Source organism: Osmerus eperlanus, chromosome 21, assembly GCF_963692335.1.
Source record: "Osmerus eperlanus chromosome 21, fOsmEpe2.1, whole genome shotgun sequence".
NCBI lineage: Eukaryota > Metazoa > Chordata > Actinopteri > Osmeriformes > Osmeridae > Osmerus > Osmerus eperlanus.
The window spans coordinates 13,491,394-13,779,751 of NC_085038.1; the positions used below are offsets into that span (position 1 = coordinate 13,491,394).

At 41.0% G+C, this 288,358-nt stretch overlaps 2 protein-coding genes and 2 long non-coding RNA genes across 13 annotated transcripts; 1 reads left to right on the forward strand and 3 right to left on the reverse strand.

The window, feature by feature from the left end:
* Positions 1-33,730: 33,730 nt before the first annotated feature.
* On the reverse strand, positions 33,731-37,998 carry LOC134007578 (uncharacterized). The gene is made up of 4 exons (XR_009928060.1): positions 37,611-37,998; positions 37,362-37,527; positions 34,151-34,318; positions 33,731-33,869 (listed from the first exon to the last, which is right to left on the reverse strand). It is a non-coding gene; the product is annotated as an uncharacterized LOC134007578 (long non-coding RNA).
* Positions 37,999-63,753: 25,755 nt separating this feature from the next.
* Positions 63,754-207,429, forward strand: LOC134007187 (EMILIN-1-A-like). 4 transcript variants are annotated; one of them, XM_062446417.1, is made up of 9 exons: positions 63,754-64,029; positions 64,086-64,386; positions 160,426-160,551; positions 202,308-202,507; positions 202,683-205,022; positions 205,235-205,255; positions 206,297-206,413; positions 206,725-206,859; positions 207,057-207,429. In XM_062446417.1, exons 2-9 carry the CDS (start codon positions 64,226-64,228, stop codon positions 207,377-207,379), a joined length of 3,423 nt encoding a protein of 1,140 aa, XP_062302401.1. In that variant the 5' UTR covers positions 63,754-64,029; positions 64,086-64,225; the 3' UTR covers positions 207,380-207,429. The 4 variants fall into 4 exon arrangements, with proteins under 4 accessions (XP_062302401.1, XP_062302403.1, XP_062302402.1 ...); XM_062446419.1 differs by having other exon boundaries at positions 63,754-64,386; positions 202,308-202,480; XM_062446418.1 differs by lacking the exon at positions 205,235-205,255 and having other exon boundaries at positions 63,755-64,386.
* Positions 207,430-211,324: 3,895 nt separating this feature from the next.
* khk (ketohexokinase) lies at positions 211,325-220,996 on the reverse strand. Of its 7 annotated transcripts, none has more exons than XM_062446427.1 (9): positions 220,720-220,996; positions 220,208-220,324; positions 219,472-219,512; positions 218,930-219,065; positions 214,678-214,750; positions 214,391-214,537; positions 214,183-214,271; positions 213,913-214,070; positions 211,325-212,060 (listed from the first exon to the last, which is right to left on the reverse strand). In XM_062446427.1, exons 1-9 carry the CDS (start codon positions 220,809-220,811, stop codon positions 211,963-211,965), a joined length of 951 nt encoding a protein of 316 aa, XP_062302411.1. In that variant the 5' UTR covers positions 220,812-220,996; the 3' UTR covers positions 211,325-211,962. The 7 variants fall into 7 exon arrangements, with proteins under 7 accessions (XP_062302411.1, XP_062302409.1, XP_062302412.1 ...); XM_062446425.1 differs by having other exon boundaries at positions 219,472-219,605; positions 220,720-220,995; XM_062446428.1 differs by lacking the exon at positions 219,472-219,512 and having other exon boundaries at positions 218,930-219,064; positions 220,720-220,995.
* On the reverse strand, positions 213,312-213,906 carry LOC134007198 (uncharacterized). Its single transcript, XR_009928018.1, has 2 exons — positions 213,587-213,906; positions 213,312-213,430 (listed from the first exon to the last, which is right to left on the reverse strand). It is a non-coding gene; the product is annotated as an uncharacterized LOC134007198 (long non-coding RNA).
* Positions 220,997-288,358: the final 67,362 nt, after the last annotated feature.

The window sequence follows — 288,358 nt, forward strand, 5'->3', positions numbered from 1 at the left end:
AGGCCAACGTAGTTAATACATTTGTGACTGAATTCCTGATGTGCTTCAGTAGCTCGCGATGTAATGCAAAGGATTACAACAACGGATGTGTTTTTGCTCGTGGGATCGAATTCCACTCGAATTACATTTGTTCAGAATTTAAAATTATTAAATGAATTGATTTCAAAAGATATAGCGAAGAAACACTCAGCCATAGGCTACACGAAATCTCATAGGAAGCTTTGATGGAAGGAAGGAGCTTTGATGTCGGGGTAAATACGGCTATTGCCTCGGAACAAACCCCAAATACGTGATTAGTAGCCTACATTCGGGTAGTGTCTATGGTAACCAGTTGTTCCAGAAGAAGCCAAATCAAGATGTTACCTTAAGGCCAAGGTGGTTACTAAGTACGTAACTGATTTGAGTAATTTCCATGAGCTAGAATAGCTCGTGGTGTAAAGCAATGGCCTTTGGTGTATTACGTGTTTTGCTCTAATGCGATCGAATCCCACTTCCTGTGAGTCTGCAAATGTTTTATGTTGTCTCCATTTATTTTGTCGTAAATGGTAATGTAGTGCGTACGTAGCTTATACTTTCATATTCGCCGCAGCAAATATGAGATCCGACTTGAAAATAGCCAGTAATATGTTTGTGAATTTGTGACGAATCTGGTGATAAAGGCAGACTGATAGGTGCACGCACCGCTGGGAAACCAGTTAGTTCGGAAACCAGTAGGGACACAAACAGGTAACGTCGTTGCTAGAATAAGTTTCAAAGGGGGTTCTTTATTAACCTTTTAAGGAGTGAGTTCTAAATATTACCGACGCTTCCACCAGAGTGAGTTATTTTTCCAAAACGGAAACTAGCTAGTTTTAGTTAGCTTCCGTTACCTAGCAAACTAGCATAATACTCGTAGCAATGCTACTACCTGCTAGTGTTACTTGTTAGCCTCCTAATTGTACATTTTGAAGCCATACTATAGCGTTTTTCATATAGTTTTTGTCTATCGGAAAATAGTCGGTTGGAATGTTCCGAATCACACATGTGTGACGGTACTCTGTGGGGCCCGCTTTCGAACGATCACATATGTGTGATGCTACTCCTTAACGGGTTAATGAATGAATGCAGTATGAGTAGGCTAAATGCCTGAAAATATCACGAGAAGGGAAAAACTTAAAAGGATGTTTAAGTCATAGAGATTAGGTAAATGTTTACACCGTTCTGCCAAATGTATTCGTTTTGATTCAATTATGAGGCTGCTACTGTATATAGCCGATCACCATTCCCTCTTGCAGGGGAAATGAGAAGACAACTATTTCATTCTACGCTTCACTCTTAGTATTTTCAGTTGTAAATGAGCAGCAAAAAAATTATGCTTTTAAATCTATGTAATCTTTATAAATAATAAGTATGCATTTAATATCAAATATACAGAAATATCAGTTGTAAAAATGTCATTAAAAAACTGACCCCTCTGCAACCGACGCAAGCAAGCACACCCTACAATTTCCCCAGAAAGTGTACCCTCTCTAGTTATTGTTTCTTTTCACACCCCTAAGCCTTCGTCAATATTTGAACTACATAGACAACCTAGGTGTCAAAAGTTTCGTCTTGGTAGCGATTGAGTTGCTTGTATTTTTATTTACGTTCCGTTTCAAGGTTTAAGTAGAAATTACGTTTTTTTAACGGTTGCTAACTTGCTAGCCACAGTCAATGACGCTACTTACGTCACTAACGTCAGGAAAACTCACGTGACTACCTCTAGCAGAACATTAGTTTAGCAGCTCGTTAACTTCTGGGAGATAGCTAGGCTAACTGCTTTACTGCAAGGCAGCTGCAGAAACGCCACAAGCAAAGAGGCCAGGGTGATTACTAGTATTTACTTATTTTACTTTGTGATATGAAACACAATTGTGAAGTATAATGTACAATATAAGCAGATATTATTTAGGAAGTACATCTACTTTTGGAAACAGTAGTCTACTATTTCACTGAAGCATTAGCATCATGACATTAGCCTCGGGCAACGGGCAACACATCCTACAGCGGTCTATAATGCATCTCTTTTCAATCGTTAAAATAAACATTCCTCACAAACACATTTTCGTTGTAGGATTTATTATGACATTACATTACAAGTAAATGATTTGTTGGTGAAATTATCATTACCTACAAAAACACACTACAAAAACATCTACACAGCTGTTTAGGAAGTCAAACGGCGACAGAACATGTTCGGCACTCCCCTTACATAAATCACAAGTCTATACTAACCTGAACTTCATTAGCCTGGTCCTAACCATACTCTGGTACATTTCATTTGTACAGAGAGTCTGGCCTCACTCCATTGACAAGCGTTGACTTCCTTGTAGGTGGGTACTCTGTTGAAGTTTAAAACTATTGGATCTGCCCAGAGCCACTCTGATCTGCCATAACCAATCGCTAGCGTTCGCCTTAGCCAATTCCTTCACCACTACTGTAACAGAGCTAGCTGCCGTAGCTGGAAAATCAAACTTTTCCCGAACCCCGTGGGGAGGAGGGCCACAACATCATGGCCACCAACAAAACTCAGCAAAACTTGTTCTTGCTCCGGCTTTAGTTTATAGATATTCGGCAGCGTTGCCACAACGGACCAAATGGCTTCGCTCGCATCTTTCTCCGCCGCCATTACGGAACTACAACACAAACTAGCGCACAACATCAACGTCATCGTTCTCAGCCACTCCCTCTGTTCGCTGATTCACCGGTAGAAAATCAACCGGAGACATCTAACTTACGTACCTCATGGCCAGACCTAGTACAGAAGCAAAATCTAAATTGAGCGGAAGTGCGTAGGAGGGCAGAGCCAGGCTAGAACTTCATTCATGAAAATAATTAATTTCAGCCTAAACCGTACTACGGAACGTTAAATCGAATTCAACCAACGCAATCGCTACCAAGACGAACACAGCAGTACTGTAGTCTAGTACTGTACTGTAGTAGTACAATTTACCGGGGCAGCTTCCAGTGAGCTTTTTATGAATGAGCGATTTTCCACTAAATAAATGTCAAGCTTATTTACGTTTTTGGGGGCATATTTTCAGTTAGCAGATGGTACTGTTTGAATCGCGATTCCATCTTCTACTGCCAGGTAACGTCGTAGAATAATCTTCAAAGGGGGTTCTTTATTAATGAATGAATGCAATATGAGTAGACTAAATTCCTGAAAATATCACGAGAAGGGAAAAACTTAAAAGGACGTTTAAGTCATAGAGATTAGGTCAATTTTTACACCGGTCTGCCAAATTTATTCGTTTTGATTCAACTATGAGGCTGACTCTTGCAGGGGAAATGAGAAGACATCTATTTCATTCTACACTTCACTCGTATTTTGAGTTGTAAATGAGCAGCAAAAAAAATATGCTTTTAAATCTATATAATCTTTATAAATAATAAGTATGCATTTTTATATAAAATATACAGAAATATCAGTTGTAAAAATGTCATTAAAAACAGACCCCTGTGCAACCGACGCAAGCAAGCACACCCTACAATTTCCCCAGAAATTGTACCCTCTCTAGTTATTGGGTGTGCTTGCCTTCGGCAAGGGCACAACCTTTGTTCTCTATAATATATATTTATTTATTATTATTGTTTATTTTCCCACCCCTAAGCCTTCGTCAATATTTGGACTACATAGACAACCTAGGTGTCAAAAGTTTCGTCTTGGTAGCGATTGAGTCGCTTGTATTTTTATTTACGTTCCGTTGAACGGTTTTAGTAGAAATTAAGTTTTTGTGGCGAAAAGTAAAGCTAACGGTGGCTAACTTGCTAGCCACAGTCAATGACGCAACTTATGTCACTAACGTCACGAAAACTCGCGTGACTACCAGGCTGTAGCAGAACATTAGTTTAGCAGCTCGTTAACCTCTGGGAGATAGCTAGGCTAACTAGAAACACCACAAGCAAAGAGGCCAGGGTGATAACTATTTACTCATTTAACATTGTCATAGAAAATAACATTCTGAAATGTTATGTACAATATCATATATGCTGATATTATTAAGTACATATATTTTCGGAAACAGTAGTCTGCTATGGAGGACCAAACCTGCCAAAATTAAAAATAAATGAATAAATAAATGTATCAATAAATGTACTTATACCTTAAAACTATAAATATATAAAAATAAATATATGAAAAAATATTAATTACGTATTTATTTATTTACATGGCCATTTATTTCTGTATTTATTTATTTTTGCATTCATTTATTTCTTTCCTCATTTATTTCTGTATTTATTTATTTAAGTGCTCATTTATTTCTGTATTTCTTTGTCCTTAAGCTAATGAGGTAAGCTGTCAATCAATGTATGTCATGGTGTCACCTTAACCCCATTGGTTGATCGGTATCAGAGTGCGAATATGGACTTTCCATGCCTGGGGTTGCCATGACTACCTTAGTAAACAAATGACTGCACACACGCAACAGATACTATCTGAGATAGCCAGAGATTTGGGAGTTTTGGCTAGCTCCAGCTGAAAAAGTGCAGGTCCAGATGTTTTACTTTTTTGCGTTGAGACTGGATACTAATTTGTGCCATTTAGCTGCATCCAGAGTCATAGATGCGTCGATAGATTACCTTCTATCATCACCGTTATTTTTACGTTAAATATAAATACAGAAATAAATACAGACAGAAATAAATTACGTAGAAAATAAAAGACTATAGTAAATTAATTGTAAAATTATTTCTATGTATGCAATATATTTATTGATAGATTTATTTATGTCTGTATTTATTTCTGTATTTATTTATTTCTGTGTACATTTATTTCTGTATTTCTTCATCCTTAAGCTAATTAGGGGGCGGGATAGGGGTGGGATCAGGGCGGGATAGGGGCAGGACGTTCAGCCAAGCATTATGCCATAGCAATCCAGCCCAGATACATTAGAGAAGTAAAGTCACAGTAAACATGTCTAGACGGGAATCGGAGCTACTAAAGGCAGTTGATCAGACTATTGATATCTGGTCAGATAATATGAGGATATTTTGAAGTGTAGCCTACTTATCGCGTAGGCCTACACGGCAACCACACATTCTGATCAATTTAGCAAGCTATAGCTAGTAGCGACGAGTGTGTCAGACGGGTCAAACTAAGGAACTTGTGTAAATGAATTACATAAGTAGCTGGGTAACTTCCCTAGCAGGTCACAAATACATTATGTAGATTGCATATCATTGAAATGGTGCGGTCTATTTTAGAAGCATGGTTATACTACTTTAATACTCTGCAGTTAGACCGACACAGGTGAATCTCAGTAAATTAGAATATCATGGAAAAGTGTGTTTATTTCGATAAGTAAATTCAAAAGGTGAAACTCATATTATACAGAGGCATTACACACAGAGTGAAACATTTGAAGTGTTTATTTATTTTAATTTGGATGATTATGGCTTACAGCTAATGAAAACCCAAATTTCTGTATCCTAGAACATTTGACTGAAAAAGTTAAATATTGTAGACTCATGATGTCCCACTCTAATCAGCTGATTATCTCCTGTAAAGGTTTCCTAAGCCTTTAAATGGTCTCTAAGGCTGGTTCAGTAGGCTACACAGTCATGGGGAAGACTGCTGTCCTGAAGACAATCATTGACACCATCCACAAGGAGGGTAATGCCACTAAAGGTCATTGCTAAAGACGCTGGCTGTTCCCAGAGTGCTGTATCCAAGCATATTAATAGAAAGTTGAGTGGAAGGGAAAATTGTTATAGAAAAAGGTGCACAAGCAACAGGGATAACAGCAGCCTTGAGAGGATTGTGAAGCAACGGTCATTCAATAATTTGGGGGAAATTCACAAGGAGTGGACTGAGGCTGGAGTCAGTGCATCAAAAGCCACCACGCACAGATGTATCCAGGACATGGGCTACAACTGTCGCATTCCTCGTGTCAAGCCACTCCTGAACCATAGACAACGTCAGAAGCGTCTTACCCAGGCGAAGGAGAAAAGGGAAAGGACTTGCTCAGTGGTCCAATATCCTCTTTTCAGATTAAAGTAAATATTAGTCATTTAACAGACGCTCTTATCCAGAGATAAATGTTGCATTTCACTTGGAAATAAAAGTCCCAGAGTCTGGATGAAAAGTGGAGAGGCACAGAATCCAAGTCCAGTTTGAAATTTCCAAGTGATGATTTGCAGAGCCATGTAATCTGCTGGTGTAGGTCTACTGTTTTATTACATTACATTTAGTCATTTAGCAGACGCTCTTATCCAGAGCGACTTACAGTAAGTACAGGGACATTCCCCCCAAGGCAAGTAGGGTGAAGTGCCTTGCCCAAGGACACAACGTCATTTGACACGGCCAGGAATCGAACTGGCAACCTTCAGATTAATAGCCCGATTCCCTAACCGCTCAGCCACCTGACTCCCTTTATCAAGTCCAAAGTCAATGCAGCCCTCTACCAGGACATTTTAGAGCACTTCATGCTTCCTTCCATTGACAATCAGGAGATGCTGATTTCATTTTCCAGCAGGACTTGGCACCTGCCCACAGTGCCAGAAGTACCAGAACCTGGTTTAATGACCATGGTATCACAGTGCTTGATTGGTCAGCAAACTCGCCTGGCCTGAACCCATAGAGAATCTATGGGTATTGTCAAGAGGAAGATGAGAGACACCAGACCCAACAGTGCAGACGAGCTGAAGGCCGCTATCAAAGCAACCTGGGCTTCCATAACACATCAGCAGTGCCACAGGCTGATCGCCTCCATGCCATATTGATGCAGTAATTCATGCAAAAGGAACCCAGACCAAGTATTGAGTGCATATATGAACATACTTTCCAGTAGGCTGACATTTCTGTATTAAAAATCCTTTGTTTTATTGGTCTTGTGTAATATTCTAATTTTCTGAGATACAGAATTTTTGGATTTCATTAGATGAAAGTCAGAATCATCAAAATTAAAATGAACGCTTGAAGTATTTCACTGTGTGTGTAATGCATCTGTATAATATGAGTTTCAACTTTTGAATTTACTAATCAAAATAAACAAACTTTTCCACGATATTCAAATTTACTGAGGTACACCGGGTCTCATAGTTCAAGCAGTGCATTTGTAAGGGAGCGTGCTGCACATTATCAACAATCTCTGGAAAATCAACCGGCACATAGATGCAACAGGAGCTGTCCTCCAATTTAAGAATCTCTTCATACCCTTCATGTGTTCTCATTAAATGTAACTTGCAAACAAGTAGTTTGTTCTGCATCTTTATTTAATCTTGCCCTATACTATATAGTATGATTTTTGACAGCACACAAGGTGATTATGATCATGTAATGATAGAAATAGAAAACAGTTTAATAACATTTTATGCATGTGTACTGCACAATGATTAACCCTCAAGGACTTGGGTTTGCGAAAGGCTACAGTACTGCACAAAGTCAATATGACTCTTGATATGTGTACACGTTATTTTAGTCTGCTATGAAAAGAGTGTAAAGTGTGACACAATAAAGGTAACGCTTTTGTCTACACTGCGCTGTCTTGGGCTTGCACCTAGCATCTTGGATTTCATAATGGTTGGGTGTGATGCAAGGGGATGTATTGCATGCTCCAAATAGGGAGTTGTGATGTAGACTACAGCTTCCCAGCTGATAGTGAGAGGGGAAATAGGTGGTTTGCTAAAGTCAACAGGAGCAACCTCAATACAACAAACTAACACAATTAAAAGCATGTAGTAATGACAAAAATACTGTGGGTTAAATGTAAGACAGCCCTCTCCATCACATTTTCCCTCATCCAGCTCTCTCTCATCCAGTGGTCCCCCTTCTACCGCTTCTTCATCCAGTGTTGTCCCATCCAGCGCTCCTTCATCCAGTGGTCTGACATCCACCTCCAAGGCACTGGGCCTCTGTTCAGCTCACGTCCACCTCAGTAGCAATGCCAGACTGCAAGGGCCATAGACACACATACGCACACACACCACATAAACAGACAGTAAGATGTAATGATCATCACATGATGGACTGAATGTTACAATGGACTCTAACTCATAGTTTGCTTAGTAAACATTCACTTTATTAATAGATTAACCATGTTGTACTCTGTTCTTTGATGGTTCCTTGACACTGTGTATAATCTCATCCAATTTCTTACTGTACCAACTCCCATATTATTGGTGCAAAGCGACCAGTTATGGACTAATAATTAAATACAGCTTTCCTCTCACACAAACATGTTTGTAACCATTAGTTTCTCAATAAATATAAATAGTGCACTAAATTAGCTAGCTACACTTAACATTACATAAACAGGTCATCACTCACTTCGTAGCACATTGTTTTTGGCTTCTACATTTCAAGCTAGCATCAAAAAACCTCGGCACTTTAAGATACTAAAATGTTAAATGTACTAGATGCCATAAAATGGGCCAAGAATTTACCTTCATACCTTGGCACAGCTCCATCATACAGTACAGTACAACTGTTCCTCAACAACGATGCTGCTGTGTTTGAAACTGATGATGCTAGCTCGCTCTAGTTCTACCAACCTACAGTACAGTACCATGAACGTAAAAATAACGGTTATAATAGAAGGCAATCAACTGACGCAACTCTTTCTCTTTATGACTCTGGATGCAGCTAAATGATACAAATTGGTATCCAGAGCCTCAACGCGAAAAAGTAAAACATCTTGACTAGCACTTTTTCAGGAAGGTTAGCTAGCCAAAACTCTCAAATCTCTTCTGTTGCGTGTGTGCAGTCATTTGTTTACTAAGGTAGTCATAGCAACCTCAGACAATGCATGTAATTCATGTGCAGCTCAGCCCCAGCATGTCATCGATTTTCTCATATGCAGAAACATAGCTTTAATAAATAAAAGACGGAATTTGGAATATAATTTAGTCTTTCATTCTTTACTATAAACATGTACAAAAGCAATTAATGTGTGATGTGTAACATGATTAAGCAAACATTCTTTGTATAGCACACCAAAGCTGTATGACACACAATGCACATTTGTGCTCCAATAATTTTTGTGATACAAATTTGTTAAATGTGACCAAAAGGTAAGCGACTCTTAAGAGTTTCATTTCCAAAGACAAGTCATCACAGAATATTACAATTCTTCCTTAGCAAACCTGCCCCTCAGTCTGCCCCTGAGCAACAACTTTGCGCATGCCCATTTCAACGCATCGCTGAAACTGGGGTTTCAGAAGAGATTTTGCAGGGGTTCAACACCGTCTTGTACGCATTGGATTTCAACTGGAAACTAGAGGGTACAATTTCTGGGGAAATTGTAGGGTGTGCTTGCTTGCGTCGGTTGCACAGGGGTCCGTTTTTGAATGACATTTTTACAACTGATTTCTGTATATTTTATATGAAAATGCATAGTTATTATTTATAAAGATTAAATAGATTTTAAAAAAAACAGACAAAAATGCTGCTCATTTACAACTGAAAATACGAGTGAAGTGTAGAATGAAATAGATGTCTTCTCATTTCCCCTGCAAGAGGCAGCCTCATCGTTGAATCAAAACGAATACATTTGGCAGACCGGTGTAAAAATGTACCTACCCAGCTAACACATGACGTTGCGGCAACGTTGCCAGTAAGTGCTCAGTTGGTAACCCGCGACGTTACCTTCTGGCAACGTCGTGGCAACGTCGTAGCTACGTTATAAAGGGAATGTTGCCAGTTGGTCCCATGGACAACGTTGCCACGACGTTGTACCTTGGTCGGCTGGTTACGTTATTTTTAGACCCGTGGGCAACGTTGCCGCGACGTCGTACCTTGGTCGGCTGGTTACGTTATTTGTTGGTCCCCTGGACAACGTTGCCGCGACGTCGTACCTTGGTCGGCTGGTTACGTTATTTTTTGGTCCCCTGGACAACGTTGCCGCGACGTCGTACCTTGGTCGGCTGGTTACGTTATTTTTTGGTCCCCTGGACAACGTTGCCGCGACGTTGTACCTTGGTCGGCTGGTTACGTTATTTTTAGACCCGTGGGCAACGTTGCCGCGACGTCGTACCTTGGTCGGCTGGTTACGTTATTTGTTGGTCCCCTGGACAACGTTGCCGCGACGTCGTACCTTGGTCGGCTGGTTACGTTATTTTTTGGTCCCCTGGACAACGTTGCCGCGACGTCGTACCTTGGTCGGCTGGTTACGTTATTTTTTGGTCCCATGGACAACGTTGCCGCGACGTTGTACATTGGTCGGCTAATTACCTTATTTTTAGACCCGTGGACAACGTTGCCGCGACGTCGTACCTTGGTCGGCTGGATACGTAATTTTTTGGTCCCCTGGACAACGTTGCCGCGACGTTGTACCTTGGTCGGCTGGTTACGTTATTTTTTGGTCCCATGGACAACGTTGCCGCGACGTTGTACATTGGTCGGCTAATTACCTTATTTTTAGACCCGTGGACAACGTTGCCGCGACGTCGTACCTTGGTCGGCTGGTTACGTTATTTTTTGGTCCCGTGGACAACGTTGCCGAGACGTTGTACCTTGGTCGGCTGGATACATTAATTTTGGTACCATGGGTTAAGTTGCGGCTAAGTCGCTCTTTGGTCGCAGGACAACGGATCTCGAGTGCATATAGTGGTTTTTCCAGAGATGGAGAGATCATACTGGACTGCTCTCAGTTCTGACACTTTTGCAATGTACCCATAGTCTACATGAATTTCAATCACACACAATATTAAATGTTGCACCCAGCACGTATAAATGTAGACAATGCATGTAATTCATGTGCAGCTCAGCCCCAGCATGTCATTGGTCATCAATTTTCTCATATGCAGAAACATAGCTTTAATAAATAAGACTGAATCTGGAATATAATTTAGTCTTTCATTCTTTACTATAAACATGTACAAAAGCAATCAATGTGTGATGTGTAACATGATTAAGCAAACATTCTTTGTATAGCACACCAAAGCTGTATGACACACAATGCAAATTTGTGCTCCAATAATTTTTGTGATACAAAATTGTTAAATGTGACCAAAAGGTAAGCGACTCTTAAGAGTTTCATTTCCAAAGACAAGTCATCACAGAATATTACAATTCTTCCTTAGCAAACCTGCCCCTCAGTCTGCCCCTGAGCAACAACTTTGCGCATGCCCATTTCAACGCATCGCTCAAATTGGGGTTTCAGAAGAGATTTTGCAGGGGTTCAACACCGTCTTGTACGCATTGGATTTCAACTGGAAATTAGCTACTTCAAAGGTGAGTTTCTTTACAGAAATATATAAACATATTTTAAGAAATTTGATGGGGCATACTTATACGTATATGTTTGAAATGTAGGCCATTTAGCCTGTTTATGTGCTATCAGATTCACATTGTTTACGTTAGGATTTCGATATCTACAGTACAGTAGAGGTTAAACCCTCCATAAAGTTATGTTGAAATACTGAAAATGCATAGGCCTACATGTTTTCAAAGTTTAGCTTCTCACAAATCACCCACAAAAGAATCAGTGAAAATAAACGTTCAGAACTGTTAAAAAACCTTGTCCCAAAATAGTTTATTTAGCCCGGAATTTTCAAAGACTGTGGAGCTAGCGTGGCTGATCACGTTTTAATCACAGCAATGGCGTCTAGAAAAGTATCATGTCACTAATTTTTCCAATTTGTACATGACATCTTTTTTTGGATAAGTTTATTCGTTTTAACCTTTTTAGATGCGTGAGTTTTAAATATTTCCGACGCTTCCACCAGTTATTTTTCCAAAACGGCAGCTAGGTTGCTTTAATTAGCTTCCGTTACCTAGCAACCTAGCATAATACTCGTAGCAATGCTACTACCTGCTAGTGTTACTTGTTAGCCTACTAATTGTACATTTTGAAGCCATACTATAGCGTTTGTCATATAGTTTTTGTCTATCGGAAAGCAGTCGGTTGGAATGTTCAGAATCACACATGTGCGACGCTACGATGTGGGGCCCTGCTTTCGAACGATCACATATGTGCAATGCTACTCCTTTTATATCAATATGCTATAACTATGTACATAAACTACATTCCATTTTCATTTCTGTACAGATTATCCTACCACCGTCACACGGCCTAGCACTGTGTCCCTGGGAAATGATGGTAAAGTAATGAATGACCGTTTAAAACAGTGACAATAATTGTATGAGCCATGGCAACCTAAAGGCTATGTTTTGAAGCAAAAGCATGACTTAAAACTTTTGCATCACCAGATTCCATACCCCTAGATGTCAACTCTGGTCTGGTGGAGGTGAACCAATTGGGGGCCCAGGAAAACAGCTGGCAGCCAGGCAAGTGCAAATATAAGACACTCAAAAAAATATATGCTTTGTATACAACCATTCAAGGTAACATTTGTTATTTACATACATGTTACAGCTAATCTAGAAGAACCACAGTGTATGCCAATCATGCTAACTCTTGTAAACTTGTTTTACTTGTCTTTAATGACAGACACATTACAGGTTATGCTCCGGAAGATGGAGACATTGGAGGAGAACCAGCGAGAGGCTCTCCTATTCAGGCGACTACAGGGCAGACACACTGCCAGTGCCAGTGATGGACCTACAGGTGGCCCAAACACAGGCTGAACTCCAAGACGCCTTAAGCGAGGAGCGCCTTAAGGTGCTGGAGTTGCGAAAGAGAGTGGTAAGTGTTTGGAGATGCCATGAACTATGGCTTACACGCAGCGTTCAACGTTCACATTGGTGCTGACAATAAGTTCATGACTTCTAATTCCAGACGCTGTGATGAAGTGGAAGACGGGACTGGGAGAGAAAGCTGTGGAGCTCCTCATAGAGGAGACACTCAAACACAACCCGGCAGCCCGTTCAAAACAAGCCAGGTGAATGAATCATGATTGCAGCTTCCATATCCAACTTTTCACATGGCTATGTGACACAAATCTAGAATCACATGTTTTTTTGATGATGTATATTATTTTAGATGTGATTTTTTTATGACTTGTATAGCGCCTTTTTACACGTGCAATTATGTTGATAGAACACTAACTTATTTTGTGCTTCATTGTCAGGGCCAACAGACAGGACCTGTAGCGGGGGCTGGCAGAAGATTTTAATTCACTGTTTGGCACTTAGTTTGAAATAAAATGACAATGTTACATGGAAATGCTGCCTTGTTTATGATTAGCTGGAGTTAGGCTACACATCACACAAACCTCCTAAAGTTGGCTACCATGTAGCCTATTATAGAAGAGCAAGTAGCATTTTGGGCAAATGAGGTCTGCATATGAACCGCCCCAATATAAGCAGTAGAATTGAGAAATATAGGTTACTTAATTAACGTTGCAGTTACGGACTGGCAACGTCACAAAATTACGTTGCTAGGAGGTCGCGGTTACGGACTGGCAACGTCGGAAAATGACGTTTCTAGGAGGTCGCGGTTACGGACTGGCAACGTCGGAAAATGACGTTGCTAGGAGGTCGCGGTTACGGACTGGCAACGTCGGAAAAATAACGTTGCCACGACGTCGCGGTTACGGACTGGCAACGTCACAAGATTACGTTGCGGTTACGTTCTGGCGTCCCACAGATGCACGGTCCAGTATGCGGCAACGTATATTTGGTCATCGAGTGACGTTGCGGCAACGTAAGGGCAACGTAACTGTGTTAGCTGGGTAATCTCTATGACTTAAACGTCATTTTAAGTTTTTCCCTTCTCATGATATTTTCAGGCATTTAGCCTACACATTGCATTCATTCATTAACCCTCGTGCTGCCTTCGGGTCACATGACCCAAAGGTTCATAACGAACCATCGTTGTGTTTACCCAATTTTACCCAATACAAAAACAAATAAAAATAATTTTCTTTTAACCTTCGCAATGTGGGGGGTCTGAGACAGCCCAACGGTTAAAAGAAAATGCTTCACTTTGTTTTTGTATGCGGTAAAGTTGTCGCAATACGACGGTGGGTCACAATGACTGATGGGTCAGAACGACCCGAAGATAACACAAGGGTTAATAAAGAACCCCCTTTGAAGATTATTCTACGACGTTACCCGGCAGTAGAAGATGGAATCGCGATTCAAACAGTACCATCTGCTAACTGAAAATATGCCCCCCAAAACGTAAATAAGCTTGACATTTATTTAGTGGAAAATCGCTCATTCATAAAAAGCTCACTGGTAGCGATCATTGTCAGTAACAACGCAAAATGCGATATAGCCCTGTGTGGAGAAGCTGCCCCGGTAAATTGTACTACTACGGTACAGTACTAGACTACTGCTGTGTTCGTCTTGGTAGCGATTGCGTTGGTTGAATTGGATTTAACGTTCCGTTGTACGGTTTAAGCTGAAATTAATTATTTTCATGAACAGATTGACAACGTTTAGGCTGTGGCAATGAAGTTCAGGTTAGTAGTTAGATAGACTTTTGATTTAAGTAAGGGGAGTGCCGAACATGTTCTGTCGCCGTTTGACTTCCTACAGCTGAGTAGATGTTTTTGTAGTGTCTCGCGTAGGCTACAGCGTTGCAGTGATACACTGGATTGAAACCACAGGTAATGATAATTTCACCCACAAATCGTTTACTTGTAATCTAATGTCATAATAAATCCTACAACGAAAATGTATATGTGAGGAATGTTTATTTTAACGATTGAAAACAGATACATCATAGACCACTGTAGTATGTGTTGCCCGGGCAACACAGGCTACCCAACTAACACAGTTACGTTGCCCTTACGTTGCCGCAACGTCACTCGATGACCAAACATACGTTGCCGCAACGTCTTTGGCGACGTTGCGGGACCGTGCATCTGTGGGACGCCAGAACGTAACCGCAACGTAATCTTGTGACGTTGCCAGTCCGTAACCGCGACGTCGTGGCAACGTTATTTTTCCGACGTTGCCAGTCTGTAACCGCGACCTCCTAGCAACGTCATTTTCCGACGTTGCCAGTCTGTAACCGCGACCTCCTAGCAACGTCATTTTCCGACGTTGCCAGTCCGTAACCGCGACCTCCTAGCAACGTACTTTTGTGACGTTGCCAGTCCGTAACTGCAACGTTAACTAAGTAACCTATATTTCTCAATTCTACTGCTTATATTGGGGCAGCATTTCCATGTAACATTGTCATTTTATTTCAAACAAAGTGCCAAACAGTGAATTAAAATCTTCTGCCAGTCCCCACTACAGGTCCTGTCTGTTGGCCCTGACAATGAAGCACAAAATAAGTTAGTGTTCTATCAACATAATTGCACGTGTAAAAAGGCGCTATACAAGTCATAAAAAAATCACATCTAAAATAATATACATCATCAAAAAATATGTGATTCTAGATTTTTGTCACATGGAAGCTGCAATCATGATTCATTCACCTGGCTTGTTTTGAATGGGCTGCCGGGGTGTGTTTGAGTGTCTGCTCTATGAGGAGCTCCACAGCTTTCTCTCCCAGTCCCGTCTTCCACTTCATCACAGCGTCTGGAATTAGAAGTCATGAACTTATTGTCAACACCAATGTGAACGTTGAACGCTGCGTGTAAGCCATAGTTCATGGCATCTCCAAACACTTACCACTCTCTTTCGCAACTCCAGCACCTTAAGGCGCTCCTCAAGGTCTTGGAGTTCAGCCTGTGTTTGGGCCACCTGTAGGTCCATCACTGGCAACTCTTCAGTGTGTCTGCCCTGTAGTCGCCTGAATAGGAGAGCCTCTCGCTGGTTCTCCTCCAATGTCTCCATCTTCCAGAGCATAACCTGTAATGTGTCTGTCATTAAAGACAAGTAAAACAAGTTTACAAGAGTTAGCATGATTGGCATACACTGTGGTTCTTCTAGATTAGCTGTAACATTGATGTAAATAACAAATGTTACCTCGAATGGTTGTATACAAAGCATATATATTTTTGAGTGTCTTATATTTGCACTTGTCTGGCTGCCAGCTGTTTTCCTGGGCCCCCAATGGGTTCACCTCCACCAGACCAGAGTTGACATCTAGGGGTATGGAATCTGGTGATGCAAAAGTTTTAAGTCATGCTTTTGCTTCAAAACATAGCCTTTAGGGTTGCCATGGCTCATACAATTATTGTCACTGTTTTAAACGGTCATTCATTACTTTACCATAATTTCCCAGGGACACAGTGCTAGGCCTTGTGACGGTGGTAGGATAATCTGTACAGAAATGAAAGTGGAATGTAGTTAGTGTAAATAGTTTTAGCATATTGATATTAAAGGAGTAGCATTGCACATATGTGATCGTTCGAAAGCAGGGCCCCACATCGTAGCGTCGCACGTGTGATTCTGAACATTCAAACTGACTATTTTCCGATAGACAAAAACTATATGACAAACGCTATAGTATGGCTTCAAAATGTACAATTAGTAGGCTAACAACTAACACTAGCAGGTAGCAGCATTGCTACGAGTATTATGCTAGGTTGCTAGGTAACAGAAGCTAATTAAAGCTACCTAGCTGCCGTTTTGGAAAAATAACTGGTGGAAGCGTCGGAAATATTTAGAACTCACGCATCTAAAGGTTAAAACGTATAAACTTATCCAAAAACAGATGTCATGTACAAATTGGAAAAATTAGTGATACTTTTATAGATGCCATTGCTGTGCATGCCATGACCGACTGTGATTAAAACGTGATCAGCCACGCTAGCTCCACAGTCTTTGAAAATTCCGGGCTAAATAACTATTTTGGGACAAGGTTTTTTAACCCTTGTGTTATCTTCGGGTCATTCTGACCCTCAGTCGTTGTGACCCACCGTCGTATTGCGACAACTTTACCGCATACAAAAACAAAGTAAAGCAATTTTGTATTTTTGTAAGCATGCGTCAGACCCCCCACATTGCGAAGGTTAAAAGAAAAATATTTTTATTTGTTTTTGTATTGGGTAAAATTGGGTAAACACAACGATGGTTCGTTATGAACCTTTGGGTCATGTGACCCGAAGGCAGCACAAGGGTTAACAGTTCAGTTATTTTCACTGATTCTTTTGTGGGTGATTTGTGAGACGCTAAACTTTGATAACATGTAGGCCTATGCATTTTCAGTATTTCAACATAACTTTCTGGAGGGTTTAACCTCTACTGTACTGTAGCTAGCGAAATCCTAACGTAAACAATGTGAATCTGATAGCACATAAACAGGCTAAATAGCCTAAATTTAAAAACATACCTATTAGCATGCCCCATCCAATTTCTGAAAATATGTTTATATATTAAAAACTATTTCTGTAAAGAAACTCACCTTTGAAGTAGCTAATTTCCAGTTGAAATCCAATGCGTACAAGACGGTGTTGAACCCCTGCAAAATCTCTTCTGAAACCCCAGTTTCAGCGATGCGTTGAAATGGGCATGCGCAAAGTTGTTGCTCAGGGGCAGACTGAGGGGCAGGTTTGCTAAGGAAGAATTGTAATATTCTGTGATGACTTGTCTTTGGAAATGAAACTCTTAAGAGTCGCTTACCTTTTGGTCACATTTAACAATTTAGTATTACAAAAATTATTGGAGCACAAATTTGCATTGTGTGTCATACAGCTTTGGTGTGCTATACAAAGAATGTTTGCTTAATCATGTTACACATCACACATTAATTGCTTTTGTACATATTTATAGTAAAGAATGAAAGACAAAATTATATTCCAAATTCAGTCTTTTATTTATTAAAGCTATGTTTCTGCATATGAGAACATTGATGACCAATGACATGCTGGGGCTGAGCTGCACATGAATTACATGCATTGTCTACATTTATACGTGCTGGGTGCAACATTTAATATTGTGTGTGATTGAAATTCATGTAGACTATGGCTACATTGCAAAAGTGTCTGAACTGAGAGCAGTCCAGTGTGATCTCTCCATCTCTGGATAAACCACTATATTGCACTCGAGATCCGTTGTCCTGCGACCAAAGAGCGACGTAACCGCAACTTAACCCATGGTACCAAAATTAATGTATCCAGCCGACCAAGGTACGACGTCGCGGCAACGTTGTCCACGGGTCTAAAAATAAGCTAACCAGCCGACCAAGGTACAACGTCGCGGCAACGTTGTCCACGGGACCAAAAAATAACGTAACCAGCCGACCAAGGTACAACGTCGCGGCAACGTTGCCCACGGGTCTAAAAATAACGTAACCAGCCGACCAAGGTACAACGTCGCGGCAACGTTGTCAAGGGGACCAAAAAATAATGTAACCAGCCGACCAAGGTACGACGTCGCGGCAACGTTGTCCACGTGTCTAAAAATAACGTAACCAGCCGACCAAGGTACAACGTCGTGGCAACGTTGTCCATGGGACCAACTGGCAACATTCCCTTTAAAACGTTGCCACAACGTTGCCAGAAGGTAACGTCGCCGGTTACCAACTGTGCACTTACTGGCAATGTTGCCGCAACGTCATGTGTTAGCTGGGAAGCGGTTTCCTTGGAGATGTAGCCATTGACCTTAACAACGTTGCATCTGCTCGGCAACAAAGTAGCCTAAAAAGCCTTTTAAAAAGCCTAAAACAACCAAATACGGTTTTTGCACAGGTCCGCAAACGCCCCACAATCGCTTCCTGTTTTAAAAAGCATCTGAAGCAGACAGAAGACGAATTGATGTTGTTGATATGTTGCGTTGGAGATGTAGTGACGTCACCAGTGCAAGTGCAGCTGATTGCTCTAACAACATGGCGTCTGCTCCAGATTTGACGTGTTTGATTTGGGATCTTCCCATGTATTGTTGTAGTATATATAAGAAACCAAATGTTTACTCCTCGACAGGTCAGCAAACGCTTTGTCGCCTCGATTTGTTAAAACGATTTTTCGGTCTCGGTTAACAAACGTTTTAACAAATCTCGGTTTACAAAGGCGTTTGCAGGTCTGTCGAGGAGTAAACATTTGCTGTTTGTATACTATATCATTCACATTTCGAAAAAGGTATACATTTAAGTTCGCTAAAGTGCCCACTAGATGGCAGTGTGAGAGTACAAATAGTAAGGGCAAAGCCTCTGGTCAATGTGATGGGTACACCCAAGGATAAATTGTGGCGCAACAGCAAGCAAAATAACATTACAACAAAACAGGTTAGGAATACACAGGGTTGAAGACAGCTGGGCCCCGTTCCTCGTAAGGGTTGAAGCTAAGTTAATCAATTGTCCCTTTAGCCCGTTAACATTAGCGAGATGAGTGAGAACAGCAAATATCGGTTCGTCAACGGCTGATCCGCATCCAAATCATGTGGTTAATTTCAATCAGGCTAAACTTATCAGGGAAATTGCACGTGCACGTCCACGTCCTACTTCAAAAGGCAGGAAAGGTCGATCACCAAAACCGTGATTTTCTAACGGTATGATGGCGGAAAAGACGAAAGAGAGAGCGGTGATAGGCTATTCTCGCCATCCGAGCAAACTATTATAATGAGTCCAGACAATAAGCATGTTATCATGGCTAAGTCAAACACCGCCACCGCGGCCAGAGCAAGACAAGCAGCTTGGCAAAAAATTGCCGATAAGCTAAATGCAAAAGTTTTGGGCAAATGTATAGGCTCATTTTAAGTGCCTCATTACCCCAATCAATCATATCACATTTCTTTAAATGTGCCTGCTGGTATAGGCTTAATGGAAATTAATAATCGAATGAGATCTTGCTAGCGAAAATAATGATCTCAACTCTTTCAGAATAAGTAGGCTAGATAAAAACAAGGCCAGAGTATCTAATTGATACGAATTCATAGACAATTATGAGGATATATGTAGGCTACTGCGCTTATATCATGTACTATATATGTGTATATGCATGTAGGCCTATGTGTAAATCCCTCTTTGATTTCATTGACTGGGACATGGCCAGGGAATATGATGAATTGATTCATCAGCTGGTTAAGCGCCAAGTACACTTTTCTTACAGCAACGCATGCTGCGGCTTTGCCAATGTTTTCTGCATCGCCTATACTGTATAAAAATGTAGCCTATACCTGACGCAAAAAAACTCAAGGCTATGCAGAGTCTGAAGCACAGTTAAAGTTTCAAGTAGCTTTATTGTCAATTTCTTCACATGTCAAGACATAAAAAGGAATCGATATGACGTTTCCCACTCTCCCACAGTGAAACATAAAAAGCACAGGCACAACAGATGAGACATTTCCTAAAACATAGCGTTACATATTCACATACATCAGCATAAGCTCATAATAAAGCATAAAGCTTGCTGCGGCGTGTGATATTTGCAATGTACGGCCCGAGAAGGTCTTGCAAATAAATGAGTCCTTGTCGGCTGAATCGATATCGCTCAAACAAGAACTCATCCGTGTGAAATAAAGGATCTTGGCAATCGCGAAGAACTCTATTGGTATGGAAAGCTAATCGAACTAAAATATAGCTCCTTGGTCAACTGGGTCTCTCAAAAAGGGAGCTGCCATGTTATTTTCCGGGGGTGTGGCAAGCTTATCCAGCTACACTTACGTTAGCCTGCTCTGGAGCAGGTTAGTGCTAATTGATATGTTACTATGGTGATTTATCGAAAGTTGCTTCCACGAACCAAAAAGAGGGGCGTTTTTTATCTTAGCCTGAAAATTAGCTCGCTTAACCGCTTAGCGAGCTACGACGAATACCCCTCTGGACAGTACACAGAGTAGCCTTATTCAAGAAATAAAACATGTAATACCCATGGCCAGGGATGTAGTGGGGGCTAAACGTAAACCAATCTCGGTTTACAAAGGTGTTTGCAGACCTGTCGAGGAGTAAACATTTGCTGTTTACGCACCTCCCGAAATTCGGAAATAGCATTTATCCACCTCTAAATTGCAGAAATTGCGTTTATCCACCTCTAAATAGCGTTTATGCGCGTTTACGCACATCTAAGTTCCCTGAGCCTCGTATTCTGCCGTTGGAATAATCCGAAATAAATTTGGTCTAATTTTAAAACACCAAAGACTAAATTTCATATTGTTTAACATATAAACGCTGTAGTCTGAATCATTTCATCTGCGCTGTAGGGTCTGTGACCCTCCAATCAATGCGTTGCGGCTGCGGCGGCGACACCAATCAGGATCCACGAAGTATGTACACACACGTTGTGGATTAGTTTACCTGGGCCCCGTTCGTCGTAAGGGTTGAAGCTAAGTTAATCAATTGTCCCTTTAGCCCGTTAACATTAGCAAGATGAGTGAGAACAGCAAATATCGGTTCGTCAACGGCTGATCCGCATCCAAATCATGTGGTTAATTTCAATCAGGCTAAACTTATCAGGGAAATTGCACGTGCACGTCCTACTTCAAAAGGCAGGAAAGGTCGATGACCAAAACCGTGATTTTCTAACGGTATGATGGCGGAAAAGACGAAAGAGAGAGCGGTGATAGGCTATCTCGCCATCCGAGCAAACTATTATAATGAGTCTCTACGAAGACAATAAGCATATTATCATGGCTAAGTCAAACACCGCCACCGCTGCCAGAGCAAGACGAGTAGCTTGGCAAAAAATTGCCGATAAGCTAAATGCGAAAGTTTTGGGGAAATGTATAAGCTCATCTTAAGTGCCTCATTACCCCAATCAATCAGATCACATTTCTTTAAATGTGCCTGCTGGCAGTAGGCTTAATGGAAATTAATAATCGAATGAGATCTTGCTAGCGAAAATAATGATCTCAACTCTTTCAGAATAAGTAGGCTAGATAAAAACAAGGCCAAAGAGTATCTAATTGATACTGTAGCGACCATGCTCTTGGCACCCAGAATGCACTGCGGCAGGCAGAAACGCTAAGAATTATAAGGTTTTAGCGGGGTTACATAAGCATTGTTTACAGTTCTATTGTTGTGTTCATTCTGTTTTGATGTGTATAAGGTGTTAATCTGTGTTTTGGATAGGTTGAGTGCTAACTCTGATGGTGAATGTTGGCTAGTTTGAGGGCTATACGAAGAGTCCAATGTGAAGGGCCGAGTATGTTAATAAAGAGTCAAGAGCAATATTCCTTCTCCATTCTTAATTGCTAGCCGACGCTACACTGGTGTCAGAAGTGGGATCACCATGACAACGAAACGAACACTCGATGAAGAATTGTGGAAGATGGAGGAAGACGTCCAGCGGCTGCGGAATGAGCTCCTAACTCTCCAGCTGGCGGGAGAAGATGGCCCATCAGTAGCGCGACCCAGCATGCGAGGACTAGCGCCTGGAGAGTCCGCCCAACCCTACGACGGGAACAGCCCGCCGCGGCACGAGAAGAGCGGAAGAAGATCCGGGGCGGGAGAGTCTGCTCCCCGTTTCAACGTGGAGGCTTTCATGAGGACACAGGCCAGAAAAGATTGTCTACCCTGCTGTTCAACGAGCCTCAGCGGAGAGGCAGAAGACCATGCCCAGTCACTTCCTGATGGAGCAGCAGCTAGTAACCCGCGGCCAAAAATGGGTTTCAAGCTTCCGTGTTATGCCGGCATAGCTTCTCCGGAGCCCTATCTCGTCCAAGTCAGACTAGCCGCCCTACATAATGGGTGGAGCACTGAAGAGACGGCTGGTCACGTAGCCCTGGCTCTAGAGGGTAAGGCACTGCAGGTGCTGATGGACCTGACGTCAGCTGAACAGAGGAACTTCACGGCCTTGGCAACAGCCCTAGAGCGAAGGTTTGGGCAACGAACCTCGACACAGGGTATGCGGAACCAGCTCGCCCAACGCCGCCGGCAGCAGGATGCAAACCTCAACGCCGCGTTGGAGGAAGCTGAAAGGGTCGAGGCTGTGCTGTCCACATCACCTCTACCCCAGCCTCGAATCCGCCAAGCGGATATCAGCGACAACGAGGGCGACTGTGAAACTGCCTGTCTGGCTCGACAGCAACCACCACAACGGTTCCAGAGGCGTCGACAGGCTGAGCCCTGCTACCGCTGTGGAGAACCTGGACACATCGCACGAGAATGTCTTGCCCCGGCGCCACGCCAACTCAACGTTCCCCACTCGGGAAACTAGAGCGGGGTGGTACTGCGGGGAGAATGCCACCCACAGGATTAATTCTAGTCCCCAACAACTGCACTGCTCAAATTGGCAGATTGGGCCATGCTCATGGACTTTACCTTCCCTGTTCCCTTGATGGTTTTCCCTGCCGGGCTCTGGTGGACACCGGGGCCACCATCTCCCTTGTGCGCCCTGGAGTGCTGCCGGAGACGAATGGCCAACAGTTGCCAGGGTGGACCCCTACTGATTGTAAAATCCGGACAGTGACGGGGGCTCGCAGGGATGCGGGGTAAACGAATTTTGAGGGTGCAGACTGGGACCTCTACCACTGTGACCCATGAGTTTTGGTTGGCTGATATCCAGGAACCCTGCATCATTGGGTTGGACCTCCTGATTAGTTTGAAGGCCCGGGTGGATGTGCTGAAGAATGTCATCCACCTTAACACAGAGACTGTGGCTCTTCAGCATTGCCAGGGAGAAGAGGACGTGCATGACCAAGCTCAGCCGGCGGCCCTGGTTGTCGTGCCACTCCGGGAACCTGCGGCGGAAGCTACACACCACCACTCGGATCAGTCATCCAATTCAATCGGACCACATGCTCGGGCAGTTCCTAACCAGCTTCCAACAATGACTTTGACAGCTACATCTGCCGAGTCAGTGGCTCCGGGGCCTTCTGCCGTCACAATCCAGGCAGTACAGGACCTGTGGCGGCGCAGCAGTGAAGGACTGGACCCACAGCAGAGTCAACAGCTGGGAGCCCTGCTCCGGGACTTTTCTGATATCTTTGCGGCACGGGATGAGGAATGCACAAGAACAGGGCTGGTACAACATTCGATAGACACTGGTTCTGCCGCACCAATTAGACTCCGCCCTCATCGGCTGGCACTAGCCAAGCGTGAGGCAGCCGAGCTAAAAATCAAAGAGATGGCAGCAGCAGGTGTGATCGAGCCCTCCAACAGCCCTTGGGCCGCCCCAGCTGTCCTAGTCCGGAAGAAGGATGAGACGTGGAGGTTCTGCGTCGATTATCGAAGATTGAACGCCGTGACTCGTAAAGATTCCTACCCTCTACCCCGTATCGACGAGGCTCTGGACTGCATCGCTGGATCACGGTGGTTCAGCTCACTGGATCTCCGGAGCGGCTATTGGCAGATAGAGTTGGCACCTGAGGACAAGCCCAAGACGGCATTCACCATTGGCCAAGGGCTCTGGCAGTTCCGGGTTATGCCGTTTGGCCTCTGCAATGCCCCTGCCACCTTCGAGAGGTTAATGGAGCGGGTCCTGACAGATGTTCCCCGGAGCCAGTGTGTGGTCTACATCGACGACTTGCTGGTCCACGCCACTGACTTTGGGAAGGCCTTGGAGAACCTCCACCGGGTCTTCAAAGAGATCCGGGGATCCGGACTGCGCCTCAGCCCAAAGAAGTGTGACCTATTGCGGCGAGAGGTCAAGTTTTTGGGCCACGTGGTCAAGGAGGAGGGTGTGGCCACCGACCCGGCAAAGGTGGAAACAGTGAGAAACTGGCCAGTACCTCGAAACGTCGGAGAGGTACGCAGCTTCCTGGGGCTCGCCTCGTACTATCGACGCTTTGTCCAAGGGTTCGCATCCATCGCCAGTCCCCTCCACCGCCTCACCGACAAGGGGCGGGAATTCATCTGGGACGATGATTGTGCGCTGGCATTCACTCAACTTCGCACCGCCTTGACGGATGCCCCTGTCTTAGCGCTGCCAGATCCCAAACGTCGATTCATCGTCGATACCGACGCAAGTGATGTGGGGATTGGGGCAGTGCTTTCCCAGGAGGGAGATGGCGGAGAGAGAGCCGTGGCTTACTACAGTCGGGCTTTGAGCCGCCCCGAACGTAACTACTGTGTTACCCGGAGAGAACTTCTGGCGGTGGTCTCGGCACTTCATCACTTTCGACCCTACCTCTACGGTCAGTCCTTTCTGCTGCGAACTGATCATGCCTCTCTGACCTGGCTGCTCAACTTCAAGGAACCGGAAGGACAGTTAGCTAGGTGGATCGAGGCACTGCAGAGCTACGACATGGAGATGCAGCATCGGGCGGGACGGCTGCACAGCAATGCGGACGCCCTCTCCCGCCGCCCCTGTGAAGAAGCAGACTGCCGTCATTGTCAGCGCCAAGAAGAACGGGATCGCCAAGCTCCCCGGGTGGCCATGACTCGAACGGATGAGACAGTAGAAGGGTGTCTGTCAGCAGTGAGTGACCCGGAGTGGCAGGCAGCGCAAGCAGACGACCCCATCTTAGCTGCAGTGGGACGCTGGGTTGACACTGGAGTGCGCCCTCCTTGGCAAGATGTCTCCGCCGCATCTGTTGAGGCCAAGGCTTACTACTCACAGTGGGCTTCCCTGGCCAGGCGAAACGGGCTGCTCTACCGGATTTGGCGGGCCCCGGGTCTCGGGGGCAGCACATGGCAGCTATTGGTGCCCAAGAACTGGCGTCAGGGGGTGCTGAGAGCCATCCATGGTTCCGTGGGAGCAGGCCACTTTGGAGTGGCAAAGAGCCTGAACCGCCTGCGGCAACGGTTCTACTGGGCGGGGTGCAGGCAGGACACTGAACTGTTTGTGCATTGTTGTGATGCTTGCACTGCCAGGAAAGGCCCTTCCGGGCGGTCACATGCTCCCCTGCAGCAGTACCAAGTAGGGGCACCCATGGAACGGATTGGGGTGGACTTCCTTGGACCTTTCCCTACCACTGATGCCAGAAACCGGTACGTCCTGGTGGCAATGGACTACTTTACCAAGTGGCCTGAGGCATATGCAGTCCCCGACCAGAGTGCCATTACAACAGCGGAGAAGCTGGTGTGTGAGATGTTCTGCCGGTTTGGGGCTCCACAAGAGCTTCACAGCGATCAGGGGCGAAATTTTGAGGCACAGGTGTTCGGAGAGGTGTGTCAGCGGATGGGGGTGAAAAAGACCAGGACAACACCCCTCCACCCACAGAGCGATGGGCTCGTCGAACGCTTTAATAGAACGCTGGTGGCACAACTAGCTATCGTCACCTCCCAACACCAACGCGACTGGGACCGCCACCTGCCGATGGTCCTGTGGGCATACCGATCAGCAGTACAAGAAAGCACTGGGTGCACACCAGCTGCATTGATGTTTGGGAGAGAGCTGCGGACGCCGGTAGACCTGGTTTTTGGAACGCCCCCCAACACTGAACTGCCCACCATACCTGGGTACGAATATCTGCGGGACCTGCAACAGCGCCTGGCCGTGGGGCACGACTACACTCGACAGCACCAGGCCAACGCGGGAGTACGGCAGAAGCGGGGGTATGATACCCGCTGTCGAGGCCGCGCGTTCTCACCTGGAGAGAAGGTCTGGGTCTACCAGCCAATACGAAAGAAGGGTGTCTCTCCTAAGCTCACGAGCCAGTGGGTGGGGCCCTGTGAAGTGTTGGAGCAGATTTCAGATGTAGTGTATCGGGTGAAACTGAACATCAGGAAGCGGATAGTGGTGTTGCATCGGGATCGGTTGGCACCTTACCGCCCCCTGGCTGAACGACATACTGTTGGGGACCAGCCCTGCTCACCCGACGCAGCTTCACCACCACCTAACACCCTGCCCATCCTACCTGACTTGGCAACTGTTGGGGGTGGGCAACAGACTGTCACTCCACAGGCACCAAGACGGAGGGCACAGCTTCCACGTCGCTTTACTGACTTTGTTTTGAGTTAGCGTTTAGTTGCTGTGGACAAGCAACACGCTAGAGGGGGCCATGTAGCGACCATGCTCTTGGCACCCAGAATGCACTGCGGCAGGCAGAAACGCTAAGAATTATAAGGTTTTAGCGTGGTTACATAAGCATTGTTTACAGTTCTATTGTTGTGTTCATTCTGTTTTGATGTGTATAAGGTGTTAATCTGTGTTTTGGATAGGTTGAGTGCTAACTCTGATGGTGAATGTTGGCTAGTTTGAGGGCTATACGAAGAGTCCAATGTGAAGGGACGAGTATGTTAATAAAGAGTCAAGAGCAATATTCCTTCTCCATTCTTAATTGCTAGCCGACGCTACAATACGAATTCATAGACACTTATGAGGATATATGTAGGCTACTGCGCTTATATCATGTACTATATATGTGTATATGCATGTAGGCCTATGTGTAAATCCCTCTTTGATTTCATTGACTGGGACATGGCCAGAGAATATGATGAATTGATTCATCAGCTGGTTAAGCGCCAAGTACACTTTTCCCTACAGCAACGCATGCTGCGGCTTTGCCAATGTTTTCTGCATCGCCTATACTGTATAAAAATGTAGCCTATACCTGACGCAAAAAAACTCAAGGCTATGCAGAGTCTGAAGCACAGTTAAAGTTTCAAGTAGCTTTATTGTCAATTTCTTCACATGTCAAGACATAAAAAGGAATCGATATGACGTTTCCCACTCTCCCACAGTGAAACATAAAAAGCACAGGCACAACAGATGAGACATTTCCTAAAACATAGCGTTACATATTCACATACATCAGCATAAGCTCATAATAAAGCATAAAGCTTGCTGCGGCGTGTGATATTTGCAATGTACGGCCCGAGAAGGTCTTGCAAATAAATGAGTCCTTGTCGGCTGAATCGATATCGCTCAAACAAGAACTCATCCGTGTGAAATAAAGGATCTTGGCAATCGCGAAGAACTCTATTGGTATGGAAAGCTAATCGAACTAAAATATAGCTCCTTGGTCAACTGGGTCTCTCAAAAAGGGAGCTGCCATGTTATTTTCCGGGGGTGTGGCAAGCTTATCCAGCTACACTTACGTTAGCCTGCTCTGGAGCAGGTTAGTGCTAATTGATATGTTACTATGGTGATTTATCGAAAGTTGCTTCCACGAACCAAAAAGTGGGGCGTTTTTTATCTTAGCCTGAAAATTAGCTCGCTAAACCGCTTAGCGAGCTACGACGAATACCCCCCTGTTCGGAATGGATTAACTAGCCATGGATATCAGGCGATTTTTGAAGAGACCATCGAGTGCTCCCACAGATGCCGCAAAAGGCCTCAAGTACAGAGTGATCAATTCACGTTTGTAAACGTTGTTTTGGTTTGCACACCATCGCATTAAGACAGGGACAAACGGCTAGCCTACTATTATTAACATTCTTTTAATTACGATGATGCAGATACAAGCCAGGGGGGGGGGGGGGGGTGAGACAGGCGTGAAAGCTAGTCTGGGGGGGGGCTGATAAGGGGCTGTAAATAAATAAATAATAAAATTCATAGTTTACCCACCTATTTACCACTACACCACTGCCCATGGCGATATAGAGTAATATCCAACACAGGGAATGTACAAAATACTTTTAATGTAATTGAGAGTAAATGAAAATTTACAGGGTCTGGTTTTTTCCCCCTGGATAGGAATGGGAACCTATCAGTAGTGGTAGTGGTTCCCAGCCCTGGGGGGTGTTCCATCAACGTCGCTAACGCAAGTCGCGCTAACACGAATAAGTCTCACTTGGGTAAACGTCAACTTAGACTTAAGCCTCAAGCCGTTCCACTAACGTTCCGTTCCACTAACAGGCAACGCTAATTCAAGCTAGACCTCAATACATTTAGACTGTGCAGCCCAGATCAGGCGATCGTCGAAAAGAGGAGTTATGTTGCAAAAAGTATAGCGTAAAGCAGCAGAGGTGTGTTGTTTCAGCAGCGTAAATTGATTTTTTAATTTTTTTTGTCCCCAAAAAGGGCAATGTTGCCGCAATTAACATGGCAAGGGAGACAACTTGTCAAACCATTACGACCGTTAAAATGCGTAAATTGTAGACCTACCAAATCTACTTAACATATATATATATATATATATATGCATTTAGGCCTACTGATAATTAGCGTAATTTGATGAGCTGTCTGAAACCGTTCTGACAGGCTATGGTCGATATTCTCAACAGGAGATTGAGAATAATAGCCCAAAAAAGAACGTGGCAGCAATTGAAAATTGTAGGATAACATTCAAAACACTTGCACTTAATTGCACTTGATGCGGGCTAATAATGTTTTTGTCTTCACATCTTGAACAAAATTAATAAATTACTTCAAAATAACTGTACCACACGCATTTATTAACTGATAGGCTAAATGCTGAGCTTTAAGATAAAAGGGAAAGATAACCATGACTTAAATGGGGATTCACTGAAATGACTAGTATTGCACAGATCCAGCACTGACTTTTTAGATCAGAAGGTGACCCAAACTGCACACTTTGTTTGGCAGAACAGTCATTTAAAATTGCTCAGCATGACTATCATTATTATATTACGAGTATTTCCAATTAACATAGTCTGCCTCCACAGATCCAGAGAGGCTTGGACAGTGACAGACTGGCTGTGCCAAGTGTTGTCACAGCCTCACTTTGGGAAAGCATGCCCTACTGGGAACATTAGGGGAGACTGTTTGGCACAGAATCTAATTGTCTTCTTTGGAAAGGGCAACATTTGGGACACTGTCATGTAGGGGCAGCATAAAGGGCACTTCATAACAGCACCTTTTTCCATTGGAAGTAAGGGCATGGGAACAGTTCAATTTAGGCCATTGTAAGGGCACCTTATAGGGTACTGCATCACATTTTCTATACTATAAAGGAACTCTTTTTACATTTATAGAGGGCACACTGTCATTTATTGCATGGGGCATCCTGTGCACTCAAGCATATTTCACAATGTGAATGGCAGACAGTAGGGCACTTGGTCAAATTTTTGCCACTCTGGGCATTTTAGAAACGCTTTCAACCATGGGGGCACCAGGCAGTCACCCCCTGAGTCTTCCAATGGGCCTGGATACACCCATGGGGACAGTATATTGCACCTATAATATTGGGGAAGCCAGAGGAGAGGTAATATACAGGCTTGTCAACATATAGGCTACTTTAAACAATGAAAATACTTTATACAATTGAATAAAAAGTCCTCCTTGATTCTTTGTGTTTCAAGATTACCTGAAAAACTGATGATAATATTCAGGTACTGCTTTGGAGCAAGGTATATATACATACCCTTCATATTTCCTGGCATAGTTGCCCGTTCAAGAATGTCCCACATGCAAAGACATAGACAGATGCAGACAGACTGAACAGTGTCAAGGCTTGGCTACAGTGGGTTTGCTTCCTTGTGTGTGATTCCAGCAGACTACATAGTCTAGGCCTACCTACATAGACTGCAGTCTACTACCCTCCTTTCTACTATTATAGTCTACTCTCCTTTCTATTACTTTTTACAAAGGATGGTAGGCTGCTCTTATGTGTTCATTGCCATCCCTAAGAGTTGCTAAAGTGTTATTTCATATATATATATGAACCTATACTTCTTCCACAGATACTGGTCAGGGAACCATTACTTCTGTCTCTGAAGACCCTTGGGGCTGGTGGGATAAACGCTCTTTGTATAATCTGAGCACCTTCATCCACCACAGGGTTGTCAAAGAACGGATACGCCATAATTGATTGTAACTTGTCTAGACGCTCTGCTTAGTTTCTAAGTCCTTATTTTATGTCAATTAACCAATGGCTTTTGAAAACAAAAGTGACATTATTTCTTAACTTGTTTATTTAAATTAATATATTTTTTGTAGATGAAGTAAACGTGTAGCTAAATCATTAATGTCTGCACTTCAAAAAGTCTGAATTTACGTTTCCGAACACAGACTAAAGTGGTTTGCGCGCAGGAATTTACTCGACGGAACTGTCTTTTGAGATTCTGTTTCCGCCTGTTTGAAATTATTTGCAACACATTTTAGTTTAGCTTGACTTTTAGCCTGACACGGATCAGGCTAGTTCCTAAGTATAAGTTACCTTGGTTACGTAGCTAGAACTAAAATAAGCCATGGAACGGAACTCTCGCTAAAGTAAGTGAGACTTGGCGAGATAAGTCTAGCTTTTCCTTAATCGACGTTGATGGAACACCCCCCAGGTCTATAGAGGATAGAGACCTGTGTTATGCTGGGTATACACACAAAAATATATTTTTAAGATTTTTTAAATGTGAGAGACCAAAAACATGAGGACAAGAAAATCCTATATTTAACCTTTTTGATCCTATAGTGTGTGGTATTTGTCCTCGGGGTTCCCCCCACACATCATGAATTCGGAGCGGCTCCGACGTTCTTCGGAGCAAATTCGGTCACTCTTAACACACCTCACATCAAGGGAAAATCTGATAAAATAATCTGTAGATAATCGGGACATAACCTAGGATTGTCGGAAGGGGGAAATCGGCCCAAAATCAGCCCGATTATCTTGTGGTGTGTACTCAGCATTAGTCAGAGCATGTTTGAACGGAGTTGTAAATTAGTGGAGTAAGGAACAGAGTGCCATTAATTAAACCTGAGCAAGGAGCGCACATTATTCGCCCAGTTTCCCAGACATGGATTAAACCTGTAGTCCTAGTCCAAAAGTAAGAGTAAGTAAGAGTAAGTAAAATGACTAGGCTTAATCCATGTCTGGGAAACTGGGCCATATCGGCTGTAAGAACAAATACAGTATGTAACAAATGTGAACAGATGTAATCTCCATGCCGCTAGTTGCATTGCCTGAGCAGCCCCTTTGGCCAGATATCTGGTGCATTCCTTTGCCTATTTGGTAGGCTATATTGAATGTTTTAATCCCCTCTGACCATAAATGGGGCATAGCGCACACATTTATTTTTTCACTCACACTTTGGTGGTTGTAAAGTTTCAGCATAATACTTTTTCATGCCAAAACGAATCTTTAATAAATGTGTATATGACCTTTCATCAATTATTTACAATCTCCTTGCATGCCCTGCGCTTGGAGTCATTATAGGCTATGGTTGCATTCATCCCTGTTCCCCAGTCGAGGTGCATCATTTTCATAAAATGAATGACACTGAATAGTTTGTCATGAAATACTTGTCTTAAATTGTCTCAAATTGTAGGCCTATGTGTAGGCTACAGAGTACACATATATTTATGCATAAAGTTGAACACGTTTATGAAATGTCTAAAGTTGGCCAATTTAGATTATGTAGGCCTATGTTAATATTCTAACCCAAGGGGGTTAGTATATTATGCAGTGTATATAATGCACTGTACATTTAAACATCAGTTCTCTGCTTTTTTCTTAACTGTCGGAGGCCAAACACACCACAAAACAAGGCTACAGCAAAATATAGGCTATTGACTTGACTAGGAATTAATTAGCCTACGCACTATAGAGGCTTAATTATTATTATTATAACATGTATATATTGCATATTTCTGGTACAGCCAGAGCTCACCTTTCTCTACCCAGAAGATGGACTGGCCACGTTCCCAAAGGCAAACACGTGCGCGCTGGTGCTATACGTACCTGTGGGCCAGACTTATGACAACTTTAAAAGAAAGGTGGAGCTTGGAATAGGTTAGAATAGGTTCTGCAGATCAGATTGGGGAGGGCTAAATGTAGTCGTAATTTTTTTTTTTTACATGAACACATGAATGTATTTTGTTCTGTTTAAATGTATGGATTTCAAAGGCGTGATACTCATCTTCGAATTTGTTATGTATATGATCTGCTGATCCATTGGGAGGGCTGAATATTGTTCGTCCTACATGTATCCTATTTTCATAGTTACATAATGCAATAACATTAAACACACACAAAATTGTATTTGGTCTGCTCATCTTTATTACATTGACATGATTGAGACTGCTTACTCATTCCAAGGCCTATTGACAATGTGATTACAACATATAAATGTGTGTCCACTGTATTTAACCCTTGTGTTATCTTCGGGTCATTCTGACCCATCAGTCATTGTGACCCACCGTCGTATTGCGACAAATTTACCTCATACAAAAACAAAGTGAAGCATTTTCTTTTAACTGTCGGGCTGTCTCAGACCCCCCACATTGGAATGGTTAAAAGAAAATTATTTTTATTTGTTTTTGTATTGGGTAAAATTGGGTAAACACAACGATGGTTCGTTATGAACCTTTGGGTCATGTGACCCGAAGGCAGCACGAGGGTTAAGACAGGACATTGAGGACCTGATCAGTTCCCAAACTGTCTCTATCTCCACCCAAAGGATTGTGTGTTGCCTGAGGTGTTCCAACTGTTCGTCACTTGGTTTAAATTGGTTTAGGGGAACCACAACTCTTTGTAGCCAGTCAAAGGCAAGTGCAGCCGCCCCCTGGTCGGCCACCCCCTGGAACTGGTTGCTCCAAATATACCTTGGATACCAGTCTGATGTTGCAACTGTTGTGTCAAGACAACCTTGCACACAAATCTGATATGGGGACATGTATCTGGCAGTCCTCAGTAGGTGGTGATTCCATTGATTGCAAAACAATCCAAGGTCACGTTTTATACGAGGCAGGTAAACGAAGTGAAGAGCCCAAAGATGCCTTTCGTTGTTGGCAATAATGATTCCTTCATTTTCTCTATAGATATGTAAACAAGGAGTGGTAGACATCTGTTTCAAGTCTTATTGTCCGGTACACAGAACACCACAAAGTCAGACTGGGCACTGACATTTTTGGGACAAGTCAATGCAAAGCAACCTGGCATAACATAATAAGTACTTAGATCTATGATAAGATAAAAGAAATGATAATAACAAATTATAAACCTCCTAAATATACAAAATAGTATACAATATATTAGACTTCTAATACAGATAATGACCTATACTAACCTTAGACCTATACTAACCTAAGACAAGTGGGGTACAGTTAGTGCAATATTGCTGATAGTGCAACCAGTAGCTGAAAGTGACAGTGTGTAAAGTGACTAGTGAGAAATGCATCAATGTAAAGTGGCTAGTGGTGGCCTGCCGATGTTAAACTCAGCAGACCTGACCACACTACGTAGGACCTTGCGTTTTTTTTTGTCACGCCTCTCCAGACATCGCCCCACAGTCCATCCAGAGTCACATCTGACTCTGGATGGGACACCAAACTGGGCGACTGCTTCAGAAAACAGGTCCATTACAATGTCACTTCTGTTGTTGTTAGAAGCCTTCAGGAAAACCACCAGTCGGCTGAACCCATCGATTCCTCCATAGATTACAATCCTCCACCTAAGAGATGAAGGAAGGGAAAATAAAAGATTTCACTTGCACATCTTATTTTATAAATAACAAAAAATATATAAATGGCTTGAATGCAGCTAAAATGATTTGTATACATTTCTGTGCAACATGTTGGGCGTTTAATAGAAAGAAAAGTCCTAAACTCTATTGCATTCATGTGACGCAGAAAATCTCATTTTCAATTCAAAACTCATAAAATAATCATCTTGTCATTGGCTAGGGACACAGTTAGGGCAAATGAACGAATCACAGTAAAACAAGCCACTTACTTTATGAGCTTGTGGTTGCCATCAAGATGCCACAGCGAAATTGACTCTGCCACTCGATATGTTCTCTGCCGAAGCCTGTGGGACATACTCCAAATAGCAGCACCTTCAGATCAAGAGCATCATCTGTTAGATCCGTGTAGCGACCTCTAAAAGAGAAATTTGTACTGTCTATGGAAGACAATGTATACATATTAGAACTTAGATACATGTTTTACATTCATCCCTAGTAGTAACTCTAAACAAAACAATGCGTTTAAGGCATTTTTTTTCTCCAAAGATATGGGATATGAAAGAGTTCTATCACAGTATATCGATTTCTTTATGAAATGTATAGAAAGGGTAATTCTTCAGTGTTTTTGTCTTTGTAAAGAAAAACAAAATTGTGTATGGCTCAGTGAGAAAGGGGTTACATTATTCAGACCCTCCAGGAATTCGCTGTGTGTTGCGATCGCACCAATTCACGCGAATTCAACGATTCCCCGCGAATTCAGCGCGACGTTGCAATTTTAACCAATCACCGCAATTTTCCCGCAACTTTGACCAATCACCGTCGTCTCCCACAACTATCTCCAGTAGGGGTTAAATCCAGTGTTGCGCCTGAACTCGTTCATTGAACGAAAGTTCATGAACTTGTTGATAATTTGGGTGAACGTGAACTGAACGTACTGTATTACGGCCTGATGAACGATACTGTGAACGCGTTCATTCTGGTGTCTGTGAACTCTTTCACTCTTTTTAATTTCGTTCAATAAGGTGCCAGATTTCTAGAGACTTCCAGGTGAAAAACACACAGTTAACAGTCCTCTATCCAGGGTTGTCCAACCAGTCAATTGCTGCGTGTGCTTTCTTCTACTGTCTATGCCTGGCAAGCGTGAGAGCGCCGAGTTGCGTAGAGGCCGAGAGCGGTATTGCAGACAGATAGAGATTTCAATCTTTTTTGTTAAAAAAAGGGAGATTCCTCCCTTCAATGCATGCGAATCCTGGTTGGATAAGGATTAAGAATGGGATATGATGAAAATTGGCACGTTGGTAAGGTTATTTAGGGGACCATTTCTCAATGGTTTTATTATTTGATGAATGTTTGTTAATTACTTAATTTTCAACCAATAACTCAATTAAAATTACAAAGAGGTAGGCGCAAGGTGAACCACGAAAAGTCTTTTAGAAAATGATTCCCGCTCCACAGTCTGGCATCTACACAATATTTAGCTCAAAAAAGAACGAGTCGTGCTAAGCTACCAAAAAAAGTTTGTCGCTGAAATTCCAGTCGATTATCGTTGCGTCTATGTTTTATGCAGAACTAGTTTCTTCAGAGCGTAATAGGATTTTGGTGGCACGGTTCGACACGTGATCGTTCTACACCAATAAGGTAGCTGCTTTTTGTCAACATGGATGGATATGTTTGGCAAATAGAGGATGGGACCTTGCACGTAACAGAAATTCGGCCCCTGACAGTGTTTTGCATGTGATACACTGTGGCTGCAAAAGTGCGTGTGAGACAGGCAGATGTTCATGTTTTTCTGCAGGACTGTGTTGCACAGACTTATGTCGTTGTTGTAATTGTGCCAACACAAAAGAAACGGAGGAACTGGAAGATAACTGTCCTGACACTGACAGTGAGGACTGAGTGTCCTTAATCTGTTATTCCTTATTCTGTTTTGTACAGTTTTATATATCATATTTCATATTTTTCATTATGATTGTTTTTATGGTTTATCAGTGTTTTCATTTGTGGAAGAATGAATGAATGAATGTTACAACAACGACATAAGTCTGTCTGTCCCCCCCCCCCCCCCCCAGGTTAATGTAATAGCCTAGTTTAATAACTAATGTAATATTGCACACTTTTTCGTACTATTTCCCCTAAAGCAATAAGGTTAGGCTACTTAGAGACCTTCCACTCATAAAGTATGTTCTAAATGGCATAAATGCTGCCAATTATTAATTGACGTATTATTAATTGACGTATTAAGGGGGGGCGTATAAGGGGTCAGATGGCTGAGCGGTTAGGGAGTCGGGCTATTAATCAGAAGGTTGCCGGTTCGATTCCCAGCCATGCAAAAATGACGTTGTGTCCTTGGGCAAGGCACTTCACCCTACTTGCCTCAGGGAGAATGTCCCTGTACTTACTGTAAGTCGCTCTGGATAAGAGCGTCTGCTAAATGACTAAATGTAAATGTATTAATAATTGACGTTGGTCAGTAGCCTAGCCTATTGATTAAGGTACTCGAAAGCATGTACACTGTCTGCTTCATTTGAGCTTGATAGGCTAAGCATTCTGTAGCAAATAATAACAATAAACCCACTATTTATTAATTAAAACTACTTCTGCATAGTAATGCACCGAAAATACAAACGTAAGCAAAGGCAGCAATCGCTATCGAATCAACAGACATGTGCAATTTAGCTAGCAGGGGAATAATACAAACAACGAAGATCACCAGTTAACTTAATTTAAATTAGCAAGAATATAGACTAATACAATAACAGGCTTAAATTAACTGACAAGTTAGCTATACGACTTCTCAAAGAAGCACAATCTCAACTGCGGTGTGAAGCGCGTATCCATCCGACATGCACTCTAACAATCACATAGACGTCCTAAAATGTTGTAAAGCCCTATTTCTGATACCATGGCGGCAGAAATGTAGTCGTGGCGGGCCGCCACGGCAAAATAAACATAGAGGAAACACTGTAACGTGCAAGGTCCCATCCTCTATTTCACAACCATATCCATCCATGTTGACAAAAAGCAGCTACCTTATTGGTGTAGAAGGATCACGTGTCGAACCGTGCCACCAAAATCCTATTACGCTCTGAAGAAACTAGTTCTGCATAAAACATAGACGCATCGACAATCGACTGGAATTTCAGCGACAAACTTTTTTTTGGTAGCTTAGCAGGACTCGTTCTTTTTTATGAGCTAAAGATTGTGTAGATGCCAGACTGTGGAGCGGGTTGAAACGATAACAGGGTTCACCTTACGGCCTAAGGGAAATTCGCAACTTTTTATAACAACTTTTACTTGCTCCCGCAATTTAATCGCAAAAAACACCTAAAAAACAACGCAACTTCTTCATCGCAACTTTTTGGAAAAACTCCCACGAAATCAGGAATTTTAGCCCGCAACTATCACAAAAAAGGCCTGCGAAATCCTGGGGGGACTGAATATTCAGATCTCTCCTGAACTAGTCCTTCAATTGACACATACCGTAACCGTCGGTTCACTGTTCTTCTTGAGACACCCAAGATCTCCGCAATCTGTTTAGCAGAGAAGTTAAAGGACAACAACATCTGCAACTGCTCTTGGGCGATTTGGTAAACCGGCCTTCCTCCAGTCTGTCCTCCCATTCGAGGTACGGTGAAACCAGGAGCAACTGCAGTTCAAGAGAAAAATGTTAGGCATCGTGTTTTGAATCTTGCTTCTTCAGATCATGTTTAAATATGACGAGTACATTACCAGGTTGTTGTTGCTGATCGTTGGATTCCCGAATTAACTCGCTAATGAGCAAAAGCATTTCATCAACCACTTCGGATTGAAGCAGCCGACCTCTGCTCCAGCGAACGCTCGTCGCAAGGATCTCTAACCTGATAGCATGACAAAATATATTAGTGGTAGCTCTAGGCTAACTACAACAAAGCTTGTTAAACAACTCTTTGAGATCGCTGGCTTCAGTAACATAACCGCATTCAGTAACGCAATATTCAAAGCCTTATAAGGTCTAGTTTAGCGGCGTTAATTTGAGCTTGCTCATTATCAAAGAGTTAGCACTACAAGTGTGATGACGAGAAGTCAGGAGCCCAGGAGGACAGGACTAGCCAAACAGCTATACAAAACAAGTGACTTGGCTTAATCAGAATCAAAATCAGAATGGGTTTTATTCGCCATGAAAGTTTGCACAGGCAAGGTATTTGCTTTGGTAGGAAGGTGCATACATTAAACATAGGAATCTTAAATTTAAACATGAGGACTAACTATACTAAGGGTACATAACTAGCAATACTAAGTGGAACTAGAAAAAGCTGTTACTGCGAAACAGCAGTGAGAATGCTGAAAACCTGAATAGCATGGATAGCTGACCATGCTAAAAAAGCTGAAAATTGTGAACATTTTGTAGAAAGTTATAAGCTGAAGCTTCAAAGCAACCGAAAAGTATTTTTGAAAGGGGCTGGAGCAGCATTCCAACAATGATTTGAAAGGATCTGCCATTACTTTTAAAGGGATAATAATTTGCACAAAAACCTTAATATTTTAAAAAGTATAAAAGTGAGAAATGAGAAAATACCCGCAAGCTGAAAGCTGAAATGAATTTCAAAAATGTGTGAGTCACACAAAAGAGGCAGTGTGGAAGCTGAACTGCATCATCTAACAAAGCTAAGAGCTAAAATAGCCTACAATGCGGGAGAAGCTGAAAGCTGAACTGTTAAACAGAAGAAGAAGTAGGCTAGCTAGTCGTAACAAGAATATTATCGTTTTAACAGCTGAAATTATAGTTGGGATAGTAATAGCAGTAGCAGATGTAGCCTATCATTGAGTGTGTTTACTCGGCTTTCTGAGTAGGATTCAATGTGTTGATGGAATGAAACATACAGCAGTAGGGCCGATACAGGAAGACACGGCGACACTTTGTTGCAGAAGGATGATGGTGCAAGTTTTGTCCGTGGAGCATACAACGATTAATAAAAAAGAATCATGTAGACGCGTTTATTGAGTAATCGCATAACTAATTACACATGTAAACGGAGTAATAATATTATTGGCATAAACCGACAATTGCTAGTAATCGGGTTTCTCATGGTCAAGTAAACTACCAATCACCTATTTGAGAGATTGAGTGGTGCGTGTCTGTCGTTGCCACGGTGATGGTGTAGCTATGATTGCTAACGCGCTGAGGGCAGAGAATAACAGAAATGTAGCTACAATCCACACCTCAAACAAGTTAACCTAGACGCAAAACTGTACGTCCAATCCCAAAAATAAGGATATTTTCCGAGACCCAAGACTCTGCCGAAACCAGAGATATTCTTTATATGTCTGTGCAGTCAGAAATACGACTCTACCTGCAGTTTCAAAAACGTGTTCCTTCTGCTTTCCTGGTGCATGTTTGTTAGGTTGCCAGAGCGATGGAGCAGCTGTGATCGCTAACGAGCTGGGCAGAGAGAATAACTAATGTAGCTAGAATCCACACCTCAAACAAGTTAACCTAGACGCAAAACTATACGTCCAATCCAAAAAATACGGATATTTTCCGAGACCCAAGACTCTGCCTAAACGAGAGATATTCTTTATATGTCTGTGCAGTCAGAAATACGACTCTACCTGCAGTTTAGAAAACGTGTTCCTTTTGCTTTCCTGGTGCGTGTTTGTTTGGTTGCCACGGTGATGGCGCAGCTGTGATGGCTAACGAGCTAGGCAGAGAGAAAAACGAACATTTACCTAGCATCCACACCTCAAACAAGTTGACCTAGACGCAAAACTATACGTCCAATCCAAAAAATAAGGATATTTTCCGAGACCCAAGACTCTGTCGAAACCAGAGATGTCCTTTATATTTCTGTGCGGTCAGAAATACGACTCTACCTGCAGTTTCGAAAACGTGTCTCTTTTGCTTTCCTGGTGCGTGTTTGTTTGGTTGTCACGGTGATGGCGCAGCTGTGACGGCTAACGAGCTAGGCAGAGAGAAAAACGAAAATTTACCTAGCATCCACACCTCAAACAAGTTGACCTAGACGCAAAACTATACGTCCAATCCAAAAAATAAGGATATTTTCCGAAACCCAAGACTCTGCCGAAACCAGAGATGTCCTTTATATTTCTGTGCGGTCAGAAATACGACTCTACCGGCAGTTTCAAAATCTTGTTCTTTTTGCTTTCTCTGACGATTTTGTCACCAGATTTGCATTGGTCTCTATGGGGCGAGAGTTGGACTTTGTCTCGCTTTCGTGGGGCTCTGAACAAATGTGTACGTCTGTTGGATTCAACAGACAACTGTCTACGACCAGCACAAAATTAGCTATCTATTGATCCAAAAACGAAGCATGAAGAGCGAAAATTGTGGCAATGCTGGCAAACTAGAAATATTTTTTCAACGACATCCGAAGCTGCCCTCCACTCTAACAGTGCGTTCACACTGCAGCGTTTTTTAACGCTCTGCATCGCTTGCCTTCCCACAGTACACCACGCTCGGGGGCGTGTTAGACAAGTTAATACAGAGTTGTAGTTCTCTAAGGTCACTGTTGTAGTCATGGCCAAGCGTGCAGATTTGGGTTAATGTACTCACAATATCGATCAAAATACCACTTTTACACAACATTTATGTAAGTGCAAGATTTTACTAGTGCAAGATTACAGTAGAATACATGTTACGCCACCGGTCACTCAACCAGTCGTTTGTAGGCTGGGCTAGCGAGCTAGCAGTGGCACAGAACAGTCACGTAATGTGACGACTACATTTAAAAGTAGGCTATAAAAACACACTAGGAACAATGACGACATCGGCAACCATGCACCATGCATTATTAGTTGAATGTAATCTTTAAATTCAGGCTCGTCACATTAGTAACTTTGTTCTGAACAGAACTGGGTGTGCAGACACATACGAAAAGTTTCTCCTCCATCTTGAAATTGTCAAACCTAGAAATGTTTACCATGACGAACAGTTGCTACGTTACAAGAAACAAGAAACCAATCCGATTGGCCAACGCTAGCGTTTTCACGCTCCTCATTTACATAAAGTTGAGAAAATCCAACTTGCAACGCTCCGCTCCGCTCCGCTCGCCTTCCCACAATGCCCTACGCGAGCGTCAACGCCTGGTTTCATTGAAAATGAATTGGAAGCCGACGCCGCGCGCCGCCCGCTCCGCTGCAGTGTGAACGCACTGTAACAGTGCGTTCACACTGCAGCGTTTTTTAACGCTCTGCATCGCTTGCCTTCCCACAGTACACCACGCTCGGGGGCGTGTTAGACAAGTTAATACAGAGTTGTAGTTCTCTAAGGTCACTGTTGTAGTCATGGCCAAGCGTGCAGATTTGGGTTCATGTACTCACAATATCGATCAAAATACCACTTTTACACAACATTAATAAATAGGCTCGTCACATTAGTAACTTTGTTCTGAACAGAACTGGGTGTGCAGACACATACGAAAAGTTTCTCCTCCATCTTGAAATTGTGAAACCTAGAAATGTTTATCATGACCAAAGGTTGCTACGTTACAAGAAACAAGAAAACAATCCGATTGGCCAACGCTAGCGTTTTCACGCTCCTCATTTACATAAAGTTGAGAAAATCCAACTTGCAACGCTCCGCTCCGCTCGCCTTCCCACAATGCCCTACGCGAGCGTCAACGCCTGGTTTCATTGAAAATGAATTGGAAGCCGACGCCACGCGCCGCCCGCTCCGCTGCAGTGTGAACGCACTGTAACAGTGCGTTCACACTGCAGCGTTTTTTAACGCTCTGCATCGCTTGCCTTCCCACAGTACACCACGCTCGGGGGCGTGTTAGACAAGTTAATACAGAGTTGTAGTTCTCTAAGGTCACTGTTGTAGTCATGGCCAAGCGTGCAGATTTGGGTTCATGTACTCACAATATCGATCAAAATACCACTTTTACACAACATTAATAAATAGGCTCGTCACATTAGTAACTTTGTTCTGAACAGAACTGGGTGTGCAGACACATACGAAAAGTTTCTCCTCCATCTTGAAATTGTGAAACCTAGAAATGTTTATCATGACCAAAGGTTGCTACGTTACAAGAAACAAGAAAACAATCCGATTGGCCAACGCTAGCGTTTTCACGCTCCTCATTTACATAAAGTTGAGAAAATCCAACTTGCAACGCTCCGCTCCGCTCGCCTTCCCACAATGCCCTACGCGAGCGTCAACGCCTGGTTTCATTGAAAATGAATTGGAAGCCGACGCCACGCGCCGCCCGCTCTGCTGCAGTGTGAACGCACTGTAACAGTGCGTTCACACTGCAGCGTTTTTTAACGCTCTGCATCGCTTGCCTTCCCACAGTACACCACGCTCGGGGGCGTGTTAGACAAGTTAATACAGAGTTGTAGTTCTCTAAGGTCACTGTTGTAGTCATGGCCAAGCGTGCAGATTTGGGTTCATGTACTCACAATATCGATCAAAATACCACTTTTACACAACATTTATGTAAGTGCAAGATTTTACTAGTGCAAGATTACAGTAGAATACATGTTACGCCACCGGTCACTCAACCAGTCGTTTGTAGGCTGGGCTAGCAGTGGCACAGAACAGTCACGTAATGTGACGAGACTGAATTTAAAAGTAGGCTATAAAAACACACTAGGAACAATGACGACATCGGCAACCATGCACCATGCATTATTAGTTTAATGTAATCTTTAAATTCAGGCTCGTAACATTAGTAACTTTGTTCTGAACAGAACTGGGTGTGCAGACACATACGAAAAGTTTCTCCTCCATCTTGAAATTGTGAAACCTAGAAATGTTTATCATGACCAAAGGTTGCTACGTTACAAGAAACAAGAAAACAATCCGATTGGCCAACGCTAGCGTTTTCACGCTCCTCATTTACATAAAGTTGAGAAAATCCAACTTGCAACGCTCCGCTCCGCTCGCCTTCCCACAATGCCCTACGCGAGCGTCAACGCCTGGTTTCATTGAAAATGAATTGGAAGCCGACGCCACGCGCCGCCCGCTCCGCTGCAGTGTGAACGCACTGTGCGTTCACACTGCAGCGTTTTTTAACGCTCTGCATCGCTTGCCTTCCCACAGTACACCACGCTCGGGGGCGTGTTAGACAAGTTAATACAGAGTTGTAGTTCTCTAAGGTCACTGTTGTAGTCATGGCCAAGCGTGCAGATTTGGGTTCATGTACTCACAATATCGATCAAAATACCACTTTTACACAACATTTATGTAAGTGCAAGATTTTACTAGTGCAAGATTACAGTAGAATACATGTTACGCCACCGGTCACTCAACCAGTCGTTTGTAGGCTGGGCTAGCAGTGGCACAGCACAGTCACGTAATGTGACGAGACTGAATTTAAAAGTAGGCTATAAAAACACACTAGGAACAATGACGACATCGGCAACCATGCACCATGCATTATTAGTTTAATGTAATCTTTAAATTCAGGCTCGTAACATTAGTAACTTTGTTCTGAACAGAACTGGGTGTGCAGACACATACGAAAAGTTTCTCCTCCATCTTGAAATTGTGAAACCTAGAAATGTTTATCATGACCAAAGGTTGCTACGTTACAAGAAACAAGAAAACAATCCGATTGGCCAACGCTAGCGTTTTCACGCTCCTCATTTACATAAAGTTGAGAAAATCCAACTTGCAACGCTCCGCTCCGCTCCGCTCGCCTTCCCACAATGCCCTACGCGAGCGTCAACGCCTGGTTTCATTGAAAATTAATTGGAAGCCGACGCCGCGCGCCGCCCGCTCCGCTGCAGTGTGAACGCACTGTAAGCGTTTCAGTCTGCAGTCTAGGGTTTCACGTAAACACCCATGTAAATCTCAGAAACGGCTTGAAAAAGTCATGAAACATAATCAGTGATATTGAAAAAAGTTGAATAGATATCAAAAAGCTGAATTATTTAAAAATAGTTTAGGGTTTTGTCAACATTTTAAAGTTTAAATAGTGGCTCTAGCTGAAAGATTGAGGAAGAAGAAGGATTTGGAAGTTGAAGAAGTTTAAAGAAGTTTGAGAGGATTTGAAAGAAAACTCCATTGGAAACCCATGTTAAAAATATTATGAATATTGATTTATATTAATTCAAGCATAAGAGGTAAAAAGCTGAAAAGTCATAGCACCCATGGCCTGAAACAGCTGAATTTTTTGATAGCTGAACGGTTTTAATAGCTGAAGATTTGAAGGCGCTGAAAGGTGCCACGGAAGAAATAGAAGATAAATAATAACTAGAAAAGGCATTTCCTGCTGAAAATGCGTTGGAATGCTGAAATCTGAAATTATTTTTTTTAAATGGCTGAAAATACAGAAATGAGAAAATACCCGCAAGCTGAAATTGATTTTAAAAATGTGTGATTCACACAAAAGAGGGAGTGTGGAAGCTGAACTGCATCATCTAACAACGCTAAGAGCTGAAATACAATGCGGGAGAAGCTGAAAGCTGAACTGTTAAACAGAAGAAGAAGTAGGCCTAGGCTAGCTAGTCATAAAAATAATATTATTGTCTTATCAGCTGAAATTATAGTTGGGATAGTAATAGCAGTAGCAGATGTGTGCATTGAGTGCGTTTACTCGGCTTTCTTAGTAGGATTCAATGTGTTGATGGAATGAAACATACAGCAGTAGGGCCGATACAGGAAGACACGGCGACACTTTGTTGCAGAAGGATGATGGTGCAAGTTTTGTCCGTGGAGCATACAACGATTAATAAAAAAGAATCATGTAGACGCGTTTATTGAGTAATCGCATAACTAATTACACATGTAAACGGAGTAATCATATTATTGGCATAAACCGACAATTGCTAGTAATCGGGTTTCTCATGGTCAAGTAAACGTACCAATCACCTATTTGAGAGACTGAGTGGTGCGTGTCTGTCGTTACGGTGATGGTGCAGCTATGATTGCTAACGCGCTGAGGGCAGAGAATAAGAGAAATGTAGCTAGAATCCACACCTCAAACATGATAACCTAGACGCAAAACTGTACGTCCAATCCAAAAAATAAGGATATTTTCCGAGACCCAAGACTCTGCCTAAACCAGAGATATTCTTTATATGTCTGTGCAGTCAGAAATACGACTCTACCTGCAGTTTCGAAAACGTGTCCCTTTTGCTTTCCTGGTGCGTGTTTGTTTGGTTGTCACGGTGATGGCACAGCTGTGACGGCTAACGAGCTAGGCAGAGAGAAAAACGAACATTTACCTAGCATCCACACCTAAAACAAGTTAACCTAGACGCAAAACTATACGTCCAATCCAAAAAATAAGGATATTTTCCGAGACCCAAGACTCTGCCTAAACCAGAGATATTCTTTATATGTCTGTGCAGTCAGAAATACGACTCTACCTGCAGTTTTGAAAACGTGTCCCTTTTGCTTTCCTGGTGCGTGTTTGTTTGGTTGTCACGGTGATGGCGCAGCTGTGACGGCTAAGGTGGGCAGAGAGAAAAACGAACATTTACCTAGCATCCACATCTTAAACAAGTTGACCTAGACGCAAAACTATACGTCCAATCCAAAAAATAAGGATATTTTCCGAGACCCAAGACTCTGCCTAAACCAGAGATGTCCTTTATATTTCTGTGCGGTCAGAAATACGCCTCTACCGGCAGTTTCAAAATCTTGTTTTTTTTGCTTTCTCTGACGATTTTGTCACCAGATTTGCATTGGTCTCTATCGGGCGAGAGTTGGACTTTGTCTCGCTTTCGTGGGGCTCTGAACAAATGTGTACGTCTGTTGGATTCAACAGACAACTGTCTACGACCAGCACAAAATTAGCTATCTGTTGATCCAAAAACGAAGCATGAAGAGCGAAAATTGTGGCAATGCTGGCAAACTAGATATATTTTTTCAACGACATCCGAAGCTGCCCTCCACTCTAAGCGTTTCAGTCTGCACTCTAGGGTTTCACGTAAACACCCATGTAAATCTCAGAAACGGCTTGAAAAAGTCATGAAACATAATCAGTGATATTGAAAAAAGTTGAATAGATATCAAAAAGCTGAATTATTTAAAAATAGTTTAGGGTTTTGTCAACATTTTAAAGTTTAAATAGTGGCTCTAGCTGAAAGATTGAGGAAGAAGAAGGATTTGGAAGTTGAAGAAGTTTAAAGAAGTTTGAGAGGATTTGAAAGAAAACTCCATTGGAAACCCATGTTAAAAATATTATGAATATTGATTTATATTAATTCAAGCATAAGAGGTAAAAAGCTGAAAAGTCATAGCACCCATGGCCTGAAACTGCTGAATTTTCTGATAGCTGAACGGTTTTAATAGCTGAAGATTTGAAGGCGCTGAAAGGTGCCACGGAAGAAATAGAAGATAAATAATAACTAGAAAAGGCATTTCCTGCTGAAAATGCGTTGGAATGCTGAAATCTGAATTTTTTTTTTTTAACCCTTTCACACGTAGGTTCTAAATTCCTTGACTGGTCCCCCAGAGTGAGTTTTTTATGCGCGTGAGTTTGGATCAATCTCAACGTTCCAGAAATTGATTATGACGCATTAAAATCGAATTGCTATACAATTTAAGTATTTCTCGGTTCGCATTTTCCATTGACCTAGTTTGCACCCCGTATTATTGACGAATACTCCATTCATTGGTTGTTTTGTTTATCCACCTTCTCGTTACGTATTTCTTCCGCTTCAGGGGACTGGCGGAAACCTTCAAAGTAGATATTTTGGCTATTATTCTGGTGACTGAAGTATTTGTATAACTCAAATTATACCACCCATATAGTTTGCACGATACTGAGATGAAAGCATGAACTGTTGTATTTCACGAGGTGATGTTTTTGCCAAACTAGCTAGCTCGTAGTGTAGTAAAGAGTCAATCAACAAGTTAGCTGTTGCTAATTTACTAGGCTATGTTACGTTGTTTGTGTGGTCGGATTATAACGAATACAAAATAATTTGGATACATCCAGTCAGTCTAATTTGATTTATATTCATCGTTTTGTTTTCTCTAGCTGGCTTCCATCTCGTAAACCTTCTGAGTTGGCAACGCAGCCAGTGTTCACAAAATAAGTTACTGGATGGAAGCCAGCTAAACGAAAACAAAACGATACATTACAATCCTAGTAATACGCTAGACTGACTAGATGCACTTGCATTACTTTGTTATAATCTTACTACACAAACTACGTAACATAGCCAAGTAAATTAGCAGCAACTGTTGATCGTCAACCAAATTGAGCTATAGGCGAGACTGGAACATGACTCCCACACACCTCGGCGAAAGGCGATCAAGCAAGCTCATGCTGCTTGGATACCTTCAAACCTTTTTGGTTGGCATCTTTATCTGGGAAACTTTTCTGGTGAGTAGATTATTTATACCCACAAAATATACACATACCTGTGGCATGATATTGAGACGAAAGCATGACCTGTGGTTGTTTTCCACTATCTGATGTTTTTACTAGCTAGCTCGTAGTAAAGGGTATTATTCAGGTAACTAGCGATTACTAACTTGCCATGTTTAGTCAAATTAAAGCAAACACAATAATTCAGACATCCATTCTATATTGATGGCTATGTTTTGTGATCTCTTGCTACCATCTACTGTCATTAATTTCCGTGTTGATAGAAAATGTATTCCTCATTTATTGTCAGGCCACAGTTCAAGCAAAAATGAGAGGCAAGTGTAATTTGTTTGGAAAATCTGGGCTAGGGCTAGTTGATGGACGACATGTAGAATAAACCAGACTTTATGCTTATTCAATCTAACAACCTATTGAAATGACAAGACGGCAATGTATGACTGTAATGTTTCATAGGGTAATGAAACGCACCACTTGTCATACCACTTGATTGCCTGCTGTTGACCGTTTTCTATATCTTGAACATCTCCCTATAATTTTACAGGTGAATGTTGGCCTGCACAGGCCCCGTTCCAAGAAACAGAACATGACAGCACTGCTGTAGAAATTGTCCATGTATAGTACATGGCCTTCTCTCAGGTGTCGAGCAAGTACGGTCAGCACAAAGTGACCATTCCTTGCTGAACATCAACAAGACCGTCAAACACCTAATTCCTTGATGTACCAGCAGCATGTTTATTTTTTTGCAAAGGCTGAAGGCCCATCTCCCATCCCACACCATCACCACATTGCATAGAGGGACTGTAGAGAGCATCCCAAGGAGCTGCATCACGGCCTGCAGAGGACAGTGAGGACAGCTGAGAAGATAGTCAGGATCTCTCTGCCCTCCCTCACAAACATCTATACCAAATGCTGCATCCCCAAACCCACACGCATTGTGGACAAACCCATGCACCCCACACGCTCCTGTACATCATCAAACTCAATATTTTTGCATATTGCTGCTACCTCAATAACTGATGTCCATGTATTATGGTATTAGTATGTTATGTTTACATTCAGTTTCCCTTGCACTAGCTTACTTGTTTACATTCACAGTATCCCCACTTCTTGGTGTTTTGAGGCATTTGTCACAAATTTCATCTTGTCTTATTGGACCAATTTTATTGACCTAATTCCACACAGTTGTTGTAGTTGTCTAGGTTATGTCTAGGTCCTGGAAGAACGTTGTTTTGTTTCATTGTGTACTGTAAGTATATGATGACAATAAATACCAGTTGACTTGTCATGACAACAGATCCAGAAATCCCAAGCCCTTCATGATCCTGGATGTCCATAGTGGATCCTGTGTAAAGGATCATGTCCTAAACATAGCCAGTACATCACACAACTCAAACATGCTGTACCTTTTTGCCGATATGTTGACGGAAGCTTTGCCTACCCCTACACAGTAAGGTTTTAAATAATTTTGATGTGATATTTTTTATAGCTGTGTGCTAATGATATTCATTGATATGTAACGTGACAATGACGAGATTGTACCCTTTCCTGGACATGTAATTAGCTACCTGAAATGAGTAAAAGGATACGTGTTAAAAATTAAGAAACGTGTTGGTGTGGGCTTTTTAACTTATTAAAATATTTATTAAAATAACTTAGTACTGTCATTACTGTTCCGATTTTTAAATATTCACACAGGTGAATCCACAGTGAATTGATATGATATATTATCGTAGTGTAGCTTTCGAGAAGCTAACTTGGCTAATGACGATAATGTAGGCTGCCATGTTTTTTGTTTTGATCAGTACTCTGCATTGTGGGTGTCAAATGGTCAACGAGATGACCTAATCTTCTCACGAGAAAATACTGAGGTGTACGGGGTCAAGGGGTACATCATCAAGGGTCATATTTGTTGCCGGAAGACAAAAAAATCAAAGATGGCCTCTAGTAGCTCAAAACTAGACGAAAGACAGACGAATGTCAGATGTTTTAGATGCATATTTGTGAACGTATATCTATTATTTCGATCTCTGGTTGGTTGTACAATAGTAAAATCTGTTGAAAGCGATAGCCAAGTCAAGGAAAACGGATAATATTATGGTTTACTAGGTGGCGTGAGTAAAGCGTGAGTTATTTTTGGTTAGCTGTTAGCTAACATTAGCTAAACTAAATTGTTTGAACCGGTGTGTTGGTACGCTCCAGGGACCAGCCAGGACTCAACACACCGGTGTGTTCGTACGCAAAGGGTTAAATGGCTGAAAATACAGAAATGAGAAAATACCCGCAAGCTGAAATTGATTTTAAAAATGTGTGATTCACACAAAAGAGGGAGTGTGGAAGCTGAACTGCATCATCTAACAACGCTAAGAGCTGAAATACAATGCGGGAGAAGCTGAAAGCTGAACTGTTAAACAGAAGAAGAAGTAGGCCTAGGCTAGCTAGTCATAAAAATAATATTATTGTCTTATCAGCTGAAATTATAGTTGGGATAGTAATAGCAGTAGCAGATGTGTGCATTGAGTGCGTTTACTCGGCTTTCTTAGTAGGATTCAATGTGTTGATGGAATGAAACATACAGCAGTAGGGCCGATACAGGAAGACACGGCAACACTTTGTTGCAGAAGGATGGTGGTGCAAGTTTTGTCCGTGGAGCATACAACGATTAATAAAAAAGAATCATGTAGACGCGTTTATTGAGTAATCGCATAACTAATTACACATGTAAACGGAGTAATCATATTATTGGCATAAACCGACAATTGCTAGTAATCGGGTTTCTCATGGTCAAGTAAACGTACCAATCACCTATTTGAGAGACTGAGTGGTGCGTGTCTGTCGTTACGGTGATGGTGCAGCTATGATTGCTAACGCGCTGAGGGCAGAGAATAAGAGAAATGTAGCTAGAATCCACACCTCAAACATGATAACCTAGACGCAAAACTGTACGTCCAATCCAAAAAATAAGGATATTTTCCGAGACCCAAGACTCTGCCTAAACCAGAGATATTCTTTATATGTCTGTGCAGTCAGAAATACGACTCTACCTGCAGTTTCGAAAACGTGTCCCTTTTGCTTTCCTGGTGCGTGTTTGTTTGGTTGTCACGGTGATGGCACAGCTGTGACGGCTAACGAGCTAGGCAGAGAGAAAAACGAACATTTACCTAGCATCCACACCTAAAACAAGTTAACCTAGACGCAAAACTATACGTCCAATCCAAAAAATAAGGATATTTTCCGAGACCCAAGACTCTGCCTAAACCAGAGATGTCCTTTATATTTCTGTGCGGTCAGAAATACGCCTCTACCGGCAGTTTCAAAATCTTGTTCTTTTTGCTTTCTCTGACGATTTTGTCACCAGATTTGCATTGGTCTCTATCGGGCGAGAGTTGGACTTTGTCTCGCTTTCGTGGGGCTCTGAACAAATGTGTACGTCTGTTGGATTCAACAGACAACTGTCTACGACCAGCACAAAATTAGCTATCTATTGATCCAAAAACGAAGCATGAAGAGCGAAAATTGTGGCAATGCTGGCAAACTAGAAATATTTTTTCAACGACATCCGAAGCTGCCCTCCACTCTAAGCGTTTCAGTCTGCACTCTAGGGTTTCACGTAAACACCCATGTAAATCTCAGAAACGGCTTGAAAAAGTCATGAAACATAATCAGTGATATTGAAAAAAGTTGAATAGATATCAAAAAGCTGAATTATTTAAAAATAGTTTAGGGTTTTGTCAACATTTTAAAGTTTAAATGGTGGCTCTAGCTGAAAGATTGAGGAAGAAGAAGGATTTGGAAGTTGAAGAAGTTTAAAGAAGTTTGAGAGGATTTGAAAGAAAACTCCATTGGAAACCCATGTTAAAAATATTATGAATATTGATTTATATTAATTCAAGCATAAGAGGTACAAAGCTGAAAAGTCATAGCACCCATGGCCTGAAACTGCTGAATTTTGGAATTGTTGGAATGCTGAAGCAGCATTCCAACAATAGTAATAAAGAGAAACAGGAAAACAATAGTGAGAATGCTTAACAGCATTCTCACAATAAAGAGAAACAGGAAAACAATAGTGAGAATGCTTAACAGCATTCTCACAATAAAGAGAAACAGGAAAACAATAGTTAGAATGCTGTTAAGCATTCTCACAATAAAGAGAAACAGGAAAACAATAGTTAGAATGCTGTTAAGCATTCTCACAATAAAGAGAAACAGGAAAACAATAGTGAGAATGCTGTTAAGCATTCTCACAATAAAGAGAAACAGGAAAACAATAGTGAGAATGCTTAACAGCATTCTCACAATAATAATATATATGTGAGAGAACAAAGGTTGTGCCCTTGCCGAAGGCAAAGCACACCCAACAATAAACCCACTATTTATTAATTAAAACTACTTCTGCATAGTTGCACCGAAAATACAAACGTAAGCAAAGGCAGCAATCGCTATCGAATCAACAGACATGTGCAATTTAGCTAGCAGGGGAATAATACAAACAACGAAGATCACCAGTTAACTTAATTTAAATTAGCAAGAATATAGACTAATACAATAACAGGCTTAAAATATAGCTGCAAGCAGCGATGTGGGTTCCTCCGCAAAATGGCAAAATATTATAAACATGTACACTATCGAAGATCGAGAGTTGGAAAACAAGAGAGCAAAACTACTTCATGTTTGGCCAACAACAGGCTGAATGGGGATTTGAACTCATGAGCATAAGGTTACAAAGCAGTCTCTCTATCCTCTCTGCTACACACCAACTGTTGAGATATAGAACTGTTTCTTTGAATAGAAAGGGCAGAGTATTAGCTTTGGTCAACATTGGGACAAAGGTTAAGAAACAGTTGACATTTCAAGGTGAAATTGCATGAAATTGTGCATGGTATTTCAGAATGATGTCATCCTGTTTAGCTAAACAGATAATCAAAATTATGACAGGCCAAAAGATAATGGCTGGATTCCAACCTACTACCTTATACTTTACAGATCACCATCCCAGCCCATTGAGCTATTCTCAGTGTTGAATATTATCATGTTCAGTTACTGTATAAAAAAGTAATCTGTTTCTCCTGTGGTAAGCGTTGTTAGATTCAGCCAACGTTGAAACTGCTCTAATTCAATCATATTTTCACATACCAAGGTGAAATTGTTTGTGGTACTTCAGAATGATGTCATCCTGTTGAACTGAACAGATAATAAAAATTATGACAGGCCAAAAGACTATGGCTGGATTCCAACCTACGACCTTATACTTTACAGGTCACCATTCCAGCCCATTGAGATATTCTCAGTGCTGAATATTGTCATGTTCAGTTACTGTATAAAAAAATAAGATGTTTCTCCTGTGGTAAGCATTGTAAGATTTGTCCAAAGTTGAAACTGCTTGTACATTTCCTATAAAAACGGGACAACGGAATGACTGGGTTGCTGCTGTAAAGAATAACTTACTCATAGTTTTTTTTAAAAGGTTGTTAGGAGTGCCATAACTTGTCAAATTTCAAATCATGCCTAGCATCAGTGGGGATGTGTCCTGGCTTAGGTTACTGAAATGAATTTGTGCAACAGGCAAGGGATCCACCTGAACAATTAATTTACTTCATTAGAGAAAACCATTAGAGTTATCTCTACCATGCGTAGACTACAAGTAGCTAGCTATTGTGGTGAACCTGGCTTGTTTTGCAGTGGTTTACACAGTCTCGCTAAACAGATGATCGGAGTGTTGTGATGGGCTCAAATAAACACGCATTGCTATGTTTTACAACCGGAGGATTTATCGGGAGACTAGAAACCGTTTGGTCAGAATAAAAAATTAAAAACTATGCCTCTGACTGGTATTGAACCTTGATTACCAGCACAACATCTCAGCCAATTGAGCCATTCCCAGGCATGGAATACACAAAGTTCAATAACTGGATAATTAAAAAAAGCTGTTTCTCCAATGGCGAGCATTGTCAGATTTGGTCCAAGTTCAAACTGCTGTAATTCAGTCATATTTTGACATATCAAGGTGAAACTTTGCATGGTACTTCAGAGGCATGTCACCTTAAAGCTTATTAGGTTTGAACCATCCTTCAAAAATACATTTGATTTAGTGACACAAACATATTGAGGCAATGTGGACATTTACATAAATACACCCATTTCAGCCATTTTGTACTTGATTCAATTGCCTTAAGTAAAGTTTTTAAATACGTCAATGATACATATCTGTACCAAATTTCAAGTCAATTTCACCTTTGGTTCAAGAGAAGAGGAATTTTGAAGGTTTTCCCAAATTATCACAGTACAGGAAAATACATCATGGCGGACCTTATGGGTCCTTGAGGCTTTTTTGTTCCTCATGAAAAATGAGACATGCACACCAAGTTTCAGAAGAATTGGAGCAATGGGGTGGAAATACCATCATATTGAAAATCGGACATTTGGGCGTGGCCTGTGGCGCCCCCTATGGTCCGATGTGGCCCATATTTGGTGTGGGGGTACCCACTTGGATGTAGTATCAATGTGCCAAATTAGAAAATTTATGACCAGGGACTTTTTGAGATATTGGGGCGCAAGGAGAAGAAAAATAATAATAATAATAAGAATACCAACAATAACAACAGGTTCCCTCCTACCGGAGGAACCTAATAATAAGAATACCAACAATAAAAATAGGTTCCCTCCTACCGGAGGAACCTAATAATAAGAATACCAACAATAACAATAGGTTCCCTCCTACCGGAGGAACCTAATTAACTGACAAGTAGAGTGCATGTCGGAGAATAGCATGTCGCGCTTCACACCGCAGTTGAGATTGTGCGTCTTTGATAAGTCGTACAATCTCAACTGCGGTGTGAAGCGTGACATGCTATTCTCCAACATGCACTCTAACAATCACATAGACATCCTAAAATGTTGTACAGCCCTATTTCTGATACCATGGCGGCAGAAATGTAGTCGTGGTGGGCCGCCACGGCAAAATAAACATAGAGGAAACAAACGTGCAAGGTCCCATCCTCTATTTGACAACCATATCCATCCGTGTTGACAAAAAGCAGCTACCATATTGGTGTAGAAGGATCACGTGTCGAACCGTGCTACCAAAATCCTATTACGCTCTGAAGAAACTAGTTCTGCATAAAACATAGACGCATCGACAATCGACTGGAATTTCAGCGACAAACTTTTTTTTGGTAGCTTAGCAGGACTCTTTTTTATGAGATAAAGATTGTGTAGATGCCAGACTGTGGAGCGGGTTGAAACGATAACAGGGTTCACCTTACAGCCTAGAAGCATAAATCGGCCTTAAGGCCCTTCTCCCCTGATTGCTCAGTTTGGCCAGGAAGCCAACTATAGGGTTATGGTGGATACATTGTAGCCTATGTCAGCCAGATCCATCCTTGCGCTACCTCCTGGATGTTTGATTGCATATGTAACGGAGTTGTATATACAGTCCTTGCTAGCGGTTGTTAAATCCTGCATCATTGGGTCAAGACTTTTATTTTGAAATATTGTTCACATGTTAGTAGCATATCCGGCCTTGCAGCAGAAGAAAAGATAACTGCTGCAGGTAGGTTGGGCAAAAAGTGTTCGCATTAAAATCTTTAGAATAATTTCATATATATTTGTATTACAAATACCAATTAAATGCCTATTTTGTGTTGTCAATAAGCAATCATATAAATCACATTTCAATGAAATGTAGAATTGTATTTTATTTATCATTTTCTATTTTCGTTTGACTTTCAAGCATGTTGGCGGTTGGCTAATGGAGTTTGTAATGTTCACATGTATTTTGTCTAGGCGGACCAAAGTAATGCCCACAACTTTGTATTTGATGGTCCATTGTGCAGGTAACAAAATTAATTTGTTGTTTTGATTTGAAGTGTTCTATTTTGTGTGGTAAAATTTTTATTATATGGTTATCGTACTGGTGACGTGGCTAGCATTCCCGTTTTAGAATAACTAGCCAGTAACGTCTTCGTGCATGCTACATGCAGTACTTTTTTTTCACCACAAGAGTGGAGTGTCTACTGGGTGATATGTGCTGTTCTGTGTGATACAATGTTGGATGAAGATTGTATGTTTTAGTAATTAGGAATTAATTAGAACACAGTTATTAATATAGCAGAAGAAAAGATAACTGCTGCAGGCGGACCAAAGTAATGCCCACAACTTTGTATTTGATGGTCCATTGTGCATAAAAAAATAAAAAAACATCTTCGTCCATCCTGAGGGTTGCAGTCCTTGAAGAACAAACACAACGCAGGTTACAGTGGTGCCGTGATCCCGTTTTCTACAAATTGGTCGCTGATCAACAACTCTTCGGACCCGTGGATCTGTTTTCGTCCTACGGCTCCTGAGATCAGCTGAGCAAATACTTCTGCATACACAAATGTACACATATGTATGGGTTATGGTCGCCGCAGCATGTAAGTAACTGTTATTGATGTATCAACTTTAGTGTATATAACAGTAGTTGTATATATATATATAGGCAGTTTCTACTTCTCTATTTTTTTCTCTTCTCTTTCTATCGCTTTGATTGCCATGGCTGGCGCACAGTTTACTGGGGCCCAGTGCTTTCAAACCCCAGTTAGTGTTGGTCGGGGTAGAGGTTTATTAGGGGTGCCCATCTCTTTCCCAGAGCTTAGTCCATCTGTAGGTAGTGCTGAAGGGAGGGCGGCACATGCTTCACGTTCGCTAGTTGGTGATTTACGCACTGATCACCCACAACAGGGTAGTCCTTCCACCCACCAGGGCCCCTGTACTTCCACTCCTGTAAATACTCTAGACATTCTAGGTCAGATGGGTGACATGGTACAACACATAGGTCAGCAGCTGGCAGACAGCGTTCTCACACATTTGAGTAGGCCTAGTCCAGTAGCACCTTTGCCTGCTCCTAGTGTTCAAAGTGGTAGCTACACTCCAGTTCATGGCTCTATGGAAAGTTCCTCATCTCAGCGTCACGTAGTGAGTCAGAGAAAGTTGAGGGATCCCCCTACTTTTAGAGGTGACAATTCAGATTCTGTTACATTGGAAGAGTGGATTGAGATCACGCGTACTTTCATTAGGAGGGGAGGCCTATCTACTGAGGAGCAAGGTGAAGAGATCCTCATCCATTTAAGGGGCAAGGCCAAGGATGTCGTGAAAGTGGGCGTGAAATCTAGTGGGGTTGACATCGGACGTAGCCCAGATTCCATATACAGCCTTTTGAGGAAACATTTCAGTTGTAAGCAGTTTTCACCCCTGCCTCTGCAAGACTTCTACACAACCCTCCCTGAGCCACAGGAGGATCCCTATGACTACTGGCTTCGTCTAAACCGTGCTGCTGATGTCGCTACTGAGTGTCTCAAGGAACAGGGTAAGCAGCAAGACAGTCTGTCTGTTGAGGTCACACGCATGTTCATAAGGAACTGCCCAAATTCAGAATTAGCTCTCACGTTTCGTTCTAAGACCATTGACAAGTGGTCAGCTTCAGAGGTGCAAGAGATCCTGAATGAATACCACTCAGAGACATCTATCAGAACAGTGTTGACAAAGAGAGATGGGGCTGTTATGGAGAGGGCCGTAGCTGTGAACAGGATGGAGGTGAACAATGGTCCGGTGCCTCTGTGTAGCGTACAGTCTCCGCCACAGCTCGCGTCCACAGATCCCTCTGCTATGGAGAGGTTGATTGGAATGCTGGAAAAAGTTCTTGTGAGTAATAACCAGTCCAGACCGACGAGTGGGAGGATGCGTGACTTACCCCGTATTAAAGGCCTTAATGACTCACCATGCTTAGTCTGCAAAGACCCCTCTCATTCTGCGTTGAAACACTGTAGAGATAACAGGCTGTGTTTCCAGTGTTTTTCACCTGACCACGCAAGGGACAGATGTCCACACAGAGGAAAGTGTGCAGCACTTGCTGGCCAGGCGTTAAACTAACTGATCTGCGTGTAGGGGAGGACCATGTAGATCTTGAGAGTATACCTCCCACCTCTGGCTTTCAAGCTTTTTCAGATTATGACTCTTTAAGTCAATTGTACAGTAGCGATATTTCTTCAGAAAAAACTGTTATTTTTCAGAATTTGCAGACAGTTCCAAGGTCGGATAGTTTATTTTACACGTCAGCTGCAATTGTGAGTGGACTCACTTTCAAAGCTCTCCTTGATAGTGGGTCTATGGCATGTACTCTTAGTGAGTCTGCTGAGCGGAGGTTATTGAAATACAGTCCAGGCATGGCTAAGCAGTCGGCTCGAGACATTGTGATTGTTGGCTGTGGAGGCCATCGTGTTGCTCCAACGGCAATTTATGACCTCCCAGTCACTGTGTACGGCTGTTCAATGACTGTCCCCACATTAGTTGTGCCAGGTCAGACTGAGGAGATGATCCTGGGCACCAACATCATCAAAAGGCTGTTGACGCTGCTAAGAGAGACGAGTGGTTACTGGAGACTCATGTCCATGCCCAGCCACAACCAGAGTGATGAATGCTGTGAGTTCTTGTCCCTTTTCTCCAACACTGAGAGGTGGAGAGGTGAGTCTGTGCCAGACAGAGTAGGTACTGTAAAGCTCCAGAGGAGTGTGACATTAGAGCCACAGACGGAGCACCTGGTTTGGGGAAAGCTACCCGTGTCTTCAGTCCTGTCGGTGGGCAGCACAGTCATCATTGAGCCAACAATGTCTAGATCAAGACCAAGACAAATAATGGTTGGTAGAGTGATCACACCACTTTGGGGAGATGGTTCTATCCCATTGAAAATCATTAATCCAACCAACCACAGAGTCGTGTTGAGAAGAAACACTAAAATAGCTGATGTGTCGCCTTGTATTGCGGTGGATGATCTGCCATTGCCTGAACAGATCAAGTTAAATGTACAGTGCACTGACAGCGGCCCTTCTTCAACACCCAGATCAAGTGAGGAAATGAAGCAAGCCCTGTGCAGTCTGAACCTTCCGGACATCGACCTGGAGTCTTGTGAGGTGTCAGCACACTGGAAAGACAAGCTTCTACAGATAATCGAGAAATATGAGTCTACCTTCTCAAGGGACAAAATGGACTGTGGAGAAGCCAAAAGCTTTTCCCACCGCATTCACCTGACTGATGACAGACCTTTTCGTTTGCCGTACAGGCGTATACCACCAAGCCAGTATGATAAACTAAGACTGGCTTTGAACGAGATGGAGGAGAAAGGAATCATCCGCAAGTCGCACAGTGATTACGCGTCTCCCCTCGTGCTGGTCTGGAAGAAGAATGGTGACTTACGTATCTGTACGGACTTCAGGTGGTTGAATGCTCGGACTGTCAGAGATGCCTACCCGTTGCCTCACCAGTCTGATGTGTTGGCCGCGCTGGGCGGAAACGCCTTCTTCTCTACCATGGATCTGACGTCAGGCTATTATAACGTACCTCTGCAGGAAGAGCATAAGAAATACACAGCTTTTACTTCACCTTTTGGCCTGCACGAATACAACAGACTTCCCCAGGGTCTCTCCAACAGTCCAGGCACATTCATGAGAATGATGATGTCCATCTTTGGAGATGAGAATTTCAGCAGTGTCCTGTGTTACCTGGATGACCTGATGGTGTTTGCCCCATCCGAGGCTGTGGGTCTTCAACGCCTTGAAATGGTCTTCTCCCGTCTGTCCAGTCACAACTTAAAGCTGGCTCCGAAGAAATGCTTCTTCTTAAGACGATCTGTCAAGTTCCTTGGCCACATTGTCTGTGAAGAAGGCATTAGGACGGATCCAGGCAAGGTCGAGGCCATCAGCAAAGTACAGAAGGTTGATTTAATGGAGGCTGACGGGCAGACACCGTGTTCAAAGAAGATCAGGTCGTTCCTTGGTATGGTGCTGTTCTGCAAAGGCCAAGCCACTCTTCCAGTTAACAGCAGGCTCCTCCAGAAAACGAACTCCTGGGAGGAAGGGGAAGAAGTTGAAGAACAGGCTCAGTGTCACGACACTCGCTCCTACTGACTGGACACCTGCATGTCAGAAGGCTTTCGAAGCCCTGAAAACAGGTCTGTTGCACAGCGTTACTTTGGCGCACCCGTTCTTCGACCAACCTTTCATTCTGGCTGTAGACGCGTCTTTTGATGGAGTTGGAGCAGTTCTTTCTCAAGTCCCACCTGGTGAAAAGATAGCGAGACCAGTAGCTTTTGCCAGCAGGACGCTGTCTCGTTCACAGATGAACTACCCTGCTCACAGACTGGAATTCTTTGCATTGAAGTGGGCTGTCTGTGAAAAGTTCAGCCATTGGCTAAAGGGACGCCACTTCACAGCGTGGACTGACAACAACCCTTTGACATACATTTTGACAAAGCCCAGACTGGATGCCTGTGAGCAGCGGTGGGTGGCCAAGCTTGCATCCTACAGCTTTGATATTAAGTATGTTCCAGGACCCAGAAACTTGGTTGCTGATGCTTTGAGCAGAGAGCCATTCGTCCAGTCTTGCATAGGCCATCGCCTTGTCACAGAGCCATATCTGTCACTCTTGAGGAATGTCAGTGGTGTTGTGGATGACACAGTGCAACATGCCTTCAAGTACACCAACAATCATCAGATGGTCCTGAGATTGGGCAAAGATCCACACAATACATCTACCAACGAAGCCTCAGACACTGGTTCAATTGAAGCTCCAGATATTTCAGCTGTTCTGGATGCTCATGCCTCTGGTGGCTTGAGTGAAGTCATGGGTGCGAGTCCAGCTACTCCTCAACTGCAGCAGGTTAACTCCCCTTTTCCCCGCAGCAGCCTCGTCGACCAGCAAGGGCAGGATGACACCATCGGCCGAGTCCTCTACTACATCGAGAGACAACGAAAGCCATCTAAGTATGAAAGAGCAGATGAGCCCTCCAGTGTGTGTCAGCTGCTAAAATACTGGGACAAGCTGGTTGTTCACGATGGTTTACTGTGCAAGACGAGAAGAGACCAGAACACAAACAGGCGACTTTTTCTCTTTGTGGTGCCCAACTCTCTCAAGGCTCAAGCGCTCGATGGGATTCATGATGCAGCTGGTCATCAAGGGAAGAGCCGAACGCTGTCTCTGGCGAGACAGAGATTCTTCTGGGTTGGCATGAAAAGAGACATTGACGATTATGTGAGAAACTGTCATCGCTGTGTTGTCGGGAAGACACCAGAGCCAAATGCTTGCGCTCCACTTGAAAGCATCCGCACATCAGAGCCGATGGAGCTGGTCTGCATCGACTTTTGGTCTGCAGAGGTCAGTGATGGGAAGTCCATGGATGTGCTCGTGGTGACTGATCATTTTTCCAAAATGGCTCATGCATTCCCATGCAAGAATCAATCTGCCAAGCAAGTGGCCCGCAGACTCTGGAATGACTTCTTTCTCGTCTATGGTTTTCCGAAGAGAATTCATTCTGATCAGGGAGCGAATTTTGAGAGCAAGCTGATCAAGGAGCTGTTGACTCTTTCAGGTGTTGAAAAATCTCACACAACACCGTATCACCCCATGGGCAATGGTGTGGTTGAAAGATTCAACAGGACCCTCGGATCCATGATAAGAACGTTGCCACCCAAGTCCAAAGCCAAATGGCCTCAGATGCTGCAGCTACTCACCTTCTGCTACAATTGCACGGAGCACGAGACAACAGGCTTTGCACCGTTCTATCTCATGTTTGGCAGGGTCCCTCGTCTCCCGGTTGACATTCTGTTCCAACATGTGCTTTCTGATGGCATAGTGGTGGATCACAATGAGTTTGTGTCACGCCTAAGGAAAGATCTACGTGAGGCGGTTCCGATTGCACAGAAACACAGTCAGAAAGAGCAGACTCGCCACGCCAGGCTTTACAACAGGAAGATCAAGGGTTCGCCACTTGCCATTGGTGACAGAGTACTCGTTGCAAACAGAGGTGAAAGAGGTAAACGGAAGGTAGTAGACAAATGGGAGTCTGCTCTGTATGAAGTTGTAGCTGTTAAGCCTGACATCCATGTCTACGAGATCAAAGACATCAACTCAGACAAACTGAGAGTCATCCATCGAAATCTACTGCTTCCTGTGAACTTCTTACCGATTGACGATGGACAGGAAACCCAGACCAGTGACAGTGATGAGGTTGTCCCCGTTAACCCTCCAGTCGAGATGGATGGCAGTGACGAGATGGTTCCTGAAGTCAACCCTCCAGCCGAGGTGGATGGCAGCGGTGACCGAACTGCGCACTGGGTGCTCTCTAGCCATGACCATTTTGAGATGGAGGATCATCAGACTTGTCTCTCTGAAGTGCGTGAGGTAGCTGATTGTGTGCCAGGGCCGTTTGATTCAGCCAGTGGCGTCATGAGTGAAGCGAGGAAGCAGAACAGTGATGTTCCTTCTGCGAACAGTGACCCTTCCGATGTTGAGTCCCAACAAGTAGTGCTCCCGTATGAAGATAGAGGTTCGGATGAGCTTGTTGTGTGCATTCAACCTCGGGGCTTTGAGAACACAGTTGCCCGAACGAGACGAGGCAGAGTTATCAATCCACCACAGAGACTTGTTTGTGAGATGAATGAGCAGGTGCTTGACACTTCAGGGTCCACAGTGACCTCTTTTTTTTCTCTAGTTAAGAGCTTATTTTGAAATTCTTATTGTAGTAACAGATGTCATTCTAGTCAGTCTGACCTGACTAAGGAACAGTTAGAGATGAGTATCAGATATAGAATAGCAGAATTTGAGGTGTAACAGGCATCTCCTAAGTACTCCTTAGTTGGAGGATTGTTTTAATCGACGGCTTGTGATACTTTTTGGTGACATCCTGGTCAAATTCTTTTCTCTTTTTCTTTCCTTCTCTCTTTTCTTGTCTGTTAGTACTTCTCCGGTATGTCTCCAATTTAGCAGAATTTAAGGGGGGTGTATGTAACGGAGTTGTATATACAGTCCTTGCTAGCGGTTGTTAAATCCTGCATCATTGAGTCAATACTTTTATTTTGAAATATTGTTCACATGTTAGTAGCATATCCGGCCTTGCAGCAGAAGAAAAGATAACTGCTGCAGGTAGGTTGGGCAAAAAGTGTTCGCATTAAAATCTTTAGAATAATTTCATATATATTTGTATTACAAATACCAATTAAATGCCTATTTTGTGTTGTCAATAAGCAATCATATAAATCACATTTCAATGAAATGTAGAATTGTATTTTATTTATCATTTTCTATTTTCGTTTGACTTTCAAGCACGTTGGCGGTTGGCTAATGGAGTTTGTAATGTTCACATGTATTTTGTCTAGGCGGACCAAAGTAATGCCCACAACTTTGTATTTGATGGTCCATTGTGCAGGTAACAAAATTAATTTGTTGTTTTGATTTGAAGTGTTCTATTTTGTGTGGTAACATTTTTATTATATGGTTATCGTACTGGTGACGTGGCTAGCATTCCCGTTTTAGAATAACTAGCCAGTAACGTCTTCGTGCATGCTACATGCAGTACTTTTTTTTCACCACAAGAGTGGAGTGTCTACTGGGTGATATGTGCTGTTCTGTGTGATACAATGTTGGATGAAGATTGTATGTTTTAGTAATTAGGAATTAATTAGAACACAGTTATTAATATAGCAGAAGAAAAGATAACTGCTGCAGGCGGACCAAAGTAATGCCCACAACTTTGTATTTGATGGTCCATTGTGCAGAAAAAAAATAAAAAAACATCTTCGTCCATCCTGAGGGTTGCAGTCCTTGAAGAACAAACACAACGCAGGTTACACATATATGACAGAAATAGATCAAACTCTAATTGAGTTTGTTTTCAATCATAAAAAAAGCATGTCAGTAGAAATTATATGCCGAAATTGTTTGTTTGTTTTTATCCCAAAAGCCAACTCTGTAAAAAAGTCTTAGAAGTTTGTCAAAATAGAATGGTCCGCCAGACCTTCAGCCAGCTGGGGGAACTGAGATCCAGGCTGCAACCCTAGAGGCAGGTATCAATGTGGGTTCAGGTGAGGGGGGAGGACTCTTGACAGATGAGATGAGTTTGAACTCTTGACAGATAATACCTGCTGCATCCAGATGCAAAGCTGTGTGAATGAAGACGGGGTGGAGAGGGGTAGAGGAGAGTTTAGGAAAATGTAAAAAGATAAGAGAAGGAAGGATGTGGTGGAGAAAAAGAGAAGGAAGAGAGGTGGGGAAAGGAAGACACAGGAAAATGAGGAGGGGAACAAAGGAGAGCGAAACTGTTACCTCATCAACATTCTCTACTCAGTATTTTAACATGTTGTATGATTGTAATGATCTTGATATAGCTTCTTTTTCTTCTTTTTTTTGCATTTATACAATAGTAGCAAACCTTTATGCTTAACTCCTTATTGTAGTTAGTTTTCTCTGGTCTCTTTGAGCACTCTTGAAGCAGGAAAACAGAAGGGTTAGGATTAAAATATGTTTTTCTAATCAAGATGATGTAGTCAGATAGGCGGCTATGGAAAAACTTAAAGGGTAATTAAATACGATGAAATACGAGCAGTGTATACCAACTTGGAGGACTCATTCCAGACGGAGATTATGCAAAGTTGACTGTTGAAAAATGCAATTGCGTGAGGGTTATCTGAGTTTTCCTAAAACAGTTTAATTTTGGAATACAAAGGCTGATCTTGGATCTGTGTGGTAGATTTACAGAGGGAGGGGTCGGTCTGTGCGTGAGGGAGGAAACGAAAGGGGACACGGGGGAGAAAAAAGTTATTCAGTTTTCTGCTGAGTTTGACACGCTAACCATCTTTCGCTCTCACTAGTTACTACAGACTAAAGAAGAATATTTTCTCATTCTACAATTTTGGAAAAGAGTGAGACAGTTTAATGGAAGGGCATTGACGTGCTTGTATGATGCATGATAATCATTGTTAGATGTTTTATGGTAAGGATTAAGTGGAATCGCCTGGAAGACCTGGATTTCGATGTTAAAGTGAAGGCGGTTTTGCCGTTACGTCTCTCCTCCGGTATTCAATATGGGCCGGTAGTATGGATTTCACAGACTACGGAGAGGGAGAGCGCGTCGCGGCAGTTCGGAACTTCCTATAGCTTCCCCGCAAAGGAATAGAAGTTCAATGACAAGCGGATCGAGGATTGTAGTTGTTTTAATTTTTTTTAAATATTGCAGTCAATTTTAGTTAGTGTGAAGGGATGGCTGGATTGGTATTCTTCATAGTACTGTGCGGTCTGACGTTTTTTGGAAATGTAAGGAGCAAGTCCTACCCGCAGCGCTACAACCTGTATGTTGGACAGACCCAGGCCCAGGCCCAGATACAGACCCAGAACGGCGCTCGGGCGGCAAGCAGACACAGGTATCGCACACACTCACACGTGCGCGCGCACGCTGAGAGACGCCAATGGGCCGTCAGCTAACATCTTGCAGGACTTCATGTGTTTATGTGTTGTACACGTCAAAGCTGATCATTCTCAGTTTTGTAAAATCCTTACCATACAGCTGTATGGGTTTCTTTTAGTTCTCACACAAGTAAGGAATGCCCCACACCCATCCTATAACTCAGATTAGTTTGTGTATTCATGCACACGGTTTTTACTGACCATAAGAAATTCTAGTCTATTTGAGATTTTAGAACCAAGAAGTGTAGACTAAACACTTGCTGGCTTAGGTTTGCGGTGTGAGAATGGACAAGAGAGAAAGGGGGAGAGAGAGCAGAGAGGATGAGAGGGTTAAAGGAAGGGGGTAGTAAATGTAACACAGATGAAAATGCCTTCTCTCGTCCAAATGTTCTATCCATGAAAACATCACCTTCCTTTTACTTTGGCGGGGAGGGGCAAAAGAACAAAAGTTGTCTCACACACACACACATTCTCTCTCTTTCTGTCTGCCTGATGTGACGTGTTGTCCCCCTTATTGCTGCGGTGATGCAATGCAATGCACTCTAAAGTGGGCCTGCTTTGGTTGTGTTGTAGATTGTTTCTGGAATCTACTGAGCGTGAGAAGGATGACTTAGCCGTGGTCAATCGATCAATTGGACTCAATTCAAGATTACACATACACTGGGAAAATCGCGCATGAAAAGCCCAAAGCATGTCCCAAGCCCGGCTGACTTTATACTCATTAAATGTCCGCCCCCTTTATATTCTTAAAATGTGTTGCAAGATCAACGAGTGTCACCTGTCAGGTTTCCTCTCTGGCTCCTGTCAATATTTAATGCCAAGTGGGCCTATGTGACATTTAATAAGTGGGCTGTGTCTTCTAATGTCCTAATTTGGTAACCTGCTAGAGCCTATGGTGTCTGATTTCTTTCCTATAAAGTTATGCCATCCCTAGGCCTGGCACAAACAATGTAGTGAGAGCATGTTTCTCCCAACTGATTAAATATAGCTGTGTGCTCTGCTCTAACTTCTCTCAAGGATCACGTTCAGATCAGCCTAATTCTCATTTAGGACAATCATTATACATTTACCATAATATTAATACAATGGGGCCCCTCCAGTTTTCCCGCTCCCACAGTTGTCTGAGTACAGTCGAGTAGAAATACAGGATTGTAGAGCAGAGCATTGAAGGCAGGGCAGAGCAGTGTAGGATACATTGAACTAGTGTATCAGTGCATTAAGAGTGTGTTAAGGGAGCAGTTGATTGAGTCTGGGTGCCTGTCGGAACTTTGTTATAACAGATGTCGAAAGCATTCCACAAGGAATGTGTGTGTGTGTTTTGTGTCTATACAGTATGTCTTTACTCGTGTAAGAAATAGAAAAAATAATGAAATGTGTTTGTTGTTTCTGTCTCATTGATAACTGAATAAATGGAGTTGAACTAGTAATGCAGTTAAGTCTAGTGGCTATAATGTAGAGTCGTTAGACTGAAAAAAACACGAAACCAAAAAACTTCAAAACCGCAATCAAATCTAAATAAAGAATGCAACACTTTCAACAGGGACATTTTATCAAGAAACATTTCTGAAAGATAAACTTTGCAAGGCATTGGCCTCAACTCTCTTCAGGTCTGTCAAAATATTTGAACAATAAAGTCTGTCCCTTTCCCCCTCTCTCTCTCTCTCTCTCTCTCTCTCTCTCTCTCTCTCTCTCTCTCTCTCTCATCCTATCCCCTGCCCTAGCTCTTTACTTCTCACAGTTCTCACAGATGCCAGCAGTATCTCAGCCCTCATCATTAACAGCTCAAATGAATACTTTCTGAAAGACAGCTAAAGTTTGTAATTATTTTTGAGAAGCAAAGCTTGTACAGATTTTCAGCTATAGATACAGTAACATACACTGTTACTGGTTACACGCAGGGTTTAGCTGAGACTGATAGGTCAAAGATATTCACACAGCTTCCTCTGGAGGGCCTGTGTGTAGCTTTATGGTGCTGGGATGTGGGCCCTATTATGTAGGTCAGGGGTCAGAGAGCAGGGGCAGAACACATGTGTCCTGTTTAAAAGGTAACCTCATCTTTGACCTGCATCTTTGGTCTACTTAATAATAGGTATATGGCCCTACCAGCCTCCTAGGTTTTGTATTGAAGTCAATGTAACCAGGAGGACGGAGGCTATCTGTCCTCCAGCTACACCATGGTGCTACCACAGACAGTGCTGTTGATGTAGTGTAGACCTTCAATGCAAAACAGTGTATTTGAATACTTTTTTGGGGTGACATATTAATGTATTTAGTATAATTTGATTAAAACAATTATAATAAATGTTTCAATATTTTAAGTAACACTGAGGAGGATGGTCCTCCCTTAAGGAGCCTCCAGTGGTCAATACCATTTTTCATGCTAGTGCCACGTTGATCTATTCATCGTAAAAGAGAAACAGGAAGCATGAATAAGAACTATAGTTGTGTATGACACACACATCACTTTTTAAAGTCATACACATTCAACTATAGGTTGGTAAACATATGAATGCATATGAAGTTATCATCTTGCTTTCAAAATAACGTTCCCATGTCACAGGGATTATAATTACTAGTACATAGTGCCCGTGATGCATTGAGTGATTAAGATGTCAGTGAAACACACATATACAGGTTCTTTAAACTATAGATAGTGCATAGTGCCCGTGATAAAATTGGTAGCACACACACAGATTCCTGGAATTATAGGGCACAGCACGCGATGATGTCGGTGACACACACAGATTTCTGTAGTTATAGATAGTGCCCGTGATGCAGATGGTGATTACAGTTCTTCTCAGTGGTTTGGTACCTATATTTTTCAGATTCCAACGGAAATTCTCTGTCACCTCTGAAATACTTGTTAGTGTGTTTTCTGAAAGCAAAGACACTACTGTTATTCTGTATACTTATTGGGTGTGCTTGCTTTCGACAAGGGCACAACCTTTGTTCTCTCACATATATATTATTTATTATTATTTTCACACGCCTAAGGATCCCTCAATATTTGGACAACATAGACAACATCGGTGTCAAAATGTTTGTATTGGTCACGATTGCGTTGCTTCTATTGGGATTTATGTTCCGTTGCACGGTTTGAATTAAAGTTCACATGACATGCTGTTTTTGGATGCTTTTATATAGGCCTTAGTGGTCCCCTAATAATGTATCTGAAGTCTCTTTCCCGAAATTAAGCCTTGGTGCATAATTACAGCCACTACGAGCAGTCCCACAATGAGCTTTCCTCAAGACGCGCTGTTTCTGTGTCTGTAGCTTTAAATGCTAATGAGGAGGAGAGGGGCGGCACCATGCGCTAATGTTTACAATGGATGTATAGTAGCCCCTTTGCTGTAAGATGCCTCGAATTTGCCCATTCTCATCTGATCACCCTGGTGTGCAGAGGTGCACACTCATAGTCATTTCAATGAGGGGAAAGGCGGATATCGCGCGCGCCATAACACCAAAAGCAGAACGGTTATCCAAATAACAAAGAAGTGTACAACACTCGCGTTACAGCATGTGTATTCACACACATACTTGATGCTATCTACTTTTACATTAGCGACAGTAACTCAGCTGTTAGCTGCAGAGCTAATGTTACAGCCACATTCTAAGGGTAGCAAGCTAGGTAACCATATACAGTAAAGCAACAAAATGATATAGCGTTAGTTAACTACTTTTCCGAGGTTTGTAGCTGGACCAATGAGAGTTAGTACTGATCCTGAATTTAATTTCAGCAAGGCCAGCTTTGTATTGTCCCGAGTTGTGGAAACAATTGTCGCTGAAATGTTTGGCGCAGACATGCAAAACTTTGGGAAGTTGTGAGGCTTGGATGAAGGAACTAAAAAAATACTTTTTTTTAAATTTGTACATCCAAGCACTGAGCAACTGTTATGCTTCGTTCGTTTGCTCGCCATGATGTCTCTCCAGGAAAAAACGATATCGCACTCGCCCTTGCACGGTCGTAGCTCAGTTTCTCATGGGCGGGCCAGATTATCTGGGCGGACAAAACAGAGAAAGGGGAGGTAACCTTCCTCCTTGTGAGGTCACAAGAAGGAGATTTTCAAACAGAGCAATTGAGCCTTCATTTTCTCAAAGGCGGAGAAGAACACCCAGGGCTTGGTTTACACCTATCTATAAATTCTAGCCACTGGGGGACCAAAGGCAGGCTAGGGGAACTCATATTAATGTGAAATAACCTCCTAAAGTGAAGTTTTCATGTCATGTGACCTTTACGTGTTTGTGGTAAAAATGAAGCTAACAGTGGCTAACTTGCTAGCCAGTCACTAACGTCACAAAAATACGCGTGACTACCTGTAGCAGAACATTAGTTTAGCAGCTCGTTAACTTCTGGGAGATAGCTAGGCTAACTATAGATTTACCTAAAACGGCAGAAAGCTGCAGAAACGCCACTAGCAAAGAGGCCAGGGTACTAACTATTTACACATTTTACTTTGTGATATGAAACACAATTGTGAAGTTTAATGTACAATATGAGCTGATATTATAAAGGAAGTACATCTACTTTCGGAAACAGTAGTCTACTATTTCACTGAAGCATTAGCTCTAGCATCATGACGTTAGCCTCTGTTGCCAGGGCAACACATACTACAGCAGTCTATGATGCATCTGTTTTCAACCGTTAAAATAAACATTCCTCACAAATAAATTTTTGTTGTAGGATTTATTATGACATTAGATTAAAAGTAAACGATTTGTTGGTGAAATTATCATTACCTGTGGTTTCAAACCAGTGTTGCTCACTGCAACGCCTACGCGAGACACACTACAAAAACATCTATACAGCTGTTTAGGAAGTCAAACGGCGACAGAACATGTTCGGCACTCCCCTTACTTAAATTAAATCAAAAGTATTTCAATAGGTGAAACTATCTGACTACTAACCTGAACTTCATTGCCACAGCCTAAACTTTGTCAATCTGTTTAATTAATTAAAGTTTATTAATTTTAGCCTAAACCGTACAACGGAACGTTAAAGATCCTGTAAAGTGGAATTAACAACGAGTTTCAAGTTCACCACACCACAGAATAATGTAACTACCCATCCAAATTAGAATGAAAAAAAACACAGACAAGTATGTTAAATTAGGCTTTGAATTCGTAAGAAAATCAGCAGTCTTCTCTGTTCGAGACTGGGGGGGCGTGTCGCCTGAAGGAGCTGAAGCTCGGCCCCCCTCGCTGGAAGGCGCCGCCTCTCTCAAGTAAGCTACCTACGACCCAGATAATGGACGCTATGTCAAGCCGAACAAAACAGTATATAATTAGAATGTATTTGTTCAATGAGTGAAACATACAGATGCATATAAATAAAATATTCCCCTGAGCTGTAACACAGGAGTAAACATTTACAGCAGAGACAACAGACAGTGAGAGAGCTCTCCAACTACTTCTAGCACGTTAGCTACCATTTCACCAAAATACCATCATTCTACACCGAGTAGCCTAATATCAAGTTAGCGGTTTGCACTAATTATAGCAGAGATACCTCTGGAAAAGTTATCTAGTATAATTATAACAAGCACACAGAACTGAGTGATGAACTGCTGGCGGCGGTGGATGGTCCAGGTGCGACCGGAGGATGAACGGCCGGGGGGGCGATGCTCGGTACGGCTCCGCGCTGCAAGAGAAGCCGTGTGTTGGTGAACCCCGTCTGTCTCTGGTCCATGTTAAAACTGTCCGCCGTGAAATGGTCAGTGGCGCAGAGGCGGCTGTTGGAGTTTATCCGAAGCTTTCCATGAGCGTGGCTCTTCACAAAATCTATCCACCTATTTTTCCTTTCATTATCAACAGGGAACTTAAATGGCGTTGCAGCGCAGCTGGAGTTCTTGCATCCAGGGAAGATGCAGTTGCGGGTGGTGGGAGACATCCTGAAGCTAGCTAGCTAGCTGATGTAAGCTACAATAACAGTACAGCAGGAGGAGCCATTCAGTGATCTGACGCAGATGGGGCGAAATGACATAGATAGGGCATTTTTTGGCTCCGCCCATTAAAACCTGATCTGAAAACGGAAGAGAAACTGTTCTTCGGTCTAACTCCACATTTCAGTGCGACAAAGTTTTAGCGCTTTGCACATGCTTTCAGGAACTCATTTCACACGTATATAATGTACTTAGAAGCAAAACATGGAATTTACTTTACAGGATCTTTAAATCGAATTCAACCAACGCAATCGCTACCAAGACGAACACAGCAGTAGTCTAGTACTGTACTGTAGTAGTACAATTTACCGGGGCAGCTTCTCCACAAAGGGCTATATCGCATTTTGCGTTGTTACTGACAATGATCGCTACCAGTGAGCTTTTTATGAATGAGCGATTTTCCACTAAATAAATGTCAAGCTTATTTACGTTTTTGGGGGCATATTTTCAGATGTTAGCAGATGGTACTGTTTGAATCGCGATTCCATCTTCTACTGCCGGTAACGTCGTATAATAATCTTCAAAGGGGGTCCTTTATTAATGAATGCAATATGAGTAGGCTAAATGCTTGAAAATATCACGAAAAGGGAAAAACTTAAAAGGACGTTTAAGTCATAGAGATTAGGTCAATTTTTACACCGGTCTGCCAAATGTATTCGTTTTGATTCAGCTATGAGGCTGCCTCTTGCAGGGGAAATGAGAAGACATCTATTTCATTCTACACTTCACTCGTATTTTTGAGTTGTAAATGAGCAGCAAAAAAAAGATGCTTTTAAATCTATGTAATCTTTATAAAAAATAAGTATGCATTTTTATATAAATATTAAAAAATATCAGTTGTAAAAATGTCATTAAAAAACGGACCCCTGTGCAACCCACGCAAGCAAGCACACTTTCAGTACCCTACAATTTCTGGCGAAATTGTAGGGTACTGAAAGCAGGGTACAATTTCGCCAGAAATTGTACCCTCTTTATAAAAACTTGACTTTAAGAGGTTATTTAACATTAATATGAGTTCCCCTAGCCTGCCTTTGGTCCCCCAGTGGCTAGAATTTTCGATAGGTGTAAACCAAGCCCTGGGTGTTCTTCTCCGCCTTTGAGAAAATGAAGGCTCAATTGCTGTTTGAAAATCTCCTCCTTGTGACGTCACAAGGAGGAAGGTTACCTCCCCTCTCTCTGCTTTGCCCGCCCAGAGAATCTGGCCCGCCCATAAGAAACTGAGCTACGACCGTACAAGTGTTATCCTCGAGAGACATCATGGCTTGCAAACGAACAAAGCATTACATTTGCTCAGTTTGGATGTACAAAGGAAAACAAAAATCCTTTTACAGTTCCTTCATCCGAGCCTCTGAAGACCCAGTGTCTTAATTTTATTTTCTCTGGAAATGCGCCCACAACTTCTGTTGTAGGCGCATTTGTTTTGTATGTGCGCCAAACACTTCAGCCATGACTGTTTCCTCAACTTGAGCTAATACAAAACTGGCCTTGCTGAAATTAAATTCTGGATCAGTACTAACTCTCCTTCGTCCAGCTATTAACCTCGGACAAGTAAGTTAACTAACGCTACATCATTTTGAAGCTTTACTGTATATGGTTACCTAGCTTGCTACCCTTAGAATGTGGCTGTAACATTAGCTCTGCAGCTAACAGCTGAGTTACTGTCGCTAATGGAAAGGTAGATAGCATCAAGTATGTGTGTGAATACATGCTGTAACGTGAGTGTTGTACACTTCTTTGTTATTTGGATAACCGTTCTGCTGTTGGTGTTATGGCGCGCGCGATATCTGCCTTTCCCCTCATTGAAATGACTGAGTGTGTACCTCTGCAAACCAGGGTTATCAGATGAGAATGGGCAAATTCGAGGCATCTTACAGCAACGGGGATAAGCCATTGCGATACATCCATTGTAAACATTAGCGCACGGTGCCGCCCATCTCCTCCTCATTAGCATTTAAAGCTACAGACACCAAAACAGCGCGTTCTGAGGAAAGCTCCTTGAGGGACTGCTAGTAGTGGCTGTAATTCTGCACCAAGGCTGAATTTCGGGAAAGAGACTTCTGATACAGTATTAGGGGACCACTAAGGCCTATATCAAAGCATCCAAAAACAGCATGTCATGGGATCTTTAAAGGCCATATTGCAGGTTTATTTCCCTAACGAATTTGCGCGATTTGCTTGTTGGTAATAAACATTTAAACTGTTATCCATTGTATTTGATGTTGTTGGGTGTCACAAAGATGAATATAAGACAAAAAAGTTGGGACTTTTTTGCAATGATTCTTCTTTCCCCCACAATGCATTGCATGACGTCACGTTGGGGAGACGACAGACCAAAGCCCGCTTTGAGACCAGACCCCCAGTCCTCTCCCCTCGGCTTGAGGCAACGGCCCCGGTGGATGCAGGTGGTATTGCATTTCCGACTCGAGCTGTCGTTTTTATTCTATTAACTCCAGTCAACATATCTAAAACTATCTCCCCCAATAATTTTTGTTAGATTCTCGAACCTGGCTCATACTACTAGCTTTTTCATAGAATAATTTTTCCTGATTTTTGGTAAGTGTCTATGGGTAAACTAGCACCCCATTTATTTGTCCAGAAAAGTTGCCTGGAAACGTGCTCGATGATAAGAACAGGGGACGAGCACAAAAGGGAACATTGGTGAACAACAGCCTTCAGGTAGCAAGATTTACAAATGGTTGCACACATACATGACGGTATGTGTGCAATTTCAGTTTATTTCTGTTATTTTAAAGCAGATTTAACCATTTTGTAATGAACGTTATTATGCTCATGGCATGACAAACGTAACTAGAGAGGGTACAATTTCTGGGGAAATTGTAGGGTGTGCTTGCTTGCGTCGGTTGCACAGGGGTCCGTTTTTGAATGACATTTTTACAACTGATATTTCTGTATATGTTATATAAAAATGCATACTTATTATTTATAAAGATTACATAGATTTAAAAGCATATTTTTTTTGCTGCTCATTTACAACTGAAAATACGAGTGAAGTGTAGAATGAAATAGATGTCTTCTCATTTCCCCTGCAAGAGGCAGCCTCATCATTGAATCAAAACTAATAAATTTGGCAGACCGGTGTAAAAATGGACCTAATCTCTATGATTTAAACGTCATTTTAAGCTTTTCCCTTCTCATGATATTTTCAGGCATTTAGCCTACTCATTGCATTCATTCATTAATAAAGAACCCCCTTTGAAGATTATTCTACGACGTTACCTGGCAGTAGAAGATGGAATCGCGATTCAAACAGTACCATCTGCTAACTGAAAATATGCCCCCCAAAACGTAAATAAGCTTGACATTTATTTAGTGGAAAATCGCTCATTTATAAAAAGCTCACTGGTAGCGATCATTGTCAGTAACAACGCAAAATGCGATATAGCCCTGTGTGGAGAAGCTGCCCCGGTAAATTGTACTACTACGGTACAGTACTAGACTACTGCTGTGTTCGTCTTGGTAGCGATTGCGTTGGTTGAATTGGATTTAACGTTCCGTTGTACGGTTTAAGCTGAAATTAATTATTTTCATGAACAGATTGACAACGTTTAGGCTGTGGCAATGAAGTTCAGGTTAGTCAGATAGTTTCGCCTATTGAAAGACTTTTGATTTTAGTAAGGGGAGTGCCGAACATGTTCTGTCGCCGTTTGACTTCCTAAACAGCTGTGTAAGTTAGATGTTTTTGTCGTGTGTCTCGCGTAGGCTACAGCGTTGCAATGAGCAACACTGGTTTGAAACCACAGGTAATGATAATTTCACCAACAAATCGTTTACTTGTAATGTAATGTCATAGTAAATCCTACAAAGAAAATGTATTTGTGAGGAATATTTATTTTAACGATTGAAAACAGATGCATCATAGACCACTGTGGTGTGTTGCCCGGGCAACAGAGGCTAATGTCATGCTAATGCTTCAGTGAAATAGTAGACTACCGTTTCCGAAAGTAGATGTGGGCCTACTTCCTTAATAATATCAGCTATTGTACATTACATTTCATAAGTGTTTCACATCACAAAGTAAAATGAGTAAATAGTTATCACCCTGGCCTCTTTGCTTGTGGCGTTTCTGCAGCTGCCTTGCAGTAAAGCTATAGTTAGCCTAGCTATCCCCCAAGTTAACAGATGCGAAACGAATGTTCTGCTACAGGTAGTCACGCGTGTTTTCGTGACGTTAGTGACGTTAGTAACGTCAGTGACTGTGGCTAGCAAATTAGCCACCGTTAGCTTCACTTTTCACCACAAAAACGCAATTTCTACTTAAACCATGCAACGGAACGTAAATAAAAATACAACCAACGCAATCGCTAACAAGACGAACCTTTTGACACCGCCGTTGTGTATGTAGTCCAAATATTGACTGATCCTTAGGGGGGCGAAAATAAACAATAATAAATAAAAATAAATATATATGTGAGATAACAAAGGTTGTGCCCTTGCCGAAGGCAAAGCACACCCAATAATATATATGTGAGAGAACAAAGGTTGTGCTCTCGCCGAAGCCTTGAGCACACCCAATTATAGCCTAATATAATTAGTTATAATATCGTGGCATGTTACGGCGTCATTATAGATCGTTTACATGTTTTTCTGGAGCAAAGACGAGGATGAATACATCATGTCTGATAACCACAATATTGTTATGGTCGTTATATTGTTATAACTTTGTCAGTTAACACCACAACGATGGCATTAACAAAAACTGTAAGCTAGTAATAGTAAGCAACACTCATCATTATAATAGTAACATAGGTATAGGCTTAATTTAGCTTGCTTTGCCGAGCTAGAACAACGACGGAGCCAGATATTCAAGTTTACAGTTTCTTTAATCCGACACAATACAATTAAGCAGTCATACTAAAAACATGAAGCAAAAAGAACAACGTATATTTGGTGAGTCTGAGTCGTATGTGGAACATTTAAAATAGTCATATTTCTAAAAACCAAGTGAAAGGAATACTACAGTACTAATAGCATTGATTTTCGTAAAGTTCACATTTATCTGCTTCTTGATCGGACTTGTACCCCCGCCGTACTGCCAGTTTTCTGCAATGCCTTAGCTGCAGCTCACACGCTCGAGAGTGGTTGTCGCAAAGTATGACGTGTACAGCTAGTTGCAAGCGTGCACGAGTTTCGGAAGTAGGAACAAACTTCTGCGCAAGACCGGACGAGTCGATCTGGAAAGATGGCGCAGTCCATTTCGCGCTCTCGCTTGCCTCATTGCACCACTGAGCACTTTTCATGGAAATGAATGGGGACGCCATCTTGGAAGAGAAAAGTAGCTGTGTCTACTATATGTTTGATTGACTGAAATGATTATGAAATGTTATGTTCTACTAGCCATTTGCCTACTTTGGCAAGTCACATTATTTCCAAGCCCTGATAGTTTAACTGAGACGACGCAGTAAATAATTCCTCTTTCAAGTAATAAGCCCCCGTTCAAGTGTTGAGCATTAAATTAGCTGCACGGTCTGTAGAGATCTTGGGACGAAGCTGCAATACAGTACATAACAGAAAGTGTTTCATTCTGCAGATATTGTGTAAATGTTTTATTTAACAAATAACATTTTTAATAACACCTCAATTGTTATCATTTGTATAATATTACAGCTCATCTTCGTTGGTCAAAGGCACAATCTTTATCCGGACATTACTTTTGTGCATGGAAAAGTGAAACGTAAATGTAGGCTACTTGTCCAAAGGACAAGTGCCTCAAAAAGTTAATGTCAAGTCCTGAATGATCACTGTCACTAGATATAAAGAAAACGTTGACTTTCACTCTGTGCTATTCACTGACAGTAAAAAAAACTATGTGCACTGCTGTTCGTAGACCAGCTCCAGCGCTCGTTGCTGCGTTGCTAAATGAACTCACCAGTGTTGTAAAATGGTGCGGCTCTTTTAAGAACAGCACGTACAGGGTGGGTGTGGCAGAGCGAGGAAGAGAGAGAGAGAGAGAAGAAAGTGGTGATGCTAACGTATAAGTTTGGTATGCAACGACCGGAGCATACGTGTGTGCATGTAACTGGATTTCAGTATCAATAATAAATCGAAACCAAAGAACACAGTGGGCATTTATTTGCTAACCAGCAGCAGACAGAGAAGAAAGGGAAATTAACCCCGAAGTCTAGCTAATACTTCGGCCCTGGAACGTTTAACAACGTCTCCCCTGCAATCTCCAACTACGGTCAGAGACAGAGCTGGAAAGGTTAACACTGGCGACCACGAAGGGACTGAGAAATACAAAGATATCTGCTGTGGTAAGCACACTGTGAAAATAACCGGTGAGATAAACCGGAGCAGTTAGCATAACAGTACTGTTTTCCCATACAACGTTAGAACGTTAGCCAAGATGGCAGCCTCCGGTCAGCGCCTCGTGACTGAACGTGAACAAAGTTTACATGGGAAAGTGACCAGTCACTCCACCCGCCCAATGTCATTCACTGCAATGGAGGAAGTTGAAATAAAAACTGACTGTTTGTACTTGAGAAACGAATATGACTGGCTCAATAACCCTTTCTCATGCGATGGGCGTACTGATGCATTGACGGAAAATGCGAGTGAGGCATGTGATGTACCCAGTGGACCAATCAAGTTATTAGACACTAACCCGTTTAAAGCTGATGTGGTAAGAGACTATGGGACCGATGTGAGATGGAAAGAACCATGCTCACACATGCATAATCATGGTGGTTACACCCCGGCAGCGCCATTAACGACCACCGTTGCAACTCCCAGCACTAACCCCTTTGCCACTGCCCACTCAGGGAGTTTCATTCATAGCACTCCAGTCTCCTATCATCCTCCATGCCCCATATATGAACCACATAAGTCATGTGCACGCCGGCGTTGTTCCATACGCCATCAAGCTCCCTCTGAGAGTGAGGATGAGTATGACTCCAGGGAAAGAATCCCCACCCTGCGTCCTGGCCAGTATGATGGTACTACCCCGTGGAGGGAATTCCTGCACCGTTTTGAGAGCTGTGCGAAGGCGAATCGCTGGACTGAAGATACCAAGGGCACTCAGTTAAAGTTCTGCCTGGTGGGTGCAGCAGGGGCCATTGTCCACAGGAACCCAAGGTCAGCTTGGTGGGATTACAGCCGCCTGGTGGAGGAAGTTGAAATGGCCTATGGCCCATCCTCAGAGCATGCCGCTGCAGTGGCTATCGAGTTGAGAGCGCGTGTACGCAAACCAGGTGAATCTCTCCATCTGTTAAGGGATGACATATATGAAAGAGTGTCTGTGGCTTATAGTGACAGGACTGAAAAAGAGCAAGATGCCATAGGTGTAGAAGTTTTCACTCATGCTATTGGGGATGCACAGATTATGCAGAAGTTGTTGGAGAAGCGGCCCCACACACTAGCCCAAGCCTACGACATCGCCCGCCGTTATGAAACCACCAAGCGGGCAGCGTTAAGTGTCACCAGCTTCACCCATACAGGGATACGTGGGTTGTCTGAGCAAAAGCCCCGTACAGCTGTGGTGAGGGAAGGAGGAGACGTGGATGTTGTAGAGGCTGCCCCGGAAGCAAGTTTCAAATCAACCACATCTGAACGCCAGCGTGTGTCAGTCTCACAGAAAGGATATAAGGATTTTAAGTGGGATGAAATTCGTTGTCATAACTGCTCTGGGATTGGCCACATGAAAAGAAATTGCCCTTCTCCAAGGAAGACTACCAGGGGTCAATCTCCAGCTGTTCCCCGTCACAACCCAGAGTCCACTGTGTTTCACTTTAGAACCCACAGTCAGGAAATGAGCATTCATCTGAGAATCAACGAGTTAGATGTCTGTGCTGTGTTAGACAGTGGGGCGCGGAAGAGTGTGCTGCCCTTGCACCACTACAATGCCATCCATCCTGACGTCCAAACTCCACTTCAACCATCAGCTGTGAAGACGTTGCTGGGTGTTGGGCCTGGTGATGTTCCGGTGATCGGTGAGGTTCACGTTCCTGTCCAGATCAACAACCGGCAGGTGAGCGTGCACTTCTTGGTGGCTGACATCACAAGCGAAGAGGCCCTTCTGGGTCATCCGTTCCTCACCCAGGCCCAAGCACGCCTTGACTTTGGAAATAGCCGCATCATACTCTTTGGCGAGGAAGTGCCATACTTTCACAGCATGGGCCCGTCAAGGACGCGGGTGGTGAGAGTGGCCAGGACGGTGGTGGTTGAGGCTGGATTGGAGTATGTAGTCAGAGGCAACACTCGTCTTAAAGACCAGCTCACAGGCGAAATGATGTTGAGCCCCACCAAGGGCTTTGTAGAGAAATATAAGGTGCTAGTTGGCCGTGTCCTGGTGGAAGCCCAACCCTCCAAAAGTGTGCCCCTCCGCATCTTCAACCCTGGAGACTCAGCTGTAACCATTAGAAGGGGAGCTATCGCGGGTTTCCTCCAACCCGTTGAAGTCCTGGCGCCTGCCAATGTCACAGCCAGTGCCAAAACTTCGGAACATCCTATTGTTCCCCAGCACCTGCAAGAGATGTACGACCAGAGTGCAGCCGAGCTTAATCAGGACGAACAGCTTCAGCTAGCCCAACTGCTGTGCACCTATGGCAATGCATTCTCTACTGGACCAGGTGATCTGGGCCGCACTAGCCTGGTGCAACACGACATCATGACCCAGCCAGGAGCTCCAGTCAAGCAACCTCCACGTCGGATGGCACGAGAGAAGCAGCAGGATGCTGATCAACAAGTACAGCAGAGCCTGGAAGTCGGTGTGGCCCGTCGCGGAAATAGCAGCTGGGCCTCGCCCATAGTGATGGTGCGTAGAAAGGATGGCGCTTACCGTCTCTGCGTGGATTACCGTGCCCTGAATGACTGCACCATCAAGGACGCCTACCCATTGCCCCGAATCCAAGACACACTTGACACCCTTTCCAATGCTAAATGGTTCAGCACGCTGGATCTTGCCTCAGGATATTGGCAGGTTGAGCTGACCCCACGAGCCCGTCGGGCATCAGCCTTTTGCACTAGGAATGGCCTTTTTGAATGGAACGTCATGCCATTCGGATTGTGCAACGCGCCAGCAACCTTTCAAAGGCTGATGGACCGGGTGTTAGCCGGCCTGCAGTGGGAGACGTGCCTTGTGTACTTGGATGACATAATTGTGCTGGGCCGTGATGTGCCAGAGATGCTGCATCGTCTTGGTGACGTTTTCAATAGGCTGCACAATGCCAACCTAAAGTTGAAGCCAGCAAAATGCCACCTTTTCCGCCGTCAGGTGGCCTATTTAGGCCACATTGTCTCAGAACAAGGAGTGACCACAGACCCTGCTAAAATACAGAAAGTGCAGGATTGGCCTACACCTACGTCCATCCAGGAGGTCCGTCAGTTTATTGGATTGGCCTCGTACTATCGGCGATTTGTGAAAGATTTCGCCACAATAGCTGAACCCCTCCACAACCTCACCAAGAAGTATGCCCGGTTCCAGTGGACCTCAGCATGCCAAGAGGCGTTTGATGAGCTAAAACAAAGGCTAACCACAACACCAGTCGTGGGATACCCATTGGATGAGGGAAATATGATACTGGACACTGATGCAAGCGACACTGGCATTGGTGCCGTACTGTCCCAAGTTCAGCAGGGTAGGGAGCGCGTATTGGCATATGGGAGCCGAAAATTATCCAAAACTGAACAGAATTATTGCACCACACGGCGAGAACTGCTAGCAGTAGTGGAGTTCACGTCACATTTCCGACAGTACCTCCTGGGACGTCATTTTACTGTGCGCACTGATCACAGTAGTCTCCGTTGGCTAACAAAAATGAGGGAACCGGAGGGTCAGCTTGCCAGGTGGCTGGAGAAGCTTGGTGAGTACGACTTTGAGATCATCCATCGGCCAGGCCGGCTTCATAACAATGCTGACAGCCTCTCTAGACAGCCTTGTCGTCAGTCCTGCCCTTGTAAGCTTCCTGGCCCCGCCCCACTGCCCAAAAGTGTCTGTCACCAAGCTGTGCAGTGTGAGTTGGACCCTGTTATCAGTAAGGAGACACAGAGTCCAGTGGGGGTAGAGGTGCAACTAGACCCAATAATGGTATGTCCAGTGGGGGTAGTGCAGGAACAAATTCTTGTGACTAAGACCAACGAACCCGCACTTTTCTGTGGGTGGTCTGCGGAGGAGTTACAGGAGGCTCAGAAGGCTGATCTGGACATTGCGCCAATCAGGGAATGGATGGAGGCCAATGAAGAACGGCCCGCGTGGACTACTGTTGCCCCATACAGTCCAGCCACAAAGACATACTGGAGCCAGTGGAGACGGCTCTACATCCGAGATGGCGTCCTGGTCAGAAAGTTCTATTGTCTGGATGACATTCAGTTCTATCCACAAATCGTGCTACCCCGTGCCCATCAGCCTGCAGTCATGAAGCAGATGCATGACGGACCAATCGGTGGACATTTTGGAGTTGAGCGCACAGTGGCACGGCTCCAGACTAGATACTACCGGCACAGAATGAGAGAGAGTGTCACCCTCTGGTGTCAAACCTGCATTAGCTGTGCTTCCAAAGCCAGGCCCCGCAAGACTCCACAGGCACCCATGGGAACCGTCAGGGTGGGGGCCCCTATGGAGCGTGTCGCATTGGATATTATGGGACCCCTAAATGAGACAGAGCGACATAAGTCTTACATACTTGTGATACAGGACTACTTCACCAAATGGGTGGAAGCCTTCCCCTTGGCCAATGAAAAAGCTGAAACTGTGGCTGAAGTGCTTGCCTCGGAGTGGGTGTGTCGTTACGGGGCCCCGCATGTCCTGCACAGTGACCAAGGCCGCAATTTTGAGTCTGAAGTGTTCCAGAAAATGTGTTCATTATTCGGCATTGAAAAGACACGCACCACACCATTCCGACCACAGTCTGACGGCCAGGTGGAACGATTCAATTCCACCCTAAAACAGATCCTAGCCACAACGGCTGAACGTTGCCACTGGGACTGGGATCTTATGATTCCTTATGCAGTCATGGCCTACAGAGCAACCAGGCACAGTGCTACCCATCTCACCCCTAACTATATGATGTTCGGCCGGGAAGTAAGTGAGCCGGTGGACCTGGTGGTTGGCCTACCTCCTGACTCTGATGCAGCCCCTACTGCCCCTGAATACGTCCAAAACCTCCGTCAACGGCTGGAGCTGGCACATCAGATTGCCAGAAACGTACTCGGGGAGTCGGTGAAACGCGCAAAGAGACAGTACGACAAGAATTGCTGCCGGACACAGTTCGAAGTTGGAGATGCCGTGTGGTATCTCATAAAGGGCACCCGGAAAGCCAAGAACAAAGTCAGGAAATTTCTTCCATCATATGAAGGACCATTTTTCATCCTGGGAAAACTGGATGACCTGGTGTATCGGATCCAAAAAGGCCCAAAGACCAAAACTAAGGTGGTCCATCATGATCAGTTGAAGCCCTATCGCAGCCGTGAACAACTGGATAAAACCTGGGCCATGGAGCTGGCCAGGGCCTGGGCACCAGTGGAGGTGCCAAACCCAGTCATGGACATGGACTCTGCAGACTTGGAGCTGTCTGGCCTGTTCTCCAGCACAGGCGGAGAACGACGGGCCAGCAATGCTCCAGAGCCAGCAGGAGGCGCTACTACTATTGAAACCTTGCCCTCCCTCATCTCTCCTGAATTGGATTCTTCTTCCACCAAGGACGCTCAGGACAGTGGGGGTGGCGCGACAGAACACCCTCACCAGGGTCGTCACAGGCAGGGTCGCAGACATAGGCCTCCAGTCAGGTTTGGTGAGTGGGTGGCTCACTGAGTCCGTTCAGGGACAGTTCCTGAGTTAAGATATTGTGATGTACCATGTTATGTATGACACAAAGGCTGTCAGGTGGTGTTTTACAGTAGCCTATACTGTTATAGCTGTCAAAGCTAGTGTTAATTTTTTTGTATATGTTCTTAAAAAAAAAAGAAAGAGGTTTGTTTTCCGGTAAACTGAGATATTTTATGGTGAATTGCTCTTACATACTCTGTTCGCATAAGTAGTGTTATGACTAGTAAGTGACTTGTGTAGTACATGAGTGCCTTGTCAAGGGTTGTAACGCGCCCCGCCCTATGTGTGCCCTGCACGAAGGACTGCCACTTTTCACTGTGAAACTATGCTACCGACTGTTGCGCCTTCTAATGGACTGTGGAAGACAGGTTGCCCAGACCACCGAGAATGAACTCTGCAAATGGGGGCTATGTACCTGTGAAAAAAATAATAATAACAATTGTAAGGTTGAATTACATGTTGATGTATGTTGGTATGTTGTGCTGGAGTGGCATTACGTTAGGTGATTGCCATCCAGAGTGGGGGTAGTGTTGTAAAATGGTGCGGCTCTTTTAAGAACAGCACGTACAGGGTGGGTGTGGCAGAGCGAGGAAGAGAGAGAGAGAGAGAAGAAAGTGGTGATGCTAACGTATAAGTTTGGTATGCAACGACCGGAGCATACGTGTGTGCATGTAACTGGATTTCAGTATCAATAATAAATCGAAACCAAAGAACACAGTGGGCATTTATTTGCTAACCAGCAGCAGACAGAGAAGAAAGGGAAATTAACCCTGAAGTCTAGCTAATACTTCGGCCCTGGAACGTTTAACAACGTCTCCCCTGCAATCTCCAACTACGGTCAGAGACAGAGCTGGAAAGGTTAACACCAGGATACTTCACCAACTCTCCACTCATTCTCCTTGGACCATCCATTTAATTGGCTTTGATGGCCATCAGATCTCGGCAATTCCTCATTTGCCCTCTCACGTCTACTTGGTTCCAAATTATACGGCTGCGGACCATCATACAAATTAGTGGTTCTTGCCACCTCTTCCTCATCCCAGTCAGTTGCCATAGTTCTAGTACTAGTCTGAGGCTAGTCTCCTCCACGTCTCCCCAAAGTGACGTCATCACCGAATTGCGCTAATATGCTAATGCTAACACTAAAAACGTCAAAAACTGGTCTTTAACACCATTTGGACACACCATTTAGAGATTTTTAAAGGGGTGATTGACTGGTTTTTGGGGGTATTTCACACTATTCCTTAAGGTCTCCGAATAGGGTATGTAACATTGGTTGGGCTGAAAATGGCCCGGGTGCTGTTCTATGCCCCCTGATACATCCAGTTAAATTTTCCCGGGGCAAAACGCTGGTTTTTCTCCTTTTATGGTATACTCATTAATATATAGATAAGCTGCGCGCTGATTGGTTGGTTTACAACGAGTGAAGCTGCGGAGCAAAGACGCAACACGGCCACAGCACTCACTGAAACAACGAAGGTGGAGACTTGAAATAAAAACGTACAAATAAATCTATTGTGTTTACACAACACTGTTTTCAACAGATTGACTAGATACCATTTGAAATGATGACGTTAGTTGTTTCCACATCTGTTGTCGAAGCAAACAGGATCGACTTAGGTGGGTAACGTTAGCACTATTTATTTGAATGAAACACAGTCAGGAACATGAAATAACGTTAGTCTCATTGCCAAAAACTAAATCATCATTCTACCAATGCTAGATACAGGCAGGATACCTTAGCATTGCTAATAACTGTTAGCGACAACATCATACTACAGCCAAAGAGTATAGAAGCACGTCAATATAAGTTCTTTGCTTGCGGCTGTGATGAACATAAGGTCGGAACACCACCTCTTTTCAGCAACAGCTTCATAGCAAATCCTGATTTAAATTGTCCCCAGTTTTCGAAAGTGTCCTCGGTGAAATGGTCCGAGCAAATTAATACTTAAGCGTCGTACTTAATAGGGATATTCCCATAGATAAACATCAGCCATGCCTGTCTAGTGTCTTGTTCTTTGGGAAGATGGTGAAAAGTGTCAGGATTCCCGGTACAGCCTGGAACACTGCATTTACGGCGCTCCATTTTCAATATCTTGAAAACTTATTAACTTTCTTATTTGTAATTCCTGTGGAAGTACAGAGCAGCGCGCAGCTATCTAAAAAAGTGTCGGAGATCTACGCACCTCCGTTTATGTTCCTGGACCAGAAAAGCAGAGGGCGGGTAAATGTAAATTTTGGGGCGTGACAAAATTGATGCTGCAACTTGTGACGTCACAAGTTGCACTGTTTCAAAAGCTAGCGTTTGCAAGTTGCAATTTCAAAATAGTAGTGAGAAGTGAAATTTTTATAGGAAAGAGGTTTCAATGGACTTTTCCATTTTTCCATGGAAAAATCGGTTTTGCAATCAATCGACCCCTTTAAAGTATATACATATCTTGAGTGCTTCATGTACCCATTAATCAATAGTGGTGTTTAACCTGCAATATGGCCTTTAACTGTTCACAAAATGTGAACTTGTGTTTTCATTTGGTACACACAGCCATATTTTCAAATGACACACACATACCATTCATTGAGTACACACAAGTAAGTAATTGCTGCACACTACCAAGCATTTACAGCACACTGAAGTGCATTGGAAGAAACGCCTTGAGTGGCGCATGAAGCCCTGACAGGCCTCAACACTCACATCGCCACAAGCCTCCTCAATGGCCTGGAGCAGTGGGACCTGGCCCTGTGGGTTCCGTTCATATTCCTTCCACCTCCAAGGAGAAAATAACTTGTTTACTGAATGGGATTCAGTAAAGGAGTATAAGGTGGAAGGTATAGAACGGAAAAATGTGGGTGGTCCTGGAACCACTCACGCACTTGAGCAGCCCGGTAGAAGCTCACATTGTCCCAGATGACGACGTGATAGATGACCCACAGCGGATCGATATGGCCAGGTGGTACCAGCAGGTCATGCAGGCCATCCAGGAAGGCGAGCAGACGGGCAGTGTTATAGGCCCCTAGGTGGGCATGACGGTGCAGGATCCCATGGTGGTTTATTGCAGCACACATTGTGATGTTCCCACCACGCTGGCCGGGGACCTCAACAATGGCCCGCTGGCCAATGAAATTTCTGCCCCGGCGCCTCCTCTTCACCAGGTTGAATCCAACCTCATCAATGAAGATGTACTCATATAACTCATTAGCTGTGTCATGCTCCTGGATCCGCTGAAACAGACAGCATGAAAAGTTACAGTATGGACACAGAGAGGTCAACACAGTGGGCTACAGTGAGACACTGTAGAAAAGGAACAATATTGGATTACAGGTACAATACATGCATGTGTCAGTGCTGAATGTATGGGACTTACAAGCACAAAGTCTCGCCATAAGTCCTTGATGTGGTCTGTGTTCCGGTCGAATGGGACCCTGTACACCTGTTTCATCCGCATGGCATTCCTGTGAAGAATACGGTCCAATGTAGAGAGGCTGACGGTCTGGACGTTCCTCCACCCTTTTCCGGTCGATAACCATGGCCTCAGATTTGGAGGTGCTGATTCCCATCCCAGCCGCTTCGCATTCGGTTGCGAACCGCTCCAGTGAGAGCTGAAGGTCACGGCCCGATGAAGCCAACAGGACCACATCATCTGCAAAAAGCAGCGACCCGATCCTGAGGTCACCAAACCGGACCCCCTCAACGCCCTGGCTGCGCCTAGAAATTCTGTCCATATAAGTTATGAACAGAATCGGTGACAAAGGGCAGCCCTGGCGGAGTCCAACCCTCACCGGGAATAAGTTTGACTTACTACCGGCAATGCCGACCAAACTCTGGCACCGGTCGTACAGGGACCGAACAGCCCCGATCAGGGAGTCTGGTACCCCGTACTCCCGGAGCACCCCCCACATGAGCCCCCGAGGGACACGGTCGAACGCCTTTTCCAAATCCACAAAACATGTGTAGACTGGTTGGGCGAACTCCCATGCACCCTCCAGAACCCTGCCGAGGGTATAGAGCTGGTCCACAGTTCCACGGCCAGGACGAAAACCACATTGCTCCTCCTGAATCCGAGGTTCGATAATCCGATGGATCCTCCTCTCCAGAACCCCTGAATAGACTTTCCCAGGGAGGCTGAGGAGTGTGATCCCCCTAAAGTTGGAGCACACCCTCCGGTCCCCCCTTTTAAAGAGGGGAACCACCACCCCGGTCTGCCAGTCCAGAGGTGCAAGAATATTTAGCGGAATTTAATATGAACCCAAATTAATCGTGCATTGCGTGATAGACAGATCTTTTAGCACAGCGAGACAGGCTACTATACTTTTTGAGAGATAGCCGGTTTTCTCTTGAGGGTGTCATTTACATCATTAATTTGTTGGAACACATTAAATGATATGACATTAAAGATGATAAACAAAGTAATTATGAAAATAAGAAAATGTATGATTAGTCCAAGTCTGGTGGATGACTGTGCAACAGTAGAGTGACTGTAAGAGAAGACATTCTGACAATATTGTAGAAAATTGTATATATTACTGTATGTTACAGTTCATGGCACACACACACCATTCCTTTGGAATAATCACCTTTTGCAAAAAAATTTAAAAAGCTGTTTTTTTTTTTTGTTTTTTTTCGTCCTACGGCACACGGTTGATGTATTTCTTTTCTTTCGTACTGTGTAATACTGTATTCACAACCACAAATGCTTACAGTAATAAAAAAAGTGTTTACCATGAATTTGTCTTGTACAGAAATGTACATAGGAGCCCATGAATGAAGAGCTTTAGGTTTTGAATAACTGAGTGTATATGATATATCCAAAAATGTAATATAATGGCAAAGGTGTTTGCAACGTAAGACAAATGTTTGCATTTCAAATCAAATAAAAATGAATTTTTATAGCCCTTTTTACAAGCAATGTCACAGAGGGCTTCACATACGCCCATAGAACTGCCCCTCAACCAACCTAAACCCTCAAGGAAGACAAGGAAAAACTCCCAGAAAAACTCACTAGAGGAGAAACATTTTTAGATACTTTGGGAGGAACAATTCAGTGAGAGATCCCCTCCTCCAGAGACGGTTGGTGAAAGAGAGGTGCAGAACACAGGCTTAACATCATACAGCAGGGAAGTTTCAATGGGTGTTGAAACACCAAAACCCAGTGTTCAACTTGGGTCAGTTGGTAAATGTCAGTATAAGCAGAGGTAGCCACAGGGCTGGGGACTGTGATCAGCGCAGCATCACACGGGGGGTGAGGAAAGGGACCGGGAACCGGTTGGCGACTAGATCCAGCTTTGGCAGACCGTCACAGATCGACATCCACTGGCGACCAGGTCCAGCGTTGACCGACCCACGACTGGTTGAGACGTGTTTGTGATATTTTGAATGCATTGCTTCATTTTGCAAGAAATGCGAGGCATTTTGCATTTTGTGTGTGCAATTCTTGGATTTGTGTCTAAAATGATTGTGTTAGCAGTAGAAAAAAACTGTAAATGCTAGTTTTTCGACCGTGTTTACAGTTTTTCACAATTGCTAAAACACTAAACCCCATTCTCTGAATCAAATGTTCAGTGGCCTAAACCCATTTCAGTCAGGAGAGACCTGGGATGAGTAAAGTGATGTTTATTTACAGAATGATAATGTACTACAAGTGTTGGGAGCTTAGACCCCATGGGGATTTATTGATCAAAGGGCGCCTGCCCAACATCCAAAGAAAAATCCCCCATGGAGTCCAGACACTGGTGGCGGTGGCGGCAGCCGACGACCCAGCCAGAGTAGTCGAAGAACAGAGACAAGGCACCGGGTGGTGACTGGGAGGTGGAGGGTCGCACACTTGATAGCATGGACAAACTAAACAGGGAGAGAATCGTATTTAAAGGCACGGGATCATTGTGATAGGCTGACAGCTACGAGGAAGATTTGACAGCGTTAATTGATAGATGGTAGTGCTAATCGAACTGAACCCAGATGACAGCCCGATTTAGGAAAGAGGGAAAGTAGAGCGTTCTTAGCGGGGGGAGTAAGTAGTGAAACATTATCGAGTATGCCCGAGTGCAGGGATCGGTCTTGCCTGACTTGCCTGACTAAACACATTCTCATTCACTAAAAACATTTTGCACTGTGATGCACTTGTGCTGCTAAATGGTAAACACAGGCAGCAAGCAGTAAACAACTACAACACAGTTGTCATCTGTAAAACACAATTACTCAAAACTGTTCACACTTGTTTCTAATGGCGGTTTCTAATGATGATCTAAGCGGCTGAGATTTGGTTGGACCCTCTGGCCAGCCTCCCTCATGTTCAAACCATGGTTGAGCACATGGTCTACCACAGTGGCCCGAATCTCATTAAAGATGACCTTTCTCCTCCTCCTACTCTTCCTCCTACTCTTCCTTCTCTCTGTCCTCCTACTCCTCTACCTGCTACTCCTCCCCCTTGTCCCCTTCCATCTTGTCCTCCTCTTCTTCCTCTCACTCTAACCCCTCTCCTTCTCTGGTTCTCGATCTCTTCAAAGTTCTCCATTGTTCACCAAACAAACAGAGGCACAAAGCACTTTTATGCTGCAGTCCTAATTGCAAATTGCTCAACAGACCTGAAAGTGTACAGATTTGAATATTTGTGTGTTGCAGGTTGATGCTTTGAGATTTTACTTGAGAAGTGTCTGCAACAACTGAACATTGTGTGTAGTGTTTTGACAACAAGGTGATGTGTAATTGACATTAGAGTTTAAAGAAGTAAAGTCAGAGTCTAATGCAGATAAGGGAGTGTGAAGTAGTGCCAAATTGGGTCAAGTTTTCGCTTTTTGTGTGTTCACAACTGAGAAAAACTGTAAATGCAGTCTCTGAACAGGACTGGGTGTGCAGCCACACATGATTAGTTTCTCCTCCAACTTGAAACTGTGAAACCTAGAAATGTTTACAAGACCAACGGTTGCAATGTTACAATTAACCAATCCGATTGGCCAACACTAGCATTTAAAGCTCCTCATTTACATGAAAATTAAATAAGATACTCTTTTCATCAGTCTTTTTTCTACTTTTTCAACAGTATACTTCAATTTCTTTCCACAATTTCGGTTTTAAAGAAACACTTTTTTTCTCAATCTTTAATACTTTTAATGCTTTAAGTATGAAAGTAAATAAGATACTCTTTTCATCACTATATTTGCTCATTTTTCAAACTAGAGCTAGAAACACTTCCGAATTTCAAAAATTTTTCTGTTTCTCAATCTTTCAATCTGTAATACTTTTAACGCTTAAAAATGTATGAAAGTAAATAAGATACTCTTTATATCACTCTTTTTTCTCCTTTTTCAACAGTAAGAAAACAGTAAGAAAATATCGCAATGCATAACAATGGCAGATATACTTTTAAAACTTTTTTTCACCATTTCGTTTTTAAAGCAACACCTTTTCTCACCTACATACTTCACAACATTTACATACTCGCACACTGTTTAAGCTAAATACACCTTTCCAACGTTATTGCCGACTTACTTTTGTTGATGTCATTAAATATTTTCAACACTTTTTCTCACTGACATACTTTCACAACATACTCTCACACTGTTTATTGCACATACCTCTTTTAAAGACTTTTTTTAAACCGTCAGGGCGGGCTTTATACGATGATGGATAGATGATCAACAGTCCACGATCACAAGCCACCTCCCTGAAATGAGTCTCTGCAGGTTGGGATGTCTGGAATTATGAGTATGACAACGTCAGGCTACCATATAGTGCTTGTACATTTAGAATGTGCAGGCAGTTTGGACATCAGTAAACACATTCATTTATGTAACAAAATTCACTGATCTATACTGAATGTATAACCACTTTAAATTGTCGTTCTGTTAGCTAGCCAGCCCCTTTGAAAGCAGCTGAATATCGGTTGTAAAAGCAAATTCGCTTCTAAGTAACAAAACAGAATTTACCTCTTTTCCTTACTACATTTTATCTAATTGCAAATACCTTTGTTAATCACATTAGTTCAATCGCGGTACTACACTCAGTTGGATTTTAAAAAGGACATCTGCAAAATATTAACTTTGCAGAGTGCCTGGTTCTCGAGATTTGTAGGAAACTCGCTGCACACCAGAAGACCAATCAGAGTGAAGGGACTGGAAGAGAGCAAGCCAAACTGGCGGTGAATAATCTTTTCATTATTTTTCATGACCTCTTTCTCTCTCTGTTTTTCAGGGTCTAGGAGTTGTAGTTCTGTGGAATGTGTTGCTTTTTGTCATGGAAGCACTGTGCAATTCTGGAATTCCGAAATACTGGTCAGGCTCATTCCCAAATTATGTGGGTGGAGGATGAAGACACACATGCACGCACATGCACGCACACACACACACACACACACTTACACACACTGCTGGAAAGTCCAACCCCATATTAATGTGTATGCATTGTGTACTTTTAGTGTGTATTAAAACATAAACACTATACTGTTAAGAGTGGGCACACTCTTGTAAGCTTATGGTAGTTTCTCTATGCTGTAAATTCATATGGTTTCTAGAATTGTGTAGTATGTGTTTTGTTGGGAGTGTCTATTTCACCTCTTTGTGTGCCTGTCATGCCATTGTACTGACTAGCTGTGTTAAAGTAAGATAGTAACCATGAAGACATGTGTATCCTCCCTACAATATTCTGTTTCTCTCGCTATTGCTCCTGTCTTTCTCTCACTCACCATCTTTCTCCCCCCCTTCTCTCTCTCTTTTCTTCCCTATGTGTATCGCTTGTTCAGGCATTGATTGTTACATTTTCCCCACTGCCTGGTTCAAGCATGTTTAACCAATTATGGTAATATAAAACACACGTCCTTTAGTTACATGTGGTGACCAAGTCTCTACATTCCTTTGTGTCTACTTGAGTGGGTTGACTTCACCTGTGTGTGTAAAAATGTGTGTGCACGTGAATGATAGGTACTACTGGTAAACGGATAGAAAATGTTATCCTCTGGGCCCTTCAACAGGGGGAGAGTGACAGAGATATACTATAATCCCAACACGCACGCATGTTAACATTCATGCACACATGCACACACACTCATTCACACACAAGCGAGTATCAGTTGTGTAGCATGTGTTTCTGGAAGACCCCTAGTCAAAGCCCTCTATTGATAGCTGCTCCTGCTAAAGGCTCCTGTCAGAGTCCCAGAGTGAAGATGAGACATGGAGACATTTCCATTGATAAGAGGAGACAAGAGCATTGGTGTGAGAAGAGAGAGAAAGGAGAGGAGTAGAGATAGAAAGTGAGGAGGGAGAGGCAACAATTTGGAAAAGGGAAAGTGTGTGAATGTGTGAGTGCAGTATGTGTGTGACACTGTATCTGCATGCACCAGATAAACCTTACGAACACATCCTCTCCTATCTCTATCATATCAGTTTGCAGATTTGTGTGAAATTCCTTCAGTCTATTTCCAGCTGTACCTTACTGTTTCACTTTTCTGCCATTTCTTTCTGTTGGAGACTGCTGGAGACATGGAAATTCAGCTCTCTGTTCTCTTTATTTCTTGCTGTCTTTCTTTCTCTCTCCTCCTCTCCCCATATTTCTTTCTTTCCCACTATTGCACTCTCTTTCTTTCCATTCTTCTCTCTTTCTCTCCCTGCCTCAACCTCCCTTAAGACTCCTACTTCGTCATTTCACCATGGCCCTTTTCCCCTCCTCCTTACTTTCCCTTCTTGCTTCTGACACTGTCTCCTCCTCTTACCCTTTCTGTTTCCCTCACAGCCTTCCTCCCACCCTCCCTGTCTGCCGCTATCTGGCCGAAGTGTGTTTGTGTGTATATCTTTGTACAGTATAAGTACTCCTCTGGAGGGAGATGGTCTTGTGTGGATGAGGTTTTACAGGAGCAGGATCAGGACAATGAGCAGGTTCGCAGAGACCTTGTGAGTGTCTAACCGGGGGTGGAGCAGCTACATAAAAAAAAGATTGAAATGCTTACACACAAATTCCTTACTTTTCACACAATTTCTGAAACCTGACACTCAAACACCAGAACCACACCTCAAATCTGCAAAACCATACGCACATTTTGGGCCTTTGACTCAGTTTTCAATTTCACATACACACTTTTTGCAAAACACACAATTCTCCACGTAACACACACATTTCTAACCGGAAGCATCTTGATTTCCTTTTTAAAACACAACCAATCAAAATGACACACTAATTCATCAGTGCCTTACACTAACTCCTCACATGTGCAAACACTCATTGCTTTACTCAACACCAACCAATCATGGCTTTAGAATAGGCCTATAAATAGCCTAATTTGAGTTGATTTACAGTGGTGGGTATAATTTGAACCTTTACTGTAGAAAAGATAACAGGTATGTAACAATATACTGTAATATACACATGTTCTAATGTACACAGCACAACACACGGTATACTACACACAAACATATATTTTAGCACCCATGCATCCATTGACTGCAGTGCACTGCATGATTGGTCTGGTGGATTACTGTATCATACCGTGCAACAGTACAGTGACTGTAAGAAGACATTCTGACAATATTGTCGAAAATGATATAACTGTATGCTACAGTTCATGGCACACACAGACACACCATTCCGTAATCACCTTTTTCAAAATTAGGTTTGGTTTCTGTCCTACTACACTCTTTCTTTTGTACTGTGTAATACTGTATTCACAACCACAATTGCTTATAGTAAAAAAATAAGTTTGGTTTCAATCTTGTTTTCGTGTTTACCATGAATTTTTCATCATCTCTGCCATTTACTTTCAATCTTGTACAGAAATGTACAAAGGAGCTCATGAAAGAAGAGCTTTAGGTTTTGAATAACTGTGTGTATATGATATATACAAAAATGTAATATAATGGCAAAATGGAATGGTTGGATTTGTGTGTTAAGTTTTGAAAAAAAGAGGACAAGTAAAAAAAATGTGTGTAAGCATTTGAAAAAAACTAAAAGTGTGGGGGTTCTAGGTGCGATGTGAGCACATCCAAAACAGTACATAAACATTATGTAATTGATACAATTGAGTCTTCCCAATCCTCAAAATGTATTTTTTGTCAAAATTGAGTTTGTAGTATTTTACAATTTCACCATCAATTTTATGTGACCCAGATTAAATGTCACTACTACTCCTCTCTCTCTTTCTTTGTTGCTCTCAGCCTCTCTCTCTATTCACTCTCTAGTCAGAAAGCATTATGCCATGTTGGATAACCATGGTTTCCCGCAGCACTTTGCTGTTAAGGCGGCCGCCTTAGCAACACACGCCTGCCGCCTTAACTACATTGTCAAAAAAAAAGAAGTCCATCAGCAAATCTCATCCTACCACCTTGACTAACACATTTTCTGCGGGAAACCCTGATAACTGACACACACACACACTAAAGTCACACCAATTAAAATGTTGTGTTGTGATATGGGTGGGTAGTGTTGTGGCCAGTAGGGGATGATACTTGTATTCATATATCATACATCCAGGCTTGATTCAGTGTTTCCTCTAGGATTTGTTTTAGCAGTGGGGGCAGGTTAATGTAATAGTCTAATAGGTAATGTAATATTGCACATATTATTGTCCTATTTACCCTAAGCAATAAAGTTAGGCCAGTGTTTCCCCTACCATTATATTAGGGGGGCGCCCCGTAGTGTTTTGACAACAAGGTGATGTGTAATTGACATCAGTGTGTAAACAAGGAAAGTCAGAGTCTAATGCAGATAAGGGAGTGTGAAGTAGTGCCAAATTGGGTCGAGCACACATGAAGTTAAGGTTGTGAAAATTGTGCCAAATTTTTGCTTTTTGTGTGTTAACAATTGTGAAAAACTGTATTTACATGACGGCATGTCATATCTGTCTCTACATGGTCGTCATCCCCCACCCAAAGCTGTAAACCTAGGGGAAACACTGTAGGCTACTTAAAGACACCTTACACTCATAAAGTATGTTCTAAATGGCATACATGCTGTCAATTAATAATTTACGTAACAACTTATTGTAAATGGTCAGTAGCCTAGCCTATCAATTAAGGTATTCGAAAGCATGTACACTGTCTGCTTCATTTGATCTTGATAGGCTAAGCATTCTGTAGCAAATAATAACAATAAACCCACTATTTATTAATTCAAACTACTTCAGCATAATAATGCACCTAAAATACAAACGTGAGCAAGGGCAGCAATCGCTATTGAATCAACAGACGTGCAATTTAGCTAGCAGAGGAAGAATACAAACAACGAAAATCACCAGTTAACTTAATTTAAATTTGCAAGAACTATAGACTAATACAATAACAGGCTTAAATGAACTGACAACATAAGTTATACGACTTACAGTTCTCAAGGACGCACACGCAATCTCAACTGCGGTGTGAAGCGCGTGTCCGTGCTATTCTCCGACATGCACTCTAACAATCACTGCTGATAGACGGCCTAAAATTTTGTACAGCCCTATTTCTGATTTTAGTTGAGTTTTAGTTTACTAAATTAAGAGGGGATACAGAATTCAGCTGCTCGTGTCCTGACCCACACATCTTCACGTTAGCACATTACCCATGTTTTCTCTAAATTACACTGTCCAGTCCAATCTCGAATTTATGTAAAAATTCTTATGGTAACCTGCAAAGCAGTGCATGAGCTGGTCCCAGTCTTCATTTGTGACCAACCTCTTCGGTCAGCTGACTCTCACTCTGTACCAGCATCTCTGCAAGTTACAAAACCATGGGTGAGAGGGCCTTCTCATGCACTGCTCCTAAACTCTTGAACTCACTACGTGTTTCCATCAGAAATGCTCCTTCGCTTGGCCATTTTAAGAATTTGCTAATCACCTTTTTAATCAGGTTTTTAATTTAATTGTCTGTTCTTATTATTATTGTAGACTGTGGTATTATTGTAATTTTTACTGTACTGTAGCGCTTGAGTGCCAGAAAGGCGCATGACATACAATTTATTATCATAATTGATCCTATTCCACTGCTTTCGGTAATCAAGGATTGTCTGAGTGTGTCTGTGCCAGATATATCCTGGTCCTTTGGGAACATGTTTTTCTTTCCCCAGGTAGTATTTTGTTTATAATACACAGGGAGCTGCTCCTATGTTTATGAGTTAGGGTAGTGATGGTTGCTTATTATACACACACATACCTTCAATACATCCCATCTTACGTACCTATCTGGCCTGCTGTGTCTACTCCCCTTTAAGAGGACTATATAGATTGTTTTACTGGATGAAGGCTGGTCTGTGTTTTGTGTTTTCTACATTATACAAGACTGGCTTTGAGCAACAAACCACCAGGCAGTAAAACATGCTTGAACTGAGGCTGGCTTTTGGTTGTTCTGCTTATCTTTATTACACTCTACCTCCCTGCAGCACTAGCTACTAGCTGCCTCACACTCACACAGTCTCCTTCCTAGGGGTGGGAATCTTTTGGTACCTCATTCTTGGGGTCACGATTCGATTAAAATACATTTCAAAAAAGAAATTTGAATCGCTATAAGACTGAATCACGATTCAAATGTGAATCGATTTTTTCCCCCACCCCTACTCCTTCCTGTCATTCCTTCTCTCTCTCGCTCGCTCTCTCTCTGTACTGCACAGGGTGTAAGTGTGTTATTTGAGTCCTGTAGAGGATTTGTTGAGGTGACTGGGACAAATTGTAGTGTGGTGTGCTCTTCTGAGTGCTGGGTGAAAGGTAATGGTAGCCCAGGCCTACTTTGTGGTTGGAGGGTTTCCCAAACCCCTTCTCCTCTTTCTCTCCTACTCTTCTTATACTACCCCCCCCTCTTTCACTCTCTCCTATCCCAATCTTCTCCTTTACTACTTGTATCCTCCTTATTCTTTCCTCTAGTCATTCTCTCCTTCTCTCTCACTCTCTTTTTGTGTACTTCTTCCCCATCTCTGTCTTCCTCTTGGCCTCCCTCTCTACTATTGGTGGGCAGAAAATCGATAGGACCTTGAACTATATGGATTTTGCAGTATAGTGGATATTATGATAAATGATATGGTATAAGGTAAATTACACCTATCATATAAAAAGGTGTATTTCATAGTTTCATATGCTAATGTTGAAGTCAGAACAGTGGTGCTGTTTGCTCTGAAGATATCCTCAAGGCCATCAAAGACATGAATGCTGAATTTTTGACCAAAGTCTAAAATGTAATGGCTGCAGTGGACAATAAAAAAAGGACATAATTTAAGTCTTACCTTTGTATGATTTTGTGTACCATGCAAAACTAGATCACGATGGTCTTATATTCTGGTTTAGGCCTACTCCTGGTATAAGTTTTATTTTGTTAATTTGTGAACAGAGTATGACTGCAGAAAACTGTCAGAATGTGGTACAAGTCCGATCAAGAAGCAGATACATGTGAACTTTACAAAAATCAATACTATTAGTACTGTAGTATTATAGGGCCTATAGCTCTTTTTGCTTCGTGTTTTTAGTTTGACTGCTTAAGTTTTGTGTCGGATTAAAGAAACTGTAAACTTTAATATCTGGCTCTGTCGTTGTTCTAGCTCGGCAAAGCAAGCTAAATTAAGCCTACATATGTTACTATCATAACTAGAGAGGGTACAATTTCTGGGGAAATTGTAGAGTGTGCTTGCTTGCATCGGTTGCAGAGGGGTCAGTTTTTTAATGACATTTTTACAACTGATTTGTCTGTATATTTGATATTAAATGCATAGTTATTATTTATAAAGATTACATAGATTTAAAAGCATAATTTTTTTGCTGCTCATTTACAACTCAAAATACTAAGAGTGAAGTGTAGAATGAAATACATGTCTTCTCATTTCCCCTGCAAGAGGCAGCCTCATAGCTGAATCAAAACGAATACATTTGGCAGACCGGTGTAAAAATTGACCTAATCTCTATGATTTAAACGTCCTTTTAAGTTTTCCCTTCTCGTGATATTTTAAGGAATTTAGCCTACTCATATTGCATTCATTCATTAATAAAGAACCCCCTTTGAAGATTATTCTACGACGTTACCGGCAGTAGAAGATGGAATCGTGATTCAAACAGTACCATCTGCTAACTGAAAATATGCCCCCAAAAACTTAAATAAGATTGACATTTATTTAGTGGAAAATCGCTCATTCATAAAAAGCTCACTGGTAGCGATCAGTCAGTAACAACGCAAAATGCGATATAGCCCTGTGTGGAGAAGCTGCCCCGGTAAATTCTACTACTACAGTACAGTACTAGACTACTGCTGTGTTCATCTTGGTAGCGATTGCGTTGGTTTAATTGGATTTAACGTTCCGTTGTGTGGTTTAGGCTGAAATTAATTATTTTCATGAACAGATTGACAAAGTTTAGGCTGTGGCAATGAAGTTAAGGTTAGTAGTTAGATAGATTTTTGATTTAAGTAAGGAGAGTGCCGAACATGTTCTGTCGCCGTTTGACTTCCTAAACAGCTGTGTACTGTAGATGTTTTTGTAGTGTGTCTCGCGTAAGCTACAGCGTTGCAGTGAGCTAGCTACACTGGTTTGAAACCACAGGTAATGGTAATTTCACCAACAAATCGTTTACTAATGTCAGAATAAATCCTACAACGAAAATGTATATGTGAGGAATGTTTATTTTAACGATTGAAAACAGATATATCATAGACCACTGTAGTATTTGTTGCCCGGGCAACACAGGCTAATGTCATGATGCTAATACTTCAGTGAAATAGTAGACTACTGTTTCCGAAAGTAGATGTACTTCCTTAATAATATCATCTTATATTGTACATTACACATCACAATTGTGTGTCATATCACAAAGTAAAATGAGTAAATAGTTATCACCCTGGCCTCTTTGCTTGTGGCGTTTCTGCAGCTGCCTTGCAGTAAAGCTATAGTTAGCCTAGCTATCCCCCAAGTTAACAGATGCGAAATGAATGTTCTGCCAAAGGTAGTCACACGTGTTTTCGTGACGTTAGTGACGTTAGTAACGTCAGTGACTGTGGCTAGCCACCGTTAGCTTCACTTTTCGCCACAAAAACTTAACTGCAGCCTAAACCATGCAACGGAACGTAAATAAAAATACAAGCAACTCAATCGCTACCAAGACGAAACTTTTGACACCTAGGTTGTCTATGTAGGCCAAATATTGACAAAGATTTAGGGGGGCAAAAATAAATAATAATAAATATATATGTGAGAGAACAAAGGTTGTGCTCTCGCCGAAGGCTTGAGCACACCCAATAATATATATGTGAGAGAACAAAGGTTGTGCCCTTGCCGAAGGCAAAGCACACCCAATAAATATATATGTGAGAGAACAAAGGTTGTCCATTTGCCGAAGGCAAATCACACCCAATGATGATGAGTGTTGCTTACTAGCTTATTGTTAATGCCATCGTTGTGGTGTTAACTGACATAAAGTTCTAAGAATATATATATTCGTTAAAACGACCATAACAATATTGTGGTTATCAGACATGATTTATATATATTCGTCTTTGCTCCAGAATAACATGTCAACAATCTATAATGATGCCGTAACATGCCACGATATTATAAGTAATTATATTAGGCTATAATTACGTTTGTCATGCCATGAGCATAATAGCGTTCATTACAAAATGGTTACATCTGCTTTAAAATAACGGAAATAAACTCTACAAATAAATGTCATGTATGTGTGCAACCATTTGTAAAACTTGCTACAATAAAGGCAGGCAACTGTAGATTATCAAGTCCTTTCTCCTTGTTCTCATTCAGCTCAGGTAAATCAGCGATTTGCTGATGTTCTCCTTTGTGCTCGTCCCCTGTTCGTATCCGCGAGCACGTTTCCAGGCAACTTTTCTTTTCTTGATGTAAGCAAATAAATGGGGTGCTAGTTTACCCATTTTGGATTGGTTTCAAAGATTATTCTATGAAAAAGCTAGTAGTATGAGCCAGGTTTGAGAATCGAACAAAAATTCTTGGGAGAGATAGTTTTAGATATGTTGACTGGAGTTAATAGAATAAAAACGACCGGACGAGTCAGGTAGCAAATCGGAAATGCAATACCACCTACATCCACCGGGGCCGTTGCCTCAATCCGAGGGGTGGGGGTCTGGCTCTAGCTCACAAGCTCGCAACTGGTTGTCGCAAATTATGACATGTACAGCTAGTTGCAAGCATGCACAGGTTTCGGAGCTAGGAACAAGCTTCTGCACAAGACCGGACGAGTTAGTCTGGAAAGATGGCGCGGTCCATTTTGCGCTCTCGCTTGCCTCACTGCGCCACTGAGCACTTTTCATAGAAATGAATGGGGACGCCATCTTGAAAGAAAAATCTATATTCATGGGTTTCAGTCAGGTGACATTTTTTTTTGCGGCCGCCATCTTGGGGACCAATTCGAAGCCTCTCCTCGGGTCTCCTCAGTGAGAATGAATGATGTCGCACATGAAAATCGCACACCTTACCACCGACAAAAAGCAACAATATTTTTATAAGACAGATACTTTAGGTTTGGATCCTTATTTACTGACAAGTGAACTGCTTACTCCACTAAAGTATAGTACAAACCTGCCAAATGTGACGTTTGCTGACATCTATATTTACCTCGTCCACAATCTCTCTCCATACACCGGGGAAGCTCATCCCCCCCCCCCCCCCCCCCGGAACGTAATCCGGACGCATGATGTACCCCCTCAACCTGCACGTCCCCACCCCCCCCGACGCACGATATGCACCTATCTCTACCAGAAATGACCATTAGACAGTCTCTCGCTCGCTCGAAATACAAAATCCCCGATTTCCGGGAGATTGTACAGCATTTGCGGGCGTCAGGGAGCCGCTATTGAAATGCGGGAGACTCCCGGACCTTCCGGGAGACTTGGGATGTCTGATATTCTGTTGTAATATCAGTCACATCAGGACTTCAAATGAAAAGTAGTTTAGCATACTAACGCCACTCCAAGTAGCAACATAACATAATTCAACCATATAACTGTAGCCGAGGGTTTTATATATATATATGCCAAACTTAGGTTTGGGCTTTTAAAGAAGGACACGGGCTTCCAAGACGGCACTGCACGTCTCACTTTATTTAACTCACTCCGCCAGACCGTCAGAACAATGACTCCCCTTGTCACAATGAAAGCTCATAATAAAATACCATACATAACTAACGTTACTAATGTAAATTTATCAACGGTGTTCTGGACAGCTAGCATTGGATATAGCTAATGCTAGCATCTTGTGCTAGCTGTCCAGAATAACGTTACACATGCTCACATTTTAAATTATGTTCTGTAGGACTCCAGTGATCCCTCTTGATAGCAACAATCCATTTCTCATGACGCTCAGGGTTTTTTGGGACATTGTAAAAGGTAATTTATGTATTTGAGATTTGCTGTTATCACAGCCCACAGCACAGCAGATAGACGGCATCTTGCAATTCGGTCCCCAAGATGGCGCCGCGACCACTGTGTGACGTCACATGAAACCCATGAATTAATATATAAGTCTATGGCTCTGGCTAAACTAAAATGTGTTGCACATAATTTCAAACAGGCGGAAACAGAATCTCAAAAGATAGTTCCGTCGAGGGAATTACTGCGCGTGAAGCACTTTGTTCGGAAACATAAGCAGGCCCGTAAAAATTACCCCTGCAGCCCCCGCACCGCGGGGGGGCCTCGCAGGGATGGGGGGCCTCGCGTGGCAGGCCCCCCGTTTTTTTTAATTTTTTTATCCAATTTGAATTACATGGGATGTCTTATTGTCTTGTCTGTGTTTCCAGAGTTGATATAAAAATAAATGAACGTATATTTAATTGTGCTTTCTTTGTTAGCTAGGTAAGTGACATGACGAAGTAGGTCAGATGGTCACACAGACCGGCGAGCCCGCTGCAAATAGGTAGCTAACTGTAGTGTAGCGTAGGAAAAATGAAACGCACATTTAAAAGCGGTGCCCAAAAGCGGCATTCAAAACAGAAAATTTCTGAATTAAATGCCAAACTTCCCAAAATTACAAATTTCTTTTTCGACCAGCCGGTGAAGGATGCACTCATCTGCCAGAAGAGACAGGTATTGTACTGTTTGCTATAGCTAACATTACTGTACCACGTAGCGTCACTGTGTCCAATCCCGACCGGTTTTTAGCTAACATTCTGATAAAATGCCACTTAAAAATAATCGTATCACGTTTTCAGCTGATTTATTGATTTCACGTTAAGCTTTAACTTCTTACCTTTCGAGCTAAATATTGTTTAAAAATTTAGAGTTAGCTTTGCCGTTACTAGAGCCGGTCAAAAGACGATGGCGCTGGTAAATTAGCCGTGCGCTACCCTTGTCCAAACCCGACCGCACTTCTAAACACTGGCCGCTGCTGTTTTTCTGGGGATATTAACTTGATCCAGGGTCACCAAACTGACCATCAATGCTGTCAACATATCCGGGGACGTAGTTATGTCCTCCACAATAAGATCACGCTTCAACATCTCCAAACTATGCGATAAAATCTCAATTTGACTGTATACCACCACCTGCTGGATGTTTTGTTGAACTCTTCTCAAAGTTTGCTAGCCCCCATCCCTTCCTCCCCTCGACTACAGATCACGTCACACATGATCGTGTATTTTCATTGGCAAGACAAAGTAGTGTTAAGCTAGCATTGAAATACACTCATATGCTAACCCATAGTAGCAGTACGATGACAACACAGACACACTTGTCAGAGTAAAGATCGTCGCCCAAGCGTCGCCGAGTGGTCTTTCGGCCAAAGTAACTTTCCTATATTATTTAGACATGTAAACGTCCATATATGTTCATGAAATGTTACACGTAGATTGTTTGGTATGCCTAAAATAATACTACTTACACTTTGCTGGCGATAGCTAAAGAAAATGCTGGCAAAAAGACCGGAAACTGAGTGTCCAAACCCCGTTCGTCCAAATTTGGTACAACCTTGGCATTTTGGAATAATGGGGCGCTGGGAAAATCACGTAGACTTTGGGACGTGACACAAATTTGAAAAAATCGGGTCAAGGACTTAAATCATGTCCTCCTACCGGAGGAACCCTAAATACTAACAAAAACAATAGGTTTCCTCCTACCGGAGGAACCCTAATGACACACTAATTCATCAGTGCCTTACACTAACTCCTCACATGTGCAAACACTCATTGCTTTACTCAACACCAACCAATCATGGCTTTAGAATAGGCCTATAAATAGCCTAATTTGAGTTGATTTACAGTGGTGGGTATAATTTGAACCTTTACTGTAGAAAGGATAACAGGTATGTAACAATATACTGTAATGGGGGGGGGGGGGTCAGATGGCTGAGCGGTTAGGGAGTCGGGCTATTAATCAGAAGGTTGTTGGTTCGATTCCCGGCTGTGCAAAATGACGTGTCCTTGGGCAAGGCACTTCACCCTACTTGCCTCGGGGGGAATGTCCCTGTACTTATTGTAAGTCGCTCTGGATAAGAGCGTCTGCTAAATGACTAGATGTAATATACACATGTTCTAATGTACACATAATAGCTGTTTTAGCACTACACACAAACATATTTTACATAGCATCCATTGACTGCAGTGCACTGCGTGATTGGTCACAGTCTGGTGGATTACTGTATCATACCGTGCAACAGTACAGTGACTGTAAGAAGACATTCTGACAATATTGTAGAAAATGGTATATATTACTGTATGCTACAGTTCATGGCACACACAGACACACCATTCCGTAATCACCTTTTCAAGATTAGGTTTGGTTTCTGTCCTACTACATTCTTTCTTTTGTACTGTGTAATACTGTATTCACAACCACAAATGCTTATAGTAAAAAAATAAGTTTGGTTTCAATCTTGTTTTCGTGTTTACCATTTACCTTTAATCTTGTACAGAAATGTACAAAGGAGCTCATGAAAGAAGAGCTTTAGGTTTTGAATAACTGTGTGTATATGATACGTATATACAAAAATGTAATATAATGGCAAAAGTGTTTGCAACATGAGACAAATGTGTGCTTTTGAGATGTGTTTGTGATATTTTGAATGCAGTGCTTCATTTTGCAAGAAATGCATTTTGCATTTTGTGTGTGCAGTTGTTGGATTTGTGTGTTAAGTTTTGAAAAAAAGAGGACAAGTAAAAAAAATGTGTGTAAGCATTTGAAAAAAAACTTTATTAAACACCACCTTCTGCTAATCTCCCGAGTCTGCTTTCTTACTACCTTCCTGGACGTTTGGGCTACACTACCTCAGAGTCATAATCACCCTGCTCCTAAAACCTGGAAAGCTACATACCAAATGTGATTCCTATCATGCTATCTAACTTTTAAACTCTAAAGCACTTACAAGGTTGGAGTGTTTTCTCCCTTATGTGGTGGTTAAAGAGCAAAATGACTTTATTTAAGGTCACCAAGGATTTCATAATGTTAGGAGAGTGTTAAATATTCTGCATGCTAGAGATGGGTCACCAGATACTGCAATCTTGTCTTTGGACGTGGAGAAGGCCTTTGACAGGGTTGAGTGGCTAAAGCTGTTATATCGCACACCAATTTTTCAGGCATCAACATAGATCAAATGGACCATCGAATTGACCTCTATGCAGATTATGTAATTTTGTTTCTTACACATTGGTGTAGTTCCATACCCGCACTTCTGTACCTAATCAAAGAATTTTGGGTGTTTTCGGAACAGAATGCTTTACTGGCATTCATATTGTGCCAGAGATTGACCATATAGTCTCGACTAACTATAACTCTGTCATAGATTCAATGTCTCAATCGACAGATAGATAGATGGTCATCTTTACCTATGTCTTTCATTGGCGGGATTCATATTTAAAAAATGAATGTCATCCCAAAACTGTTAGACTGTCAGAACATTCCCTTGCCTCTGCCCCCATTCCTCTTTACAAAGATGTTCACTATGTTTATCTGGAATAACAGAGGTCCCAGAGTTCGCTTGTCATGGTCAAATATACCATACGATAGAGGGGGGGCTCCATTTGTCTGATATCCAGTGAAAACACACAAACAAATAATACCTTTGTTGTTAGTACAATCCGTATGCACACTTAGCAATTTTGGCCACGATTTGGTTAATTTTGCCAAAATCTGTAGTCTTTAATCGCTAGTTTGACATGTTACCCGACAGCTGATCAATGGTCGTTGCGCTAAAACCTTTCCTCCAACTAAATTCTGTCAGTGTCAGAAGATTTGAGGCACAGTCCTGTAGTGTGGCTTCTCCTACGATGATTATGTCTTTAACCCTTTTGTGCTGCCTTCGGGTCACAATGACCCGAAGGTTCACAACGACCCATCATTGTGCTGCGACAACTTTACCCAATACAAAAACAAATAAAAAGCATTTTCTTTTAACCTTCGCGCTGTGGGAGGTGTGAGACAGCCCGACATTTAAAAGAAAATGACTATTACAAATCGCAGTGTGCACCCGGCTTTAGTCCTATTTGGGGAAAACAAAATGTCACTCCTGGGGGCCGGGTTTTGGGCTGGGTCCGGGTTCTGGGCTGGGGCCAGGGTGTGGGCTGGGGTCGAGGGGTGGAGAGCTGAACCTGCCAGGCTGGCAGGCAAAGAGGGTCAGGGGCCGTGGGGAAGTCCTGTGGGAAGTCCTGTGAGGCAAGGGCTGGTGTGGTGGCTAGTCGACCCAGCTTCAAAGGTCACCTGCCATGAGGTTGCATCCAGGAGCCAGGTGAGTGCCCTGGAACTGGTGTCTCTCCGTTGGGTCAATCGTGTGGTCAGTTCCTTCTGTCAGGGTATGTGTGTAGGTGGGGAGGACCCAAACGCAGGGAGAGGTGGACAGGCAGGAGTCCAAGAACCAAAATATTAATTTTCTCAAAAACACAAGTACCAAGAGTGGTATACTCACACAGGTATAGACAAGGAACCAACAAGGACAAACTAAGGAATGGACCATATATACCTACAGACCAAATTAGGCACAGGTGAAAAAAACTACAACAAACAGCCAACCTGACGCACACAATTTACAAGACACGGGGAATAACACAGAACACAAGGAATTAGACACAAAGAAGTAGGGCAGGGAAAAACAGATACGCGACTGGGGTACGGCCGTGGGCGTAACATCAAAGTAATAATTGACCCTGGGTATCCATTCTTAGACTCAAGTAATGTAGTTCTTTACTTTATCCACCTCTGCAAGCTATGCAAAATTGTTAATGACATTTTGTTCAATTAACAATTGAACAAACCATGCCAATTTCAATAGATAACTTAGACAGTTAAATGTAATAATTTAAACTTCAACAAAAAATTATACGCTAAATATGCTAGAAAAAAGTATGCTGATATATTTGAAAGTTGGTAACACTTTATAATAAGTAAACACTTTTTGGCATTTACAAAGTGTTAACTAATAGTGAGTTAATCCTTTATAAAACATGAAAAACACATAATAAAACATTAACAATACATTATTAAATAATTACTGAACTCATTATTAAACACTATTTTAATCATTAATAAACACTGTTAAAAATGCACACTAATACTTAGCAGATGTGTTAACAACTATTTTATAAACACTTACTAATGATGCAACTTGTGATTAGAAATGCAAGTTATAAAGCATTTACTAACTGTTAGTTATGGCTTTTGCGTGACCTAATCTAAAGTGAGAACCACCTATGGCTTATTAGACAATACGTTATCTGTTTAGGGTATCCTTGTCCAAAACCTCACATCCTCAAAGGCAAAAAATCCTCAATCTTCTGCTTTTCCATCTCCATTTCATGAAAGTTTGTTGGTCAGCAAACAAAGCGGTAGGGGCCTGGGATGTACCTATGGAAAGTCCAGTATATGCTAGTATTAGTAAGAAGATTGTGTGTTGTCACTTGTAACCTTGTTGTAATAGGGATGCCATTTAGCCCATAAGTCCCCAAATTCTGAAATTTAGTACATACGTATGCCTTATTTCTCATGAGGAACAAAAAAGCCTCAAGATGCTATAACGTCCGCCGTATTGGATTTTTCTGTACTATAAAAATGTGTCCAAAACTACACAAATCTTCTCCTCATGAACCATAGCTCCAATTGACTGATTCTGGGTCCTACTTTTAATGTGTAGGATTAGTGGTGGGCCGTTATCAGCGTCTTATCGGGCGATAAAAAAAATATTGCCGTTAATCTATTCTCAAAGTTGGGTTGGGAGCTGGGTCTATACTACGCAAGCTAATATGACTTTCACCTTGATATTTTAGCACGGATGTATACCTAGCCGAATTGCACCGTAGGGGGCGAGAACGAGTCTTCGAACCTGTGTGTATCCCTCGTGTATGAAATTATCACATCAAACGTGACGTGCTAACATGGATGCAGCTATGAAGCCGCCTGGTTTGCTTCAGGGAAAATTTATTATTAAGCTTCCCAATGGAAACCTTGACAAGACTAAGGTTGTTTGCACCTTGTGCTATGCGGAATTAGTTTACTGTAGGAGTTCTTCCAGTCTCAAATACCACCTAAACGCAAAGCATCCCTAAGCTAATGCGGAAGATGCCGGGCCAAGCATTGATGTATCGCAGGGAAAGAGTCGTCGTCAAACTACGATGTTTGAGTGCAACCGAGGCAAGCCCGTCAGCACAACTCTATCAGCCAAGCTAACTAATCTAATAAACAGTTAATAAACACAAGTACATCTTATTGAACATAATTTATTTTCATCACCAATTATCATAGTAGAGCAGCTTTCTCAAGCAGTTTGTGATGCATTTTGGAAACAGGAGATGAGCTCCTGGTCTAATGCGCCACCTGGCTTGAGAAACCCGTTCTCAAAGACTTACTTTTAGTCATTATTTGGGTAGCACACATATTCTGATTGCCTTCGGCGGAATTCAAATGAGCCATTTTAATGTAGATTAATCTAGATTAACGCCAATATTACAGTGAGATTAATCTAGATTAAAAAAAAATATCTATGCCCACCACTATGTAGGATACATGTATTTCTATCGGGTGATAAGCAATAAGAAATATAGTACAGGATTGCCAAATTAATTTATTTAACCCTCGTGCTGCCTTCGGGTCACATGACCCAAAGGTTCATAACGAACCATCGTTGTGTTTACCCAATTTTACCCAATACAAAAACAAATTAAAATTATTTTCTTTTAACCTTTGCAATGTGGGGGGTCTGAGACAGCCCAACGGTTAAAAGAAAATGCTTCACTTTGTCTTTGTATGCGGTAAATCTGTCGCAATACGACGGTGGGTCACAATGACTGATGGGTCAGAATGACCCGAAGATAACACAAGGGTTAACAGACTTTACACCTGTTGCAGTTAGTTCAAACTAAGTAGGTGAGTGCTGACATTTGATGGCCTCAGACAGTAGGAGTCTGCCACTGGGCTTTATGAAAAGGCTCTTGTCTTGATTTGCAATGCAGCTAGGGGAGGTTTAAGACCATGGGGTGCCAAGCTGGGGCCAGTTGTAATGTTAGAGGCGCCAGTTATTAGGGTTCCTCTGGTAGGAGGGAACCTATTGTTTTTGTTAGTATTCCTATAATTTTTTTTCTTCTCCTTGCACCCCAATATCTCAAAAGGTCCCTTGTCAAAAATGTTCTAATTTGGCACACTAATACGACAGGCCAGTGGGTACCTCCACACCAAATATGGGCCACATTCGACTTTAGGGGGCGCCACAGGCCACGCCCAAAAGTCAGATTTTCAAAGTGATGGCATTTCCACCCCATACCTCCAATTCTTCTGAAACTTGGTGTACATGCCTCATTTGTCACGAGGAACAAAAAAGCCTCAAGGACCCATAAGGTCCGCCATGATGGACTTTCCTGTACAGTGAAAACTTGGGAAAACCTTCAAGATTCATCTCCTCTTAAAACAAAGTCCCAATTGACTTGAAATGTTGTACAGATGTGTAGAACTGATGTATTTATATGGGGTGAAATTGAATAAGAAATGCAATACAAAATGGCTGAAAGGGCCACATTGCCTTAATATGTTTGTGTCACAAAATCAAATGTCATTTTGAAGGATGGTTCAACCCTAATAGGCTTTAAGGTGACACCCCCTGAAGTACCATGCAAAGTTTCACCTTGATATGTCAAAATATGACTGAATTACACCTGTTTGTACTTGGACCAAATCTGACAATGTTTGTCATTGGAGAAACGTCTTATCTTATTATCCAGTTACTGAACTTTGCATAAGGTTTGTAGGTTCAAAACCAGTCAGAGGCATAGTTTTTTATTTTTTATTCTTACAGAACGGTTTCTAGTCTTCCGGTCAATCCTCCGGTTGTAAAACATAGCAATGAGTGTTTATTTGAGCCCATCACAACACTCCGATCATCTGTTTAGCGAGACTGTGTAAACCACTGCAAAACAAGCCAGGTTCACCACAGTAGCTAGCTACTTGTAGTCTACGCATGGTAGTGTCAGATTCACAACCGAGTTAGCTCTAATTAAGTATACTGATTGTTCAGGTGAATCCCTTGCCTGTTGCGCAAATTCATTCAGTAACCTAAGCCAGGACACATCGCCACTGATGCTAGGCATGATTTGAAATTCCCTTATGGCACCCCAAACAACCTTTTTAAAGCACTACGAGTAAGCTATTCTTTACAGCAGCAACCCAGTCATCCCGTTGTCCCGTTTTTATAGGAAATGTACAAGACAATATTAAAGCTATTCATAAACTCTCAACAGTTGAGGTGTAGCAGAGGTTGACTTGCAACCTCATGCTCTTGAGTTTGAATCTCCATTCAGCCTGTTGTTGTTGGTCAAACATGAAGTAATTTTGATCTCTTGTTGTTCAGCTCTTGGTCTTCTACAATGTAAATTTGAAAAATATTTTGCCATTTTGCGGAGGAACCAGCATCGCTGCTTGCAGCTATATTATTAAACATTACGGTTGTCATATAGTTTTCTTCCCAGCATTGCAGGCATTTACAGGCAAAAGCAGTGGCGCCCCAGAAATGTTTCATAGGAGTGGCAAAAAAGAGAAGCAGAAAAGTGCAACACCCTCCCACTACCATTACCTCTAATTCACTCTCCTGAGTCTCATCTGTGTTGTGTGTCTGCAAACTGCTATTGCTATAGTATGGGCCTACACAAAATTTATGAAGTCATTGAACTTGTCTGGCCCCCCAATGGTGGAATCAACTCCCCACCTCCATCAGGGACACTGACGGTCTCCCCACCTTCAAGAAAAGGCTCAAGACGCACTTGTTCCAGGAGTACAACGGCACTTAGGAATGCTTGGCTGGACCTGATGTTAGTTTCCTCCAGGATCACAATGACTCGTATTGAGAGACTTGTTGCTCTTGTTGGTTAGTTGTAACGGTTTCAAATTATTGTACTCGCTGTGAAATATTTTACTGTTGATTGTTTTTTCTACAGGTACACTTGCACTCTTGTGGGGAGTTTCATGTTGTTCAATTGTAACTTGTTTAACTGCATGCTCTTATGGTTCTTCCCTTTGGCACTTATTTGGTTTTCCACAATGTATGCTTCATGTTTTGGCTGCTTGCAATGTTTGGGGCTATCTCGTTGTTATGATCAGTGACCTATGCTCTTTTGTAAAGTCTCTCTTGGAAGTCGTTTTGGATAAAAGTGTCTGCTAAATGCATAAATGTAAATGTAAACTTGTGTGGGAAGTTTTGACAAGTGTGATGACTGTATTCCTCCACAGATACCATGGGCTTGGTCAGGGGGTTTGACCAGTTACTATTCACGTTGACTTGATGGGTGTGATCTTTGAAGAATGAATGGCACAATGCAATGGGTTGATTGTAACTGGTGTTGGAAAACACATGTAGTAGGGCAGAATAGAAGAATTGGGGAAAATGTGCAGAAAATATTAGATGGCATTGTATCAAGGCCCAATTGGAGAAGACGCCATAGGATATTTACAATTGTAGTAGGCCAATAGATCTGTTTTAAAAGTTCAGGGGTGTAATTTGTTGGATATAAAGCCCCCACCCTCACTCCTTGGCTTGACGCAAAGGCTGGTGGCCTAGTAGCCATTCTGTGGCTAGTTTGGCCACAGCTAATGCTTCTGTTAACCCTCGTGCTGCCTTCGGGTCACATGACCCAAAGGTTCATAACGAACCATCGTTGTGTTTACCCAATTTTACCCAATACAAAAACAAATTAAAATAATTTTCTTTTAACCTTTGCAATGTGGGGGGTCTGAGACAGCCTAGCTGTTAAAAGAAAATGCTTCACTTTGTCTTTGTATGCGGTAAATCTGTCGCAATACGACGGTGGGTCACAATGACTGATGGGTCAGAATGACCCGAAGATAACACAAGGGTTAAAAGAAACAGAAGGTCTTCTTCAGAACTATAAAGTTTAACCCTCGTGCTGCCTTCGGGTCACATGACCCAAAGGTTCATAACGAACCATCGTTGTGTTTACCCAATTTTACCCAATACAAAAACAAATAAAAATAATTTTCTTTTAACCTTCGCAATGTGGGGGGTCTGAGACAGCCCAACGGTTAAAAGAAAATGCTTCACTTTGTTTTTGTATGCGGTAAAGTTGTCGCAATACGACGGTGGGTCACAATGACTGATGGGTCAGAACGACCCGAAGATAACACAAGGGTTAATCAACCCAACACAGCTTGGTCATTTCATCTTCTTCATTGGCACAATGAAACTAAGGACTAGACTTAGACTTTTAACAAAGCATGGGCCTGCCCAAAGCAATCTGGTGAGGGATGCCCCCTCCAGAGACAGTTGGTAAGAGAGAAGTGAATATCATAAGCTAAAATATTGCTTCACACATCCTATCGTCATAAACCGATACTCCGATTAAATCACAAGGCCCACTAAAATCTGAGAAATTGTTGAATGTAAGATGAAAAGTAGATTTATTGTTAGTATTTGAAATATGTATTCTTGGCTAATTGCTAGGCCTCCTTCATATGCCAAATTCTCACTGATACATGCAGGCCCCTGAAACACACACAAGCTTGGGGCGACGCACACACATCCCAAGCCGTCTGGCAAGGCTTCCCTGACCAAGCCCCCCCCCCACTCCAGAGACAGTTGGTGACAGAGAGGTGCACACCATAAGTTGAACATAGTCATGCGTTAAGAGTAGAGTAAAAAATAGAGACTCAGGCCCTCATGTACGTACATTTGCAAACGTAGCGTTATCAGCGCCATGGTCAACCCGCAGAAAGCGCACGCTATGATACTTCAGCTTACGTCGTATTTACCAAACCTGCAGTTCATCGGGTAATCAGTGCCTTTCTCCGCCCACTATACCGTAAATTGCAAGCATTTAAACGCGCAATTGAATGGGCCTCCTTCTCTCTTTCTATCATGGATCAGCCACCAAAGTCAAAACTGCGAAAACAAAGATTTAGTGATAACAACGTTGATGTGCTTGTTCATGAGGTAACAGAATTTAATTATTATACAAGAGTATAACATTATAATATAATCGGAGATTCAATGTCATCTTTGATTTCTTCCAGTAACTGTAATATTGCATGGCTGCTTAATCTGTAACGCGTAATGATTCACTCTGTTGAGCATATTTGATAATATAGCAAAGCCATGTTAAATAGTCTACGCAGTGACGTCAGATTGGAACGTGTGTACCTGCGTGCACTAGGATGCTGTTGAGAGCGTGCACAAAATAAACGGTCAGTGTGAGTTCCTAGACCAAAGAGAGATGGTAGTCTGTACTCTTTTCTCCTGTGAATATGAACTACTAGTAGGTACTAGCTAACCACATTGGTGACTGTAAAAACGATAGACTGCTGCAGAAATGTCTAACGCTACACACTCAACTGAAAAAGTGTGATCCTTGAGGCAAAAATCCTTTCAGCTTGTCTCCTTGGCCTATGTCTTCATCTTGCTCGGATTACTGCTGCCATTTCACCAGGAGGCATATGCGAGGAAACCCGCATCCTGGTTTACACCTGCTTTTAAGAAGCTGAGAATTTTCACCGCAAAATAGAGGCGCTTTCACGGGCGGTTTTTGTACATACCGCGGAATACATAATTAGGCGCACTTTACGCATCCCCTCCCATCTCTTTATGGGAAACTCCCACTTTTCCCTTGACCCATCCGTGAACGCATATGCATGACACGGAAAAACGCAATTTGCCATTTTCAGTTCCTGCGACAGGCAGTCTGCACTTTTACCTCAGTGCGGCATGTTTGTACATACCTCGCCATGTTTTTACGCACACGTTGCGAAATAAATACACCTGAAGTGGGCGCAAAAGCGTTAGTACATGAGGCCCTAAATGTGTAAATGGATGTTGAAACTTAGTGCTCTGAGTTGGTGCATGTCAGTTTAGGCAGAGGAAGCCTTTTAAACCTTTAGGTTTAAAACGAAATCTGATTTTATTGGAACTCTCTTTTATACATTTATAGTTGGATTTGACATTTAACAGAGCATTTACATTACATTTACTTTTATTCATTTTAGCAGACGCTTTTATCCAAAGCGACTTCCAAGAGAGAGCTTTACAAAGTGCATAGGTCACTGATCATAACAAGATAGCCACAAAAACATTGCGAGTAGCCAAAACATGAAGCACATTGTGAACAACCAAAGTAAGTGCCAAAGGGAAGAACCATAAGAGCATGTAGTTAAACAAGTTACAACTAGAGAGGGTACAATTTCTGGGGAAATTGTAGGGTGTGCTTGCTTGCGTCGGTTGCACAGGGGTCCGTTTTTGAATGACATTTTTACAACTGATATTTCTGTATATTTTATATAAAAATGCATAGGGCCTACTTATTATTTATAAAGATGACATAGATTTAAAAGCATCTTTTTTTTGCTGCTCATTTAGCCTACAACTCAAAATACGAGTGAAGTGTAGAATGAAATATGATATCTTCTCATTTCCCCTGCAAGAGGCAGCCTCATAGCTGAATCAAAACGAATACATTTGGCAGACCGGTGTAAAAATTGACCTAATCTCTATGACTTAAACGTCCTTTTAAGTTTTCCCTTCTCGTGATATTTTCAGGCATTTAGCCTAGCTACTCATATTGCATTCATTCATTAACCCCTTTGAAGATTATTCTACGACGTTACCCGGCAGCAGAAGATGGAATCGCGATTCACACAGTACCATCTGCTAACTGAAAATATGCCCCCAAAAACGTCAATAAGCTTGACATTTATTTAGTGGAAAATCGCTCATTCATAAAAAGCTCACTGGTAGCGATCATTGTCAGTAACAACGCAAAATGCGATATAGCCCTGTGTGGAGAAGCTGCCCCGGTAAATTGTACTACTACAGTACAGTACTAGTAGACTGCTGTGTTCGTCTTGGTAGCGATTGCGTTGGTTGAATTCGATTAAACGTGCCGTTGTACGGTTTAGGCTGAAATTATTTTCATGAACAGATTGACAAAGTTTAGGTTGTGGCAATGAAGTTCAGGTTAGTAGTCAGTTTCACCTATTGAAAGACTTTTGATTTAAGTAAGGGGCCCGCCGAACATGTTCTGTCGCCGTTTGACTTCCTAAACAGCTGTGTACTGTACAGTAGATGTTTTTGTAGTGTCTCGCATAGGCTACAGCGTTGCAATGAGCAACACTGGTTTGAAACCACAGGTAATGATAATTTCACCAACAAATTGTTTACTTGTAATGTAATGTCATAATAAATCCTACAACGAAAATGTATTTGTGAGGAATGTTTATTTTAACGATTGAAAACAGATGCATCATAGACCACTGTAGTATGTGTTGCCCGGGCAACAGAGGCTAATGTCATGATGCTAATGCTTCAGTGAAATAGTAGACTACCGTTTCCGAAAGTAGATGTGGGCCTACTTCCTTAATAATATCAGCTAATATAGTACATTACATTTCATAATTGTGTTTCACATCACAAAGTAAAATGAGTAAATAGTTATCACCCTGGCCTCTTTGCTTGTGGCGTTCCTGCAGCTGCCTTGCAGTAAAGCTATAGTTAGCCTAGCTATCCCCCAAGTTAACAGATGCGAAACGAATGTTCTGCTACAGGTAGTCACACGTGTTTTCGTGACGTTAGTGACGTTAGTAACGTCAGTGACTGTGGCTAGCAAATTAGCCACCGTTAGCTTCACTTTTCACCACAAAAACGCAATTTCTACTTAAACCATGCAACGGAACGTAAATAAAAATACAACCATCGCTACCAAGACGAACCTTTTGACACCGCCGTTGTGTATGTAGTCCAAATATTGACTGATCCTTAGGGGGGCGAAAATAAACAATAACTAGAAAAGGCTGTTCCTGCGAAACAGCAGTGAGAATGCTGAAAACCTGAATGGGGATAGCTGACCATGCTAAAAAAGCTGAAAATAGTGAAAATTTAGTAGAAAGTTATAAGCTGAAGCTTCAAAGCAACCGAAAGGTATTTTTGAAAGGGGCTGGAGCAGCATTCCAACAATGATTTGAAAGGATTTACCATTACTTTTAAAGGGAGAATAATTTGCACAAAAACCTTTATATTTTAAAAAGTATAAAAGTGAGAAATGAGAAAATACCCGCAAGCTGAAATGAATTTCAAAAATGTGTGAGTGACACAAAAGAGGCAGTGTGGAAGCTGAACTGCATCATCTTAACCCTTGTGTTATCTTCGGGTCGTTCTGACCCATCAGTCATTGTGACCCACCGTCGTATTGCGACAACTTTACCGCATACAAAAACAAAGTGAAGCATTTTCTTTTAACCGTTGGGCTGTCTCAGACCCCCCACATTGCGAAGGTTAAAAGAAAATTATTTTTATTTGTTTTTGTATTGGGTAAAATTGGGTAAACACAACGATGGTTCGTTATGAACCTTTGGGTCATGTGACCCGAAGGCAGCACGAGGGTTAACAAGGCTAAGAGCTAAAATAGCCTACAATGTGGGAGAAGCTGAAAGCTGAACTGCTAAACAGAAGAAAAAGTAGGCTAGCTAGTCGTAACAAGAATATTATCGTTTTAACAGATTAAATTATAGTTGGGATAGTATTAGCAGTAGCAGATGTAGCCTATGCGTTTACTCGGCTTTCTTAGTTGGATTCAATGTGTTGATGGAATGAAACATACAGCAGTAGGGCCGATACAGGAAGACACGGCGACACTTTGTTGCAGAAGGATGATGGTGCAAGTTTTGTCCGTGGAGCATACAACGATTAATAAAAAAGAATCATGTAGACGCGTTTATTGAGTAATCGCATAACTAATTACACATGTAAACGGAGTAATCGTATTATTGGCATAAACCGACAATTGCTAGTAATCGTGTTTCTCATGGTCAAGTAAACGTACCAATCACCTGTGTGAGAGACTGAGTGGTGCGTGTCTGTCGTTACGGTGATGGTGCGGCTATGATTGCTAACGCGCTGAGGGCAGAGAATAAGAGAAATGTAGCTAGAATCCACACCTCAAACAAGATAACCTAGACGCAAAACTGTACGTCCAATCCAAAATATAAGGATATTTTCCGAGACCCAAGACTCTGCCGAAACCAGAGATATTCTTTATGTCTGTGCAGTCAGAAATACGACTCTACCTGCAGTTTCAAAAACGTGTTCCTTTTGCTTTCCTGGTGCTTGTTTGTTTGGTTGCCACGGTGATGGCGCAGCTGTGATAGCTAACGAGCTAGGCAGAGAGAAAAACGAACATTTACCTAGCATCCACACCTCAAACAAGTTGACCTAGACGCAAAACTATACGTCCAATCCAAAATATAAGGATATTTTCCGAGACCCAAGACTCTGCCGAAACCAGAGATGTCCTTTATATGTCTGTGCGGTCAGAAATACGACTCTATCGGCAGTTTCAAAATCTTGTTCCTTCTTGCTTTGTCTGACTGATTTTACTCACCTCTCCATTGAAGTTAGTGAGAGAATTTGAAAGGCTGCTCTCGCTTCAAGGCTCATAGCTGAAAATATGTAAATGTGAGCTCTTTAGTAGTTACATTGGCTGAAAGAGGACAAATTTTCCTACATTTTAAGGTATAACTTGTTTCTGTAAGTTAAACTATATGAACGTTAGAGGAATTTGTTTGACAAATTAGTTGAATATCAGAAAAAGAGCAGCAAGCAGAGTGTGCCACTCTGCTTGCTGCTCGTTCATAAAAATCAAGAAGGAGCAAACATTTTAATGTATTTCAAACTGTCATAATTCAAAATTGGCTGAACATTTGAAAAAGCTGAATCATTTGGGAATAGCTGAATGTCTTGTGAACATTTTAAAGGTTGAATGGTGTCTCTAGCTGAAAGTATGCTGAAGTAGTTACGTTTGAAAGAGGAGGAAGCTTTTTAATGATTTGAAAGGATTTACCATTACTTTTAATGGGAGAATAATTTGCACAAAAACCTTAATGTCTTAAAAAGTATAAAAGTGAGAAATACCAAAAGTCATAGCCATCATCTCCTGAAGGAGCTGAACGTTTTGATACAAAAGTTGTAGGAATCGGTTAAAGTATGCAGAACGAGTTAAAGGCCAAAAAACGGCGGAAGAACTAAGAAGTTGATATAATAATAACTAGAAACGGCTGTTCCTGCGAAACAGCAGTGAGAATGCTGAAAACCTGAATGGGGATAGCTGACCATGCTAAAAAAGCTGAAAATAGTGAAAATTTTGTAGAAAGTTAGAAGCTGAAGCTTCAAAGCAACCGAAAGGTATTTTTGAAAGGGGCTGGAGCAGCATTCCAACAATGATTTGAAAGGATTTACCATTACTTTTAAAGGGAGAATAATTTGCACAAAAACCTTTATATTTTAAAAAGTATAAAAGTGAGAAATGAGAAAATACCCGCAAGCTGAAATGAATTTCAAAAATGTGTGAGTGACACAAAAGAGGCAGTGTGGAAGCTGAACTGCATCATCTTAACAAGGCTAAGAGCTAAAATAGCCTACAATGTGGGAGAAGCTGAAAGCTGAACTGCTAAACAGAAGAAAAAGTAGGCTAGCTAGTCGTAACAAGAATATTATCGTTTTAACAGATTAAATTATAGTTGGGATAGTATTAGCAGTAGCAGATGTAGCCTATGCGTTTACTCGGCTTTCTTAGTTGGATTCAATGTGTTGATGGAATGAAACATACAGCAGTAGGGCCGATACAGGAAGACACGGCGACACTTTGTTGCAGAAGGATGATGGTGCAAGTTTTGTCCGTGGAGCATACAACGATTAATAAAAAAGAATCATGTAGACGTGTTTATTGAGTAATCGCATAACTAATTACACATGTAAACGGAGTAATCGTATTATTGGCATAAACCGACAATTGCTAGTAATCGTGTTTCTCATGGTCAAGTAAACGTACCAATCACCTGTGTGAGAGACTGAGTGGTGCGTGTCTGTTACAGTGATGGTGCAGCTATGATTGCTAACGCGCTGAGGGCAGAGAATAAGAGAAATGTAGCTAGAATCCACACCTCAAACAAGATAACCTAGACGCAAAACTGTACATTCAATCCAAAATATAAGGATATTTTCCGAGACCCAAGACTCTGCCGAAACCAGAGATATTCTTTATATGTCTGTGCAGTCAGAAATACGACTCTACCTGCAGTTTCAAAAACGTGTTCCTTTTGCTTTCCTGGTGCTTGTTTGTTTGGTTGCCACGGTGACGGCGCAGCTGTGATAGCTAACGAGCTAGGCAGAGAGAAAAACGAACATTTACCTAGCATCCACACCTCAAACAAGTTGACCTAGACGCAAAACTATACGTCCAATCCAAAATATAAGGATATTTTCCGAGACCCAAGACTCTGCCGAAACCAGAGATGTCCTTTATATGTCTGTGCGGTCAGAAATACGACTCTATCGGCAGTTTCAAAATCTTGTTCCTTCTTGCTTTCTCTGACTGATTTTACTCACCTCTCCATTGAAGTTAGTGAGAGAATTTGAAAGGCTGCTCTCGCTTCAAGGCTCATAGCTGAAAATCTGTAAATGTGAGCTCTTTAGTAGTTACATTGGCTGAAAGAGGACAATTTTTCCTACATTTTAAGGTATAACTTGTTTCTGTAAGTTAAACTATATGAACGTTAGAGGAATTTGTTTGACAATTTAGTTGAATATCAGAAAAAGAGCAGCCAGCAGAGTGTGCCACTCTGCAGGCTGCTCATTCATAAAAATCGAGAAGGAGCAAACATTTTAATGTATTTCAAACTGTCATAATTCAAAATTGGCTGAATATTTGAAAAAGCTGAATCATTTGGGAATAGCTGAATGTCTTGTGAACATTTTAAAGGTTGAATGGTGTCTCTAGCTGAAAGTATGCTGAAGTAGTTACGTTTGAAAGAGGAAGCTTTTTAATGATTTGAAAGGATTTACCATTACTTTTAATGGGAGAATAATTTGCACAAAAACCTTAATGTCTTAAAAAGTATAAAAGTGAGAAATAACAAAAGTCATAGCCATCATCTCCTGAAGGAGCTGAACGTTTTGATACCTAAATTGTAGGAATCGGTGAAAGTATGCAGAACGAGTTAAAGGCAAAAAACGGCGGAAGAACTAAGAAGTTGATATAATAATAACTAGAAACGGCTGTTCCTGCGAAACAGCAGTGAGAATGCTGAAAACCTGAATGGGGATAGCTGACCATGCTAAAAAAGCTGAAAATAGTGAAAATTTAGTAGAAAGTTATAAGCTGAAGCTTCAAAGCAACCGAAAGGTATTTTTGAAAGGGACTGGAGCAGCATTCCAACAATGATTTGAAAGGATTTACCATTACTTTTAAAGGGAGAATAATTTGCACAAAAACCTTAATATTTTAAAAAGTATAAAAGTGAGAAATGAGAAAATACCCGCAAGCTGAAATGAATTTCAAAAATGTGTGAGTCACACAAAAGAGGCAGTGTGGAAGCTGAACTGCATCATCTTAACAAAGCTAAGAGCTAAAATAGCCTACAATGTGGGAGAAGCTGAAAGCTGAACTGTTAAACAGAAGAAGAAGTAGGCTAGCTAGTCGTAACAAGAATATTATCGTTTTAACAGATTAAATTATAGTTGGGATAGTATTAGCAGTAGCAGATGTAGCCTATGCGTTTACTCGGCTTTCTTAGTTGGATTCAATGTGTTGATGGAATGAAACATACAGCAGTAGAGCCGATACAGGAAGACACGGCGACACTTTGTTGCAGAAGGATGATGGTGCAAGTTTTGTCCGTGGAGCATACAACGATTAATAAAAAAGAATCATGTAGACGCGTTTATTGAGTAATCGCATAACTAATTACACATGTAAACGGAGTAATCGTATTATTGGCATAAACCGACAATTGCTAGTAATCGTGTTTCTCATGGTCAAGTAAACGTACCAATCACCTGTGTGAGAGACTGAGTGGTGCGTGTCTGTCGTTACGGTGATGGTGCAGCTATGATTGCTAACGCGCTGAGGGCAGAGAATAAGAGAAATGTAGCTAGAATCCACACCTCAAACAAGATAACCTAGACGCAAAACTGTACGTCCAATCCAAAATATAAGGATATTTTCCGAGACCCAAGACTCTGCCGAAACCAGAGATATTCTTTATATGTCTGTGCAGTCAGAAATACGACTCTACCTGCAGTTTCAAAAACGTGTTCCTTTTGCTTTCCTGGTGCTTGTTTGTTTGGTTGCCACGGTGATGGCGCAGCTGTGATAGCTAACGAGCTAGGCAGAGAGAAAAACGAACATTTACCTAGCATCTACACCTCAAACAAGTTGACCTAGACGCAAAACTATACGTCCAATCCAAAATATAAGGATATTTTCCGAGACCCAAGACTCTGCCGAAACCAGAGATGTCCTTTATAAGTCTGTGCGGTCAGAAATACGACTCTATCGGCAGTTTCAAAATCTTGTTCCTTCTTGCTTTCTCTGACTGATTTTACTCACCTCTCCATTGAAGTTAGTGAGAGAATTTGAAAGGCTGCTCTCGCTTCAAGGCTCATAGCTGAAAATATGTAAATGTGAGCTCTTTAGTAGTTACATTGGCTGAAAGAGGACAATTTTTCCTACATTTTAAGGTATAACTTGTTTCTGTAAGTTAAACTATATGAACGTTAGAGGAATTTGTTTGACAATTTAGTTGAATATCAGAAAAAGAGCAGCCAGCAGAGTGTGCCACTCTGCAGGCTGCTCATTCATAAAAATCGAGAAGGAGCAAACATTTTAATGTATTTCAAACTGTCATAATTCAAAATTGGCTGAATATTTGAAAAAGCTGAATCATTTGGGAATAGCTGAATGTCTTGTGAACATTTTAAAGGTTGAATGGTGTCTCTAGCTGAAAGTATGCTGAAGTAGTTACGTTTGAAAGAGGAGGAAGCTTTTTAATGATTTGAAAGGATTTACCATTACTTTTAATGGGAGAATAATTTGCACAAAAACCTTAATGTCTTAAAAAGTATAAAAGTGAGAAATACCAAAAGTCATAGCCATCATCTCCTGAAGGAGCTGAACGTTTTGATACAAAAGTTGTAGGAATCGGTTAAAGTATGCAGAACGAGTTAAAGGCCAAAAAACGGCGGAAGAACTGAGAAGTTGAAAAGCAATAGTGAGAATGCTTAACAGCATTCTCACAATAATAATAAAGAGAAACAGGAAAACAATAGTGAGAATGCTTAACAGCATTCTCACAATAATAAAGAGAAACAGGAAAACAATAGTGAGAATGCTTAACCCTCGTGCTGCCTTCGGGTCACATGACCCAAAGGTTCATAACGAACCATCGTTGTGTTTACCCAATTTTACCCAATACAAAAACAAATTAAAATATTTTTCTTTTAACCTTTGCAATGTGGGGGGTCTGAGACAGCCTAGCTGTTAAAAGAAAATGCTTCACTTTGTCTTTGTATGCGGTAAATTTGTCGCAATACGACGTTGGGTCACAATGACTGATTGGTCAGAATGACCCGAAGATAACACAAGGGTTAACAGCATTCTCACAATAACTAGAAACGGCTGTTCCTGCGAAACAGCAGTGAGAATGCTGAAAACCTGAATGGGGATAGCTGACCATGCTAAAAAAGCTGAAAATAGTGAAAATTTAGTAGAAAGTTATAAGCTGAAGCTTCAAAGCAACCGAAAAGTATTTTTGAAAGGGGCTGGAGCAGCATTCCAACAATGATTTGAAAGGATTTACCATTACTTTTAAAGGGAGAATAATTTGCACAAAAACCTTTATATTTTAAAAAGTATAAAAGTGAGAAATGAGAAAATACCCGCAAGCTGAAATGAATTTCAAAAATGTGTGAGTGACACAAAAGAGGCAGTGTGGAAGCTGAACTGCATCATCTGCATCATCTTAACAAAGCTAAGAGCTAAAATAGCCTACAATGCGGGAGAAGCTGAAAGCTGAACTGTTAAACAGAAGAAGTAGGCTAGCTAGTCGGAACAAGAATATTATCGTTTTAACAGCTGAAATTATAGTTGGGATGGTAATAGCAGTAGCAGATGTAGCCTACCATTGAGTGCGTTTACTCGGCTTTCTTAGTAGGATTCAATGTGTTGATGGAATGAAACATACAGCAGTAGAGCCGATACAGGAAGACACGGCGACACTTTGTTGCAGAAGGATGAAAGGTGCAAGTTTTGTCCGTGGAGCATACAACGATTAATAAAAAAGAATCATGTAGACGCGTTTATTGAGTAATCGCATAACTAATTACACATGTAAAGGAGTAATCGTATTATTGGCATAAACCGACAATTGCTAGTAATCGTGTTTCTCATGGTCAAGTAAACGTACCAATCACCTGTGTGAGAGACTGAGTGGTGCGTGTCTGTCGTTACGGTGATGGTGCAGCTATGATTGCTAACGCGCTGAGGGCAGAGAATAAGAGAAATGTAGCTAGAATCCACACCTCAAACAAGATAACCTAGACGCAAAACTGTACGTCCAATCCAAAATATAAGGATATTTTCCGAGACCCAAGACTCTGCCGAAACCAGAGATATTCTTTATATGTCTGTGCAGTCAGAAATACGACTCTACCTGCAGTTTCAAAAACGTGTTCCTTTTGCTTTCCTGGTGCTTGTTTGTTTGGTTGCCACGGTGATGGCGCAGCTGTGATAGCTAACGAGCTAGGCAGAGAGAAAAACGAACATTTACCTAGCATCCACACCTCAAACAAGTTGACCTAGACGCAAAACTATACGTCCAATCCAAAATATAAGGATATTTTCCGAGACCCAAGACTCTGCCGAAACCAGAGATGTCCTTTATATGTCTGTGCGGTCAGAAATACGACTCTATCGGCAGTTTCAAAATCTTGTTCCTTCTTGCTTTGTCTGACTGATTTTACTCACCTCTCCATTGAAGTTAGTGAGAGAATTTGAAAGGCTGCTCTCGCTTCAAGGCTCATAGCTGAAAATCTGTAAATGTGAGCTCTTTAGTAGTTACATTGGCTGAAAGAGGACAAATTTTCCTACATTTTAAGGTATAACTTGTTTCTGTAAGTTAAACTATATGAACGTTAGAGGAATTTGTTTGACAAATTAGTTGAATATCAGAAAAAGAGCAGCAAGCAGAGTGTGCCACTCTGCTTGCTGCTCATTCATAAAAATCAAGAAGGAGCAAACATTTTAATGTATTTCAAACTGTCATAATTCAAAATTGGCTGAACATTTGAAAAAGCTGAACCATTTGGGAATAGCTGAATGTCTTGTGAACATTTTAAAGGTTGAATGGTGTCTCTAGCTGAAAGTAAGCTGAAGTAGTTACGTTTGAAAGAGGAGGAAGCTTTTTAATGATTTGAAAGGATTTACCATTACTTTTAATGGGAGAATAATTTGCACAAAAACCTTAATGTCTTAAAAAGTATAAAAGTGAGAAATACCAAAAGTCATAGCCATCATCTCCTGAAGGAGCTGAACGTTTTGATACAAAAGTTGTAGGAATCGGTTAAAGTATGCAGAACGAGTTAAAGGCCAAAAAACGGCGGAAGAACTGAGAAGTTGAAAAGCAATAGTGAGAATGCTTAACAGCATTCTCACAATAATAAAGAGAAACAGGAAAACAATAGTGAGAATGCTTAACAGCATTCTCACAATAAAGAGAAACAGGAAAACAATAGTGAGAATGCTTAACAGCATTCTCACAATAAATAATAAATATATATGTGAGAGAACAAAGGTTGTGCTCTCGCCGAAGGCTTGAGCACACCCAGATAAACAACATGAACCGCTATAAGTGCAAGCGTACCTGTAAAAAAAAACAAGCCACAATAATAAAAACAATATATCACAGCGAGTACAATTTTTTTTTTAAACAGACCTTCGGGTCACATGACCCAAAGGTTCATAACGAACCATCGTTGTGTTTACCCAATTTTACCCAATACAAAAACAAATTAAAATATTTTTCTTTTAACCTTTGCAATGTGGGGGGTCTGAGACAGCCTAGCTGTTAAAAGAAAATGCTTCACTTTGTCTTTGTATGCGGTAAATTTGTCGCAATACGACGGTGGGTCACAATGACTGATTGGTCAGAATGACCCGAAGATAACACAAGGGTTAACAGCATTCTCACAATAACTAGAAACGGCTGTTCCTGCGAAACAGCAGTGAGAATGCTGAAAACCTGAATGGGGATAGCTGACCATGCTAAAAAAGCTGAAAATAGTGAAAATTTAGTAGAAAGTTATAAGCTGAAGCTTCAAAGCAACCGAAAAGTATTTTTGAAAGGGGCTGGAGCAGCATTCCAACAATGATTTGAAAGGATTTACCATTACTTTTAAAGGGAGAATAATTTGCACAAAAACCTTTATATTTTAAAAAGTATAAAAGTGAGAAATGAGAAAATACCCGCAAGCTGAAATGAATTTCAAAAATGTGTGAGTGACACAAAAGAGGCAGTGTGGAAGCTGAACTGCATCATCTGCATCATCTTAACAAAGCTAAGAGCTAAAATAGCCTACAATGCGGGAGAAGCTGAAAGCTGAACTGTTAAACAGAAGAAGTAGGCTAGCTAGTCGGAACAAGAATATTATCGTTTTAACAGCTGAAATTATAGTTGGGATGGTAATAGCAGTAGCAGATGTAGCCTACCATTGAGTGCGTTTACTCGGCTTTCTTAGTAGGATTCAATGTGTTGATGGAATGAAACATACAGCAGTAGAGCCGATACAGGAAGACACGGCGACACTTTGTTGCAGAAGGATGAAAGGTGCAAGTTTTGTCCGTGGAGCATACAACGATTAATAAAAAAGAATCATGTAGACGCGTTTATTGAGTAATCGCATAACTAATTACACATGTAAAGGAGTAATCGTATTATTGGCATAAACCGACAATTGCTAGTAATCGTGTTTCTCATGGTCAAGTAAACGTACCAATCACCTGTGTGAGAGACTGAGTGGTGCGTGTCTGTCGTTACGGTGATGGTGCAGCTATGATTGCTAACGCGCTGAGGGCAGAGAATAAGAGAAATGTAGCTAGAATCCACACCTCAAACAAGATAACCTAGACGCAAAACTGTACGTCCAATCCAAAATATAAGGATATTTTCCGAGACCCAAGACTCTGCCGAAACCAGAGATATTCTTTATATGTCTGTGCAGTCAGAAATACGACTCTACCTGCAGTTTCAAAAACGTGTTCCTTTTGCTTTCCTGGTGCTTGTTTGTTTGGTTGCCACGGTGATGGCGCAGCTGTGATAGCTAACGAGCTAGGCAGAGAGAAAAACGAACATTTACCTAGCATCCACACCTCAAACAAGTTGACCTAGACGCAAAACTATACGTCCAATCCAAAATATAAGGATATTTTCCGAGACCCAAGACTCTGCCGAAACCAGAGATGTCCTTTATATGTCTGTGCGGTCAGAAATACGACTCTATCGGCAGTTTCAAAATCTTGTTCCTTCTTGCTTTGTCTGACTGATTTTACTCACCTCTCCATTGAAGTTAGTGAGAGAATTTGAAAGGCTGCTCTCGCTTCAAGGCTCATAGCTGAAAATCTGTAAATGTGAGCTCTTTAGTAGTTACATTGGCTGAAAGAGGACAAATTTTCCTACATTTTAAGGTATAACTTGTTTCTGTAAGTTAAACTATATGAACGTTAGAGGAATTTGTTTGACAAATTAGTTGAATATCAGAAAAAGAGCAGCAAGCAGAGTGTGCCACTCTGCTTGCTGCTCATTCATAAAAATCAATAAGGAGCAAACATTTTAATGTATTTCAAACTGTCATAATTCAAAATTGGCTGAACATTTGAAAAAGCTGAACCATTTGGGAATAGCTGAATGTCTTGTGAACATTTTAAAGGTTGAATGGTGTCTCTAGCTGAAAGTAAGCTGAAGTAGTTACGTTTGAAAGAGGAGGAAGCTTTTTAATGATTTGAAAGGATTTACCATTACTTTTAATGGGAGAATAATTTGCACAAAAACCTTAATGTCTTAAAAAGTATAAAAGTGAGAAATACCAAAAGTCATAGCCATCATCTCCTGAAGGAGCTGAACGTTTTGATACAAAAGTTGTAGGAATCGGTTAAAGTATGCAGAACGAGTTAAAGGCCAAAAAACGGCGGAAGAACTGAGAAGTTGAAAAGCAATAGTGAGAATGCTTAACAGCATTCTCACAATAATAAAGAGAAACAGGAAAACAATAGTGAGAATGCTTAACAGCATTCTCACAATAAAGAGAAACAGGAAAACAATAGTGAGAATGCTTAACAGCATTCTCACAATAAATAATAAATATATATGTGAGAGAACAAAGGTTGTGCTCTCGCCGAAGGCTTGAGCACACCCAGATAAACAACATGAACCGCTATAAGTGCAAGCGTACCTGTAAAAAAAAACAAGCCACAATAATAAAAACAATATATCACAGCGAGTACAATTATTTTTTTAAACAGATCACTAACCACAAGAGCAACAAGTCTCTAAGCAAGAGTCATTGTGATCCTTGAGTAAACTAACATCGGGTCAAGCGAACCATTCCTAAGTACCGTTGTACTCCCGGAACAAGTGCGTCTTGAGCCTTTTCTTGAAGGTGGAGAGACAGTCAGTGTCTCTGATGGAGGTGGGGAGTTGATTCCACCACTGGGGGGCCAGACAGGAGAAGAGCTTGTGTTGGGCCCGGCGGTCTTGAGCGGTGGGACCACCAGGCGGTTGTCTGAAGAAGACCGTAGGTGACGGGTGGGGGTGTAAGGCTGCAGGAGAGACTTGATGTAGACGGGTTCAGTCCCGTTCACTGCTCGGAAGGTCAGTACCAGGGTCTTGAATCTGATACGGGCCATGATAGGTAGCCAGTGGAGAGAGATGAGGAGCGGGGTAACATGGGAGCGTCTGGGTAGATTGTAGACCAGGCGGGCCGCTGCGTTCTGAATCCTCTGAAGAGGGCGGGTTGCACATGCTGGGAGACCAGCGAGCAGCGAGTTGCAATAGTCCAACTTGGAGAGGACAAGTGCTTGGACTAGCAGCTGGGTGGAGTGCTCAGACAGGTATCTCCTGATCTTCCGGATGTTGTAGAGGGTGAATCTACACGACCGGGAGACTGAAGCAATGTGGGCTGTGAGGGAGAGCTTGTTGTCCATGGTAACCCCAACGTTCCTGGCAGAGGATGAAGGGGTCACCGTCGCAGATCCCAGGGTGATTGAGAGATCGTGGGAGATGGAGGGTTTAGCCGGGATGATGAGAAGTTCTGTTTTGGTGAGGTTCAGCTGGAGGTGGTGCTCGGTCATCCAGGCGGAGATGTCTGTGAGGCAGGCCTCAATCCTAGCTGAGATCCCCGGATCGTTCGGGGGGAACGACAGGTACAGTTGCGTGTCGTCAGCGTAGCAGTGGTAGGAGAAGCCATGGGAGGTGATGATTGGTCCAAGTGAGGTGGTGTACAGAGAGAAGAGGAGGGGTCCAAGGACGGAGCCCTGTGGGACACCAGTGGAGAGCTGGCGAGGGCCTGACAGTTTGCCTCCCCAGGAGACCTGGTAGGATCTTCCCGACAGGTAGGATGAGATCCACTGGAGTGCAGTGCCACTGATGCCCATCTCAGAAAGTCTGGAGAGCAGGATCTGGTGGTTAACCGTATCAAACGCTGCAGAAAGGTCCAGCAGAATGATGACGGATGACCTGGAAGCCGCTCTGGCAGACTGGAGGGCAGTGGTGACTGAAAGGAGGGCAGTCTCTGTGGAGTGGCCAGTCTTGAAGCCCGATTGGTTGGGGTCAAGCAGGTTGTTCTGAGAGAGAAAGTTTGACAGTTGGTTAGATACAGCACGTTCAATTGTTTTTGAAAAGAAGGGTAACAGTGATACCGGTCTGTAGTTCTGGAGGACGGCAGGGTTAAGGGAGGGTTTTTTGAGTAGAGGGGTAACTCTAGCCTGTTTGAAGGCAGAGGGGAAGGTGCCGGAGGTAAGAGAGGAGTTTAGGACATGGAGAAGAAAAGTTATGATGGAGGGGGAGATGGTTTGAAAGAGAGGGGAGGGGATAGGATCAAGGGGACAGGAGGTGGGGCGATGAGAGAGAATGAGGTCAGAGATCTCTGCCTCAGACAGGGGAGAAAAAGAGTTTAGACATTTAGTTGGGTCAGTCATGGAGGGTGAGAGGGTAGGAAAGGTGGGTTTAGGGAACCGACTGCTAATGTCTGCGACTTTTTTCTCAAAGGAGGAGAAGTCGTCTGCTGTCAGGGTGGAGGGAGGGGGTGGGGGAGGTGGGTTAAGAAGGGTGGAGAAGGTAGAAAAAAGTTTGTGGGGGTTTGAAGCTGAGTTAATTTTGTTCAGAAAGTAGAGGGTTTTAGCACCAGTTATGTGAGAAGAGAAGGATTTGAGGAGGGAGTACTTATCAAGGTCCAGACCGCCTTTGGACTTGGGCCAGCTCTTCTCAGCTGCCCGAAGGGTGGACCGTTCTTCACGAATAACATCCGTAAGCCACGGGCAGGAGGGAGAAGATCCGTGCAGGCCTGGTTGACAGGGGCAGATAGAGTCAAGTGATGCAGTTAAAGTGGTTAACAAGGTGTCGGTGGCAGTGTTAGTGGGGTGGGACGAGAACTCGTCAATGGGGGGGAGGGAGGATGTTACAATAGAGGAGAAATGGGAGGGGGATAGGGAGCGGAGGTTGCGCCGGAAAGTTACAAGGGGAGGGGAGGTAGGAGGAGTTGGAGGGAGAGAGACAGAGAATTGGATAAAGTAGTGATCAGAAATATGCAGTGGGGTTACGTCAGTGATACAGTTACGTGTCAGGATGAGGTCTAGCTGTTTGCCTGCCTTGTGGGTCGCCAGTGTGCTCATTAGCGTCAGGTCGAAGGAGGTCAGGAGAGACAAGAAGTCGACGGCCTGCGTTCGTTGGAGGTGGATGTTGAAGTCCCCAAGGACTATCAGGGGGGTTCCATCATCCGGGAGGACGCTGAGGAGCATGTCCAGCTCCTCCACAAAGTCGGCTAGCGGGCCTGGTGGGCGATAAAGAACAATTAAGCATGCTTTGATAGGATCAGTTAGCATCACATAATGGTGTTCAAATGATTTGGCAGTAACAGGGAGTGGTGTGCATGTGTATTTAATATGTGGGGAAAGAAGCAACCCTGTCCCACCACCCTGCCCGGTTGAGCGGGGTGAGTGAAGGAGTGGTTGACGGAGAGAGCAGCTGGAGTTGCAGTGTCCTCAGGGCGGATCCATGTCTCTGTCAGCGCAAGGGCGTGAAGAGAAGCATGAGATGCAAACGCTGGGATGTAGTCTGCCTTGTTCACAGCAGACTGGCAGTTCCAGAGCCCTATAGAAAGAGAGAGGGCAGGTGGAGAAGATCTGGATAGGTAGTGAAGGTTAGAAGTTGACCGTATATACTTTGTGATATATCTACGTCTACGAGTAGTGAAATGAACGGGAATGGTGAAGAAACACATGCTAGCTATGAATATGTTCTAGGTGGATTAGAATACAAATAGGGTGATGCTTATCAAAAGAGGTGATCCGCCACGTCGGCCATCCTCGGTGGACTCCCGCAGGTAGACTCCCTGTCTTTGTTCGACCGAGTCTTTGTGCGCCGAGGCTGCCTCTGCAGTGCTAATCGCCTAAATATGCTAAAGGCGCAGCTGACAATGGCCCTAATTATGTAAACAAAGCCAGGGTCTCACTCGGCGGCAAGTACCCTGAAACTCGATCTCTAGCTAGCTACCTATTGACCAATTTAGCTGCTATACCCTTACCCTCTGTCCTTGAGACAAAGTTTTAGCTAAACACAAATGAATGAAACAAACTCTTGTTACTTACAGTCAGATGGCAGTCACGAAGTACACTCAGTAAGACACTATTCGCTCTGAATCTGATTACAGAAGTCAGGGCTGATTTAACCAAATTCTACAATGGCCCTAATTATGTAAACAAAGCCAGGGTCTCACTCGGCGGCAAGTACCCTGAAACTCGATCTCTAGCTAGCTACCTATTTACCAATTTAGCTGCTATACCCTTACCCTCTGTCCTTGAGACAAAGTTTTAGCTAAACACAAATGAATGAAACAAACTCTGGTTACTTACAGTCAGATGGCAGTCACGAAGTACACTCAGTAAGACACTATTCGCTCTGCATTTAAGTTCTTTAACTCAAACAACCATAACACAGTACATACAGTGATTCCCAACCCTGGTCCTCAGGGCACCCCTGTCCTGTATGTTTTAGATGTTTCCTTGCTCCAACACACCTGATTCAAATGAATGGTCGTAAGCAGGCTTCTGCAGAGCTGGATAACGACCCATTCATTTGAATCAGAGCTGGATTTTTACAAATGAGTTCATATGCAGTAAATAGCTTCTTTCAGTTTATAATCTGCAATGTTACTTGGCAAGGGCCCCTGTTCTTGACAAGTGACACAACATAGGCGGCATTTGAGGGGCCCCTAATTGACATGAGGCCATGGGGCGGCCGCACCCACGCTATCTCCGCTACTGTGTACGCCCCTTGTGGCATAATCGGCTACAACTTTTGTCTTGATGTGTATTATGCTAGAGTACAATGACTATTTTGTAAACATCATAACATAACAATAATGTTTTAGTAAATGGGACATTATAACCTCAAACATTACACTCTATAGAGAATGCGAAGTTACGTCACTGTAGGTTAACGATACGTCACGCCTTGTTGCATATTTGGAATCGCCGCTATCTTTGCAGGCTACACGCCCTTTCCAGCCGGCCAGTTCGAATATGGGAACTTAAATTCCCGTGGCTCCTGCCTCAATATCTTCGCCGTCCAATCACCAATTTTATTTCTGAAAACTGCCAGATACTCGTGACAACATAAGCTAAAAGCACATCTAATTTGGTTAAGGGGTTAATGGGCGTGAATTAATAAATGTATCGTTATCCATCTTTTGCCTAAGCAGAGTCAGAGAGGATACCATGGCATGGGAGATGTCCTACAGTGTTAGATGTAGGCTACTGCTTCAAATTGAAAACTGAGGCAATATTTTGAGTAAAGACACGTTTCTTAACATATGTTATCAATTTTGTAAATTAAAAATCAAAACTTTTTTGTTACGAAGCATTTGTTGGAGTAACGCGAGTCAGGACAAAATTACACTATCCGGTTTCTGCGTTTGTGACAGGCAGCTACTGACAGTAGTACTAGCCTGTATATGCCTCGTTGTTTGCAGATTTCTGTGAAACTTGCTAAATAAACATTAGCTAGCTACACTATGTAGGCTATCCTTTAAGCTAAATGTCTATAACTTGTTTGGACAATTGGATTGTCAAAGAAAGTCAAACCTTTTTAGTTATGGAGAATTACATTTACATTTAGTCATTTAGCAGACGCTCTTATCCAGAGCAACTTACAGTAAGTACAGGGACATACCCCCCGAGGCAAGTAGGGTGAAGTGCCTTGCCCAAGGACACAACGTCATTTTGCACGGCCGGGAATCGAACTGGCAACATTCTGATTACTAGCTCGCTTCCCTAACCGCTCAGCCACCTGACTCCCTCAGAATTACGGTTTATCCACTAATTACTAGAAGGGTCATATCTTTCTAACCAAATAGTATATTTGGTTATTTAACACGAAAATACTCAAACCATTATTTGCAATGGGAAACGTTTATTCCTTTCAACTAACGTTAGCAATAAACCTCATAGTCTGCATCCTGCGATAGCCTATACTGCATCTGCCCTGCGATCTAGCTAGCTAACCTTCACCCTCAGTGTGAACAATCGAACTAAGCAAACTAACATCAGAGAATGTCTAATATAGAGAGAACTGCCACTCTCGGGAAACTTCCGGGTTCTGAACTGGTTGCAGTTCCACTCTAGTTCCATATGAGGTCGCTAACGGTCGAGTGCAGAATGAATGGAGGTCTATGGAGCTATACCCCTCAAAATCCACTTTTCTCAGGATATAATTTTTTTGTCTAGTAATTTGAATTCTGAATTCGAAAGGGGAGGCAAAAAAAATACACACCGCTGGGTGATTTTTTTAAAGTCGCCTTTCTGCTATAAAAAGCCTTTTAAAATGTAATTGACGTCATACACATTGTACGGCCTGAGATACTGCTTGACGGCAAGCTCTGGTTACTTCCACTTTTCTCTTGAGGCATCGACAACACAGCTGACAGGTTAGGCTCTCCCTGTCAATACACATGCTAGAAAGAGTTTTGGTTTGCTAATGTTGTTGCTAATGTTGCTAATGCTCTGACATTCTGGTTCTGCTTCAGATGCCATCAAGCGGGATCTCTGGTCGTAGTCAGTCCTTCACTAACCAATGAGAATTTGTTAGCAGAATGCTAGCATGTTATGGGCAACAACGACTTACCCTGTAAGAAATCGAAAGGACATAAGTACTCGTTCATTCAACTTTAGACCTGTAATCCATGTTGAACATGCAGAAACTACAATCAAATCCAAGATTTCTCAACGACAATCAGGTGAAAGAGACAAATTTAGCCGTTTAGCTCCTCAGACTCCCATTCATTCTGCACTCAACCGCGATCACTCCCAGTGGAACTCTGGTGGAACTGCAACAACATTCGGTACAATGGGGCTTAATAGGGAGTGGCCAGGCTCTCCTTAAACAGGCTCTGCTAACATCCAACACTACACATATCAAAATAAACAGAAGAGTTCAACAATAGAAACTTAAAGTAACAATGCGTCCGTGAACAAAATGAAGCCCCCAACTAAGTCCCCTTCTGTCTGCCGCAGGCCAGGGTATGCTGAAAAACAAGAGCGCCGACCGTTGCGAATACAACATAAAAACACATTTTCCATTAACGATTAGTTTGAACCATTGACTGTAAAAAAAAAAGGTTTGAACCCATCCCCCCCGATGACCTCATTCGGATCAGTACAGGGGCCCTCCCTGGAAATGTTTGATGCCTCTAAATGTGCTGATCAAGACGCCCACTGATGTATGTTGTATGTCCGTTGACCTCACAAGATGGCGCCCAAACAAAACGGTTTTGCCATTTACCCAGAATTCAACGCGGCGTGACATGAACTTTGCATTCTCTATTTACCTTGGTGTAATAATAAAATTGCAATGTAACATATGGGTGATTTCTTCTATGAACTTCTTGTCAATGTATTCAATTGTAAAAATGTATCAGATGCTATGATATTACAAAATAAAGTATAGTATTTCCCCACACACTTACATTTACAGCACCATTCAAGTGCCTCTCTTCATAGACAGTTTCCCACCAGAGAACTGCTTAGTGCAATTGTAGTCCCCAGCAGGGCTTAAAATCAATCGCTTGAATGTGTAAGTTATTTCAAGTGTATTTTACTTTGAGTGGTTAAAGAGAGTTGACCATTTTGTAAAGAAGAATCAAAGGGGGCAGAGATAAATATAGAAGAGAGAAAGACCGGAAGCACTTTCCTGCGTTCTAACTCTTCCTCTCCTCAGGGTTGGTTGTCTGTGGAGCTGATGTTTGGGGAAGCAGCACTAACAGGAAGCAAGCCCCATGGCCGGACAGAGACAGGAAGTGGATGCTGTCATAGGTCAAAGAGAGACGTTGATTGAGTTATTGGAGAAGAAAAATATGTGACACGGCCCAGTCAAAAGGGGCTGTTGTCGGCATTCCGTATTGTCCACTAGAAACCAAAAACGTATTTTCATTTTTCTTACATATTACAAATGTTAAAGTGAAGAAGCCACTCAATATAATTAACAGGAGTATTTAGGATCACAAAATACTAATTTTTTCTTTTTTACCTAAACTTCCAGTTGAGTTGTGGGCGCGTCATGCGTGATTTGATTTGCATCACGGTTCAGAAGGTTTTTCCCTAGGATACTTATAGCGCAGGGGTACTAACTGTAATGTTTGGTATGTAGGCTGTGTTTGTCTGTACAAAGTACGATACCACCCCCCCTCCTAATCAAGTAGTGAATCGGCAGATTTGGTCAGAGTCAAGTACCCTTAAATATAATGTTTCACAAGTAGTAGTCAACTTTCAAGAATGTCTTCTGTGTGTTCGGCATACATTTTTGTCATACATTCGTTTTAGCCTACTTCCACGGACTTCTAGTGTCCCAAACAAGATTAAAACATGAACCCAAATGGATCCTACAAATTGTATTTAAAGATCCTGTAAAGTAAATTCCATGTTTTGCTTCTAAGTACATTATATACGTGTGAAATGAGTTCCTGAAAGCATGTGCAAAGCGCTAAAACTTTGTCACACTGAAATGTGGAGTTAAACCGAAGAACAGTTTCTCTTCCGTTTTCAGATCAGGTTTTAATGGGCGGAGCCAAAAAATGCCCTATCTACGTCATTTCGCTCTATCTACGTCAGATCACTGAATGGCTCCTCCTGAGAGAGATGGGAAGTTCGGATCGTTTTAATGATTCGGTTCTTTGAATCTCGTTCAGTAAAATGAACGAATCTTTTTTCGAGTCAATCGTTCATTTCAACGGGGGGGGGGGGGGGGGGGGCTATCCGTCCACTGCAAACACGTATCATATTCTCATCTAGGTTAGTGCATGACATGTGCACCAGCAGATACTATTTAAAAAAATTCCTGCATTAAAATAGTGTATCATGACAGTTTGTATGATTTGGTCATTTATTATCACACTAGCATTTAATTATCACGGCAAACAATTACACTGCACTAAACTGTAAGTCTAAATGTTAAGTGAAAATAACAAAACCAGTCAGTATGATGACTTGAGCGAATGTCAGTCATGTCTTACTAAAACAGCGGCCACGCGAAAGGGAATGAGGAAACTGTTTCCTCTACTAAAAAATACAATGTGGGTCACGTGAAAAAAGGATCCAAAGACTCGTAGAAAGACCGATTCGAGAAATGAACAAATCGTTCGTTTCCTCTAGCTACCTGTACAGAGCCTATGCAGGTCACGTGAAAAATTATCCAAAGACTCGTAGAAAGACCGAGTCGGGAAATGAACAAATCGTTCGTTTCCTCTAGCTACCACTACAGAGCCTATGCAGGTCACATGAAAAATGATCCAAAGACTCGTACCTGAAGACCGAGTCGGGAAATGAACGAATCATTTCTGTTTACTTGGACGAGCCTATGCAACAGTCCCGATGCGCGGCCACGAAAAAATGAACAAATCACTCTTTGAGAGGACTCGTTACTCCTGAGTCCTTGTAAGGATTCGTTCAAAATGAACGAATCGTTCAGGAACGACACATCACTACTAGACTGAGACCAAATGGTCGCATTTGGCATTGTTACTGACAATGATCGCTTCCAGCAAACTTCTTTTGAATTAGCTATTTCCCCCTAAATAAATGACAAGCAAATTTACGTTTTTGGGGGCATATTTTCAGTTAGCAGATGGTACTGTTTGAATCGCGATTCCATCTGAAATACTGCCGGTGACAACATTGTTACAATAGCTTGTTTCAAAGGGGGTTCAGCTAGTTTCAACGGGTGTTCTTAATGAATTCTGCAATATGAGTAGGCTAAATGTTTGAAAATATCACTAGAAGGGAAAAACTTAAGGGGACGGACCCATCTGCAACCGACGCAAGCAAGCACACCCTACAATTTCCCCAGAAATTGTACTCTCTCTAGTTAGAATTGTTTTCACACCTATCATAGTCAAAGTCATAGTTAACCTTTAGATGCGTGAGTTCTAAATATTTCCGACACTTCCACCAGAGTGAGTTATTTTTTCAAAACAGAAGCCAGCTAGCTTTAGTTAGCTTCCATTACCTAGCAACTTAACATAATACTCGTAACAATGATACCACCTGCTAGTGTTACTTGTTAGCCTCCTAATTGTAAATTTTGAAGCCATACTATAGCGTTTGTCATATAGTTTTTGTATATCAGAAAATAGTGTGAACAAAAGAATGTTCAGAATCGCACATGTGCGACGTTACACTGTGAGACCCTCATTCGAACGATCACATATGTGCGACGCAACTCCTTAACGGGTTAAAACATTTATTTTTTAAAGAGCCGTTTGGGAGCCAAAAGAGCCGGCTCTTTTCAGTAAGCTGAGTCAAACGAGGCGGCACACAAAAAAGAGACGGAATCCCCATCACAATTGCAAAAGGCTGCTGAGTTCAAACAAAGCCGATCTGTGATTGGACAGGAGCCCAGCATGCAATAGGCATGAGAGAGCAGACGGCAGATGAGTAGCATTTAGCCAAGCATTCATATTTCAAATATTCATAAAAAATCTACTTTGCTTCTTACATTCAACTATTTGTCGGATTTGTGTACTGAACATTATCAAGAGTGTTCATAAGAACTTGTGATTGAATCAAAGTTTCGGTTTTTGACTCGAGGATGTGAAAAGCATTATTTTAGCTTCATATTTCCTTTTATTAAATAATTTTTGGAGTTGGATATGAAGTTGCCTTTGCACATAGTAACATTTTGTAATGTGTTCCTTGTGTTTGGAAGAGATCTAGTCCCTAAAGTCAATGTGGCACTTATTTATGAAACACATGAAATATGTGCAACATATAGCAAGTAAAGTTTTAGTAAATTCGTAATTTGGAAATTCTGTAATATATTCCTTATTTCTTCCCAAACTATAGAAAGACATGTATCCTACACACGTAGGGCTCAGAATTGGGGCCGTTATAGGTTCTTGAGGCTTTTTTGTTCCTCATGAGAAATAAGGCATATCTAGGGGTGGGCGATATGGCCAAAATCTTCTATCACGGTATGAGTCATTTTATATCACGGTTACGGTATCACGGTATAGTAATTGTTCTGTAAATTCAATTAAGAAATGGTACAAAATAACCATACCATACTTCATCATCACACTCGATTATTTATTACAAACAAAAACAACTGCCTCACATGAGACAACACTTGACTTAAAAACAAAAGACTCCAAAAAGTTACGAGTACAAGCGTTCCGATTGGCTGACGCGCAGTCATGCCATCCGCGTGGTGACCTACTCACAGCTCAATACGGATCCTTAATGCCCTCCGACGAAAATTTCAAAATGAGCAAAAGTGATCAGTCTGAGTTTTACTATCCATATCTAACTTCGGTTTCGGCGTATCAACCTTGTTAAAGCTCGGTTGATATGTTAAAGCCTCAGTTTGATATTTCCTGGCATGAACTCACTCTCAGTAAGTAGTTAGCCTTCACTAGTCATCCTAGATCAAGAATGCTAGCAACGCCACCAGTGTAATTTTACAACAATAATTTTACAGCACGAGACATAAAACTGAACAACAAATCGAATTGGTTACCTGCAGAATGGGTCATCAAATATATCATTAATTAGCATCGGCATGAATGTGGTCCGCTTAGACAAAATACACTCCGTTCCGTCAGACCAACGCAAATGTGCTTCAAGGTCAAACGGAAATAGCAAATCAAAGTTAAACTACAATTCTAAATATCGCAAGAATGCGATTTATATGATGGCTTATATACAATACAACAACCAGACATTTAATTGACACGTGTAATACAAAAATATAGTATAAAAGTATACCGCGGTTGAAACGGTATATCCAAATCTCTCCCGGTAGACACATTTCTACCGTCGCACGGTATATACCGTCATACCGCTCATCCCTAGGCATATGTTTTGAATTTCAGAATTTTGGGACAAATGGGATGCAAATAGCATCAATTTGAAAATGGGCGTGGCCTGTAGCATCACCTTCTGTCTAAAGTGGTCCATGTTTGGTACGGTAGTTACTAATGTGCTGCAGTTTCAACATGCCAAATTTTCAATTACTGGTCTAGGGGCTGCCATTGATTTCAATGTCACAAGAATAATAATAATACTAACAATAACAATAGGTTTCCTCCTGGGGGGTATCCCAGAGGGGTATTCCAGGTAGCGGGTTTAGTGAAAACTCTGAGTTGGTTAACCCTGAAAAGTGGCATACTTCGGGTTTCCCGTTCCAGAAAAAGAGGTAACGAAACCTTTTGGTAAGTTTCCATGATAACTTACTCTGTGAAACTAACCTGCTTGCTAGCAGGTTCCATGCCAAACTCTGCGTTTATACCTATCTCCTCCCACTTTCTGAGCCTGATAGCGTTGGCAGACATGGGATATCCTTTCCTGGTTCAGCCGACCGATCTCGAACAAAATTGTATTCGCTTAGTTATACGCCGGGAGAGGATTTTAAGACTGCGATTCGATGTGCTTTAATTCCCTGATGAATACCTAGGTTAATATTACCGTTTCCCGTCACAATCTGTAATTTATTTTAGCAACATTCTCAGTCCTTAGGCCTACATCGCTAATGTTACTCGCGGTGGACGTGCACTCAGAACTGACCAAATGCTTTTTGGCACTGAAATAAAGACAAATAATTACAATTGTATTTGGTCTTCTTCATTGCCTACAAATAGAAATCTAACAATGAGTATGTTTATCGACTATTGTTCCTACAATTTAAATGATTCACCTGTGACCCTGTACCGTCCTGTAACTGGTGTTTCAGAAAATCTATCTCAAGATTGTAGGGGGTCAATATTGACCAAACAACCGAAACTAATTCCCCTATGGTTTGAAGGAAGATGGGAAACTGAACAGTGTATTAACATTAACCAAATAATGCCAATACCAATGAAATTACAGTTATTTGACTATGGGTTAAATCAGAGCAAGAATGGTCAAAGTAAGGTTAAATAATATAATCATTTAATCATATTGCAAATGAATGAAATCAATGAAGGTTAACTCTTACCTACTCTACCATGATTATTGTAAACCAGAGATAGAAAGCAAGAGGTGAGGAAGAAGGAGTAGGACAAGTCAGAGCTGAGGAGAAGGTCTCAGGAGATCAAGAATCCACAGATGCTTCACAATTCCTTTTATACCCAAGAACAACTAATCACGCCACAATCTTGACCCTTATCAACATGACTAGCAATGCTACAGTAAGTTACACAATGATGTGTGAGAGCCATCAAGTTGAGACTCCATCCAGTAATTCCATATTTTACCATATGAGAGGTGGGGGCAGGTTGATAGCCTTACAAGATCAGCCTTTAGTCTTCTGCCGTGAGTACATTATCTCTTGGTCAAAATAGAAATTCAGCAAATTCAACAATTAATATTCCTATAGGCTATTGTTCCTACAATTAACATCACCTGTGACCATGCATCCTCCTGTAACTGGTGTTCCAGTAAATATTTTTCAAGATTAGCCTTTATTCTTCTACCCTAAGTAGGCCTACACCATCTCTTGGTCAGTTTTTGGCACTTTCTTCATGAGGTGCAGTTTGTACAACTCATTTACTTGTAACTGGGAATACATGAGATTACATTACATTTCACAGTTCCACATGCAGAATTCACATGCCATTAAATGAACATCTCACTGTACCGTATTTTACGGAAAATAATCCGCGGCTTGTACTACGATTTTACAGTTTTGTGCTTGTGCATTTTATATTTCGAAGCGAATTATAATCCGGTTTTAGAACAAAAAACTGATTGGAAGAACTGACTGGAGACCTTGCCTTCTCTCAAGATCTCTACTGACCGTGCAGAAAATGTTATGCTCAACACTTGAACGGGGGATTATTAATAAGTATATACTATAGTACTATTAAGAGGAATTATTTACTGTTTTCTCAGTTACACTATCAGGGCTTGGAAATACAGTGACTTGCTAAAGTAGGCAAATGGCTAGTAGAACATAACATTTCATAATAATTTCAGTTAATCAAACAGCTGCAAACCCAGTGAAATGTTATAGGCTAGGCTAGCTAGCAAAATATTGCTAGCATCGCTAACAACATTACTAATTCAACTTTGGTAGTCTAACCGAGCTCTTTGTAAGTTCGTTTTAGATATAATTGTATATGATAGTGTGGACAATAAGACACGGACGCGGTCTCTTTTCATAACTTGTATTTTACTACTGCTCTTCTTGACATCGCTATTCGAACAGCCCTCACTGATTTCACGTAATGAGAGAATGTCTAATATAGAGAGAACTGCCACTCCATAGAGAGAACTGGTTGCAGTTCCACTGTAGTTCCATATGAGGGCGCTAACGGTCGAGTGCAGAATGAATGGTCTATGGAGCTATACCCCTCAAAATCCACTTTTCTCATGATATAATTTTTTTTCTAGTAATTTGAATTTTGAATTTGAAAGGGGAGGCAAAACAAATACACACTGCTGGGTGTTCGATTTTTTTGAAGTCGCCTTTCTGTTCTAAAAAGCCTTTTAAAATGTAATTGACGTCATACGCATCGTACAACCAGAGATATTGTTTTACGGCAAGCTCTGGTCACTTCCTTTTTTCTCTCGAGCTATCGACAACACAGCTGACAGGTTAGGCTCTCCTTGTCAATACACATGCTAGAAAGAGTTTTGGGTTGCTAATGTTGTTGCTAATGTTGCTAATGCTCTGACATTCTGATTCTGCTTCGGATGCCATCAAGGGGGATCTCTGGTCGTAGTCAGTCCTTCACTAACCAATCAGCATTCATTACAGAATGCTAGCGTGTTATGGGCAACAACAACTCACCCTGTAAGAAATAGAAAGGACATAAGTGCTCGTTCATTCAATTTTCGACCTATAATCCATGTTGAACATATAAAAACTACAATAAAATCAGAGATTTCTCAACGACAATCAGGTGAAAGAGACAAATGTAGCCGTTTAGCTCCATAGACTCCCATTCATTCTGTACTCGACCGCGATCACTCCCAGTGGAACTCTGGTGGAACTGCAACAAAATTCGGTACAATGGGGCTTAATAGGGAGTGGCCAGGCTCTCCTTTAACAGGCTCTGACGTAATGCTGCGTAAGACGTAAGGTCTGCTACAGTAGGCTATCCTCAGGATTTGCAAGCTAACTAAACTTATAATATATCTAAATAATTTTGTAGACATAACAATGGATTCTGCCACTAAATGAGTGACTTGGATTTATTTCTGGACATACTATCCACAACCGAAGTTTGTTACACAATGCTGTAAGATCGCCTATACTCGTGCTCTTGGTACCCAGAATGCCCTGCGGCAAGCTGAAAAGCTACTAATTTAAGGGCATTAGCTTAGTTAAATAAGCATTGTTTGGAGTTCTATTTTGTTTTCGTTCTGTTTTGATATGTGTAATGCGTCTATAGTTTAGATAATTTGAGTGTTCACCCTGATTGGGAATGTTGTCTAGTTAGATCGCTATCCAAGCTGTCCGTAACCATAGCATGAACGTGCAAGTGATCATTTATCAGCATTGGGCCACGCAATGGTAATATTGTTAGCTTACAATGTGTGGCTTGTACTCCAGGGCCCCGTTCGTCGTAAAGGTTGAAGCTAAGTTAATCAATTGTCCCTTTAGCCTGTTAACATTAGCGAAATGAGTGAGAACAGTAAATATCGGTTCGTCAACGGCTGATCCGCATCCAAATCATGTGGTTAATTTCAATCAGGCTACAATTATCAGGGAAATATCACGTGCACGTCCTACTTCAAAAGGCAGGAAAGGTCGATCACCAAAACCGTGATTTTCTAACGGTGTGATGGCGGAAAAGACGAAAGAAAGAGCAGTGATAGGCTATTCTCGCCATCCGAGCAAACTATTATAATGAGTCTCTAGACAATAAGCATATTATCATGGCTAAGTCAAACACCGCCACCGCTGCCAGAGCAAAACAAGCAGCTTGGGAAAAAATTGCAGATAAGCTAGATGCAAAAGTTTTGGGGAAATGTATAGGCTCATCTTAAGTGCCTCATTACCCCAATCAAATCACATTTCTTTAATTGTGCCTGCTGGTATAGGCTTAATGGAAATTAATAATCGAATGAGATCTTGCTAGCGAAAATAATGATCTCAACTCTTTCAGAATAAGTAGGCTAAATAAAAACAAGGCCAAAGAGTATCTAATTGATACGAATTCATAGACAATTATGAGGATATATGTAGGCTACTGCGCTTATATCATGTACTATATATGTGTATCTGCATGTAGGCATATGTGTAAATCCCTCTTTGATGTCATTGACTGGGACATGGCCAGGGAATATGATGAATTGATTCATCAGCTGGTTAAGCGCCAAGTACACTTTTCTTACAGCAACGCATGCTGCGGCTTTGCCAATGTTTTCTGCATCGCCTATACTGTATAAAAATGTAGCCTATAGCCTACCTGACGCAAAAAAACTCAAGGCTATGCAGTCTGAAGCACAGTTAAAGTTTCAAGTAGCTTTATTGTCAATTTCTTCACGTCAAGACATAAAAAGGAATCGATATGACGTTTCCCACTCTCCCACAGTGAAACATATAAAAAGCACAGGCACAACAGATAAGACAAGACATTTCGTAAAACATAGCGTTACATATTCACATACAGCAGCATAAGCTCATAATAAAGCATAAAGCTTGCTGCGGCGTGTGATATTTGCAATGTACGGCCCGGGAAGGTCTTGCAAATAAATGAGTCCATGTCGGCTGAATCGATATCGCTCAAACAAGAACTCATCCGTGTGAAATAAAGGATCTTGGCAATCGCGAAGAACTCTATTGGTATGGAAAGCTAATCGAACTAAATTATAGCTCCTTGGTCAACTGGGTCTCTCAAAAAGGGAGCTGCCATGTTATTTTCTGGGGGTGTGGCAAGCTTATCCAGCTACACTTACGTTAGCCTGCTCTGGAGCAGGTTAGTGCTAATTGATATGTTACTATGGTGATTTATCGAAAGTTGCTTCCACGAACCAAAAAGAGGGGCGTTTTTTATCTTAGCCTGAAAATTAGCTCACTAAACCGCTTAGCGAGCTACGACGAATACCCCCCAGTGCGGCTTATACTCTGATTTACAAACACAAAGTGCTCTTTCTGGGGTGCGGATAATACACGATGCGGCTTTTTTACCGTGAAATACGGTATATTGCATCCATGCTCTGTTCAACAGGATCAGAATGTGCAAATCGTTTTTTATATTAATTATTCTCATAATGTCAGTGTTACTGACAATTCCACACAAGCCTGTAAATAAAAGTACATGGGCAGAGAACTACCAGTAGCTACCATACATAATTCTCTGCATCCATTTCTGCGGCAGCAGTCAATGTCTCTTCGTCATCTTAATCATCATCATCATGGTGTCAGATGGCTGAGTGGTTATGGAATCGGGCTATTAATCAGAAGATTGACGGTTCAATTCTCAGCCATGCAAAATGACGTTGTGTCCTTGGGCAAGGCACTTCACCCTACTTGCCTCTGGGGAATGTCTCTGTACTTACTGTAAGTCGCTCTGGATAAGAGCGTCTGCTAAATGACTACATGTAAATCCTTTGATGAAGAGTTTCCCCCATTCAGGTGGGGGAAACTGCTACTACAAGTTGAAATAGGCACCAATTGATATTTACTTTGTATCATGTCAAATATGATTAAAACCAAGGTGATGTCGCGGCTACAATCACAAGCGTATAGCCTAAGCAAAATATGTCTTACCTGTTCGTAGTATGTTTTTATATTTAATATAACATTGAAAATGCTATTTTATTAAGTCCACCACTTTTTCTCTTGTAATGTTAACGGACAGTGGGGTTAAATGTTCAATGTATGGACTGGCTATTACATTCAAATGTATGCATTGACTCTGCAGTTTGTCTCCCATGCCAATTTTATGCGCTGCTACAGCCGTGTTGCTTTTTTTCCGGAATATATGCTCAGATTGACCATAAACACAAAATAAAAATTATATCTGAAGTGTGGTGAAGTAGGACAACGTTTGTCGCCGGGTGCCATGGTGGATCCTAGTATCAGAGCTCCATTGATGTTGGCTTTTAATAGTTCTCATGCTTAACTCAGAGTTGACGTACTCCGAGTTTACAAATTCAAATTCAAATCAGCCTTTCTGGAACCGAAAAGTCGGAGTTTCCCATTTTAGAGTAACTCAACTCAGAGTTCAGGGTTAGGCTCAGAGTTTGTTAAAACTGGTGGAGGAACCCTAATAATTAAAAAAAAGAATACTAACAAAAACAATAGGTTGACTGTGCCGTTGTGATTTATTGTGCTGCATTACATAATTTTTCCCACCGTGTGCGATACTACCGATACTCCGAGTGACACACTTTGCAAAAGGCGTTGGAATTGTCGATGCGGCTTGGAGATAAGAAATGTAATTCCTCCGTCCATATATTTGCAGCCATATTTAGTTTTTTTATGTGAAATACAGGAGACTCACAGGGAAAACGGGAGTGTTGACAGGTATGCCAGGTATACCCTGGGTTACACGTATCTTCTACAACTATTTTCAGATTTAATGTATGACACATCATTTGAAAGTTTACAATCTGCACTTTCACAATCTGTTAAAAACCAGGAAACAACCTTGGCCGAAAACAGACCCTTTTCATTGGACCGCGTCTCATATGTCATCATTGTGTGTGCCTGCCCAGATTTGCTGCTTATTTTAGCCCATTGTGCTGACAGTCCAGGGCCCGTGGACCTTAGGCTGGTTTGGTTATGGCAGACAGACTGTCCAGGGCCCAGAGGAGAGTGGACTGGCTCATTCTTGCATATAAGATTGCTCACTGTCTCTGGATACAGAGGCCAGAGTGTCTCTTGCTATTTGCTGCATATCATGTGAGGATTACTGACCGAGAATATGCATGTGAATGTGGACAATAGACAAAAGTGAGGGAGGGAGACTTGGGGTAGAGGGGACAGAGAGAGTGTGTGTCAGAAATATTAATCTATCAAGCATTGCACAGTCAGTCGGTGAACAAGTTTAAGAAAGCTTTATTGCTTGCGACCGGCCCACAAGGAGACAAAAACATCACATGCCATTGTGCTACAAAGTTTGTCTGGTTCACAAGTCTTCAGGTAAGACCATTTATTGGTGAGAAGTCTCCTCCCCTGCATATCAGCTGTCAATATGATCGATCCCAGAGACAGAGTGCGCGTGCACGTGGAAACTTACAGAGTTCTCCGACCCTAGGCTTGACCATATGATTCACTCAACACAGATAAGGTTTATTGCACCTCTAGTATGATAATGGTCAACCTAGGTCAGTTTGTTTACGTAAGCCTAGTGTCATCTATAGGTCATGTGGGGAGAGGGTTCTCTGCTGGCAAGGAATGCTAGCACCAGTATTTTCAGAATATAATGTTCCATTCTAAATTTCTCAGACAGTGTGTAACAGCGTTTCAGGGTGGCTGTTCGTGGGTGTGGTCTATGAACAAGACCAAGAGAGTGTGTGAATGGGTGTGGTACCCCTGTGTGTGTTTCTAGCTTTCAGGTTGAATACAGGTATGCATGCACACACAACCACACATAAATTAATTGGTTCTTGCATTGTTTGTTTTTTCCCTAGTGTCTGACATATAACGTGTGCTGCCTACACCTAAATTATTTGTCCTTTGGGGAGGTTGTGGGTGTGTTTCAGTGGCGGCTGGTGACAGAAAACTTGTGAGGACAGGAGGAAAACCGACCCACTGCGTCATGTTATTTTATACTAGCTACTTATCTCTACTTTATGTTCAAGTTATGTTATGTTCAAGTATAGCAATAATCCAACTAGCAACCTAATGTAAACCTACTATACAACTAAGGTGAGGTAATACACCCAAAGTGTATCCCCACCTTCCATAAGGAACAAATATCATATAATATATCATAGGCCTATTACAACACAAAGGACATATATATAAATTTATAATATTATCTGTCGAGTTGGTCGTCCACCAGGCTTGATCCTTTGCTGCATATTCCAAACTGTGGAATGGCTGAGACAACAAATATTCCATAAGTGGTTCTTCCCCATCCCAGTCTCTGCGTCCATGCCTCTCTGTGACCCTCTCACTCAGGCTGCAGTTATTTGCCTCGTTAGCATCCATTCTATTTGTTAGGCTAATGCTCCTTGAGTGCAATGTTTGCACTAAATAGACAATGTCGGTGTCAATATGTTCATCTTGGTCTCAATTGCGTTGCTTGTATCCGTGTGAACGTTCTGTTTGACGGTTTAGGCATAATGTACGTTTTGTGGAGAAAAGTAATAATAATAATACATTTTATTTCCAAGATGCCTTTCTCGGCACTCAAGGACACCGTACAGAGGTACAAAAAACATTAAAAGCAGCAGAAAAATAAAGAATACAACAACATTAAAAAGTGAAGCTAACGGTGGCTAACTAGCTAGCCACAGTCACAAACGTCACTAATGTCACAAACCCACGCGAGATTACCTATAATAGAACATTAGTTTAGCAGCTCGTTGACTTCTGGGAGATATCTAGCTACCTAAAACAGCAAGACAGCTGCATAAACACCACAGGCAAAGGCTAGGGTGATAACTATTCGCTCATTCAACATTGTGATAAACACAATTGTGAAATGTAATGTACAATACGATATACGCTGATATTATTAGTACATCTACTTTCAGAAACAGTAGTCTACTTTTGGTATTTCACTGAGGCGTTAGCATCATCAGCCTCTCTGTTGGACACATGACTACTCACAACTCAATACAGAAAAATAAGGGACGCCTGCTGCAGCGGGGGCCACACCCCTCGGGGCCACGATGACCACAGGCCCAATGACGTGCCAGTGGTGGTAAATCACAACTTAAAACATGTTTTCATAAAAATATAAAGATTGATAGATGGACATTCTAAAAATATATCTGCTACTGAAATCAGTGTGAACAGATGCACTCAGTCTCTCTCTATCACAACTCAAGTATGACGATAATAAACATAGGCCAACAAAGTTTGACTGGGGGGGTATCTGGAGCTGCCTCCACCATTCTTTCAAATCAACTCTCCGCCAAGAGACCTGCCCTCCTCTGACTCTGATTGGCCGTGAAACTGAAACAAACCAATTAAACAAACGATAGCAGCGAGTATTACCCAATCAGGGGCAGAATAGGACGAGTCTTCACAGAATGCGGGTGGGATGATTTGCATGGGATGCTGCATTGAAGACAACTCGGAAAATACGGGACAAACCCCGTCCCGTATTGATTCAAAACGGGACGCGCTATTTTATTCTCAAATACAGGACGATTCCGTATTCTAAGGGACGGGTGGCAACCCTACACATGACAGCGGTCTGTGATACATCTGTTTGCAATCATTAAAATAATGCCTCACAAATAAATGTTCGTATTAGGATTTATTACAAGGATCACAAGTCAACGTTTAATTGGTGAAATAATCATTATGTACCTGTAGTTTTAAATCAGTGTAGCTCACTGTAACGCTGTACGCAACACTGTCACACTGATGAAGGAAAACGGCGACAGTACATTTGTCATTCCCTTTATCAAAAGTCCCAGATTAGTTTTTCAATTGGTGAAGCAATCTGACTACTAAACTGTGCCACAAAGTGCCACAGGCTAAACTATGTCAATCTGTTCCCGAAGGTCTCCTCTACGGGGCTGTGAAAACAGCTAACGTTTTTCAGTTGGGACTTTTTAGATATTTGATCTTATGTCAGACAAGTGCCCCTGTTTTAGAGCTAGATTTTGAGTGTTGACAAACTGCCCTTCGTTCTATCTAGCTAGTTAGCTTGCCACAAGCACTCCTAGCTGCACAAAAAATGACCAATGAGGGAAAATTGTGCCTCGTTTTCGCTCATTTAATCCGATCAACTTCATAATCCATTTCCAAATAGGGGAAACGTATATTTAGGAATGTGTGGTCTCAAACATACATTTACATTTACATTTATTCATTTAGCAGACGCTTTTATCCAAAGCGACTTCCAAGAGAGAGCTTTACAAAGTGCATAGGTCACTGATCATAACAACGAGATAGCCACAAAACATTGCGAGTAGCCAAAACATGAAGCACACATTGTGAACAACCAAAATAAGTGCCAAAGGGAAGAACCATAAGAGCATGTAGTTAAACAAGTTACAATTAAACAACATGAACTGCTATAAGTGCAAGTGTACCTGTGGAAAAAAAAGCAAGCAACAATAATAAAACAATATATCACAGTGAGTACAAAAATTTAAGTCAGTTACCACTAACCACAAGAGCAACAAGTCTCTAAGCAAGAGTCATTGTGATCCTTGAGGAAACTAACATCGGGTCAAGCGAACCATTCCTAAGTACCGTTGTACTCCCGGAACAAGTGCGTCTTGAGCCTTTTCTTGAAGGTGGAGAGACAGTCAGTGTCTCTGATGGAAGTGGGGAGTTGATTCCACCACTGGGGGGCCAGACAGGAGAAGAGCTTGTGTTGGGACCGGGCGGTCTTGAGCGGTGGGACCACCAGGCGGTTGTCTGAAGAAGACCGTAGGTGACGGGTGGGGGTGTAGGGCTGCAGGAGAGACTTGATGTAGACGGGTGCAGTCCCGTTCACTGCTCGGAAGGTCAATACCAGGGTCTTGAATCTGATACGGGCCATGATAGGTAGCCAGTGGAGAGAGATGAGGAGCGGGGTAACATGGGAGCGTCTGGGTAGATTGTAGACCAGGCGGGCCGCTGCGTTCTGAATCCTCTGAAGAGGGCGGGTTGCACATGCTGGGAGACCAGCGAGCAGCGAGTTGCAATAGTCCAACTTGGAGAGGACAAGTGCTTGGACTAGCAGCTGGGTGGAGTGCTCAGACAGGTATCTCCTCATCTTTCGGATGTTGTAGAGGGTGAATCTACACGACCGGGAGACCGCAGCAATGTGGGCCGTGAGGGAGAGCTCGTCGTCCATGGTAACCCCAAGGTTCCTGGCAGAGGATGAAGGGGTCACCGTCGCAGATCCCAGGGTGATTGAGAGATCGTGGGAGATGGAGGGTTTAGCCGGGATGATGAGAAGATACATAAAGATACATAAAGATAAATAAATAAAAATGCTGGTGCATTCAAACAAACCCCTTGGTGAAGGTTGGCTGGCAAGTGACAGCAGCAGTGCCAGTGACTTACCTTCAGTGACAGGTGGGGGGAGGTGCAAATAGGACACACTTATTAGTGGTATCTTGCTTCCAACTTTTGAACACAGTCATCTGGAGCAGATAAATATCTAAAACCATGCAGGGCTACAGTAGGCCCAAGGACCAGGATCAATGACCAGGATTACGAGAGGCTGATATAGAGGGAGTATTAGAGAAGCACACAAAGTTGAATGCGCTTACGGCGCGGATAGCCAGTGACATCACATGACCCCCTAGTCTTCAGACAGACAGCTTGGGACGTTGTTACTGACAGATAATGATCACTTCTAGTAAACTTGTTATATTAGCTAGTTTTTCAGAAATACATTTCAAGATTATTTACATTGGGGGGGGCATTTTTTCAGTTTGCAGAGGATACTGTTTGTATGGACATGTATGGATGAGCTTGTATGGATGAGCTTCGAAGAACCGAACAATCCAAGATAATGACAAATCGTCAATAATCAAATCCAGCTAACTGAGTTAGCGACGTACCGAGAACGGCCCCCTGATGTCGTAAAAGCTCCTTCACATAAGTGTCAACAAATGGTCACCAGACCTTGCGTCTCCACCTATAGTCCTTGTCACACAGTATCTCCTTAAAACAACCAAACCAACCCCCTTCTTCCTAGTCCTCAGCCCCTAGATAAGGGTCTTGTATGTTTACCCAGAGTTCAGATTTGGGGGTAGGCCTCTTTGCACCCAAGGAATACTGAACACAGAATCATTCTTATACAGGATAACAGTTGCATCTTCAATTTTCCTAACACAGTACTTTATCTGTAAATTATACGTTTTTTTCTGTATTTTTGAATGACAGGAAATACAGATAGAAAGACAATGGCAAAATGTAAATTTATATATTTACATTAAAATTACTGCAAAATATTGTTACTTAAAAATACACTAAACGTTTTTTTTTACAAATATTTATAACATTTTCACCAAAATGTTCTGTTAAAACAGATAATTTCACTTGATCAAAACAAGCTATTTTAACTGTTATTTTGCAGATATTTACTTTAATCCCACGGACAAATAACTTCTTAATAACTTCTTTGGTTTAGACATAGGAACCTTGAATTGTGAACTGAGCTCGGGTAGTTGACGTCATGCAATCCCAGCATGCACCAGTCAATATCAAAGACTACAATAGCCTGCAAAAGCCTTTTTAGGTCTATCTCGTTGTTTATGATCATTGACCAATGCACTTTTAGTAAAGCTCTCTTGGAAGTCGCTTTGGATAAAAGCGTCTGCTAAATGAATAAATGTAAAGACTCCAGAGTAGGACGAAGGAAAGTTGATTAGATAGTTGTGTAGCGGCAACGCTCCTGTTACCCAGAATGCCCCGCGGCAAGCTGAAAAGCTACAGAGTTAAATGTTTAAGCTTAGATGAGCATTGTTTGGAGTTTTGTTGTTGTGTTCGTTCTGTTTTTATATGAGTAATGTGATGGTCTGTAGTTTGGATAAATTAAGTGTTCACTCTGAGTGTGAATGTTGTCCAGTTAGATGGCGATCTAACCTGTGTTTAAAGTTAAACGTACGGCGAGCAATATTATTCTCCAATTCGTATAGCTAACTGGCGCTACAATTGCAAATAGCTGGATACTGATTACAGCATCTGGATGCTGTATGTTGTGCACACAACTTGTTTTGAATGAACATGTTAAATCGTGATATCTTGTTTTGTCTTTATTGAATATTTTTAATTATTGAAAATGCTGCATTTTTACATTAATGTAAAAAAAAGTGTCTTAACATGGGTTTATAATGTGAACATACTCAACGTACATATGTATGTACAATTACAAATAGTTTTTCCCCTCGCAAATTTGGTTTATTCAGGATAATAGTACACATTTAAAATTTGATATGCAGTTTTTTTTTACAGAGAAGTTAAATTAATAAAAGTCATATTTACCGGCAAAGAACAGCCTGTAATGTAATATCACAGATATATCTTGTAAATTTGGTACATGAAAATTCAATTATTTTACGGTTAATTAATGTTAATAAAAAACTGTAATTTAATGGGTTTAATCTGGCGTCCCAGCTGCAAGCTGTTTTTTTTACAATGTTTTTTTTTACAGTGTAGCCTATGCCTATCAGAATGGAATACTTGGAATGTTGGGAAACTGGATTTGAGTAAGCTTGACCTACACCGTTGAAAGGAACTCTTGAGACCAAATAGGCCTACATTGATTCACTACGTGACCGATCATTGAGGGGGATGGGATCGCATCTTTTAAAGATGCATCCACGGGTTACCAGCTCCACAAAAAGTCCTGTGCACAATGCAGTAGTCTACCCAAGATTATCCTATTTATTCTATTTAGTCCGTAGATGTAAAGGGAACAAAACGTAGGCTATTATAAATGATCTGTCAGGCTAGTTGTAGTAGATAGGCCGCCTATTGATTCATCAAATGCAACTCTAGTTTTACATGTGCTACTGCCCTTGCGTAAACCGCCATCTACACTTGAAACTGGAGTCCCAATGTTACAGTAATAGTCTATATAAAACCAAAATACACATTCTCAATCAGTATGATATTATTTCGGACATATTATCTTGTCATTCCAAAAGTTGTTAAATTGAATAGGCTAAGCATCAACAAGCTAACATCAAGTCTATATATAGCCTAGAATTCCCAAACAATTCGCTCTCAATTTTGCAATACTTGCAAGACTGTTCTGACAATAAATTACATGCTTTGCCAGTATAACTGGATCTAATTTGACCATTGAATGTTAATGATGTCCCCGTTTGTTTGTTTATACTTTTGACTGGGGAAAACAATGCGATCTTGTTAGCCGACTATAAAATGTTGATATGTCGGGCTACTAGACCAACTGCAGTCTAGCCTATTTGACATTCTTTAGCCAATAAATTAAATGTTGCTGAATGAGGAAGCTAGACAACAAACGATCCAATGAAATAATTACAGACTAACACGAAAATAAATGAAAGATTACAGTTCGTTTTGGGCCTCAACCAGCAGGACCAGCTTAGTGATGGGTCTGTGGAGTGTGAGGACCTTTTTGAACCTTGTGATTGACTTCGTACTGTGTACGAAGTACTGCCAACAGTACTTCGGCTTGAAGTACTGTTGTGAGGTGTACCCTTTGGGATATCAACCTTTTTTCCAACGGGTTGGACGCCGGAGCCTTATCAATCCAAGTTGACACTTCAGTTTGAGTTGTACTTCAGTAATGGCGACGGAGAAAGATGCGAGCGAAGCCATTTGATCCATTGTGGCAACGCTGCCGAATATCCAGAAGTTAAAGCCGGAGCAAGAACAATCTTTGCTGAGTTTTGTTGGTGGCCATGATGTTGTGGCCCTCTTTTCCTGAACCCTGTGGGGACAGGGTTCAGGAAAAATTAGATTTTCCAGCTACGGCAGCTAGCTCCGTTACAGTAGTGGTGAAGGAGTTGGCTAAGGCGAACGCTAGCAATTGGTTATGACAGATCCAGAATGGCTCTGGGCAGACCCAATAGTTTTAAACTTCAACAGAGTACCCGCCTTCAGGGAAGTTAACGCTTGTCAATGGAGCAATCCCAGACCCTCTGTACAAATGAAATGTACGAGAGTCTGGTTAGGACCAGGCTAATATTTGGGAGCCAAGCAGCTAAGCTATATTTTTATGTGTTTTGGCCAGTAACAGATTAGCATGAAAATAATAAAGTACAATAAATTGAAATGAGACCCTAAGGAGGATAGCAGAAGCCTGTCCTCCTCTGCACCCCTCCCTTTGCCCTCTCTCTGTTGAAGTATATTAATCAGAATTTCAATAATGGATTTTTTCCAAAGAGAGAAATCATTTAATAAACGATTATATAGATTTTATATTTTGATTTTCCTCTTGCCTTTAAAATATAGAGGAGGAGCAAACTCCTCTGCCTCTATGGACCAGCCTCCACTGGTGTGTTTGTGTATTATTTGCACATTTTATCTTTGGTTGGTGGAGCAAGTACACCAAACTATCAAATTCTGCCATCTTAAATAACTCTCTCTTTCTCTCTGTATCGCCCTCTCTTCATCTTCTCTCTGTCCCTTCCTCACTACCTCTCTTTCTTCCCTCTTGCTCTCTTTCTTTCTCTCCCTTTTATATTCAGTCAGGCTACAGGACATGTGCCAGATGTGCCCAAACACCAGTCCTGCTGATGTTGTTCTAGAGAGATTTACTGAATGGACTGAGTAGAAAGAGGGGGTTGTGTGTGTGTGTGTGTGAGAGACAGTCTATCACATCATGATAGACTGTCAAAAACAACAAACAAAAGATTTTAAATTTATGGAATTAACTTTAATTTGTGAAAATTTGGGACCCATTTTTGGATTTTTGAGGAATAACTGGTGCAGATACTTTTCTTATATCTCGCTCCTTCTCTCTCATGCTTTTTAAATCTCTCCATTCTCTCGGTCTTATGGCCAGTGTACAGTGTATAGAGACTGAAAAAGAGTGCAGTATGTAGACCAAACATTTGGAACAAAAGGGCTTGTGGAGATGAAATCCCATCTGACAAATATTTGAAGAATGCAGATCACCCACTCACAAGGGGAGGAGTGGAACATAGAAAAGATTCAAACCTTGTACATAACCACAACCACAAACCCAGAGCACATAACCACAAACTTGTTTACAACCACAAGCCTGGAGAGATATGGAAGAAAGTGGCTAAAAGATAAGGAGAAAGAGGGTAAAGACAGAGAATCTCAGATATCAAAGTTGGGTATGAAAGGATGAATTGTCTCTTCGTTCTTCAGATTGTTTCATAGTTCAGCTGTGTTTGTAACATGGGTGTGTTTGTGTATCTGTGAGTGTAAGACTGCATGGACGCAGCAGTCAGATTAATTGGGGTACCACTAAGCCCCACAGAGACTGGAAGAGATGCCTGCTGGCTGCTTTACTGTTGAATGAGTGTGTATGTGCAAAAAATGTTTTATTAGAGATATTTTCATAGTTAACTGGGTTGCCCATATGGATTTGTTTTCTGTCACGTGTATTTTTGTGTCTGTTTGTTTAGCTCTGCCAACTGCCTTCTCTGCAGATGCAAACAGATAATGCCTGGTTGAGCCCACATCCAAGCCTTTAGGCCAGTGTTTCTCAACTGGTGGGTCACAATCCAAAAGTGGGTTGCGAGCTGGTGTGGAGTGGGTTTCGGCTCTGTCCAAAATTCGAACATTTATTTGTATTAATAAGTTACTGAACTTCCGATGGTGTCCTTTATTTTGAAAGGTGCTTGAGTTGATATAGCCATCTTGAGTTATACAGAGTTACATGCCACCTACCAGCCAATCATAAACACCACCTGCATCCCCCCCCCCCCCGCGATGTAATGACCGAGGAGAAATGTGGGTCGTGAAGTTAGACCACTTGAGAAACACTGCTTTAGGCTGTCTATGTGACCATTGGGAGTGAAAGGTCATCAGTGGAGTGGTTCAATGTATTAAATAGTCATTGGAGGTGGGATTGGAAGCAGAGACTGTATAACCGGGCTACCCTCTACCCTCTTGTAGCAGACCACACACACAATCCAAACCTAAAAACAACCTAGCACAAACCCCTCATCCATCTAAAACAACTGCATGTCATATCCTGTCCGACCCTGTCCTGTCATCTGCATTCTCCTGTCTAATTTTATGTCCTGCATTAGAATAGCTGTACCAGAAGTAGGTCAGTTTCAGGTAGAGTATATTGTTCAAGATGCATGTTTCTCTACGTCTCTGGAAGTTAATCAAATAATACTGGATTTATGTGTTGTTGTGAAAGAAGCCTGCGGTTGACTGTCATTCTGTTGTTCGGACATCTTGCCTGGTTTTGGCTTGTATTAGATGGCTGCCAAACAGGGTCAGTTTTAGTCATGGTTTAAATGGACTTTCATGACTCTGAGTCAGCCCTTACACACAAAACACATTCAGTTGTCTGACAGAGAGAGAGAGACATACAATAGGAGATGAAGTGATCACTATGAGTTTATCAACTGAGACTGTCAGAACGCTACACCAGAGTTATTGTTTGGTTGAATGAGCCCAGCTGGAAAATAGCTGGTGGCAGAAAAGTGTGATGACCAAGGAGAAATGTGGGTCGTAAAGTTGGACCACTTGAGAAACACTGCTTTAGGCTGTCTGTGGCCATTGGGAGTGCAAAGGTCACCAGTGAAGTGGTTCAATGTCTTAAACAGTCATTGGAGGTGGGATTAGAATCAGAGACTTTATAACCGGGCTACCCTCTACCCTCTTGTAGCAGACCACACACGCAAGCCACACCTAAAAACAACCTAGCACAAACCCCTCATCCATCTAGAACAACTGCATGTCATATCCTGTCCGACCCTGTCCTGTCATCTGCATTCTCCTGTCTAATTTTCTGTCCTGCATTAGAATAGCTGTACCAGAAAGTAGGGTCAGATTCAGGTAGAGCATATTGTTCAAGATGCATGTTTCTCTACGTCTCTGGAAGTTAAACAAATAATACTGGATTTATGTGTTGTTGTGAAAGAAGCCTGCTGTTGACTGTCATTCTGTTGTTCGGACATCTTGCCTGGTTTTGGCTAGTATTAGATGGCTGCCAAACGGTCAGTTTTAGTCATGGTTTAAATGGACTTTCATGACTCTGAGTCAGCCCTGAAACACAACACACATTCAGTTGTCTGACAGAGAGAGACATACAATAGGAGATGAAGTCATCACTATGAGTTTATCAACTGAGACTGTCAGACAGCTACACCAGAGTTATTGTTTAGTTGGATGAGTCCAGCTGGAAAAACGCTGGTGGCAGAAAAGTGTGATGTAGAGAAAGGGTTATACACATGTACCACACACTTATGAAGGCACACGTAAAGAAACACTCCCACACATAGGCACTGCATAAGCAGACACTTGCACACAGCCACGCATATACAGAAAGACACGCACACATAAAACACAGTTATCGGCTAATGTGCAGCACAGATGTGGAGACACAGACAGACTTAGCTCATTGTAAAGTAGGGAGATTAGATATGAGAGGTTAGAATTCAGCAGGCCTTGCATGGATGGGTCTGTACGTAGAGAAAATAAACTGGACCGCATTAGTGTCGCTGAGCGGTGATGCAATTCGGAATACATAATGGTAATCTGACCAAAACCTATACAGCAATGCTATGCTTCATGTGGACATAGTTAAAACCAGCTGACACTCAGACCTCTATTCGAGAGGTCTCTATTCGAGAGGTCTGGTTGATAAGTGTGATGTAGACTTTCTGATAGGTTGCTGTGTCTGTTTGGTTTGCAGTGTATGTGCCACAGACAGAGACTGAATGTCCGAGAACACAATCTCAGTGTTGTCTCATATTGTTCTGTCCCAGCATTTGATTTTAGCCTTCTCTCTCTCCCTTTCTGTATTTCATTTGTATTTCCATGTTCTGTCTCAGTACCATCTTTCCAGTTCCGGCTCGTTCGGTCTTGCGCAGAACAGTGGCTCGCCTTGTTCCTAGCTCTGAGACTTGTGCACGCTTGCAACTAGTTGTATACATCATACTTTGCGACATCTGCATGTGAGCTAAGGCATTGCAGTAGAGTCAGAAAACTTGTAGAATGGGTAAAAGTCCGATTAAGAATCAGATACATAATGCAAACTCAATCAAAATCAATGCTATCACTGTATACTATCCCTTACGAAAAAGAAGTATACTTCAAGTTTTATTTTTTTATATACTTTAGTATAAAAAGTATACCATTATCATGGTACTTCAAGTATACTTGCAGTGTACTTATTTATCTACAATTTTTGTACTAAGTAAACTAAATTGGCCCACTTTTTAGGTCATTTAGTACACTTTAAAGTACACTTATAGTGTATTTGAAGTTTACGTTTGAATACTGTAAACTAGCCTGTGTAGTGCACTTTTAGTTTATGAAGTATACTTCCTAAAGTACTTCAAAGTATACATTGGAATACTTTCAAGTGTGTAATAATAATTGTAATTTAAATTAATGTAAATACTTAAAGAAGTAAACTTAATAAATGTCCATTTACTACGATTTACTAATATATTTAAATGTTTAGGGGCCCCTCAAACGCCGCCGATCTTGTGTCACTTGACGAGAACGGGGCCCTCACCAAGTGACCCTGCAGATTATAATCTGAAAGAAGCTAATTACTGAATATGAACTCTCGTTGTAATAATCCAGCTATTCTTATCAAACGTAACAGTCATTTAACTCATGGTTACAATGGTAAACCAGCACATCAATGACAATTACCACACAACAAAACACTACATTCTAAGCAGACACATAAAAAAAAACGAAATTCATGAAGTTACATTTGTATTTCGGACAAACGGCAAACTTATCAGCACATTTTTTACACTATTTACCGCCTTGCATCATGGGAATTGACCAACCAATCTTAATTTTTTCACGTCTGTATTTCGTTCTTCAAGATTTTTTGTTTTTTCCATTAATACTCAAATTGATAATTATTAGTAAAGTATAAGAGTATAGAGCTTCAAAATGTTTTGCCAGTAATTAAGGTTACAGCTTCAGTAACAAAAAAGATTCAGGGCCCTATCTTGCACCCAGCGCAATTGACTTTGTCAATGACGCAAGTATCATTCCTAGTTTGCACTCAACGCAAAGCGGACTTTTCCCTCCACAGAAGCACGTCGGTAAATTAGGGAATGACCTTGCGCTCCCGGGGGCGGTTCAGTGAAAAAAGGAGGCGTGTTCCGGCGCAAACGTTCCTTGGTGCTATTTTGCAGTTTCAGAAAAACAATTCCGCTACTGACCAGGAAAAAAGTAGTCTAAAGTCAATGGCGCGTTATTCAGATGCTATTTTAAGGGCGCAAGCTTGGTCTGTGCGCACTGCTGGCGAGGCCAGGGTCTTCTTTCTGCGAAGCTACATTACATTGTTTTGATTTATGGCGTGTTACATTTATTCAATGATTATAAAAAGATTTTCATGAGAAATCTTTATGTATGTGAACATGATTTGTAAGAATTGTGGCAATTTTCTCCCACACCTGTTTAACCGAAGCTAATTTGGGTGTGTTTCTTCTCCCATCTCCATCAGAATCAGAATTCGGTTTATTCGCCATGTAGCCTATGTTACACAAACACAGAATTTACTGTGACAGGAAGGTGCAAAGAATAAACATATACGGGTCTTAAATTAAGTAAAAAAGTACAATAGTTAAACTAATTCCAAGAACTAAACAATTTAAAAAATAAAATATATATAAGAATAAGAATTTGAATGAGCAGCATGAGCGGGCAATTTAGTGCAATGAGAAAACTGCTCTGCCTTTCCCATACAATGTCACTTCTCTATCTGTTACGGCCCTGACTAGAACGTCGGTCTCCTCGGCTGTGAACCGCTCCTGGCATGCTCCTGACAAATCCGCCGTTATAATAGCAATCCGCCATGGAACAAGCGCTGCTCTTAAAGGGAATGTGAGATGACGCTCTGATTGGTTTATTGCACGTTACGCCCAAACCACACACATTAGTAATGTAGCTACTTCGGACCTACCCATTTTAGATTTGCGCCAGGCGCAAAGTCATTTATCCCGCCTGCAAAATAGCAACCGCGCCGGAGTCCCTCCCACAAAGTTAGTTGCGCTTTGAGTTTTGATACTTGCGTTTCAGATTGTTAAAATAGGGGCCTCAATGTGCAATGCATATTGCAGATTTTTCAAGACATGAATAACTAGAGAGGGTACAATTTCTGGGGAAATTGTAGGGTATGCTCGCTTGCGTCGGTTGCAGGTGGGTCCGTCCCCTTAAGTTTTTCCCATCTAGCGTTAGTGATATTTTCAAGCATTTAGCCTACTCAAGAACCCCCTTTGAAACAAGCGAACCCCCTTTGAAACAAGCTACTGTAACAACGTTGTCACCGGCAGTATTTCCGATGGAATCGCGATTCAAACAGTACCATCTGCTAACTGAAAATATGCCCCCAAAAACGTAAATAATCTTTACATCTATTTAGGGAGAAATGGCTAATTCAAAAGAAGGCTAGCCAAACTTGACTGAGTGAGGGGATTGTTTTTAAGCGCTGGAAATGAGAATGTTTCTTTTGACAAAGTTTAGGCTGTGGCACTGAAGCCAGCGACGCACCACACAAGCTTGAGTTTAAATACATTCTTTAATGTGACATTACTTACTGTACATGCAAGTCTTGATTTGCTTAAATGTACATGTATGCTGCTAGTAGTACACCACGGCACGATACTCGCTGTGCAACAGCACATCAATCCATGCGTCGTTGCTAACGTGTGCTGACGTGGTGACGTAGCTAGCACTGATTACCCTTCGTTGACTAAAGGCACTTTTTGCCACAAAAACGTTGTAACCTCCTAAACCGTGCAACGGAACGTAAATAAAAATACAAGCAACGCAATCGAGACCAAGACAACATTTTGACACAGGCGTTGTCTATGTAGTCCATATATTGACTGATCCTTAGGGGGGCGAAAATAAACAATAATATATATGTAAGAGAACAATGATTGTGCTTGCCGAAGGCGTGAGCACACCCAATAACTTCAAGAAGTTCCTCTGCTTTACTCGCTACATGCTCTGGGTCAGCAGGTCCTGCTTCCACATCGTCAAGCTAAAATGTCTCTCACCAACTCCCTAGAAAGTTCATGAAGATCCTCCATCGTCTCTATCCAGTCTCCATCTACTCTACTTCAGACCAACGCAATGGATCAGACTAGATTTGCGCTAGCCCCACCCACTGACTTTGATGGGCGAGTTTGACAGATAACACAATTAATGAAGCACTGCAACACAACTCTTTATGAAATGTAGCATGAAATGTAGCATGAAATGTAGCATGAAATACTTAAATAGTGAAATAATTATATATGTATTTTACATTAAATGAATTGGTATTTTAATTAATTCATGACACATTTAAGAACACATTCATGTATTTAATGTCTATTTTAATTAATTAATGACACATTTAAGTGTAATTAATCACACATCGGGAGTCAGATGGCTGAGCGGTGAGGGAGTCGGGCTAGTAATCTGAAGGTTGCCAGTTCGATTCCCGGCCGTGTCAATTTACGTTGTGTCCTTGGGCAAGGCACTTCAACCTACTTGCTTCGGGGGGAATGTCCCTGTACTTACTGTAAGTCGCTCTGGATAAGAGCGTCTGCTAAATGACTAAATGTAAGTAATTATTTAATGGTGTATTTATTTATTTAATGATGTATTTATTTAATTCATTGTGGCACTTTTAGTCCTCCATACTAGTTTACCCATTTCGGATTGGTTTCAAACTTAGCAAAAAACCATGAAAAGATATTCTAGGAAAAAGCTAGTAGTATGAGCCAGGTTCGAGAATCGAACAACAATTATTGGGGGAGATAGTTTTGGATATGTTGAATGAGCGGAGCTAGTTCAGGCATGGCACTCGGGCAGCGCGTGCCATATCACCCATCGCCGTGTTCTCAGCCCATAGGCTTAGCTTGATAGGCGGCGCTATAAAGTTGCGCACATGCACGCGTCCTCGATTACCTTTGTGTTCTGCGCTGCTGCCACCCACCACCATCCCCTTCTCCCCCATGTGGTCTGTCTGTTCTCCCCGTGGGGGATTTAACTTGTTGCTCCCTGCCTCATGTCATGCATGCTGCAGTGAAGGCAGGGAGCATTTCCCCATGTACATCCATTCCGCCAATGTTAAACCATTTGTCATGTGTACGAATAAATGGTGAAATCAATCACGTGAGTGTCTTGACTGAACTGGAGTTAATAGAATAAAATTGACCGGACGAGTCGGCTACCAAATCGGAAATGCAATACCGCCCACATCCACTGGGGTTGTTGCCTCAAGCCGAGGGGTGGAGGTCAGAGTCTGGGACTACACACTGAAGCCACATTTTATAAATCTGCAACACTAAACATTTTACGAGGCCATGGTCTGTGTCTGCACACACACCCCCATGCCCACACACACACTCAGTTTCACAAGCCCCCAGAGTTGACTACCTCTAACCCTAAATCAACACTGGCCCCTAAGACTTCTGGAAACAAGTGCAACACACTGGTCCTCAGCAGGGAGAGATGTCCTTTATGAGACCTGCACTCAGACTTTTTCATATTTCTGCTGATGAGACGCACTGCTCTGTTTGGCTTCTCGGCTGTAGTGTTCAAATTCACATCTGCAACTCTGTATGCCTTTAACCACAATACAGTAAGTACTGTCTCTCTCTCTGCAGAAACTGGTGTGCTTACGTGGTGACTAAGACGGTAAGCTGTGTGGTGGAGGACGGGGTGGAGACCTACGTCAAGCCTGACTATCACCCCTGCACCTGGGGAAATGTGCAATGTTCACGTGTGCTGATGTGAGTACAGACACACACACATTTTGTACAATCACATAATGTACAAACACAAAGACATCTATCCAATTGAAGATAATTAACAGTTCAGAAGGCTTGAAGGGTCTAACTTGAAGGTCTGCTTCCACACAGCCGTCCATCATGTCTATGTAAAAAGCAGGACCATGCACCTACTACACTCACACTGAAAGACAACATGTTATATTGGATTTATGCCATTCTGAGTATAACAAAATGCAAATATAGCTGCAAGCAATAATGGCGGATTCCTCATCAATATTCCGAACCATTTCAAAATTGACATGATGCAGACGTATTTCAGACATGTACACAACATTTTAAGACAATTGAAGCAAAGTCTGATTAAGATTTTTTTTTATTATTATTCACAAATTGTCACTGTAGAGAAAAGTCCATGTTGCAGACAATATGTGTTATTGAGACTTTTCTGTTCCCCATAAGCAATAAGGCATGCCAACTTTAAGACATTTTGGCCTGGTGGGATCAAAACCTTTTTAAAGTGACAACTTGGATACGTGATCTGTAGGGCCACCTATGCTCTGGTCAGGCCCATTCGTTCTTATACGTGTAAGTCTTTAGTTTCATTGTGCCAAAGAAGAAGAAAAAATTACCAAGCTGTGTTTAGTTGATTAAACTTTATAGTTCTGGAGAAGAATACCTTCTGTTTCTGTTATCAGTAGCATTAGCTGTGGCCAAACTAGCCTCATTATGGGCCCTATCTTGCAACCAGCGCAATTGACTTTGTACACCGAAGCATGTATCATTCCTATTTTGCACCCGACGCACAGCAGACTTTTCCCACCACAGACACACGTCGGTAAATTAGGGAATACATTTGCGCTCCCGGGGGGTGGTTCAGCGAAAAGAGGAGGAGTGTTCCGGCGCAAACGTTCCCTGGTGCTATTGTGCAGTTTCAGAAAACAATTCCGCCACAGACCAGGAAAAAGTTAGTGGCGCGTTATTCAGATTCTATTTTAAGGGCCCATGCTTGGCCATAAGGTAGTGTGTGACAACGCGCATACACTTTGCTTCTCTCATCTACACAGACGCAGCAATTCCCATTTTTGCAAACCATAAATAATTACAAGGAAATATATTACCACATGAGGGGAATCTAAAAGGGAAGCTAATTTGGGTAGGTATCTCAATCCCCATACAATGTCACTTCTCTGTCTTTTACGGCCCTGGCGAGAACGTCGATCTACTCCGCTGTGAACTGCTCCTGGCGAATGCTCCATTATAATAGCAATCCGTCATAGAACAAGCGCGCCTGCATGTAATGTAACAATAAATGCTAAAATCTAATACGTGATTGTCTTGACTGAACTGTAGTGGAAACTTTATTTTGTAATGTTTGGTGAGTTTTGGCACTTTTCAGTTAGAATTCGCCACGTTACAGAGCCAGACAAGATTTCCGTGACGGCCCGCACATTCTCACATCAAGTTAATTTTTATACATCTCACCATGTGCGTGATAACCAACGTACGCAAGCTTTTCGTGCGTACGCAACGTTTATACATGAGGCCCCTGGTGACCTGGTGTAGCCAGAACAACCTAGAGCTCAATGCTCTTAAGACAGTGGAGATGGTTGTGGACTTCAGAAAGAATACAGCCCCACTCACCCCCATCACCCTATGCGACTCCCCAGTTGACACTGTGGAGTCCTTCTGCTTCCTGGACACTATCCTCTCTCAGGACCTCAAGTGGAAACTGAACATCAGCTCCCTCACCAAGAAAGCACAACAGAGGATGTACTTCCTACGGCAGCTGAAAAAATAAAATCTGCCACACCGCTTCTCTAACCAAACTATTTCCCACAACTCGTCGCCTTTTTGGCATGCCGCACTGCATGCCGGGTAACCAAGGGTGCTGATGCTACAATATGATTATCTAGCTGACTAAATTTATATGGAAAGAAAACATCCAAGCTAGCCATCTCGCCAAATCTGACAGTAGTTTTGAACACCATGGACGTAACGAATAAACCAGGTTTTCTCCTAAATTGAATACATCTTTCAATGATAGTTAGGTCAATTATAGTGTCAATTATAGTTTAGGTCAACAAGATGTATGTAGGCTATAGTACGCTCCAGTATCGCCCGCGTTACAAAAATGCTGCCCCCCCTCCCTCAGTTACGACGCACTAAATTCTTAACAAATATATTTTTTAGACGCTACACATGTTATACATCATTGGAAAGCTACGATTCTTGTGCTTCCATTGAAATAAACCAATTCAAGATCAAGTCGCAATAGCAAGCACAGTCAACGTCTTTTTCCGGTGAACATTCCTTCAACAATGCCAAAGAAAAAAGTTTTACTCACCCTAAATGGTTCAAATAGGTCCAGGTGTGCAAATCATGCCATCAAAACTTGATCTGCTTACAGTCCCAAGGGTTCAAAGTATCTAACCATGTAAAGTAATTCGTCCAAATACAATGTTTTACGTTCATGAATAGCCATTATCCTTTGTTTCATTATGCAAGTTAGCCGACGGAAGAAACAACTTGTTCACATAAAAGTGTTCTTTTCTCCGGTTAGCAACGGAGTATTTACGATATGAAGGCATCAAAATGTCCGTTGAACCCTCCCCTTTCGATTGACACCTTGTTTGACCCAATAGGAGCTTCCATGCCCCGTTGACAGCCCTCTAAAGCCAACTAGGTCTGTGCGTCCTGTCCCCCCCCCCCCCCCCCTGGTCATCTCCTCTCTGTTCAAGGTTGTGTTCTTCCCGCTGGCAGCTAGAAGCTGCTTCGGAGGCAGAGAGGTGAGTCTTTTTCCCCACAAGGAAATGAGCAGGTGTCAGCGGCTGTGGCTCATCCGGGTCATTGTTGACAAAGGTAAGTGGTCCGGAGTTCAAGGTGGCTTCCACCTCTGTAAGGATGGTGGTTAGTTCTTCGAAGCTGAGGGAAGCTCGTCCTATCACCTTTCTCAGGCAGGTTTTTACTGACCCAGGGCTCCAGACTAACTTGTTGCCTTGGTTGCACTGGTGCACTTTTTTATTTAGGTGCACCAGCACAAAATTTAGGTGCACCCAAATTTTTCCTTGCGTCGCCACAATTTCAAGGTCACCTTTTATCACGCTCCATATACATTCATATATATTATGTAAATGATCTTAAACAAGAATAAGGTGTAGGTAAATATATTTTTTATTTGAAGCACAATCATACTGTATATATATACAAAATATATTTTAAGTGCTTCACTGAGCTACCAAACTAAAACATTTTAAGCAAAATAAAACATTTCAAAATAGAAAGTGCTACAGTTTAAAAGTGCTTCCCTGAACTGAGACCGAACATTTCATAGCTCAAAGTCTTATAGCGGGTCCCACCTTGCTGTCTCATGCCCTTCAGATGGCCAACACCTGTAATTTGGCCTTCTTGCCCTATGGCCTTGGCTAAATCATCTTGCCACACTCTCCCTAGCATCAAAATCCTAGCTCCATGGGTTAGCTCCATGGCCCAGCTTCGTAACTCAGGGGTCCGCAATTCATTTTTACAAGGGGCCACATGAGAAACCTGAAATGTGTTGGAGGGCCTCATCAATTTGCTCACTATTCATTTTCTCCCATTGTAAAAAGCAGTAAAGTATATATTTTGATTAGCTGCTACTGGTTACCAGAAGAATAAGGATATTCTGTAAATATTTATATAAATATTTTAGATTTTGGTGTAGGTCAAATAGGAAAGATTATAGAAGTAATAAACAGTATAAACAACAACAACAGTGTTTCATTTTATTTGTAACCAGTTAATCTTCACAAACACTGAAAAGTTGTTTTGCAGTATGTTAAATATGTGGAATTGATCAACTTTATACAAAAAGCAATACGTTTTTTCAGTTCATTTTGTTCTGTGAGAGAAATGCTAAACTGACTCTCTAGTGCTCAGGTCGTAATTTCAATCACACAGCACGGAGTTAGAGGAATATCTGAACCACAGCCAATCAGAGGCAAAGACCCGCCCCATCTCTGTCTCTGATTGGTTTAGACCACAATATGATCCAACCATGAGTGTCAGTTCCGTCTTAGGATAACAAACGCTTCGTTTGTGGAGAGACAGCGGATGCGAGTAGGTTAGGTGCACCGGTGCGACCTAGGAAAAAATTTTGTCGCACCCGTACACATTTTGGTCGCATAGTGCGACCAAATTGGTCGCACTCTAGAGCCCTGTGACCGGACTAGTCGTTCCCAGAAACCAGGTGGCTTGTTCAGCGATAAAACGCCAGTTTATACCCCTCTGTGAGAAGTATTCTAGGAGCTGTGGATCTTTGATGCTTCTCCACAGTTCTTTCAGGTCTTGGTCAGCACGCTTGAATGTCTTCGCGTTATCTGAATAAATCACCTTACACAGTCCCCTTCTAGCGATAAATCTTTTCAAAGCCAACAGGAAATGCTCTGTCAACTGACTGGAGACGAGCCCCAGATGGATGGCTCTTGTCACAGCGCAGGTGAACAATGCGATGTAGGCCTTGGTAAGTGCACCACTAACCTTGACATATAGTGGCCCAGTAAAGTCCACACCTGTGACTTCAAATGGAGGGGATTCTTTGATTCTGTCACGGGGCAGCGGAGCAGTAATCTGCTGTGCAGGCTTCGCCTTGAATCTTCTGCGCACATGGCACCTTGACAGAACACTCTTCACCAGCTGTCTCCCACTCATTATCCAGTATCTTTCTCTTAATTGTACAAGGGTATCTCGCACGCCTGAATGCATCAGGTTTTCATGGTTCTGTTGAATTAACAATTCACTGTTCTTTGCAGGCAAAATCCATGGGTGCTGTTGTCGAAAGCTGAAGTCTGATTGCTGTAGTCTGCCTCCAACACACGTCAATCCATCTACATCCAGGAAAGTCCTTAACTCTCTGATCTTTGAATCCTTGTTCAATGCTTTCCCAGCATTCAGGAGAGTGACGTATTGACTGAAGGTCTGGTGTTGCGTTGACTTGATCCAATACTTCTCTGCTTGAAGCAACTCCTCTGCTGTCAGCTCTCCGCTTCTCTTTGTTGTTGAGCGTGTGTTGTCTGTGAATCTCTTTATCCAGGCTGTTATTCGCAATACTGTCTTCAGCTAACTGTATCTTTGTAGGTCAAGTAGAGCATGTTCTACTGCCTCATGTTCTTCAGTGGCGAGTTGTACTGTTACATGTTCACGTACTTTCATTGTCAGTGACAATTTCTTTAACGGCGCCACTCTGGACTTTGAGGCAACCAGGCTAACAGCCATCTTTCCGTCCCTTTCTTCCCACTGCAGGTAAGCCACAGCACTGTACGCCTTCTCACTTGCATCACAGAACACGAGGAGTCTTGATTTATTTCCTCTCTGCTCATCCCCTTTTCCATACCAGCGCGGTATACAGATCTAGTGAATCAGGGGTAGTTCAGAGCGCCAGCTGTTCCATTGATTCAGATCAGCTGGCAGCTCCTCATCCCAGCTCAGACCTCTCTCCCACATCTCTTGCAGCAGGCATTTCACACGTATGGTAAAGGGTGTCAGGAAGCCGAGGGGGTCAAAGATGCTGGCAGAGTGTTGCACAACGCTTCTCTTTGTGCTGTTCTTTGTCAGATTCTTTAGCAGGGGTCTAAAGTCAAACACAAAATCATCAGTCTGTGTTCTCCATACTAAGCCTAGTACCTTTAGCACTCTCCCGTGGGCCTCCGGCTCTTCGGTTGGGCCAATGAGTGTCTCTTTCCACCCCTCTTTCAGTGCTGCAGAGTTCGTCATCCACTTGCATAGGTCCATGCCAGCAGCGGCCATGATGTCCTTTGCTCCGGTCGTCACAGACACAGCCTCTTCGACTTCACGGACACTGGCCACAAAATCATCCACATACAGTGACTCTTTGATAAGATGTGCAGTGTGCTGTTCTCCATACTGATGCAGATGTTTTCTCACCGTAGCTGCCAACAGGAAGGGGCTTGAAAACACCACCCTGGTCATTCTCAGCACGCGCAGCTTCTCACCCGTGTCTTCCTGTGGTGGGGCAGTGAGCCACAGGAATCTCACTGCATCTCTGTCTTTCTCAGCAAGAGAAATCAGCAAAAATGCCTTCTTGATATCATGAATGCAATTTCATGCAGTCTAAATCTGATCAATATTCCAAGCAGGTCAGGATTGAGATTCGGACCTGTCAGTAAACAGTTGTTCAGGGAGGGGCAGCCAGCTTCGTGTGACGAGGCATCAAACACTACTCTCATTTTTGTTGTCAGTTTGTCCTCTCGGAGCACAGCATGGTGAGGTAAGTAGTATATGACGTTTGATGTTGAGCACTCACCCTCAATCACTTCTTCGACAATGCTCTGTTTCAAATAATCCTCCATCACTTCGTTACATCTCTGGTAGAAGACTACGTCTGCCCGTAGCCTCCGGTTCAGTCCTTTAAATCTTCTTTTTGCGATTCTGTAGTGTTGGATCTTCTCACCTGGAACCTTCATCACAGCAGTGCATACTTGTGGTATCTATCGCTTCTGTTTCTATTTTCTGTCCTTTATTACACAGGTTCTCCAGAACCAGTTTCACAGTGTTGCATTTGGTTGTCACAGGAGCAGCGGAGCCGAATGTGTGGAGAGTGAAAGTCTCTTGTCGTATCACAGGTAGCTTCAGAGCTCTTGACTGCTTTTCACACACAAAGCTCCTCTGACTTCCACCATCTAGCAGACATCGCACTACTGTCCGTCCACCTGGACCCACGGCATGTGCTTGGGCAGTCTGTAGCAGCACTGTACTCTGACCTTTACTTCTTACCTTCATGGACTGAGTTGCGAATGAAGAGACCACATCTTCTACCTTGTCACTGGTGATAAGCGTAGGCTCTGCACCATTTACGCATACTGCACTGTGATGTCTTTTTCCACATTGGCAACATGATGCATCTTTAATTCTGCAGTTTCTTGCTATGTACCGTTGTCCTAGGCACACGTAGCATCTTCCCATCCTTTTTAGAATATCCCGCCGCTCAGTCACATTGTGTGAGGGGCAGTGTTCAGGTCACAAAATACACAATTCTGTGTTCTCTGGCTGGATGTGTACAAAGCAACAGCTGATGGCAGGCTCTGTCTTCTCTGTTTCAGCTCAAAAGTTGTGTCAGTCCTTTTAAATGGCTTATGGTGGCTCTGGTAATCCCTTTCTTTATTACCTATGGTCAGCTGCATGGTTCTCTCTCGGCTGAGGATCTCATTTTGAATAAATTCCATCCCTTGCCATTCATCGCTCGCTCCTCTTTGTCGATTGTACTGAATAGCTATCTCCTCAGGTATCAACTGCAGTAGAATTGGACAGAGCAAACTGCAATACGTCTCGGATACAACACCCAGTGACTCCAAACTGCGTATCTGGATCTCACATTCATCATAGAGCTCTCTCAAAGCAACCACATCTGACGCTCTCTTCACAGGGTAAAGATTCAACAACTTTGTCATGTGCGTGTTCACTACAATGTATTTTCTGCCATATCTGCAGTGTTTCCAGGTCCGTGGTTTTCCCGCGGAATTGGGCTGCCCAATTTGGGCTGCAGTGTTGCCGCGGGTTGAATTTTTTGTCCGCTGGTTAGGGTAGACCTATTTTGCATGCAAATTACATGAATATCTTTAAATAAAAATCCATATTTTAAATGAAATTATTTATTTATACCAAAATCCTACCAAACTGACTCCAGATCAGCACGTACACACATGGACATGGGACACGCCCACATACACACACGCACTGTGCGTGTGCACACGTGCCTAGTGCTATCAGTCTCCTGAGAAAACCTCTTGAAAACTGTTTTTAATGCTGGCATACTAAACATTTGGTGTTACTTTGTAGATATTACAAGACATTTGGCAATGATAGCAATGCTGTTGGACTTTAAAAGCAGTGTATATGGTTTGGCAAGGGCTTCTGATATTGGGCTGGTTTTATTGGGCTGGTTTTGATTGGCCATTGGGCTGGTTTTGTCACACAGACCTGGCAACCCTGCATATCTGTCACGTAGTAATTCCAGCACCTGGTCAATGAGGTACGATTTCAAATAGGTAAACCGTTCAGTTTTGCTCAGAGTCTCATTCTTGTGAATAGCCGTCTCAAATTGGTTAAAAAAGTCTCTCCATAAACTTACATCTCCACAAAATTTCTGAATTGTCAGCTTGGATAATTTAACAGAGTTCTGAGTTGGAGTTCTATCACCTGCAAATCTCCTTGGGCTACTCACGCTGTCACTAGCCTGTATCATTCGCTGTGCACGGCTCCTCATCGTGATGTTCGTTATTTCCAAATCGTCCGTGGCAATTCTTTGTTCAATCCCATGGTCTAAATCCAGCAATGTTTCTTCCTTTGCAGACAAGTTCGCCAATAACTCACGCAAACGTCCGACATCCACATTGTCTTCACTTACCTCCGTGTTGAAAGTTTGCAGGAGTTTCATTGTAGCTCCACGTATTGCTCCACGCTTTCTTATCAATCGCTCCAGTTGTTCTTCTTCCATTTTCCTGTGTTCCGTTGCAGACTAGATGTCCCGGGTTTCTGCACCAAACAATGTTGTATTAAATCTAACTAGCCAGCAGGAAATAAATGGAGGTCCACAACTGGGTACAAAACCGATTACTTTTACTTGCAGAATCTCTTGTAAGTTACATTTTCTCTCACAGAGTACAGGCAAAAAAACTGGAAATGCAACTCGCTGTGCACCACTGGAAATGCAGTCACCCATCCAACACATTCAACTTACTGCATTATCAAACAACAGCACAAATGAAACAACCAATTGGAAGTCAAATGTAAACCATACAACCATACACTTAAAGTTAAGACAGTAGACTACCGGCTGATCGGAGTTCTTGTGATGTATTTTGATGGAATGAAATAAGATCAGAAATATATGGAGGAGCTAACCCATGCAGACCCTTATAAATGTAACTGTGTCATATTTTGATGTTGTTCATTTCTTCACAGTTGTAATGGGACATGTCTTCTTTAAATGCCAGAAAACTACATTGACATCATGTAGTAGTTCCTTGATTGGTTTTGTAGTGCATTCTGGGTAATTGGACAGGAATGAGAACGTGGTGCATTAGAGAAGGTGGCTGACTTGAGGGAGAGTTGGTGGTTCTTGCTTAACCCTTGTGTTATCTTCGGGTCATTCTGACCCATCAGTCATTGTGACCCACCGTCGTATTGCGACAGATTTACCGCATACAAAGACAAAGTGAAGCATTTTCTTTTAACCGTTGGGCTGTCTCAGACCCCCCACATTGCAAAGGTTAAAAGAAAATTATTTTAATTTGTTTTTGTATTGGGTAAAATTGGGTAAACACAACGATGGTTCGTTATGAACCTTTGGGTCATGTGACCCGAAGGCAGCACGAGGGTTAATATTGCTTCCGATTTAGCCATACTGGTAGAGACTATGGGCCTGAAGATCCCTGTGGTTTTCTAGTTGTTAAAGACCCATCAAGCCCTGATACATCCGTACCTGGTATTGTTGAAATGAATATCATCATTTTTTTACATTTTTAGTCATTTAGCAGACGCTCTTATCCAGAGCGACTTACAGTAACTACAGGGACATTCTCCCCGAGGCAAGTAGGGTGAAGTGTCTTGCCCAAGGACACAATGTCATTTTGCACAGCCGGAAATTGATCCGGCAACCTTCTGATTGATAGCCCGATTCCCTAACCACTCAGCCATCTGACCGTGTCGTCAGTGTCATCAGCTTGTCCATGCTGAGTTTGAGACTACTTTGAAGGGAAACCTAGATTCAGACTGGAGAGGTGCATTTCAGCGGGTGCAAAAATGTGCTGTCAGAAAGCGAACAATAGCTAGAATTGCGGGTAAAGAGAAAATACACATCCCCTCTGCATCGGTAGTTACAGTCATGGCAAAAGGACTTCCCCAGAGGTCAGAATGTGAAAGACAGATGCTACTAGAGCCGGCGAACATGCCTGTTTCAGGTGGTCTTGTGGTTCTGCCCATCTTAGTTGATGCTAGCAGCAACACAGTTCCCGTGCAAGTAGTGAATCTCACTCAAGAAGATGTCTGGCTTAACCCTCAGACGCGTATTGGTGTCTTGTCTCCTGTAGAGTGCATAAGTGATGAACCACAGGTCAAAGTAAAGTTTCACCGGATCTCAGCAAGTGCTGAGCATGTCTCAGTCGAGCAGAGTAGTCCCACCAGTCCTGGCACACAGGCTATACTGGATATACTTGGGGGTAGTGAAGTACAACAAGAAAAGTTACGAGCATTACTGGCCAGATATATTGATGTCTTTGCTAGTGATGAGGATGACTTGGAGTAGTCGCTCTGGATAAGAGCGTCTGCTAAATGACTAAATGTATACTGACAGAGTCAAGCATGAGATTCATCTAGTAGATGATGTACCAGTGAATTTACCATATCGTCGCATTCCCCCAAATCAATACACTGAGGTCAAGGAGCATATCTCCCAGTTATTGAAGAAGGGCGTGATTCAAGAGAGCTCTAGCTCATATGCATCTCCGATTGTAGTTGTGAGGAATCTGATGGTAGCATACGACTGTGTGTTGATTTCCGTAAACTTAACCAGAAGACAAAGAAAGATGCTTTTCCGTTACCACGGATTGATGAGAGTTTTGATGCTCTGCAAGGTGCTGAGTTTTTCTCACCCATTGACTTAGCAAGTGGTTATCACCAGGTGGCGGTTGAAGAGTGTGACCGATATAAGACTGCATTTACAACCCCTTTTGGGCTGTATGAGTACTTGCGTATGCCCATGGGAGTCTGTAACGGACCTGCAACGTTTCAGAGATTAATGCAATCCACAATGAATGACTTGACCTTCCAAATGATGCAAGTGTATTTAGATGACATCCTACTGTTTTCTAGGACCTTTAGTGATCACTTGGATAGGCTTGATATTGTTTTGAAACGGCTGCAGGATACAGGGCTCAAACTAAAGATTGAAAAATGTAATTTCCTGCAACAGAAAGTTACATTTCTAGGCCATCAGATTTAATCTGAAGGCATTGAAACTGATCCTGACAAATCGTAGCTGTGAAGCAGTGGCCTGTGCCTACGACATTGAAGGAATTAAGATCTTTCCTAGGCTTCTGTGGTTACTATAGGCGATTTGTTGAACATTTTTCCCGGATAGCAGGCCCACTCCATGACTTGGTTAATCTTTGCCTTAAATCAGGACCACCATCAAAAGTAAACCAGTTAATGTGTAGTTTGTGGACCTCTGAATGTCAGACCGCTTTTGATGTTTTAAAGCAGCGACTCACTAGTGCACCTATATTGGGATTTGCTGATTTCACACATCCTTTTATTGTTGAGACAGATGCCAGCAACCAGGGTTTAGGCGCGGTTTTGTATCAGCAGCAAGGAGGGAAAAGGAGAGTAATAGCATACGCGAGCCGTATGCTCAGAAATGCAGAGAGAAACGGCAGAAATTACAGCAGTATGAAGTTAGAACTTCTTGCTATGAAATGGGCAGTAACTGACAAATTCAGAGATTACTTGCTGGGTTCTAAATTCACTGTTTTGACTGACAATAATTCACTTTGCCATCTCGGTACTGCCAGATTAGAAGCATTAGAACAGAGATGGATGGCACAGCTGGCAGTGTTCGTTTTTGAAGTCCAGTACAGGCCAGGGCGGTCCAACAAAGCTGCTGATGCTCTATCTAGGCACCCTTTAGCAGGGGAGCATGAGCCTGTCACGGATGATGTGGAGTATGATGGTTGTATAGCTATCTGCAATGTGATAGGAAAGGGGACCGCACTTGGGACAGAAGTGACAACAGCAGGACTGGATAGCTATAAAATCAGGCAGGTGAGGGCTTTAGAGAATGGAGACTCTATAGTCCACTCTATAGCTCAGGGTAATACACCTACCTTACCCGGCTACTCCAAAGAAGAACTTCGCTCGTTCCAGGGTCAGGACACGGTCCTGAATGTGTTTAGGACTTTTTGGGAAGAAAAGCGAAAGCCTAATTTTAAAGAAAGAAATGACTTGTCAAAACCTGTGAGATCCTTACTGAAACATTGGTCACACATTAGAGAGAGAGATGGACTTCTTTATAGGGTAATTGAGGACAGGAGACATGGGGAGTGCTTTCAATTACCTGGTTGTCTGAAGACACAAGTGTTGGAAGGTGTGCATGATTCTATGGGCCATCAAGGTAGTGAACGTACGTTGGAGCTTCTTAGACAGAGATGTTTCTGGGTGGGAGTTCATGAAGATGTCAAGCAGTGGATTAAGAAATGTGAGCGCTGTGTGTTGACCAAAATGCCTAATCCTAAGATTCATCCTCCTATGAAAGCATTTTTAGCTAGCAGGCCTTTATAAGTAGTGGCTGTTGATTTTACCATACTGGAACCGGCTCGTGATGGGAGAGAAAACGTATTAGTTATCACGGATGTGTTCACAAAGTTCACTTCGCGGGATCAAAAAGCAGATACCACAGCGAAAGTGTTGTTGCGGGAGTGGTTCATGAAATATGGAGTACCCGAGCGCTTGCATTCAGATCAGGGGAGAAATTTTGAAAGTGAGGTGATAGCAGAACTCTGTAAGCTTTATGGTGTAAAAAAGAGCCGTACCACTCCGCATCACCCCACGGGAAACGCTCAGTGTGAGCGCTTCAATAGAACACTACATGAACTGTTACGCACCCTCCCGTCTGAAAAGAAGCATAGATGGCCAGAACACCTGCCAGTGCTGGTTTATGCATATAATGTGACCCCCCACTCTACGACAGGGTACTCACCCTATTATCTGCTTTTTGGCGTTGACCCTCACCTTTTTTCAATTATAAAACTATTAGTAGTTACCGAGGCCGTTGACTTTTAACCAGGGAAGAATGTAACCGGGTCATATTTTGATGTTGTTCATTTCTTCACAGTTGTAATGGGACATGTCTTCTTTAAATGCCAGCAAACTACATTGACATCATGTAGTAGTTCCTTGATTGGTTTTGTAGTGGATTCTGGGTAATTGGACAGGAGTGAGAACGTGGTGCATTAGAGAAGGTGGCTGACTTGAGGGAGAGTTGGTGGTTCTTGCTTAATATTGCTTCAGATTTAGCCATACTGGTATCAGCACACGTGTTGAGGATCGAGATGTGTGCGTGTTAAGAGCATTATCGCCACTACCGTTTTGTACTGCTGAAAACGTACTATTCATTTTATTTTCTGATACGGCTATTTGGGTTAGGTTATCATATAAATCTATCAGATAAAGAACCTTTGCTCTTTAGTTAGTTGGTCTTGTGTGTTTTTATTCCCCGCCAACATAAACAAACAATAATGCCTTGAACTGAATATGGTATGTGACCAGGGGTCTCATTTATAAAACTGTGCGTAGGATTCTTACTAAAAGTGTACGTACATCCAAAAGCCTAAAATGGCATATGCCAAAAAATAATCTGATTTGCAATGTTGCAATGTTCCCTTTATAAATCACAGATTACCCACAGGTACGTGAGTCAGCATTTTACCCCGCCCTGAACACGTCTATTTTTAACCATAAATGGTCAATGCAAAGCACCTCATGAATGCTAATTCAGTATATTAATGACCCTGACATGCGATTGTTCTTTACGGTGAATCATGGCAACCGGTGGGAAAAGAACAAAAAAAGCGAAAGCTCTCAGACACTAAAATTGTAGCCTTCTTGTAGGCGGGTGGAGGCCCGAAAACCCACATTATTTGGTGGCCACAGCAGCGGGATCACCAATAAAAAAAACGATGTAGTGGCAGCATATTCACACGTTTCTTCATGCCGGTTTTGTTATGAACGGTATTAAAGTTTGGACTGATAACGAGGACGTAGAGTGTAGCAATTGCGCGGGAGCTTAACGACTGTCTTTCCAGTTTTTGACATATGATGATAGGCCTATATGCACAGTATTAAAGAAATATATGTAGTTATACACTGTGTTCTGCAGTTATCTAAAGGTAGGATATGTGATGTTATCCTGTTTTCCATGCAGTTGGGGCATCTCCCCCTCCTGCATTCCCGTAGTGGACAATGTGATGTTGAGACAGCGCTGAATTTTGAGTTAAGATTTGAGTTGGATTTTACAAGGTGTTTGTGGAACAATTATCACTCAGTACAAGCGCAAATAACACTGCTGGATTTAATCTTCATGATAATGATGGAGTGAAAAAAACATGTGTGATGAAAACAAAACATATAAATATTATGAGTAATCGTTCTTCCCACATTTACTTTCTGCAGACTGACTACAGTATGGTCATCTGTGTCGCCAATTCCCACTGTCTCCAAAATGTGCGTAAGCATGGGGGGCCGCACATTCTCCCGTCAAGTTTGTTTCTTATAAATCACAACCTTTGCGTGGGAAGTGGTACGCACATTTTCAGCCCCGTTTTGTGCGTACGGCACGTTTATAAATGAGACCCCTGGTCAAGACGGGTGTATCCAGGGCCGGGGTGGGTAATCGGGAGAATCGGGAGAGTTCCCGGTGGGCCGCTTCACTTTTGGGCCGGTCGAGGATTTTTTTTGTTGTTGACATTTGTCACGTTAGTCTATCTTCTCTTAAAGTAGGCTACACACGTTCCGCATTCTGACACCTCAGCCTCTGCATGGGTTGTACCATGTGAGGGAGTTCTCCCAAATAGAGTTGGTTGGGTCCATAGCGAGTCTTTTCCTAAAAGTTTTCTCAGATCGGCTACCGATAGCTGGGACGGGCGGCCCTACCGTAACGATACGCGTCATGGAGGATGGATGGGAGCAGGGCCGGAGTGATAGCATCACAAGACAAGGTTTTACCAATTGAAAAACGTTTATTTTACATAAAGATCAAAAAAATATTTTGCGCTCAAATAAAGGCCCAAAAATGTTGCTCGCACGTCATGCGCGCTCGCATGAACTGTGAAACTCACTAACTTGCATTACATCCAACACAGAATGTGGATGCATTGGCAGGGTAGCTGTGGTGGCGTATACGGGGGCCGGTTCTGGTGGGCCAGTCTGGATAAAAGTCCAGGGACTTTTAACCCTTTACTCACAGTCCGTCCCTGCCTTCAACAAATTTTCCTTGTAGCTGGATGAGTCGACTGACAGTAGTGGGCACGCACGCTCAGTTCCTGGCAAATGTTCGATTCGTAGATGGCGACAGCATTAGAGAAACTTTTATTTTGTAAATCAATGTCTGACAAAACAACGGGAGAAAAAATATATTGTGTGACAACAGAGTATCTTGAACAGGGGGGGTTGAATTGGAAGGACTGTCACAGTTTATGTACTGATAGGGCCGCTGCCATGACAGGGAGTACGAAGGGCTTCATTAACAGAGTCAGAGCGCAAAACCCACATGTGAAAGCCACTCACTGCTTTTTACATAGGGAGGCACTGGTAGCAAAGACGCTCCCGAAGGAACTCTGATGTACTGGATAGAGCAGTAGATATAGGCCTAGTTAATTTCATCAAGGCACGCCCAATGAAGAGCCGTCTATTTTCGATTTTATGCGAGGAAATGGGAGCGGAACATCAGAGCTTGTTAATACATACGGCCGTTCGATGGCTATCACACGGCAAGGTTTTGGCATGACTCTACAAACTGAGGGAAGAGTTTTTTTTTGGGGGGGGGGACTTTTCTAAGGGTGCCATGACTGAAAAAAGGTTGGGAAACACTGTGTTACAATATCACTAGTGCCTCACAGAAATGTATGCCTGTACCGTATGTGTCAAATATAAAATTAGACTTATTATATTACTTGTGAAAACCAGTATAACTCCTCACTAATTACTCAAGCATTACCTTGTCATCTTGCAGGAACTACTTGTGATGTGGACCATTATTTTAATGTGACAAACATGTTAACTCCTCACTAATTACTCAAGCGTTACCTTGTCATTCCGCAGGAACTACTTGTGATGTGGACCATTATTTTAAAGTGAAAAACATGTTAACTCCTCACTAATTACTGAAGCGTTACCTTGTCATCCTGCAGGAACTACTTGTGATGTGGACCATTATTTTAAAATGACAAACATGTTAACTCCTCACTAATTACTCAAGCGTTACCATGTCATCCTGCAGCAACTACTTGTGATGTGGACCATTATTTTAAAGTGAAAAACATGTTAACTCACTAATTACTGAAGCGTTACCTTGTCATCCTGCAGGAACTACTTGTGATGTGGACCATTATTTTAAAATGACAAACATGTTAACTCCTCACTAATTACTCAAGCGTTACCATGTCATCCTGCAGCAACTACTTGTGATGTGGACCATTATTTTAAAGTGACAAACATGTTAACTCATTAATTACTCAAGCGTTACCTTGTCATCCTGCAGTAACTGTAACCTGGACCATTATTTCAAAGTCAAAAACATGTTAACACCTCACTAACATGTCACCTCGCAAGATCTACAACATAAAACAACTGCAGTGATTGGGTAACATTTTTTTAAATTATATGCACTGGAAGTTTTCCATGAAATCGTAAAAGAAAATCCTACATAATGCAAAAATGCACATGGGCATGCAAGAATAAAGCATTTTGTAAAATATGTCTGAATGAAACATTCTTTGTTTGGCACAATGATGAAACCTAGCATTTAAACAAAAATTCTGTATTTTGGAATGAAACATACACATTCAACCAACTGTGATGAGAAACTGAGTCAAACATAATGGCTAAACAGGTAATAGAACCCTAACCTAAAATATAGCTGCAAGCAGCGATGCGGGTTCCTCCGCAAAATGGCAAAATATTATAAACATGTACACTGTAGAAGATCGAGACTTGGACAACAAGAGAGCAAAACTACTTAATGTTTGGCCAACAACAATAGGCTGAACGGGGATTTGAACTCATGAGCATAAGGTTACAAGTCAGTCTCTCTAGCCTCTCTGCTACACACCAATTGCTAAGATTTTATGATTAGTAAGGGCTGAGTATTAACTTTTTATAGGATATTGAAACTCTTCTTGAGTTGATCTCTTTCCAGACTCAGTCAATGCACAACTAACAATAGTCATGTGGGCAACTGGGCTAGGTCAGAGCTCATATTCAGCTCCTTGCGAGAATAGCCTGTGACAGTACAGCAGCCGACTCTCTGGTCCCATTAAACTACACAACATGCAAGCAATCAGGGTGACCAACAAGATTATATTAACTAACCAACAATAACATTACAAACATCTAACTGAACGAACACAACAACTGAAATCCCTCGCACAGCTGCACCCCCTGCTAACTCTTATGTAGCACAGTCCACAGACAAAGCACGGTACCATCACACCTTCTCCTACCCCCGACAAGGAAAGGGTCTTCCCCCTTTGTCCTTCTCCCAGAGGAGAAGCTTCAAAGCTTCTGACCCAGCATGGGGTCAGATACAGAGGCCACACGGCCCACAGTATCAGAACAAAGGATTTACAAGGAATAACTTTCTTAAAGGATTTACAAACATATTCTCAAGGACTACATGGCTCATGGACACTATTTCAATGACAGTAGTTGATGTGTTATAATGTGTGTTTTTCCCATTTACTTAGAACGTTGTTTAATTGAGGTTTGATTATAACTTCCCTTCAAGTATAGTTAAGTCAGCCAATCTGGATATCAAAATGATTGTACCATACTAACAAAACCATTTACGAATGTTGTATTGTTATATTCTGAAGTATAAGCAATACATGGACATTTGAAATAGCTGAACTCTGAAAAGTTATCAGCCACTTCACACCTAGGCAGATCTCAGGACGACGCCCAGGTGGGGGAAAACTGACCAATGAAAGAGGTCACCTTCACGGGGACCCCCCCTTTTCCTTTGGAGTATAAAACCCCCAAACGTACAATCACCCCCGCTTGTTCGTAGGATTAAACTGAAGTGCTAGCTACATTTCTAAACTATTCCTCTCAACCTGCAAATTCACTGAGCGCCCGGAACTTTGGCCAAAGATTCCGTTGTTCTATTTTCGTTGGACGATAACGAAACCATTGACTCTACCTTTCTTCAAACCGACAAAAGTAACTACGATTTGCAATATTTCTTACCTGTGACATATTGGCATGTTGTGATTAAATTGTTGATGTTTGATTGTATTTTACAAATGAGTTAGCTTAAACCTTTGCTAAGTCAGTTACCCTTGCTCGTCCATTGTTACCACAAAGGCCTACCTGTCCCTCTCTACCCCTCTCTCTCCCTTCCCCCTTTTCACGCGCTCTACACAGCCATTGTGTTGCTCGCCCTCATTTGCATCCAGCCACTGTACTACTCTGACTAACCCATAACTTATCTGGTATTTGTTCATTATAATTACATTCTCCTAAATAAATCATTGTGTATAACATTCGCGTATCACTCACGTTATCTGATCTGCTCTACTTTCATAGAATTCACGACTTAAGATTAGACTGATTATTACGAAGGCTATTATTTAAATATTATTCAATAAGGTTTCCTCTATCCCTTTAACAATAAGAGGTGGTGCCCCCAAGAACTACATACTTTATTATAAATTAAGTATTGCTAATCTTAAACGAGCAAACCCCGCTACATATTGGAGCCCCGTGATAGGCTTTGAAACAGATTGAAATGAGCGATCTATAACGGAGATACATTTTCCGTCTGAAAACCACCCTCCCACCCTTTTGGTTAAATTAACGCTCCGTTGTATTTAACTATTCCCCCAGATAGCTACGGTTTTAAACACTGTTTGAATACTGTGCTGTGTACTCATTGAATTGGCTTTGTCGTGAACAATTGGCTATTTGTGTGTAACTAACTAGCTTCGGAAAAGCTAGACTTGAGCGGAGGTACGCGCGTGCGCAGTGACACTGCGACCCGTCTCATTTCATCTTGTGAAACAAAGGCAGCGCTTCTACATGAAGGCATAAGATCCTTTTTATAGAGTCACAACACTACTATTTTGGTACCATACACGCTTCGGAAAGGTGTATTATAGTAGTGTTGGCCATTTGGGTTGAGTAAATCAACCAAGCAACTGATAAGTTGCCATTGTCTAGTTAGAGGTAGATAACAGACATTGATCAGTCCAAAAGGACTTTGATTTTGAAGGAGACTACGCAGCTCTCTACATTAAGCTATATGCTTCTACCTTGTTAAACAATTGGTAAATTGATTAACTTAGCTTTTCGGAAAAAGCTTCACTTTGTTTTGCATGTAATTCAACATTAATGTAAACACTCAACCTCTAGAATCAGTAAAGTAACAGTAAAATAATTATTGAGACAGGAGAAGCTGCTTATTTAAGGACCTTTATTGTTGCTTAACCGGAAATAGTTACCTTTCGTGAACAAAGACCTGTAATTTGATTTTCATTCCGCGCACTTAAAAGTGGAAGTTGTCAGAATATCGGCGTTGTTGACCATACTGAACTGTAATCCTATTTATCCCTCATCAATATACAACTTTAACAACAATCGCTAAATAATAATTAAACGTAAAGTGTATTATTTTTAGTTTGCCCACTCTATCTGCGATCAGTCCAAAAGGACTTTTGTTTGGAAGTAGCCGAACAACGCAGCCTGTACTGCCACAATATTGTTAAACAATTCCGAAATTGATAAACTAGCTTTTCGAAAAGAAGCTTCACTGTTTCGCATTCAATTCGAGGTGAATGTAAAACCCTTGCCCAATTTAAAGCTACATTATAGATGCAGCAACAATTTAGTTCATTATCTGTTTGATTCTACAAGCTAAACCGGCTAACTTAATGTGCTATAGTATTTAAATACATTGTACTTTCTCAGTCCGGTTTAGGCTAAAACAAATCAACAGCTACTCAATCTAAATTCTCTAATCGTTTATAGATACTATAACAAGATTACTGAAATTAAGATTTAATATAGGCCTAAAAGAATAAATAATTTGTTTGAATCTTTGATCCTGGAAGGTGACTTTAATATTAATTTTAATTTCTGAATATTAATCTCAGTTTTGATTGTTAATCTTTGAATATTAACTTCTGATTTTAATTTTAGTATTGATTTGATAAACAATTTTTTTTAATCTTTGATCCTGGGTGGTGACTTTAATATTAATTTTAATTTCTGGATATTAATCTCAGTTTTTGATTGTTAATCTTTGAATATTAACTTCTGATTTTAACCTTAATATTAATTTGGTAAACAATTTTATTTATTTTCTGAATCTTTGATCCTGGATGGTGACTTTAATATTGATTTTAATTTCTGAATATTAATCTCAGTTTTTGATTGTTAATCTTTGAATATTAACTTCTGATTTTAATTTTAATATTAAGTTGGTAAACAAAAAAAAAAAAAGGAAAAGAAAAGTATATATATTGCTGCCAAAAAGAGAACCACTACAAAACTAAAGTGCCTATCAACAATTATCACAATAGCATTGTGTTAATAACTTCCAGTAGCCGAACCAAACATGTCTCACCTCACGGAAGCTGAGAAACTGATTGTCCACCTATCCGAAAAAGAAAACCCAAGATATGTGGAAACGCTGACCGATCTAAATTCCGATATGATCACCAGGAAAACTCAAGAAGTGGTCATAGAAAATGTAGGCCAAATATTGAGCAAATCCCAAATTGTCAAATGCCTATCCAGCCTCGGTCTCAACTATGCTGCACTACTCAGGTTATCAATAACAAAAGTCAACACACAATGGACACAGGCTCTCCAGGATCGAGAGGATGCTCTCAAGGCGGCACAAAGAGAACAAGAGCACAGGAAACGATTGGAACAGGAAACCAGCGACCTGGCTGTTGAACTAGATAGAGCTAAAGCACAGCTAACGGAACAGGAAACACAGCTAATACAACAGGAAATAACCCTCAAAGATGCCCTCAAAGAAAAAGAAAAGGAACAGGACCGACGGGAGCAAATGGCACAAAGAGAACTGGAAATAGCTAAGACACAACTAATGGAAAAGGAAATAACCCTCAAAGATGCCCTCAAAGAAAAGGAAAAGGAACAGGACCGACGGGAGCTAATGGAACAAGAAACCAGTGACCTGACTGGAGAACTGGACAGAGCTAGACAACAGCTAATGGAACAGAAAACAACCCTCAGGGATGCCCTCAAGGCGAAAGAAACTGAACGAGATATCCGGGAAACACTTCAACAGGAGAACAAGGAACTCGCTACGGAACTGGGAGACCTAAAAGAAGAAATGCAGGGGGTTCAGAAAAGCAAAAAGGACTCAACCGCCCTCATGGAAAACACTATTAAGATGTTGGATGAAGCTAATGAAAAAGTAGCAGACTACGACCACCAAAAAGAAGAATGGCACACTCTCTACACAAAATTCCAACACCTGGACCAAGATCTCTCACACATCACAGCTGACAGGGAGACAATGAAGGAGGAGTTACAGGAAACAAGAAATGAACTGCTATCTACCATTCGTAAGCTGAACAAGGCGAACGCCACAATCCAGTCCACAGAAGACCCCGACACCAACCGAAGGTGGGGAAGAGACGACAGAGAAGTAGATCGGCATTCAAGAAACCAAAACCCAAGACAGCTGCAATCACCTGAAGCACCGCTCCACTCAGAATACGAAACAAGAAGACCATATAGGGATACATCCCCTCCCAGCCAATCTCTGTACCAAGCTGACACGAATCCACGAAGGATGAGGAGAACAGAAGATGTGGAACAGCAGAGCAGAAGACTGTATGACCAGAAAATGGAGCTACAATTCCAACCTGAACGTCGCGGTCAGACCACAGCCCCAAACAGATGGGATGACCATGATGAACCCTCACGTTCAGCCTATCCACAAAATGCATGGGAAATGCATGACCTGCCACCAGCAGTGTCACTAGATCTGCTATTGAAAATTAGCAGGAACATAGAGAAGTTCGATCCAGACAATCCCACTCAGAGCATTGAGATGTATCTAGAACAACTGAACTCTAATCTCGAACGCCTGCCTACAGCTACAGACGCGGACAAGCTGTACCTGTTGAAGAACACCTCTTCCAGCTCAATCAGAGCCCTGCTTGACAGGCAACCTGCTGGAGAACGCCACAGCTATGACATGGCTTGCCGGACCCTCAAGGCTTGGCACTCAGAAAGTAAAGGCTCCTGCTGCACTATCGCCCTGCACACAAAACAAAAGGCCAACGAAAACCCAAAGACATTCTATGAGAGGCTCCGGAAAGCCTATTTCGCAACAGAAAACCAACCCGGAGGAGAAGAAACTCCCATGTTCAAGTCAGTGTTCATCAACAACCTCTCCCAATCCATAAAACCCTTCATGACGACCTTCGCGAACCAGGAAACCATGACGGCTCTGCAGCTGAGGGACATGGCATATAAATCATGGGCGAACAACAATCGATCCCAAGACTCAAATGTCCATGCGGTGGAATCAGACTCACACCTACAACTAGAAGGAAGAGAACTCCAGAGACCCTACGAACCCAGACCCGCCTGCAAGCAACCCTCCTATAATGCACGAGACCACTCAACAAGACCCGAACAATATCATAACAATTACAACAGACAACCCGACAACAACTATGAATACAAACAACACTCCTATCACGCAAGAAACCACTCAACAAGACCCACACCGTACAAAAACGAACACAACAGCCCTGGACGACGTCCGTCAGACCCAGCATGACTAGAAGGCCCCAACACGGAAAACACACCTCAAATGCTCCCCATTGGATGGAAGAAAGGGAACAGGACCCGAAAACACCACAAACCCACAAGAAGACGACCTCCGGAAACAACAACACACAAACAAGCCCCACAGTTACACACATTTCTGGGTGAGCTTTCCAGAAAAGGAAGAGCTAACCGAAGCTATGTCCCCATCACACTTGAAGATGAAGTGCCCTGCGAAGGATTGCTGGACACGGGTGCAGAAATCTGCCTGATTGCACCCACCTTGGCCGCTCAGCTAAAAGGAATAGCCAGGTCAAACAGAAGATGGATTAAAAGTGAAGATAGTGAATTCAACATCACAAGCTTCACCCAAAACAAAGCTCCAGTCACAGAGACGCTGTACTTGAAGCTAACGTTTGGGGAAATGTCCCTAATCCACCCCATCCATGTCTCACCGCTTGAGACCGAAAAGCTGCTGATTGGACACGATCTACTCAACAGACTGGAACCCCTCATTGACTTCAAACGAAACCAGATGTGGACCAACGTCGAGAAGCCCTATCCACTGCCTCACCCTGAAGTCCAAAACACAGTCTTCACAGTGGAAGGGGGGGGAGATTCCACGTCTGATCCACATCTCTCAGAAGAGGACCGAATCCATGAGCTAGATGGCCGCTCCAGACCGCCCCAGAGCTACGCCACTCACCCATCAAGACACAAGACTCAAACAAAATCAACACAACGCCATGACCGTCGGGTGCCATCAGAAACCCACCTGCGACGAGAAGCATCACAGGTCCAAAAGAAGTCATATGATGCCAACTGGATGAGAGTGCAGAAAGTAGGAAGACCTACTATGGCCACCAAGCATCCCAGAAGAAGCACCCCAGCTGCAACAAGCTGGCAAAACCCCCGGAAGAAACCATCACTACTCGCGGGGACAACAGGCCATGCACAGAGGCCTGGCCTGGCCTTATACCAGCAACCTGACCCTGTCAAACTGCTGACGAAACAAGTGCACAACAGGTGCCTTAGCCAAAATGCCTCAAAGTTCAAGAATGAATGTTCCTTTAAACCAAAAATAATAGGAAAATACTATCATGAGACAAATATGGCTCCACCAATCTATCAAATTTTTTAATCTGTTACCAGAAAACCCAACATGAATGACCTTGAGGTACTGTCAAAATAATAGGCTACAACGCCTCATAACCAAACTACCCTGGTCCCTGACAAATGAGGTTTATGACTCCAGGAAGTCAAAGCCCACTCCCACTCCTATCATTTTATTTTAATCTTTCTCCTTTCTTTCCCTTTCCTTTTTCCTTTTATTTCCTTTCATTTTTAGGCATAAAACCTTAGCCCAGAGAAACTTAGTAATAGGACCCAAGTTAGCCCCATTGATTCCTACATTGTTTAGAGTCCACTCATGCCAATGTGTCCAGTAGAAGTGCTATCGTACTGTCGTGTTTGTCTGTTCTCTGCTCTTCTTACGTGCCAACAGCCCGACGACGTCGAATCATCGGACGTTGCCAGCAGGGGGATATGTAGCACAGTCCACAGACAAAGCACGGTACCATCACACCTTCTCCTACCCCCGACAAGGAAAGGGTCTTCCCCCTTTGTCCTTCTCCCAGAGGAGAAGCTTCAAAGCTTCTGACCCAGCATGGGGTCAGATACAGAGGCCACACGGCCCACAGTATCAGAACAAAGGATTTACAAGGAATAACTTTCTTAAAGGATTTACAAACATATTCTCAAGGACTACATGGCTCATGGACACTATTTCAATGACAGTAGTTGATGTGTTATAATGTGTGTTTTTCCCATTTACTTAGAACGTTGTTTAATTGAGGTTTGATTATAACTTCCCTTCAAGTATAGTTAAGTCAGCCAATCTGGATATCAAAATGATTGTACCATACTAACAAAACCATTTACGAATGTTGTATTGTTATATTCTGAAGTATAAGCAATACATGGACATTTGAAATAGCTGAACTCTGAAAAGTTATCAGCCACTTCACACCTAGGCAGATCTCAGGACGACGCCCAGGTGGGGGAAAACTGACCAATGAAAGAGGTCACCTTCACGGGGACCCCCCCTTTTCCTTTGGAGTATAAAACCCCCAAACGTACAATCACCCCCGCTTGTTCGTAGGATTAAACTGAAGTGCTAGCTACATTTCTAAACTATTCCTCTCAACCTGCAAATTCACTGAGCGCCCGGAACTTTGGCCAAAGATTCCGTTGTTCTATTTTCGTTGGACGATAACGAAACCATTGACTCTACCTTTCTTCAAACCGACAAAAGTAACTACGATTTGCAATATTTCTTACCTGTGACATATTGGCATGTTGTGATTAAATTGTTGATGTTTGATTGTATTTTACAAATGAGTTAGCTTAAACCTTTGCTAAGTCAGTTACCCTTGCTCGTCCATTGTTACCACAAAGGCCTACCTGTCCCTCTCTACCCCTCTCTCTCCCTTCCCCCTTTTCACACGCTCTACACAGCCATTGTGTTGCTTGCCCTCATTTGCATCCAGCCACTGTACTACTCTGACTAACCCATAACTTATCTGGTATTTGTTCATTATAATTACATTCTCCTAAATAAATCATTGTGTATAACATTCGCGTATCACTCACGTTATCTGATCTGCTCTACTTTCATAGAATTCACGACTTAAGATTAGACTGATTATTACGAAGGCTATTATTTAAATATTATTCAATAAGGTTTCCTCTATCCCTTTAACAATAAGAGGTGGTGCCCCCAAGAACTACATACTTTATTATAAATTAAGTATTGCTAATCTTAAACGAGCAAACCCCGCTACACTTACTAGGAAAGTGTCACATGCCTGAAACTTACTGTGGTTACTCATACTAGTGCCCTCTGTGTACGGTAAGAATCATTTGATACTGGGATATACAGAACAGACAATAGAGGGGGGTGCATTTCACGACAGGCTTGTTGTATTCCTTCTTGCCATGAAATGCACCCCCTGCTAACTCTGACTAGGAAAGTGTCACATGCCTGAAACCTACTGTGGTTACTCATACTAGTGCCCTCAGTGTACAGCAAGAATCATTTGATGCTGGGATATACAGAACTATTAGGTTTGAACCATCCTTCAAAAATACATTTGATTTAGTGACACAAACATATTGAGGCAATGTTGACATTTACATAAATACACCCCTTTCAGCCATTTTGTATTTGATTCAATTGTCTTAAGTAATGTTTTTAAATACCTCAATGATACATATCTGTACAACATTTCAAGTCAATTAGAGCTTTGGTTCAAGAGAAGAGGAATTTTTAAGGTTTTCCAAAATTATCACTGTACAGGAAAATACATCATGGCGGACCTTATGGGTCATTAGGCTTTTTTGTTCCTCATGAAAAATGTGGCATGCACACCAAGTTTCAGAAGAATTGGAGCAATGGGGTGGAAATGCCATCACATTGAAAATTGGACTTTTGGGCGTGTCCTGTGGCGCCCCCTATGGTCCGATGTGGCCCATATTTGGTGTGGGGGTACCCACTTGGATGTAGTATCAATTTGCCAAATTAGAAAATTTATGACCAGGGACTTTTTGAGATATTGGGGCGCAAGGAGAAGAAAAATAATAATAAATATAGCTGCAAGCAGCGATGCGGGTTCCTCCGCAAAATGGCAAAATATTATAAACATGTACACTGTTGAAGATGGAGAGTTGGACAACAAGAGAGCAAAACTACTTCATGTTTGGCCAACAACAATAGGCTGAATGGGGATGTGAACTCATGAGCATAAGGTCACAAGTCAGTCTCTCTATCCTCTCTGCTACACACCAACTGTTGAGATTGTATGAGTAGAAAGGGAAGAGTATGAGCTTACGGTTGACATTTCAAGGTAAAATTGCATAAAATTAAGCATGGTACATCAGAATGATGTCACCTTGAAGCCAATAAGGTTTGAAAAACCATCAGTCAAAATTATATTTGATTTATTGACACAAAGATATTGAGGCAATGTGGACACTTACATAAATACACCCCTTTCAGACAATTTGTATTGCATTTCTCATTCCATTTCACCCTATATAAAGACACATCTGCCCTCACACTATCCCCATCCATGCTGTTTCCCTGTCTCCAAGTGGTCATGCCAAAGCAGAAATGCTGCAGCACCCACAATCAATACATATCAACCGCAACAGTGTTTTCAAACTTTCTCAAAGATGGCTTGAAAACCACGGATAGTCACTTTTATTCTTGAGTAGATCTCAAGAATAGCCTCATAGGCAACTGGCTAGGGTACAGCCCACGTCCAGCTCCTTGCGAGTGTAGCCTCTGATAGTATAACATTTACATTTTACATTTAGCAGACGCTCTTATCCAGAGCGACTTACAGTAAGTACAGGGACATTCCCCCCGAGGCAAGTAGGGTGAAGTGCCTTGCCCAAGGACACAATGTCATTTTGACACGGCCAGGAATCGAACCAGCGACCTTCTGATTACTAGCCCGATTCTCGAACCACTCGGCCACCTGACCCCCGGCTGACTCTCTGTTCCGATTAAACTACACGACATGCACACTCAGGGTGACCAACAAGATTATATTAACTAACAAACAATAACATTACAAACATCTAACTGAACGAAGACAACAACTGAAATCCCTCGCATGGCCATTGTAACCGAACTATTTTCCACAAGTCTTTGCGTTTTTTGACATGCCGCACTGCATGCTGGGTACTCAAGAGCGCTGACAGCTGATTATCTAGCTGTGCTCTGATTGCGTGATATGACGAGATGCTAGTGACGCGCTAAGGTCTCTGAGTCTCCTGCATTAACAAGTTCTGCTCGATTAGCAAGCTATTTTTACTAATGTTTTGTTAGCTATTGAATGGTAATGCAAGCTCGCTAAAAACAATGTTAGTTAGCTTGGCTAAACTGGTTTTCATAGCAACAGAAATCAACAAATCAGATCAGTCGAACTTTATTCAGAAAGGGAGATCTGTATTTTTTACTCTACTCTTAACGCATGACTATGTTTAACTTAATGTCTGCACCTCTCTGTCACCAACTGTCTCTGGAGTGGAGGGTGGGGGCTTCATATCCAACAAATTACACCCCTGAACTTTTAAAACAGATCTAATGGCCTACTACAATTGTAAATATCCTATGGCTTCTTCTCCAATTGGGCCTCGATACAATGTCATCTAATATTTTCTTCCCATTCTGCACAGTTTTTGGGGACTTTCCACACCAGCACCCTTTGCCCAGTCCCTCTATTCTGCCCTACTACATGTGTTTTCCAACACCAGTTACAATAAACCCTGGGCAGGGACGGCGCCAGAGAATTTTTAATACAGGTGCTGAGGAGGTGCTAGATCATTGACAGGGGGAGCTGCGCAATTATATATACATAAATACTATTAATAAAGTAAGTAAGTAAGTAAGTAAGACTTTATTTATATAGCACATAAAGAAGCAGTACTTCTCTTGAGTGGTTTTTATTCAGATGAATAATCATTGGATTCAGGTCAAAAGTCACTTTGAATCACTTGAACTGGTTTCATCACTTTAAGACACTCAGCAGCAGCAGCTTGGCATACTGGGACATGGAAAGGATTAAACATTTAGACTTTCATCAAAGTAAAAAATGCTGGTTTGTCCTTTTTCATCAATGTCCTCAAAAAAGCAGGCTGCAGAGCTTCTGTGTCTGTGGGGTGACTGTCTCTGGAGGGCTGGCAGGCAGGGGCAAGCAGGGCCTGCAGGCAGGCAGGCAGGCAGGGCAGGCCAGCTGGATGAAGCTGTCCAGGGGTCAGGGCTGAAGAGAAGGTAGTCCAGCAAGGGGTCTGTGATGATCTCAGCATCCTCTGTTGAACTCTGTTGAGCAGGCCTCTGCATTACCCTCCAGACCTGTAAAAGTGATGAAAGGATCCATGTCAGTTCAGTTGTGAAAAACTAAGCTTTTTCCATCTACACTTGACATAAACTACAGTTTTGACTGTGAAATGCAGTGGCATTACTTGAACTTGAATCCAAATGTGTTGACCTGATGGAGACCCATGCAAAGTCACTCAAAACACGGGTTCGATTCCAGGCTCTGGCAAGAGTATTTAGCTCTAAACTGGTCAATATATACACATCTGACAAAAGACCAGCTCGACCTTTGCCTCTAAACAGTGATTCTGACTGTCAGAGACCTTTAAATAGCCTGACTTACTGAAATTGGCAAAACTAACCTGGCTAACGTAGGTCGCTTTCTCAGGGCATATGACGAATGAAACAGGCTCGCCTTGAAAAATCAGATATACTGGCTATCTTTAAACGTCAAAACAATGTTCCCCTGGGACGCAGTATCACTCCAATTGCAAGTCCACAAATCCCAAAAATAATCGGAGCATCTGGCTAAAAGCACAATTCCCACATCTCCTAAAGGCTGCCCTCCTCAACCTTTTTCGTGTAGACCTAACTGTAAAATGGTGAACTTATGAACATGACGCGACCAAAACATGGCTGCCGCCTAAGCCTATGCGGTCTCCCTGGCGCATAGGCTTATTACAAAGACTTTCACGCCCCAAATCAAAATTCAGCTGTTAAAATGTGTAAAACCGCTGATTCCCATCCCAGCCGCTTCACTTTGTATCATGTCAAATATAAAACTAAGGTGACGTATACGCTACAATCACAAGCTTATAGGCCTCAGAAAAATATGCCTTACCTGTTCGTAGTATGTTCATATAACATTAAACATGCCAAGTCCACCACTTTTTCACCTGTAATATTAACGGACAGTGTAGTTAAATGTTCAATTGTATGGACTGGCTACTGCATTGCTACTACTGTATGCATTGACTCGGCCAGCAATTGTCTCCCACACCATTTGTCTCTCCTACGCTGCTACAGTCGTGTTGCTTTTTTCCAGAATATGTGATCAGATTCACCATAAACTCGTATTAACACTTCTATCTGAAGTAGGACAACGTTTTTTGTTGCTAGGTGCCATGGTGGATCCTAGTATCCATGTTCCATGGACGTTGGGTTTTAATAGTTCTCATGCCCGCGCTTAACTCAGAGTGGACATACTCCGAGTTGATTTAACTCATTTCAATCAGTTTCCCATTTTAGGGTAAATCAACTCAGAGTTCCAAGGTTAGGTTCACAGTTTGTCGAACCCGCTTTCTGGAATAACCCCCAGGACAGCTGTTGAATTTACTACAGACTCTAGAGCGGATTCAATATATCATTCAAAACAGTCGTTAACAAACAAACCAAATGACCTTAACTACATTGGATTCTTCTGCCAGGCATTACATGTAACTTGATAACATTTCATAGAATGGCTGGTGCTGTCTTGTTGTTCAGGGCTACATCAGAAACTCTTTTTTACAGCTTTTTACAATCACTTTGACAGTAATTTCAGAACCTTGATGTCCTTTTTCAAAACTCTAGACACAAAACTCACAACTGATGATCAAAATGCAAATCTTTCAAAACGCTAACACGATTTTCAATTGCTTGGCTACAATACACATACACCTTAGATAATTTGTTCATTGAACTATAATCATCTGTTCTAAATGACACAATTTAACATCAAAGTATTACAATTTTAAAATGCAATTTACACATAACATCTGAAATGTCTGTCATTTCCTTACATTACAATGATCTAACTGTCAATTGATACTACTGCTCAAAATGATAAGTAACTGTTGCATTACTCTTAATGCATAGTCTTATAGAAACTGACAAACAATATTCCAAGTTTAGAACATGAAATTTTAGGTATAACAAGATCCAGCGACACCAATTACATGAACAAATTGGACTAAACCATCATGAAAAAATCTATTGCGATTTGGATGAAAACTTGTGGCAAAATCCACAAGACAGGGTGGATGGAAATGTAGGAGAGTAATCAATCCTTTATTTTGCTTTGTTTGTTTTTTTAGCCAGGTAAGGAACACTGCAGTACATGTACACGTACTGTAGCATAGTTTTTTTGTAGCTAATTATGTTTGCTTTGATAAAAAACAAAGACATTTTGTAATTTGATTGTATTTCATCAATACATTTCTGATTTTGCTCAATTATTCCACTGTCTGTAGTATTACAGTTTTTTACAATCACTTTGACACAAATTTCAGAACCTTGATGTCCTTTTTCAAAACTCTAGATACAAAACTCGAAACAGTCATTACTTGTAACACACACTGCCACATGTTCAAAGTATAGCATTGTATGTTCATATCTTTAAAGACACTTTGCGCATGCAGAATCATTAGTTCAAAAAATGAATTTATCATGAAATACCATAGGAACATTCACTTAGATCATCCACACACAATATACCCATAGTTTCACCATGTAGTTGTTTGTACAATCATTAAATAGGGAGTCAGGTGGCTGAGCGGTTAGGGAATCGGGCTAGTAATCAGAAGGTTGCCAGTTCGATTCCCGGCTGTGCCAAATGACGTTGTGTCCTTGGGCAAGGCACTTCACCCTACTTGCCTCGGGGGAATGTCCCTGTACTTACTGTAAGTCGCTCTGGATAAGAGCGTCTGTTAAATGTAAATGTAAATATTGTACTACAAAATGTGTGATACATGTTTCATAAGACACTACATCACCATAAATGGACTAAGAGAAAATACTACAGACAGTGGAATCATTGATACAGAAATGTATTGATGAAATACAATCAAATACAGCAATTACAGTTTTTTTGTATCAAAGCAAACATAACTAGATAGGGTACAATTTCTGGGGAAATTGTAGGGTGTGCTTGCTTGCGTCGGTTGCACAGGGGGGGTCCGTTTTTTTATGAAATGTTTACAACTGATATTTCTGTATATTTTATATAAAAATGCATACTTATTATTTATAAAGATTACATAGATTTAAAAGCATATTTTTTTTGCTGCTCATTTACAACTCAAAATACGAGTGAACTGTAGAATGAAATAGATGTCTTCTCATTTCCCCTGCAAGAGGCAGCCTCATAGCTGAATCGAAATGAATAAATTTGGCAGACCGGTGTAAAAATGGACCTAATCTCTATGACTTAAACGTCCTTTTAAGTTTTCCCTTCTCGTGATATTTTCAGGCATTTAGCCTACTCATATTGCATTCATTCATTAATAAAGAACCCCCTTTGAAGATTATTCTACGACGTTACCGGCAGTAGAAGATGGAATCGCGATTCAAACAGTACCATCTGCTAACTGAAAATATGCCCCCAAAAACGTAAATAAGCTTGACATTTATTTAGTGGAAAATCGCTCATTCATAAAAAGCTCACTGGTAGCGATCATTGTCAGTAACAACGCAAAATGCGATATAGCCTGTGTGGAGAAGCTGCCCCGGTAAATTGCACTACTACAGTACAGTAGACTACTGCTGTGTTCGTCTTGGTAGCGATTGCGTTGGTTGAATTGGATTTAACGTTCCGTTGTACGGTTTAGGCTGAAATTAATTATTTTCATGAACAGATTGACAAAGTTTAGGCTTTGAGTGCCGAACATGTTCTGTCGCCGTTTGACTTCCTACAGCTGTGTACAGTAGATGTTTTTGTAGTGTCTCGCGTACTGTAGGCTACAGCGTTGCAGTGAGCAACACTGGTTTGAAACCACAGGTAATGATCATTTCACCCACAAATCGTTTACTTGTAATGTAATGTCATAATAAATCCTACAACGAAAATGTATTTGTTAGGAATGTTTATTTTAACGATTGAAAACAGATGTATCATAGACCACTGTAGGATGTGTTGCCCGGGCAACAGAGGCTAATGTCATGATGCTAATGCTTCAGTGAAATAGTAGACTACCGTTTCCGAAAGTAGATGTGGGCCTATTTCCTTAATAATATCAGCTAATATTGTACATTACATTTCACAATTGTGTTTCACATCACAAAGTAAATAGTTATCACCCTGGCCTCTTTGCTTGTGGCGTTTCTGCAGCTGCAGCTAGTAAAGCTATAGTTAGCCAAGCTATCCCCCAAGTTAACAGATGCGAAACGAATGTTCTGCGACAGGTAGTCACGCGTGTTTTCGTGACGTTAGTGACGTAGTGACGTTAGTAACGTCAGTGACTGTGGCTAGCAAATTAGCCACCGTTAGCTTCACTTTTCGCCACAAAAACTTAACTTCAGCCTAAACCATGCAACGGAACGTAAATCCCAATAGATGCAACTCAATCGCTACCCAGACGAAACTTTTGACACCTAGGTTGTCTATGTAGGCCAAATATTGACTGAGTTTTAGGGGGGCAAAAAGAATAACTAGAAAAGGCTGTTCCTGCGAAACAGCAGTGAGAATACTGAAAACCTGAATGGGGATAGCTGACCATGCTAAAAAGCTGAAAATAGTGAAAATTTTGTAGAAAGTTATAAGCTGAAGCTTCAAAGCAACCGAAATGTATTTTTGAAAGGGGCTGGAGCAGCATTCCAACAATGATTTGAAAGGATTTACCATTACTTTTAAAGGGAGAATAATTTGCACAAAAACCTTAATATTTTAAAAAGTATAAAAGTGAGAAATGAGAAAATACCCGCAAGCTGAAATGAATTTCAAAAATGTGTGAGTCACACAAAAGAGGCAGTGTGGAAGCTGAACTGCATCATCTTAACAAAGCTAAGAGCTAAAATAGCCTACAATGCGGGAGAAGCTAAAAGCTGAACTGTTAAACAGAAGAAGTAGGCTAGCTAGTCGGAACAAGAATATTATCGTTTTAACAGCTGAAATTATAGTTGGGATAGTAATAGCAGTAGCAGATGTAGCCTACCATTGAGTGCGTTTACTCGGCTTTCTTAGTAGGATTCAATGTGTTGATGGAATGAAACATACAGCAGTAGAGCCGATACAGGAAGACACGGCGACACTTTGTTGAAGAAGGATGATGGTGCAAGTTTTGTCCGTGGAGCATACAACGATTAATAAAAAAGAATCATGTAGACGCGTTTATTGAGTAATCGCATAACTAATTACACATGTAAACGGAGTAATCGTATTATTGGCATAAACCGACAATTGCTAGTAATCGTGTTTCTCATGGTCAAGTAAACGTACCAATCACCTGTGTGAGAGACTGAGTGGTGCGTGTCTGTCGTTACGGTGATGGTGCAGCTATGATTGCTAACGCGCTGAGGGCAGAGAATAAGAGAAATTTAGCTAGAATCCACACCTCAAACAAGATAACCTAGACGCAAAACTGTACGTCCAATCCAAAATATAAGGATATTTTCCGAGACCCAAGACTCTGCCGAAACCAGAGATATTCTTTATATGTCTGTGCAGTCAGAAATACGACTCTACCTGCAGTTTCAAAAACGTGTTCCTTTTGCTTTCCTGGTGCTTGTTTGTTTGGTTGCCACGGTGATGGCGCAGCTGTGATAGCTAACGAGCTAGGCAGAGAGAAAAACGAACATTTACCTAGCATCCACACCTCAAACAAGTTGACCTAGACGCAAAACTATACGTCCAATCCAAAATATAAGGATATTTTCCGAGACCCAAGACTCTGCCGAAACCAGAGATGTCCTTTATATGTCTGTGCGGTCAGAAATACGACTCTATCGGCAGTTTCAAAATCTTGTTCCTTCTTGCTTTCTCTGACTGATTTTACTCACCTCTCCATTGAAGTTAGTGAGAGAATTTGAAAGGCTGCTCTCGCTTCAAGGCTCATAGCTGAAAATCTGTAAATGTGAGCTCTTTAGTAGTTACATTGGCTGAAAGAGGACAATTTTTCCTACATTTTAAGGTATAACTTGTTTCTGTAAGTTAAACTATATGAACGTTAGAGGAATTTGTTTGACAATTTAGTTGAATATCTAAATATATATATAAATATATATGCAGAACTAGTTAAAGGCCAAAAAACGGCGGAAAAACTAAGAAGTTGATATAATAATAATAATAATAAAGAGAAACAGGAAAACAATAATAAAACACAATAATAATATATATGTGAGAGAACAAAGGTTGTGCCCTTGCCGAAGGCAAAGCACACCCAACTAGAGAGGGTACAATTTCTGGGGAAATTGTAGGGTGTGCTTGCTTGCGTCGGTTGTACAGGGATTTTAATGCCATTTTTACAACTGATATTCCTGTATATTTTATATAAAAATGCATAGGGCTTACTTATTATGTATAAATATTACATAGATTTAAAAGCATCTTTTTTTCGCTGCTCATTTACAACTCAAAATACGAGTGAAGTGTAGAATGAAATATGATGTCTTCTCATTTCCCCTGCAAGAGGCAGCCTCATAGCTGAATCAAAACGAATACATTTGGCAGACCGGTGTAAAAATGGACCTAATCTCTATGACTTAAACGTCCTTTTAAGTTTTCCCTTCTCGTGATATTTTCAGGCATTTAGCCTACTCATATTGCATTCATTCATTAATAAAGAACCCCCTTTGAAGATTATTCTACGACGTTACCGGCAGAAGATAGAATCGCGATTCAAACAGTACCATCTGCTAACTGAAAATATGCCCCCAAAAACGTAAATAAGCTTGACATTTATTTAGTGGAAAATCGCTCATTCATAAAAAGCTCGCTGGTAGCGATCATTGTCAGTAACAACGCAAAATGCGATATAGCCCTGTGTGGAGAAGCTGCCCCGGTAAATTGTACTACTACAGTACAGTACTAGACTACTGCTGCATTCGTCTTGGTAGCGATTGCGTTGGTTGAATTCGATTAAACGTTCCGTTGTACGGTTTAGGCTGAAATTAATTATTTTCATGAACAGAAAGTTTAGGCTGTGGCAATGAAGTTCAGGTTAGTAGTCAGATAGTTTCACCTATTGAAAGACTTTTGATTTAAGTAAGGGGAGTGCCGAACATGTTCTGTCGCCGTTTGACTTCCTAAACAGCTGTGTAAGTTAGATGTTTTTGTCATGTGTCTCGCGTAGGCTACAGCGTTGCAATGAGCAACACTGGTTTGAAACCACAGGTAATGATAATTTCACCAACAAATCGTTTACTTGTAATGTAATGTCATAATAAATCCTACAAAGAAAATGTATTTGTGAGGAATGTTTATTTTAACGATTGAAAACAGATGCATCATAGACCACTGTGGTATGTGTTGCCCGGGCAACAGAGGCTAATGTCATGCTAATGCTTCAGTGAAATAGTAGACTACCGTTTCCGAAAGTAGATGTGGGCCTACTTCCTTAATAATATCAGCTAATATTGTACATTACATTTCATAATTGTGTTTCACATCACAAAGTAAAATGAGTAAATAGTTATCACCCTGGCCTCTTTGCTTGTGGCGTTTCTGCAGCTGCATACGCGTGTTTTCGTGACGTTAGTGACGTAGTAACGTTAGTAACGTCAGTGACTGTGGCTAGCAAATTAGCCACCGTTAGCTTCACTTTTCACCACAAAAACGCAATTTCTACTTAAACCATGCAACGGAACGTAAATAAAAATACAACCAACGCAATCGCTAACAAGACGAATCTTTTGACACTGCCGTTGTGTATGTAGTCCAAATATTGACTGATCCTTAGGGGGGCGAAAATAAATAATAAATAAATATATATGTGAGAGAACAAAGGTTGTGCCCTTGCCGAAGGCAAAGCACACCCAATTAGCTACAAAAGAAAACTATGCTACAGTACGTGAACATGTACTGCAGTGTTCCTCACCTGGCTCAAAAAACAAACAAAGCAAAATAAAGAATTGATTACTCCTATATTTCCATCAACCCTGTCTTGTGGATTTGGCCTCAAGTTTTCATTCACATCGCAATAGATGTTTTCATTTGACAAACATCTCTGAAAGAATCTCCAGGCATAGCGAATCCAGGCCTGACACTGGTCTGCCGTTTTCTAATTGTATCCCTCATCCATGGCCTGGAGAAGAGTAACTTGTTCATGAGGGTGCCTTTCGTACACCTCCATGTGAAGAACAATTCCTCAATAGGGTTGAGGAAGGGAGAGTATGGAGTCAAGTACAAGGCTATAAATTGACAAAGCAATTACAGTACAAGGCCCGCATACCTACAGGTGCTGCTGGTTTTCAAATCTGAAAACATTATGGTTTAGTCCAATTTGTTGGTGTCAATGGATCTCGTTATACTGAAACTTTCATGTTCTAAACTTGGAATATTGTTTGTCAGTTACTATAAAATTATGCATTAAGAGTAATGCAACAGTTACTTATCATTTTGAGCAGTAGTATCAATTGACCGTTAGATCATTGTAATCTAAGGAAATGACAGTCAGATGTTATGTGTGAATTTGCATTTTGAAATGGTGATACTTTGATGTTTAGTTGTGTCATTTTTAACAGATGATTATAGTTTAATGAACAAATGATCTAAGGTGAATGTGTATTGTATCCAAGCAATTGAAAATTGCGTGAGCGTTTTGAAAAATGTGCATTTTGATCATCAGTTGTGAGTTTTGTGTCTAGAGTTTTGTAAAAGGACATCAAGGTTCTGAAATTTGTGTCAAAGTGATTGTAAAAAACTGTATCTCTTAGTCCATGTATGGTGATGTAGTATCTTATGAAACATGTATCACATATTTTGTAGTACAATATTTAATCATTGTACAAACAACTACATGGTGAAACTATGGGTACACTATCTTGTGTGTGGATGGTCTAAGTGAATTTTCCTATGGTATTTCATGATAAATTTGACTAATGAACTAATGATTCTGTATGTGCAAGGTGTCTTTAAAGATATGAACATACAATGCTATACTTTGAACATGTGACAGTCTGTGTTACAAGTAATGACTGTTTTAAGTTTTTTATCTAGAGTTTTGAAAAAGGACATCAAGGTTCTGAAATTTTTGTCAAAGTGATTGTGACAGTCTCACTACTGAACTGCTGCTCTAGTTCACACTTGACCGGTGGGTACCTCACTCTTACTGTTAGTGGGTGTGCTTGCCTTTGGCAAGAGCAGTCTACATAGACAATGTTGGTGTCAAAATGTTCATATTGGTCCCGTTTGAGTTGCTTGTATTTTATTCACGTTCCGTTGCACGGTTTAGGCTTGAATTAAGTTTTTGTGGCAAAAAGTCCTTTGTGTCGCACAAGGGAACTCAGTGCTAGCCTAACGTCACAACGTCATTCTAGTAAGACAGACGGCGATATCAGCGAGCCCTCAGCATTAGTACCGTAGCTAAAAGTCTAGGAAAGTTGAGGTTACTTTTTGCTAGGTACCTACGAACATGTCTTAATCTGCTAGACAAGTGGGTTCCCCTTCGTTCTTTTGGTAAGCAATCTCACGAGCCCTACTTACCTGGCGTCATGGAGCCGACCAGCTAAATATTTATTTGGCACAAGCGTTGCTACCTGCATATACCTACAGCTGGCAGCTGTGCTCCGTTTTGATCCTAGATTCAGACCTAGCCCCGGTAAATTGTAGAGCTAGCTAACTACTAGACGTCTGCTGTGTGGGAATCGCAGCAGCTAACCAGTCGAAGGGCGTACAAAAATACAGGAGCACACCCCACAATTTCCCCAGAAATTGTACCCTCTCTAGTTTTAATTGTTATTTGTACCTCACCATTCTCTAATCCTACTACCCCCCCCTCCAACCTCTCTGTGGTGTGGGGGTTGAGCTGTAAACATCTGCCTGGTCACCAGTCTGCCAACATTGAACCAAGTCACCTAGTGGACATCGGCCTCCTATGGAGAATCTTTGGAGATTATGAGGTTTCCTTTGCAAATCTTAACATTTTGTAGTGTCTTCCTCGTGTGTGGAACTGGTCAATTTTCTAGGTCAATGTGGCATTGATTTATGGACACATGAAATATGTGCAACAGGTGTAAATTCATCAATATACAAATGAATCTGTATTACATTCCTTTTGGCTAAACATCAAATTGAAATATATGTATCCTACACACACATACCACGTTTTAAGTCAATTGAAGCTATGGTCCATGAGGAGTAGATTTTTTGACATATTTTCATTGTACAGAAAAATCCAATAACTGTTATGGTTTATTTATGCTTTTTTGTTCCTCATGACAAATAAAGCATATGTACACATTTTCAGAATTGTTTGACTTATGTGCTGGAAATGACGTCACTTTGAAAAAGGACAAGTTGTGGCGTGGCCTGTAGCGCCATCTATTGTCTCACATGGGCCATTTTTGGGGTGGTAATTACTAGTGCAGAGTAGTTTCAATGTGCCACATTTCTCAACTTTTTACTTTACTGGTCTAGGGGCTGCCATAAACTCCCATGGAACCAGCATGATAAGAATAATAATAAATATAGCTGCAAGCAGCAATGGCGGATTCCTCCAAAACATTGCGAACCATTGAAAAATTTATATTTTTCACAAATTGTCACTGTATAGAAAAATCCATGCTGCAGACTTACCAATGGGATACCAAATCTGAAATGCAATACCATCAAGCTCCACAAGGGCCTTTGCTTCAAGCCAAGGAATGAGTGGGGGCTTGGTCAGCCCACAATCTCCTGAAATGTTGTGTGTGCGCGTGTGTCAAGGGAAGGCTGAGTGTGTGAGAATGTGGAGCGTGCGCGCTGAGGAGCAAAGGGAGACTTTTAATTGGAAGTATCCCTAGCAATTAGCCAAGCATGCATATTTAAAATATTCACAATAAATCAATTTTTCATCTTACAGTCAACTTTTTCTCAGATTTGTATACTAAACATTCTCAAGAGTCTTCATATACATTTACATTTATGCATTTAGCAGACGCTTTTATCCAAAGCGACTTCCAAGAGAGAGCTTTACAAAAGAGCATAGGTCACTGATCATAACAACAAGAGTATCACTTTTTGACCGGCGGATGTATAAAGCATTATTTTAGCGTCAGCGATAAATTCGATTTGCTTTATATCAATCATTTTTGGAGATATGAAGTTGCCTTTGCACATGGTAACATGTTGTACTGTCTTCCTCGTTACATACCAAGTTTGGTGTTGATATCTCAAAGATTTGCTGAGATTTGACTCAACTTCCTCCTGATTTTGATTGGCTGTACCGGACAAACGGTTTTGAAAATCAAATATCCTTTGATAACTTCAGTGATGGTTGCTCTGACGATGATGTTTGCCAATTCTGGGGAAGATTGGATAAAAATTCAATGAGGAGTAGCGAAAAAACGTGTTTTCTTATAATTCAAAATGGCGGGAAATCTATATAACCGGAAATTGATGCCATAGGGTGTGTAGAACTCGTCTTGATCCAAGGAATCCAATGGTATCTCATTTTTGAAAATCGGTTCTACGGTTAAAAAGTTGCATGTGTAAACACAAGTCCAACTTTGACCCATTGGTGGCGCTAGAGTGGTCTAATGGGAGACATGAAACTTGGTGTGAATAAAGAAGGGACTGTCCTGAATGCCAAATTTCACAAAAAGTTACCGTATAGTTCTGGGGGCTGCCATTGACTCCCATGGTACTAGAATAATAATACAACTTACAATTACAATAGGTTCCTCCTACCAGAGGAATCGTAATGATACTAACAAGAACAATAGGTTTTCTCCTGACGGAAGAATCCTAATAAAAAGAGTTTCTCTTGAATACAAGCCAAGCTAAATTCAGAGATTCGATTAATGTGTGTGCGAGTGTACATTTTTTGTGCTGTATGAACCTGTGTCAGTGTATATATGTATTTTTACAGATTGTGAAAGTGCAGATTGTAAGATTTCAAATGATGTGTCATACATCGAAATCTGAAAATAGTTGAAGATATGCGTATCTGAATGTGGGTAAACCTGGAAAGCTCTAGCCCAGATATTCGGCTTCCAAGATTTTAGACTTTTTCACGCCTTAAGAGAGTTGTGATTGTTTTGTATTAATCATTAGAAGCAACAAGCGACGGTTATTTCACCGCAGTGAAGAAAAGACAAATAACACAATATTCACACTTGTTTAAATTCCAGGATCCTTTCTTGACTTATCCTAGATATGTGTGTTTTAACACCCAGTATTTTTGTACTGACTGCACTGTACTTGGCTCGATAATGGTTCAAGATATGTGTTAAATTGTTGGTGCAAATCGCATCTTCTGAAAACAGCCAGGTCAAACAAAGAAAACTCAACTGGAAGCTTAGGTAAACAAGAACAAATTATGAGTATTTAGTGATCCTAAACATGTTGTTTATTTTGAGTGGCTTCTTCAACACTTAAACATTTGTAATATGCAAGAAAATAAACTGTCATACATTTTTTTTAAATAAGCGTTTTTGGCAGACAATAAGGAATACTGACAAGAGCCCCTTTTCACTGGACCATGTCACATATGTGCCTAAGCAGCTTATTTGGGAGTTTTGACAAAGTTGGCAGCATTAGGCTGTATGTTTTGTAGAATTTCCTGAAGTTGCCAATCAAGTGCAGAGCAATTGATTTTATACATTTTCAAACATTTCTGTTTTTTCTATTTGCATGATTGGGTATTTGTATGCATGCTTCCCGTTCCTAACTTTTTTTCTTTCTTTCTTTGTTTAACAAAAGAGTAAGAAAAAACTGAAAGCTAATTCTTAAAACAAAACTAGTAAAAAAAAAGCTGGAAAGAATTGCACTACAAACGTGTTGAGATCTGTACAGATTCCCCTGCAGAGGATTGAATCATTGTTGGTATTTTGGTGAATAGCAGGGATTAGAGTTACCTCAAGCTTGGCGTCTGGGGCCGGAAACTCCTCTGCTCTGTTTATACTGTGTGGTCATTGTATACTTTGTGTACTCAATGTAGAAAACCTCAAATGAGACTTGAGTGTAATTAGGCAGAAAATGCTTGTTACTCTGGGTTTGTGGCCAGTAACAACTTGGTTGACTTTCAGAAACGTAAACAGTATATATACAAAAGGCCTTGACTGAGAGTGTAGGCTTAAACAAGCTTACGATATCAACATTTCAGGGCTCGGAAAACAGATTGTGTGGACATTGAATTCCTGAAGCAAGTTGCTCATATAGAGCAAAGTGTGCAAATACACATGGGAATTTGAGTAATAAATGTAAAGTATTTTGAATACATAATATATTTTCATTTAACTGATTAAATCATTTTTACTGAAACTACAAAACACCAATAGAATTTGGCTTCTGTGGAAATTCAAACAGTTACCTGTTCACAATAGGTGTACATGCATCAAATCAGCAGAAGATAAATTATGTGATGTAGATTTGTTGTCTGTCTCTCTCCTTCTCTCTGTTCAGGTACCGCACCTACATGAGGCCTAGGTACAAGGTGGCTTACAAGATGGTGACAGAGATGGAGTGGAAGTGCTGCCATGGATACATCGGGGAAGACTGCAGCGAGGGACCAATTGGCGCTGGGTCGGGAACCCCAATTGCCACGACCCGACCAAGACCCAGACCAGGACAAACTGGTACGGGTTCTGGTCATGTGCTGAGTGGTATGTCAATGCAATGTATAGTCTTTTGAGAAATCATCTTTTACAAATAAAAACATAAGTTTATGTACTCAACCCTAAACATGTGTTTTTAGAATAGTGTTGGTTGGTTAGATTAACAAATACAATCATTTGTACTGTATGGGACCTAGCTGAACTAGTGTTGACTATGTTCCAGGTCGAGGAGACAATGACAAGATGAGTCAGCTGGAGGACAAGATCCAGAGCCTGACCAAGGACCTCCATGACCTGCAGTCCACACTTAGGGGCATGAACGAGCGCTTCCAGGAGGAGTTGCGCAAACCAGGCTTTACCGCTAGCTCCGGAGGGGGCAAGAACCCTGCAGACGCAGCCCAACCAGAGATGAAAGAGACAATCCACAGCATCCAGACAAAACTGGACCAGCTGGACAACCGGACCCAGCTCCATGACAAGACATTGGTCAGCATCAACAACCACCTGGTCAACGGGAAGGGCGGGACGGGCAACAATCTAGGGGGGGCGTTTGTAGGCGGTGGTGTCAGCAGTGGACAGCTGAACGCACTTAAGGAGGAGATCCTGAGAGAACTAGAGCGGAGGGTGTCACTGTCCTGTTCCTCCTGCAAGGCTGGGGTAGATGACCTGCGCAGACAGCAACAAGAGGGCCGTGAGAGGATCCGTGCACTTGAGAAGCAGCTGAACGCAATGGATGTACGCTATCGTCTGAGCCTGGATGAACTGAGGAGGGACCTGACCCGCTCGCACGGCTGCTGCGATACTGTCAATGACCTTAAGACACGAGTCACGGATGCCGAACGGAAGATCAGCTCTGCGTCAGAGAACTATGACATCATACAGAACCGCCTGGACAAGGAACTGTTTGGTTCCAATGTTGGTGGTTTTGGAGGAGGACAGGGAGGAGGATTTGGCGGCAGTGGAGGTAGTATAGAAGGCACCAGAAGACCAGAGGACAGACTGGACAGCAGGCTGAGGGACCTGGAGAGGAGAGTTAACAACACAGTCCAGAGGACTCCAGAGGAGAACTTTGCCTACATGGAGAAGGTCCTGAAGGACTACTTCCACAGGGAGCTGGGAGATTTAAAGACAGTGTTCCTGGATCGTTTCGATGACCAAGCTTTCAGAATCTCAGATGTGGAGCTGGACCTGGGCTTGGTGAAGGATAAGGTGTCAGATCACAACAAGCGGCTGTTTAGTCTTGAGAACAACACCTCCCTCTTGAACAGGAGGATGGAGGAGTGTGGCTGTGGGGGAATCCAAGAAGAAGGAGGGAGCATTGGAGGAGGAGGGAGAGTATATGGAACTGGGGGAAGGGATGAAGGTGGAGGAAGAGGAGGGGTAGGGAGAGGATTAGGAGGAGTGAGAGGAGATAGTGTTGATGAAGACACAGTGAAGTCCCTGGAGTGGAAGGTAATCGCCAACGAGAATGACATCCGCCGCTTTGACACTCGTCTCAAAGATCTCTCCATTTCTGGCGACTCCCTCATGGACAAGGTTGTTGACCTTAGCCAAGACATCCTCAGGATCAAAGCTGTGACAGGGGAGAAGGGAGAACACTTAAACCGCATCGTCACTGAGATTGAGATGCTAGGCAATGACTGTGACGCCTGTGGGAGGGTGGAGGATGAGTTGAGGAAGCTGAAGAACCACACATTGCATACCCTGAACCGCTGGCAGACAGACATAAATGCTATCCGGGTCAAGGACTCCAGTCAGAACTCCTGTTCCCAGGTATGCTCTGACATCCAGGAAGTGGTGGGGAGGCTGAGGGAAGACATGGATAAGTGCACTGTGCAGTGTAAGATCGGCCCAGACACTCTAACAGGCACTGGGGGAGCAAGAGGAGGAGCCGGAGGAACAGGAGTCGGTGGAACAGGAACTGGAGGAGGAAGGCTGGTTGAACCTCAAAAGCCCCTTGATGGCCACAGTGTGATTGGGGGCACATTCAACAACAACCACCTGAAGACACTTCAGGGTGAGCTGTCGGAAGTCATCCTGACATTCAGCTCCATTAACGACACATTGAAGGGTCTGGAACACACAGTTCAGAAGCACAGCAGCGTCATAACTGACTTGGGAAACACCAAGGACAAGATCATCTCTGAGCTTGATAAGATCCAGCAGGAAGTCAACGAGCACATTGAGGAAAGCCTTGACCGGTTGGACAGAGTTGACAGGGACGTACGCCGTTTTGAGAGAACGCTGGTGGTTGAGATTGGTGACTGCAAGCGTTCTTCCGACGGGCTGGAAAAGAGGCTATCCAAGATGGAAGGAGTGTGCGCAAGGCTGGACGGAGTGTCTGACTCGCTAGCAAGGATTAAAGATGGACTAAACAAGCATGTGTCAGGGCTGTGGAACTGCGTCAATGGGCTAAACGCAACTGTGACCTCCAATGGAATGGTCATCCAGGACATAAAGACTACACAGCTTGATGGGATCCATGGGAATATCAAGGACCTGAACTCCACCGTCAACAACCTGCTCAAGGAGTTCCACAGCCTCCCAGAACACAACCTCACAGGTCAGCTGTAAAATAATATTTTGATTTACATGTTAATTATTCTGACTGAGTTAGTGTATGACTGACCAACTGGCTATCTGACAGACTGGCTGACTTACAGTTGCTGTTAATGATATGATATGATCACCGTCTGACTGCACACACGGTCTGAGCTGTCTTTTTGTTGAGTTTGAGAAACTCACCATCTACCTCCAATTTGTTTACCTTTGTAGGCCCTGTACTGCGGCAAAGAGGTTTGAATGGTTTAGAATTCTACTAACACTGTCTTTGTGCTGTACATGCAAGGTTAACCCTTTCCTTTCTAAAATGAAAAACTGTCTCTTGTGTCTATGATACGAAGTTCTTAGTGGGTTCTATTGCATAGTCAATGTACAGTGTACAGTATTTTAGACAGTCTTCAGTTACACCATTTGCATCCACACTGAAGACAGACAGAGTAAGCAAAAATATACACAACACAATCATCAAACACCACCAAAGAAATATACAAATTCACCTGTAATCCTACAATTAAAACAGTGTCTATTTGTATAACATTGGAATTACACAGGTGGCTTTAAGCTAGGGTGACCAGATTTGAGTTTGTGAAAAAGAGGACACTTCGTTGCGTCGACGGGGGGGGGGGTCTCTACAGCCAGACCTCGCGCAAGAAGGTGGAATGTAAGGGAGATACCCTTTCCAAAACTTGTAAGGGCGTAATAGTTTGTGAAAGACCCAGAGAAACACAAATATCCGATGAGGCAAAATCCCGGACAAATTTGGAATCCCTGCCGGACGCATTTTTTAGGTCTCGAAAAGAGGACATGTCCGGGTAAAAGAGGACGTCTGGTCACCCTATGTAAGCAGACACAGGGTTACATAATAGAGGAATTCTGAGCTTGCCCTGTGAAAGTTTATGTTTTTAATTGTTTCAACCGACCTTGTGTGATCAAAACACCAATTCCCCTTTTTTGTGGACTAGGATTTGACTGAGCAGTAAATGTGGAAAGCATAAATATGTATTCTCAATGAAGAATAACATATGTAACTATAAATGGAAAACAATCTTGTTAACACTAAGATCAATGTCCTGACTCATTTGCTACCAGCTTACTTTTGTTCTTAATATGTTCAATGTGCCATTATAGTGTCTACAGTCCACTTACATGTGTGTCAAGCATGTTTACATTTTATGTTTCTGGTCTGATTGTAAAACTCTGTTGAATGTATTTGGAGAGTTTTATTCGACGCTAACAAAAGTGTGTTATCTTTCTGTCTCCTAACCCCTGTCCCAGGCCTACCTGGACCACCTGGTCCCCAGGGAGAGAGGGGCTTTGCTGGGCTACCTGGGCCCAAAGGTCCCTACGGACCTCCAGGAAGGCAAGGAGAGATTGGTCTCAGAGGACTTCCAGGTAAGATAAGAAACCAGGAGACCTTTTTGGCAATTGTTTTTTGCTGGATGATACTGTATTTGTGTGAATACACGTTGATTCGTCCTAGCAGCGCCACTGACTCTACCTTTACCTACCTTTACCTCATTGAGATGAACAAGGATTGCGTTTTCATGACATTTGAATCCTTGAGTTTCTCATGTCCTAACAGAGATTCTAAACAATTATTATTTGAATACAGAATTTGAGCCAGTTCCAAGTTATCTTCTCAGAAATGAAGACAATCACAGACAATGTCGTTCTAAACATTCCTCCAATAATATCCCAATCAGGTTTGCCTGGTGCTGATGCCCATATGCCAAAGTTGTCCTTCTCAGCTGCCCTCACAAACCCCATGGTCAATGCAGGAACCATCGTCTTTGACAAGGTCTTTGTCAACGAAGGAGAATTCTACAACCCAAGGACAGGTGACTACAACACAGAGCCAATAGGTTTCTTACTTGCACAGATCGTTCCTCTTCACTCTCAATGGTACATTTGGTTGCTAATAGGTTTTATGGTTCACATTAATCTGAAATTCAGTTACTAAGTTTTGTGTTCAAAATACTACATTTCTACATTGAGCTCCAACTCTCCTCCTATGCCTGGTTCCTGTGTCCCCCAGGTATCTTCAAGGCACCCGTTGACGGCCACTACTTCTTTAGTGCCATCTTGACAGGTTACTGGAATGAGAAGATCGAGGCAGTCCTTTCCAAGTCTAACTATGGCATTACCCGTGTGGACTCTGGAGGCTACCAGCCTGAGGGTCTGGAGAACAAGCCTGTGGCAGAGGCCAAGGACACCCCAGGTTCACTGGCGGTCTTCAATATCATCCTACCACTCCAGATGGGGGACACTGTGTGCATCGACCTGGTGATGGGCAAGCTGGCCCACTCTGTGGAACCTCTCACCATCTTTAGCGGAATGCTGCTTTACGAGAAGATGTGATTGTAGGATGCATGTATGAATGGATGTTCTAGAGAAGACATGGAGAGGACTTCTTTCAACACCAAAGATTTTTATTGACGTCGGCTTTAAACAGAAGAAGAAAAACAATGACGGGTCCAAAGAATGACAAATGAACCTCTGAACTGTTAAGGAAGTTGTTTCCTGGTCTTCCACCTTATCCCTAAACTTAGATATTACTTTGAGACCTGATTAACTTTTAAATAACAGGAAATTATGTTAACAAAGCACATACGTTCTCATATTATAACCTATACTCCACATTATTTCCAATACGTGTTTTTACACAGGTTTGTACTACTGCAGGATGTTTTATATTCTTATCCTTATAAAGCCTGAAACCCCATAACTCAATCCAGTTATGGGACCACTCATGCGTTTGATTTAGTACAGCTCAAATAGAAGTAAGGTAAATCAAACACACCTCAAATACAAGAACATCTGTAATTGACCAAGATTTGGGTATGAATCATCATCCTCACCTTTCCAGAGCCGAACATGAGTTTTACCTCATATTTAAATTTCAAAATTTGTACCCATGTTGCTGCAAAATGTTTTTAATGTCTAAGAGCCAGAGATATTCAAGTTTCCTAAACAATTGATATGAGTGGACCAGAAAGTAATAGTTGTTTGCTTGAATTTTGTAAGTTCTTTTAATTTTTTTATTCCTATGAATTCCCTTGTAAGTCATGTAAATTATGTTTTCACGTTACCGTGCACATTTAGCTTCTGTTTGCTTGTGTGTTTTGTACACCTATGAGGATTCCTTTATTCCAGCTATATACTATGTGTGTGCCATGCCGTGCCTTTGCTACAGTGCCATATGGCATCATGCTTTAAATACTTTAAAAACTTTTAAGCAGCTGTACAAACATAGAATCCTCATTGTTCAGCCATCAGCTATGATCAACATAACTTTATAGCCACCAAATCAAGGAGGAACAACTTGGTAGATGTCTACACACAGAAGCCTATGTCAGTCAGGGAGTCCATTAGATGGTATTATATTACCTAGGATTAAATCATTTTACTTGATACAAAGTCTAAATAGTGCTCAGTCTAACTTTATGAGAGATCAAACTCAGGGCCTCATGTACTAACGCTTTTGCGCCCACTTCAGGCGTATTTGTTTCGCAACGTGCACGTAAAAGCATGGCGAGGTATGTACAAACATGCCGCACTGAGGTAAAAGCGCAGACTTCCTGTCGCGGGAACTAAAAATGGCAAATTGCGCTTTTCCTTGTCTGCGTGCATGCATATGCATTCACGAGAGGGTCAAGAGGAAAGTGGGAGTTTCCCATAAAGAGATGGGAGGAGATGCGTAAAGTGTGCCTAATTATGTATTCCGCGGTATGTAAAAAAAAAAACCCGCCCGTGAAAGCGCGCCTTTATTTTGCGGTGAAAATTCTCCGCCTCTAAAAAGCAGGTGTAAACCAGGTTGCGGGTTTCCTCGCATATGCCTCCTAGTGAAATGGCAGCAGTAATCCGAGCAAGACGAAGACATAGGCCAAGGAGACGAGCTGAAAGGATTTTTGCAACAAGGAACACACTTTTTCAGTTGAGTGAACACAATCATTATGCGTTACAGATTAAGCAGCCATGCAATATTACAGTTACTGGAAGAAATCAAAGATGACATCGAATCTCCGACTTAGCGTTCACATTCCATTCCAGCAGTTGTTAAACTCTTCGCTACATTACAAATGTTGGTCCTGCCACCTCTTTTTCACCTCTTCCAACTGTCTGCGGGTCGAGGATATTGCATAATTTATTTTTGTAATTTCGGTCCAGATGCAATTTTTTTTTATGTCGGTGTGGAATTCCGGCCATATATTTAAATTCGCTGTTACCTCATGAACAAGCACATCAACTTCGTTATCACTAAATCTTTGTTTTCGCTGTTTTGACTTTGGTGGCTGATCCATGATAGAAAGAGAGGAGGCCCATTCAATTGCGCGTTTAAATGCTCGCAATTTACAGTATAGTGGGCGGAGAAAGGCGCTGATTACCCGATGAACTGCAGGTTTGGTAAATCCGACGTAAGCTGAAGTATCACAGCGTGCGCTTTCTGCAGGTTAGCCATGACTCTGATAACGTTACGTTTGCAAATGTACGTACATGAAGGCCTCAGTGTCTTCCTTCTACCTTACCCTGTTCATCCTCCTCAACCTGTCCCCCGTGGTACAAGATGTGTTGAGCGGCAGCGAAGGGAAACATGAGCGTATCATAAAGAAAGCTGCTCTGAAAAAAGAAAGCTCTGCTTTCCTTTAATGAGTTAAGAATATCAAATTAATAGAAGTATTTACATAGCGAGATAAATAAGGGCACCCACTGAGATAGGAGAGGAGGGAGAGATGAGAAGGAGGGAGAGATGAGAAGGAAGAGGAAAATATCGAGAGAAGAGGAAAGTGGAGAGGAAAGGAAAGAGGCGAGATGGGAGAAGAAAATAGAGAAGGGAGGGAAGACAAAGGAGAGGAGGGACATTAGACTTTCCTCCTGGCCCTGACATAACCTTGTGATACTCACCAGAGACAGCATAGGCTGGGTGTATGGTGTAACACTGTAACATCCTCCCACTCATCTTTGACAGGATCAGGCTGTATGTTTCAGATCAGGAGTGCAGTTCTAGGACCAGACTCTCCCTGCTCATCTCAAACTGATACTTGGACCAAAAACAAGGGACACAGGCCACACTTACTACTCTATCAATCCCCAGGGCAGATGTATGGGAGAGAAAAGTTTGTTTACAGTTTGCTAGGATAAGTGGTAGGACGTCTCATCAAAAGTCAGACTGGATAAGTGGCAGCTGTCTTTAACTAAAGTTTCTCGCCTTTACCCAAATAATTGTTACCTTGAATATGGAATTTTGACAACACGTATGAGTGAAATAAATACTTACAGCCACATACCCTCTGTATGAGTCATTTCAGAGGCCTGAAACGGCATAAGTTCTTCCTCAATTTGTTGATAAGGGAGTTAAGAGAGTGAGGTGTTGCAGTCTACAACCTATTCAAACCAAACCTTCCATTTGTTTTGGAACTTGGCACAACAGAGTACATTTACTGATGTGCCAACATCCTTTTGTCTTAGTTCAGAATGTGGGTGGTTGTCAAGGTACCAGAAACCAGCCAGGATCTAGATGAGCTGCATGCAGGATCTAGATGAGGTAGGCTGTTTTTGTGAGCTAGAGACTAAGTGAGAGAGACTGCGTAAGAAAGAGAGAGAAAGTGAGAATGAGAGTGTGAGGGGGGAGGGGGAAAATAGTAGAATAGTTGCTGAGAGGGAAAGAGAGCAAGAGACTCAGTGAACTCAAAGTGAAAGACGGTGGAGCTGTTAATGATAGAGAGATAGAGAGGATAGAGGGACATGTAGAAGACAGGCGGCTGTTGTTGTAGAGCCTGTTATCTGATCTACAGAACTGTACTATAAAGTATATCTGAACTGCACTGTTGACGACTAGGCCATTGGAGACATATTTCTTTTTAATCTGATTCCAAGAGGAAGACAGACATAAACCCAAAACTTGGTACTGTCTTTCAAAATATTAAAGACACATTTAAGAGTATGTCAAGAGTAACTGAATTATATTCACACTCAACAGGAGTATGAGAAAAATGGTAGCCAAGTGAGAGACCAGAAGAGAAGTTAGGTTTTGAGGCTGGAATCTGTACTCAACCACACATGCACACACACACCAGCTGTGTGCTTACGACAGGGTGGGGTACTGATAGATATCCTGTTTATATTTCATCTTCACACACACACACCCTTATTGATGGTGTCACTGTGTGTATTATCAACACATCTGTTTTACTGTAGGTCAGTGTAGAGCTGTAAAAGCAATGACTCACTTTCTCTGTCTCACACAAAGAAATGTGCATACACACATGCACAAACTTGCTCACACAGACACACAGTACACAATACTTTGATTTTAAGAGTTTATATGGTTAAGTGCTGTTTGTCCTGTAAACATGGATACACCCTCATGCCTGTGTACAGACCAGCATTGCACCCCAAGGGCAGTCCACATGTGACTCTACAACATCCACTACATATTGTCCAGATGTCATCCTAACTACTGGGAGGGAACTATGAGCAGCAATCGACATCAGCTTAGTCATTGAGAAGCTAAGATAAGTCTCTCACAATTTCCACTTGTGTGGACAGAACTTCAGGTCAGGACAAGGTTCATTGATTCTTCTGATAGTGTCTATTCTACTGATGATTATGATACACGAAAAATATTGTGAATACAAGATACTGAAGCCAAAATGTGCATTACAAAATCAAGCAGGTAAATCAATAATTTTCTGTAGCTGTAACCATACATACATGATACTGTAGCACTGTCTACACATCACAGCTAGTACCAGAGGTTTTGGACAGATCAGTATAACACAAAGAGTTGGTACCAGCATTAGTGTTAGATTCAAGAACTGTTAATTAATGATTGTTCCTTCATACAGTCATCATTGGTTTGCCTGGAAAAAAACATTTGTGGCCCCAAATCACAAATGAAAATTTACGTTTTTTGACAGGTTATCTTTTGGTTTTCCCTGTTATCACTTTTTTTGCTCCACGATTCCGTCGTATCCGTGGACACCACACTTCCTGCCAGCAACCTGGCAACCAAACATCAGTGCTTCCTGTAAACTTCCTCCTGGACAGAAAAATAAATTAAAAAGAGTGTAAACAGTCCCTTTTGCCCTCTAAAGCAGAGTCCGCTCTGACACTAGCTGGGTTTATCACTGCAGTATGAATCATTCTTAGACACTGGAAAAGCCAGGTAAGGCCTAGTTTTGAAGACTGGTTGAAGTTAATGACAGACACAGCCTCATTTGAAGATCTTATTGCAAGACTGAATGATGGTAGGGGTAAATTCTACCAAGTCTGGTCTAATTTCCTTCATTTTATTGAACTGACTAGTGCCCCATAATTAATATAATTATCAAGCCTAATTTGATCTCAGCCAACATTTTTGTTGACTTTTTGTTGTTGTTTTTCCATCTTTCTTGCCCAGGGGGGTATTCCACGTAGCGGGTTTAGTGAAAACTTTGAGTTGGTTAACCCTGAAAAGAGGCATACTCCGGGTTTTCCGTTCCAGAAAGAGAGGTAACGAAAACGTTTGGTCAGTGTCCATGGTAACTTACTCTGTGAACCTAACCTACTCGCTAGCAGGTTTTCCATGACAAACTCTGTGCGTCTCCCTATCCCCTCCCACTCCCACTGATAGCGTTGGCAGACATGGGATGTCCTTTCCTGATTCAGCCGACCGATCTCTAACAAAATTTGCCATCGAATTCTGTGATTCGATGTGCTTTAATTCCCTGATGAATACCTAAGTTAACGTTACCATTACCTGTCACAATCTGTTATTTATTTTAGCAACATTCTCAGCCCTTACATCGCTAATGTTACACACCGTGGATATGCACTCAGAACCGACCAAATGCTTTTTGCCACTGAAATAAAGACAAATAATTGAAATTGTATTTGGTCTTCTTCATTGCCAACAAATAGAAATCCAACAAGGAGTATTTTTATCGGCTATGGTTCCTACAATTTACATGATTCACCTGTGACCATGTACCGTCCTGTAACTGGTGTTTCAGCAAATCTATTTCAAGATTAGCGTTTATTCTTCTGCCCCAAGTAGGCCTACACCATCTCTTGGTCAGTTTTTGGCACTTTCTTCATGAGATGCAGTTTTTACAACTCATTTACTTGTAACTGGGAATACATGAGATTACATTAAATTCCACAGTTCCACATGCAGAATTAACCTGCCATTAAATGGACATCTCACTGTATACAGCATCCATGCTCTGTTCTAACAGGATCAGAATGTGCAAATCGTTTTTCTATTCATTATTCTCATAATGTCAGTGTAACTGACAATTCCACACAAGTCTGCAAATAAAAGTACATGGGGAGAGAACTACCCATGCTAGCCTACCATACTTAGGCTTCTCTGCATCCATTTCTGCAGCAGCAGCCAAAGTCTCTGTCATCTTAATCATCATCATCATCCTGTGATGAAAAGCATTCTGTTGGGGGCAACTGCTACTACAAGTTGAAATAGGCACCAACTGATATTTACTTTGTATCATGTTGAATATGATTAAAACCAAGGTGATGTAGAGGCTACAATCACAAGCTTATAGGCCTAAGAAAAATATGCCTTACCTCGAAAAGTCGGAGTTTCCCCATTTTAGAGTAGATCAACTCAGAGTTCAGGGTTAGGCTCACAGTTTGTTAAACCCGCTACCTGGAATACCAACCAGATTGCTGTAGTGTGTGTTTGGAGCTGTTACATGTTGTTAAATGTGGTGTGTTTCTCACATGGAAAAACAATAAAAACTTTGATGAAAAAGACTGTACAGACAGAGACCAATAAAAAATAACTTATTATGATTCAATTAAAAGGGACAGGATATAAATTATGATTATTATGATGATGTTGATGAAGAAAATGGTGATGATGATTACGATGCTACAATGCATTTCCTGACCGTGAGACAGGCAATAGATGACAGATGCGTTAAAGGTGTCTCCTGCTCCCAATGTGTCCACCAAGACCTCTGGAGAAAAGGCATCAGAGTGGACGACAACTCCATCAGGACCTAGGGCATCTGCTCCTTTCTCTGCCCAGGCACATATGAGGACAGCACTGGTGAAGACACGCACACACATAACATAGTTTGATCTGCCACGACTCTTTAATCTACCATTTTATCTTTTCACTTATCTCCCTCTGTCCTCCACATCTCCATTCCACTCACCCCTTCTTCACGCGATGGTAGAGTTCCTGTAGTGCACTGGCTGCCGAATGGAATCCAAAGTGCATGGCCACATCCTTACTAATAAACACCTGGACAGGGCAGCCAGGATTAGGGGACATAGCATAGACTGAGAACTGAGAAATATCAATCTAAAAACACAGCCTTTGAAGCTTATTTACTCAACTATCTATGAACATGGAAATCATACTATGTCACCGTAGGGAAACAGCTGATATAACGGCTCCATTGTCTTCTCTATCTCCACAGAGATGGTGATCCTCTGTTGCTGTGGCAAAGACCTGTTGAACAAAGCCACCTGCTGGATCATCTTCACCTGCTCCTCTGCGTTCCGACCCTAACAGATGATCATCAATCAGATCCTCGGAAGGGTACCAGATACAGATATCAATCAACCAACAAATTAATCAATATGAGAGAATAGTTCGATATATGAGCACTGCCAACACACACACACACACACACACACACACACACCTCCCAGTGAATCCAACTGTACTGGGTCAGGTCCACCTTAGAGAAGTCTGTTGCTGTGACGTCAGGGAGGTTCCTGATGGACACACACAGTAGTGACTGAAAGGAAGGGAAGAAAGAAGGGAGGTGATGGGGTAGAGAAGGATGGCAAAGGGAGGACAGGTGCTGCGATTGCATATTCAGACATATGGTTGGCATTGAATTGATGATTAGTGAAGTTAGTAATGAGCATTAGGCAAACATTTCCACAGGCGTTAGCTGAAGCAATAGACCAGAGGGGAAATCTAAAATATATTTTAGATTTTTAAAGATTTTTTAAAGATAGGCTTTTCGCCTTGTCTGATGATCATGTTGCTGTGTACATATCACATTAGATGTTTTCTCAATATTGACAATAAAGCAATTAATATTAAATTACAATACACCAATACTGTTAATGCATTATTGGGTGTGCTCAAGCCTTCGGCGAGAGCACAACCTTTGTTCTCTCACATATATATTTATTATTATTATTTATTTTTGCCCCCCTAAATCTTTGTCAATATTTGGCCTACATAGACAACCTAGGTGTCAAAAGTTTCGTCTTGGTAGCGATTGAGTTGCTTGTATTTTTATTTACGTTCCGTTGCATGGTTTAGGCTGAAGTTAAGTTTTTGTGGCGAAAAGTGAAGCTAACGGTGGCTAATTTGCTAGCCACAGTCACTGACGTTACTAACGTCACTACGTCACTAACGTCACGAAAACACGCGTGACTACCTGTCGCAGAACATTCGTTTCGCATCTGTTAACTTGGGGGATAGCTAGGCTAACTATAGCTTTACTGCAAGGCAGCTGCAGAAACGCCACAAGCAAAGAGGCCAGGGTGATAACTATTTACTTTGTGATGTGAAACACAATTGTGAAATGTAATGTACAATATTAGCTGATATTATTAAGGAAGTAGGCCCACATCTACTTTCGGAAACGGTTTTCAATTGTTAAAATAACCATTCCTCACAAATACATTTTCGTTGTAGGATTTATTATGACATTACAAGTAAACGATGTTGTGGGTGAAATGATCATTACCTGTGGTTTCAAACCAGTGTTGCTCACTGCAACGCTGTAGCCTACGCGAGACACTACAAAAACATCTACTGTACACAGCTGTAGGAAGTCAAACGGCGACAGAACATGTTACTCCCCTTACTCAAATCAAAAGTCTATCTAACTACTAACCTTAACTTCATTGCCACAGCCAGGAACGTTAAATCCAATTCAACCAACGCAATCGCTACCAAGACGAACGAACACAGCCGTAGTCTAGTACTGTACCGTAGTAGTACAATTTACCGGGGCAGCTTCTCCACACAGGGCTATATCGCACTTGGCGTTGTTATAGTACTGACAATGATCGCTACCACTGAGCTTTTTATGAAAGCGATTTTCCACTAAATAAATGTCAAGCTTATTTACGTTTTTGGGGGCATATTTTCAGTTAGCAGATGGTACTGTTTGAATCGCGATTCCATCTTCTACTGCCAGTAACGTCGTAGAATAATCTTCAAAGGGGGTTCTTTATTCATGAATGCAATATGAGTAGGCTAAATTCCTTAAAATATCACGAGAAGTGAAAAACTTAAAAGGACGTTTAAATCATAGAGATTAGGTCAATTTTTACACCGGTCTGCCACATTTATTCGTTTTGATTCAACGATGAGGCTGCCTCTTGCAGGGGAAATGAGAAGACATCTATTTCATTCTACACTTCACTCGTATTTTCAGTTGTAAATGAGCAGCAAAAAAATGCTTTTAAATCTATGTAATCTTTATAAATAATAAGTATGCATTTTTATATAAAATATACAGAAATATCAGTTGTAAAAATGTTCAATTCAAAAACGGACCCCTGTGCAACCGACGCAAGCAAGCACACCCTACAATTTCCCCAGAAATTGTACCCTCTCTAGTTGGGTGTGCTTTGCCTTCGGCAAGGGCACAACCTTTGTTCTCTGACATATATATTAATTTATTATTATTTATTTTCGCCCCCCTAAGGATCAGTCAATATTTGGACTACATACACAACGGCGGTGTCAAAAGGTTTGTCTTGGTAGCGATTGAGTTGCTTCTATTGGGATTTACGTTCCGTTGCATGGTTTAAGTGGAAATTAAGTTTTTGTGGCGAAAAGTGAAGCTAACGGTGGCTAACTTGCTAGCCACAGTCAATGACGCTACTTACGTCACCAACGTCACGAAAACTCGCGTGACTACCTCTAGCAGAACATTAGTTTAGTTAACATCTGGGAGATAGCTAAGCTAACTGCTTTACTGCAAGGCAGCTGCAGAAACACCACAAGCAAAGAGGCCAGGGTGATAACTATTTACTAATTTTACTTTGTGATATGACACACAATTGTGACGTGTAATGTACAATATAAGCTGATTTTATTAAGGAAGTACATCTACTTTCGGAAACAGTAGTCTACTATGTCACTGAACTATTAGCATCATGACATTAGCCTCTGTTGCCCGGGCAACACATACTACAGTGGTCTATGATGCATCTGTTTTCAATCGTTAAAATAAATACATTTTCGTTGTAGGATTTATTATGACATTACAAGTAAACGATTTGTGGGTGAAATTATCATTACCTGTGGTTTCAAACCAGTGTTGCTCACTGCAAGTCTGTAGCCTACGCGAGACACTACAAAAACATCTAGGTTACACAACTGTAGGAAGTCAAATGGCGACAGAACATGTTCGGCACTCCCCTTACTTAACCCTTGTGCTGCCTTCGGGTCACATGACCCAAAGGTTCATAACGAACCATCGTTGTGTTTACCCAATTTTACCCAATACAAAAACAAATAAAAATAATTTTCTTTTAACCTTTGCAATGTGGGGGGTCTGAGACAGCCCACGGTTAAAAGAAAATGCTTCACTTTGTTTTTGTATGCGGTAAAGTTGTCGCAATACGACGGTAGGTCACAATGACTTATGGGTCAGAATGACCCGAAGATAACACAAGGGTTAAATCAAAAGTCTAACTACTAACCTTAACTTCATTGCCACAGCCTAAACTTTGTCAATCTGTTCATGAAAATAATTAATTTCAGGCTAAACCGTACAATGGAACGTTAAATCAAATTCAACCAACGCAATCGCTACCAAGACGAACACAGCAGTAGTCTACTGTACTGTACAATTTACCGAGGCAGCTTCTCCACACGGCTATATCGCACTTGGCGTTGTTACTGACAATGATCGCTACCAGTGAGCTTTTTCTGAAAGCGATTTTCCACTAAATAAATGTCAAGCTTATTTACGTTTTTGGGGGCATATTTTCAGTTAGCAGATGGTACTGTTTGAATCGCGATTCCATCTTCTACTGCCGGTAACGTCGTAGAATAATCTTCAAAGGGGGTTCTTTATTCATGAATGAATGCAATATGAGTAGGCTAAATGCCTTAAAATATCACGAGAAGGGAAAAACTTAAAAGGACGTTTAAGTCATAGAGATTAGGTAAATTTTTACACAGGTCTGCCAAATTTATTCGTTTTGATTCAACGATGAGGCTGCCTCTTGCAGGGGACATGAGAAGACATCTATTTCATTCTACACTTCACTCGTATTTTCAGTTGTAAATGAGCAGCAAAAAAAATCTTTTAAATCTATGTAATCTTTATAAATAATAAGTATGCATTTTTATATAAAATATACAGAAATATCAGTTGTAAAAATGTCATCCAAAAACGGACCCCTGTGCAACCGACGCAAGCAAGCACACCCTACAATTTCCCCAGAAATTGTACTCTCTCTAGTTATTATTGATGTTTCTTATTTTTAATATAACAATAATGGCTTTGATTTCTATGTATAGTGACATAAATTATCCATATGACATGATAAGCATGCAGTGTCCTTTAAACCATGACCTCTTTTGATCTAATTTCTCTTTATTGACCCAGCACTATCACAGAGAAACTTTTGGACCTCACCAGCTGCAGTGACATCGAGCTCTCTGATTTTGCCCTCTGAACTTTGAGGAGATATATTGTTCTATACAATAGAAAAAACTATCCTTAACTGTTTCAGGTCATCTATATACAGCCTGGTCAGTCCTCTGGAATTGATTAGCCTGCTCCTATATCAGTAGTGAATAGATTAGCCTACCCCTATATTAGACCAACACTGAATAAGGAAGAAGAAAAAGGAGAGATAGGGAAGGGGGTCCAGGTGGGACCCTCATGCCACACTCGTGTTCCTTACGTGTCAGAGAGCACAACTGTGCGTGAGCCGCTGGCGCTACACACCACACAGCATGCACACGGAGTCTCGCCCTCTTGTTGCCAGGCAACAGTGGAAATGTCCACTCCACGTTTGGTGAAATCGCCCACAATGAAGCTGGCAGGGCAAGTACAGGACAGACACAAACACAGCAGCTCTCTCTTTAAGTCTGAGAAGTGCAGTAGCCAATAAATACTCCATAATGACAATAACATTTTAATATTATGATTAAAATTGTATTGTATTCATGACGAAATTACATATCCTGTCTTGCGCACGCTCCAATTAAAAAGGGAAACAGCCTTGAAGTGGAGGCACTGACATATTAAATAATGAACTAATGAAGTCAACCAATTATTGGAAGAGGAGGAACAAACCTAGAAGTGGCGAAGGATATGGAAGTGATGAGAAAGTGTGAGATTATGGCGCCATCTAGTACCCAGGAGAAGAAAAACTGACAAAGGGTGAGAGAAAGCACATGCATTCTGGCAACACAAAGACTGAAAAGCACTGTATAGGATATATGTTCATGTGTAAGATGGTGCGACTACCGGTGGTCACGTTTCTGATGACCACAGAGGCAGGGAAGGAGCATTGAGCGTGGTCAGAGAGGAGAGAGATGTCGATGTGGTACTTCTGAAAATCCTCCAGCACAAAGCTGGAGCAACAGCTCCACAATACAGAAGAGAGGGTGGGGAGACAGACATAAGGACAGGGAGATAGAAAATTAAAGAAAAAGAGAAAAACTGGGGAGGCTAGATGATTGAGAGAGACAAAAAGTCTGCTGTCATGAAAGGAGGTTGAAAGCATGGTCTCTTGAGGTGAGAAAGAATAACATTCGATTGTTGGAGGACATGGTAGAAAGAGAGACAGAGGGGGAGAGAGAGAGATCGAGAGAGAGGGAGGGAGATCGAACAATAGCTGATCCATGCTCCTTCTCTGAGTGATTTAAAGCACCCACTGCATGAACAGAGAAATTATCTAATAAAGGAAGATATTACAATTCATCAGAGACATGAAGGCTATAGGTCTTAGCTATTGGAGCTGAGGGACAGAATGAGAACAATACAAATGTGTGTTGCTAGATAATACATCTCTCTCTCTCTACTCTATTCATAGTGTATGGGCACCATATTAATCTAAACTGTTGTATAACCACATAAGATCTAGGTACTGTAGTAATATTGATGCTACTAGGTAAACAGAGTCTAGTAATGTTACTACTATTATTATTAACTACTATTATTACTATCAACTTACTCTGCTACGGGCCCAGGGGCAAGGGAGCCCAAGAACGCGCAGGGAGCACCGAGTAGTGCCAGCACCGTGCACGAGTTCGACGCGTTCCCCCCACGTTGCCAACGTTGAGATAGACACCTGTGCGAAGAATACAACTCATGTATCCATACAGTAATGCATGAAATCGTGGATTGATGAAAGAATGTTTAAAACTGCCACTGAGTTTAAAACATACAAGCATTTTTACAAAAACATTGCAAGCGCATTAGTTAGGGACATAAAATGCAAAAAAATAATAATACAGTAATAAACCCTAACAATAATTACGTTTTTACTGTAATTCTGCAGTGCAGAAAAAAGCATCGAATTGTTAACGAGAAATAGGGATTGGCCTGTGCTTGTCTTCTGAGAAGCGACTGATATGGGCAGCGGCTTTCCACTGCTCTTAACCTATGCACTGTGGCCGAACGATGAGGCAGCGTAAAGGAAAATAATTGTTTTTCCTAATTTCGTTGACTTCCTCACACACCAACCTGCTGTCAGTGTCTTCTTCCGGGTACTTGTCCAACACGTTGATGATATCCAGACAAACTAGACCAACACATAGGATCTTTTTGTCGCCCATATTACTTTGGCGAGACAACAGAAGGAATTTGGACTCGTACGTTCATGTTTTAGCCTTTGAAACTCAGAAACCACCCAGTGATTGGACGTCACGCAGTTTTGACTGCTCTGTGTTCCATCCCTCTTCCGAAGTTTTCCGAATATACCCGAGAGGGTATCATGATTACGGAAAGGGATTGTATTATTTTTTATATTCATACAATTTTTGAGACTGCTTAACGATCCGTGTTAATCATGCGCGGAGCCAGACGTTGTAAACATTCGGGGCTTAGCCCAAATTTAGGGCGTAGTCTGGGTTTGATGTGATGCTAGATAGGGACTTCCACATTTTTTGGCATTCATTTGAGCGCAAAATCGTTTTTTGAGCTTATGTAAAATATACATTACGTTGAACTCATTTTTATATTTACTGAAAATGACAACCCAAATTTTCACCTAAAAGATTTGGGCCTTTAGAGAAATGTTTCGGTGCTCAAGCCCCAGAATGGTCCGTGTACGTGGGTTTAATTCCTTATCCCATCAAAACGGAACAAGCAGGAATAAGAAAAACGCTTGTGAATCCGTTTTTAACATGTTTCATGTTATTTTGTTTTCTCGTTTTTTACACATAAACCGTAAAACGACTTGATATTTCGATTTTTATCACGTGGGTGGAGCTAAACGTGAAATGCCTGTCATTCGCCAAATGTATAGTCAGCACTACTAGTTTTTTTCAAAGTAGAAGTTTCCCCTTTAACTTGATCAATACACAACCCCAATTCACAAAAAGTTGGGACGTTGTGAAAAATAAAATAAAACAGAATACAATGATTTGCAAATCTCATAAAACCATGTTATTCACTATAGAACATGGAAAACATATCAAATGTTTAAACTGATGAAATGTAACATTTTAAGGAAAATATATGGTGATTATGAATTTGATGCCAGCAACACATCTCAAAAAGGTTAGGACAAGGCCATGTTCACCACTGTGTATCATTCCCTCTTCTTTTAATAACAGTCTGTTTTAATAACAGTCTGTATCTGTCTGGGAACTGAGGAGACCAGTTGCTGGAGGGTCTGTGTACGTGAGTTTTTCTTATTCCTGCTTGTTCCGTTTTGATGGGAATAGGAATTAAACTCACGTACACGGACCCTGGAGTTGTGGGAGAGGAATGTTGTCCCTTTTGTGTCTGATACAGGATTCTTGCTGCTCAATGGTCCTGGGTCTTCTTTGTCATATTTTTTCATGATCCACCAAATGTTTTTACTGGTGAAAGGTCTGGACTGCAGGCAGGCCAGTTTAGCACCCGGACTCTTATACTACGAAGCCATGCTGTTGTAACATATGCGGGATGTGGTTTAACATCGTCTTCCTGAAATATGCAAGGCCTTCCCTGAAAAAGATGTTGCCTGGATGCAAGCAAATGTTGCTCTAAAACCTTTATATACCTTTCAGCATTGACGGTGCCTTTTCCAGATGTGCTGGCCAGCTTGCACATCAGGTAATTGTATAGGCCCTAACGCACCCCCCATACCATCAGAAATTAAGGCTTTTGAACTGAGTGCTGATAACATGTCGGATGGTTCCTTTCCTCTTTAGTCCAGAGGACGCAACATCCATGGTTTCCAAAAATAATTTCACATTTCAATTGGTGTGACCACAGAACAGTTTTCCCAATTTGCCTCAGTCCATTTTAAATGAGATTTAGCCCAGAGAAGATGGCAGTGTTCCTGGATCATGTTCACATATGGCTTCTTCTTTGCATGATAGAGCTTTAACCTGCATTTGTGGATGGCACGGCAAACTGTGTTCACAGACAATTAGTTCTGGAGGTGTTTCTGAGCCCATGCCATGATTTCCATTACAGAATCATGCCTGTTTTTTATGCAGTGAAGATCACAGTATTTATTTTCCCCCTTGTCCCTTACATAGAGATTTCTCCAGATTCTCAGAATTATTTTAATATATTTGTTACGCCCCAACTTTAGTGGCCCTATGGGGCGAACAAACATTCCATCACTGACCCAAAACAACTACTAAGAACACCTTTAAAAGTTCCAAATCCATGGGATTTATTAATACAACATAATATAACTATAAGACAAACATAGCAGAGCAACAAACTCCCAGGCTAAGAGGCAGCAAGACCAGCAGTGCCCAAGCTAGAAGCCTCTCCTGCAGCAGGAAACTGGAGTCTTTATCTGCTGCTTGATCACCTGGCCAGGTGCATCTCATCTGGCAATCATGGGGAACACAACCTGGGCGGAGCTACAGAAAAGGGAAGGGAGGTGACAAACAAAGAACACAACACATGTGGCCGTAACACCCCCACCCTTAAAACAATGAATAAACAGTGAGTCACATACGATAATACTAACAAGTTCACTGACCAATGTTTAATCATTGTACTCTGAAACAAAAATAGGGACTGCTTCTTACAAAAAGGTGTTAACTTAAAGTCAGAGGGGAATCAAAAAGCTTGCCGTTATGACAAACAAAGGGTAACAAGGTCAAAGTTCATTCAAAAAGGGCCAATGAAGCTGCTGCTACTAGGTTCAAGGATAGCAGCCAAACAAATAGGTAGCCATACAAAGTGGGTCCCACTCCCACAAGACACAAAATGGCTACCACCATGAGGTGAACAAACAAAACCCAAACAAAGTTATTGCATTTACCCACAACCATACACAGCACCACAGGCGACCAACACAAAGTGGAGTGCAACAGACACAAACCAACAAGGGTCACAACAAGTAGACCACCTACAAAGTTGCTGTTATCCCAACAACAACACACAAGACCCAAGTGAAGTGAACTGCCACCACCACAACACAAAATGGACACCACGTGGTCTTCGTGATGGATGCAAGAAACCAGCAACACACAGTGACCTATATATGTAGTGGGTGTGGCATTCCAATCCAAGATCCACTGGGCCCCGTTCGTCGTAAGGGTTGAAGCTAAGTTAATCTATTGTCCCTTTAGCCAGTTAACATTAGCGAGATGAGTGAGAACAGCAAATATCGGTTCGTCAACGGCTGATCCGCATCCAAATCATGTGGTTAATTTCAATCAGGCTAAACTTATCAGGGAAATTGCACGTGCACGTCCTACTTCATAAGGCAGGAAAGGTCGATCACCAAAACCGTGATTTTCTAACGGTATGATGGCGGAAAAGACGAAAGAGAGAGCGGTGATAGGCTATTCTCGCCATCCGAGCAAACTATTATAATGAGTCTCTAGACAATAAGCATATTATCATGGCTAAGTCAAACACCGCCACCGCTGCCAGAGCAAGACAAGCAGCTTGGGAAAAAATTGCCGATAAGCTAAATGCGAAAGTTTTGGGGAAATGTATAGGCTCATCTTAAGTGCCTCATTGCCCCAATCAATCAGATCACATTTCTTTAATTGTGCCTGCTGGTATAGCCTTAATGGAAATAAATAATCGAATGAGATCTTGCTAGCGAAAATAATGATCTCAACTCTTTCAGAATAAGTAGGCTAGATAAAAACAAGGCCAAAGAGTATCTAATTGATACGAATTCATAGACAATTATGAGGATATATGTAGGCTACTGCGCTTATATCATGTACTATATATGTGTATATGCATGTAGGCATATGTGTAAATCCCTCTTTGATGTCATTGACTGGGACATGGCCAGGGAATATGATGAATTGATTCATCAGCTGGTTAAGCGCCAAGTACACTTTTCTTACAGCAACGCATGCTGCGGCTTTGCCAATGTTTTCTGGATCGCCTATACTGTATAAAAATGTAGCCTATAGCCTACCCGACGCAAAAAACCTCAAGGCTATGCAGTCTGAAGCACAGTTAAAGTTTCAAGTAGTAGCTTTATTTTCAATTTCTTCACACGTCAAGACATAAAAAGGAATCGATATGACGTTTCCCACTCTCCCACAGTGAAACATATAAAAAGCACAGGCACAACAGATAAGACAAGACATTTCGTAAAACATAGCGTTACATATTCACATACAGCAGCATAAGCTCATAATAAAGCATAAAGCTTGCTGCGGCGTGTGATATTTGCAATGTACGGCCCGAGAAGGTCTTTCAAATAAATGAGTCCATGTCGGCTGAATCGATATCGCTCAAACAAGAAATAAAGGATCCGTGTGAAATAAAGGATCTTGGCAATCGCGAAGAACTCTATTGGTATGGAAAGCTAATCGAACTAAAATATAGCTCCTTGGTCAACTGGGTCTCTCAAAAAGGGAGCTGCCATGTTATTTTCTGGGGGTGTGGCAAGCTTATCCAGCTACACTTACGTTAGCCTGCTCTGGAGCAGGTTAGTGCTAATTGATATGTTATTATGGTGATTTATCGAAAGTTGCTTCCACGAACCAAAAAGAGGGGCGTTTTTTATCTTAGCCTGAAAATTAGCTCGCTAAACCGCTTAGCGAGCTACGACGAATACCCCCCTGATCTCTGGAGCGACCACATCCCACAAACAAAAAGGGCACAACACAACTAACTACAGAGGGTACAATTTCTGGGGAAATTGTAGGGTGTGCTTGCTTGCGTCGGTTGCACAGGGGGGGGTCCGTTTTTTTATGAAATGTTTACAACTGATATTTCTGTATATTTTATATAAAAATGCATACTTATTTTTTATAAAGATTACATAGATTTAAAAAAATATTTTTTTTGCTGCTCATTTACAACTCAAAATACGAGTGAAGTGTAGAATGAAATAGATGTCTTCTCATTTCCCCTGCAAGAGGCAGCCTCATAGCTGAATCAAAACGAATACATTTGGCAGACCGGTGTAAAAATTGACCTAATCTCTATGACTTAAACGTCCTTTTAAGTTTTACATTCTCGTGATATTTTCAGGCATTTAGTCTACTCATATTGCATTCATTCATTAATAAAGAACCCCCTTTGAAGATTATTCTACGACGTTACCGGCAGTACAGTAGAAGATGGAATCGCGATTCAAACAGTACCATCTGCTAACTGAAAATATGCCCCCAAAAACGTAAATAAGCTTGACATTTATTTAGTGGAAAATCGCTCATTCATAAAAAGCTCACTGGTAGCGATCATTGTCAGTAACAACGCAAAATGCGATATAGCCTGTGGAGAAGCTGCCCCGGTAAATTGCACTACTACAGTACAGTAGACTACTGCTGTGTTCGTCTTGGTAGCGATTGCGTTGGTTGAATTGGATTTAACGTTCCGTTGTACGGTTTAGGCTGAAATTAATTATTTTCATGAACAGATTGACAAAGTTTAGGCTTTGAGTGCCGAACATGTTCTGTCGCCGTTTGACTTCCTACAGCTGTGTACAGTAGATGTTTTTGTAGTGTCTCGCGTACTGTAGGCTACAGCGTTGCAGTGAGCAACACTGGTTTGAAACCACAGGTAATGATCATTTCACCCACAAATCGTTTACTTGTAATGTAATGTCATAATAAATCCTACAACGAAAATGTATTTGTGAGGAATGTTTATTTTAACGATTGAAAACAGATGTATCATAGACCACTGTAGTATGTGTTGCCCGGGCAACAGAGGCTAATGTCATGATGCTAATGCTTCAGTAAAATAGTAGACTACAGTTTCCGAAAGTAGATGTGGGCCTACTTCCTTAATAATATCAGCTAATATTGTACATTACATTTCACAATTGTGTTTCACATCACAAAGTAAATAGTTATCACCCTGGCCTCTTTGCTTGTGGCGTTTCTGCAGCTGCCTTGCAGTAAAGCTATAGTTAGCCTAGCTATCCCCCAAGTTAACAGATGCGAAACGAATGTTCTGCTACAGGTAGTCACGCGTGTTTTCGTGACGTAGTGACGTTAGTAACGTCAGTGACTGTGGCTAGCAAATTAGCCACCGTTAGCTTCACTTTTCGCCACAAAAACGTAACTTGAGCCTAAACCATGCAACGGAACGTAAATCCCAATAGAAGCAACTCAATCGCTACCCAGACGAAACGTTTGACAACTAGGTTGTCTATGTAGGCCAAATATTGACTGAGTTTTAGGGGGGCAAAAAGAATAACTAGAAAAGGCTGTTCCTGCAAAACAGCAGTGAGAATGCTGAAAACCTGAATGGGGACCATGCTAAAAAAGCTGAAAATAGTGAAAATTTAGTAGAAAGTTATAAGCTGAAGCTTCAAAGGAACCGAAATGTATTTTTGAAAGGGGCTGGAGCAGCATTCCAACAATGATTTGAAAGGATTTACCCAGTGGCGGCTGGGAAGCCCCCACAGCCCCCGCGAGGCAGGGGGGCCCCCACGCCCCAGAGGCCCCGCCCTGCATAGCAAAAAACAAACAAAGTAGGCCTGTATAAAAATATATATATTTATAAAAATTTAAAAAACTTTGAGGGCGATCATTGAGAGCCCCAAGTTTCAACTTCCAGGTAAAGGAATACGGTAATGTAGGCAACGTAACAGATTTTCATGGCAAAAACGGCTTTTGCGTATCTTACATGCACTACTACGCCATTACGCCTCTTGTCTTGAACGCGCGAATTTCAAAAATGCTTATTATTACATTTTGCTAGATATCGGTCGAGTCGAGATATCAAATAAGAAAAGAATGAGTAAAAGAAAACATGCAAGCGGTGCTCAAAAGCGCAGCAGTAAATTGTTGTCAGAAAAAGCTCGAGCTAAACACCCAAAAATCACACAATTATTTAGACCAGCCAAAGAGGAAGCTATTGGAATCTCCACAGACGAAACACTTCAGCAGCAGCAGGTAGCTAGCAGTAGTGATGGGTCGTTCGCGAACGATCCGTCTCTAAGAGCCGGCTCTTGAAGGTGAACGTCAGGAGCTGGCTCGCATATCTGAAGAGCCGACTCTATTTTTAATAGATTAATACAGCCTATAAAAACTAAATGATTATGAAATAATGAATTTTAATTGTATTTAAAATAATTGACTAATTCAAAGAACAACAAAAAAATACTTGTAGGCTTAAAGGCGCACACGATCATCCTCACATTCTGTTCCTGTCAATCCTGCATGAGGGAGGGCCAGTCAAAACTCGGAGGAGAGCCATGACAAATCAATGCATTTTTAAAGATATGTGGTTGCGGTCGAGTATGATTTCATTTCATAATTTAATTCAAATTGTTTTCACACCCATCATAGTCAAATTCATAGTTAAAACATGTATTTTTTAAAGAGCCGTTCGGGAGCCAAAAGAGCCGGCTCTTTTTGGTGAGCTGAGCCATACGAGCCGGCTCACGAAAAAGAGCCGGAATGCCCATCACTAGCTAGCAGCAGCACCAGCACGTCTTCACCAGTAACCAGCCTTTCCAACGCAACGTCATCACTGGCACTGCCTGAGAACAGCAGTCATAGCCTTTCTTCTAATCTTTCTTCTCCCGAGTACAGAGACGTACATAGTTCAGTTAGCACCAGTTCTCTTCCACCCTGTCCAGCCCATACAGAAGATGACAACCAGAGCAGCCGAGATTACCCCTCTATTCCAAGTGATAGCTCCAGCGCCGAGTTCCCTACTGACAGGGCTCTTTTCCCTGTAGACATTGATGATGACAGCATCAAGAGATATGTAATAAATAAAGGGTTGTGTCAGCCAAAGGGACCATATCCTAGAGACAGTAAGGGCAGGTGCTTTTCAGACGAACACTACGTCAAAAAAACTAAACATGGAAACAAGATTCCGCGTAGATGGATATGTTATTCACCAAAGATAGACCGTGTTTACTGCGAGCCTTGTTGGATTTTCGGCAACAGACAGTGCAGATCACACCAGGTGGCATGGGCTGTGGGAATTAATGACTGGCAGGGTCTCTCAAGGAAAATCAAAGACCACGAATACAGTCGTTCTCATTTGGCTGCATGTGTCGCTTATGATACATGGAAAACGGACCACACCATTGATAAAGAGTTAGACTCCAATCTAAAAAAACAAGAAAACTTTTGGTCAGAGGTACTGACGAGAATAACAGACGTAACATTGACTCTGGCATCTTGTAATTTGGCATTCAGGGGGCATCGGGAGAAAATAGGTGAAATAAATAATGGTAATTTATTGTCTGTTATTGAGCTTCTTGCGCGATATGACCCTGTACTGAAAGATCTACTCGAGAGGAAAAGTACATTGAATTATCTGAGCCACACAATTCAAAATGAACTGATTGCACTACTGTCCCAAAAAGTAAAGGAAGAAATTGTCACTGAAATCAAGCAGGCTGAATTCTGTTCAGTTATCATGGACACGACTCAAGATATCACAAAGGTTGACCAACTAAGTCAAGTGTTTAGATATGTTACAGTGGAGACTGATGAAAAGGAACAACCGACTGAGGTTAAAATAAACGAGAGTTTTCTGGGATTTCAAAGCGTGAAAGATCAAAGTGCCTCAGGTATTGAAAAACAAATAACTGGACTGATAGAAAGTCTTGGAATATCAGTGAACAAATGCCGTGGCCAGGGCTACGATGGCGCAAGTACAATGAGTGGCGCTTACTCCGGTGTCCAAAAGCGCATTTCAGACCGAGCGCCAAATGCCGTATATGTCCACTGCGCTGCTCATAACCTAAACTTGGTTTTAAACGATGCTTGTCAAAATATACCAGAGATAAGGGCCTATTATGACACTGTACAGAGGATCTACAGTTAGGTCCATAAATATTTGGACATTGACACAATTTTCATCATTTTGGCTCTGTATACCACCACAATGGATTTGAAATGAAACAATCAAGATATGCTTTAAGTGCAGACTTTCAGCTTTAATTTCAGGGTATTTACATCCAAATCAGGTGAACGGTGTAGGAATTACAACACATTTTATATGTGCCCCCCCCCCCTTTTTAAGGGACCAAAAATAATTGGACAAACTAACATAATCATAAATCTAATTGTCACTTTTAATACTTGGTTGCAAATCCTTTGCAGTCAATGACAGCCTGAAGTCTGGAACCCATAGACATCACCAGACGCTGGGTTTCGTCCCTGGTGATGCTCTGCCAGGCCTCTACTGCAACTGTCTTCAGTTCCTGCTTGTTCTTGGGGCATTTTCCCTTCAGTTTTGTCTTTAGCAAGTGAAATGCATGCTCAATTGGATTTAGGTCAGGTGATTGACTTGGCCATTGCAGAACATTCCACTTCTTTGCCTTAAAAAACTCTTTGGTTGCTTTCGCAGTATGCTTCGGGTCATTGTCCATCTGCACTGTGAAGCGCCGTCCTATGAGTTCTGAAGCATTTGGCTCAATCTGAGCAGATAATATTGCCAGAAACACTTCAGAATTCATCCTACTGCTTTTGTCAGCAGTCACATCATCGATAAATACAAGGGAACCAGTTCCATTGGCAGCCATACATGCCCACGCCATAACACTACCTCCACCATGCTTCACTGATGAGGTGGTATGCTTTGGATCATGAGCAGTTCCTTCCCTTCTCCATACTCTTCTCTTCCCATCATTCTGGTACAAGTTGATCTTGGTCTCATCTGTCCATAGGATGTTGTTCCAGAACTGTACAGGGTCTTTTAGATGTTTTTTGGCAAACTCTAATCTGGTCTTCCTGTTTTTGAGACTCACCAATGGTTTACATCTTGTGGTGAACCCTCTGTATTTACTCTGGTGAAGTCTTCTCTTAATTTTTGACTTTGACACAGATACGCCTACCTCCTGGAGAGTGTTCTTGATCTGGCCAACTGTTGTGAAGGGGTTTTTCTTCACCAGGGAAAGAATTCTTCTGTCATTCACCACAGTTGTTTTCCGTGGTCTTCCGGGTCTTTTGGTGTTGCTGAGCTCACCAGTGCGTTCTTTCTTTTTAAGAATGTACCAAACAGTTGATTTGGCCACACCTAATGTTTTTGCTATCTCTCTGATAGGTTTATTTTGATTTTTCAGCCTAACGATGGCTTGCTTCACTGATGGTGACAGCTCTTTGGACTTCATATTGAGAGTTGACAGCAACAGATTCCAAACACAAATACCATACTTGAAATGAACTCTAGACCTTTTATCTGCTCCTTGTCAATGAAATAACGAACTCCCATGAGGGAATAACATACACCTGGCCATGGAACAGCTGAGCAGCCAATTGTCCAATTACTTTTGGTCCCTTAAAAAGGGGGGGGCCACATATAAAATGTATTGTAATTCCTACACCGTTCACCTGATTTGGATGTAAATACCCTGAAATTAAAGCTGAAAGTCTACACTTAAAGCACATCTTGATTGTTTCATTTCAAATCCATTGTGGTGGTATACAGAGCCAAAATGATGAAAATGGTGTCAATGTCCAAATATTTATGGACCTAACTGTATGTGTTTTTTAGTGAAAGCATCAACCGGTGGAAGCTATTGGAGAACCATCTTTCCAAACCTACTCTTAAAAGACTGTGCCCTACGCGTTGGGCATACAGATACGATGCCATTAAATCATCACGCTTCCGATACAAAGAGGTAATGCAGGCGCTGAGTAAAATTATAATGCTGTCTAAGAAACCAGAAGAACGCACTGAGGCATCGGGCATACAAAAGGCAATGGAGACGTTTGAATTTGTGCTTATGACAGTAGTACAGTCGAAATTACTGGAGACAGTTAATGCTGCTTCGCAAGCTCTCCAGAAGCAAGACATGGACCTGCTTCATGTAGCAAGCCTGTTAAGAAACGCAATGGACACACTGACCAAGCTCAGTATGAAGCTTCAAGGCAACAGCGCAAACCCTAGCAGCATCATGGGGCACCAGCACTTCTTTTAATAAAAAGCGTGCACGGCGTACAAAAAGGCACTTCGATGAACTCAGTGAAGACCAACGGCTTCAGAATGCAGAGGAATACTTCAAGGTGTCTGTGTTCTACGCTACTGTTGACATTGCCACCACACAACTTGGGCGCCGGTTTAGAGGAATGGAAGAAATTGCAAACCGCTTTTAATTTCTGAGCCCTAAAGAACTGTTTTTAGTGAAAGATGATCTATACTCATCGGCCAATTTATTGGCAGTGCAATATTCAGATGACCTGTCCTCAGACTTTCCTTTACAGTTACTCTCTTTCCATAACGTGCTGAGGCCAGCAATTGAGGAGAGCATCTCAATTAAAGATATCACTCAGTTGCTTTATGTGAAACACCACTCTCTTCTCTCTAGTTTCCCCGAAGTTGCTACAGCACTAAAGATCTTTTTGACCGTACCTGTGACGGTGGCTTCTGCCGAGAGGTAATTTTCTAAGCTGAAAATAATAAAGAACTATCTAAGAAGCAATATGTCTCAAGAAAGACTGTCAGGGTTGGCAGTACTCAGCATCGAAAACAGACGGGCCCGCAACCTCGATCTAAAAGGTGTGGTTAAACAGTTTGCACAAGAAAATGCACGGCGATCGCTTAACATTTAAAAAATATAGCTGCAAGCAGCAATGGTGGATTCCTCCTAACATTGCGAACCATTGAAAAATTCTTCACAAATTGTCACTGTATAGAAAAATCCATGCTGTAGACTTACCAATGGGATACCAAATCTGAAATGCAATACCATCAAGATCCACAAGGGCTTTTATCTCAAGCCAAGGAATGAAAGGAGGGGGCTTGGTGAGCCTACCCATTCCAGAAAGCCTTGTATCTTTGTGTATCAGGGCGTGGCCTGTAGCGTCACCTATGGGTGATATTGGGCCATTTGTGGTGTGGTAGTTACTCTTGGCCTATACTATCAATGTTTCAGGATTTTGAGAACTTTTTACCATTGCACACAAAATCGGAAATGCAATACCATCAAGATCCACAAGGGCCTTCACTTCAAGCCAAGGATTGAGTGGGGGCTTAGTCAGCCCACAATTGCCTGAAATGTTGTGTATGCGTCTCGCCAAGCTTCCGTGTGTGTCAAGGGAAAGGCTGAGTGTGTGAGAATGTTGAGCGCGCGCGCTGAGGAGCAGAGGGAGACATTACATTGTAAATTTCATTAGCAATTAGCCAAGCATGCATGTTTCAAATATTCACCACAAATCGACTTTTCATCTCACAGTCAACTTTTTTCTCAGATTTGTGTACTAAACATTCTCAAGAGTCTTCATATGAACTTGTGATTGAATCAGAGTATCAGTTTTTGACTGGCGGATTTGTAAAGTATTATTTTAGCGTAAGCGATAAATTCGATTTTCTTCAACCATTTTTTGAGATATGAAGTTGCCTTTGCACATGGTAACAGGATAAGATAAGAGGATAAGAGCGTCTGCTAAATGACTAAATGTAAATCATGTAGTGTATTCCTTGTGACATACCAAGTTTGGTGTTGATATCTCAAAGATTTGCTGAGATTTGACCCAACTTCCTGTTTGGCATTGAAAACGGCTATTCAGGAGCTGAAAAGCACTTTAAAGCATTAAAGAATGAAAGTCTCAAAACTCGGAATCCAATGGCTAAATCTTGTCAAGTAGCTTGGATTAGGTGATTTACAGTTGATTTGAGTCAGTGTGGCCAGTTTTAGCCTGAAATCTAAGTCAAAGTCAGGTTATGTGAACTACTACAATTCCAAACAAGGTAAATGCATTGAAAACGGCTATTCAGGAGCTGAAAAGCACTTTAAAGCATTAAAGAATGAAAGTCTCAAAACTCGGAATCTAATGGCTAAATCTTGTATTCGGTGATTTACAGATGATTTGAGTCAGTGTGGCCTGTTTTAGGATGAAATCTAAGTCAAAGTCATGTAATGTGAACGTACAATGCCAAACATTGTAAATGCATTGAAAACGCACATTCAGGAGCTGAAAAGCACTTTAAAGCAATACAAGAATGAAAGTTTCAAAACTCGGAATGTAATGGCTAAATCTTGTATTCGGTGATTATCAGTTTATTTGAGTCAGTGTGGCCTGTTTTAGGCTGAAATGTAAGTCAAAGTCATGTTATGTGAACTAGTACAATTCCAAACAAGGTAAATGCATTGAAAACGGCTATTCAGGAGCTGAAAAGCACTTTAAAGCATTAAAGAATGAAAGTCTCAAAACTCGGAATCCAATGGCTAAATCTTGTCAAGTATCTTGGATTAGGTGATTTACCAGTTGATTTGAGTCAGTGTGGCCTGTTTTAGCCTGAAATCTAAGTCAAAGTCATGTAATGTGAACCAGTACAATGCCAAACATTGTAAATGCATTGAAAACGGCTATTAAGGAAGTGAAAAGCACGTTAAAGCAATATAAGAATGAAAGTCTCATAACTCGGAATCTAATGGCTATATCTTGTCAAGTAGCTTGGATTCTGTGATTTACAGTTGATTTGAATCAGAGTGGCCTGTTTTAGGCTGAAATCTAAGTCAAAGTCATGAAATGTGAACTAGTACAATGCCAAACAGTGTAAATGCATTGAAAACGGCTATTAAGGAGCTGAAAAGCACGTTAAAGCAATATAAGCATGAACGTCTCAAAACTCGGAATGTAATGGCTAAATCTTGTATTCGGTGATTATCAGTTGATTTGAGTCAGTGTGGCCTGTTTTAGGCTGAAATCTAAGTCAAAGTCATGTTATGTGAACTAGTACAATTCCAAACAAGGTAAATGCATTGAAAACGGCTATTCAGGAGCTGAAAAGCACTTTAAAGCAATAAAAGGATGAAAGTCTCAAAACTCGGAATTCAATGGCTAAATCTTGTCAAGTAGCATGGATTCAGTGATTTACAGTTGATTTGAGTCAGTGTGGCCTGTTTTAGGCTGAAATCTAAGTCAAAGTCATGTAATGTGAACTAGTACAATGCCAAACAGTGTAAATGCATTGAAAACGGCTATTCAGGAGCTGAAAAGCACTTTAAAGCATAAAAGAATGAAAGTCTCAAAACTCGGAATCTAATAGCTAAATCTTGTCAAGTAGCATGGATTAGGTGATTTACAGTTGATTTGAGTCAGTGTGGCCTGTTTTAGCCTGAAATCTAGGTCAAAGTCATGTAATGTGAACCAGTACAATGCCAAACAGTGTAAATGCAATGAAAACGGCTATTAAGGACCTGAAAAGCACGTTAAAGCAATATAAGAATGAAAGTCTCAAAACTCTGAATCCAATGGCTAAATCTTGTCAAGTAGCATGGATTAGGTGATTTACCAGTTGATTTGAGTCAGTGTGGCCTGTTTTAGCCTGAAATCTAAGTCAAAGTCTTGTAATGTGAACCAGTACAATGCCAAACAGTGTAAATGCATTGAAAACGGCTATTAAGGAGCTGAAAAGCACTTTAAAGCAATATAAGAATGAAAGTGGTGGTCCCACCGCTCAAGACCGCCCGGTCCCAACACAAGCTCTTCTCCTGTCTGGCCCCCCAGTGGTGGAATCAACTCCCCACCTCCATCAGAGACACTGACTGTCTCTCCACCTTCTAGAAAAGGCTCAAGACGCACTTGTTCCGGGAGTACAACGGTACTTAGGAATGGTTCGCTTGACCCGATGTTAGTTTCCTCAAGGATCACAATGACTCTTGCTTAGAGACTTGTTGCTCTTGTGGTTAGTGGTAACTGACTTACATTTTTGTACTCGCTGTGATATATTGTTTTTATTATTGTTGCTTGCTTTTTTCCACACGTACACTTGCACTTATAGCAGTTCATGTTGTTTAATTGTAACTTGTTTAACTACATGCTCTTATGGTTCTTCCCTTTGGCACTTATTTTGGTTGTTCACAATGTGTGCTTCATGTTTTGGCTACTCGCAATGTTTTGTGGCTATCTCGTTGTTATGATCAGTGACCTATGCACTTTGTAAAGCTCTCTCTTGGAAGTCGCTTTGGATAAAAGCGTCTGCTAAATGAATACATGTAAATGTAAATGAAATGTAAAGTCTCAAAACTCGGAATCTAATAGCTAAATATTGTCAAGTAGCATGGATTAGGTGATTTACAGTTGATTTGAGTCAGTGTGGCCTGTTTTAGCCTGAAATCTAAGTCAAAGTCATGTAATGTCAACCAGTACAATGCCAAACAGTGTAAATGCATTGAAAACGGCTATTAAGGAGCTGAAAAGCACGTTAAAGCAATATAAGCATGAAAGTCTCAAAACTCGGAATGTAATGGCTAAATCTTGTATTCGGTGATTATCAGTTGATTTGAGTCAGTGTGGCCTGTTTTAGGCTGAAATCTAAGTCAAAGTCATGTTATGTGAACTAGTACAATTCCAAACAAGGTAAATGCATTGAAAACGGCTATTCAGGAGCTGAAAAGCACTTTAAAGCAATAAAAGGATGAAAGTCTCAAAACTCGGAATTCAATGGCTAAATCTTGTCAAGTAGCATGGATTCGGTGATTATCAGTTGATTTGAGTCAGTGTGGCCTGTTTTAGGCTGAAATCTAAGTCAAAGTCATGTTATGTGAACTAGTACAATTCCAAACAGTGTAAATGCATTGAAAACGGCTATTCAGGAGCTGAAAAGCACTTTAAAGCATAAAAGAATGAAAGTCTCAAAACTCGGAATCTAATGGCTAAATCTTGTATTCTGTGATTTACAGATGATTTGAGTCAGTGTGGCCTGTTCTAGGATGAAATCTAAGTCAAAGTCATGTATGTGAACAAGTACAATGCCAAACATTGTAAATGCATTGAAAACGGCTATTCAGGGGCTGAAAAGCACTTTAAAGCAATAAAAGAATTAAAGTCTCAAAACTCGGAATCTAATGGCTAAATCTTGTCAAGTAGCTTGGATTCGGTGATTTAGAGTTATTTGAGTCAGTGTGGCCTGTTTTAGGCTGAAATCTAAGTCAAAGTCATGTTATGTGAACTAGTACAATGTCAAACAAGGTAATGCATTGAAAACGGCTATTCAGGAGCTGAAAAGCACTTTAAAGCATAAAAGAATGAAAGTCTCAAAACTCGGAATCTAATAGCTAAATCTTGTCAAGTAGCATGGATTAGGTGATTTACAGTTGATTTGAGTCAGTGTGGCCTGTTTTAGCCTGAAATCTAAGTCAAAGTCATGTAATGTGAACCAGTACAATGCCAAACAGTGTAAATGCATTGAAAACGGCTATTAAGGAGGTGAAAAGCACGTTAAAGCAATATAAGAATGAAAGTCTCAAAACGCGGAATGTAATGGCTAAATCTTGTATTCGGTCATTATCAGTTGATTTGAGTCAGTGTGGCATGTTTTAGGCTGAAATCTAAGTCAAAGTCACGTTATGTGAACTAGTACAATGCCAAACAAGGTAAATGCATTGAAAACGGCTATTCAGGAGCTGAAAAGCACTTTAAAGCAATAAAAGGATGAAAGTCTCAAAACTCGGAATTCAATGGCTAAATATTGTCAAGTATCATGGATTCGGTGATTTACAGTTGATTTGAGTCAGTGTGGCCTGTTTTAGGCTGAAATCTAAGTCAAAGTCATGTAATGTGAACTAGTACAATGACAAACAGTGTAAATGCATTGAAAACGGCTATTCAGGAGCTGAAAAGCACTTTAAAGCATAAAAGAATGAAAGTCTCAAAACTCGGAATCTAATAGCTAAATCTTGTCAAGTAGCATGGATTAGGTGATTTACAGTTGATTTGAGTCAGTGTGGCCTGTTTTAGCCTGAAATCTAGGTCAAAGTCATGTAATGTGAACCAGTACAATGCCAAACAGTGTAAATGCATTGAAAACGGCTATTCAGGAGCTGAAAAGCACTTTAAAGCACTAAAAGAATGAAAGTCTCAAAACTCGGAATCTAATGGCTAAATCTTGTATTCTGTGATTTACAGATGATTTGAGTCAGTGTGGCCTGTTTTAGGATGAAATCTAAGTCAAAGTCATGTAATGTGAACAAGTACAATGCCAAACATTGTAAATGCATTGAAAACGGCTATTCAGGAGCTGAAAAGCACTTTAAAGCATAAAAGAATGAAAGTCTCAAAACTCGGAATCTAATAGCTACATCTTGTCAAGTAGCATGGATTAGGTGATTTACAGTTGATTTGAGTCAGTGTGGCCTGTTTTAGCCTGAAATCTAAGTCAAAGTCATGTAATGTGAACCAGTACAATGCCAAACAGTGTAAATGCATTGAAAACGGCTATTAAGGAGCTGAAAAGCACGTTAAAGCAATATAAGCATGAAAGTCTCAAAACTCGGAATGTAATGGCTAAATCTTGTATTCGGTGATTATCAGTTGATTTGAGTCAGTGTGGCCTGTTTTAGGCTGAAATCTAAGTCAAAGTCATGTTATGTGAACTAGTACAATTCCAAACAAGGTAAATGCATTGAAAACGGCTATTCAGGAGCTGAAAAGCACTTTAAAGCAATAAAAGGATGAAAGTCTCAAAACTCGGAATTCAATGGCTAAATCTTGTCAAGTAGCATGGATTCAGTGATTTACAGTTGATTTGAGTCAGTGTGGCCTTTTTTAGGCTGAAATCTAAGTCAAAGTCATGTAATGTGAACTAGTACAATGCCAAACAGTGTAAATGCATTGAAAACGGCTATTCAGGAGCTGAAAAGCACTTTAAAGCATAAAAGAATGAAAGTCTCAAAACTCGGAATCTAATAGCTAAATCTTGTCAAGTAGCATGGATTAGGTGATTTACAGTTGATTTGAGTCAGTGTGGCCTGTTTTAGCCTGAAATCTAGGTCAAAGTCATGTAATGTGAACCAGTACAATGCCAAACAGTGTAAATGCAATGAAAACGGCTATTAAGGACCTGAAAAGCACGTTAAAGCAATATAAGAATGAAAGTCTCAAAACTCTGAATCCAATGGCTAAATCTTGTCAAGTAGCATGGATTAGGTGATTTACCAGTTGATTTGAGTCAGTGTGGCCTGTTTTAGCCTGAAATCTAAGTCAAAGTCTTGTAATGTGAACCAGTACAATGCCAAACAGTGTAAATGCATTGAAAACGGCTATTAAGGAGCTGAAAAGCACTTTAAAGCAATATAAGAATGAAAGTGGTGGTCCCACCGCTCAAGACCGCCCGGTCCCAACACAAGCTCTTCTCCTGTCTGGCCCCCCAGTGGTGGAATCAACTCCCCACCTCCATCAGAGACACTGACTGTCTCTCCACCTTCTAGAAAAGGCTCAAGACGCACTTGTTCCGGGAGTACAACGGTACTTAGGAATGGTTCGCTTGACCCGATGTTAGTTTCCTCAAGGATCACAATGACTCTTGCTTAGAGACTTGTTGCTCTTGTGGTTAGTGGTAACTGACTTACATTTTTGTACTCGCTGTGATATATTGTTTTTATTATTGTTGCTTGCTTTTTTCCACACGTACACTTGCACTTATAGCAGTTCATGTTGTTTAATTGTAACTTGTTTAACTACATGCTCTTATGGTTCTTCCCTTTGGCACTTATTTTGGTTGTTCACAATGTGTGCTTCATGTTTTGGCTACTCGCAATGTTTTGTGGCTATCTCGTTGTTATGATCAGTGACCTATGCACTTTGTAAAGCTCTCTCTTGGAAGTCGCTTTGGATAAAAGCGTCTGCTAAATGAATACATGTAAATGTAAATGAAATGTAAAGTCTCAAAACTCGGAATCTAATAGCTAAATATTGTCAAGTAGCATGGATTAGGTGATTTACAGTTGATTTGAGTCAGTGTGGCCTGTTTTAGCCTGAAATCTAAGTCAAAGTCATGTAATGTCAACCAGTACAATGCCAAACAGTGTAAATGCATTGAAAACGGCTATTAAGGAGCTGAAAAGCACGTTAAAGCAATATAAGCATGAAAGTCTCAAAACTCGGAATGTAATGGCTAAATCTTGTATTCGGTGATTATCAGTTGATTTGAGTCAGTGTGGCCTGTTTTAGGCTGAAATCTAAGTCAAAGTCATGTTATGTGAACTAGTACAATTCCAAACAAGGTAAATGCATTGAAAACGGCTATTCAGGAGCTGAAAAGCACTTTAAAGCAATAAAAGGATGAAAGTCTCAAAACTCGGAATTCAATGGCTAAATCTTGTCAAGTAGCATGGATTCGGTGATTATCAGTTGATTTGAGTCAGTGTGGCCTGTTTTAGGCTGAAATCTAAGTCAAAGTCATGTTATGTGAACTAGTACAATTCCAAACAGTGTAAATGCATTGAAAACGGCTATTCAGGAGCTGAAAAGCACTTTAAAGCATAAAAGAATGAAAGTCTCAAAACTCGGAATCTAATGGCTAAATCTTGTATTCTGTGATTTACAGATGATTTGAGTCAGTGTGGCCTGTTCTAGGATGAAATCTAAGTCAAAGTCATGTAATGTGAACAAGTACAATGCCAAACATTGTAAATGCATTGAAAACGGCTATTCAGGGGCTGAAAAGCACTTTAAAGCAATAAAAGAATTAAAGTCTCAAAACTCGGAATCTAATGGCTAAATCTTGTCAAGTAGCTTGGATTCGGTGATTTAGAGTTATTTGAGTCAGTGTGGCCTGTTTTAGGCTGAAATCTAAGTCAAAGTCATGTTATGTGAACTAGTACAATGTCAAACAAGGTAATGCATTGAAAACGGCTATTCAGGAGCTGAAAAGCACTTTAAAGCATAAAAGAATGAAAGTCTCAAAACTCGGAATCTAATAGCTAAATCTTGTCAAGTAGCATGGATTAGGTGATTTACAGTTGATTTGAGTCAGTGTGGCCTGTTTTAGCCTGAAATCTAAGTCAAAGTCATGTAATGTGAACCAGTACAATGCCAAACAGTGTAAATGCATTGAAAACGGCTATTAAGGAGGTGAAAAGCACGTTAAAGCAATATAAGAATGAAAGTCTCAAAACGCGGAATGTAATGGCTAAATCTTGTATTCGGTCATTATCAGTTGATTTGAGTCAGTGTGGCATGTTTTAGGCTGAAATCTAAGTCAAAGTCACGTTATGTGAACTAGTACAATGCCAAACAAGGTAAATGCATTGAAAACGGCTATTCAGGAGCTGAAAAGCACTTTAAAGCAATAAAAGGATGAAAGTCTCAAAACTCGGAATTCAATGGCTAAATCTTGTCAAGTATCATGGATTCGGTGATTTACAGTTGATTTGAGTCAGTGTGGCCTGTTTTAGGCTGAAATCTAAGTCAAAGTCATGTAATGTGAACTAGTACAATGCCAAACAGTGTAAATGCATTGAAAACGGCTATTCAGGAGCTGAAAAGCACTTTAAAGCATAAAAGAATGAAAGTCTCAAAACTCGGAATCTAATAGCTAAATCTTGTCAAGTAGCATGGATTAGGTGATTTACAGTTGATTTGAGTCAGTGTGGCCTGTTTTAGCCTGAAATCTAGGTCAAAGTCATGTAATGTGAACCAGTACAATGCCAAACAGTGTAAATGCATTGAAAACGGCTATTCAGGAGCTGAAAAGCACTTTAAAGCACTAAAAGAATGAAAGTCTCAAAACTCGGAATCTAATGGCTAAATCTTGTATTCTGTGATTTGCAGATGATTTGAGTCAGTGTGGCCTGTTTTAGGATGAAATCTAAGTCAAAGTCATGTAATGTGAACAAGTACAATGCCAAACATTGTAAATGCATTGAAAACGGCTATTCAGGAGCTGAAAAGCACTTTAAAGCATAAAAGAATGAAAGTCTCAAAACTCGGAATCTAATAGCTACATCTTGTCAAGTAGCATGGATTAGGTGATTTACAGTTGATTTGAGTCAGTGTGGCCTGTTTTAGCCTGAAATCTAAGTCAAAGTCATGTAATGTGAACCAGTACAATGCCAAACAGTGTAAATGCATTGAAAACGGCTATTATTAAGGAGGTGAAAAGCACGTTAAAGCAATATAAGAATGAAAAGTCTCAAAACTCGGAATCTAATGGCTAAATCTTGTATTCGGTGATTTACAGATGATTTGAGTCAGTGTGGCCTGTTTTAGGATGAAATCTAAGTCAAAGTCATGTAATGTGAACGTACAGTGCCAAACATTGTAAATGCATTGAAAACGCACATTCAGGAGCTGAAAAGCACTTTAAAGCAATACAAGAATGAAAGTTTCAAAACTCGGAATGTAATGGCTAAATCTTGTATTCGGTGATTATCAGTTTATTTGAGTCAGTGTGGCCTGTTTTAGGCTGAAATGTAAGTCAAAGTCATGTTATGTGAACTAGTACAATTCCAAACAAGGTAAATGCATTGAAAACGGCTATTCAGGAGCTGAAAAGCACTTTAAAGCATTAAAGAATGAAAGTCTCAAAACTCGGAATCCAATGGCTAAATCTTGTCAAGTAGCTTGGATTAGGTGATTTACCAGTTGATTTGAGTCAGTGTGGCCTGTTTTAGCCTGAAATCTAAGTCAAAGTCATGTAATGTGAACCAGTACAATGCCAAACAGTGTAAATGCATTGAAAACGGCTATTAAGGAGGTGAAAAGCACGTTAAAGCAATATAAGAATGAAAGTCTCATAACTCGGAATCTAATGGCTAAATCTTGTCAAGTAGCTTGGATTCGGTGATTTACAGTTGATTTGAATCAGTGTGGCCTGTTTTAGGCTGAAATCTAAGTCAAAGTCATGAAATGTGAACTAGTACAATGCCACACAAGGTAAATGCATTGAAAATGGCTATTCAGGAGCTGAAAAGCACTTTAAAGCAATAAAAGAATTAAAGTCTCAAAACTCGGAATCTAATGGCTAAAACTTGTCAAGTAGCTTGGATTCGGTGATTTAGAGTGATTTGAGTCAGTGTGGCCTGTTTTAGGCTGAAATCTAAGTCAAAGTCATGTTATGTGAACTAGTACAATGCCAAACAAGGTAATGCATTGAAAACGGCTATTCAGGAGCTGAAAAGCACTTTAAAGCATAAAAGAATGAAAGTCTCAAAACTCGGAATCTAATAGCTAAATCTTGTCAAGTAGCATGGATTAGGTGATTTACAGTTGATTTGAGTCAGTGTGGCCTGTTTTAGCCTGAAATCTAAGTCAAAGTCATGTAATGTGAACCAGTACAATGCCAAACAGTGTAAATTCATTGAAAACGGCTATTAAGGAGGTGAAAAGCACGTTAAAGCAATATAAGAATGAAAAGTCTCAAAACTCGGAATCTAATGGCTAAATCTTGTATTCGGTGATTTACAGATGATTTGAGTCAGTGTGGCCTGTTTTAGGATGAAATCTAAGTCAAAGTCATGTAATGTGAACGTACAATGCCAAACATTGTAAATGCATTGAAAACGCACATTCAGGAGCTGAAAAGCACTTTAAAGCAATACAAGAATGAAAGTTTCAAAACTCGGAATGTAATGGCTAAATCTTGTATTCGGTGATTATCAGTTTATTTGAGTCAGTGTGGCCTGTTTTAGGCTGAAATGTAAGTCAAAGTCATGTTATGTGAACTAGTACAATTCCAAACAAGGTAAATGCATTGAAAACGGCTATTCAGGAGCTGAAAAGCACTTTAAAGCATTAAAGAATGAAAGTCTCAAAACTCGGAATCCAATGGCTAAATCTTGTCAAGTAGCTTGGATTAGGTGATTTACCAGTTGATTTGAGTCAGTGTGGCCTGTTTTAGCCTGAAATCTAAGTCAAAGTCATGTAATGTGAACCAGTACAATGCCAAACAGTGTAAATGCATTGAAAACGGCTATTAAGGAGGTGAAAAGCACGTTAAAGCAATATAAGAATGAAAGTCTCATAACTCGGAATCTAATGGCTAAATCTTGTCAAATAGCTTGGATTCGGTGATTTACAGTTGATTTGAATCAGTGTGGCCTGTTTTAGGCTGAAATCTAAGTCAAAGTCATGAAATGTGAACTAGTACAATGCCACACAAGGTAAATGCATTGAAAATGGCTATTCAGGAGCTGAAAAGCACTTTAAAGCAATAAAAGAATTAAAGTCTCAAAACTCGGAATCTAATGGCTAAAACTTGTCAAGTAGCTTGGATTCGGTGATTTAGAGTGATTTGAGTCAGTGTGGCCTGTTTTAGGCTGAAATCTAAGTCAAAGTCATGTTATGTGAACTAGTACAATGCCAAACAAGGTAATGCATTGAAAACGGCTATTCAGGAGCTGAAAAGCACTTTAAAGCATAAAAGAATGAAAGTCTCAAAACTCGGAATCTAATAGCTAAATCTTGTCAAGTAGCATGGATTAGGTGATTTACAGTTGATTTGAGTCAGTGTGGCCTGTTTTAGCCTGAAATCTAAGTCAAAGTCATGTAATGTGAACCAGTACAATGCCAAACAGTGTAAATTCATTGAAAACGGCTATTAAGGAGGTGAAAAGCACGTTAAAGCAATATAAGAATGAAAAGTCTCAAAACTCGGAATCTAATGGCTAAATCTTGTATTCGGTGATTTACAGATGATTTGAGTCAGTGTGGCCTGTTTTAGGATGAAATCTAAGTCAAAGTCATGTAATGTGAACGTACAATGCCAAACATTGTAAATGCATTGAAAACGCACATTCAGGAGCTGAAAAGCACTTTAAAGCAATACAAGAATGAAAGTTTCAAAACTCGGAATGTAATGGCTAAATCTTGTATTCGGTGATTATCAGTTTATTTGAGTCAGTGTGGCCTGTTTTAGGCTGAAATGTAAGTCAAAGTCATGTTATGTGAACTAGTACAATTCCAAACAAGGTAAATGCATTGAAAACGGCTATTCAGGAGCTGAAAAGCACTTTAAAGCATTAAAGAATGAAAGTCTCAAAACTCGGAATCCAATGGGTAAATCTTGTCAAGTATCTTGGATTAGGTGATTTACCAGTTGATTTGAGTCAGTGTGGCCTGTTTTAGCCTGAAATCTAAGTCAAAGTCATGTAATGTGAACCAGTACAATGCCAAACATTGTAAATGCATTGAAAACGGCTATTAAGGAAGTGAAAAGCACGTTAAAGCAATATAAGAATGAAAGTCTCATAACTCGGAATCTAATGGCTATATCTTGTCAAGTAGCTTGGATTCTGGGATTTACAGTTGATTTGAATCAGAGTGGCCTGTTTTAGGCTGAAATCTAAGTCAAAGTCATGAAATGTGACCTAGTACAATGCCAAACAGTGTAAATGCATTGAAAACGGCTATTAAGGAGCTGAAAAGCACGTTAAAGCAATATAAGCATGAAAGTCTCAAAACTCGGAATGTAATGGCTAAATCTTGTATTCGGTGATTATCAGTTGATTTGAGTCAGTGTGGCCTGTTTTAGGCTGAAATCTAAGTCAAAGTCATGTTATGTGAACTAGTACAATTCCAAACAAGGTAAATGCATTGAAAACGGCTATTCAGGAGCTGAAAAGCACTTTAAAGCAATAAAAGGGTGAAAGTCTCAAAACTCGGAATTCAATGGCTAAATCTTGTCAAGTAGCATGGATTCAGTGATTTACAGTTGATTTGAGTCAGTGTGGCCTGTTTTAGGCTGAAATCTAAGTCAAAGTCATGTAATGTGAACTAGTACAATGCCAAACACTGTAAATGCATTGAAAACGGCTATTCAGGAGCTGAAAAGCACTTTAAAGCATAAAAGAATGAAAGTCTCAAAACTCGGAATCTAATAGCTAAATCTTGTCAAGTAGCATGGATTAGGCGATTTACAGTTGATTTGAGTCAGTGTGGCCTGTTTTAGCCTGAAATCTAGGTCAAAGTCATGTAATGTGAACCAGTACAATGCCAAACAGTGTAAATGCAATGAAAACGGCTATTAAGGACCTGAAAAGCACGTTAAAGCAATATAAGAATGAAAGTCTCAAAACTCGGAATCCAATGGCTAAATCTTGTCAAGTAGCATGGATTAGGTGATTTACCAGTTGATTTGAGTCACTGTGGCCTGTTTTAGCCTGAAATCTAAGTCAAAGTCTTGTAATGTGAACCAGTACAATGCCAAACAGTGTAAATGCATTGAAAACGGCTATTAAGGAGCTGAAAAGCACTTTAAAGCAATATAAGAATGAAAGTGGTGGTCCCACCGCTCAAGACCGCCCGGTCCCAACACAAGCTCTTCTCCTGTCTGGCCCCCCAGTGGTGGAATCAACTCCCCACCTCCATCAGAGACACTGACTGTCTCTCCACCTTCAAGAAAAGGCTCAAGACGCACTTGTTCCGGGAGTACAACGGTACTTAGGAATGGTTCGCTTGACCCGATGTTAGTTTCCTCAAGGATCACAATGACTCTTGCTTAGAGACTTGTTGCTCTTGTGGTTAGTGGTAACTGACTTACATTTTTGTACTCGCTGTGATATATTGTTTTTATTATTGTTGCTTGCTTTTTTCCACACGTACACTTGCACTTATAGCAGTTCATGTTGTTTAATTGTAACTTGTTTAACTACATGCTCTTATGGTTCTTCCCTTTGGCACTTATTTTGGTTGTTCACAATGTGTGCTTCATGTTTTGGCTACTCGCAATGTTTTGTGGCTATCTCGTTGTTATGATCAGTGACCTATGCACTTTGTAAAGCTCTCTCTTGGAAGTCGCTTTGGATAAAAGCGTCTGCTAAATGAAAACATGTAAATGTAAATGAAATGTAAAGTCTCAAAACTCGGAATCTAATAGCTAAATATTGTCAAGTAGCATGGATTAGGTGATTTACAGTTGATTTGAGTCAGTGTGGCCTGTTTTAGCCTGAAATCTAAGTCAAAGTCATGTAATGTCAACCAGTACAATGCCAAACAGTGTAAATGCATTGAAAACGGCTATTAAGGAGCTGAAAAGCACGTTAAAGCAATATAAGCATGAAAGTCTCAAAACTCGGAATGTAATGGCTAAATCTTGTATTCGGTGATTATCAGTTGATTTGAGTCAGTGTGGCCTGTTTTAGGCTGAAATCTAAGTCAAAGTCATGTTATGTGAACTAGTACAATTCCAAACAAGGTAAATGCATTGAAAACGGCTATTCAGGAGCTGAAAAGCACTTTAAAGCAATAAAAGGATGAAAGTCTCAAAACTCGGAATTCAATGGCTAAATCTTGTCAAGTAGCATGGATTCGGTGATTATCAGTTGATTTGAGTCAGTGTGGCCTGTTTTAGGCTGAAATCTAAGTCAAAGTCATGTTATGTGAACTAGTACAATTCCAAACAGTGTAAATGCATTGAAAACGGCTATTCAGGAGCTGAAAAGCACTTTAAAGCATAAAAGAATGAAAGTCTCAAAACTCGGAATCTAATGGCTAAATCTTGTATTCTGTGATTTACAGATGATTTGAGTCAGTGTGGCCTGTTCTAGGATGAAATCTAAGTCAAAGTCATGTAATGTGAACAAGTACAATGCCAAACATTGTAAATGCATTGAAAACGTCTATTCAGGAGCTGAAAAGCACTTTAAAGCAATAAAAGAATTAAAGTCTCAAAACTCGGAATCTAATGGCTAAATCTTGTCAAGTAGCTTGGATTCGGTGATTTAGAGTTATTTGAGTCAGTGTGGCCTGTTTTAGGCTGAAATCTAAGTCAAAGTCATGTTATGTGAACTAGTACAATGTCAAACAAGGTAATGCATTGAAAACGGCTATTCAGGAGCTGAAAAGCACTTTAAAGCATAAAAGAATGAAAGTCTCAAAACTCGGAATCTAATAGCTAAATATTGTCAAGTAGCATGGATTAGGTGATTTACAGTTGATTTGAGTCAGTGTGGCCTGTTTTAGCCTGAAATCTAAGTCAAAGTCATGTAATGTCAACCAGTACAATGCCAAACAGTGTAAATGCATTGAAAACGGCTATTAAGGAGCTGAAAAGCACGTTAAAGCAATATAAGCATGAAAGTCTCAAAACTCGGAATGTAATGGCTAAATCTTGTATTCGGTGATTATCAGTTGATTTGAGTCAGTGTGGCCTGTTTTAGGCTGAAATCTAAGTCAAAGTCATGTAATGTGAACAAGTACAATGCCAAACATTGTAAATGCATTGAAAACGGCTATTCAGGAGCTGAAAAGCACTTTAAAGCAATAAAAGAATTAAAGTCTCAAAACTCGGAATCTAATGGCTAAATCTTGTCAAGTAGCTTGGATTCGGTGATTTAGAGTGATTTGAGTCAGTGTGGCCTGTTTTAGGCTGAAATCTAAGTCAAAGTCATGTTATGTGAACTAGTACAATGCCAAACAAGGTAATGCATTGAAAACGGCTATTCAGGAGCTGAAAAGCACTTTAAAGCATAAAAGAATGAAAGTCTCAAAACTCGGAATCTAATAGCTAAATCTTGTCAAGTAGCATGGATTAGGTGATTTACAGTTGATTTGAGTCAGTGTGGCCTGTTTTAGCCTGAAATCTAAGTCAAAGTCATGTAATGTGAACCAGTACAATGCCAAACAGTGTAAATGCATTGAAAACGGCTATTAAGGAGGTGAAAAGCACGTTAAAGCAATATAAGAATGAAAAGTCTCAAAACTCGGAATCTAATTGCTAAATCTTGTATTCGGTGATTTACAGATGATTTGAGTCAGTGTGGCCTGTTTTAGGATGAAATCTAAGTCAAAGTCATGTAATGTGAACAAGTACAATGCCAAACATTGTAAATGCATTGAAAACGCACATTCAGGAGCTGAAAAGCACTTTAAAGCAATACAAGAATGAAAGTTTCAAAACTCGGAATGTAATGGCTAAATCTTGTATTCGGTGATTATCAGTTTATTTGAGTCAGTGTGGCCTGTTTTAGGCTGAAATGTAAGTCAAAGTCATGTTATGTGAACTAGTACAATTCCAAACAAGGTAAATGCATTGAAAACGGCTATTCAGGAGCTGAAAAGCACTTTAAAGCATTAAAGAATGAAAGTCTCAAAACTCGGAATCCAATGGGTAAATCTTGTCAAGTATCTTGGATTAGGTGATTTACCAGTTGATTTGAGTCAGTGTGGCCTGTTTTAGCCTGAAATCTAAGTCAAAGTCATGTAATGTGAACCAGTACAATGCCAAACATTGTAAATGCATTGAAAACGGCTATTAAGGAAGTGAAAAGCACGTTAAAGCAATATAAGAATGAAAGTCTCATAACTCGGAATCTAATGGCTATATCTTGTCAAGTAGCTTGGATTCTGTGATTTACAGTTGATTTGAATCAGAGTGGCCTGTTTTAGGCTGAAATCTAAGTCAAAGTCATGAAATGTGACCTAGTACAATGCCAAACAGTGTAAATGCATTGAAAACGGCTATTAAGGAGCTGAAAAGCACGTTAAAGCAATATAAGCATGAAAGTCTCAAAACTCGGAATGTAATGGCTAAATCTTGTATTCGGTGATTATCAGTTGATTTGAGTCAGTGTGGCCTGTTTTAGGCTGAAATCTAAGTCAAAGTCATGTTATGTGAACTAGTACAATTCCAAACAAGGTAAATGCATTGAAAACGGCTATTCAGGAGCTGAAAAGCACTTTAAAGCAATAAAAGGATGAAAGTCTCAAAACTCGGAATTCAATGGCTAAATCTTGTCAAGTAGCATGGATTCAGTGATTTACAGTTGATTTGAGTCAGTGTGGCCTGTTTTAGGCTGAAATCTAAATCAAAGTCATGTAATGTGAACTAGTACAATGCCAAACAGTGTAAATGCATTGAAAACGGCTATTCAGGAGCTGAAAAGCACTTTAAAGCATAAAAGAATGAAAGTCTCAAAACTCGGAATCTAATAGCTAAATCTTGTCAAGTAGCATGGATTAGGCGATTTACAGTTGATTTGAGTCAGTGTGGCCTGTTTTAGCCTGAAATCTAGGTCAAAGTCATGTAATGTGAACCAGTACAATGCCAAACAGTGTAAATGCAATGAAAACGGCTATTAAGGACCTGAAAAGCACGTTAAAGCAATATAAGAATGAAAGTCTCAAAACTCGGAATCCAATGGCTAAATCTTGTCAAGTAGCATGGATTAGGTGATTTACCAGTTGATTTGAGTCAGTGTGGCCTGTTTTAGCCTGAAATCTAAGTCAAAGTCTTGTAATGTGAACCAGTACAATGCCAAACAGTGTAAATGCATTGAAAACGGCTATTAAGGAGCTGAAAAGCACTTTAAAGCAATATAAGAATGAAAGTGGTGGTCCCACCGCTCAAGACCGCCCGGTCCCAACACAAGCTCTTCTCCTGTCTGGCCCCCCAGTGGTGGAATCAACTCCCCACCTCCATCAGAGACACTGACTGTCTCTCCACCTTCAAGAAAAGGCTCAAGACGCACTTGTTCCGGGAGTACAACGGTACTTAGGAATGGTTCGCTTGACCCGATGTTAGTTTCCTCAAGGATCACAATGACTCTTGCTTAGAGACTTGTTGCTCTTGTGGTTAGTGGTAACTGACTTACATTTTTGTACTCGCTGTGATATATTGTTTTTATTATTGTTGCTTGCTTTTTTCCACACGTACACTTGCACTTATAGCAGTTCATGTTGTTTAATTGTAACTTGTTTAACTACATGCTCTTATGGTTCTTCCCTTTGGCACTTATTTTGGTTGTTCACAATGTGTGCTTCATGTTTTGGCTACTCGCAATGTTTTGTGGCTATCTCGTTGTTATGATCAGTGACCTATGCACTTTGTAAAGCTCTCTCTTGGAAGTCGCTTTGGATAAAAGCGTCTGCTAAATGAATACATGTAAACGTAAATGAAATGTAAAGTCTCAAAACTTGGAATCTAATAGCTAAATATTGTCAAGTAGCATGGATTAGGTGATTTACAGTTGATTTGAGTCAGTGTGGCCTGTTTTAGCCTGAAATCTAAGTCAAAGTCATGTAATGTCAACCAGTACAATGCCAAACAGTGTAAATGCATTGAAAACGGCTATTAAGGAGCTGAAAAGCACGTTAAAGCAATATAAGCATGAAAGTCTCAAAACTCGGAATGTAATGGCTAAATCTTGTATTCGGTGATTATCAGTTGATTTGAGTCAGTGTGGCCTGTTTTAGGCTGAAATCTAAGTCAAAGTCATGTTATGTGAACTAGTACAATTCCAAACAAGGTAAATGCATTGAAAACGGCTATTCAGGAGCTGAAAAGCACTTTAAAGCAATAAAAGGATGAAAGTCTCAAAACTCGGAATTCAATGGCTAAATCTTGTCAAGTAGCATGGATTCGGTGATTATCAGTTGATTTGAGTCAGTGTGGCCTGTTTTAGGCTGAAATCTAAGTCAAAGTCATGTTATGTGAACTAGTACAATTCCAAACAGTGTAAATGCATTGAAAACGGCTATTCAGGAGCTGAAAAGCACTTTAAAGCATAAAAGAATGAAAGTCTCAAAACTCGGAATCTAATGGCTAAATCTTGTATTCTGTGATTTACAGATGATTTGAGTCAGTGTGGCCTGTTCTAGGATGAAATCTAAGTCAAAGTCATGTAATGTGAACAAGTACAATGCCAAACATTGTAAATGCATTGAAAACGTCTATTCAGGAGCTGAAAAGCACTTTAAAGCAATAAAAGAATTAAAGTCTCAAAACTCGGAATCTAATGGCTAAATCTTGTCAAGTAGCTTGGATTCGGTGATTTAGAGTTATTTGAGTCAGTGTGGCCTGTTTTAGGCTGAAATCTAAGTCAAAGTCATGTTATGTGAACTAGTACAATGTCAAACAAGGTAATGCATTGAAAACGGCTATTCAGGAGCTGAAAAGCACTTTAAAGCATAAAAGAATGAAAGTCTCAAAACTCGGAATCTAATAGCTAAATATTGTCAAGTAGCATGGATTAGGTGATTTACAGTTGATTTGAGTCAGTGTGGCCTGTTTTAGCCTGAAATCTAAGTCAAAGTCATGTAATGTCAACCAGTACAATGCCAAACAGTGTAAATGCATTGAAAACGGCTATTAAGGAGCTGAAAAGCACGTTAAAGCAATATAAGCATGAAAGTCTCAAAACTCGGAATGTAATGGCTAAATCTTGTATTCGGTGATTATCAGTTGATTTGAGTCAGTGTGGCCTGTTTTAGGCTGAAATCTAAGTCAAAGTCATGTTATGTGAACTAGTACAATTCCAAACAAGGTAAATGCATTGAAAACGGCTATTCAGGAGCTGAAAAGCACTTTAAAGCAATAAAAGGATGAAAGTCTCAAAACTCGGAATTCAATGGCTAAATCTTGTCAAGTAGCATGGATTCGGTGATTATCAGTTGATTTGAGTCAGTGTGGCCTGTTTTAGGCTGAAATCTAAGTCAAAGTCATGTTATGTGAACTAGTACAATTCCAAACAGTGTAAATGCATTGAAAACGGCTATTCAGGAGCTGAAAAGCACTTTAAAGCATAAAAGAATGAAAGTCTCAAAACTCGGAATCTAATGGCTAAATCTTGTATTCTGTGATTTACAGATGATTTGAGTCAGTGTGGCCTGTTCTAGGATGAAATCTAAGTCAAAGTCATGTAATGTGAACAAGTACAATGCCAAACATTGTAAATGCATTGAAAACGTCTATTCAGGAGCTGAAAAGCACTTTAAAGCAATAAAAGAATTAAAGTCTCAAAACTCGGAATCTAATGGCTAAATCTTGTCAAGTAGCTTGGATTCGGTGATTTAGAGTTATTTGAGTCAGTGTGGCCTGTTTTAGGCTGAAATCTAAGTCAAAGTCATGTTATGTGAACTAGTACAATGTCAAACAAGGTAATGCATTGAAAACGGCTATTCAGGAGCTGAAAAGCACTTTAAAGCATAAAAGAATGAAAGTCTCAAAACTCGGAATCTAATAGCTAAATCTTGTCAAGTAGCATGGATTAGGTGATTTACAGTTGATTTGAGTCAGTGTGGCCTGTTTTAGCCTGAAATCTAAGTCAAAGTCATGTAATGTGAACCAGTACAATGCCAAACAGTGTAAATGCATTGAAAACGGCTATTAAGGAGGTGAAAAGCACGTTAAAGCAATATAAGAATGAAAGTCTCAAAACGCGGAATGTAATGGCTAAATCTTGTATTCGGTCATTATCAGTTGATTTGAGTCAGTGTGGCATGTTTTAGGCTGAAATCTAAGTCAAAGTCACGTTATGTGAACTAGTACAATGCCAAACAAGGTAAATGCATTGAAAACGGCTATTCAGGAGCTGAAAAGCACTTTAAAGCAATAAAAGGATGAAAGTCTCAAAACTCGGAATTCAATGGCTAAATCTTGTCAAGTATCATGGATTCGGTGATTTACAGTTGATTTGAGTCAGTGTGGCCTGTTTTAGGCTGAAATCTAAGTCAAAGTCATGTAATGTGAACTAGTACAATGCCAAACAGTGTAAATGCATTGAAAACGGCTATTCAGGAGCTGAAAAGCACTTTAAAGCATAAAAGAATGAAAGTCTCAAAACTCGGAATCTAATAGCTAAATCTTGTCAAGTAGCATGGATTAGGTGATTTACAGTTGATTTGAGTCAGTGTGGCCTGTTTTAGCCTGAAATCTAGGTCAAAGTCATGTAATGTGAACCAGTACAATGCCAAACAGTGTAAATGCATTGAAAACGGCTATTCAGGAGCTGAAAAGCACTTTAAAGCACTAAAAGAATGAAAGTCTCAAAACTCGGACTGAGGCATCGGGCATACAAAAGGCAATGGAGACGTTTGAATTTGTGCTTATGACAGTAGTACAGTCGAAATTACTGGAGACAGTTAATGCTGCTTCGCAAGCTCTCCAGAAGCAAGACATGGACCTGCTTCATGTAGCAAGCCTGTTAAGAAACGCAATGGACACACTGACCAAGCTCAGTATGAAGCTTCAAGGCAACAGCGCAAACCCTAGCAGCATCATGGGGCACCAGCACTTCTTTTAATAAAAAGCGTGCACGGCGTACAAAAAGGCACTTCGATGAACTCAGTGAAGACCAACGGCTTCAGAATGCAGAGGAATACTTCAAGGTGTCTGTGTTCTACGCTACTGTTGACATTGCCACCACACAACTTGGGCGCCGGTTTAGAGGAATGGAAGAAATTGCAAACCGCTTTTAATTTCTGAGCCCTAAAGAACTGTTTTTAGTGAAAGATGATCTATACTCATCGGCCAATTTATTGGCAGTGCAATATTCAGATGACCTGTCCTCAGACTTTCCTTTACAGTTACTCTCTTTCCATAACGTGCTGAGGCCAGCAATTGAGGAGAGCATCTCAATTAAAGATATCACTCAGTTGCTTTATGTGAAACACCACTCTCTTCTCTCTAGTTTCCCCGAAGTTGCTACAGCACTAAAGATCTTTTTGACCGTACCTGTGACGGTGGCTTCTGCCGAGAGGTAATTTTCTAAGCTGAAAATAATAAAGAACTATCTAAGAAGCAATATGTCTCAAGAAAGACTGTCAGGGTTGGCAGTACTCAGCATCGAAAACAGACGGGCCCGCAACCTCGATCTAAAAGGTGTGGTTAAACAGTTTGCACAAGAAAATGCACGGCGATCGCTTAACATTTAAAAAATATAGCTGCAAGCAGCAATGGTGGATTCCTCCTAACATTGCGAACCATTGAAAAATTCTTCACAAATTGTCACTGTATAGAAAAATCCATGCTGTAGACTTACCAATGGGATACCAAATCTGAAATGCAATACCATCAAGATCCACAAGGGCTTTTATCTCAAGCCAAGGAATGAAAGGAGGGGGCTTGGTGAGCCTACCCATTCCAGAAAGCCTTGTATCTTTGTGTATCAGGGCGTGGCCTGTAGCGTCACCTATGGGTGATATTGGGCCATTTGTGGTGTGGTAGTTACTCTTGGCCTATACTATCAATGTTTCAGGATTTTGAGAACTTTTTACCATTGCACACAAAATCGGAAATGCAATACCATCAAGATCCACAAGGGCCTTCACTTCAAGCCAAGGATTGAGTGGGGGCTTAGTCAGCCCACAATTGCCTGAAATGTTGTGTATGCGTCTCGCCAAGCTTCCGTGTGTGTCAAGGGAAAGGCTGAGTGTGTGAGAATGTTGAGCGCGCGCGCTGAGGAGCAGAGGGAGACATTACATTGTAAATTTCATTAGCAATTAGCCAAGCATGCATGTTTCAAATATTCACCACAAATCGACTTTTCATCTCACAGTCAACTTTTTTCTCAGATTTGTGTACTAAACATTCTCAAGAGTCTTCATATGAACTTGTGATTGAATCAGAGTATCAGTTTTTGACTGGCGGATTTGTAAAGTATTATTTTAGCGTAAGCGATAAATTCGATTTTCTTCAACCATTTTTTGAGATATGAAGTTGCCTTTGCACATGGTAACAGGATAAGATAAGAGGATAAGAGCGTCTGCTAAATGACTAAATGTAAATCATGTAGTGTATTCCTTGTGACATACCAAGTTTGGTGTTGATATCTCAAAGATTTGCTGAGATTTGACCCAACTTCCTGTTTGGCATTGAAAACGGCTATTCAGGAGCTGAAAAGCACTTTAAAGCATTAAAGAATGAAAGTCTCAAAACTCGGAATCCAATGGCTAAATCTTGTCAAGTAGCTTGGATTAGGTGATTTACAGTTGATTTGAGTCAGTGTGGCCAGTTTTAGCCTGAAATCTAAGTCAAAGTCAGGTTATGTGAACTACTACAATTCCAAACAAGGTAAATGCATTGAAAACGGCTATTCAGGAGCTGAAAAGCACTTTAAAGCATTAAAGAATGAAAGTCTCAAAACTCGGAATCTAATGGCTAAATCTTGTATTCGGTGATTTACAGATGATTTGAGTCAGTGTGGCCTGTTTTAGGATGAAATCTAAGTCAAAGTCATGTAATGTGAACGTACAATGCCAAACATTGTAAATGCATTGAAAACGCACATTCAGGAGCTGAAAAGCACTTTAAAGCAATATAAGCATGAAAGTCTCAAAACTCGGAATGTAATGGCTAAATCTTGTATTCGGTGATTATCAGTTGATTTGAGTCAGTGTGGCCTGTTTTAGGCTGAAATCTAAGTCAAAGTCATGTTATGTGAACTAGTACAATTCCAAACAAGGTAAATGCATTGAAAACGGCTATTCAGGAGCTGAAAAGCACTTTAAAGCAATAAAAGGATGAAAGTCTCAAAACTCGGAATTCAATGGCTAAATCTTGTCAAGTAGCATGGATTCAGTGATTTACAGTTGATTTGAGTCAGTGTGGCCTGTTTTAGGCTGAAATCTAAGTCAAAGTCATGTAATGTGAACTAGTACAATGCCAAACAGTGTAAATGCATTGAAAACGGCTATTCAGGAGCTGAAAAGCACTTTAAAGCATAAAAGAATGAAAGTCTCAACACTCGGAATCTAATAGCTAAATCTTGTCAAGTAGCATGGATTAGGTGATTTACAGTTGATTTGAGTCAGTGTGGCCTGTTTTAGCCTGAAATCTAGGTCAAAGTCATGTAATGTGAACCAGTACAATGCCAAACAGTGTAAATGCATTGAAAACGGCTATTAAGGAGCTGAAAAGCACGTTAAAGCAATATAAGCATGAAAGTCTCAAAACGCGGAATGTAATGGCTAAATCTTGTATTCGGTCATTATCAGTTGATTTGAGTCAGTGTGGCATGTTTTAGTCTGAAATCTAAGTCAAAGTCACGTTATGTGAACTAGTACAATGCCAAACAGTGTAAATGCATTGAAAACGGCTATTCAGGAGCTGAAAAGCACTTTAAAGCATAAAAGAATGAAAGTCTCAAAACTCGGAATCTAATAGCTAAATCTTGTCAAGTAGCATGGATTAGGTGATTTACAGTTGATTTGAGTCAGTGTGGCCTGTTTTAGCCTGAAATCTAGGTCAAAGTCATGTAATGTGAACCAGTACAATGCCAAACAGTGTAAATGCATTGAAAACGGCTATTAAGGAGCTGAAAAGCACGTTAAAGCAATATAAGCATGAAAGTCTCAAAACGCGGAATGTAATGGCTAAATCTTGTATTCGGTCATTATCAGTTGATTTGAGTCAGTGTGGCATGTTTTAGGCTGAAATCTAAGTCAAAGTCACGTTATGTGAACTAGTACAATGCCAAACAAGGTAAATGCATTGAAAACGGCTATTCAGGAGCTGAAAAGCACTTTAAAGCAATAAAAGGATGAAAGTCTCAAAACTCGGAATTCAATGGCTAAATCTTGTCAAGTATCATGGATTCGGTGATTTACAGTTGATTTGAGTCAGTGTGGCCTGTTTTAGGCTGAAATCTAAGTCAAAGTCATGTAATGTGAACTAGTACAATGCCAAACAGTGTAAATGCATTGAAAACGGCTATTCAGGAGCTGAAAAGCACTTTAAAGCATAAAAGAATGAAAGTCTCAAAACTCGGAATTCAATGGCTAAATCTTGTCAAGTATCATGGATTCGGTGATTTACAGTTGATTTGAGTCAGTGTGGCCTGTTTTAGGCTGAAATCTAAGTCAAAGTCATGTAATGTGAACTAGTACAATGCCAAACAGTGTAAATGCATTGAAAACGGCTATTCAGGAGCTGAAAAGCACTTTAAAGCATAAAAGAATGAAAGTCTCAAAACTCGGAATCTAATAGCTAAATCTTGTCAAGTAGCATGGATTAGGAGATTTACAGTTGATTTGAGTCAGTGTGGCCTGTTTTAGCCTGAAATCTAGGTCAAAGTCATGTAATATGAACCAGTACAATGCCAAACAGTGTAAATGCATTGAAAACGGCTATTAAGGAGCTGAAAAGCACGTTAAAGCAATATAAGCATGAAAGTCTCAAAACGCGGAATGTAATGGCTAAATCTTGTATTCGGTCATTATCAGTTGATTTGAGTCAGTGTGGCATGTTTTAGGCTGAAATCTAAGTCAAAGTCACGTTATGTGAACTAGTACAATGCCAAACAAGGTAAATGCATTGAAAACGGCTATTCAGGAGCTGAAAAGCACTTTAAAGCAATAAAAGGATGAAAGTCTCAAAACTCGGAATTCAATGGCTAAATCTTGTCAAGTATCATGGATTCGGTGATTTACAGTTGATTTGAGTCAGTGTGGCCTGTTTTAGGCTGAAATCTAAGTCAAAGTCATGTAATGTGAACTAGTACAATGCCAAACAGTGTAAATGCATTGAAAACGGCTATTCAGGAGCTGAAAAGCACTTTAAAGCATAAAAGAATGAAAGTCTCAAAACTCGGAATCTAATAGCTAAATCTTTTCAAGTAGCATGGATTAGGTGATTTACAGTTGATTTGAGTCAGTGTGGCCTGTTTTAGCCTGAAATCTAGGTCAAAGTCATGTAATGTGAACCAGTACAATGCCAAACAGTGTAAATGCATTGAAAACGGCTATTCAGGAGCTGAAAAGCACTTTAAAGCACTAAAAGAATGAAAGTCTCAAAACTCGGAATCTAATGGCTAAATCTTGTATTCTGTGATTTACAGATGATTTGAGTCAGTGTGGCCTGTTCTAGGATGAAATCTAAGTCAAAGTCATGTAATGTGAACAAGTACAATGCCAAACATTGTAAATGCATTGAAAACGGCTATTCAGGAGCTGAAAAGCACTTTAAAGCAATAAAAGAATTAAAGTCTCAAAACTCGGAATCTAATGGCTAAATCTTGTCAAGTAGCTTGGATTCGGTGATTTAGAGTTATTTGAGTCAGTGTGGCCTGTTTTAGGCTGAAATCTAAGTCAAAGTCATGTTATGTGAACTAGTACAATGTCAAACAAGGTAATGCATTGAAAACGGCTATTCAGGAGCTGAAAAGCACTTTAAAGCATAAAAGAATGAAAGTCTCAAAACTCGGAATCTAATAGCTAAATCTTGTCAAGTAGCATGGATTAGGTGATTTACAGTTGATTTGAGTCAGTGTGGCCTGTTTTAGCCTGAAATCTAAGTCAAAGTCATGTAATGTGAACCAGTACAATGCCAAACAGTGTAAATGCATTGAAAACGGCTATTAAGGAGGTGAAAAGCACGTTAAAGCAATATAAGAATGAAAGTCTCAAAACGCGGAATGTAATGGCTAAATCTTGTATTCGGTCATTATCAGTTGATTTGAGTCAGTGTGGCATGTTTTAGGCTGAAATCTAAGTCAAAGTCACGTTATGTGAACTAGTACAATGCCAAACAAGGTAAATGCATTGAAAACGGCTATTCAGGAGCTGAAAAGCACTTTAAAACAATAAAAGGATGAAAGTCTCAAAACTCGGAATCTAATAGCTAAATCTTGTCAAGTAGCATGGATTAGGTGATTTACAGTTGATTTGAGTCAGTGTGGCCTGTTTTAGCCTCAAATCTAAGTCAAAGTCATGTAATGTGAACCAGTACAATGCCAAACAGTGTAAATGCATTGAAAACGGCTATTAAGGAGGTGAAAAGCACGTTAAAGCAATATAAGAATGAAAAGTCTCAAAACTCGGAATCTAATGGCTAAATCTTGTATTCGGTGATTTACAGATGATTTGAGTCAGTGTGGCCTGTTTTAGGATGAAATCTAAGTCAAAGTCATGTAATGTGAACGTACAATGCCAAACATTGTAAATGCATTGAAAACGCACATTCAGGAGCTGAAAAGCACTTTAAAGAAATACAAGAATGAAAGTTTCAAAACTCGGAATGTAATGGCTAAATCTTGTATTCGGTGATTATCAGTTTATTTGAGTCAGTGTGGCCTGTTTTAGGCTGAAATGTAAGTCAAAGTCATGTTATGTGAACTAGTACAATTCCAAACAAGGTAAATGCATTAAAAACGGCTATTCAGGAGCTGAAAAGCACTTTAAAGCATTAAAGAATGAAAGTCTCAAAACTCGGAATCCAATGGCTAAATCTTGTCAAGTAGCTTGGATTAGGTGATTTACCAGTTGATTTGAGTCAGTGTGGCCTGTTTTAGCCTGAAATCTAAGTCAAAGTCATGTAATGTGAACCAGTACAATGCCAAACATTGTAAATGCATTGAAAACGGCTATTAAGGAAGTGAAAAGCACGTTAAAGCAATATAAGAATGAAAGTCTCATAACTCGGAATCTAATGGCTATATCTTGTCAAGTAGCTTGGATTCTGTGATTTACAGTTGATTTGAATCAGAGTGGCCTGTTTTAGGCTGAAATCTAAGTCAAAGTCATGAAATGTGAACTAGTACAATGCCAAACAGTGTAAATGCATTGAAAACGGCTATTAAGGAGCTGAAAAGCACGTTAAAGCAATATAAGCATGAAAGTCTCAAAACTCGGAATGTAATGGCTAAATCTTGTATTCGGTGATTATCAGTTGATTTGAGTCAGTGTGGCCTGTTTTAGGCTGAAATCTAAGTCAAAGTCATGTTATGTGAACTAGTACAATTCCAAACAAGGTAAATGCATTGAAAACGGCTATTCAGGAGCTGAAAAGCACTTTAAAGCAATAAAAGGATGAAAGTCTCAAAACTCGGAATTCAATGGCTAAATCTTGTCAAGTAGCATGGATTCAGTGATTTACAGTTGATTTGAGTCAGTGTGGCCTGTTTTAGGCTGAAATCTAAGTCAAAGTCATGTAATGTGAACTAGTACAATGCCAAACAGTGTAAATGCATTGAAAACGGCTATTCAGGAGCTGAAAAGCACTTTAAAGCATAAAAGAATGAAAGTCTCAAAACTCGGAATCTAATAGCTAAATCTTGTCAAGTCCCATGGATTAGGTGATTTACAGTTGATTTGAGTCAGTGTGGCCTGTTTTAGCCTGAAATCTAAGTCAAAGTCATGTAATGTGAACCAGTACAATGCCAAACATTGTAAATGCATTGAAAACGGCTATTAAGGAAGTGAAAAGCACGTTAAAGCAATATAAGAATGAAAGTCTCATAACTCGGAATCTAATGGCTATATCTTGTCAAGTAGCTTGGATTCTGTGATTTACAGTTGATTTGAATCAGAGTGGCCTGTTTTAGGCTGAAATCTAAGTCAAAGTCATGAAATGTGAACTAGTACAATGCCAAACAGTGTAAATGCATTGAAAACGGCTATTAAGGAGCTGAAAAGCACGTTAAAGCAATATAAGCATGAAAGTCTCAAAACTCGGAATGTAATGGCTAAATCTTGTATTCGGTGATTATCAGTTGATTTGAGTCAGTGTGGCCTGTTTTAGGCTGAAATCTAAGTCAAAGTCATGTTATGTGAACTAGTACAATTCCAAACAAGGTAAATGCATTGAAAACGGCTATTCAGGAGCTGAAAAGCACTTTAAAGCAATAAAAGGATGAAAGTCTCAAAACTCGGAATTCAATGGCTAAATCTTGTCAAGTAGCATGGATTCAGTGATTTACAGTTGATTTGAGTCAGTGTGGCCTGTTTTAGGCTGAAATCTAAGTCAAAGTCATGTAATGTGAACTAGTACAATGCCAAACAGTGTAAATGCATTGAAAACGGCTATTCAGGAGCTGAAAAGCACTTTAAAGCATAAAAGAATGAAAGTCTCAAAACTCGGAATCTAATAGCTAAATCTTGTCAAGTCCCATGGATTAGGTGATTTACAGTTGATTTGAGTCAGTGTGGCCTGTTTTAGCCTGAAATCTAGGTCAAAGTCATGTAATGTGAACCAGTACAATGCCAAACAGTGTAAATGCAATGAAAACGGCTATTAAGGACCTGAAAAGCACGTTAAAGCAATATAAGAATGAAAGTCTCAAAACTCTGAATCCAATGGCTAAATCTTGTCAAGTAGCATGGATTAGGTGATTTACCAGTTGATTTGAGTCAGTGTGGCCTGTTTTAGCCTGAAATCTAGGTCAAAGTCATGTAATGTGAACCAGTACAATGCCAAACAGTGTAAATGCATTGAAAACGGCTATTCAGGAGCTGAAAAGCACTTTAAAGCACTAAAAGAATGAAAGTCTCAAAACTCGGAATCTAATGGCTAAATCTTGTATTCTGTGATTTACAGATGATTTGAGTCAGTGTGGCCTGTTCTAGGATGAAATCTAAGTCAAAGTCATGTAATGTGAACAAGTACAATGCCAAACATTGTAAATGCATTGAAAACGGCTATTCAGGAGCTGAAAAGCACTTTAAAGCAATAAAAGAATTAAAGTCTCAAAACTCGGAATCTAATGGCTAAATCTTGTCAAGTAGCTTGGATTCGGTGATTTAGAGTTATTTGAGTCAGTGTGGCCTGTTTTAGGCTGAAATCTAAGTCAAAGTCATGTTATGTGAACTAGTACAATGTCAAACAAGGTAATGCATTGAAAACGGCTATTCAGGAGTTGAAAAGCACTTTAAAGCATAAAAGAATGAAAGTCTCAAAACTCGGAATCTAATAGCTAAATCTTGTCAAGTAGCATGGATTAGGTGATTTACAGTTGATTTGAGTCAGTGTGGCCTGTTTTAGCCTGAAATCTAAGTCAAAGTCATGTAATGTGAACCAGTACAATGCCAAACAGTGTAAATGCATTGAAAACGGCTATTAAGGAGGTGAAAAGCACGTTAAAGCAATATAAGAATGAAAGTCTCAAAACGCGGAATGTAATGGCTAAATCTTGTATTCGGTCATTATCAGTTGATTTGAGTCAGTGTGGCATGTTTTAGGCTGAAATCTAAGTCAAAGTCACGTTATGTGAACTAGTACAATGCCAAACAAGGTAAATGCATTGAAAACGGCTATTCAGGAGCTGAAAAGCACTTTAAAACAATAAAAGGATGAAAGTCTCAAAACTCGGAATTCAATGGCTAAATCTTGTCAAGTAGCATGGATTAGGTGATTTACAGTTGATTTGAGTCAGTGTGGCCTGTTTTAGCCTGAAATCTAGGTCAAAGTCATGTAATGTGAACCAGTACAATGCCAAACAGTGTAAATGCATTGAAAACGGCTATTCAGGAGCTGAAAAGCACTTTAAAGCACTAAAAGAATGAAAGTCTCAAAACTCGGAATCTAATGGTTAAATCTTGTATTCTGTGATTTACAGATGATTTGAGTCAGTGTGGCCTGTTTTAGGATGAAATCTAAGTCAAAGTCATGTAATGTGAACAAGTACAATGCCAAACATTGTAAATGCATTGAAAACGGCTATTCAGGAGCTGAAAAGCACTTTAAAGCATAAAAGAATGAAAGTCTCAAAACTCGGAATCTAATAGCTAAATCTTGTCAAGTAGCATGGATTAGGTGATTTACAGTTGATTTGAGTCAGTGTGGCCTGTTTTAGCCTGAAATCTAAGTCAAAGTCATGTAATGTGAACCAGTACAATGCCAAACAGTGTAAATGCATTGAAAACGGCTATTAAGGAGGTGAAAAGCACGTTAAAGCAATATAAGAATGAAAAGTCTCAAAACTCGGAATCTAATGGCTAAATCTTGTATTCGGTGATTTACAGATGATTAGAGTCAGTGTGGCCTGTTTTAGGATGAAATCTAAGTCAAAGTCATGTAATGTGAACGTACAATGCCAAACATTGTAAATGCATTGAAAACGGCTATTCAGGAGCTGAAAAGCACTTTAAAGCAATAAAAGGATGAAAGTCTCAAAACTCGGAATTCAATGGCTAAATCTTGTCAAGTAGCATTGATTCAGTGATTTACAGTTGATTTGAGTCAGTGTGGCCTGTTTTAGGCTGAAATCTAAGTCAAAGTCATGTAATGTGAACTTGTACAATGCCAAACAGTGTAAATGCATTGAAAACTGCTATTCAGGAGCTGAAAAGCACTTTAAAGCATAAAAGAATGAAAGTCTCAAAACTCGGAATCTAATAGCTAAATCTTGTCAAGTCCCATGGATTAGGTGATTTACAGTTGATTTGAGTCAGTGTGGCCTGTTTTAGCCTGAAATCTAGGTCAAAGTCATGTAATGTGAACCAGTACAATGCCAAACAGTGTAAATGCAATGAAAACGGCTATTAAGGACCTGAAAAGCACGTTAAAGCAATATAAGAATGAAAGTCTCAAAACTCTGAATCCAATGGCTAAATCTTGTCAAGTAGCATGGATTAGGTGATTTACCAGTTGATTTGAGTCAGTGTGGCCTGTTTTAGCCTGAAATCTAAGTCAAAGTCTTGTAATGTGAACCAGTACAATGCCAAACAGTGTAAATGCATTGAAAACGGCTATTAAGGAGCTGAAAAGCACTTTAAAGCAATATAAGAATGAAAGTGGTGGTCCCACCGCTCAAGACCGCCCGGTCCCAACACAAGCTCTTCTCCTGTCTGGCCCCCCAGTGGTGGAATCAACTCCCCACCTCCATCAGAGACACTGACTGTCTCTCCACCTTCAAGAAAAGGCTCAAGACGCACTTGTTCCGGGAGTACAACGGTACTTAGGAATGGTTCGCTTGACCCGATGTTAGTTTCCTCAAGGATCACAATGACTCTTGCTTAGAGACTTGTTGCTCTTGTGGTTAGTGGTAACTGACTTACATTTTTGTACTCGCTGTGATATATTGTTTTTATTATTGTTGCTTGCTTTTTTCCACAGGTACACTTGCACTTATAGCAGTTCATGTTGTTTAATTGTAACTTGTTTAACTACATGCTCTTATGGTTCTTCCCTTTGGCACTTATTTTGGTTGTTCACAATGTGTGCTTCATGTTTTGGCTACTCGCAATGTTTTGTGGCTATCTCGTTGTTATGATCAGTGACCTATGCACTTTGTAAAGCTCTCTCTTGGAAGTCGCTTTGGATAAAAGCGTCTGCTAAATGAATACATGTAAATGTAAATGAAATGTAAAGTCTCAAAACTCGGAATCTAATAGCTAAATATTGTCAAGTAGCATGGATTAGGTGATTTACAGTTGATTTGAGTCAGTGTGGCCTGTTTTAGCCTGAAATCTAAGTCAAAGTCATGTAATGTCAACCAGTACAATGCCAAACAGTGTAAATGCATTGAAAACGGCTATTAAGGAGCTGAAAAGCACGTTAAAGCAATATAAGCATGAAAGTCTCAAAACTCGGAATGTAATGGCTAAATCTTGTATTCGGTGATTATCAGTTGATTTGAGTCAGTGTGGCCTGTTTTAGGCTGAAATCTAAGTCAAAGTCATGTTATGTGAACTAGTAAAATTCCAAACAGTGTAAATGCATTGAAAACGGCTATTCAGGAGCTGAAAAGCACTTTAAAGCATAAAAGAATGAAAGTCTCAAAACTCGGAATCTAATAGCTAAATCTTGTCAAGTAGCATGGATTAGGTGATTTACAGTTGATTTGAGTCAGTGTGGCCTGTTTTAGCCTGAAATCTAGGTCAAAGTCATGTAATGTGAACCAGTACAATGCCAAACAGTGTAAATGCATTGAAAACGGCTATTAAGGAGCTGAAAAGCACGTTAAAGCAATATAAGCATGAAAGTCTCAAAACGCGGAATGTAATGGCTAAATCTTGTATTCGGTCATTATCAGTTGATTTGAGTCAGTGTGGCATGTTTTAGTCTGAAATCTAAGTCAAAGTCACGTTATGTGAACTAGTACAATGCCAAACAGTGTAAATGCATTGAAAACGGCTATTCAGGAGCTGAAAAGCACTTTAAAGCATAAAAGAATGAAAGTCTCAAAACTCGGAATCTAATAGCTAAATCTTGTCAAGTAGCATGGATTAGGTGATTTACAGTTGATTTGAGTCAGTGTGGCCTGTTTTAGCCTGAAATCTAGGTCAAAGTCATGTAATGTGAACCAGTACAATGCCAAACAGTGTAAATGCATTGAAAACGGCTATTAAGGAGCTGAAAAGCACGTTAAAGCAATATAAGCATGAAAGTCTCAAAACGCGGAATGTAATGGCTAAATCTTGTATTCGGTCATTATCAGTTGATTTGAGTCAGTGTGGCATGTTTTAGGCTGAAATCTAAGTCAAAGTCACGTTATGTGAACTAGTACAATGCCAAACAAGGTAAATGCATTGAAAACGGCTATTCAGGAGCTGAAAAGCACTTTAAAGCAATAAAAGGATGAAAGTCTCAAAACTCGGAATTCAATGGCTAAATCTTGTCAAGTATCATGGATTCGGTGATTTACAGTTGATTTGAGTCAGTGTGGCCTGTTTTAGGCTGAAATCTAAGTCAAAGTCATGTAATGTGAACTAGTACAATGCCAAACAGTGTAAATGCATTGAAAACGGCTATTCAGGAGCTGAAAAGCACTTTAAAGCATAAAAGAATGAAAGTCTCAAAACTCGGAATCTAATAGCTAAATCTTTTCAAGTAGCATGGATTAGGTGATTTACAGTTGATTTGAGTCAGTGTGGCCTGTTTTAGCCTGAAATCTAGGTCAAAGTCATGTAATGTGAACCAGTACAATGCCAAACAGTGTAAATGCATTGAAAACGGCTATTCAGGAGCTGAAAAGCACTTTAAAGCACTAAAAGAATGAAAGTCTCAAAACTCGGAATCTAATGGCTAAATCTTGTATTCTGTGATTTACAGATGATTTGAGTCAGTGTGGCCTGTTCTAGGATGAAATCTAAGTCAAAGTCATGTAATGTGAACAAGTACAATGCCAAACATTGTAAATGCATTGAAAACGGCTATTCAGGAAATGAAAAGCACTTTAAAGCAATAAAAGAATTAAAGTCTCAAAACTCGGAATCTAATGGCTAAATCTTGTCAAGTAGCTTGGATTCGGTGATTTAGAGTTATTTGAGTCAGTGTGGCCTGTTTTAGGCTGAAATCTAAGTCAAAGTCATGTTATGTGAACTAGTACAATGTCAAACAAGGTAATGCATTGAAAACGGCTATTCAGGAGCTGAAAAGCACTTTAAAGCATAAAAGAATGAAAGTCTCAAAACTCGGAATCTAATAGCTAAATCTTGTCAAGTAGCATGGATTAGGTGATTTACAGTTGATTTGAGTCAGTGTGGCCTGTTTTAGCCTGAAATCTAAGTCAAAGTCATGTAATGTGAACCAGTACAATGCCAAACAGTGTAAATGCATTGAAAACGGCTATTAAGGAGGTGAAAAGCACGTTAAAGCAATATAAGAATGAAAGTCTCAAAACGCGGAATGTAATGGCTAAATCTTGTATTCGGTCATTATCAGTTGATTTGAGTCAGTGTGGCCTGTTTTAGGCTGAAATCTAAGTCAAAGTCATGTAATGTGAACTAGTACAATGCCAAACAGTGTAAATGCATTGAAAACGGCTATTCAGGAGCTGAAAAGCACTTTAAAGCATAAAAGAATGAAAGTCTCAAAACTCGGAATCTAATAGCTAAATCTTTTCAAGTAGCATGGATTAGGTGATTTACAGTTGATTTGAGTCAGTGTGGCCTGTTTTAGCCTGAAATCTAGGTCAAAGTCATGTAATGTGAACCAGTACAATGCCAAACAGTGTAAATGCATTGAAAACGGCTATTCAGGAGCTGAAAAGCACTTTAAAGCACTAAAATAATGAAAGTCTCAAAACTCGGAATCTAATGGCTAAATCTTGTATTCTGTGATTTACAGATGATTTGAGTCAGTGTGGCCTGTTCTAGGATGAAATCTAAGTCAAAGTCATGTAATGTGAACAAGTACAATGCCAAACATTGTAAATGCATTGAAAACGGCTATTCAGGAGCTGAAAAGCACTTTAAAGCAATAAAAGAATTAAAGTCTCAAAACTCGGAATCTAATGGCTAAATCTTGTATTCGGTGATTATCAGTTGATTTGAGTCAGTGTGGCCTGTTTTAGGCTGAAATCTAAGTCAAAGTCATGTTATGTGAACTAGTACAATGCCAAACAGTGTAAATGCATTGAAAACGGCTATTCAGGAGCTGAAAAGCACTTTAAAACAATAAAAGGATGAAAGTCTCAAAACTCGGAATTCAATGGCTAAATCTTGTCAAGTAGCATGGATTAGGTGATTTACAGTTGATTTGAGTCAGTGTGGCCTGTTTTAGCCTGAAATCTAGGTCAAAGTCATGTAATGTGAACCAGTACAATGCCAAACAGTGTAAATGCATTGAAAACGGCTATTCAGGAGCTGAAAAGCACTTTAAAGCACTAAAAGAATGAAAGTCTCAAAACTCGGAATCTAATGGTTAAATCTTGTATTCTGTGATTTACAGATGATTTGAGTCAGTGTGGCCTGTTTTAGGATGAAATCTAAGTCAAAGTCATGTAATGTGAACAAGTACAATGCCAAACATTGTAAATGCATTGAAAACGGCTATTCAGGAGCTGAAAAGCACTTTAAAGCATAAAAGAATGAAAGTCTCAAAACTCGGAATCTAATAGCTAAATCTTGTCAAGTAGCATGGATTAGGTGATTTACAGTTGATTTGAGTCAGTGTGGCCTGTTTTAGCCTGAAATCTAAGTCAAAGTCATGTAATGTGAACCAGTACAATGCCAAACAGTGTAAATGCATTGAAAACGGCTATTAAGGAGGTGAAAAGCACGTTAAAGCAATATAAGAATGAAAAGTCTCAAAACTCGGAATCTAATGGCTAAATCTTGTATTCGGTGATTTACAGATGATTTGAGTCAGTGTGGCCTGTTTTAGGATGAAATCTAAGTCAAAGTCATGTAATGTGAACGTACAATGCCAAACATTGTAAATGCATTGAAAACGGCTATTCAGGAGCTGAAAAGCACTTTAAAGCAATAAAAGGATGAAAGTCTCAAAACTCGGAATTCAATGGCTAAATCTTGTCAAGTAGCATGGATTCAGTGATTTACAGTTGATTTGAGTCAGTGTGGCCTGTTTTAGGCTGAAATCTAAGTCAAAGTCATGTAATGTGAACTTGTACAATGCCAAACAGTGTAAATGCATTGAAAACTGCTATTCAGGAGCTGAAAAGCACTTTAAAGCATAAAAGAATGAAAGTCTCAAAACTCGGAATCTAATAGCTAAATCTTGTCAAGTCCCATGGATTAGGTGATTTACAGTTGATTTGAGTCAGTGTGGCCTGTTTTAGCCTGAAATCTAGGTCAAAGTCATGTAATGTGAACCAGTACAATGCCAAACAGTGTAAATGCAATGAAAACGGCTATTAAGGACCTGAAAAGCACGTTAAAGCAATATAAGAATGAAAGTCTCAAAACTCTGAATCCAATGGCTAAATCTTGTCAAGTAGCATGGATTAGGTGATTTACCAGTTGATTTGAGTCAGTGTGGCCTGTTTTAGCCTGAAATCTAAGTCAAAGTCTTGTAATGTGAACCAGTACAATGCCAAACAGTGTAAATGCATTGAAAACGGCTATTAAGGAGCTGAAAAGCACTTTAAAGCAATATAAGAATGAAAGTGGTGGTCCCACCGCTCAAGACCGCCCGGTCCCAACACAAGCTCTTCTCCTGTCTGGCCCCCCAGTGGTGGAATCAACTCCCCACCTCCATCAGAGACACTGACTGTCTCTCCACCTTCAAGAAAAGGCTCAAGACGCACTTGTTCCGGGAGTACAACGGTACTTAGGAATGGTTCGCTTGACCCGATGTTAGTTTCCTCAAGGATCACAATGACTCTTGCTTAGAGACTTGTTGCTCTTGTGGTTAGTGGTAACTGACTTACATTTTTGTACTCGCTGTGATATATTGTTTTTATTATTGTTGCTTGCTTTTTTCCACAGGTACACTTGCACTTATAGCAGTTCATGTTGTTTAATTGTAACTTGTTTAACTACATGCTCTTATGGTTCTTCCCTTTGGCACTTATTTTGGTTGTTCACAATGTGTGCTTCATGTTTTGGCTACTCGCAATGTTTTGTGGCTATCTCGTTGTTATGATCAGTGACCTATGCACTTTGTAAAGCTCTCTCTTGGAAGTCGCTTTGGATAAAAGCGTCTGCTAAATGAATACATGTAAATGTAAATGAAATGTAAAGTCTCAAAACTCGGAATCTAATAGCTAAATATTGTCAAGTAGCATGGATTAGGTGATTTACAGTTGATTTGAGTCAGTGTGGCCTGTTTTAGCCTGAAATCTAAGTCAAAGTCATGTAATGTCAACCAGTACAATGCCAAACAGTGTAAATGCATTGAAAACGGCTATTAAGGAGCTGAAAAGCACGTTAAAGCAATATAAGCATGAAAGTCTCAAAACTCGGAATGTAATGGCTAAATCTTGTATTCGGTGATTATCAGTTGATTTGAGTCAGTGTGGCCTGTTTTAGGCTGAAATCTAAGTCAAAGTCATGTTATGTGAACTAGTAAAATTCCAAACAGTGTAAATGCATTGAAAACGGCTATTCAGGAGCTGAAAAGCACTTTAAAGCATAAAAGAATGAAAGTCTCAAAACTCGGAATCTAATAGCTAAATCTTGTCAAGTAGCATGGATTAGGTGATTTACAGTTGATTTGAGTCAGTGTGGCCTGTTTTAGCCTGAAATCTAGGTCAAAGTCATGTAATGTGAACCAGTACAATGCCAAACAGTGTAAATGCATTGAAAACGGCTATTAAGGAGCTGAAAAGCACGTTAAAGCAATATAAGCATGAAAGTCTCAAAACGCGGAATGTAATGGCTAAATCTTGTATTCGGTCATTATCAGTTGATTTGAGTCAGTGTGGCATGTTTTAGTCTGAAATCTAAGTCAAAGTCACGTTATGTGAACTAGTACAATGCCAAACAGTGTAAATGCATTGAAAACGGCTATTCAGGAGCTGAAAAGCACTTTAAAGCATAAAAGAATGAAAGTCTCAAAACTCGGAATCTAATAGCTAAATCTTGTCAAGTAGCATGGATTAGGTGATTTACAGTTGATTTGAGTCAGTGTGGCCTGTTTTAGCCTGAAATCTAGGTCAAAGTCATGTAATGTGAACCAGTACAATGCCAAACAGTGTAAATGCATTGAAAACGGCTATTAAGGAGCTGAAAAGCACGTTAAAGCAATATAAGCATGAAAGTCTCAAAACGCGGAATGTAATGGCTAAATCTTGTATTCGGTCATTATCAGTTGATTTGAGTCAGTGTGGCATGTTTTAGGCTGAAATCTAAGTCAAAGTCACGTTATGTGAACTAGTACAATGCCAAACAAGGTAAATGCATTGAAAACGGCTATTCAGGAGCTGAAAAGCACTTTAAAGCAATAAAAGGATGAAAGTCTCAAAACTCGGAATTCAATGGCTAAATCTTGTCAAGTATCATGGATTCGGTGATTTACAGTTGATTTGAGTCAGTGTGGCCTGTTTTAGGCTGAAATCTAAGTCAAAGTCATGTAATGTGAACTAGTACAATGCCAAACAGTGTAAATGCATTGAAAACGGCTATTCAGGAGCTGAAAAGCACTTTAAAGCATAAAAGAATGAAAGTCTCAAAACTCGGAATCTAATAGCTAAATCTTTTCAAGTAGCATGGATTAGGTGATTTACAGTTGATTTGAGTCAGTGTGGCCTGTTTTAGCCTGAAATCTAGGTCAAAGTCATGTAATGTGAACCAGTACAATGCCAAACAGTGTAAATGCATTGAAAACGGCTATTCAGGAGCTGAAAAGCACTTTAAAGCACTAAAAGAATGAAAGTCTCAAAACTCGGAATCTAATGGCTAAATCTTGTATTCTGTGATTTACAGATGATTTGAGTCAGTGTGGCCTGTTCTAGGATGAAATCTAAGTCAAAGTCATGTAATGTGAACAAGTACAATGCCAAACATTGTAAATGCATTGAAAACGGCTATTCAGGAGCTGAAAAGCACTTTAAAGCAATAAAAGAATTAAAGTCTCAAAACTCGGAATCTAATGGCTAAATCTTGTCAAGTAGCTTGGATTCGGTGATTTAGAGTTATTTGAGTCAGTGTGGCCTGTTTTAGGCTGAAATCTAAGTCAAAGTCATGTTATGTGAACTAGTACAATGTCAAACAAGGTAATGCATTGAAAACGGCTATTCAGGAGCTGAAAAGCACTTTAAAGCATAAAAGAATGAAAGTCTCAAAACTCGGAATCTAATAGCTAAATCTTGTCAAGTAGCATGGATTAGGTGATTTACAGTTGATTTGAGTCAGTGTGGCCTGTTTTAGCCTGAAATCTAAGTCAAAGTCATGTAATGTGAACCAGTACAATGCCAAACAGTGTAAATGCATTGAAAACGGCTATTAAGGAGGTGAAAAGCACGTTAAAGCAATATAAGAATGAAAGTCTCAAAACGCGGAATGTAATGGCTAAATCTTGTATTCGGTCATTATCAGTTGATTTGAGTCAGTGTGGCCTGTTTTAGGCTGAAATCTAAGTCAAAGTCATGTAATGTGAACTAGTACAATGCCAAACAGTGTAAATGCATTGAAAACGGCTATTCAGGAGCTGAAAAGCACTTTAAAGCATAAAAGAATGAAAGTCTCAAAACTCGGAATCTAATAGCTAAATCTTTTCAAGTAGCATGGATTAGGTGATTTACAGTTGATTTGAGTCAGTGTGGCCTGTTTTAGCCTGAAATCTAGGTCAAAGTCATGTAATGTGAACCAGTACAATGCCAAACAGTGTAAATGCATTGAAAACGGCTATTCAGGAGCTGAAAAGCACTTTAAAGCACTAAAATAATGAAAGTCTCAAAACTCGGAATCTAATGGCTAAATCTTGTATTCTGTGATTTACAGATGATTTGAGTCAGTGTGGCCTGTTCTAGGATGAAATCTAAGTCAAAGTCATGTAATGTGAACAAGTACAATGCCAAACATTGTAAATGCATTGAAAACGGCTATTCAGGAGCTGAAAAGCACTTTAAAGCAATAAAAGAATTAAAGTCTCAAAACTCGGAATCTAATGGCTAAATCTTGTCAAGTAGCTTGGATTCGGTGATTTAGAGTTATTTGAGTCAGTGTGGCCTGTTTTAGGCTGAAATCTAAGTCAAAGTCATGTTATGTGAACTAGTACAATGTCAAACAAGGTAATGCATTGAAAACGGCTATTCAGGAGCTGAAAAGCACTTTAAAGCATAAAAGAATGAAAGTCTCAAAACTCGGAATCTAATAGCTAAATCTTGTCAAGTAGCATGGATTAGGTGATTTACAGTTGATTTGAGTCAGTGTGGCCTGTTTTAGCCTGAAATCTAAGTCAAAGTCATGTAATGTGAACCAGTACAATGCCAAACAGTGTAAATGCATTGAAAACGGCTATTAAGGAGGTGAAAAGCACGTTAAAGCAATATAAGAATGAAAGTCTCAAAACGCGGAATGTAATGGCTAAATCTTGTATTCGGTCATTATCAGTTGATTTGAGTCAGTGTGGCCTGTTTTAGGCTGAAATCTAAGTCAAAGTCATGTAAAGTGAACTAGTACAATGCCAAACAGTGTAAATGCATTGAAAACGGCTATTCAGGAGCTGAAAAGCACTTTAAAGCATAAAAGAATGAAAGTCTCAAAACTCGGAATCTAATAGCTAAATCTTGTCAAGTAGCATGGATTAGGTGATTTACAGTTGATTTGAGTCAGTGTGGCCTGTTTTAGCCTGAAATCTAGGTCAAAGTCATGTAATGTGAACCAGTACAATGCCAAACAGTGTAAATGCAATGAAAACGGCTATTAAGGACCTGAAAAGCACGTTAAAGCAATATAAGAATGAAAGTCTCAAAACTCTGAATCCAATGGCTAAATCTTGTCAAGTAGCATGGATTAGGTGATTTACCAGTTGATTTGAGTCAGTGTGGCCTGTTTTAGCCTGAAATCTAGGTCAAAGTCATGTAATGTGAACCAGTACAATGCCAAACAGTGTAAATGCATTGAAAACGGCTATTAAGGAGCTGAAAAGCACTTTAAAGCAATATAAGAATGAAAGTGGTGGTCCCACCACTCAAGACCGCCCGGTCCCAACACAAGCTCTTCTCCTGTCTGGCCCCCCAGTGGTGGAATCAACTCCCCACCTCCATCAGAGACACTGACTGTCTCTCCACCTTCAAGAAAAGGCTCAAGACGCACTTGTTCCGGGAGTACAACGGTACTTAGGAATGGTTCGCTTGACCCGATGTTAGTTTCCTCAAGGATCACAATGACTCTTGCTTAGAGACTTGTTGCTCTTGTGGTTAGTGGTAACTGACTTACATTTTTGTACTCGCTGTGATATATTGTTTTTATTATTGTTGCTTGCTTTTTTCCACAGGTACACTTGCACTTATAGCAGTTCATGTTGTTTAATTGTAACTTGTTTAACTACATGCTCTTATGGTTCTTCCCTTTGGCACTTATTTTGGTTGTTCACAATGTGTGCTTCATGTTTTGGCTACTCGCAATGTTTTGTGGCTATCTCGTTGTTATGATCAGTGACCTATGCACTTTGTAAAGCTCTCTCTTGGAAGTCGCTTTGGATAAAAGCGTCTGCTAAATGAATACATGTAAATGTAAATGAAATGTAAAGTCTCAAAACTCGGAATCTAATAGCTAAATATTGTCAAGTAGCATGGATTAGGTGATTTACAGTTGATTTGAGTCAGTGTGGCCTGTTTTAGCCTGAAATCTAAGTCAAAGTCATGTAATGTCAACCAGTACAATGCCAAACAGTGTAAATGCATTGAAAACGGCTATTAAGGAGCTGAAAAGCACGTTAAAGCAATATAAGCATGAAAGTCTCAAAACTCGGAATGTAATGGCTAAATCTTGTATTCGGTGATTATCAGTTGATTTGAGTCAGTGTGGCCTGTTTTAGGCTGAAATCTAAGTCAAAGTCATGTTATGTGAACTAGTACAATTCCAAACAAGGTAAATGCATTGAAAACGGCTATTCAGGAGCTGAAAAGCACTTTAAAGCAATAAAAGGATGAAAGTCTCAAAACTCGGAATTCAATGGCTAAATCTTGTCAAGTAGCATGGATTCAGTGATTTACAGTTGATTTGAGTCAGTGTGGCCTGTTTTAGGCTGAAATTTAAGTCAAAGTCATGTAATGTGAACTAGTACAATGCCAAACAGTGTAAATGCATTGAAAACGGCTATTCAGGAGCTGAAAAGCACTTTAAAGGATAAAAGAATGAAAGTCTCAAAACTCGGAATCTAATAGCTAAATCTTGTCAAGTAGCATGGATTAGGTGATTTACAGTTGATTTGAGTCAGTGTGGCCTGTTTTAGCCTGAAATCTAGGTCAAAGTCATGTAATGTGAACCAGTACAATGCCAAACAGTGTAAATGCATTGAAAACGGCTATTCAGGAGCTGAAAAGCACTTTAAAGCACTAAAAGAATGAAAGTCTCAAAACTCGGAATCTAATGGCTAAATCTTGTATTCTGTGATTTACAGATGATTTGAGTCAGTGTGGCCTGTTTTAGGATGAAATCTAAGTCAAAGTCATGTAATGTGAACAAGTACAATGCCAAACATTGTAAATGCATTGAAAACGGCTATTCAGGAGCTGAAAAGCACTTTAAAGCAATAAAAGAATGAAAGTCTCAAAACTCGGAATCTAATGGCTAAATCTTGTCAAGTAGCTTGGATTCGGTGATTTAGAGTGATTTGAGTCAGTGTGGCCTGTTTTAGGCTGAAATCTAAGTCAAAGTCATGTTATGTTAACTAGTACAATGCCAAACAAGGTAATGCATTGAAAACGGCTATTCAGGAGCTGAAAAGCACTTTAAAGCATAAAAGAATGAAAGTCTCAAAACTCGGAATCTAATAGCTAAATCTTGTCAAGTAGCATGGATTAGGTGATTTACAGTTGATTTGAGTCAGTGTGGCCTGTTTTAGCCTGAAATCTAAGTCAAAGTCATGTAATGTGAACCAGTACAATGCCAAACAGTGTAAATGCATTGAAAACGGCTATTAAGGAGGTGAAAAGCACGTTAAAGCAATATAAGAATGAAAAGTCTCAAAACTCGGAATCTAATGGCTAAATCTTGTATTCGGTGATTTACAGATGATTTGAGTCAGTGTGGCCTGTTTTAGGATGAAATCTAAGTCATAGTCATGTAATGTGAACAAGTACAATGCCAAACATTGTAAATGCATTGAAAACGCACATTCAGGAGCTGAAAAGCACTTTAAAGCAATACAAGAATGAAAGTTTCAAAACTCGGAATGTAATGGCTAAATCTTGTATTCGTTGATTATCAGTTTATTTGAGTCAGTGTGGCCTGTTTTAGGCTGAAATGTAAGTCAAAGTCATGTTATGTGAACTAGTACAATTCCAAACAAGGTAAATGCATTGAAAACGGCTATTCAGGAGCTGAAAAGCACTTTAAAGCACTAAAAGAATGAAAGTCTCAAAACTCGGAATCTAATGGCTAAATCTTGTATTCGGTGATTATCAGTTGATTTGAGTCAGTGTGGCCTGTTTTAGGCTGAAATCTAAGTCAAAGTCATGTTATGTGAACTAGTACAATGCCAAACAGTGTAAATGCATTGAAAACGGCTATTCAGGAGCTGAAAAGCACTTTAAAGCAATAAAAGGATAAAAGTCTCAAAACTCGGAATTCAATGGCTAAATCTTGTCAAGTAGCATGGATTCGGTGATTTACAGTTGATTTGAGTCAGTGTGGCCTGTTTTAGGCTGAAATCTAAGTCAAAATCATGTTATGTGAACTAGTACAATGCCAAACAGTGTAAATGCATTGAAAACGGCTATTCAGGAGCTGAAAAGCACTTTAAAGCAATAAAAGGATGAAAGTCTCAAAACTCGGAATTCAATGGCTAAATCTTGTCAAGTATCATGGATTCGGTGATTTACAGTTGATTTGAGTCAGTGTCGCCTGTTTTAGGCTGAAATCTAAGTCAAAGTCATGTAATGTGAACTAGTACAATGCCAAACAGTGTAAATGCATTGAAAACGGCTATTCAGGAGCTGAAAAGCACTTTAAAGCATAAAAGAATGAAAGTCTCAAAACTCGGAATCTAATAGCTAAATCTTGTCAAGTAGCATGGATTAGGTGATTTACAGTTGATTTGAGTCAGTGTGGCCTGTTTTAGCCTGAAATCTAGGTCAAAGTCATGTAATGTGAACCAGTACAATGCCAAACAGTGTAAATGCATTGAAAACGGCTATTCAGGAGCTGAAAAGCACTTTAAAGCACTAAAAGAATGAAAGTCTCAAAACTCGGAATCTAATAGCTAAATCTTGTATTCTGTGATTTACAGATGATTTGAGTCAGTGTGGCCTGTTTTAGGATGAAATCTAAGTCAAAGTCATGTAATGTGAACAAGTACAATGCCAAACATTGTAAATGCATTGAAAACGGCTATTCAGGAGCTGAAAAGCACTTTAAAGCAATAAAAGAATGAAAGTCTCAAAACTCGGAATCTAATGGCTAAATCTTGTCAAGTAGCTTGGATTCGGTGATTTAGAGTGATTTGAGTCAGTGTGGCCTGTTTTAGGCTGAAATCTAAGTCAAAGTCATGTTATGTGAACTAGTACAATGCCAAACAAGGTAATGCATTGAAAACGGCTATTCAGGAGCTGAAAAGCACTTTAAAGCATAAAAGAATGAAAGTCTCAAAACTCGGAATCTAATAGCTAAATCTTGTCAAGTAGCATGGATTAGGTGATTTACAGTTGATTTGAGTCAGTGTGGCCTGTTTTAGCCTGAAATCTAAGTCAAAGTCATGTAATGTGAACCAGTACAATGCCAAACAGTGTAAATGCATTGAAAACGGCTATTAAGGAGGTGAAAAGCACGTTAAAGCAATATAAGAATGAAAAGTCTCAAAACTCGGAATCTAATGGCTAAATCTTGTATTCGGTGATTTACAGATGATTTGAGTCAGTGTGGCCTGTTTTAGGATGAAATCTAAGTCATAGTCATGTAATGTGAACAAGTACAATGCCAAACATTGTAAATGCATTGAAAACGCACATTCAGGAGCTGAAAAGCACTTTAAAGCAATACAAGAATGAAAGTTTCAAAACTCGGAATGTAATGGCTAAATCTTGTATTCGTTGATTATCAGTTTATTTGAGTCAGTGTGGCCTGTTTTAGGCTGAAATGTAAGTCAAAGTCATGTTATGTGAACTAGTACAATTCCAAACAAGGTAAATGCATTGAAAACGGCTATTCAGGAGCTGAAAAGCACTTTAAAGCACTAAAAGAATGAAAGTCTCAAAACTCGGAATCTAATGGCTAAATCTTGTATTCTGTGATTATCAGTTGATTTGAGTCAGTGTGGCCTGTTTTAGGCTGAAATCTAAGTCAAAGTCATGTAATGTGAACAAGTACAATGCCAAACATTGTAAATGCATTGAAAACGGCTATTCAGGAGCTGAAAAGCACTTTAAAGCAATAAAAGAATTAAAGTCTCAAAACTCGGAATCTAATGGCTAAATCTTGTCAAGTAGCTTGGATTCGGTGATTTAGAGTTATTTGAGTCAGTGTGGCCTGTTTTAGGCTGAAATCTAAGTCAAAGTCATGTTATGTGAACTAGTACAATGTCAAACAAGGTAATGCATTGAAAACGGCTATTCAGGAGCTGAAAAGCACTTTAAAGCATAAAAGAATGAAAGTCTCAAAACTCGGAATCTAATAGCTAAATCTTGTCAAGTAGCATGGATTAGGTGATTTACAGTTGATTTGAGTCAGTGTGGCCTGTTTTAGCCTGAAATCTAAGTCAAAGTCATGTAATGTGAACCAGTACAATGCCAAACAGTGTAAATGCATTGAAAACGGCTATTAAGGAGGTGAAAAGCACGTTAAAGCAATATAAGAATGAAAGTCTCAAAACGCGGAATGTAATGGCTAAATCTTGTATTCGGTCATTATCAGTTGATTTGAGTCAGTGTGGCCTGTTTTAGGCTGAAATCTAAGTCAAAGTCATGTAATGTGAACTAGTACAATGCCAAACAGTGTAAATGCATTGAAAACGGCTATTCAGGAGCTGAAAAGCACTTTAAAGCATAAAAGAATGAAAGTCTCAAAACTCGGAATCTAATAGCTAAATCTTTTCAAGTAGCATGGATTAGGTGATTTACAGTTGATTTGAGTCAGTGTGGCCTGTTTTAGCCTGAAATCTAGGTCAAAGTCATGTAATGTGAACCAGTACAATGCCAAACAGTGTAAATGCATTGAAAACGGCTATTCAGGAGCTGAAAAGCACTTTAAAGCACTAAAATAATGAAAGTCTCAAAACTCGGAATCTAATGGCTAAATCTTGTATTCTGTGATTTACAGATGATTTGAGTCAGTGTGGCCTGTTCTAGGATGAAATCTAAGTCAAAGTCATGTAATGTGAACAAGTACAATGCCAAACATTGTAAATGCATTGAAAACGGCTATTCAGGAGCTGAAAAGCACTTTAAAGCAATAAAAGAATTAAAGTCTCAAAACTCGGAATCTAATGGCTAAATCTTGTCAAGTAGCTTGGATTCGGTGATTTAGAGTTATTTGAGTCAGTGTGGCCTGTTTTAGGCTGAAATCTAAGTCAAAGTCATGTTATGTGAACTAGTACAATGTCAAACAAGGTAATGCATTGAAAACGGCTATTCAGGAGCTGAAAAGCACTTTAAAGCATAAAAGAATGAAAGTCTCAAAACTCGGAATCTAATAGCTAAATCTTGTCAAGTAGCATGGATTAGGTGATTTACAGTTGATTTGAGTCAGTGTGGCCTGTTTTAGCCTGAAATCTAAGTCAAAGTCATGTAATGTGAACCAGTACAATGCCAAACAGTGTAAATGCATTGAAAACGGCTATTAAGGAGGTGAAAAGCACGTTAAAGCAATATAAGAATGAAAGTCTCAAAACGCGGAATGTAATGGCTAAATCTTGTATTCGGTCATTATCAGTTGATTTGAGTCAGTGTGGCCTGTTTTAGGCTGAAATCTAAGTCAAAGTCATGTAATGTGAACTAGTACAATGCCAAACAGTGTAAATGCATTGAAAACGGCTATTCAGGAGCTGAAAAGCACTTTAAAGCATAAAAGAATGAAAGTCTCAAAACTCGGAATCTAATAGCTAAATCTTGTCAAGTAGCATGGATTAGGTGATTTACAGTTGATTTGAGTCAGTGTGGCCTGTTTTAGCCTGAAATCTAGGTCAAAGTCATGTAATGTGAACCAGTACAATGCCAAACAGTGTAAATGCAATGAAAACGGCTATTAAGGACCTGAAAAGCACGTTAAAGCAATATAAGAATGAAAGTCTCAAAACTCTGAATCCAATGGCTAAATCTTGTCAAGTAGCATGGATTAGGTGATTTACCAGTTGATTTGAGTCAGTGTGGCCTGTTTTAGCCTGAAATCTAGGTCAAAGTCATGTAATGTGAACCAGTACAATGCCAAACAGTGTAAATGCATTGAAAACGGCTATTAAGGAGCTGAAAAGCACTTTAAAGCAATATAAGAATGAAAGTGGTGGTCCCACCACTCAAGACCGCCCGGTCCCAACACAAGCTCTTCTCCTGTCTGGCCCCCCAGTGGTGGAATCAACTCCCCACCTCCATCAGAGACACTGACTGTCTCTCCACCTTCAAGAAAAGGCTCAAGACGCACTTGTTCCGGGAGTACAACGGTACTTAGGAATGGTTCGCTTGACCCGATGTTAGTTTCCTCAAGGATCACAATGACTCTTGCTTAGAGACTTGTTGCTCTTGTGGTTAGTGGTAACTGACTTACATTTTTGTACTCGCTGTGATATATTGTTTTTATTATTGTTGCTTGCTTTTTTCCACAGGTACACTTGCACTTATAGCAGTTCATGTTGTTTAATTGTAACTTGTTTAACTACATGCTCTTATGGTTCTTCCCTTTGGCACTTATTTTGGTTGTTCACAATGTGTGCTTCATGTTTTGGCTACTCGCAATGTTTTGTGGCTATCTCGTTGTTATGATCAGTGACCTATGCACTTTGTAAAGCTCTCTCTTGGAAGTCGCTTTGGATAAAAGCGTCTGCTAAATGAATACATGTAAATGTAAATGAAATGTAAAGTCTCAAAACTCGGAATCTAATAGCTAAATATTGTCAAGTAGCATGGATTAGGTGATTTACAGTTGATTTGAGTCAGTGTGGCCTGTTTTAGCCTGAAATCTAAGTCAAAGTCATGTAATGTCAACCAGTACAATGCCAAACAGTGTAAATGCATTGAAAACGGCTATTAAGGAGCTGAAAAGCACGTTAAAGCAATATAAGCATGAAAGTCTCAAAACTCGGAATGTAATGGCTAAATCTTGTATTCGGTGATTATCAGTTGATTTGAGTCAGTGTGGCCTGTTTTAGGCTGAAATCTAAGTCAAAGTCATGTTATGTGAACTAGTACAATTCCAAACAAGGTAAATGCATTGAAAACGGCTATTCAGGAGCTGAAAAGCACTTTAAAGCAATAAAAGGATGAAAGTCTCAAAACTCGGAATTCAATGGCTAAATCTTGTCAAGTAGCATGGATTCAGTGATTTACAGTTGATTTGAGTCAGTGTGGCCTGTTTTAGGCTGAAATTTAAGTCAAAGTCATGTAATGTGAACTAGTACAATGCCAAACAGTGTAAATGCATTGAAAACGGCTATTCAGGAGCTGAAAAGCACTTTAAAGGATAAAAGAATGAAAGTCTCAAAACTCGGAATCTAATAGCTAAATCTTGTCAAGTAGCATGGATTAGGTGATTTACAGTTGATTTGAGTCAGTGTGGCCTGTTTTAGCCTGAAATCTAGGTCAAAGTCATGTAATGTGAACCAGTACAATGCCAAACAGTGTAAATGCATTGAAAACGGCTATTCAGGAGCTGAAAAGCACTTTAAAGCACTAAAAGAATGAAAGTCTCAAAACTCGGAATCTAATGGCTAAATCTTGTATTCTGTGATTTACAGATGATTTGAGTCAGTGTGGCCTGTTTTAGGATGAAATCTAAGTCAAAGTCATGTAATGTGAACAAGTACAATGCCAAACATTGTAAATGCATTGAAAACGGCTATTCAGGAGCTGAAAAGCACTTTAAAGCAATAAAAGAATGAAAGTCTCAAAACTCGGAATCTAATGGCTAAATCTTGTCAAGTAGCTTGGATTCGGTGATTTAGAGTGATTTGAGTCAGTGTGGCCTGTTTTAGGCTGAAATCTAAGTCAAAGTCATGTTATGTGAACTAGTACAATGCCAAACAAGGTAATGCATTGAAAACGGCTATTCAGGAGCTGAAAAGCACTTTAAAGCATAAAAGAATGAAAGTCTCAAAACTCGGAATCTAATAGCTAAATCTTGTCAAGTAGCATGGATTAGGTGATTTACAGTTGATTTGAGTCAGTGTGGCCTGTTTTAGCCTGAAATCTAAGTCAAAGTCATGTAATGTGAACCAGTACAATGCCAAACAGTGTAAATGCATTGAAAACGGCTATTAAGGAGGTGAAAAGCACGTTAAAGCAATATAAGAATGAAAAGTCTCAAAACTCGGAATCTAATGGCTAAATCTTGTATTCGGTGATTTACAGATGATTTGAGTCAGTGTGGCCTGTTTTAGGATGAAATCTAAGTCATAGTCATGTAATGTGAACAAGTACAATGCCAAACATTGTAAATGCATTGAAAACGCACATTCAGGAGCTGAAAAGCACTTTAAAGCAATACAAGAATGAAAGTTTCAAAACTCGGAATGTAATGGCTAAATCTTGTATTCGTTGATTATCAGTTTATTTGATTCAGTGTGGCCTGTTTTAGGCTGAAATGTAAGTCAAAGTCATGTTATGTGAACTAGTACAATTCCAAACAAGGTAAATGCATTGAAAACGGCTATTCAGGAGCTGAAAAGCACTTTAAAGCACTAAAAGAATGAAAGTCTCAAAACTCGGAATCTAATGGCTAAATCTTGTATTCGGTGATTATCAGTTGATTTGAGTCAGTGTGGCCTGTTTTAGGCTGAAATCTAAGTCAAAGTCATGTTATGTGAACTAGTACAATGCCAAACAGTGTAAATGCATTGAAAACGGCTATTCAGGAGCTGAAAAGCACTTTAAAGCAATAAAAGGATAAAAGTCTCAAAACTCGGAATTCAATGGCTAAATCTTGTCAAGTAGCATGGATTCGGTGATTTACAGTTGATTTGAGTCAGTGTGGCCTGTTTTAGGCTGAAATCTAAGTCAAAATCATGTTATGTGAACTAGTACAATGCCAAACAGTGTAAATGCATTGAAAACGGCTATTCAGGAGCTGAAAAGCACTTTAAAGCAATAAAAGGATGAAAGTCTCAAAACTCGGAATTCAATGGCTAAATCTTGTCAAGTATCATGGATTCGGTGATTTACAGTTGATTTGAGTCAGTGTCGCCTGTTTTAGGCTGAAATCTAAGTCAAAGTCATGTAATGTGAACTAGTACAATGCCAAACAGTGTAAATGCATTGAAAACGGCTATTCAGGAGCTGAAAAGCACTTTAAAGCATAAAAGAATGAAAGTCTCAAAACTCGGAATCTAATAGCTAAATCTTGTCAAGTAGCATGGATTAGGTGATTTACAGTTGATTTGAGTCAGTGTGGCCTGTTTTAGCCTGAAATCTAGGTCAAAGTCATGTAATGTGAACCAGTACAATGCCAAACAGTGTAAATGCATTGAAAACGGCTATTCAGGAGCTGAAAAGCACTTTAAAGCACTAAAAGAATGAAAGTCTCAAAACTCGGAATCTAATAGCTAAATCTTGTATTCTGTGATTTACAGATGATTTGAGTCAGTGTGGCCTGTTTTAGGATGAAATCTAAGTCAAAGTCATGTAATGTGAACAAGTACAATGCCAAACATTGTAAATGCATTGAAAACGGCTATTCAGGAGCTGAAAAGCACTTTAAAGCAATAAAAGAATTAAAGTCTCAAAACTCGGAATCTAATGGCTAAATCTTGTCAAGTAGCTTGGATTCGGTGATTTAGAGTGATTTGAGTCAGTGTGGCCTGTTTTAGGCTGAAATCTAAGTCAAAGTCATGTTATGTGAACTAGTACAATGCCAAACAAGGTAATGCATTGAAAACGGCTATTCAGGAGCTGAAAAGCACTTTAAAGCATAAAAGAATGAAAGTCTCAAAACTCGGAATCTAATAGCTAAATCTTGTCAAGTAGCATGGATTAGGTGATTTACAGTTGATTTGAGTCAGTGTGGCCTGTTTTAGCCTGAAATCTAAGTCAAAGTCATGTAATGTGAACCAGTACAATGCCAAACAGTGTAAATGCATTGAAAACGGCTATTAAGGAGGTGAAAAGCACGTTAAAGCAATATAAGAATGAAAAGTCTCAAAACTCGGAATCTAATGGCTAAATCTTGTATTCGGTGATTTACAGATGATTTGAGTCAGTGTGGCCTGTTTTAGGATGAAATCTAAGTCATAGTCATGTAATGTGAACAAGTACAATGCCAAACATTGTAAATGCATTGAAAACGCACATTCAGGAGCTGAAAAGCACTTTAAAGCAATACAAGAATGAAAGTTTCAAAACTCGGAATGTAATGGTTAAATCTTGTATTCGTTGATTATCAGTTTATTTGAGTCAGTGTGGCCTGTTTTAGGCTGAAATGTAAGTCAAAGTCATGTTATGTGAACTAGTACAATTCCAAACAAGGTAAATGCATTGAAAACGGCTATTCAGGAGCTGAAAAGCACTTTAAAGCACTAAAAGAATGAAAGTCTCAAAACTCGGAATCTAATGGCTAAATCTTGTATTCGGTGATTATCAGTTGATTTGAGTCAGTGTGGCCTGTTTTAGGCTGAAATCTAAGTCAAAGTCATGTTATGTGAACTAGTACAATGCCAAACAGTGTAAATGCATTGAAAACGGCTATTCAGGAGCTGAAAAGCACTTTAAAGCAATAAAAGGATAAAAGTCTCAAAACTCGGAATTCAATGGCTAAATCTTGTCAAGTTGCATGGATTCGGTGATTTACAGTTGATTTGAGTCAGTGTGGCCTGTTTTAGGCTGAAATCTAAGTCAAAATCATGTTATGTGAACTAGTACAATGCCAAACAGTGTAAATGCATTGAAAACGGCTATTCAGGAGCTGAAAAGCACTTTAAAGCAATAAAAGGATGAAAGTCTCAAAACTCGGAATTCAATGGCTAAATCTTGTCAAGTATCATGGATTCGGTGATTTACAGTTGATTTGAGTCAGTGTCGCCTGTTTTAGGCTGAAATCTAAGTCAAAGTCATGTAATGTGAACTAGTACAATGCCAAACAGTGTAAATGCATTGAAAACGGCTATTCAGGAGCTGAAAAGCACTTTAAAGCATAAAAGAATGAAAGTCTCAAAACTCGGAATCTAATAGCTAAATCTTGTCAAGTAGCATGGATTAGGTGATTTACAGTTGATTTGAGTCAGTGTGGCCTGTTTTAGCCTGAAATCTAGGTCAAAGTCATGTAATGTGAACCAGTACAATGCCAAACAGTGTAAATGCATTGAAAACGGCTATTCAGGAGCTGAAAAGCACTTTAAAGCACTAAAAGAATGAAAGTCTCAAAACTCGGAATCTAATAGCTAAATCTTGTATTCTGTGATTTACAGATGATTTGAGTCAGTGTGGCCTGTTTTAGGATGAAATCTAAGTCAAAGTCATGTAATGTGAACAAGTACAATGCCAAACATTGTAAATGCATTGAAAACGGCTATTCAGGAGCTGAAAAGCACTTTAAAGCAATAAAAGAATTAAAGTCTCAAAACTCGGAATCTAATGGCTAAATCTTGTCAAGTAGCTTGGATTCGGTGATTTAGAGTGATTTGAGTCAGTGTGGCCTGTTTTAGGCTGAAATCTAAGTCAAAGTCATGTTATGTGAACTAGTACAATGCCAAACAAGGTAATGCATTGAAAACGGCTATTCAGGAGCTGAAAAGCACTTTAAAGCATAAAAGAATGAAAGTCTCAAAACTCGGAATCTAATAGCTAAATCTTGTCAAGTAGCATGGATTAGGTGATTTACAGTTGATTTGAGTCAGTGTGGCCTGTTTTAGCCTGAAATCTAAGTCAAAGTCATGTAATGTGAACCAGTACAATGCCAAACAGTGTAAATGCATTGAAAACGGCTATTAAGGAGGTGAAAAGCACGTTAAAGCAATATAAGAATGAAAAGTCTCAAAACTCGGAATCTAATTGCTAAATCTTGTATTCGGTGATTTACAGATGATTTGAGTCAGTGTGGCCTGTTTTAGGATGAAATCTAAGTCAAAGTCATGTAATGTGAACAAGTACAATGCCAAACATTGTAAATGCATTGAAAACGCACATTCAGGAGCTGAAAAGCACTTTAAAGCAATACAAGAATGAAAGTTTCAAAACTCGGAATGTAATGGCTAAATCTTGTATTCGGTGATTATCAGTTTATTTGAGTCAGTGTGGCCTGTTTTAGGCTGAAATGTAAGTCAAAGTCATGTTATGTGAACTAGTACAATTCCAAACAAGGTAAATGCATTGAAAACGGCTATTCAGGAGCTGAAAAGCACTTTAAAGCATTAAAGAATGAAAGTCTCAAAACTCGGAATCCAATGGCTAAATCTTGTCAAGTAGCTTGGATTAGGTGATTTACCAGTTGATTTGAGTCATTGTGGCCTGTTTTAGCCTGAAATCTAAGTCAAAGTCATGTAATGTGAACCAGTACAATGCCAAACAGTGTAAATGCATTGAAAACGGCTATTAAGGAAGTGAAAAGCACGTTAAAGCAATATAAAGAATGAAAGTCTCATAACTCGGAATCTAATGGCTATATCTTGTCAATTAGCTTGGATTCTGTGATTTACAGTTGATTTGAATCAGAGTGGCCTGTTTTAGGCTGAAATCTAAGTCAAAGTCATGAAATGTGAACTAGTACAATGCCACACAAGGTAAATGCATTGAAAACGGCTATTCAGGAGCTGAAAAGCACTTTAAAGCACTAAAAGAATGAAAGTCTCAAAACTCGGAATCTAATGGCTAAATCTTGTATTCGGTGATTATCAGTTGATTTGAGTCAGTGTGGCCTGTTTTAGGCTGAAATCTAAGTCAAAGTCATGTTATGTGAACTAGTACAATGCTAAACAGTGTAAATGCATTGAAAACGGCTATTCAGGAGCTGAAAAGCACTTTAAAGCATAAAAGAATGAAAGTCTCAAAACTCGGAATCTAATAGCTAAATCTTGTCAAGTAGCATGGATTAGGTGATTTACAGTTGATTTGAGTCAGTGTGGCCTGTTTTAGCCTGAAATCTAAGTCAAAGTCATGTAATGTGAACCAGTACAATGCCAAACAGTGTAAATGCATTGAAAATGGCTATTAAGGAGGTGAAAAGCACGTTAAAGCAATATAAGAATGAAAAGTCTCAAAACTCGGAATCTAATTGCTAAATCTTGTATTCGGTGATTTACAGATGATTTGAGTCAGTGTGGCCTGTTTTAGGATGAAATCTAAGTCAAAGTCATGTAATGTGAACAAGTACAATGCCAAACATTGTAAATGCATTGAAAACGCACATTCAGGAGCTGAAAAGCACTTTAAAGCAATACAAGAATGAAAGTTTCAAAACTCGGAATGTAATGGCTAAATCTTGTATTCGGTGATTATCAGTTTATTTGAGTCAGTGTGGCCTGTTTTAGGCTGAAATGTAAGTCAAAGTCATGTTATGTGAACTAGTACAATTCCAAACAAGGTAAATGCATTGAAAACGGCTATTCAGGAGCTGAAAAGCACTTTAAAGCATTAAAGAATGAAAGTCTCAAAACTCGGAATCCAATGGCTAAATCTTGTCAAGTAGCTTGGATTAGGTGATTTACCAGTTGATTTGAGTCATTGTGGCCTGTTTTAGCCTGAAATCTAAGTCAAAGTCATGTAATGTGAACCAGTACAATGCCAAACAGTGTAAATGCATTGAAAACGGCTATTAAGGAAGTGAAAAGCACGTTAAAGCAATATAAAGAATGAAAGTCTCATAACTCGGAATCTAATGGCTATATCTTGTCAATTAGCTTGGATTCGGTGATTTACAGATGATTTGAGTCAGTGTGGCCTGTTTTAGGATGAAATCTAAGTCAAAGTCATGTAATGTGAACAAGTACAATGCCAAACATTGTAAATGCATTGAAAACGCACATTCAGGAGCTGAAAAGCACTTTAAAGCAATACAAGAATGAAAGTTTCAAAACTCGGAATGTAATGGCTAAATCTTGTATTCGGTGATTATCAGTTTATTTGAGTCAGTGTGGCCTGTTTTAGGCTGAAATGTAAGTCAAAGTCATGTTATGTGAACTAGTACAATTCCAAACAAGGTAAATGCATTGAAAACGGCTATTCAGGAGCTGAAAAGCACTTTAAAGCATTAAAGAATGAAAGTCTCAAAACTCGGAATCCAATGGCTAAATCTTGTCAAGTAGCTTGGATTAGGTGATTTACCAGTTGATTTGAGTCATTGTGGCCTGTTTTAGCCTGAAATCTAAGTCAAAGTCATGTAATGTGAACCAGTACAATGCCAAACAGTGTAAATGCATTGAAAACGGCTATTAACCTGTTTACGCTCCTGTTTCGCCCGCGAGACAAAAATGCTGCCTCCCCCTTCCTCAGTTACGACGCACTAAATTCTAAAAAATATATTTTTTAGACGCTACACATGTTATACATCGTTGGAAAGCTACGATTCTTGTGCTTCCATTGAAATAAACCAATTCAAGATCAAGTCGCAATAGCAAGCAAAGTCAACGTCTTTTTCCGGTGAACATTCCTTCAACAATGCCAAAGAAAAAAGTTGTACTCACCCTAAGTTGTTCAAATAGGTCCAGGTGTGCAAATCATGCCATCAAAACTTGATCTGCGTAAGTCCCAAGGGTTCAAAGTATCTAACCATGTAAAGTAATTCGTCCAAATACAATGTTTTACGTTCATGAATAGCCATTATCCTTTGTTTCATTATGCAAGTTAGCCGACGGAAGAAACAACTTGTTCACATAAAAGTGTTATTTTCTCCGATTTATCAACGGAGTATTTACAAAATGAAGGTCTCAAAATGTCCGTTGAACCCTCCCCTTTTGATTGACACCTTGTTCGACCCAATAGGAGCTTCCATGCCCCGTTGACAGCCCTCTAAAGCCAACTAGGTCTGTGCGTCCTGCCCCCCCCCCGCCCCCCCCCCCCACACTCGTTCTAAACAAATTTCTCGAACTGGCTTCGACTGGCTCTGAAATTAGCTCGTTAGCCTTGTAGCTGACAGCTAGCTGAAAATGCCAATACCTCATTTGTATGCGTCTGTGGAGCCTTCAAAATAACAGTCGATTGCGCAATATGGTTGACAGAATCAGTGTTCTTTGTGCG

What these genes read in the sequence shown, in the direction of transcription:
- LOC134007187 (XM_062446417.1), top strand. Translation starts at nt 64,226, where the DNA reads ATGGCTGGATTGGTATTCTTCATAGTACTGTGCGGTCTGACGTTTTTT. An exon ending in TTCTGGTCATGTGCTGAGTG is followed by an intron (nt 202,508 to 202,682) that starts GTATGTCAATGC and finishes ACTATGTTCCAG; the next exon opens with GTCGAGGAGACAATGACAAG. An exon ending in ATTCTACAACCCAAGGACAG is followed by an intron (nt 206,860 to 207,056) that starts GTGACTACAACA and finishes TGTGTCCCCCAG; the next exon opens with GTATCTTCAAGGCACCCGTT.
- khk (XM_062446424.1), bottom strand. Translation starts at nt 219,877, where the DNA reads ATGGATCAGCTATTGTTCGATCTCCCTCCCTCTCTCTCGATCTCTCTC. An exon ending in TGTTTCCCTACGGTGACATA is followed by an intron (nt 214,272 to 214,390) that starts GTATGATTTCCA and finishes TGCCCTGTCCAG; the next exon opens with GTGTTTATTAGTAAGGATGT. An exon ending in TACCATCGCGTGAAGAAGGG is followed by an intron (nt 214,071 to 214,182) that starts GTGAGTGGAATG and finishes TGTCTTCACCAG; the next exon opens with TGCTGTCCTCATATGTGCCT.